General features: G+C 42.2%; 1 protein-coding gene across 1 annotated transcript; it reads left to right on the top strand.

Moving 5' to 3' along the window:
* Positions 1–22,234: 22,234 nt before the first annotated feature.
* Positions 22,235–220,118, top strand: nectin1b (nectin cell adhesion molecule 1b; the record flags this gene model as incomplete). Its single annotated transcript, XM_083886584.1, has 10 exons — positions 22,235–22,367; positions 94,924–95,295; positions 98,694–98,993; positions 100,080–100,197; positions 107,245–107,396; positions 182,535–182,682; positions 184,362–184,428; positions 191,775–191,870; positions 197,557–197,658; positions 219,876–220,118. Exons 1-10 carry the CDS (start codon positions 22,316–22,318, stop codon positions 220,116–220,118), a joined length of 1,650 nt encoding a protein of 549 aa, XP_083742710.1. The 5' UTR covers positions 22,235–22,315.
* Between the last annotated feature and the right edge of the window lie 68,240 nt (positions 220,119–288,358).

Below are 288,358 nucleotides of genomic sequence, written 5' to 3' on the forward strand. Positions count from 1 at the left end.
TTTCCGACAGAAAGAGTCATTTTGTGTGGTGTGCAGCTCCAGAATGGTCCCTGTGATGTGCCCCTGTGTGCCACTGCCCACCCATTTTACTGATAGCCCACTGGTCACTCACTGACTCTCTCATTTTCTCTCTGCAGGCCTTTGAAGCCCGAGACCGAAATTAAAGATTTCCAGATATCATCCTTCCCTTCCGGCACATTGGGTCTTCTCTCTCTCCATCTCTCTCCAGCTCTGCAGAATTTTTTCTCACATGCAATTCATTTCATATTTTATTTATTTATTTATGTCATCCTGATATGTTTAATCTTTTGAGGATTTTTACACCAAATGTGTCCCTTTTCAACGTTTTCATCTATACGGCAGTCAATTTTCCCCTGTTGTGCAGAGTTTTGTGACCGGTAACTACAGATAATGAGCCCACTCAGATGACAGAATAAAACTTATCTCCTGTCTGCAGGGCATTTCCTGAAAGCATAACATCGGAGCTATCGATTGGACGCATATCTAATTGTTAATATCGACGGCGGTGCAGAATTACACGTTGAAATTTGCTGCGACATAAGCACTGGAATTATACTTTCTGGCACGCCCGTCGAAAGCATTCATATTTATGGAGATCAGACGCTTTCTGTCTTACTTGTGAGGGTAAATCTGCAGACAGAGTTTATCTAAATCATCAAATCATGGTCCTTCCCTTAGATTCTACACAGGCTGAAAAAGGTGCAGTGACCTTTTTCCTCCTCTTATTATCTTCTGGTTGTAAAAAAAAATGAGACATAGGACATAGTTTCTGTTTTTGTTTGATGTCATGCAGCTATCGGAGGATGTACACGCTAACAAAATGCTGCACTAAACTGGATATGATGCTAAACGACAAAGCTGAAAACATGAAATAAGGTTAATCTATTCAATTTGATTCAGTTTTTGTTTGTCTTAAAGGCGCCATATGTAAGAATGTGGCCAAAAACGGTTACTACATTCAAATTCAAAATACCGAGGTCTTTTAGGTTTCGTTTCCTGACGTAACTTGCAACCTGAGGTTGCTCGGCAGCTGAGACTCTACTGACTGCAATGATTGGTAGACGGCGGTAGGTGGCGCCACATGGCGCCAAAACATGATTTCAAAACATAAACATGATTTGCAGTCTGCAAAATATACTTTTTTAATGCAAATATTTTGGCTGCACTGTTGTTGTTGGTGAGTTCAGTTTGTTATATGAACATTATTCCTGAGTCTCTGTGACATATTAGGAGGATTTTATGGCCAGTTGCTTTAAGATTTATTACATAATGCACCTTTAACTCCACATTTAAAATGTTTTTTTAAAAAAAATACACAATTCCAAAACACTGTACATAGCAACCAAGAGCTTCGTGAAAAATCCCTTTTAACTCGGAATAAGAAAGAAGGGGAGACGTGTAATTACATAGTATAAAAGATAATACATTTTGTATTTAATGGCACTGGTGAAAAACAGGGAACCATTATATTTCACTGTGTGTTTACAGTAGCAAATGCAATTTAATAAACATCTTTGATCGCTTGTGTGTTTTTTTTCGGGTGGGTAAAAATAACTCGATTGTCATGATCTGCCTCTGTGAGTCTTTGAACTTTTTTTGTTGTTCTGTTTTTTAAACGTCATGGTTTTTGCGGTCCTTTTTTTTGTGTATTTCCATGTATTGTATTGTGTTTCAGATGTTTTGCACTTTGGGGTTGAGTCTTTGGTTTTGCTTCCTCTCTTTTTTTCCACTTTCCCTCCAGAGTGATTACCTCATGCCCTGCCATGATGACTTTCACCTGCATCTCGTTAGTTTCCACCCCCTTGTGTATTTAGTCTCCCTGCTCCCAGTGTTTAGTGCCAGTTCTTTTTTTCTCCATTTTCCTCTTTTTCTTCTTCCCCTTGTGCCCGTCAGTTTTGATTCTTTTGTTTTTACTCATCTGCAGCTCACAATAACGGTTAAAAAAAAAAATCATCCACGCTGTCACGGAGCATCGTTACATCATGAAATGCACGGAAAGACGTGTGACTTTTTTCATTCATAGGACATCGAGTTGCCTTCAGGTGCTGGATTTGGTCTTTTGTTGCTGTGGTTTTACCAAAACTTCCACACTTTCGACATCGGATTTGACAAAGATCGCGCTTCATCGTAAATAAACATACTTTGAATATACATACAATGCCTGAAAACTAAGTTGTTGACTTCTCCAAAACTCTACTTTTGACACGCTGCTCCTGTGTTTGTCGAGCTGCCAGCGTATTTAAATGTTTTCTCGCATCAACGCAAACTCAAGAGTGGCCTTTCGTGTCGCTGCTTCGCGATGACTTTATGCTAATGAGCGGCTGGTAAATAAATCATGAAATATAAATAGAAGTTAATGGGCAACCAACAGTAAAAACCATGTGTCTCTATGTAAACACTTTTAATGATGTATTCCTTTGAAATAAAGAAAATGAAATCGCCGCCACCGCCTGAGGCGATACTCGAAGATACTCTGGACACGATGCAGTCAGCGTTTTCAAAAAACGTCCACGCTTAGTGTTTGTGTATTTACTTATTTGCATTGATTTACATAGTCTCAAGAAAATCCAATTCTTTTTTTCTGATATTGCACATATTTTATTTATCCGTTGTGGATTTATCAACTCGTGTGTGTGTGTGTTGTCGCACATTTGGGATGCAGCGTTCTGGAAACATCGAACTCAAGGAGTTAGGTTCAATATCGCACTGCAGGTAACGCACAATATAATTACGTGCGCACCTAATCGTGTTAACTTAACGCAGAATCCCGAGTGTGAGATAAAACTGATAGAAACATAGCGACCGTGACACCTTCAGGTGTCCTTGTCAAGACTCTGACAGAAGGCTTCCCTTTTATTACATTTTGACTTGCTCGTCTTTATAAAAAATTACTTTTCAACCTTGTCGCGACTCTTTGCAGAGTAGATACGGCGTCTTAAGGTGAGATCTGTGGGTGTTTCCAATTTAAAAGATCATCCGTATTATGCCGTACCTGGAGGCCAAGATAATGGAGTGTCTTTATATCCTACGAGGAGTCCTCCAGGATAGAGGTTGTTTTCCAGGCGTAGTAAATCCTTATTGTGCGGGGAAAACCCGGGAATGAAATAAATTATATTAGGCATTTTTTTTTGTTATCAGACGAGGCAGGCCTGGAACATTTTCTGCAAATTTGTGAAGCGCGTTGTACTAAAAGCCCATGGTTTTGGAAGCCCCGACACACAAAAGCTGGATTCAATTTGTTCTGCCACTCAGCAATCAATTCAGCAAAGTGGATATTCACCAAAAGAAAAAGAAAGAAAAAAAAAGACCATAACAATTGAAAAGCTTTGGGGGATGAAAAGGTGTCATATCGCACCGGGGAGAAATGAATACCCGACCATTAGCAAATGAGGACGGTTTCTATTTACAATGTGAATGAGCAGGGGCTGAAAGCACACGTGGACATCGACAACAGTCGCCTGCATTTTCACAAGCTTTAGAGAGGGGAACGCTTCTGCTAAAGCTGCTCTATTTTTAGCAATGATTAATGAAATACAAGTGGCTTATTGCCATCTAGAAGGTACTGCGATGACAAAAACGAGTGATTCAAGGATGGCTGATAAACGCCCTCGGACTGATAATGTATTTTTTGTGAGTGTGTGTGTGTGTGGGTGTATGATCATGCCTGTACGAGAGCAGACACGTCCGCATTTTAACAACCAGTCAAAGTGGAGACCGACTATCTGAGACTATGGGAGGTTGAAGTGGCTTTGGAAATGAGCCTGCTGATAGATTGTTAAAACCATGTAAGTTAGCGAGCGCTGCCATGCATGTGATCTCTCTCATTAACCGCATAGCAGGGACGTTACCCTGCCGCTGCAGAAGTGCCTCTGTGACGATGATGTACAGTCGCGAGGACAATCTCTGTTTTGTAGGAAATAATATAAAATATATGCTCTTGAATGTATATGTATATGGTCAGGAAATAATCGTGTGAATCCGGGGACTGGAGAGTGGAACAGTTTGGTCCAGTTTCCATCAGAAATATACTCAACAAAAATATAAATGCACCAACTTGGAATGCCGAACAAAACAGACATTTGCTCAGAATCTTGTTGCATTTGTTTATGGAATGATTTGTTTTGCTCAAACCCAGTAGTCCAGTGTCACTTGGCCACTCCTATTGACTACAATCCTCAGATTGAGTGACCAGTGCACAGACACACTCCTTATGGTCTGGTCAATAAAAGGGCACACCAAAATGTGGACTTTTGTCACTTGTCAATATGCCACCGATTAGAGCTTAGATCGGGCCCAAAAAAATCAAGCCCGACCCGACCCGACCCGAGCCCGTGCACATTGTGCCCGAGCCCGACCTGGCCCGACTCATTGACTGTAATTACGAGCCAGAGCCCGATTTAAACCCGAAATTTTTTTAAATACGTGAGCCGTAAATGTCCACGTACGTCCACGTCATCCTCACAGCGGGGATCTTGTTGTACCTGCTGCCAGAGTCTAATTTACAACAATAACAGAGCCGCTGCGATCCGCATATGTTGCTAATAATGATACGCTTCCTGGTTTTTAAATGGGCCCACGGTTGGTGTAGTGGTTAGCACTCTCGCTTTAGAAGGCCCGAGTTCCTGGGTTCAAAACCCCGGTTGGAACAACTTCGAGCCCCAATTGGAATGAGGGCCTTTCTGCAAGGAGTTTGCATGTTCTCCCCGTGTGTACGTGGGTTTTCTCGGGGTTCTCCGGCTTCCTCCCACAGTTCGAAAAAACATGCAATGAATGTATGTATGAATGATAGCGGTGGTCGGAGGTGCCGTTTGGCACACATTGGCAGCCACGCTTCGGTCAGTCTGCTCCAGAGCAGCTGTGGCTACACGTAGCTTACCACCACCAGTGAGAATGTGTTCATTAATAATGGCCAATTTGTAAAGCGCTTAGAGAATCTAGAAAAGCGCTCTAGAAAAAAAACACAAATGCTCGATCAAGGGCCCGAATCGGCCCGGGTCGGGTTCTGGCTCGGGTAGAGAATCTAAACTCTACCACAGATGTCATAAATCATGAGGGAGCACGCCATTGGCGTGCCGAGTGCTTGGGTTGAGCGTTACAGCTGTGGCAACACAACCGAAAGTGCATCATTCCACTGTCAGCCAACCTGTGGACTGTGGTCGCAGAGAGACTGGAACGATAGGGAACCGTGCACATGCCCGCCGGCCACGTGTTACCACCACCCGCTCGGGACCGGTACATGCGGCTCCACTACCTTGGTTGTGATCGGTGATTTCAGCGCAGACAGTCAGGAACCCGCATGCGGGAGGTGAATCTCCGAGCACCCGGACCACAACAGGTGTCTCGACCTCACAGCAGCCCAGCAGAAATTGATCCTAATGATCGCCACTTTATTGCTAAAGTTGTACTCTTATTATTGGATAGTTACTCTAGTTTTGTCACGTTTATATTTTTGTTGAGCGTAGTACCAAAATAACTGGCCCCAAACGTTCAATTTTTGGGTTACCCTTACCTTGAGGTACTAGAGTAACGCTACAGTACGGTAGGGGTGGAGATAGAGCCCTGATTGGGCGAAAGAACTCCCCTCCCCTTTTTTTCTTGATAACCGTTGTGTTGTTTACAGTGTTACGCACTCCACCGACCAAGAAAAAGTACCGTTCTCAGTCGAAACGAAAGCCCTTTACCGTTCTAAACCTTTACCGCAGTGTACCAAACTGAGCCGTATCATGATGGAAACAAGGTTTAACTGAAGTCTGGAGCAAACATTCAATAAAGAAAACAATGAAATGGCTCCGGGTGGAAAACAAAAAAAAATACCCTGCACTTGCTGACATGAAAGGTGGCTTCATTCTACTATATATACAGAAAACTCTACTAATCCCTGGAGGCCAATTACAATGACCTCGCGTACAGATTCATATAAGATCATTTTTTGAGTGTCTGGGAACCTGTGTGGTGTTATATGGACATAAAACACACACGCAAGGCAGAGAGCAGAAACATAATAAATAAATGCTTTTAAAATAAGTTCAAGGATAAAAAAAAAAAACTAGGCGATAAGAACAACAAAAGAGTTCTGATGTTTGCATCATGTCAGTTCTTATGAGTATAGAACTCATTTGTTTATTCACATAACGCTAAAGTTGCATTGAAAGTCATCTTAAAGAGTGTTGGTATTTAACAGGGCATTCAGCGTTAACCTTGGAATAATCGCTCCAGCTTGTTAAAGAGAGTTGGTAATTTGTTCCTGAAACACTCTTTTATCTCATTTGCTGCCTCCTGCACTTGTTACCAACAAATAAAGCTGTCTGCAAACGAAACTGCAAATGAACAGGAAAGCCACAGAACTCCATTACAGTGATGCAGAACCTGCCGTGCGAAACCCGGGTTTCATTTTATCAACTCTGACCTTTAACAAATAATTTGTTCGTTTGCTGGTTAACGCTGGATCGATCAAACAGGACATGTGGAAAGTGGCCGTTGGACGTGGACCATGGATGTATAATATGAACTGGACAGAGCACCGCCCCCTCTGCCTTGAAGACATTTTTTACATGGTGGCCACTGTGGGTACTGCAACAGAAAACCCCATAAAAGCCCAAAAAAGCAATTTTCCCATTGACCGCAATAGTAAAAGAGACGCCTGTAAAAGTGTCCACAGGACACCTCGAGACATGAACACAGGCTTTTATAGATCTTTATATGGTAGTGACACTACTGCTCATGCTCTATGGGCCCCATAACCCGGAAATAAACGCGGAAGTCAAAAAACTTTTTTGGCATATGCGCTGGGTGAGCAGCTTCATAGGAATGAACGGAAGCGAAGGGGCGGTGCTCTATCCAGTTCATATAATACATCCCTGACGTGGACGTGGTTGGCGGCCTGGAGAAGGTGGAGGTGTGCTGGTGATTCATGACTTTCAGGTGAGCTGAGGTTGTCACAGCTGCTGCTTGTTGGTAATTAAATGCAGCAGCAGCAGCAGCAGCAGCCTGGACCTTGCAAGACTAAGGGTGCTTTCACACCACTAGTTCGATTATTTGATCCGCACCAGGCAATACAATTGTTATTATGTAACATATGACTCCAGTGTGGTCCGCTTTCACACCAGCAAACGAACCAAAATTGTCCCGATTGACGTTTCATCAATGTGTTTATATCTTCCGGTAGAAAAGCGCCAATTTTGACTCACTATGGAGCAACACGTTCGCACAATGCTACTTGCTCTGATCTTCGTTTATTACATTCTCTGTATTGGCCATTTTTGGCAAAATATCCAATTTGAGAATGAGTCGCGGCTGCGTCTGGAGAACAATCTGCTGATGCACTGGAGTCGGCGAAGACGTATATCGCGTCATTTCCGGCAGAGGAGACGCGCTGTTTTCATGAATGTGGTCGTGCTAACTATGAGACAAACATTGCTCCAAAGCCCTACAAGGTAGGTTATGTCCATATGGTTGGACCCGAGTTCGCGTTCTCACCAGAGGGACCGCACCAGAGTCTGACATTTGGTGCGGAGTCAAGCGGACCGAGACCACCTCTTTTTGGCGGTCTCGGTCTGCTTGATTTGGTGCGGACCCGAGTGCGACTGATGCTTTCACACCAACGAAAACTAAACGAACTAGAGTTTTTGGTTCGAATGGATCGTTTGGTGCGCACCAACTGCTGTTGGTGTGAAAGCGCCCTGAATGCTGCGCACACAAAATGACGTGGTTATTGTTCAACTGCACAAACCCAAAGGGTTACAATAGCAATACAAAAACTTGAATATAATTATTAAATTTGAGGGAACAAAAATAGTACGTTTGGATTTTTTGTTTAAAACCAGGATCTGTAATTTATTTGGAGACTTTTATACCTTGTCGTTGTTGTTACCTGCACAGACACAAATAAAATGACATTCCCCTGACACTAGCATGAACAATGAACATAAATAACAGGAAAACAAAGAGCGTATATACATACATACAATCAAAGTAGCAGCAAAGAAATACTGAGATGAGCTGCAACAGAGGTATATAAGGGGCGACAAGGGTACTGTAAATAAGAATTGCACGAGTGCAGTGTAAGGTAATACACTATATATATATATTTAGTGTATATAGTGGTGGTTGCTGGACTTTGAAACAGGGGAAGCTTATTTCAGGCCTAGTTATTTATACATACATTCTGATAGAACTAGAACAAGGAAACACGATAATTACGTAAAACTGAAATGCTATAATAGTGCTTTTATTCACAGTGTACATGAACCAATGAAAAGGGTCGATATCACCGAGCGAATAACTGAGGCAGATAAATGCTCCGTCAATCAAAAACTGGTTCCTCCTTCCAGACAGTTCCTCCAATCCATCATCATGCAGAAGCCCAGCGTCCAGGGCCCACCTCTCCATTGACTCCGAGAGAAGCCGAGCTTCCGTGGAAGTGACGTTTTCTGTTTTGCTGGGTTTCAAGTGGTTTTAATTTGAAGGCTGCTACGAAAAAAAATACGTAAGAAGATCCGTCATCCGTGATTCTGTGACACTTTCTTATCACGTTATAACAGACTTTTTAGAATTGAAAAGTCAATACAACACAGTAGCTGTCTTAGAACAATTGGTACCGTGTATATAATAACAATAATAATGCATTATATTTGAATTATTATAATGCTGTCTCACCAGCGTCTTCATAAGATGAATCAGAGACAATGCTCCTCTGAAGTAGAGCCTGAAATATCCAAGTGACTCAGGTAGCAATTGCTGCCAAAATCCATAATTCCACCGTAACAACAGCAACTTCCAGTGTTTAGTGGGTTGAGCTTTTGAAGAGCAGAAAATAAGGAGGTCGGGGGTACAGGACTGCATCGGCTGCAGTTTGTTTTTCCAAATGTGTCCACTATTGCTAGCTTTGCAAGGTTTAAAGAGGAAGCTTTCTGCTCCCTAAAACAAACATGATCAATACTCTGAAGTTTGCCAGAGAGAACCCCCTGACACCCCTGGCATGCACGGGGAAAATGATAATAGACTGATGAATCTAAGGTTGAATTGTTTGGAAGGAACACTGCAGCTGTAAATACAGCTCTGCAACACACGATTCCCAGAGGTGAATTAAGGCGAAGGGAGCATCGTGATTTAGAGCTCTACTGCCGCCGGACAACTCGACATCATCGCAGGAGGAAAGATATAATTTCGACATTTATCCCAATATCTTGTAAGATGTCAGTGTGTCTCTCTCCGCCCCAACTGGAACACAGTAGAGGCTGGGAGATGCACAGTAGAGGCTGGGAGATGCAGCGGGATAATGACCGGGAACATCAAAGTGGATCTACTACAGAATGACTTCAAACGAAAGACAATTCTTAGTGAAAGCCCGGATACCTACGACCCGGCGTCTCTGCTGCGGAACAACCTCCAGAGAGGCGTTCGCACCAGACACGGGAATAAGGGACATGAGAGGAAGACTATTCTAAAGATTCCCCCCAGAACCTTGTGAGGATCTATTCCACAGTGACAGAAAACACTTGTTTGAAGTCAATTCTAAGGTACATATTCAACAAAGAGAGATTGTACGAGATATAGTTCCTGCACAGTTTCTATAGGGACCGATGTTTCACTCAAAAATGACTCAGACTTTAAATAGTTGAAGGTGATGACTGTTCATTTTGTCACAGGCCTTGCTAATTAGCTATTAACATATCGTTAGCCTAATAGCATAATTGCGTAAGTAATCTTTCGGTCATTGTGATATCTGCCTAACTTTACCAATGTGCTTGCTAAAAAAAATTGTTTTTACTTGTTTCCCGAAAACGTTCAAATATCACTTACGATATTGCTTTATTAAAGGTGCCATATTTAAGAATGTGGCCAAAAACGGTTACTACATTCAAATTCAAAATACCGAGGTCTTTTAGGTTTCGTTTTCTGACGTAACTGGCAACCCATGGTTGCTCGGCAGCTGAGACTCTACTGACTGCAATGATTGGTAGACGGCGGTAGGTGGCGCCACATGCCAAAACATGATTTCAAAACATAAACATGATTTGCAGTCTGCAAAATGCTAATATTTTGGCTGTACTGTTGTTGTTGGTGAGTTCAGTTGAACATTATTCCTGAGTCTCTGTGACATATTAGGAGGATTTTATGGCCAGTTGCTTTAGATTTATTACATAATGCACCTTTAATAAAGTCACACATACACATGCCCCAAAACACTACACTACAACTACACCAAATGTGTAATGCATTACCAAAGAAAAAATTGGTAGTATTTATTCTGTACAAATCACAGTAAGTGGTGTTTTGTTTTTAGACAAATTCGCCAACACCGCAAGATTAGCAGAGGAGAAACAAATCCACACGAATGTTTACTTCCTGTTAGCGCTAGAGAACTATTGATTGAGAAGATGACTGCAGCAGCAGAGTTGGACTCTACATATACACTCATTATTTTCAGTTTGTCAGAGACAAGGATACAAAGAACATTATAGTTACGTGTCCTTTCTGTGCTAGTAAGTAAATTAACAAAACATAGCACGGTGCACCGCTATCATTAAGCTAGTGGACAAAAGAAAGCAAAGGATGACAGTGGAGAAAAAACTAAGCAGCAAAAACTAGCTAACTATGCTGCCAATTTCAACAGTGGATTCTCCAGCTAGCAACAACAAGGTAAGCTAGTAATGATAGCCTATCATTGCTTCAACAGGTTAGCGCTACTGGGCTATTGACTATAATATACATAGCCACCGACATAACGTCAATTTGTATCCAGATAAAACATACAAAAAACAATATATAGTACAATATACAATAAACATGAGCTATAACTGCAGCCATTATATTGTATTGTTGTTAGCCTTTAGCCTAGCTCAGTCATTATGCTATAACAAATCACCTCCTACTGGATGTGTAATGAACTGCATTGAATGCAATAAGACACGTGTCAAACTCAAGGTCCGGGGGCCAGATGTGGCATTTTATGTGGTGATTAATTAGTCTTAAAAATCTGTGTTAAAATAGGTCTATGCTGCTTTAAGGCGTGCGTTGACCATAAACTACATTTCCCACAATGCACGGCGATGGTGTTACCCGAAAAGTGACGGCACCGCCACTCGATCTCTGTGTATCAGCGTATATGTATAAAAAGTCATAAATACAGAAAGTTATTCATTTTAATATGTTACGGAGTAGTTACCTTTATTTTACATTATATTTAGTTACATTTATTCTGTATGACAGTTGCATCTGGCCCTTTGAGGGTAACCATTATGCTGATGTGGCCCTCAGTGAAAATGAGTTTGACACCCCTGCAATAAGATCTATTGAGAATTTCCAGTTATTTTGGTGAAAGTTAATTAAAAGTAATGCAAAAGTAGTGCAATGCCTTAATAAATAATGCGTTACGTTTTTGAAGTAACGTGAAGTCGAATTCCAGCAACACAGTAAATATACAGTGTTATGTGATAGTGACAATTGTGTCATTTGTGTAATCGTACTGTTTGTATGTCAACTCTTTGTAGAGCACGGGAGTCTGTCATGGAGAATCGACTTTGAAATCGGACTTTTTGTCGGCAGTCAGCTGCATGAGGAAGTGGAGGTGTGGAGGTAACTCTCGCGCCGCAACTGCTTTCATTAGCAAACTGTCACAGCTGGAGCTGCTTTGTAATCATGCGCTCCCTCGTTCTGCTGTATCATGCTACACCTGGTGAGAGAGACACGTGAGTTTTGAGTTTGAGACAGCGGTGATCAATTTTAGGTTTGTTGTTCATATGTTTGCAGCAATTTATTGTAGTTTATTCAGACACGAGCTGCTGCTTTTGTCTACTACTTTGTGACTGAATTCACGTATAATGACTATGGAACAATATTAACTACTCGGGATGTTGTCGGTCAAATTTGTACCTAAATCAGATTCTGGGCCAAAGATAGGATTAGTAGTTCTGGGAAAATCTAGCAATAGCAAGGTTCCGTATAGCTCAGCTCTCCGAACAGTGGAAGACAACTTTGTTTTGCGATTGCTAGCAGAATGGTTTACAATTTTAAAAAAAACGTGGGAGACCACAGACACAACAAACTTTGTAACCAATTCTCAGTGTTTTAATCCCGAGTAAGCACAGGTTAGACAATCCAGTCGAGAAGCATGGACCACACACCTGGACAATTTAATCTTAACATTCCAAGGGAGGAGATTCCAGGGATTTTGGGAATCTCGCAGAAACACCTGCACGACTTAGCGTGGCTTCAGAACGAACAGACATGGAGTTAGTGTCGGTGTTGTCAGTAAATAGCTGTTGTGTGCTGTTAACCCCTCACAATGGGACGGTATCTATGTTCCCCGGGTCCCATGTTCCCCGGGGTCCTATGTTCCCCGGGTCCTATGTTCCCTGGGTCCTATGTTCCCGGGTCCTATGTTCCCCGGGTCCTATGTTCCCTGGTTTGTATGTGACTGGGGAACATAGGACCCTTTCTCTAAAAAAAGGGTCCTATGTTCCCCGCTGTTCACCCAAAGGGTCCTATGTTCCCTGGGTCCTATGTTCCCCGGGTCCTATGTTCCCCGGGTCCTATGTTCCCTGCTTTGTATGTGACTGGGGAACATAGGACCCATTCTCTAAAAAAGGGTCCTATGTTCCCCGCTGTTCACCCAAAGGGTCCTTTGTTCCCCTTACCCTAACCCTAACCCTAACCCTTACCCTACCCACCCTAAACCTAACCCCAACCCCAACCCCAACCCCAACCCCAACCATACCCTAACCCTTTACCCTGGAGCTCCACACCCAGGCTTCCACAAAGTGGGGAACATAGGACCTTTTTTGGGAAAAACGGGGAACATAGGACACGGGGAACATAGGTACGACCCCCTCACGATACAGTATAATTTGGCCTAAATCTTGACTAAAATCTGTCTTTTTATCCTCTAGTGTGGGGCAGGTTTTAGATAAAAGACACATTACAGACCCCAGAGTTGAATTCATATTTGCATGTCTTGGCTTGGATTCATAGTGGTTGGAATACACAGCGGATGCTAACGATTTAAATTACTAATTGACAATAGCACAGACAACATGGTGTGTTCCACCCCATTTTGTATATGTACAGATATACTATTGTTGCACCAGTGGGGGGTGAAAAAAAGCATTGTTTTCCTTGTGTCAGCTCAGCTGTCTGCCACACTAGCTCTTTATTGCTTTCCTAGCCCATAAGCTAAAGCTAATGCTCGCTCATTCGCGGCAGACAGAGGTCACTTGTATCCGCGCAGTTGTCTGTACGCTGACGTGTTGGGAAGTCACTCCGTTTGGCACATGCACCTAGCTTACTCGTCAACTAGTAGTAGATGTGACTCGAGCTACTTTATTACGGATTGATTTCCTCTTCGCATCACCTAAACGCTCCCAGAAGAAAAGAATTATCCAAAGTCTGTCCAGGACATGCACATATACATTTCCACACATTTGCAGGTGCATCATCATCTTGGGTTATAGCCTTAAACTATAGATGCACATAGCATTTTTGGCTTGACAAAGAAAAATCACCTGGTTTTCTCCCAGTAACAAGGTCTTTTGTTACGATTAGGGGATATTTTTCTTTATCATTACAAAATCTGCTTCTATTGTAATGACAAATGACCTGGTAATATCAAGTTTGTTTTTCCATTAGCAATCGCTTTTACCCTTGGAGCCCTTAGTCTTAAAGGTGCCATATGTAAGAATGTGGCCAAAAACGGTTACTACATTCAAATTTAAAAATACAGAGGTCTTTTTAGGTTTTGTTTTCTGACGTAACTGGCAACCCGTGGTTGCTCGGCAGCTGAGACTCTACTGACTGCAATGATTGGTAGAGGGGCGGTAGGTGGCGCCACATTGCCAAAACATGATTTCAAAACATAAACATGATTTGCAGTCTGCAAAATATTTTTTTAATGCAAATATTTTGTGCTGTACTGTTGTTGTTGGTGAGTTCAGTTTGTTATATGAACATTATTCCTGAGTCTCTGTGACATATTAGGAGGATTTTATGGCCACTTGCTTTAGATTTATTACATAATGCACCTTTAACAAATATCACTGCTGATATTTCCCACTCAAACATCATTCATTTAAATCTAAATTTCATCAAATGACTCTGTTTTTGTCCAAGTCCTAAATACAGGATTACAATTACATCAATAAACATGACTCGTACTGATTAAACTTTGCATGTTTAAGTTGGATTTAACACGAGTGCACAAATGTAATCATTCAGTTATATTCGTTTTCTGTCTCTGGGAACAAAATAGTCCTTTACGCACGAAGAAAGGGTCATTTCATTTTATTACGCAATATTTAAAAGTGTGACAAGGAACAAGGCAGTCGAAGTGATTGCACTGAATATGCAAGCAACATTGAAAAAATAACAATATGTACAGCATAATGTACATTTCAGAAAGATAGACGGCGTAAAGATGTTTCCTTTTTGCACATTATCCGAGTGAAACACAAATGAGCAGAGGTAAAAAATGCATATGTATATATTTAAAATACTTTACTGAAGCACAGTGGGTAAAAAAATCTACTCACATGTTCATATAATAGGGGCCACAGAGGTAGTTTGCCCCAACAATGGGCTACTGAGGGAACACGGCAGTTGAAGGACTTATTTTCTCATTAGTCATTATTCCTTAAACCAGATTTTTTCTTTTCTTCCTACGAGTAATACGAGGACATACTGGGGAGGCAGATTATGTCCCCATTGATCGATCTTTGAAGAAAAAGGATAATATGCTGTGAATAAACACTGCAAATGGTTGATAGCACCCTGATCTGCCTCACACTGTGCAGTGTAGGTGTGTTTGGGGAAAACGGATGGAATATGAATTATGTTTGCTCTCTTGATAAGAGCATTCAAATCTACACATTATCTTTATATCTATGAATTGTGTTTTGCTAGATTATGCAACACACAATGTCACCCGGTCACTTAACCGGGGAAAATGATCCAGGCTCACGAATGCATACCATAAGCCATTAGCAGAATATAATCAGTCAGGTAACACAATGGCTGTCCACTATATCAAGTTAAATGCTCGCTAATTTGTTTAGTTACATGTAATGAATTAAATGGAGAAGGGAAACAGGCAGGATCATGGCAGCCGAGCATGGGCTGTTTTGCTGGTTTCCAGATGTCGTTATCATGGACAGATAATAAAATCTTCTGCTTGTACAATGCAAGCATTCCATATGTCAGAGAGATCGATATTAATATAAATATGACCAGCCCGGTCTGCCAGAAAACAAACAGCCTCGGTGCATTCTGTGCAGAATAAAATGCTTAAATGACATGATAGTAGTATTATAGACACGTTTTTTCTCCACCAATGGTGGTGGTGGTGGTGGTATAAAACATCCAACAAGCATCAGACGACCACAGCTTGAGACCGAGTTCAAAACCATTGGAAGATATCATTATGGTGTTTTTTAATGGTGTAAGATAAACTTTAAAAAAAACCTAACCACATATATAACCAGGAGATAGCGAGATTATGTCATGATTTATATTCTCGCCAAAAAGAAACGATGCATGCACATCTGTCGACATGTAAAAAAAATAATATCTGTGAAGAACAATGTCAACAAACGATCAGATTTAACATTGTAGATCTGCCTTTGTACACAGCGACCGCTGACAACAGTATAGACACAGTTTTTTCCGAGGGAAAACAAACCGCGTTTGGATCAAAAAGATGCATTTGCTCTCCGGGGTGGCGGACTTGGGTCGGCCCCCAGAGCAAATTTCGGGGGGGGGGGGGGGGGGGGAGACCTGGATTCAGCTTCTCTCATCAGCAACCGCTGCCAAAGTTATACCATCATTTTTGTGTGCTCGCAATCGCAAGTTTGTGACAGCTCGCGTCGGGGCTACAGATATGACAGCTATTGTGTTGCATAAATCAGCGTTTGCATCACGGGCCCCGAGATGATGACAGACATTGGGAGTGAAACAGATCAGCGCTCACGCCCCTGTGACACATTTACTGACGTCTGTCACAAGCGATTTATTTATTTCCTGCTTGACTAAAAAAAAATAATAACAGATGAATGGTATCCTTATTAATTTGTGCATTTTAATGCCGCTCCAAAAAAAATAATATCTAATATCTAGGACACTTCTTAAATCTCTACCGCCAGCTCGCGCCTCGCCTGCGAGATCTGGCACAGCTGCAGTTCAAAATGAGTGTATCAGATTTCATCAGCTCGCCTGTAAATCAATCACAAGCTCGGCCGCTCGATGAAAGGGGCACTGGAGTTAACGCACCAAAGGCAAAGGGGGCAAGATCCCAAAGATTTTTGAGCCATTATCAGCCCGCGGGAAAGTTTGGCAGAGCGCGGATGCTTTGTCGTTAGCTTCCCAGACTCTGGCAGGAGAGCGTAGTCATCGCTGACTAATGAACTCTAGCCATTGAAGCATTTTCTATATAACTGCCTTGCATAGGAGCGCATTTAAAGGGGACATATTATGCAAAATCTACTTTTTAATCATTTAAATCCTTATATTTGGGGCCCTATCAGTCGACAAAGTCTGAAAAAAAGATGACTCACTCACTATGTTTTTGTGGTCCTCCTCAGTCTAAGTACAGGAGATAAAACACACAATGTTGACTTCCGCGCTCATTGGGACGTCCCAATGCGCTAAATTCCTGAAATTGTTGTCTCGCGGAGCTCCGCTTTGTCCGTAAAAAAACACAGGAGAGTGCTGGCGATGGAAACGGTATCCGAAAACCGGAAAGTCCACAAAAAAGTTGTATTCGTGGCTCCACAGTGCAGCGCAGAGTTCTACACAAACTTCCAGCCTCAGAGGATTTATCCGTCCAGTGGATACATGTCATATATGACGGCAATGTGCCTTTTCGAGCCTGCAAATGATCACTTTTCCAAATGCTAACTGCTGTTAGCTCCCAGTAGCCTCTGTGGCTGATGTCATTTCCTGTCCCTTAAGTTTTGTTTTACTTTTTCTTTTTAAGGCGGACATTTAAGGTGGACCCAAAGAGATACTACTAAACCGAGCATTCCGAACAGGGCTGTTTTGTTCAGGAGAAATAGGGTATAATATGACCCCTTTAAAATAGATGTCCTGGAATGCCGTTGGTTATAAAATATCCCGTTCCTCTGACGGAAATTTGTCCGACGTTGTATCATATTTAACTCCTCATCTCTAATTTTCTGCTGCTTTTACCGCTGAAGGTTTCATGAAGCCGAGTGTTTTTCTTCCAAATGCAGTCTAAATTTGACACGTTTCATCCACTAAACTGTATATTTTATTCTTAACCTTGCGTTGATACCCATGAATTTCCACTTCACTTCTGCTTGTGTGTGCCTTGTAAGTAAACATCAATACCATTCAGACTTCACAACCATCACCTGGCATCATTCCATCCTAGCTAAAACCATTACTTTGGGACGACAAGCGTGCAGAATTTCCCGTCCAAGCAGCAGCCCTGGTGCTTAGGTCTCCCTGACAGCTTTGCGACAAAACAAAACGTCAGGTCTTGAGTTTATCTATGACGAATGCGCGCTAGCGTTTTCATTCGCATTTAACAGGATTGAGGGTAGTGTTTATTAACCACACTTACAGGGGAAAGTCACATTGCGGTTTCCCATTTTGTGTGATTTATGTCGCAGTGGCCCAAACACTACGCTGACCCTAATAACCAATTGGCCTGACGCTCTCCCTCTCGTGCCAGGTAATTCCTCTTTCTGTTGTTCCCATCATGCAGATAATAATCCTGTGCCGCTGATAGTAAATCACAAATCGCAAAAAAGCTCCAAACATAGACAATATGCTGGCAATATTAAGCATGTAATAATGTTCAAGCCCAGGTCTGCTCTAAGGTAATTATCTGCAGAAGTAGCGTCCACAAGAGGGAACTGTTATCACATTCATCCTCCTCGCCCATTTGTTTACAGGCAGAACTGTCACATGTCTGATCCTGTTAGGTCGCTTTTAGAGAAAAGGATGAGCTCGCTCAGGAGAGGGGAGGACAGAGGGAAAGGGAGGAGGAGGAGGAGGAGGAGGGGGATTAGCAAGTGCACTATTTTACCTCATACGCTACAGCTGGTTTATAAGCCTTCATGCCCATGTGAGGTATACACACATTACAGATGCGGGGCCACGTCTTGCTGCAGTTGTGAGGACATTCGGCGTCAGTTAACCCAAATGTAAAACTAGCGCTAATCCCGCAACCCGACTCTCAGCAAAGATCTAGGACATGAGAATATTTAATGTGTTCATTTTCTCGAGCAAATCTTTGCATGTCGCTCCATCCCTCTTCAGATAAATGTTATCTCGTTTTCAGAACGCGCTCGTCGTGACGACTGTTTTAGCGTTCACTGCACCCCACCCCCTGATTTATTTGTCAGACTTGGTGGTTTTGCATGTGGTCTGGGGTGCTGCAGGGGTCACTGGGATTTCTGGCGGCGGCGGTGGTGGTGCTCGTCTGGAATTAATTGTAATTTTCTCACGTTACCAGTATTTAAACTGTAAAGCTGACGTCAATGATGCGCCGTGCCTGCGGTAAATGTAGCTCCTCTGTTCCAGCGAAGGAGCTGGACCGCAACACATTTTGAAAAGAAACACAATGTTAAATAAGGGTAAAATAATCATGTTTGAGATAAAATAACACAATCAAGCCTACAGAAGCCTGCAAGGAGAAAAAATAATCTAACAACACGTAACAGGAAGTAATGTATATGGAACATCCCGGGAATATGGAAGACACATCCTCGTAAGGTGGTCGTGTATGCGCATTTTTCAATTTGCCAGTATTATTATTTACATCACCGGTGTCAAACTGGTGGCTCGTGGGCCACAGGCGGCCCCCAAAAAGCGATTACATGTGGCCCACGCCCTTGGTACCATGTCATAATGAAAACATACATGGCCCGCTAAAGAACATAGGCAGGATATAATGATAAATATATTTGCCGGCGATATTTTTTCCAACGATAATATAATAACATGTAATTATCACATTAAATATATACATATACAAATATATAAAAAAAGCTTGTTTGGGGTGTCTTTTGCAGTTGTCCACTATTTATTATTCATATTACTTTATTATTTATCATATATATGTATGTGTATGTAAATATATATACATATATGTGTGTCTGTATAATATGTATATATATATATATATATATATATAATATTTGCTATTAGTAGATTTATTTAGCATCATATGCATGTTATTATTGTGAATTATGCGTCGTTCCATTTCAAAACAAGCACTTTTATTTTGAAATTCTGCGGGAACATGACCTCGACAATCTTTACTGATATCATGACACAATTGTGTTATAATTTTAAGCTCATATAATTTTTTTTGCTCCACTTTTTTCCCTCCAAACACAACATTTTTATGAATACAACCAATACGCAATACTTTTGGGGGGAAACAATGAGGTCACAGCCTCGTAACCGTCTCTTTTGCTCTTACTCTTGCATTCGCTGTCGCTATTTTTATCATCGCCATTTTTTTCTCCTCCTGTGTTTGGAGATTATTCGTTTTATGTTACCTCTCGTTTTCTTCCCCTCGGTTCCCCCTGACTTGGTTCATTCTGTCTCTGCAATGTTACTTTTTAACATGATTTATTTTTTATGTGCAGTGGCGTCGTTAGTTTTTTTGTGAGGGTTACCACAAAACTGAACGTCAGACCTTTTTTTCCCACATACTTTCTGGAGCTCAATCAATAAAAAATTATTTGCCAAATTAATTATTTATATACAATCCAATTTATTTTATTACTTTTATTTTATTTACTTATGATAATAATAACATGAAATTAGACCCTACAGTATTTCAGATACAGGCCTCTACCAAACGGTTGAGACGTCTGTTCATAATAAACCTGGTTTGCATAATTCAGAAACTACAACATTCAGAACAAGTCACATTAAGTGTTAGTGAGTTCAGCTTCATGCAATTTTTCAATGACATATAGTGACTTAAAGGGACACTGTGTAGTATTTATGGGTTTATATAACCCAAAATCCACTTTTTTATACATATTATGTGCTCCTGCATTGTCTAGTCGCTGTATAATAGTTTTTGTTTCATTTTCGTATATGTTTCAAAAAGTCATGTAAAATAACATGGTCGCGAGAAGTGTTAGCAGCGAGACGCCATGTTTTTACCGGAGCCTGTATGGACAAACCCGAGAAAACAAAAACAAGCGTCGCTTTACTTGTAGCGGAAGTCCCGCCTCCTCTGACGGAGCAGGAAGTCTGAGGTATAAACAGCGTCTGCTACGGCCGCGGTAGCTCGCTGGCTTCTGACAGCTCTACCGCGGCCACGAAGAGCTGTCCCTCGTCCTCCCCCTCTCGTTGTCTGTTCGCCCTCAGCGGCACCGGACGTATCTTGGCTCTGCAAATGCAAATACGTTCCCTGCTAACCCCGTCTCGAAACGGCTATGTGAAATAACTATCATTACCAGTTATCGCGGTGGCAGTTTGTGTGAACATGCACCTAGCTCGCTATTAGCCATTAGAGCGCTAAAAAAATATATATCAATTAATTTCACTGTCTTACATGTCTTAGACCAGTGCTAATACGATATACAAAAGACACACTTATACATCTGAATAAATACTGACACGGAGAAAGACGTCAGCGACGACATTTGACCGGCTGAGGATACCGTAGTGCTCAGGGAAGGGAGGGGGTGAGCAGAGGAGCAGTTCTTTGTTGTAAATTTCAGCCTCTCCTCCAGATGTCACTATAAACTACTTACTTCACCTTTAAGACGAAAGCCAATCCAAGGGTAAGAACATATACCAGGAAGCAACAACAGCTCTCCCCCCCCCCCACCCCCTCAAAAAGCCCCCCCCCCTAATATTGCTCAGGGCCCTATGAAAGTTAGCGCCAGCCCTGGGATGGTGGATCAAATCTATGACGCCCAATATAAAAAAGTCAATCTATTGAGTTTAATTCTTCCTATCAGGAAAATAAATGTCTCTCAGTGTGGTTTTTCCTCAACATTTAAACACATTTGTTTGGCTTACCACAGTGAAGGCTTAGGTCATGAATCATCGCATCAATGGCGCAAATGTTTCTGTCCTGTTTCTTCATCCCCTAACTCTCTCTCATCGAGTATATTTATGTGTCCTTATGAAACTCCCTCCTCCTCCTCCTCCTCCTCACATGCTCACTCCAAACGTTGGATTTTTTTTAAAGATCCCTGTGTGAGCTGTGGAGAAAGTTTGCGCGCTCCCACCACCTCCACCACTGGCCTGTTACTGTTGCTGTTGCTGTTGCAGCCCACTGTAGTTTCTCCAGGCGAAGCATTTTTTTTTTTTTTTTTCTTTCCCCTTTTTTGTTGCAGGACAATCCAGGCTCCTCCCTTTTGCACAACGTCACCCGATCCCGATCCTCTCCCGAAGCTTTGAGCCACACTCAGCAGCAGCAGCAGAAGCAGCAGCAGCAGCAGCACATTGCGCTGTTTGGCAGATCAGCGGGGCAACGCGGGACAAGCGCGCAACCGTTCTTTTTATTTCACCTCATCCGAAATATAGAGGAACAACAGGGGGAAAAAAAAGAGAGAGGGGGGGTTGTGCGTAAAAGCAAGAAGTCAGTCCTCTGTGTTCGGCTCTGAAGGACAAGAGAAACCGGTGGGGGGGCAAACTTACTGCGGGAACAGTGCCACAGCAGATTATCCGTGAGGTGTTTGTGTCAGTTTTGTGTGGACGAAGGCGACATTTCCCGGGAGGAACTCGGCAAGTCTTGGAAACTTCCACCAGCGCAGCATCGATTAAGGAAGGAAGGAAGGAAGGAAGGAAGGAAGGAAAGGACCCCCTTCAACCCCTTCCACCCGCCCACCGTACCTCTAATCCTACAGAATACTGGGAGAGAGAGAGTTGTGCAGCCGCTGCGGTGCATGGAGCAACAAAGGCTGAATGGTTAAACTCGAAGAGCCGCTTTGAGCTCTCACTTCTCCCCCCAAACGCACCAGCTGTCTCCCCCCGCTTGGAATCGGATCATTTCTGGGACCCAAACAAAACAGCTTCTACTTTACAAAAAAAAAACTCTCCCCGCGCGGACGCGACATTGATGCTTGGGCACCAACCAGCCCTCCCCCCCCCCCCCAGTTTTTTTTTGCAAAAGTCTGCTTCTTCTTCTTCTTCTTCTACTGAGGGAAGTGGACTAGTCGGTGGCCAAAGTGGGATTTGCACAAGTTGCATGCTCGGTCTTTGTCGTCTCGAGTGAGAAACACCACATTTCATCCACTCTCTCAGTGGTGGTGGTAGTGGGGTGGCTTTTAACAAGAGTACGATTCCGGATAGTCGAGGTGCCATGGCGATGTGCGTGGGGATGTGGATACTCCTGTTGGCGCTGCACATCCACGGTAAGTCGCAGGAAAACTCACTAATCCCTCTGATCTGCCTTATTTCTTCATCACCATCATCACCATCACCATCACCACCCTCCTCCTCCTCCTCCTCCACATCCATCTCTTTTCGCGCGCCATTGCGCGTGTGTATTTGTGCAATGGCACGCACTTAACGAGAACGCGTGAATGAAGTGGATCGATGTTGATCGCTTGTGCTTTGCAGCAACATGTGCAAAATGAGAGTTTGGAAGTGTGCAGCCCTCAACCCCCCCCCCCTGCAGAATACTGCGAAAATAATGAACTTACCCGAGCTACAGGCAGATGGCGACATGTGCGAACCCGTGCAGGCCAGGCCAGTCTGTCAGTCAGTCAGTCAGTCAGTGGTCTCCCAAGTTTTCCAATATCTCATTGTAATGGTGGACCCGACTCTCTGTGTAATTACACTTTAACTACACTTTAAGTCAAACCCCATGTTTCTCTGTGTGAATGAGTAACACAGGATGTGATGATGATGATGATGATGATGATGATGATGATTCGTCATCCAAACCAAATTGAAGTAAAATAGTCGTAGAAGAAATCGTCCTTTTTGTGGTTCACGACCATTGTTGTGAGGACATTTTTGACATTGTGGACACATGTTAGAGAGCACCCACAACATCAAATGGCTTGAAAAATGTTTTTTTGGGGGGGGATACAATTAGGTGAAAGAGGCTGATTATCCATTACACATGGCCTTATAGTCAAAACATAACTGTTCTTGCAACTACAGTGTGTGTGTGTGTGTGGATGTGGGGTTAATGGGTGCATTAGTGGCTGATCAACTGAGTGACACATTGGCATTAATCACCTTCACCTTAAAACGTAACATCTAACTGCCAAACAAAGCAATGGCAAATGACCATGTATGTATCAGAGCTGCAACTAACCATTATTTTTTGTAATCGGTTAATCTGTCGATTATTTTCTCGATTAATCGTTCGGTCCATAAAATGCCAGAAAACGTTGATCAGTGTGTTTGTCAAAGGTGGAAACGAGGATGTTCTCGAACGTCTTGTTTTGTCCGCAAACCGAAATGAGTTCAGTTTGAATGATTTCTTTGTTTATGTGGAGCAAAGAAATCAAGAAAATATTCACATTTAAGTCGCTGAAACTGTCAGAATTCTTGTTTTAAGCATGAAAAAAAGCTTCAAACCGATTATCGATTATCAAAATAGTTGGCGATTAATTTACTAATCGATTAATAATCGATTCATCGATTAATCGCTTCAGCTCTAGGATGTATACACGTTGTATTTTTAAAAGGTTTCCCTTGATAGTTTCTGCTTTGTTTACGTCTCATGTCGTTAGATTCCTGTCGCACACGGTGCGTCTCTCGCTAAAGTTGACATTTTTCAGGTTTGGTCAAAAAGAAATATGGCACTGACGCGATGCCCAATGAGCGTTGAGCTTCTCCGTTGACGTCATATACTTGGGTAGGCTCATAACTGAGGAGGAAATGGGACATTTTTGTGCGTGGGCACTCGGGAGCTCTACGACACAAGTTTTCAACCCAGGGAGCCGGATATACAACTTTGCGAGTTTCACCGTTTTGCTGGTCACGAGAAAGTACGGAAAACTCATACAGTGACACGCATTATGTCGGCGTCCATCGCGTCGATAAATGTACAAAACTGCATCTGCCGTGAACGCAGCGGGGGTCTGGCGCCCCTTGTTTGAAGCAACAAATGGGAAAGTGTGGGTCAGGAAAATCGTGGGATCGCGTTTTGAATGTTCTCTTGACCAACTGCGGAATGCGAGCGGTGTAGTAAAGTCGCTCCAGTGACGAGTCTAATAGTGGAATATTTAGTTCCGTTTGGGTTCCGATACGGTTTCTCTCCGCGATGGACGACCACGACTCTGAAGCTCGTCGTGACATCACGTGTTCTGGACCGATTGAATACTTTGATCAAAAGGCCCCCTGTCTGATTTACATTGAGATGATCCCTTTGCTTGTGGAGAAGATCAGGATTAACTGGCTCTCTTGGGGATTTGTGGGGGGGGGGAATCTTTTGAAGCTGTTCATTCAAGGGTGTGGAAAATGTCTCCAAAAAGAAAAAAAAAATAGCTCTTTAAGTGTCCTAGAAATGTCTTATTTCAGCAAAGCAGGAGGTGTTTTTTTTCTTCTTCTTCCAAAGCCTAATTAGACTCCATGCTGTATTTCACTCTTTATTTCAGATTTTATAGATGTGTTTAAAACAGGAAAAGTCTGCATAATTCATTCTCTCAGACTTCTTGGAAACGTTTTATTTCAACAGTTGTTTGGAGCCATTTCTTTTGAAATCCCCCCCCACACAAAAAAAACAACAAGAATTTGATCTTTCACCCTGAGGTTAAAGGGCGTGACCATAAATGCCCACCGTCTTTTATGTTCTAATTGATATACAGCATGTTTCGAGGCTCTGCCCTCATTTACCCCGAGCACAAACAAGTGGGAAACGGCTCTGACAAAATGCGAGTAGCAGCAAAACCGCGTTTCGCAGTTATCCATCAGGGGGGAAAAAACCATTTGCGCCAGTCATAGTAATTACCATTTGCAGCACAACACAAGAGTGCCAAATTCATAAACAGGAAAAAATATTCAGCGCGGCTTGCCAATAGATTATCAAATAAGAGGAACATTGCGAATAATGGATGTGTGAATAATAATAACGGCGACTCTGTTCCCTCACTCTTATATTACACTCTCAGTAGTATTCCAGACTGGTATTTAATTGAGTGTGAATTGAGTTAGCATCCAGGTGGTTGTTTATGGTTTGGCTCCATCCTCAGGCCCTGATTTCGCACAGGCCCCCGTATAGATATCGCTCTCAGTGGTGGGATAAGGAGATTTTCCGGGCTCTAATTCTTCATCTTAGTTGGATTAAGCATTTGGGAAATAAACTACTGAATGGTGGACAAGCATCAACTTTGAAGGTATTATTATTATTCTGGCTCCGGAACGATGTAGCTGTGAATCGCAGGGCTGTGTAATAACTCGGCGCCATGAAAGCTAAAATAATTCTGCTTGAACCCCCCCCCCCCCCCCGTTGTTCAGACTCTCAGGCGAGTTTCTCTTTTAATGCCGCCGTCTCCCTCGCAATATCAAAAAAAACGCCGCCGCATTATTTTGCACATCAACGCCCCCTTTTGTTGTGTTAATATCCTCTCATCGCACGGCATCTCCGGAGAGACGCAACGCTTCCCGTTTCCTTGTTTTTCGATAGGCCGCCGTTATTGTCTAGACTCTCTTGGGTTAATCGCACGACTTATTTACCCGACGTCGAACGCGCAGTCTCCTCCAAGGTTTTCCTTGTGACTCGTGATGACAAACGCACACATGCTGCGCCGCTGCGGCGTGTTGTTATTTGCAAAGAGCGTTGAAAACCGCCTTTGTGCTGGAAATGTCACGTACTTCGTTGCGTTGATTGATTGACTGAACAGTGTGTGTGTGTGTGTGGGGGGGGTCTGAGGACAAATGTGTGCATGTGTATGTTGTGTTGAAATAGATGTTTGATGTTGAGCTAGCTGGAAAGAAAGATGTAATGGGAGGAATACTTCTTCCCATTTGGAACGTCCTAATTAGCATTTTGACTTTGCTCAATTCTGCTTTGTAAACGAGCAAAGTCAAAGACGGGCAATTACACTTTTCTCCAGAAAACTGTAATTGCCCGTCCATGCATTTTGTGTTTCAAGTTGCGATACGGCGAAATGGAGAGCGTCGTCGTGACGGCATTGTTGTTGGGCCATGAAGGTTAGCGTGAATCCCAAATTGCTCTGATCCTCATTCCCTTGGGGATTTCTCCCCTTTGGTTTCCCACTGAGGTGATGGATGGATGAGAGAGAGCTCACAGACCTGGGAGACAAGCTTGAGTGGAACTGACAGGAGATTAAGCTTCACTTTTTTTTTTTTTTTTTTGTTGCCGCAAGAACTAAAAGAGGCACTTGGACACTCAAACTTCATCTCTTTCGGCATTTAGCACATTGTGCCTCTGCTGTCAGGTCTTTAGCAAATCCTCCTCCGAACACTGTGCGAAACGTCTCTGTAAAGCGTCTTTTCTGTAATTGCGGAAAAAGTCAGTTCATCAAACGTCAGGAGAGATTTCTCTTTCAGTGTGGAAATGGTTAAATTAGCTATTAAGAGTTTATTTCTTCTTTATAACGTTGATGGCTATTCAGCCCTGACATTGATATGCGACTTTTGTGATTGGCTCACAAATGGACTGCAACAAGTTTGGGTGTGAACACGACTTCTGGGTGGGCGGAGCTAATGGAAGTACATTAGAAATTTGTTTGGAATCATGAGCGCAACAAGTGTACCAAGTTTGGTTCAAATTGGAACAACTATGTTGTTTACGCAATTTTGACCACTTTATCTAGCGTAAAAATTCCCCAAAACATCCACACGTAAATGACTAGCACGCTCACTAAATTTCGTCCCGATCGGACTACTTTTCAAATCATCAGTCATTTTCTTTTTTTCAAAAATGGCCAACTTCTGGTGGGCGGAGCTAATGGAAGTACATTAGAAATTTGTTTGGAATCATTAGAGCAACAAGTGTACCAAGTTTGGTTCAAATTGGAACAACTATGTGCGACTTAGACACACACAAAAATTGCTTTTTACGCAATTTGGACCACTTTATCTAGCGTAAAAAATTCCCCAAAACATCCTCAAGAAAATGACTTAGCCTAGCGCGCTCACTAAATTTCGTCCCGATCGGACACACACAAAAATTGCTTTTTACGCAATTTGGACCACTTCATCTAGCGTAAAAAATTCCCCAAAACATCCTCAAGAAGATGACTTAGCCTAGCGCGCTCACTAAATTTCGTACCGATCGGACTACTTTTCAAATGTAAAGACGAGTCATTTTCTTTTTTTTCCAAAATGGCCAACTTCTGGTGGGCAGAGCTAATGGAAGTACATTAGAAATTTGTTTGGAATCATTAAAGCAACAAGTGTACCAAGTTTGGTTCAAATTGGAACAACTATGTGCGACTTAGACACACAAAAAAATAACTTTTTACGCAATTTTGACCACTTTATCTAGCGTCAAAAATTCCCAAAAAATTCCTCAAGAAAATTTTTACTTAGCCAAGGACACTCACCACATTCCGTCCCGATCGGACTACTTTTGTCTATTTGTCTTTTGACTATAGTTCCTTCAAATGTAAAGACTAGTCATAGTCATTTAGTTTTTTTCCAAAATGGCCGAATTCTGGGTGGGCGTAGCTAATGGAAGTACATTAGAAATTTGTTCGGAATCATGAGAGCAACAACTGTACCAAGTTTGGTTCAAATTGGAACAACTATGAATAAATGAAAAGCACTTTATCTAGCGTCAAAAATTCCCCAAAAATTCCTCACCAAATCACATTAGTCTACTATTATCTTAATGTCATTTAATTGATTCCTGATCAATGTCTTGATTAATTGATTAGTTGAGTGGTCGGGTTTTTTGTTATCCTAAACCTCATGACATCTGGTTTCCTCCCAAAGTATTTTTTACACTTCACTATCATATTCATATGTGGACTTATTTCTGGACATTGCACTGATTGATCAATACGTCAGTTCTTACTTTCCTAAAAGTGAAATTCTTATTCAGTCAAACTCGTAGATTCGAGCCCCTCGAGAGACACGTACGCAAACACATTGACAACAGATACGTTCACATTAACATAATATGGTCTTTTTTTGCGAATATAAACGACATCTCTTGTGTATTTTCCATCGAGAGCAGCAGAGTTCATAAGATCGCAAGTGATGTAAACAGATCTATGTTGAGCTGCGATAAGAAACCTGAGGTAGGGAAGTTAATATCAGGGTCTGAATGGGGTTGCCTTCCTCCTCCCTGACATACATTTTCAAACCCGGTGGTCCGTGCACACAAGCTGCCATTTGCGAAAAAATAGATGAATAAAACATGATAAGCACTGGGGCTAAATAATGAAAAAGGTTACGACAAAATTGAGTGTTTGAAGAAAGCTCCACAAACTGGTGCTGAAAAATGAATTCCTCTTTCTGTTTTTTGTTTGGAGTGTGCAGAATTTTGGCCCTGATTGGGTCTAAATCGATGACTCACGGTCCCAAAGCGAGGACTTTACAACTTCTCTGCATGTTTCTGATGACGAGGAAACTGTTTGGATCTGAATCCTTTGCAATCTGAACGATGCTATTTCAGGGAAATGATGACGTTCACGAGTCATGTTTGTCCCGGGCACCGGGGGGCCGTCTACGGTTACTAAATATTGTGTTGTCAGAACATGCAGTTCGGTGTTTTGTGATCGGTTGTTAGCGTAGATTGTCTGACAGGTGTCCTGCTCTACTTGCTCTACAGAGCCGAATCAGGGTGGGTAACACGTTTCATCGCGTTCATCGCCCGGCTTATCGCGCCGCAGCTACCGTGTTACGCTTTAAGTCCTTGAAATTCTTCTCGGTTTTCAACTGGAATCACAGAATCAGCAAAGTAGAGGAGAGGGGAAATCAATAAAGGGGATCAAATCTAACCCTGAATGTTTTCTGATTTGGCATTAATCTCTCCCAGTCCTTTCGTTCTGTTTAGCCACTCCTTGTAAAGGGATTAAATGGGTTAAATTCCCGGCTCTGCTCTGCTCTTGAGAATGACAATGGCATTGAGTGACTGACTGTGCTTGTTCCATATTTTCCTTGGCATTTGTCAGACAGCTTTTTCCAAAAAAAAAAAATAATAATAATAATCTGGAGAATTGGCTTAGTATAGTTCCTGAGATGTTGTAAATCTTCCTCTGGAGAAAAAAGTAAATAATCTTAAGACGTTGGGAGGGATTCTGACAGTCTGTGCTATTTATGTGACACCAGGCCACAAGGCTTGCCAAACATTTAGTGTTTAGATTGTGCAGTTTCAAGATGTAATCAGCCATTCCGTTAAAATAAATTTGATTTATTTTAACGCATTAACCTCCATCAGTGTCTTTGTTTTTCCATGCTGCTTGTAGTGCATCATTTATTTATGTTCCCTGTTTCAAGTCATATGGAAATGTCGTTCTTTCACCACTGTGTCTGGGACGTTAAGGCCCCGTCCCAATACCCCCCCCCCCCCACCCTTAATAGTTCCGCTTGGTTTTGAGTGCCCTCAACTGTGAAATTCCCCTCGTTGAGGGAAGTGGTATTGGGACATCGCTACATGCACATTAGCGTAGTGAGCGCAACGAACGTGCTAACCTACGTCACATGTTGACAATTCTACCGAATTGGAGCGTGCTACTATTTTCATTCAGGAAATGTGTGTTCAAGTGAACGCCGGTACACACATCCATAACACTGACGACAAAACTACCCCGATGTAGCAGAGCTGTTTGCCGGGTGTTTCGAGAACATTTTTCCCATCATGCAGCTCTGCATGGCGGGCGTGCTCTCTCGGGTAGCCGCGCGCTAGCTAGTTAGCTAGCTGCTTTCATAAATCGTCACTTATTTTCTGACATTAGTGTTCAAAGCTCAGCGGTCCTTTGGATGTATATCAAAAACAACATATTCCAACACAATTCGACGTTGTAACGTGCTTATTTGCGAAAATATATCACAACGAAAACGTTCCTCGGTAGATGTGGCCGCCATCTTTGTTGAAAATATCAGCCGGCTTGCTGAATTCACAAAGCATCATGGGTAATTCTATCTTCTACTTCTTTTTAAGCCCGCATCAGAGCTCACTACATTTTGAGGGTTGATTATAAGGGAAAAAAAATCACATTTCCCCTTGTTGCACCCTACACGTGAACGCGCAAAATGTAGGGTTAGGGCAAAAAATGTAGGGTTAGGGCAAAAAATGTAGGGTTAGGGCAAAAAATGTAGGGTTAGGGCAAAAAATGTAGGGTTACGGCAAAAAATGTAGGGTTAGGGCAAAAAATGTAGGGTTACGGCAAAAAATTTAGGGTTAGGGCAAAAAATGTAGGGTTAGGGCAAAAAATGTAGGGTTACGGCAAAAAATGTAGGGTTAGGGGAGGTATTGGGACAGGGCCTAAGTCACATGCTGATCTGCTGATTGGAAAACGGGATAATTCCTGATCTTCCCACTGAGGCTTGCATGACTTTAAAGCAAGGCAGATCTGATCAGTATGCTCCCGATGCCCTCGCGCGACTGACCGAACAAGTCAATTTACAACGAGGCAGCTGGACCGATGTGCTTCCATTAAAGGGCAGGGAATTACTAATATCCAGTCAGCGAGCGGGTCGGGGATAAAAAGGAAAATTGATCCTTTAAGGTGGAAATATGGGATAAAGTGTGTTGTAGGGGGTGCAGAACTCTGACCCGATACCAGTGCTGCCAAAACCCATCAGACAGTGTCACCGGGGTCACATCCACACTAATATGGTTGGGTTTTAAACGCATTGCTTTTTTTTGCTGTTTTTTGCACCCGGTGTCCGCACTCAGCCTCTAAAATGGAGACTGGACAACACAGTCGCCTACATTTGATTCCATATTCAGTCGCGTCAACGCAGAAGTAAACATTTTTAATGTCAGTCGGTCCAGGAAGGGACAGATCAGATGCTGTCTTGCACTATTACTGCTCTACGTTACTGCTGCTGGCATTCTGTAGGCAGTTGTTGGAGAGTTGGCTTGTTTACATCAGCATGAAGTCAGTTGTAGTTGCCAGGTTTTTTATTCGTGCTGGTATTACGATTTAATGCTGATATGATGATATCTTGCCCTAAACTTTTTTTTTTGGAAACTATGTTGATGCTTTTGCTTTCACTCTTGCAGTTTATTCTTGACAGGAGCATGGCCTTCAGTGTTCCATCACTATATCAGTTGACACGCACTACCGTTCAAAAGTTTTGGGGTCACGTATACAATTTTTGTTGTGTTTTCCATTAAAATTCACACTTTTATTCATCAAAAGAGTTGCAAAATGAATAGAAAATATCATCATAGTATTCTATAGTATATAGAAATATCAGCACAAGGGTTTTCAAGGGTTTTCTAATCATCCAATAGCCTTCTAACACCATTAGCAAACACAATGTACCATTAGCACATTGGAAATGGGCCTCTATACACCTGTATAGTATGTACATATTCAATTTAAAACCAGACGTTTGCAGCTAGAATAGTCGTAATAAACTGTACACAAATAACACGAACTGGTGTTTTGTGTGGTTTTTCAAAATAGAAACTAGACAAAATTTTTTGGGATGATTTGAATCCCGATTACTATGTGAATCGACCCCCCCCTCCCCACCCCTAATAATAATACTAATAATTAAATCCCACTTACTTACAAATACACTTCAGAGTTTAAAGGCAATAGTTTTTAGTCAACGAGGTCTTCAGATCAGATTATCTGTGACCTCATAGAAGTCAATTTATGAAACACGGAAAGTGTCACTACAACTTCTGACCCAAAATATCAACTTTGTTAAAAAAAAAAAAAAAAAAAAAAAGATTGTAAATTCCATCAGCCCTGCTCACCCGCTGCATTATGCCGTCCACTAATGTTGAAGCTGAAATGGAATAGAAGTTCACATAGAGCTTCTTTTCAATGGAAACATCAAGCGTTTAATAAACGTGAGCTGAGCAGCTGCTTTCAATCTTTCAGTCTGTGAAAATGTTCTGAATCAAAGTCGTATCGAACTGTGACACAAACACCCAGGGTTTCTCTGGGCTCAGAGCTGATCTCCTGCCAGAACTTTACATTTTTCTCTTTTACCGTCGACTCGACACACACACACACACACACACACACACACACCCTCTCTCTCTCTGGCATGTGAGAAGGTGAGAGTCGACTCAGTTAGCGCTCGATACAAAAGGAGGATTGTTTCATGAAATGTTTTTTTTTTTAATGAGTGATGCCGTTCACTCATTTAATATTCCACGCCGATATCTCCCTGGGAGCTGACAGCGCTTCAAAAGCAACAGTGTGGTTGTAAATGGGAGAGGGTGTGTGTGTGTGTGTGTGTGTGTGAGGGGGTGGGCGGCAGTGGGGGGGTTTGGGGCTGCTTAGAAAAACACAAACACAGGTTTATTTATTCTCCCTGACATATAGCTAAGCCCCCAGTGTGCTGCAGCTCGCTGCAAAGCTCCTTAGCGCCCTCACCCAGTGCAGACAGACGAGCACAAATATGAGCGATAACAAGTCAGCGCCTCGGCGTCCGCCACGTTTCTCTTTGCGAGCGTCTGTCATTCCGTTCGGCGTTTTTTTTTTCGTCCCTTTCGCCCGCGATTGACCGTAAAGATAATTGCTCTTTACCCCGAAACCGTTTCACTCGCTCTCGCAAATGAAAACTCCTCTTAATATTTCAGCTATTTCCACTTCTTATCCTCCACCTGCACTGTGGCTGAGTTGACAGTGGGGGTTTTTTCCGCAGTGATCATCATTATTACGGCGAGATTGAGGTCACCCCCACACGAGTGGTAGCGGTGTCTTCTCTTACGTGCACGTGGTATAAAGTGATAGTATGGAATTTTGGACATAAGACCTATTTTCCAACTCAGCCGGTATGATGGAGACGTCTGGAGACATTTTCAAGAAATTTAATTCAGTTCTTCTAGTTGCCGAGTTCGCTGGTGCTATGGCTAGCGCAAGTCCTATGTTCCCCGCTTTGTATGAGACCGGGGAACATAGGACCCTTTCTCTAAAAAAGGGTTCTATGTTCCCCGCTGTTCACCCAAAAGGTCCTGGGGGACATAGGACCCTACCCCTTACCCTAACCCTAACCATTTACCCTGGAGCTCCACACCCAAGCTTCCACAAAGTGGTGAACATAGGACCCTTTTTTTAAAAAAAGGTCCGATGCTCCCGGAATTGTGGAACATAGGACCCGGGGAACATAGGTACGACCCCAATGGTACGAGCTAGCATGGCATTAGAAACACTCATACCGACTCCACAGTTCACTAGAGGCAAATCAATTGTAACGGCAGACTATCGATGTACATATCTGTGTTGATAGAATGTTTGAAATAAAACCAACCTTGCAATTTGAAGGATTTATGTCTCAGCAGCAGCAGCAGCAGCGCGTCATACTTCCTGTTAGGCTATGGCAGCGGCAGACTGATTCCGCCGCTGCTGAGAAAGTAGAATTAATTCATACATCGATAGTCTGCCGTTACAATTGATTTGCGTTGGGTGCACTGTGGAGTCGGTATGAGTGTTTCTAATGCCATGCTAGCAGGTACCATTGACTTGCGCTAGCCATAGCACCAGCGAACTCGGCAACTAGAAGAACTGAATGAAATTTCTTGAAAACGTCTCCATCACACCGGCTGAGTTGGAAAATAGGTCTTATGTCTAAAATTCTGACCTATCCCTTTAACTTTGCCCTTTTTAAAAGATGAAGATGATCACAGCTGTGTTCCGCAGTGTGGCATTGATCCTTCCACTTTGTTAGTACGGTCTATGTATGCCAAAGCAACTAATGTAGTCTGCTATCGATTTCCCCAGTTTAAAGCCTGGCTGAGTTTCAATCCAAAGTTGCATTATATTCAGAAAGCCAGGCGAGCCAAACGGCTTCCTCTTCTCTCTGCACATTAGAGCTGCAACTAACGATTGTTTTCGTAACCGATTAATCCGTCGATTATTTTCTCGATGAATCGATGAATCGTTTGGTCCATAATATGTTAAAGGTCGTAAGAATGTGGCCAAAAACGGTTACTACATTCAAATTCAAAACACCGAGGTCTTTTAGGTTTCGTTTTCTGACATAACTGGCAACCCGTGGTCGCTCGGCAGCTGAGACTCTACTGACTGCAATGAGTGGTAGACAGCGGTAGGTGGCGCCACATGACGCCAAAACATGATTTCAAAACATAAAACATGATTTGCAGTCTGCAAAATATATTTTTTAATGCAAATATTTTGGCTGCACTGTTGTTGTTGGTGAGTTCAGTTTGTTATATGAACATTATTCCTGAGTCTCTGTGACATATTAGGACGATTTTATGGCCAGTTGCTTTAGATTTATTACATAATGCACCTTTAAACCTGGAAATGACGATGTTCTCGAATGTCTTGTTTTTGTCCGCAAACCAAAATGATTCAGTTTTAATGATTTCTTTGTCATGTGGAGCAAAGAAACAAAGAAAACATTTACATTTAAGAAGCTGAAATGATCAGAAATCTTGTTTTAATCATGAAAAAAGCTTCAATTCCCGATTAATCGATTATCAAAACAGTTGACGATTGATTTAGTTATGGATTAATAATCGATTAATAGTTTCAGCTCTACTGCACATCCCCGTTTTTTGTTTTTTTTAAATGTTTTTTTAAGTGGCATTGCAGTGCATGTTATCAGTAGGTTTTGTGTTGAGATGTGTGTGTGTGTGTGTGTGTGTGGGTGGATGAGAGCGTGAGTAATTAAACCACCAGCTCCACCCCAGAGCCAGGAAAGGGGTTCTGTTTATCTCTTCATCTCGAGCTGAAACAGACCTGAGTGTGTTGCAGCACTGCACCTATTTAGATTATTGACATACATGTATGCATAAGTAAAAAAAAAAAAAGCTGTGTACTGTGGCTGTGCTCATGCATTCACCTCTATAAATTCAGTTTATTTGCCAGTGGAATGAAGGGGCGAAATAAAAAAAAAGGGGAGGGGACGTTCATATTTGTGCTCCTCTCGTGCCTGACATTTATTAGTTGCGGTTTAGAAGAACAAGGACAAAAATGACAGACTAATGAAGAGAAGATGTGCACATACATCTTTACAGCACCAGACACTCTTCAGATCTCAGGAGGTTGCACACCGGCGCTGCTGCAGTGCCCTTATAATGCATCCTAGTGTATTCTTTATACATATATAGTGTGAGACATGGCAGCAAATGTGGATGTAAAAGTGCAGGCCTTAAAATTGAAATATTACATCACAGTGGTTTCTTTTTGCCAGAGCCGTTTCTGGCCCCAAAGCCACCAAGGGGGGCCCCAAACTGCAAGTTCAGACTCATATTTTATTATATTTTTTAAGAATTAAAAGTACCTGTCTTTATTTGCATGTATTGGGATGCATTCATTATGCATATATTTGCAAAGCATGCAAGTGTTTGTGGGGTAATCAGAAAAAGTCAGGAATCTCTACCTCAAGTTTGAAAAAATAAATAAATAGGGGCCTCCAAATAGTATCTCGCATAGGGCCCCCCAAACAGCTAGAAACGGCCCTGCTTTTTTGCTCATCTGTGAACATCTGCAGCAATGTATCCGTTAATCATTCGAACACAACTTTACGAATCAATTACAATTATTTGGAACATCAGTTTCATTGTTTACCTAATGAAACACACATTTTTTTTTTCCCTATCCCAGCTTCGTAGATGAGAAAATTCTACGGCCTAAACAACAAAATGATTAATTCATAACTCAATTAAGAGTTTAATCTGTAATGGAGATAATTATTAGTTGCAGCGCGAGTAACGTCAGCATTTCTCTGTGTGTGTGTGTGTGTGTGATTGTTCTCTAACTATCTTCTCCAGATTGTGTTCATTTGCAGCTGTTTTTCATTCGCTCCGTTTTTTTTTTTTTGTTTGGGAGAGGAAACAAAAATGTTTCCTAGCGAAACACGGTCAGACATCGTTACGCATGAGGCAGGATAATCGCGTTTCCAGATAACAGGTTCCTGTAATAGAAGCGCGTGGGAGCTTAAAAAAACGCAGGGGTTTTTAGGTTAAGAAAAGATGGTCATGGCAAACTTAAAGGGTAACGTTGACCTATGATTCAGATAAAAAACAAAAAAAAAACGAAAGCCCCTTTGGTTAAGGTCAAATAAAAGATCCAGGTCATATTTGAACCTGACCTGACTGACTACAAGTCAATGTTGGCATTTGGTCTGGGCAACTTTTTACGATTTCCCTTGGAGGTAATACTTTTTTAAAGTTGTATCGTTGCATTTAGAATGTCTGCTGTACCAACCCCCACCACCTCTCTCCCCTCTACACCTCCTCCTCCTCCTCCTCCTCCTCACTTCTTCCAGCTGAATACATTTCCAAGTGGTTTCCACATGGGAGATTCTACTCTGGCAGCACACATCTTACTTTGGCTACCGGGTCTGCGAGGAGAATTAACCAGTCAGGAATCTGGAGAGGCCTCTGATAGCGGTGAAGGGAACCACGCGGGGGCCCATTTTGCAGTTTCGCAAATTGTCAGTCGAGGCCACGAGAGGTGCCAAATGTCACACCGGGCATTCTGTGTCGAAACAGAAGCTTTCGGAGGGGGGGGGGGGGGTCAAGGGTCCTCCTCTTCCCTTTCTCCCACCCCGTGTGTTGAAAATATGAGCTGGAACATTGACGACGATAAGTTATGCAGATATAAGTGGCCCGCGCAACACCCACTGGCTGACCCGGCACCCACATAGGCTCGCAGTCTCGCAGATGAAGAGTGGGAGTGAAGAGTGCAGCTTCCCTGCTCTTTATTGACGCATCCGAGTTCTTCTCGTTTTCCCACAATATGCTGCGTTTCACGCAGAGCACACGGTTGCATCGTAAATATTTATTTCGAGATGGATGAAGAGACTGTTTGCGATTGTTCCCGAAGCTGCGTCGTGTACCCTCTTTGTCAGCGTTACGGAACTGAAAATAGAAGCAAAAAGAGGAACAAATGTTGGACCGGGGGAAACTTGATATAGAGGCTGTTAAATACTGCAGCAAAAGCCTTAAAATACCTTCCTTCTTATGACCTGCAGACTTATACCCTTCAGGATGCCAAGTTTTTAAATTACTCTGCAGTCTGTACATTTCTGCTGAAAATTGTGAAGGGGGGGAATAGGAGTCTATTTGTTATAGGGGGTAAAAAAAAGGGGGGGAAATGGAAGATTTACATGTCGGCGCTGCAGGGGACTGGAGTCTGTTGAAGGTCATGCTGTTCTTGAATGAGGCTATGTTCCAAGGGTGATTCTAGTTTGCCTTGAAATGGGTGTTATTGGCTCAAGTTCAATGGGGGCTTCTTGTTGAATGAAAAAAAGACTTGTGCAAACAAATGTTTATTCAGTATTTTCCAGCTCGTTAGGTCTTCGATGCCGGTGCGCGTGTGGACACCCCGCCCTCAAAACAAATAAAGCATACACTATATACTAGGGCTGTAATCAACCAAAGAAACTCTTGCTCGACTAAAGCCCTGAAATTTCGACTAAAAAAAAATCGACTAATCGGGAGGCTGGGTCCTTTTGCGCGTGCGGCTATTTTAATTTGAAAAGAGCTGCGCGCAAAAAGCACCTTCAACAGAGAGAGTCTGACGGCTCTGACGGTTATAAAAAAGCGACAACAACCCACTGGGCTGGACTAAACCAAGATAGTGGAAAACAAGGGGTGTGTGAACACATGGGTGCTCTAGTCGACCAGTGGACTTTGACTTTACAGCCCTACTATATACAGTAGAGATTTATTGGAACAAAACGCGTCGTCGCCTGTTGCGTAATTGAAAGAATAGTGCGACACATAAAAGACTAAATTGAATTAAAAGCTCCCATAATGCCATTGCCAACAATGTCATTGTGTGCTGAATTAGTTTAATCAGAGTGGTTCTTAATTTTTAGCGCCGAGAGATTCAGCCGAGGCTCAATCAGATCTTTTATTAACGAGCGAGTCCAAGTCGCGACCAAGTTGGGGAAATAAACTGATCAGTTATTATTGTTGGTGATATTTCGGTTGAGCTGATTGAAAATGATGTGAAGCTTTTTCCGTATTCTGTCTTTTTACGGGGTAATCCCGTAGATTGGGGCGGTCAGCGGGATTATTGCTCATGTATCACTGAGTGGAAGTTTCTCTGACCTCTCACTGTCAGAGATCCTCCTTTATGTTAGAGTGTTATTATTCGCCCACACTTCCTCAGCCTCCCCAACTCCTCTTTTCACTCTCGCGCTGCTGACGCTTTGCGACTTGCATGGGGGGGGGGGGGGGGGGGTTTGTTTTTGACTCGGGGAAGGAGTTCACCGAAGCATGAACGTGCGATTGTGTGTGTGTGTGTGTGTGCGATGCCACAGAGTACCGCAAAGTGCGCATACAACCACGCGCAGGCCTCAGGGAGAGGCAGCTTCACGTTTCCGGGCCTGCCCACCACCCCTCCACCCCTCCACCCCCCCATCATGATGACCCACTTTCTTGTCCCTGCCCATCGCTCCCTCTTTAATTGCCGCACAGCACACACTGAGGCCATCTGCTCGACTGAGGCCTGTCACCATGGAGATGCTGGGAGGCTTTTCGGATTTGCTGTGGACAGACCGACAGGGATATAGAGGTCATGGAATGGGGGGTAGGCCGTCGGATCGTCATGGGACACCACAACTGTATCGCCTGACAGTGTGCAATGCTACACCTATGAGATGCATCTGAAAACAACACATTTCAGAATGTGTGGTGTTCTTTTTTAAAACGGGCCTGGAAGTTTTCTTTGGACTGATCATGATGTTTTTGGTCATTTTGGTTTACTTTCAATTTACAGAAGAGCTAAAGTTAAATTCTAAAATTACAAAATCAAATCCTTCCTAGCCTCATTTTTACAAGATTTTGTATGAAAGGCCAGAGAAACACCTGCATTTAGTGAATGTCTTATTTGCCAGTCAACCGATGGTCAGTACACTCTTAGAAATAAGGGTTCCAAAAGGGTCCTTCTACAAGGGCTGAGGTTCTACCTGGAACCATTTGCTTCTGAAAAACCCTTTTCCGAAGAAAAGGTTTTTCAAGGGTTCTTCCAGTAAGGACCATTTTGATCCAGATAACCCTTTAAAACCCCTTTCCTGAATAAATGGTTTTAAAATAGTTATTGGTGCCTCTATAAAAAGGTTCTACCTGGAGCCAAAAAGGGTTGCAGAAGAACCTTAGATGGTTCTACTTAGCACTTTTATTTCTAAGAGTGTATTAGTAAGTATCGATTAACACCTACGTGTCGTACGGCCAACAAAAGAAGTGCTTGAAAGTTTCTCAAATTTCCAACTGTGGCCAGAAATACACATTGATTTTTCCTGCATGCATACCTTTAGAGCCATTTATCTCTGTAAATGCCTGTGCTGCCTCCCATCACATGTGTATTCCGCGTGCCTCCCTCTGATCATATTGATCCGTGCTGCTTCATCCACATATTTTTTCTGCTCCTGCTTTTGTCCCTTTTTCCACATAGCCGCTCAAAAGGCCTCGCAACGTTGAAACCACGCCTGTCAGCTGCACTCGCATCAAGCCCTGATATTCCACGCCTATTCCACGGTATCATTTGGTCGAATTGCGGAAATGTGGCATTTCATTCCGGGATGATAATGTTTTGCTTAAATGGCTCTGATGGGAGTCTCAGAGTTGACCTCTAGCAGATCCAAAGCGCCCAGCTTTGGTAGTCACTTCATATTTACTCCTCTTTTTAAAGGTCAGTATTAGTAGCTGTCATTTCTGAGGTGCCATTTATAGGTCAATTCCTCATTGGTAATCTGGTGGCGTTTGGATCAAATACATCTACTGTGTTTTCTGTGCCATTGAGGTGTAAACCTGCAAACTCTATGCTGCAAAAAACACCCACTGTCAAATTTAGTGGGAAACCGAAGGACTCGGTTATTGCGATCCCATTCATAATAAACCCTTGCATTTAATAATTGCCGTATTTCTTCTTCACATCGCTTCCTATAAACATCCATGCATCATCTACCGCTTCATCCTCCACCAGAGGGTCGCGGGGGGTGCTGTGCCTATCTCAGCTGACATTGGGCGATAGGCGGGGTACACCCTGGACAGTTCGCCAGTCCATCACAGGGCCACATATAGAGACAAACAACCATTCACTCTCACACCTACGGTCCAATTCACCTAATCCCCATATTGCATGTTTTTGGACTGTGGGAGGAAGCCGAAGAAAACCCGTGCACACACGGGGAGAACATGCAAACTCCTTGCAGAAAGGCCCTTGTTCCTCAGTTGTTCGAAACCCAAACCCAGGAACCCGGGTCTTCTTGCTGCAAAGGCAAGAGTGCAAACCACTTCACCAACCATGGGCCCTTCCTATAAACAATGCAATGATTGGCTTCCTTATCTGTCTCCCGCATACAAAACCTGCCTACCTCTGTGTGTCCTTTCTCTGCACCCACTGACTGGAGTCTCTACTACAAGCTAGAGTTTGTTGCTGCTGAGGCAGAAGACACGAAAGCTTGAAGTTAGAGGAAAAAAATTACAGAGAAAGTGCAGAAAACACAACCTCAAAGTGTTTCAGCCGTGGACCATGAGGCTACATGAGGATTCATCGTTGTTGCTCTTGTAGACTACTATCACTTGGTGTTGAGGTGTAAAGTTGTTCTGTCTGGGCACACGGAACCAAACAGTGACAGCGGGTGTACACACATCCAGAAGTCTTTCTACAGTGTCTCAGTGTCTGAGTTACAGTGCGTTTCCACTAGTTTTCGGGGCCTCCTACATATAGGCTGTCAGGATCGGCGACTGATGCAGTCACTGTCTGCTTAGCTTGTCTCAGACAGCTTATTTTCTCTCCTCCATCACCCACCGGCGGCAGCAACATTGGAGGAGGCTGTAGCGGGGGGATCGGGGGGGTTGGGGCGGTAGCTCTGTCAATTGTCAAACTCCCAACCAAGTGTTTGATCTCGGAGCTGCCACGAATGTACGGTCAGAACTGAAGTTAACAAGACAATGTACCCAGTGCCTGTAATTGGACTGGACCCTTTTACAGCAGTGTGAGATACAGAGAGAGAGAGAGAGAGAGAGAGAGAGAGGAAGAGTTTCTGCCCGGGCCACTCTCCAGTCAAGGTCGTGATGTCGACGAGTACTGGATGTGTTGTATTTGTCGACCGTGCCCCCCCCTTTTCGTCCTATCACAGCTTATCCGGCTGCTGCGGCGTAGAGGTGGGACTAGAGCCGCTGCACTCAGTGGGCAGGGCTCTGAGATTATGTGCTCGGAGAGATTAATCAAAGCATGTAATGTCATGCTATATGAAAGAGGGTAGGTTTCTCTTCTGCCGACACGTATGCATTCCTGTGAATTTCCTCTGAACCTTCCTCTCGCAGTCAAAGGCTGGGCAGCAGCACGAAATTAAAGAGGATTATGCCGTGGTGAAGTGCTGTGGATGGACCTAGTTAGCTGAAGTGTTTTTCAAAGTCCTTATTGTGCCAAAGTCATGATTGCAGATTGAATGGAGGCCACGGCAAAAGAGGGCTCTTAATTACCCTTCCGTAAGTGCACATGCTGACTTGACATTGGTGCCTTTTGATTTCTTTAACAAGGGATGCCTCCTCCCCCCCCCTTCTCGCCTTATTTGAACTGAGCTTTATGACCGCTTTCAGTGCCATCCAACTCTGCAGCCGAGAGAATTTCATCGCTCTTTTTCATGGACAGCAGAGCGAGGAGGAGTCGTTCGCGAGACGACGGGCCGCAATCCACTCAACCACTCCATGGAATATTTATATATTTTACCCGTGCGATGCCATTTTTGGTTTGCAGAAACCCTGGAGAGGGAAATGCATTAAGCCACTCACTGTATTTACACTGTGTTGGATTGATGCTGATGTGCGAGGGCAGGCCAGAGGAATGGAAGATGGGAAATTGATCATTGGGCGAAACGAGCGTCGGGGGAATCTCGACATCCTCAGCTGTTTTTTTTTCACGCTTTGAGCTCTGAGAATCCATCAAGCGGAAACTTGGTGCTATCTGATAATGCAACTGCTCAACACATTTTTTGTTCAGGCATAAACATTTCATTGGACTACTCTATTTGATTGGGCAGTGTCATTTACTCACCCTAAAAGTATGTATATATGCAATAATTGAATCATTTGCAGACTCACAAGTCTCTGTCGGAGTTTATTGGATTGCGTTAGAAACACATTTGCCAAACTATATTTTTATAATAGTATTTCGGCATCGTCAGTCACCACTACACTCTTAGAAATAAGGGTTCCAAAAGGGTTCTTCTACAAGGGCTGAGGTTCTACCTGGAACCATTTGCTTCTGAAAAACCCTTTCCCCGAAAAGAAAGGGTTTTTCAAGGATTCTTGGTAACACTAATGCATTGGTTCTCAAAGTGTGACCCGGGGGCCAATGTCGGCCCGCAGTTACATTTCTGGCGGCCCGCAATGAATTACAGTTGAAAGATTTAATCCAGGAAATACTACGCTTGTTAAATGTTTATTGGACATTACCGGATACAGACCAATAAGTGTATCTGGTCTGCAATCTGGTCACTAAAATTATTACAAATGGGATTTCTTCCTGTTTTTTTTTCCTTTGGCGGCCCTCAGTCCAATGTTGGGTTCCTAAATTGGCCCTCAGGTATCAAAACTTTGAGAACCCCTGCACTAATGGTTCCAGTAAGAACCATTTTTACCCAGAGAACCCTTTAAAACCCCTTTCCTGAATAAAGGGTTTTGAAAGGGTTCTTGGTGGAACCCTCCAAAAGAGCCAAAAAGGGTTTTCCTATGAGGACAAGCCGAAAGAACCTTATATGGTTCTTCTTGGCACTTTTATTTTTTTAAGAGTGTACATGAAAATATAAAATCACAACAATCAAACCAGGACCTGGTTAAGTGCAGCTCTCGGTGTAGATGGTGGCCATAGTAGTATTATTTCTAAGGGGGGGGGAAAACGGTCTGTTTGATAAATGATGGAAAAGTGGTATTATTTTGGCGAATTGGCAGCTTTGCTCTCAAAACTATTTCGTACGATACTGTTACATAGTATGGACCTATTGTGGCGGATTCAGTGTTGGAATGATGCGGGATAAATCCCTGGAGCAAAGGTCTGGTTTATTTAACATTTACACACAGAGTGGCTCTCTCACAGCTAAGAGAGTCTGTATTCTGCAAATACAGTTTGAATAATGGATGATATTCTTTTTTAAAAATTCCCTGTGAGATAAACAAAAGACAAAAAAAAAAAAAAAAATGAAAGGCTTATCTTTTAAACCTTTGAGGTGTGCCTTCCCACACACCTTGAACAGACTTCTCACTCGACATTTTTTTTTTTTGTCTTTTAATCTGAAAGGCCCGCAGAAATAGGTAGTAAGTAGAGAGCAACCATTCAAGGCTGTATTATGTTTTGAATTGAAGGAGTTTTTAGGATGGGTAGCAGGATCTCACAGCGATGAATGAGCTCTTTGTAGTGCATGTGTAGACTCATTTGTTCAGCGCTAGATAGACCGTGCCGATTTTCATGCGGTGGATGTCGTTTAAGTAGAGTTTACGAATAATGGGAGGATTACGGGGGCATTACTGTTTCATGATCACGCTGCTTTATTCGAATCCGCATAATTGTTGATTATTTTTTCAGCCTTTTTTTTAAATGAGCCTAGCTCCCACAGGTTGGTTGTCTGATTTCACCGAGGCTGCGTTCGCCTGTTTCAAATGATGTCGAGTCGTTACTGTAAAACAATTTAGGTCTCAGCTGAGTTCCCTGATTAAAAGAAGGATTAATGAATAATTTGTTTTTACATATTTCCTAATGCAGAATCAACAGGGACAAGTATAACCTGTAGGATCAGAAAGAAATACAGGCAACACTGAAGAAGAGAGGAGACTGAACTGAAATCTACTTATTTTAGGATATTTTCTTTACTGTTTGAAGAATTGTCCTGCTTGTTGTCCAAGCTGTACGTGCTCTCACAATTTAATAATTTAAGAATTGATCATTTGTTTTAAAGAGGACATATGCTACCCCTCCAAGTTAACCTAGTTCCCTGCTCTGGTCAAAATACCATAAGGATGTAGTATTTATTTAGGTCCACCTTAAAAAAAAGTATGAGACAGGAAATGACATCAGCCACAGAGGCTACTGGGCGCTAACAGCAGTTAGCATTTGCAAAAGTGATCATTTGTAGGCTCTAGCAGGCACATTGCCGTCGTATATAACATGTATCCACTGGACAGATAAATCCTCTGAGGCTGGAAGTTTGTGTAGAACTCTGTGCTGCACTGTGGAGCCAAGAATAGAACGTTTCGCGGGCTTCTGGTTTTCCGATAACCTTGCCCTCGCCAGCACTCTCGCGTGTTTTACGCACAATTCCAGGAATTCAGCTTATTGAATTGGGTGCGGAAGTCAACATCGTGTGTTTTGTCTCCTGTACACAAAAACCTTGCGGGTGAGTCATCTTTTTTCACACGTTGCCGACTGATAGGGCCTCCAGGTTTCCAAATATAAGGTTTTAAATGATTAAAAAGTGGATTTTGCATAATATTTCCCCTTAAAATAGGCCTTTAAAAGAACTAGTGTTCTCTCACCAACCCCAACATATTTCCTTTTCATTTTGTGTTTTTCCCCTGTAGAGTGGGGGAAAAAACCTGTTGGCGAAATGAAATTCAAATAGTTAACACCCTGCAAATTAGGTTTTACACAGCATGCCAAGTTTAGTCTCAGCAAACAAACATTTTCATTTGGTTGTTACCAAGTGAATCCTTGCGTGCGTCACACTCCCATCCTCACACCCAGGTCATAAAACCAGGTTCCCTTTTTTTACCAGTCAATTTTAAGGATTAATTAAGTTCAGTTAATCAGTATTCTCGACTGGTTACGTCTGTCAGATTATTCGCCACCGTGACTCGCGCCGTAGATTTACGATTAATATTTATAGGCGACTGTCAGGAAGCTGTCAACCTCCCCGTGAATCCACAATCCTTCAAAACCCACAAGAGCCACTTGATGTGCGATAAATCAAAGGGTGTTCACGGGGGAAAAGCCCACCTAGGTGAATAAAAGGGATCCAATTAGAGATGTGTAACCTTTCTACAGGGAGACTCGTTGCGTGATTTATTAATATAAAGCCGTTTGCGTCTCTCCCGCTTCTGTTATGTGTTTTAAGTAGCGGAGGAAACGTCCGAGTGCAGGCTTTTCCCGCTCGTGCAACAGTCGCACAGTGAGGTACTGTACTATCCAGAGAGTGTGCGCTGCATGTGTGTGGAAGTGTATTTTTAGAAGCGCGTTCACAGCAGCCTGCATTTCGCAACGCGACGTGTCAGGACGGCGTCGCGTTGTGTGGATTCAGTGCAGACGGGGTCCTTCATGTTCATTAGCTCTGCAGAAGGGATGTGTTCGTATGCAGCGCTGGAGGGTGGTGGGGGACGGGGACCGGGGGGTCCGCGGTCACGTGCTGACCTCATCGTGTGCAAGGGTAAGTGCACCGCGCACCATCGCCGTGCAAAGTTATCCGCCGCGTAATGAGAAAGCGACTTATCTCGACACTTAATAGCCAATTGATTGATTTCCCTTGCACGAGTGTCCCGGACGGAAACACTTTTATTTATTTTTTTAACCCAGCGGAAGGTGACAATAATGGGCAACTTTTTTCTGGCGACGGACAATAAGATTTAATATTTTTATCCCACAACTGACACACTTTACACCCTCCCCCATGCCTCTGAGAGAGCCCTGCACTGCACTGCTATGGTGAAAACACTCTGCAATGGAAAAGCCACATTGCTCCTTTCGTAAACGCAGAGGTTAATGCCTTATTTACAAGCCGCTGCTGCCCCCACAGCTGACCTGTTTGGCACAAATGCCTCCCTTGTCTTTATGACACTGTGCAGGCAAAGGTAATCCAAGACAGGCAGATCCATCTTCCGCTATCCTCTTCTCTCAGAGTGCCTGACGGAAGTCCTACATCCACCCCACCCCCCCCCCTTTTTTTTTTCTTGGACCTTCAAAGATTGCAGCTGGCCTGCTTTCTTCACCAGTACATTAACTCCTACAGGCTGTACTGCTTCACTGGAGCAGATGCCTCCAAAGGGGAAAAACAAAGCTGGCGGTGCGGTGGGGGTTAATCACACTCATCTAGAGGTCTGACGCCGGGTTGCCAGGTGTGTCACACTCTAAGAACACTTGGTCCCCTTTTGTTGCTGCTCTTTGACCTCTGCCATTCACACCAAGTGCAGTAAAAACAGGCTCTGCTCCTGGTAGACTCATCTTTCTTCATTCTTTTCCCAGACGGAACAAGGAAAGTGAAAATGGAAAATAATACTACAGTGGTATATCAAATTAAAAGCATTTGTTTTGATACGGATCCACACAGTCAAAGGAGTCGTTTCAGCCTTTCAGCCAATGAAAGGCTGAAATGAAACTTTTTAAAATAAAGAAAAATACTTTGTTTTCACCTTTTGTCAAGCAAATGTATTGTAAGATGCAAAGTGAATCTATGAATATAACAAAAACTGAACTAAAATAAATGATTGGACTTTATAAAATACCTCACATTTGATCAAAACACTTGTTACGTTTACTTTGTGTGAAAGGTTTTGGTTCATTTATGTGTTTATTTCTCTCAAACCTCTGTGACATTATGATTTCATTGAGTAGCAGTCGCTGTCGCACCTACAAAAAGAGTTATTAAAGCGAACCTAGACCGGAAGTTCCAATTCGGGCTTTGTAAACAATTACCTTGTTTACGAAGCCCTGAAGGTTCAAAACAAACGGTTCAGCCACTGCTGAGAACGCTGTGTTTTATTGTAATCACAAGACTCTGTCTTCTGGGTGAGAGAGTTGAGTCTCAAATATCGCGGCTGGGGAACAGCGTCAGAAAAGAGGATTTCTATCGGCTCGTTTACAGCAACTAGGAGGTTTTTGACCATAAAAACAAGTTAATGTATGTAAGTAGACCTCCATAACTCACATATATGTGCAACAGGACCACTCTATGTGAGCTTTAATTAGTCTTCGCTGAACTGTGGCATTCACATTTAATCTCAGGTATGTATGGTATTGCTTGCGACGTACTTAATTTGAATACAGCCACATCTGTACGTTGCTGCGCTGGTGTGGTTTTCTACTCCGACAGAGGAAATAACATAACAACGTCGACATTAGATTGCCGTAAAAACAATCACTTTCTCAAACGAGCTGAAACTAAGACCGTCGTCGAGGTTGTTTCGCAGCGACGGATTTTCCATGCTGGTTTGGCCTCAGCTATTTTCTCATGACTGTTCCGACTAAGCGATGTGTGCGTGTGCGGTGTGAAAAAAATGTCTTCTCCCTCGTTCTTAACGGAGGTCTACGCGAAAACATAGCTGCATTTGCAGATTGCTCATGGCTATGTTTGGAGCTGCTTCTGTGCTGCGAGCAGACTGTGGCTTGATGGTATTTATTCTGTCGGCATGACTCACACATGAAACCTCCTCCCCCTGACTGCTGGAGTTTAATATTCAGCGCCCGGAAATGCATAACGTTAGTGTGAGGCTGGGGGTGGGAGGGTGGGGTGGAGTGTAAGGGTGTAAGGGTGAGCTCAGGGAGTTCTGACAAAGAGATGTGAGTGAACACTTTCACGTCACGACAGCTGGGGCCGCACATGGTTAAAAGTACCTTCTCTCAGTGCATTGTTGCTGCTCATGAGTCAAATAATATGACAAAACTTGTGCTGCTTTTTTTTTGCCATATTTATCCTCTGCAAGTCTGTGGCATCTGCTTCTTTGCCCAGTCCACTTTATTGTTGTTTTTTTTCGACTTTTTCATACTTCACTTTCTGTGCTTTCTGTGGAAGAAGTGTTGAAAATGCATGACCCAGCCTGGTGGCCTGCTGGCTTTTCATTTAATGAATTAATGATTACGAAAAAAATAGGAATGCTCAAGAAAATGCTCATTTGTGCAAAACGTAATTTCACATTTTGCTGTTGTTGCTAGATTCTTTGCTTCCATCTCTGCTGCATCTCGGTCTCCCTGCTTCCTCTGATGGCTCCATCCCATGCACATGACACATCTTCAGAATCATATCTATCAATGGATATGTCAGGGATAGTCACCCCCCCCCCCCTCTGCCTCCCACTGACTGTTGTATAGCATCATCTATCATTCCAGGGCCTTTGTTCAGCATCCTGTCTCATACGTGAACGAGCAGCCAGTGTGACGGTGGCATTCTGTCTGACAGGCCGCCGCCGATGCTAAATGACAGTGACACAAAGAGAGGGCCGAGCCGGGCAGGTCCTGACAGGGCTGTTTTCCATAGAAAAGAGGCTTCACTTGACTTAAAGGCCCAACCCCCCAAAAAAATCAGATTACAGCCCTGCTCTTGACACCTCCCGCGGATGCGGTTATGAGGCTCGCAATTTCCGCTGATAGTGGAACTGGACTGAAATATCAGTACAGGTGTGATTGTTGTAGAGGCTCAGCATTACAAACCTCCCTTGCATTTTGCTTTCTGCAAGCACCATGTTTATTGGTTAACAGTAATGCAAGTATAGAGTATAACAGTATTCGTCTGTTTTTGGCCCGTTGGCACCTTCATCATCAGTGGGCTTGTCTGTAGAGGAATTTCCTGTCATGTGACTTCTGCTCGCCTTGCACAGTTATCCACTTGAGTTGATACCCAGTATGTATGTATGTGGAGTCTTTGAAATGGGATGACTGCTGAGTGATGGTGCTGTGACGCAATCAGCACTTCAGGTAGTGGTGGCCCCTAAATTACAGTTTATTTCTGCACTCGCGGAATGTCCTGTCTTGGACAACTGGTTTAGTTGACTGGAACTAGGTCTGAGCGCTTTTTGATTGGGATTATTTTGACAGGAAATTGCGATATGATTCGCGATATCAGAGGGAAAGGTACTTTTTTACATCTGTGCGATATCTGTGCAGATCTGTGAGATCTGTTCTCTTCAGTCCGTCGAATAAGACGTGCCTAGATCAAGACAATCGTTGATCGAAAATTACACTTTTGACACATTTTGGCTTTAACAATTATTGCAGTAGGCTGTGTTGTTGAACATTTAGATTAATAGTTCATCCCTAAATGGAACTAACCCAGACCAGGGTTAGGGTCAGGTCTTTGAAGGATTGAACTTTGTGTAACCATCTTATCGATCCAGTTTCGATACCAACTTACTTACCTGACGTGTAACACCGACTGTGTGGCCTGCGTTGAATTGTCCTCGAGCTAAAACGTGAGCCATTATCTGTTATTGTAAGTCATACCCAGGATCACTGTATTCGCCTCGAGAGGAAATGATAATATTCATCTCGGTGTTTCAGTTTACCTTGTATCCATTCTCTCGCTACCCCGGAGGAGAAACTCCTGCTCCCAACCCTTTTGTTATAACGCTGAATGCAAAGCGTGTCCCCGTCTGCAGTCGTATCTGTTGCCGGGGCGATATGGATACGCAGACTTTTTGCCATTTGCAAAGTTGCCTTTCTTGCTTAGGTGTGTCGGAGTTGGTTTTGGATTTACATGAGCTGTGTTTGTGCAGTGGCTGCATCGGCTGAGTGGACGTAATCTCACAGGATTAGTAACTTGTATCGAGTATCGCCGTCTCCTATAATGCCACCCCCCCCCACCCCCCATGTTCTGTAGTACATACATCCCCCCCATCGCTAAATTTGCTGTCACAATGTCTCACAAATATGTGTCCAGCACCAGAAAGAGAATAATTGTATTAATGGTCTCGTTTCAAAGGATTTTTCTACGCAACTTTGATGTGTAGTCAGCCTCATTGTGTGGGATCCATTAGCGCGAAGAAAGGCTTGCCTCATTTTTGCTTTTAGTGAGATAAATGAAATGTACACGTAGGGTATTTATAGAGCTGCGGTCCGTGAAGATGTGCTGCTTCTTTGAACCCAACAGAGATCGGAACACGGATACATTCAAAGAGCACCTTTGTGCGTTACCTGCAGTCAACTTGTCGATACATGTGATAACAGACTCGTTATTGTTACTCATGTTTGTGACTCTGTCACGTCACTGTTAGTCAGCAGGAAGCGAACAACTTCCCATATTTGCAGACCTGTCAACAAGTTGAAAGAACAAAGCAAGTCCTTTTCTCAAAGTTCAAATCCAAGGGAATGAAAAAGTAGTTTATAAAAACTAAATGTTAATATTTGACAAATAAGTTTAAGGTTTTGAACACTATCCATTCTTAGGTAGCAGCTCTCTACACTCTTAGAAATAAAAGTGTTAAATAGAACCATATAAGGATCTTCTGCTTGTCTTCATAGGAGAACCCTTATGGCTCCAGGTAGAACCTGAACCTTTTTTGGAGGGTTCCACCAAGAACCCTTTTAAAACCATTTATTCAGGAAAGGGGTTTTAAAGGGTTCTCTGGATCAAATGGTTCTTACTGAAACCATTAGTGTTACCAAGAACCCTTGAAAAACCCTTTCTTCAGGAAAATGGTTCCAGGTAGAACCTTAGCCCTTGCAGAAGGAACCCTTTTGGAACCCTAAGAATGTACATAATGTTACATTCTTTTCATAATAGTCTCTAAAATACTCCATCATTTTATCTGATGAGGTATTTGAGAAATAATTATAAGAAGGTCTTCACCACTATCCTCTCTACACAGGGTTAGATGTTTTTTCCCTACAATAGTCTCTTTTTATAGGGCTTTTGTGGCACGACCCACACCCTTTCCCCCCACCACATCTCAAGAGTTTTTTTTTGCTTAATCCTGTTAGAAGACAAACAAATGGTACCAAAAACAATATCAACAATTATGCAGGCTTGGTGGAGGTACACAATCAGATTTGGCTTTCAAATCAAAAAATGTTCTAAGCTCGTGTTTATATCAAGGCTTCTGAAAATTACCCCCGCATCGCTCACTCCTCGTACAGTAATTGGAGTAATAAACTTCAAATCCTACCACGTACAGTAAATGCACAACCACATTTGAGGTTTTTCATTCCTTTTAAAGGTTTTTTTTTTTTTCCATTTTGGTTTATGTATTGAGTATTGTATAGTAAAGTGTGGTGCATGTAATGAGCCCTGACTATCTCATGTAAAGGACTATATTCTGAATCTATGTCACTTTAAATTCACCCAGTGTAAGAAACTGACACACGATACAGCTGTAATAATATAACTGGTTAAAAGATGGAGCTGCGGTGATCGTGTCATCCTTGAACCGATTGTTTTGACTGAGTCCAGATAGAAGGACATCTTATCCACTTCTGAACGAGTCGACCTATGTCATACTCATTTTTTTGAATCGGTGCAGTATCGCACAACCTAATCCTTTGTTTCTGTCCATTCCTGTTTAAGGGCAGCCATTCAAACATCACTTCTGGGTATGACACAGCTACATTTCTGTTAGAGAGGGTGCTTCACGCAAAGATAAAGATTTTGTGTGCAGCCAAGCGAATCACTATCTCGGGGTAACAAAAAAAAAAAAAAAGACTCTATATCTCCAAAAAGGTGCATGAATAGCAAGTGATGGTTTTAGCTTTTAGTGGCCTAAATGGCTGACATTTTGCTCCAGCATTAGCCATTTCCTGTGTAGTGAACTGTGGAGATAATCTACACGAGAGACGGGAGCTTCAGGTTCCTGCTATAATGTGAATCTTGCCGTTGATAAAAAGCCTTGTCATATCTTCTCTGCATAGCTGAGGCTGACTCATCAAAAGAGCACTCATGTTTCTCCTTGGGGTTTGACGTTAACAGTTTTTGTACGTCTGGCCTTGTGGTCTTTTTATTTATAGAAATAACCCTAAGGAGACTTTGTCGTCCAGCGTTTTGGTTCGCATTACCCAATTCTTTAACGGTAACAGCATCCCCTCTCTCTGCTCCTTTCCATTCTTTGCTGCAGAGCTGAAATTCCACCCTGCCTTCCCCGAGAGCCCCGACTGCTGGGATCATTTTTTACCATATCACCCATCACACACTTAAGCCCAATTTATACTCCTGCGTAAAGTGCTCTGCGTAACCAACGCAGAGCCCTCTGCGTCGTCTCCGACTGCCCAAAATATAATATAAGTGTCCGTCACTCCGTAAGGGACAATGGAGACGGCAAGAGCTGCGATTGGTCCTCAGGACAGGCCGAGAGAAGCTGCTCTGCGCCGGCTAACAGTGCGCACCGAGCGTCCACAGAGGGGGAGCTGATCACCGCCGACAACGTCGCTGCCAAACTATAAATATGTCATATCTTAACACACACAGCACATGTTTAGACTCTAAATTGTTTATTTCTCGCCTCAGATTAACTTAAAACTGTGTTCCGTGACACAGAAAAGTGAAAAAAACGGCAACTGTCTTTCTCTCTCGGATGCCGTTGCTCACTGTAGCCAAAAGCACAACAACCTTGCGTAGCGACCCCTGCTGATTGGGGCGGGAAATTGCAGTGAGTATCCGTCACCACGACGCAGAAGTATGAAGGCTCTAGTGGTCTCCGTGGTTACACAGTCGGATAAGTATAACGGGGCCTTTAGTCATTTCCTTAGAGGAAGCACTAAGCAAGCAGTACATTTTCTTTCATGAACTGAACTCTTGGCGATTAAGTCAACAAAAAAAAACTTTATTTTGTTTCACGGACTGAGAGTTTTGTAAATTCCTGTCATAATGTTGGAATCGGCGACAGGTGAGAGGCGACGCCGGGAAGAAAAGAAAAAAAACGACCTGCCGAATGCAAGCTGTTTCGTGTGACAGCTTCATCTGTGAAAGCATATTCTCCGAGGGCTCAAAGCCTGCCCAGAGATCACCGAGACCGTTTAAGATTACACGTCTGCTGGCAGGGAGCAGCAGGTAGGTGAAAATAATTGGCTTCGTCACCAGCCACCTACCCACCTCCCCCCACGCCCCTTGTTCTCCTGGTGGTGACGACGACAAACAAAGTGACACGCCGGGGGTAAGAGGAGCCCAACCTTCCCAACAACTACCTTGAGCTGCTCGTCTAATCCGCGCCGATGCCGTTTCCCAGCTCCTGTGGCGCATAATCAAGAGTTAGAACCCTCGCGTCCCCCTCGCTGATTGGGTGTAAAAGAGGTTGCAGACCTAGTTTCATGCAATTAGTGGAGGAATGCCAGACGCTAATGGAACACAGAAGTTGTTGGCAAAGCATTATGATGAGATTGTTGGGTCCATGGGAAGTGAAAAAACAAAAACAAAAAAAAAAGCGAGGACATTTGCCCAGAGGAAGCGTAGTACTGTACAATATATGAAACAATAAAACAGGAATGGACGTGGGGGAAATTATCTGCACACAGCATGCTTTTGGGTCCGGGGTTTATTAAGGAGGGGCATTCTGGGAAAGTGAGGCTGCTCAGTGTAACATGATAAATATAATTGAAGTAATGCAGATGGTCTGGAGCGGGGGTGGAGTGGGGTGGGGTGGTGGGGGTAGCGCTCTTCAGGGGAAACAATAGTGAATGGGTATTTCTGTAGTAATTAAGCTCTAATTCGTGTTGACGGTGTTGATACTTCCAGGAGACGCTCGGCCAAATCTGATTGGTGACGAGGGGGGGAAGGGGAGGAGACCTTTTTGTGTTGACACAAAGCAGCTTTGAAAACAACGCAATCACAAAGAACACAGCATCGGATCTTGGGAATTTACTACGAACGCTTTAAATATTGCATTTTTAATGCTTGCTATAGGCCGTATGGTTGCGTGTTGTGCTTAAGGCTTTTTTTTTAGGAAGTCTTAACAAGACCTGGCAGATTTCAGGGTGGTGGTAAATTAGTGCCGAAATACTCACATGCAAGTAATTTGGCTTGTTTGTGTAGTTTAGCATTAACAAGGCACCCTGGTGTGTCTGTTAGGGAACTGTTTTGTTGTTTGTTCGGTTGCGTTTGGTGGACAGAAACAAGGACTTGCACTTTTGAGGACTTTAATTATTGATAATCTGAGTATTACAATTGCTCGTCGTATTAGAAAATGTATTCAGCCCAAAATCCAATATGTTAAATTTACATATTTATTCAAATCTGAGATTCGAGATTCAAAAAAAAATGCTGAGTCGTTCTGCTAATATTCTAACCGTTGGTTTACAAAAAAGTAGTGAGTGAGTCTATATTTGACGTAATATGCTACCATATGCTTTCTAGTGTTTTATTTATGTAAGTCCGAGTCATGTTTTGAGCAGGTGTTGCAGAAATAAGGATGTACCAGGGGACGGAAATGGAACATTGCAAGTTCAGCTGGAATGGGATGGGGATGGGCGGGGGGGGGGGGGGGGGGGGTTTGAGGAATACACCTCGGCTGCAGCTCGGTGGCATCCCGGTTAGCGAACCAATTAGTCGACAAAAAAACTCCACAGAGCACATAAAAGCAGCGGAGATGAATTTTGGAGAGTTTTTTCCCTGTTGTTGTAGCAGATGCTCGACGCGAGAAGAGAATGTAATGTCACCACCTCTGAGTGAATTTACAGCTGTAAGGGAGATCTTTCTCCAGCTGTCTCTCCCCTCCGTTTTTATACCCTTTGTTCGCCCCTTCCCCCTCCCCCCGTAAGAATGCCGCGCTGCCAAAGTGTCACTGGGGGGGGGGGGTTTAAATAAATAATCACAATATGCACTTATCAGGTGACAGCGCTGCATTCTCCTCCACACTCTCCCTCCCTGGAAGTTCAGGTTTGAGCTCTGACAGGCAGGACAAGTCCGTGCCTGTACCTGCACAACGCCAAACCAACTGTCTCTTAGCCACTGTTGAAACTATTACTCATAACACCGGAGGGGGGGGGGGGGCTCAAAGCCAGTTAATAGGGCTGTTGTTTAGCCCTGTTGCCATGTGAATATTCCGCTCGTGAATCACTCTTGATATACCTGTACGGCGAGCGCTCTGATCTTGACGTCGGTTTGCTTGTCGACCGCGAGGGGTATCGAGGGAAGCGGCGACCAAACGAAGCCGTCTCCTCGCGGACGTCCCCCCCCCAAGAAAAACACAAAGCCATTTCACTGCGTTCGTGACACAGAGAGAGAGAGAGTAAATATTTTATGGCCTTGTGCATAAGTGAGGGGGAAATGTGACGTGCACCGTGTACACTCTTAGAAATAAGGGTTCCAAAAGTGTTCTTGTACAAGGGGCTGAGGGTCTACCTGGAACCATTTGCTTCTGAAAAACCCTTTCTTCGGGAAACACTTTGGTAACACCAATGGTTCCAGTAAGAACCGTTTTGACACAGAGAACCCTTTACAACCCCTTTCCAGAATAAAGGATTTTAAAAGGGTTCTTGGTAACACTAAAGGCCACATTATACTTCTCCGACTGCGTATGCGTTATCCGTCTGCGTCACCACGGAGACGCCTCGAGCATTTATACTTCTGCGTCGTGGTGACGGACACTCGCTGCAATTTCCCGCCCGATCAGTAGGGGTCGCTGCGCAAGGTTGTTGTGCTTCTGGCTACAGTGAGCAATGGCGTCCGAGAAAGAAAGAGAGAGAAAGACTGTTGTTGTTGAAAAAGTGGCCGTTTCTCACTTTTCTGTGTCACGGAACGCAGTTTTAAGATAATTTGAGGCGAGAAATTGGCCATTTAGGGTCTAAACATGTGCTGTGTGTGTTAAGATATGACGTATTTATAGTTCGGCAGCGGCGTTATCGGCGGGGATCAGCTCCGCCTCTGTCAGGACGCCCGGAGCGCACTGAGAGCCGGCACAGAGCAGCTTAGCTCAGCCTGTCCTGAGGACCAATCGCAGCTCTTGCCGTCTCCGTAGTCCCTTGACGGAGTGACGGACAAATAAAAAATATTTCGTGCAGACGGAGACTACGCAGAGGCTCTTCGACAGTCTCTGCGTCGACGCAGAGTCTCTACGTAGCCTACGCAGAGCACTTTACGCAGAAGTATAAATTGGGCTTAAGGGTTACAGGTGGAAAAAGGCTTCACCCATGAGGACAACCCGAAGAACCTTATATGGTTCTACTTAGCACTTTTATTTCTAAGAGTGTATTTGAGAGTGTGTGGCGAGTGGAACCCGTTGTAATCATATTTGATACCCATGGTATAAGTCTTGGTGCAGGGTATTGGACGCATTCCTACCAAAGAAGAAGAAGAAGAAGAAGAACAGGTTTGATTCTGATTCTGAGAAGGACAATAGTCGAGCCTTCTTTGCCTTGACAAACTTGATGTTCCACCTCAGCGTCCGCGCTATCTCCCTCGCCGGAAAAAGGCGTCCTTGCACTCACGGGGTTTGCGTCAGGGGGGACGGTACCTCCTCCTCACCTCCTCCGCCATACTCTCATCTTTCGGATCCGTAGTGGCTTTCGTTTCCTTCGCGACTACTTCTTCCGTTTTGTGTCGAAAAAATGGGTCCACTCGCCAAGCAGAAAAAAAAAAAAAAAACACATTTTCTGTATACCAGAGCCTTGAGGAAGGAAACAGCACTGTAGACACGAGCAGAAAGAAGGTGGTACTGGGATGAACGTAATGATCCGGGGTTATGTGATCTTATGCTGACACTGTGTGTGTGCGAAGACAGAAGAGTCGGAATATATGCTTCAAAGTCCCTGTAAAGTGATATAAAATATCTCTTCGTCACCTCACAGGAAGATGTGTTAGTGACCTGAGTGCTTTTCATTCTACTCTACACATATATAACGTGTGAAGACAACAAATGCTGAATGAGCTTTTGCCAGCGTTTGGCCACAGCAAACGATGACCTGACTCGATGGGAGAATGAAACCTGTGTTGTGTTTCTGTGTAACATCTGTGTTTGCTCAGAGTCCAGGTTACTGGGCTGTAGCAGGTAGAACACAAACAAAGCTCACCCTTTTTTTTTTTTTTTTTTTTTTCTTTGTCTCTGGTTGATTTGAATATCTGCTTCCACCTGGTGTTAACCAGGAAGTGATGGGATGAGATGCACTCACTGAGTGAGTTTGTTCCAACACAAAACAAATTCTGTGTATTATTAACATTATTGTTATAATATCCTTTGAAGATGCTAATGTATTGCACTGGGTGCTGCCTTCAGTGTTGTTGACATTTGTGTTGTACTGGTTTAGGCACAGTTTTAAAATTGATGAAAAGTTGATTTAGCTGTGAAAAACCCAAGCGGCAGTATACAGTAATTTGCCTGATTGCGATCATTGCGTGTTCTAATTTGTTTACTGAAAACACCCAACTGTCAGCTGATTACATGGCGAAGATAGACGCATGTGAATGAATGAAAGTGTAATGAAGACAGTGCTCCTTTTTGAACTCAACATTTAGTTTAATGCGATTGGAATAAACGAGGACAAAGCAGAAGGGGGAAGGTGCCTCCCCCCCCCCCCCCCCCCCCCCACTGAAAAAGGCGTCTTCCCCCCCCTCGAGACACAGTGTCCTTGGCACAGATGTTGGTTGGTATCGCGCGTGCGGTTCTCGGAGCCTTTCAGATGCACTTCTCCTCACCGGTAATAGCAAGAGAAGGGCACCGAGTGGCTGTCGAGCCTTGAAACTTGTTTGCACAAAAGCAGCGAATGAGGCCCCGTTTGGCCGGCGGTGGGCGGCAGGCGCTCGTGGGGTTTCCAAGCGTCTCATATTGGCCATGTCGTGGTTAGTGAAATGTGTAGAAATTACATGTCGCTCTGGCCAGAGAGTAAGTTGCGGCAGTGGCGGCCACACCCCGGGCTCGCCCACATGTCTGCTCCCAAAAAAAAAAAACGGCAGCGTGGTGACATCAGCTGTGGGACCAAGCTGCTAAACCGGTCCGTGGATGAGGAACTGTTAATCTAGAGGAGCCGTTAAAAGTCAGCCCCAGGTGGTTTGGACTGGTGCCTCTACGTTTGCTAAAGATGTGAGTGTTTACACTCTGATATTGTGTTTGGATTATGTGGAAGTGTGTTCGGTGTGTGTACTCTGAAGGCCCTGTAAAAGCTTTACATTAGTAAGGTTGAGTTTGCTCACGTGAGCCCCCGCCGTTGTTAAACAGTGTGGTGTAGTCGGCAAGAACGCGCTTTTAATGGCTACTGCACACTACATGTCATCAAGATAACGCCGGGTTGAATAATGCAAGAGAAACAAACCAATAATGATGATGAGTGTGTATTACTGAAACGTTAAGGGAGTTTTTTTAGGAGGCTTCACCCTGGAAGTGAAAACACTGAAAAAGACAGTTACTTTAGAACCTTACCTTGAGGAGAAAATCACCCACTTTCAAACACAATTGTCCCAGTTTTGTCCCAGAAGCAGACGTCTAGACAGATCTTGACCTGCCAATCATCAGAGTGTGTGTGTGTATATATCAATGTGGATTTCTAGGTTTGCTCTGACGGCCATTTGCATCAACAGGTATAAGAAGGAGGTCAAATTAGGGCTGAGTAAAATAGACTTAGGCCCCTGTGCCAATACCTCCCCTAACCCTAAATATTTGCCCTAACCCTAAATTGTGCGTGGTCTCGTGTACGGGGGGGGGGGGGGAGCCGGTTGACTTTTTTCAACAAAGATGACGGCCACATCTGCAGAATTCTGTTGTATTATACTGTATTTTTGCAAATAAGCACGATACACTGTCGAAATGTGTTGGAATATGTTGGTTTGCTATACATCCAAAGGCCCGTTGAGCTTTGAACACTAATTTTATGAAAGCAGCTAGCTAACTAGCTTGCTAACGGCTATTTACAGAGTGCTTCGAGAGAGCATTCCAAACCAATTGTACATTTTAAGGGGGAGAAATGGGACAGGGCCAAAGACATTAAGGTAGCGCTCGGCTAGCCAGCTAACGGCTATTAGCCGAGCGCTTCGAGAGAGTATGCCCGTGGTGTAGCTCTAAATGACTTGCAAACTCTCTCGAAGCGCTCGGCAAAGAGCCGTTAGCTAGCTAGCTAGCTCTGCTACATCTCCATTTTTTCCTCAGTGAAAATAGCAGCACGCTCCACCGGTAGAATTGTCAACATGTGACATAGGTTAGCACGTTCGTTACGTTCACTACGCTAATGTGTATATCGTGGTTTCCCAATTCCCTCAACGAGGGGAATTCACGGTTGAGGGCATTCCAAACCAAGTGTACATTTTAAGGGGGAGAAATGGGACGGGGCCACAGACATTAAGGTAGCGCTCAGCTAGCCAGCTAACGGCTATTAGCCGAGCGCTTCGAGAGAGTATGCCCGTGGTGTAGCTCTAAATGACTGGCAAACTCTCTCGAAGCGCTCGGCAAATAGCCGCTAGCTAGCTAGATAGCTCTGCTACATCTACATTTTTCCTGAGTGAAAATAGTAGCACGCTCCACCAGTAGAATTGCCAACATGTGACGTAGGTTAGCACGTTCGTTACGTTCACTACGCTAATGTGTATATCGTGGTTTCCCAATTCCCTCAACGAGGGGAATTCACGGTTGAGGGCATTCCAAACCAAGTGTACATTTTAAGGGGGAGAAATGGGACGGGGCCACAGACATTAAGGTAGCGCTCGGCTAGCCAGCTAACGGCTATTAGCCGAGCGCTTCGAGAGAGTATGCCCGTGGTGTAGCTCTAAATGACTGGCAAACTCTCTCGAAGCGCTCGGCAAATAGCCGCTAGCTAGCTAGATAGCTCTGCTACATCTACATTTTTCCTGAGTGAAAATAGTAGCACGCTCCACCAGTAGAATTGCCAACATGTGACGTAGGTTAGCACGTTCGTTCGTTCACTACGCTAATGTGTATATCGTGGTTTCCCTATTCCCTCAACGAGGGGAATTCACAGTTGAGGGCATTCCAAACCAAGTGTACATTTTAAGGGGGAGGAATGGGACGGGGCCAAAGACATTAAGGTAGCGCTCGGCTAGCCAGCTATTGGCTATTAGCCGAGCGCTTCGAGAGAGTATGCCTGTAGTGTGGCTCTAAATGACTGGCAAAACTCTCTCGAAGCGCTCGGCAAATAGCCGCTAGCTAGCGAGCTAGCTCTGCTACATCTACATTTTTCCTGAGTGAAAATAGTAGCACGCTCCACCAGTAGAATTGCCAACATGTGACGTAGGTTAGCACGTTCGTTACGTTCACTACGCTAATGTGTATATCGTGGTTTCCCAATTCCCTCAACGAGGGGAATTCACGGTTGAGGGCATTCCAAACCAAGTGTACATTTTAAGGGGGAGAAATGGGACGGGGCCAAAGACATTAAGGTAGAATTGTGTGTGTTTTGTATTGCGTAAACATTTCTATTCATTTGATGAACTCTTAATTTATTGCCTTTTTGAAGAAGACTGCGCCGCAATTATGGTCATCAAATTATTCCCCTGACCCCCGGGAGTAAATGATTGGTGTTGTTCACACTGTGTTCCACCGCATGTGTGATTCCTCCCAGCTCACGGGGGCTGCGTCGATGCCAGACTGACTGCTGTGAACAACATGTGTTAATATGGGGAGCAAGAGGATCAGGGGATGAAAAGCTGCATTTTTAATAGAGCTGTTGAAGTAGAGCCAAAGGCAGCATGGACAATGTGGCAAGAGAACACAATGAGTGTCCTTCAGCTTTGAAATGGTCTGTGAGGACTTTTTTTTTTTATTTTTATAACACCTCACATGGCCCGACATTTATACATTTTAGGGAAAATCCACTGCCGTGTTTTTTTTTTTTTTTTTTAAATATCGCTTTCACACCTTCCCGTTAACTGCGAGAGCTCGGTCTGTACAGGTGTTCGAAAAATGAAACTCTCGCACAGATGTGACACTTCCACCTTTTTTAAGTTTCGTGCTTAATGGCGATTTCACCGCCGGAGCCGCGTTGGGCTTTTTGAAAGGCAGGATTGCTTTTGCGACACCATTACCTTGCCATTCTGAAATATTGCAATTTCACACCAGAGACCATGAAACAGCCTTATCACACCAACCAGCCCCATATCTCTCTCTCTCTCTCTGCTGCTGCTTTTAGGCTCGCACAGCGCTCACCTATCTCATTCATACTTTGAGCTTTTTTACCTTTCAGAATTTGCTTTTGATGCAAATATTCGCTGTGAGTTCTATCCTCTAAGGCCTCAAAGGAAATAAGGAATAAAAACAAAGAAGTGGACCTGCTGCTTGTTGAGAAGCTTGTTCGCACCATCTTTTATTGGACATAAGTATGAGGAAGCCGTGCAGCCGACAATCTATTAAAACGGTTTGCATGTGCAGTCATGTGGGCTTGGTTTACTTTTTTCTTCTTTTTTTTTCACGCACAGTCATTGCAGAGCACTATTTCTGCTTTTACGGCACATCTGGTAGCCGCATCTGTGAAGCGCGACATGAAGGCCGGGAAACCAGGTGCGCCGCTGAACACGGACCAAGCATTACAGAGATTATCACAGTCCTCGCAACTTGGGGCGTTTATCACTGATGACGACGCAGAAGAACACATGTTTTTTGGCAAATGTCTTCTCTTTTCAACACATGTATCGACTCAGACTTATGTTTCTTTGTAAGACTCACCCTAGAACAATATCCACCCTGGGATGTCGTATCATTCCCCCGCAAAAAAACATCTGCAAGTCTAAATAAGAGCCGTCGCAAAGCGGCTGTCAGCGGAATTCGACTCCGAAAGACGGACTTTGCCCTACTTCCACGTGATCTCCGTGGTATGCTGCAGTAATCTCACCTTGTAGGTTGTAATATTCCAATGTACTGCGGAATGTTTTTCCATGACATACTGTCGGGCCAGCACGTGAAAACCGACCTCAGTTATCATTCCGTGTCTGAAAGTGAACAAATAGTTGTTGTTTTTGCAGTGTTTTTTAAGAGAGTTTTTCTCATCCCTCAAACAGGCCCCACCTGGCTTATTTATTTATTTTTTTTGTCTTTTCGCAGACCACATGTGCATGACTTTGAACGCATCTCTGTTTACCATCAACAAAACCCTCCGCTCTGACATGTTCCCGTTTACGTTTGAGCATTTTCACAACAAGTCTCTCTGTGTCTCGGCGTGTTGACGTCAACACAACGTCACAAACACAAAACGGCAACGATGACAGGAAAGTTAACAAACTATAGCACGCGTTATTAATTTTCCCTTTCTTATTAATTGTTAGTTCTGTATGTCCTGTATGTATGGCAGGAGAGAGTGACAGTGAACCAGTAGTTATACCTTGAAACTGAGGATGCTAAATGGATGCTTTAATTTGATTATCGACTCAATGATTTACTTACTAAAGGGCCCATCAGACTTAAAGATGGGGTTCTTCTGCAAATAATAATTTTTTTTACGTGAAACTTTTGTTGAAGCTCACATAGAGTGGTCCTGTTGCACATATATGTGAGTTATGGAGGTCTACTTACATACATTAACTTGTTTTTATGGTCAAAATCCTCCTAGTTGCTGTAAACGAGCCGATAGAAATCCTCTTTTCTGACGCTGTTTCCCAGCCGCGATATTTCAGACTCAACTCTCTCACACAGAAGTCAGAGTCTTGTGATTGGCCAGTACCCGGAAGTGACATAATCAGCACACCCGCTCTCAGAAGTGCAGCTCCCCCCTCTGGAATGGTGGATGCACTGCTACTCCTTATCAAAACATTGTTTTAACAGTGTTTAAAAATAGCTTTGTCACGACGCAGTCCCTTTTATGACTTTGACCCAGAGTCAGAAGACACTGAAACACTTCCACAACGGACGTTATTCTTCTTCTGTGGTTCAATGTACGCAACCGGATGTGCCCGGACAAGTGCCCGGAGCAGGACGATCTGCTGTTCCGGAGAACCGGTGTTTACGTAACCGGACCAGGTATTTTTCAGAGATCTCACTGAGCCCAAGATTACAATAAAACACAGCGTTCTCAGCAGTGGCTGAACTGTTTGTTTAGAACCTTCAGGGCTTCTTAAACAAGTTAATGATGCAGATACATACTAAAAAAACGGCGTTTATTTGAACTTCCGGTCTAGGTCTGCTTTAAGTGACTAAAATCATTGTTTTTTGCCTGTTACAGCCAAGTTTTCACCTTTAGCTCTTATGCTTTACTGCACCTCGCTGCATCTCAGCACAGGTATGTTTCTATTACTTGTATGCAAACCCACATAAAATAGATCCCCTTTAATATATATACACAGGGGTGTATGCAGTGCAGGGTATAATTTGAAAATACAAATTAATCCATGATAATTATAACTTAAATGCATATTTTGCTCGACGGCCCTTCACTGTAAGGTAATTAGCTTAATTTAATCATTCAGCTGTGTTCTCCTCACGGTCTATAAATAAGCCACGTGTTTTTTTTTTTTTATTCCGCTGTTCCTCAAGGATATTTTCTGCTGCTTTGGTCCCATAATTCAGTTCTAAGCTGTGCACTGATGCTCGTATGAAAATTTGATGCACGACATGCTCGGTTCTCCCCCATCGATGTGCAGGGGGCAAAACAAGCCTCTCCTTCCCCCCCCTCACCGTTCCTATTTGATCTGGCAACACAGCTGCTTCTGCTCTCTCTCACTCGTATACTTCCGCCTCCTGGTTCTTCCCTGTTTTTCTTTTCTATTTTAGTCCCTTATTTTTTTTTTTTTTTTCAAATGTGCAAAAAAGGAAAAAACAGAAAGTGAAACCAGGCTCACGTGTGCCTCCGTATCACCGCTGTGGAGCTTCCAGAATCTTAAAAAAAAAAGGGAGCCAATGAAAAGTGTGTCTCCTCTTCATGAAAAATTCACCCCTGTATGACCTGTTAGGTTGTCAGGAATCCTAAAATCCTAGAAGCATTGAAAGATTTTTCTTTTTGGTGCTTGGACAAAAAAAAAACAAAAAAAACTGCAGCAGTGTCATACTCTTAGTTTTCTGCCTTTTTCACTTTGTTTGACACATTTTTCTTCTGCCGCAATAATTGATTTCAAGGAAAAGTGTCCTCAAAATGCAGGGAAATAATATATATGCATCTTTAAAGGGGACCTAGAGCAGAAGTTCCAATTAATGCAGTGTTTTTTAGTGTGTATCTGCGTCATTACCTTGTTTAAGAAGCCCTGAAGGTTCTAAACAAACAGTTCAGCCACTGCTGAGAACGCTGTGTTTTATTGTAATCTCGGGCTCAGCGAGATCTCTGAAAAAAAACCCGGTCCGGTTACGTAAACAGCGGTTCTCCTGAACAGCAGATCGTCCTGCTCTGGGCACTAGTCCGGGCACTAGTCCGGGCACATCTGGTTGCGTACATTGAACCGCAGAGGAAGAATAACGTCCCTTAGTGCATCCAACGTTCCAGAGGGGGGAGCTGCACTTCTGAGAGCAGGTGTGCTGAATATGTCACTTCCGGGTACTGGCCAATCACAAGACAGTTGGGAAGGCTCTACGCTGGCTGGCCAATCACAACACACTCTGTCTTCTGGGGGTGAGATTTATGTCTGAAATATCGCGACTGGGAAACAGCGTCAGAAAAGACAGATTTCTATCGGCTCGTTTACAGCAACTAGGAGGTTTTTGACCATAAAAACGAGTTAATGTATATAAGTAGACTTCCACAACTAACATATTTGTGCAACAGGACCACTCTATGTGAGCTTTAATTATTTCAAACACACCACGTTTCCCCCCTAGTGCGGCGCTTGAAATGACTCCATAATAGCTCCCAACGACAACTATTCTTCACGCTGCACACTTATGCCAAACACGTAATTCCTTCAACGGGGAACTTTATTGTTTACAGTGTGGGGGCGTCGCACGCGCTGCGCGACGCAGCGTCTCGCTAAACGCGTAAAAAAAATGAGACGCCGGAAAAATACGGAACGGTGCCTCGTAAGACGAGCCTCTGAGGAATAAAAGTGCACGTCGGGTGTCTTTTCCTGCGTCTCATCCGGGCGGCATTTGCCTGTTTTTTTTTTGTGCCTGTCCTCGTCTTTCATGCAAAAACCTCCCACGCTGTTTTTTTTTTATCATCCGCGCGTCGTAGAACAGAAGTGCCGCAACTGTTGGATGTGACAGTGTTTGAGCGCGCGAATGGAAATTAGCTCAAAGATCTTCTCTCCAGTCAGTCACTGGGATGAAAACAGGATTTTCCACTGTTGGAGGTGTATTTTTTTTCCCCTCCACCACCACCACCACCACCACCACCAGTGGCTCCTCTGAGAATCTGCTGCATGTGTGTGAACCATACAAAGCAGGCGTATAGTCAGTGTAAACATGTCCAAGCTCAATCTCAGGGTTGTCACCTCGGCAAGGTCAGTCAAGAACGAGCAAAGGATACACACACACACACACACACACACACAAACAGCGAGAGGTAATGCTGGACTGTTTTTTTTTTTATGCCTCCACGATGATATATTCCCATCCATCCCCTCCGAATCTTGTGAGAACGATGTCTCAAAAAAAAAAAAAGCACCTTCAGGGAATTCTTTCAAATTTGGCCCAAGCATTCACACTTGGACAGATTTGATTTTTGTGGTCAGAGTCAAGGTCACCGTGACCTCAGAAAAAACACATTTCTCACTCTGTGGATGTGATGCGTCAGGAGCACCTCCAGGGAATTTGGCACCCAGAAACATTTTGGTGGTTGAAGGTCTGAGGTCACATTGAGAGAGAGAGAGAGAGAGAGAGAGAGAGAGAGAGAGAGAGAGAGAGACGGTATGCTATTATATGAACCTGATATATTATAAACACCAGGCTTTTTCGCTAGGATTCTTTTTACAGGGTGTTCAAAAAAAAACTTCATTCGTCACACGTCATTTTTTGTAAACACGGAAAGTTTCAAGCCCGCCTGCGCTTTATTCCCACCGAAAAAAGGTCACGGGGGCGCCAGATATTTGCCCAATAGTGGAAAATTGACCAGTGTAATGCGAGATGTTAGCTAAGCGCGATTACGCGAGAATCGACCAAAACGACTGCTCGGAAGACTTGAATCGGCAAATTTTGATCACATTGAGCGAAGTTACCCGGGGAAAACGGGGAGGAAAAAATAGGACTTTTAGATCTTTAGGTCGTCCTGCCTAAAAGTAAGACGTCTAATTTCTTATTATTTTCAATAATGTTCAGTTTTAGCTAGCAGGCGCCCTGTTAGCTAAAAGCCTCATAAACACCCATCGTAGATTACGTTTTATTAGCATTAGCATTTTCTTAATAAGTCAGATATTCCCCCAATAACAGTACATCTCAGTTTTAGCTAGCAGACACCGTGCTAGGTAAGTAACCCGGGAAAAAAGGGGAGGAAAAAATAGGGTGTCTTTAGGGCTTCCTGTCTAACAGTAGGGTGTCTAATTTATTATTATTTTCAGTACAGTTCAGTTTTAGCTAGCGGACACCCTACTAGCTAAAAGCTTCATAAACACCCATCGGAGATTGTGTTAAATATGCCACATACGTTCGATTGTACTCCAGAATGACCTGATAAAATTAGCATTTTCTTAATAAGTCAGATATTTCCCCATATCTTGAATCTGGGAATTTTGATCACATTGAGCGAAGTTACCGGGGGAAACGGGAGGAAAAAATAGGGTGTCTTTAGGGTGTCCTGCTGTAGGGCGTCTAATTTTCCCAGGACACCTGGATGCCCTGTAGCTAAAAGCCTCATAAACACCCATTGGAGAACCATTGTGTTACACATGCCACATGTACTCGATTGTACTCCAGGATGACCTGATAAAAATGAGCATTTTCTTAAGATCGCCTGAGGAAAATCATTACAGACTTGGCACAAAGGTTCACTTTCAGACCCATCGATTAACTGTTCATATTTAAGGTGGCCAAAGGTCAAGGTCAAGGTCAGAGTGAACCTTAACAATGTGGTTTTAGCCTCTTGATGATTAAATTTGTGCCAAGTAGATAAATGTGTCGACGAAAAACTGCTTTTGTCAGTGCAGGCAACAGCAGGCTGGTATTTCTAGTCCATCCATGCGCTCACCACGTAACAACATGTTGACAAACGAGACAAAATGGAATTTAAATGCGTCTTCACTGTCGTTTCTATTCGTTAGCGGCTCAAAGTTTAGAAAACGGGCCGTTTCAGGTCAATTAATTCTACCCACGGCAGAGTCTTCTTATCCTTGTCTATGTGGAATGGAATGCTAAAATGAAAACGTGTTTGCTCTACACAAGCACTAAGAGCATGTCTGTTATTTCGAACGCTCTCTATCCTTGAAAAGGTCGCGCCGATGTGGTGTTTGCGTTGCGCGGTGGCATGGTCGAGGACACGTCTGCCGGATTCTCAAAGAAAACCATGAATTCTTCCGAAAAGAAGAAGAGAATCCCGATCAGTTGTCAGTTCAGGCGTATTCGCTCACTCATTTTTTTGCAAAAAACTGCAAGTCACAGCTTCCACATTTCACTTCACATTTTAAAGTCACAGTGTTTTTCCGTGGCGGTCTGGGTCTGCGATTGGCTTGTCACGCCAACGCTACAACACATGCAAAGCTGCATGGAAAAGTGTGACATTTTTTTTAAATTTGAAATGAAACGTTCTCCATCTGCAACCCTTAGCTTAGCTGCTGACACACACACACATGCACACACAGGACATTTTCATTTCTAAATGCTTGTGCGTCTCCTGCTGCTGTTGGTGGTGAATAACCCTTAAACTCCCGCTCTGATTTTCACGGCGAACGCTTCTTCGCAACAATTGGATTTTTAAAGCTTTCGCTAAATGACGGATCACTGTAGCCGCACGATAGCGATGAAGGTAAAAAAAAACGTGATGGTGTCGCTCAAGTGGAAAGGAGGCATCATTTCGGTAAGCTGGCTTGAAAAATCAGTTGCACCGCAATCTGTCACGAGTTAGTCGACGGTAGCTGGGCGTAAGCTTCCGTGAGCGACGCGGTGGCAGAAAGTAAACACCTCACTATGATAAGTTGGGAAAATGTTTTTTTTTTTTTTACTCGATAGATAAAGTTCATTTTCTCCTTCAGGGCTGTAAAAAAAACAACAATTTTCGTTATTGATTGGGGGGGCGGTTAAATAGTTGGGGTCTGGTTAAGAAAATGGTGGGAAATGTCGACCGCTGTTTTCTAAAGTCAAAATAACAACACCCGCACTCCGCAAACCAAAGGCAGTCGGTTCACTGTCACAGTTTGTCAAAGAAGCCAGGAAATCAGACAAAAACACTCACACACAAGTAGTTTCATGATTCGTTTAGTGGTTAATTAATAATCAATTATCTGATCTTTTGTCATAATCTTAGAGCTTCAGAAGTCTCTACCATGTACTATGTTTTTTTTAATTATGCATTATTCAGACACTTAACTCTTATCCAATCCAATCCAATTATACGATGGCTAATCAAACTTTTAATATTCTGAGAACCAATGGTTTAAACCAATTTCAAGACGAGGCGCCATCAAAGTGTGGCCCGTGGGCCAATGGCGGCCCGCAGAAACACTTCTGACGGCCCAATGAATTACAGTTGATAGTTTTAATCCAGGAGCTACTAAGCTTGTTAAATGTTTATTGGACATTACTGGATACAGACCAATAAGTGCAAACAAAAATACTGGGTATTTACCTGGTTTCTATATGGTGAATGTTAGTGTATTATTGGGTTATAAGCTGGTAATAAGCAGGTAGTTAGTAAATATAACAGAAATGTGTTACTTGGTATTAACCTGTAATTACAAGGTAAGAAAAATGGCCAAAATACTGGGTAATTACCCAGTAAATTATAAAGCGTTATTATATTAATGCTTAAATAAGATTATATTAACACTTATATTACTTAACGCTAAACTGTAGAACTTTTCCTTTGGCGGCCCTCAGTCCAATGTTGGGTTCCTAAATTGGCCCTCAGGTATCAAAAACCTTGAGAACCCCTGGTTTAAACCAACAAACAAAGTGCAGAAAGTGGACTTGCAATCCCCCCCCCCAGACAGCCACACACGCTGAGTCCGCTAATTCGGCGCTGAGCTAACATACACACAAACAAACTTTGACACTTGTTGGGTGGTTGGTGCAGTGTTTGGTGACGGGATCACGGTAACTCCCGGGGATGAAGTACTAAGACATGGAAATGATTATAGAGTGAAATTGTAGGTAAGAGCATAATTGCTTGGTTTGGCAATCCCCCCCCACCCCCCCCCCCCCCCCCCCGTCTGCGTGGTTTTGACAGTATTTTAACAACCTGCTGTCACAGGGAAATTTGTGAGCTTCAAGCCTGTTGTAATCACTCTGGATCAACTGGAATCGTACGCTAAAATTGGAATGCGTTAATCCGATGTGTTTTCACTCTCACGGGTACGCAAATACATTGTTGTTAGATCACAGCGAGGGAGATTTAGACATCGTCTTTAGTCTTTAAACCTGGTTTTTCAATGAGATATAAGTGACTTAAAGTGTGGTCGAACCAAATGGTTGAGTAGTACCTTAAAGGGTTAACGTGTTTTTCAGCTTTTTTTTAAAAATGTGAATATTTTCTGGTTGCTTTACCCACGTGTAACAAAGAAATCATTCAGACTCTATCAATTTTGGTTTGTGGACAAAACGTGGACATTTTTTTGGGTTCCCAAGTTTGAGAAACACCCCGATCGACATTCTTTGACATTTTACGGACCGAACGATTACTCGAATTAATCCAGAAAAAGAATCCACAGATTAAGTGTCTGTGGTTGGATAAAAAATAATCATCAGTTGCGGGGGCCCCCGGTTCTTTTGCGTAAACGAGCACACGGAGATGTTGGCGGCGTCTCCCCGCTTATGGGATGTTGTCGGGCTCGCTGCGCAAAATTGTACAATGGCTGAATCGCTGATTGCTTTCGTAGCCGCTCCAGTGCAACCGCAGCAGGCGAAGCATTTATGGTGCTGTTAGGATTTTCTATTTCTGCAAAACGCCGAGGAGATCTTGAAGTACAGTGACATGGGGGTTTGCTGCATGAGAAAACAGTCCTGACAGCACACTGAGCCCTTTGTATCATGTCTCAGTTGTGTGTGTGTGTCTGTGGGGGGGGGTGAAAATCACTAAACCAACACTGTAAAGCTCAATGGATCACAAATAGTAGTTATGGGGTTAAAGAGAAAATGTTCTATAGTCGGCAAACTTTATTTAGATGAACTTGTGAAGCGAGTTCGCCTGGATTTTCAATGTTTCACTTGTCTTGGATCAGGGGGGGAGTGACTCTTCCTGAAGTTGCGCAAGGTACGTCGTGTCTGGGCAGGCCCCCGCGACGTTGTGTATGCAACCTTGTTGTTGTTGTCGTTGTTGTTGTTGTTGTATTGAAACATAAGCAGCCTGTTCTGTACGACCCCCTCAACTCTTACGGCGTGACGGCGGCGATCCCTCAGGTGTGCGCCGGAGCGGGACGCAGCTGCAGCTTGCAGCCCCGAGCCAGCTGATATCAAGGTTGAGAGCCATCAGCAAAAGGTTCAACAACTGACATCCCGAGAAAGAAAGAAAGAAAGAAAGAAAGAAGGGAACAAAAAAAAAAAGCAGCACAGACAACCCCTTGGAGTTGTGTGTCTCGCTACGGTTCATCGGCCAAGCAAAGTCAAAGCTGGCTAAGGTGTGGGAAAAGAAGAAAAAAAAGGTGGGGGGGGGGAGAGAGCGTCACCTCAGCCTGTCCGGGCTTGATCGCTCCGTGCAGGAGTGGCAGGGCATGAACAAAGCCTTGCAGCCTCCTGCAAACAAAGAGCTGCTCCTCACACACCTAATCAGGCAAGGAGTAGACCTGACACAGACCTGGGCTGCTCCACGACTCCACGCCCCCCCCGCCCGCAGCTCGCAAACTGTCGATGAAGATCGCCGTGCACAAATATCACGCTCGATACGGCCCCCGCCGCTTCTGCCACGCGGAAAAAAAAAAAAAAGGAGGCAGGCATGGCCTTGTCACGTGGCGTTCTCCCTAACTAGGTCACAACAAGTTTCGTTTTAGCGCAGTCGAGCGAGAGCCGTTCATTTCGAGAAAAAAAAAAAAAAAGGCCATATAAATATTTCACTGGATTTGTCCTCTCTTCCCATAACAGCAAGATCCCACCCAAATAAAGGAGGTGGGGGGGGGGGGGTGAAGTAAATTACATTTAAAAACTATAACACATTGTCGAATGTGATAATTGCTCAATAACTAACTGTCGGTGGAATAGGAACACAATGCGCCCGCTAATTGCTGCACGCCACTGGAGTTCCCACAGGAAACTAATGTGTTTGATCATTGCTGGGATAGAAAAGAAAAAAAAAAACGCATGCATTTAAATGCATTTTTGCTATTAATGGTAGTTTAATAGTTCATTCATTTGGAACAACGCGCAGGCGGAAAAATAAGACGCTTGCCGCGGCTACCGTGAGGTCATGATTCATAGATGGAGTTGTTCGGGCGGGGGGGGGGGGGGGGTGGGGTGGGGACAAACAGCTTGACATCATTTCAATTAATTAAAGGTGCCATATGTAAGAATGTGGCCAAAAACGGTTACTGCATTCAAATTCAAAATAGCTTTTAGGTTTCGTTTTCTGACACAACTGGCAACCCGTGGTTGCTCGGCAGCTGAGACTCTACTGACTGCAGTGATTGGTAGACGGGCGGTAGGTGGCGCCACATGACGCCAAAACACGATTTCGAAACATAAACATGATTTGCAGTCTGCAAAATATTTTTGTTTAATGCAAATATTTTTGTCTGTACTGTTGTTGTTGGTGAGTTCAGTTTGTTATATGAACATTATTCCTGAGTCTCTGTGAGTGTGATATTAGGAGGATTTTGTGGACAATTGCTTTAGATTTATTACATAATGCACCTTTAAGTAAGAGAACATTTCATTTGACTGACATTTACATTTATTATACATTGTTACAAAGAGGGGGGGGGGCGATGTCGCGGCACGTGAGCACGAAGCTGCAGCCGAGCAGGAGCAGATAAAAGCCACTTTAAGAGTCCAATCTCGGGGGCAGAAATCCTTGAGCCCACCACAGGCCGCCGCCATCACAGTGATCTATTACCGGACAAGACTGTAGCTGCTGGTGTTTGTCCATGTGTGTTGTGTGTGTGTGTGTGTGAGAGTGTTTTGATGGTAAACTGTGGTTCTAGAGACGGCACGCTGAAGCAGGGAACCACCACTGAGGGCGTTTTTTTTCTCCAATCCGTTCGGTAGGTGTTTATACGTCTGTCGGTCTGTGGGCGGAATTTTGCGACCACAACTGTGCGACATACGTACAGTCAGTCGCACACGTGTGTGACAGTGTGTATGGAGTCTTTGGGGCCAATTCCAATTCCTATCTTAACCCTCAAGCTCAACCCTTAATCTTAACTGGCCCTCAAAACCAAGTGTTGAGGGTTATTTTGTCTCTCAGAAATGGGACACCCCTTAAATGCAGATACGTCTTCAGACTGCGGGGGGCAGAATAACGCGAAAGCTGCATCCAGTCTGTCAACTCCAAAGAAGAAGAAGAAGAAGAACACATTTACGTCGCGATTATTTATTTATAATTTTATTTTTATTTCAAGATGATACTCATACAAATACCACAACCACGGACATATTCAGCTGACAGTTACCACACACCACGGCTTATTGAAAAGTAAACCATAGCAAACAATCGCTTGTCCGCACCGGCCGGCTATTGACAAAAGATCGTAAAATAAAAACATACATTTTACGCAACAATGACGTCAGTAATCCATAATATGGGCCTAAACTAAGATAATACAATGGTTTTCATAATTTTTATATCTCTATTAACAAAGAAAATACTTAATTTGTATCGCACTCGCTTCGCTGCTTTCAACGCCATCTTTCTTATGTGAAAACACGCAATGCATTCTGGGTAGCCCTTGCTCACAAGGGTGGTCCCGGAAAATCTCAATATTGAGGGCGATACAGCCCTTAAACTTGCCCCTCAACTTAATTTTTCTGAGAATCGGGACAGCACTTGGACTAGAGGGAGCGCACATTTTTGAGATTGAGGGTTAAGATTGAGGGTTAAAGGGATACTTCACCGATTTGAATGTGGCTTTGTATTGCTAGAATAGCAGTAGTATTTTTTAGAAAATGTGCTTCCCTCCCTCAGTTTTTCACTGAGTTGTAAAAAATCTGTTTTCCATTTTCAATATTTGCCCTACTGTGATGCAAAACGCGTCATCTGACTCACAGAAGGGGGAAAAATGGATAAGGGAAAACTGAGGGAGGGAAGCACATTTTCTAAAAAATACTACTGATGTTCTAGCAATACAAAGCCACATTCAAATCGGTGAAGTATCCCTTTAAGATTGAGGGTTAAGCAAGGAATTGGAATTCACCCTTAACGTGACATTTGAGTGCTGTAAAATAGCTACCGCGTCGTAACCGGGGCTCGATCAATCGACTCTTCATGGAACGATTAACTTTACTGTTTTCATCGTTTATGTCCAAAATAAACGCGTCATTTTGCCAACTTCGGCGTCTTAAATGTGACTTTGTGTCCTTGTTTCTTCGCTCGACCACGACTGTAAACTGAAGCTGAATCATTTTCTGACATTTTACCTGAACCGAGCGACGGATCGATCGCTCGAGAAAGTAATCAACGGATGAAATCGATGGAGAAAATAATTGTTAGTCGCGGGTCCCTAATTGTCGACAAAGAGAACTGCAGGACCTTTTTCGGGGGTTGTGGTGGTGATACGGAATTGAATGAATGAATGAATGAATGATGTGAGCAAAGGGAGCGATCAATCCGTCTTTGTAGCCGTTGTCGTGCGCGCGCGTCGCTGACGCGTAAGGTGCTCGTCTCGTCCGATTTAAAATGATTAATGCGATTATTTGTGTTGCTTTTCTTTTTCAACCCCAAACATATCCATCACTCTGGGATTAATACCAGCTGTAATTACCGTGGCCTGATATGCATGAGAGATTAACACACAACACAACACACACACACCGTAATTATAAATAACTTTTAAACAAGATCCAAGCCAGGATTATGCCCATGAGGAATACGCCTGTCACAGCTCACCGCCCTTTATTTTACTCTGGCCTGCATTAACCCATATGCCTAGTTTTATTCTGGTTACCATTCACAATGTGTGTATATGTGTGTGTGTGTGTGGTCACAAGAGTGTGAGTTTTTATAGCCCTTTTTCTTTTGGGTCACTTTTGGAGACACTGGCGCTCAGCTCATTTCTGCAGCAACTTATTGGACCAGCTTTGCCCGAGTGAGTGTGGGAGTGTGCGAGGGTTGCACAAAAGGGTTGCAATCTTTGAAGGCCACAGAGAAGATGAGACATTTTCACACAGGCGACTGTAATTTCTAGGCACCAGATTATGTGCACAGTAATCTGGGTGGCAGTTACTGTAAGTGTTGGCTGGATCTCTATGAAGATGACCAGTCTACAGTGTGTGTGTGTGTGTGTGTGTGTGAACCCTTAACGAACTGCTTTTGTTTTTGGAGTCAATTATTAACTGACAGCTAACGGTTAAGATAAGACATAATACTCCATAGTGTAATGTACCACATGCGGTCACCTTGTGCACACACACACACTCGGTGCTTTTTTACGACCCTGTCAAAACTGTGTAAACTTCCTCCTTTATTTGTGCCACACGTTACGCAAAAAGCAAATAATAATAGATCATAAATAGACGTAAATGTATTGTTTCTCCTGACAAGAGATACGACTGTCGAAACTAGTGCCAAATATTGATGTTTACAATAGAGAAATACAGTCGAAACATTATTTACGTCCTGATATGTGGGACTCTGGAGGTCCTACCAGTCGCCAAAGATGACTCAGTCATGTTTTTGTGGTCCTCCTCAGTCTAAATACAGGAGATAAAAACACACAATGTTGACTTCCGCGCTCATTGGGACGTCACAATGTGCAAAAAATCCTGGAATTGTTGTCTCGCAGAGCTCCACTTTGTCCGTAAAAAACATGCGAGAGTGTGGTGGCGAGGGCAACGGTATCCGAAAACCAGAAGTCCGAAAGCGAAAAGTTTGTATTCTTGGCTCCACAGTGCAGCACAGAGTTCTACACAAACTTCCAGCCTCAGAGGATTTATCTGTCCAGTGGATACATGTTATATATGACGGCAATGTGGCTGCTAGAGCCTACAAATGATCACTTTTCCAAATGCTAACTGCTGTTAGCTCCCAGTAGCCTCTGTGGCTGATGTCATTTCCTGTCCCTTAAGTTTAGTTTTACTTTCTTTTAAGGTGGACCTAAAGAGATACTACTAAACACATTATTTACCTGCCGGTTTGACTCACCGGCCACACCGGAGGATATTGGCCACACAGAATTGGCGATTGCGTCTTTAGGGAATCTATGCTATCATAGCCTTTTTTAAGAATGAGAAACAAAAAGATTGGATAAGGGGAAGGTTTCTATTTCCATGGGGATGGTGAGAAAATGACAGGACAGTGGTTGAAAAACTGTAACCCCTGCAAAGTATTGTATCGCCAGTTATCTCCACCGCCAATTTTATTTATTTCCCAATGCAGCACTCCCCCCCCCCCCCCCCCTGTTCCTCTGACCCTGCACCAATGCAAACATGGGCCAGAGGTGCGACCCCCGTGACCCCGCCGGCCACTTTCACCTCTTCCTTCTGCGAACCCACTTTCACGCCTGTCTGAAAACTTTACTGTGGAAGTGTGAACCCGCTCCGTCGCCCCCTCACTGTTGTGCTGCGTCTTCATTAAACATCTAAATGGGGAAACGCGGAAGTGCTAAATCGCTCGTGTGGACTCAAAAATGTTGTCCTAATGTATAACGGTTACTCGGTGTTAAACGTGTCATTAATGAGTTCACTGGTGCAAAACGGCACATTATTTTTTGGGTTAGTCTATAAGCCAGAAATGAGCGTTTGAGCTCGCCATTGTTTGTTTGACAAGGTCTTAAGTCGTCCTTTCTTGTCCGTTTAGTCTACTTCTTCATTTTCTCACGGAAAACAAAGAAAAGAACTGATTACAGACGGCGTTAATGTGATAAAAAAAAAAAATCTACACAGTGCACCTCTGTGCTCAGCCATTGAATCATATCGAGAAAGACCAGCTAGGTGAGTGTGTGGAGGAGGGGTTCAAGGAACCTGAGAAAATGGAAGTACACTGGAGATGAAAGGAATGATGAGTGCTGTGTGGGATACAGTTTGAGATATCTTCTTTTTTTTTTTTTTTCGGTGAAAGTCACCCATTCCTTGAAGTCTTATCCTGCAGCTAAAGCCGACGGTATTAGGATCCAATTGATAGATAATTGTGTGATAGAATGTCAGAAGAAGAACATTTTTTCTGTATACAGGGGGAGGGGGGGGCATCTACAGACATATAGGTATCTTAATTCGCCATCATCCAAACTCGGGCTGCAGTGAATTGAAATGTCCATTTTTTTGGATTATGACTCCGGAGAGCTGCAGACGTAGCTGTTGCAGAAATTTTTGCGAGAGAGAGTGAGAGAGAAAACACGTGGCTGAGATTTTCACAAAATCTGCAATTTGTGTAACTTGTGTGGAAAAGGCTTCGAGTGAACTTCAAACATCTCTTTAATGATCTGAAATCCTTTGGCAGATCTTCAGTAGGCAGCCGTTGCAGCGAGTGATTCTACCAGGATGATCATGATGAAATTAGGTTTGAATATGGAAATATCACAGCGTGGTGTACTTGTTGCTCTACATTTTTTTTTTAAATTCCCTTCAAAAAGGCTAGTTTGCTCCATTATTGAGAACTGATTCCGTTTTTAAAGATCCCATATTATGCAAAATCAACTTTTTAATCATTTTAATCCTTATATTTGGGACTCGAGAGGCCCTACCAGTCGCCAAAGATGACTCATGTCATGTTTTTGTGGTCCGTCTCAGTCTAAGTACGATGTTCGATGTTGACTTCCGCACTCATTAGGACGCCACAATGCGTACAGTTTGTGGAATTGTTGTCTCGCGGAGCTCCGCTTTGTCCGTAAAACACACGTGAGTGCAGGCGAGGGCAACGGTATGCAACAGTAAAACCGGAAAGTCCGCAAAGTCCGCAAAAAATGTCTATTCTTGGCTCCACGGTGCAGCACAGAGTGCTACACAAACTTCCATCCTCAGAGGATTAATCTGTCCAGTGGACACGTTATATATCACGGCAATTTTCCAAATGCTAACTGCTGTTAGCTCCCAGTAGCCTCTGTGGCTGATTTCCTGTCCCTTAAGTTCCGTTTTATTTTATTTTTTTTAAGGTGGACCTAAAGAGATACTACTCAACCGAGCGTTCTGAACAGGGCTGTTTTGTTCAGGGTGATTGAACTGCTGTGGTGCTTCATCCTTAAGGTATTTTGACCAAAGCCATGTCACAGACATGTTCACTAGGACACCAGGGAACTAGGTTAACGTGGAGGAAATAGGGTATAATATGGGCTCTTTAAATAAAGTGAGCTAAAAGAAAAAGCAGGCGGAAGTTAAAATCAGAAAGAGGAAGAGGCAAGGTAAGAGGTTGTTTTGCAAGCCAAAGCAGCACTGTCAAAAAGAAAGCGAGTCCGTGTTTGCTCTTAATGGAGCCATTGATCCCCCATGTCAATGGAGGACACACCCAGCAGGGGACTGACTCACAGCGAGGAGACAGGTGTTCGCTCGATATCTGTCCCACTTCTCTGACCTTAAAGCTTTTAATCAGCTCTGCCAGGGAGCTTGTCAATCCTGTCAAACAGCGAGCGGCCCGCGTTAAAGACACAGTACGGGAGGGCAGCAGTGAGGGTAAGAGCTCCAAATAATGCTCCGAGGTAAAAAAAAACAAAAAAAAAACACTGCATGAGGCCGGCGCGGCAGCGTTTCCGTCATGCTTTTCTCCCGGTGGACAGATCCCGCGTGTCTTGAGCCAGCGCCTGCATTATTATTAACCCTGTCAGCAAAGGTTATTAATGTCCAAGTGTTAGGTGTGCCACATCAGGGATTCTCAGGGATTTTTTCGTCTCGCAGCGACAAAAAAGCATTCCCTTCTGACGGCAGCAGAATCTCTGACATCACGCGGAGACGGCTCCTGCAGTACGCGCCTCCATTAGCCGGCCTCCTGAGGGACTTGACGGGCGACGTGGCCTTGTTGAGTCGATGAATCTCTGTTTCCTTTTCTGTTCAGTGTATGAAAGCAAGATTTGGCAGAAGAAGAAGTTCTTCTTTTTTTTTTACCTCTCTTTGTTCGTCAGAGCCTTGTCGAGTCGGAACCCCGTTTCACTCGTCTACTCGAATGAATGATTGAATGATGTGAGCAAAGGGAGCGATCAATCCGTCTTTGTGGCCGTTGTCGTGTGCGTGAAACACGTTTAAACACGGAGGGTCATTTCGGTGCTAGTTTGATTCCGTTTAATACGGGGGTTCTCAGAGTTTTGATACCCGAGGGCCAATTTAGGAACCCAACATTGGAGTGAGGGCCGCCAAAGGAAAAAAAACGAAAAAAAACCCAGAAAGAAATCCCATTTGTAATCATTTTAAAGACCAGATTGCAGTTCTACAGTTTAGCGTTAAGTAATATAAGCGTTAATATAATAAAGCTTTATAATTTACTGGGTAATTACCCAGTATTTTGGCCATTGTTCTTACCTTCTAATTAGAGCTGCAACTAACGATTATTTTCTCGATTAATCACTGAATAGTTTGGTTCAGAAAATGTTAAAAAAACGTTGATCAGTGTTTGTCAAAACCTGGAAATGATGATGTTCTCGAAAGCCTTGTTTTGTTTACAAACCAAAATGATTCAGTTTTAATGATTTCTTTGTTATGTGGAGCAAAGAAACCAAGAAAATGTTCACATTTAAGAAGCTAAAACGATCAGAAATCTTGTTTTAATAATGAAAAAAACTACAAACCGATTATCGATTATCAAAATAGTTGTCGATTAATTTAGTAATCGATTAATAATCGATTCATCGTTTCAGCTCTACTTCTAATTACCAAGTAACACATTTCTGTTACCATTTATTTACTGGGTAAATAGCTAGTAATTGGGGGCTGTAGCTACCTGCTTATAACTAGCTTATAACCCAATAATACACTAAAATTCACCATATAGAAACCAGGTAAATACCCAGTATTTTTGTTTACACTTATTGGTCTGTATCCAGTAATGTCCAATAAACATTTAACAAGCTTAGTAGCTCCTGGATTAAAACTATCAACTGTAATTCATTGTGGGGCCGCCAGAAATATTTCCGCGGGCCGCCATTGGCCCCCGAGCCGCACTTTGAGAACCAATGGTTTTATAGCACGAGCTGTCAGCCGAGCAGTCACAGTTACAATTTGGCCTCACTGAAAATTGCATCAAACTGCCGGATAATCTTCAGTCTCTGGCAGCTCTCGTCGCTATTGTTCATTTTTCTATCTGGGACGCTACTTGAAGTTGCAGCGTTAGGGAGGCAGTGTTTGCTGTAGAGAGAAATGGAAGTTGGAGGTTGTTTCAAGGGTCTCTCTCCTTCTCTGTGTCCCGAGCACCTCCCACCAGATCACCACGGATAGACAGGATGTGCTTTAGATGTGACAGATGACACAAGAGGCAATCTCTGAAATGACCCATATGTTGTATTACAGTTATTGTCCGACTCTGTTCTGTCCTTTCTTTATTCCTTTCAATATTAGCGCTCGCTCTTTTCTGAACTTCTCTGTGACTGGTCAGAGTCTCACGTCATGGAAACAGAGGCTTTTTGGACATTTTAAAGGTCACATAGAGTGGTCCTGTTGCACATATATGTTAGTTATGGAGGTCTACTTACATATATTAACTTGTTTTTATGGTCAAAAACCTCCTAGTTGCTGTAAACGAGACGATAGAAATCTGTCTTTTTTGAAGCATTTGTCACCCGCGAGATTTCAGACATAAATCTCGCCCGAGAAGACAGAGTGTCTTGTGATTGGCCAGTATCCGGAAGTGACATATTCAGCACACCCGCTCTCAGAAGCGCAGCTCCCCCCTCTGGAACGGTGGATGCACTGCTACTCATTATCAAAACATTGTTTTAAGAGGTGTTTAAAAATAGTTTCGTCACGACTCCCCGCCGCAGTCCCTTTGACGACCTTTGACCCAGAGTCAGAAGACACTGTCGCTCGTGAAACACCTCCACAACGGACGTTATTCTTCTTCTGCGGTTCAATGTACGCAGAAGGACTAGTGCCCGGAGCAGGACGATCTGCTGTTCCGGAGAACCGGTGTTTACGTAACCGGAACGGGATTTTTCAGAGATCTCGCTGAGCCCGAGATTACAATAAAACACAGCGTTCTCAGCAGTGGCTGAACTGTTTGTTTCCAAACTTCAGGGCTTCGTAAACAAGATAATGACGCAGATACACACTAAAAAAAAACAGCGTTAATAGGAACTTCCGGTCTATGTGACCTTTAAAGTCTGAGAATTACCCTTTTCTGATATGGACTAAGCGATTGCTGTTTTATTCAGCACTGCAGACGTGGAGAATCCCCCACTCCACCTTTATTCAGAAGCAGCAGCTCCTGAGTTCATTTCCTGACTTGTTTTTTTTTTTTTTTTTTAATGCCCCAAGCCCACAGCCCACCCACTGAGGACTTTTCAGATGAAACCGAGAACTCCAAGAGACTCGTTTTGTGATGTTTTTTTCGAATTCCCGTGATTGATTCACTTCTCCCGCTCTTCCTATGGTCACAGTCACATGTGTAGGAGTCTGCGCTGTTTTTTTTCTTACCATGCACACCCTAAAGAAAGCACTAAATATTTTTATTTTTTTCTCTTTCTGAGTCCCGGGGTCTCTGTGTCAATACACACTGTTAGACATCTAACGACCAGTCGAGATCGGCGTAACCCATACCACCCGACTCGGCTTTCAGACTCGGCTCCTTTCCCCCCTTTTCTGTGGCTTTGCGGTTCCTTACTTATGTCTCCATGCCAGCTGCTTTTCTCTTGAAAGACAAGCGTGAACCGTGCAGAGAGAGAGAAGCGCTGTTATTTCATGTTCTTTTAAAGCATTCTATCGATTGACGGTATGTGCGAAGAGTATATAGATATGAGAGAAATAGCTGTTTCCGGAAAATGGCTTCCCCCCCCCTTGATATTATGAAGTAGCTCAGCTCACAGGTAAATTATACATAAGTCATTGAAGAGAAGTAGCTCTTGTGTCAGATATTTCACCGTATACCTAAACGGTACAGAATGGGAGCTTACTGAACTACGAGAGCTGCATATATGATGCAGCGCTGAGCCCGGTGGGAAAATACAATACTCCCGACACACAGCTGGAAAGCACATGCAGCAGAATATGAAGCACGGCCCTGAGATGTGGTGAGCATTCCGACGGTTATATGTATGTGGAACATGGAGCCTCGCTTTCGCCTTGGAAAGATAGGGCTGTGGGTCGTGGTTTAGGAAATAGTTGAGCCCTGGTCTCGGAGTTCTGCCGAGAACCGCTGGATTTTCGTCGAGGGGTTTATGATCAAAACACACATGAAAAAAAAAGGGGGAGGGGGGGGGGGTTTGGCAAAGGCCAGACTCCCAACATTTATGCTGAAATGCTCGCGTGTAGCCAGCTCTCCCACACAATCAGCATCAATCCCATATTTTTTTTTCGTTTACGCTTCACATTCGACGGCGATGCTTAGGATTCCAAAAAAAACGGATTTAGAGCCTGAAACCAGCGTGCGGCAAAATGCCCGCGATGCAAGGAATGCCTATTAATGTACATGCGTTGCTAATACGAAAGGTTATTTGAATAACATGATAAGATAACATGCTCTGGGATAAAGTGTAGCATAGCTAACGTTATCAGATTAAGCAGCTGCGCACGTCGCGCGCATCGCGCACATCCTGCGGTGAAAACAGGATGCTAATCCATGCCTAAATGATGTGACTGCAGGGCAAAAAAAAAAAAGAAATAATCATATTTATTTGTAGTTAATGCCTTGTGCGTGTGTTTATTGCAGTGTTCGGTCAATGCTACCGGTTTTTATTGCTTTTAGATTGCAGCGTGGCGATTAAGCGAAGATCTCCCCTATTGCGACAATAGCATTTTGAGCAAACACTGCGTTTTTTTTGTCCAAGTCCCATGACGACCGTGAGTCAGACACATACTAAGTGTGCTTGTTAATTGATAGCAGACTGGGGCTTCAGCCCACTGCCCACTCCAGCTGGAGTGCGAATTCCCTCTCCTGTATGTTAATGGATCTGCTGTATAAATGGCCCGAGCCAGAAATGTGGGAGGGAAAAAAAAAAAAAACACTGTGCGAGCTGTGTGCACATTGCCCCTGCTGTCCTGTGTATGCCCCAGTCACAATTAGAGATGCACTTTGATGACAGCCGATGCCTCTATTTTCTTTTTTTTTTTTATACACATCTTTAAAAATGCATGACGCGCTCAGCGTCGAGTCCTTTCAAGAGGTCTACGGAGACCGCTGCAATGAGGCGGACTGGAAATGGAAGTATCGGGGAAAAGAAATCCACAAGTGACTGTAATCAAATATTGATTGTTTTACGCTCTTTTCTGGGCGTATTAAGCCACTGGTCATGCAACGGTGATCCTTACTGGACCAATTCCAACCCTCCGCCCCCCCCCCCCCCCCCCGAAGACTATCACCCAGCAGCATCAGCTGGGGAAAAAAAAAAAAAACAAGCAGAGAGGAAAAACAGCAGGAAAAAACAATAAAGGTCAAGACAGGTCAAGGCAGCAAAAAATAATATTGTTTGTTCTCACTGAGTATTTCTAAAGGTTACCTGACTTGGAGTGTATGGATTTACACCCACTTGATGTTTTGCGCTCTCTCAGGACGCCGTCCTCACGTGCAGCCAATGATCGATCGTCCGAGCAATTTTTGAACTCTAAATGTGTTATTATAATAATAATAATAATCCATCCATTATCTACCGCTTCATCCTCCACCAGAGGGTCACGGGGCCTATCTCAGCAGACATTGGGCGATAGGCGGGGTACACCCTGGACAGTTCAACCAGTCCATCGCAGGGCCACATATAGAGACAAACAACCATTCACTCACACTCTCACACCTACGGTCAATTCAGAGTGATCAATTCACCTAATCCCCATATCGCATGTTTTTTGGACTGTGGGAGGAAGCCGGAGAACCCGGAGAAAACCCACACACACACACGGGGAGAGCATGCAAACTCCTTTGCAGAAAGGCCCTTGTTCGAAGTTGTTCCAAACGAGGCTCGAACCCAGGAACCCGGGTCTTCTTGCTGCAAAGGCAAGAGTGCTAAGCACTACACCAACCGTGGGCCCTATAATAATAATAATAATAATGTCCAGCTGTCAAGTGCTTGGCATAACCATGTGGACGTCTTATCTTTACTCGCGGACAATAGAGCAGATGGTGTGAGGGAAGGTTTTTGCCGCGTACGCTTGTCAGAGGCCAAACTCTTTCTCGGGATTTTCTGACGCGACTGTACGCATGTCGTGTTGTGTGTCGTCACCCCGACCTACATGTCCTACTCCAAAGTCCTTTCTTATAGATGAGGGGTGTCAAAAGAGAGGATTTAAGGCCATTTGTATTCATAATGTCAGTGCTTGGTAGTGTTGTGGGCTACACTGGGTTATCATGTCGAACTATTTACTAAAGCTGGGCACAAGTGGAAAAAATTGGTGTTGCCCAATTTTACCCACAATTCACAGTTGGGCCGATTCCACATTAGTCAGCACTAGTTGGGGTCAGTCGGCAAGGCGAGTTGGCATAGAAATCAGGGGTGTCAAACTCATTTTCACTGAGGGCCACATCAGCATAATGGTTACCCTCAAAGGGCCAGATGTAACTGTCATACAGAATAAATGTAACCAAATATAATGTAAAATAAAGGTAACTACTCCGTAACATGTTGCTGAGGTACATGAGGTATATGTTTCGCGGGGGTTTGTTTGTTTGTTTGTTTCTCTGTCTTATAGCAACATAACTCACGGAGTCACGGACGGATTTGGACACATTTTTCAGGAAATGTCCGCAAAAGGACCAGGAACAAGTGAATACATTTTGGGCGTGATCCGTAGATGCTACCACTATTTTTAGCGCTATTATGTAGGCACTGAGCTGCCTTAGCAGAGGTCTGTGCTCTCAGAGTGCTTTTCTAGTTCAATATAGAGCTGAAACTGAATCAATCGTCAACTATTTTGATAATCGATTAATCGCTTTCAAGCTTTTTCTGAAGATTTCTGGTTGTTTTAGCTTCTTAAATGTGAATGTTTTCTTCGTTTCTTTGCTCCACATAACAAAGAAATCATTAAAACTGAATAATTTTGGTTTGTGGACAATTGGAGAGCCTCACTATTTCCAGGTTTGACGAACACTTTGTTATGTGGAGCAAATAATCCAGAAAATATTCACATTTAAGAAGCTAAAACAATCAGAAATCTTGTTTCAATCATGAAAAAAGCTTCAAACCGATGAATCGATTGTCAAAATAGTTGATGATTAAGTTAGTGATCGATTAATAATAAGGTAATGGAGTAATTTGTGGTTCAGCTCTACAGTCAGTATCAACCTGATCTGAATCAAAAGTCAAATGTCAGTGTTTGTATATAATATATATAACTATAACCAGATCTCTTGGCAGTGGCAAATAACAAAAATGGGACTTTTACAGGAAGTAAAAGAATGTTGTAAAAAGGGACTGCAGAGATCTGAAGCTGTTCCATCGCAAAACAAAAGGTTATTCAGTGTAAAATTACTGTAAGTGTGTTTGGTTTGACTTATTATGTGAATTATTGTAAGAAGCATACAAACACTTATCTTTATATCTCTAAAAATACCAGTTTGAACTGTCTTTGATGATATCTAATTCTAAGAATTTCACCTCTTTGACCTCTGCTGCAAACCCAAAAAGCCATGACGAGACGCCTGCTCCCGGCAGACGACGTTTTTTTTGAGATATTGTGCTGTTATGTCGACTGTGTCAAACTGAAAAAAAACAAAAAAAAAACGTGGACATAGCCTGTGTGTCACCCCGTGCTAATGCAGAGATTTTCACGGTAGGTGTGTGGCCCCGCAGCGTCGACTCTAGCTCCGCTTTAATATCCTGAGTGCTGTAATCTGCTCACCACCGTCGTCGTCTGACCTGCTACGTGTCACTCTCACTGCTTACCTCCTCAAAATCCCCTACATCACATTGATGGATGTACTCCTGCAGTCCTATACCTGCGGCGCTTGCCTTAAAGGAGACGTTACGCAACTTTTTTCAACAATTTTAATACTTATATTTGTGACTCTCGTGGCACTATGAGTAGGCAAAGTGTGAAAAAAGACGAATAAAAGTCGTTTTTTGGTAGGTGTGTGTATAAGTAGGCAGGCTACCGGTATCTTCATGTCCCTTTAAGACACTCGGATGTGTACAGTATGTGTAGTCACGTGACGCACATATATATATGTGTCACTGTGCACATGCTAATATCAGGCAAATGGTCAATTATGCAAATTAGGCAATTACATAATTTAGCAACGTCGAACTTATCGTTCATTTATCGTTATCGAGGTGAGTTGCTCAATATGTCGTGATATGGATTTGAGGCCATATCGCACAGCCCTAGTTGTCTGCGCAGTGCAGCACAGAGTTCTACACACAAACTTCCAGCCTCAGAGGATTTACATTTTATATACGACGGCGACGTGAAAATGATGGCTTTTCCAAATGCTAACGGCCATTAGCCTCAGTGACGCTGACGTAGTTTCCTGTGTCTCATTTGCATTTAAAGGGACAGGCGCTCAAAAGCGAGCGTTGTGAACGGGCCTGTTTTGGCAGAGTGATTTTGACCAAAGCATGTCACAGACGCTAGGGAACTAGGTTAGCTTGGAGAAATAGGGCATACTATGTCTATTTTAAGGTCACAACACAAAACACACGCCTTGAGTTCCAACTTTTTTATTTATTGATCAACCCCTTTCCTATTGTCTGGAAGCCCAGGGAAACTTTTGCATTATTAAAAAAAAAAAAAAAAAAAGAACAACAACCAGCAGACACGACCATGTGCACTGAGCTCATTCTGAGGATGAGATGTGTTGTTGTCTTAATTGTCTGGACTGTGAAAGCGCTCATACCTAGCTTCAGATCTGTCTGATTGAGTGTATTATTATATTTATTACCTCTTTATTATTGCCGTCACGCCGCAGCTCCTTTTTTTTTTTTTTTTTTCCCATTTGAGTCGCCCCCACACACAGATACCTGGATCTGCTCCCTGTTTGTTTGCCACAGTTTCAGTCAAACAAGCTGCAGCTGCAGCTGCGATACGGGCAGTCGTTGGTGTGCTGCTGGGCAGACGGCGGCAACCTCCGTCGCCACCCCCCCACCACCTCCCCACCCCTCCTCCTCCTCCTCCACTTGTACCTGGCCTCTTGTTTACCGACAGTTGCTCTCTATGTGGTATCAGTGGATGATGTCATGATGGCCAGCATGGTTCAGGCAACGTCACCGCTTGTTTATTTTGCGTCGTAGCACCGAAACCGTGGTGGCCTTGTTTAGTTAAACTGCAGGGGGGGGATGAGGGAGGGAGGAGGGTCAGAGCTCTTCAGTACTGTGTTTACACTACTCTCTCTCTCTCTCTCACTCTGTCTGTATTTGCCTCTCACTCTGTGGAACAGACTGTATTTTTGGCCCAGTTTCATTTATCATGGTCATGGTCAAAGACTAACTAAAAATCCCGGATTACGTCGAGAAAATATTTTTTCTATCACGGTGGAATAATACAAAGCAGTAATGACAGGAACGCTACACTGCATATTAAACTCTGAGGACAGTAAAAATGCAGGAAATGAAACAAAACAAAAGACATTCAGTGTTTTCCAGTGTTTTCATTCAAGGATGAATCATTATCCTGCTGAACTGAGATGAGATGCTCACTTGCAGGCAAACCGATGAATCCCCATGACATTTGAAATGCCTTAAAGCTGCTCATGGGGTGTGTGTGTGTCTGTGTGTGTGTGAGAGAGAGAGTTTGGGCTCACGTTGCCTCAGAAACGTCATGGATGCGGAGCCCTACATTAGGTGAGAATCTGCCGCATACGCTCGACTGGACGCCGTTATGCGCTGCCGACCCCGAAAGTTGTAATTTTTTTCGATCCCCCTGTAGAAAACACGCACATCGCAGCGTGTCGAGGCGCTCGAGTCATTACGCGTCTCTGTCTTCTGTCTCGCTCTCTCGCCTCAAACGAACAACCGTTGGGAATATTTCAGGCGAAATGCACAACGCCTTCTTTTTTTGTGGAGCAACTCTCGATTGTGAAGTTCTATCCGTCGATGTCCGTTTTCTACCGCTTTATCCACCATGTGATCCAGATGGATCCTGGAATTTAAATACTTTTTACTCTGTTTTTTTTTTTTGTAATTGTGTATTTTATGTTCTGGGTAACATCTACTGCACGTCTGTCCGTCCAGGGAGTGAATCCCTCACCTGTGCTACTCCCTACACTCTTAGAAATAAGGGTTCCAAAAGGGTCCTTCTACATGGGCTGATGTTCTACCTGGAACCATTTGCTTCTGAAAACCCTTTTTGAAAGAAAGGGTTTTGAAGGGTTTTTGGTAATGCTAATGGTTCCAGTAGAACCCTTTAAAACCCATTTCCTGAATAAAGGGTTTTAAAAGGGTTCTTGGTGGAACCCTCCAAAAGGGTTCCAGACGGATCCTTTAATAAAAAAGGTTCTACCTGGAGCCAAAAAGGGTTTTCCTATGAGGACAAGCCGAAGAACCTTATATGGTTCGACTTAGCACTTTTATTTCTAAGAGTGGAAGGTTTCTACCTCTAACCCTAACCCTGGTCGAGGGTCTAAGGACAGAGGATGTTCCCAACCCTGTGAAAGCCCCGTGAGACAAACTGTAGGGTCTTGGGGGGGGGGTTTTGTGCCTGAGGTGAGGTTCTACCTGGAACCATTTGCTTCTGAAAACCCCTTTCCTGAAGAAAGGGTTTTCAAGGGTTTTTGGTAATGCTAATGGTTCCAGTAAGAACCATTTTGATCCAGAGAACCCTTTAAAACCCATTTCCTGAATAAAGGGTTTTAAAAGGGTTCTTGGTGGAACCCTCCAAAAGGGTTCCAGATGGATCCTTTATAAAAAAAAAAAGGTTCTACCTGGAGCCAAAAAGGGTTCTCCTATGAGGACAAGCCGAAATAACCTTATATGGTTCGACTCAGCACTTTTATTTCTAAGAGTGGAAGGTTTCTACCTCTAACCCTAACCCTGGTCGAGGGTCTAAGGACAGAGGATGTTCCCAACCCTGTGAAAGCCCCGTGAGACAAACTGTAGGGTCTTGGGGGGGGTTTTTGTGCCAATCTCAGCTGACATAAGGGGGCGATAGGAGGGGATACACGCTAACAACCTACGGTCAATTCAGCAGATTGTGAAGTTGCCTAAAAATAATAATATTCCCGACAATCCTTAACATTTACAGTGCAGCAGATGTTGCATTGTCCTCAATGAACGAGCGCGTTTCAAACGTTCAACCCCGATAGTAAAGAAAAAGGGCTCGGCCAACCATCTGCTCCAGTGGGGTTTTCGCCAGCCCCTTTTGCAGTTCAATGTTTGCATGGGGAGCCTGTGCACTGGTGACTGTTTACCCAGGAGACTCGAGCTCCATCAAACAGTGTAGATTAGAGCAAATTCCCCCTCGCCCACCTTTTAAAGGCAGAATGGCCACAGTCAACCATTAGCTGCATTAAATGTAGTATATAGATACTCCTGCTAAATAAAGTGCCCTATCCGGATGTGTTAAAGCCTCCACGCAACGACGAAATAGCTCCCCGTGTGTTTTTGCACCCGTGATTTATTTTGTCCGGCATTTGAAAAGCACTTTATGTCTCTGCTGCGTAACGTATTGTCAGCAAAACACGCCACTGCTTCAGCTCTAAAAAAAAAAGAAGTTGCTGAAAAACCAATAAAAAAAATGTGCCACCAGGAGAATAAACAATTAACTAATGGGTGGTGTTTTAATGTGTGTGTGTGTGTGTGTGTGTGAGCAAGAGAGAGAGTGTAAGACGATTTCAACCCCCCCCCCCAACCCCAAAACACACCATGTGTGGTCATGAATAAGAAAAACTGAGAGGCCTGTGCCATTGCCGTGGGAACCGGGACTACATTAAACAGTCATTATCCCGAATGGTTCGAGCCAGCAGCATCCCACTTAAGTAACAATCGAGTTTTCATATCAAGCACGAGGAGATGATGTGCCTTAATAAGATTAGCTCAAAGGTAGCGTTTCTCATGGAGTTATGTGCAGAAAAAACAGTTGATTCGCAAATATATGACGGGCCAGAGTAGTTAAAAGGTCAATATTGGTATAGATATTGGTAATAACTGCGGTAAATGGTACCACTCTTAGAAATAAGGGTTCCAAAAGGGTCCTTCTACAAGGGCTGAGGTTCTACCTGGAACCATTTGCTTCTGAGAAACCCTTTCCTGAAGAAAGGGGTTTTTCAAGGGTTCTTGGTAACACCAATGGTTCCAGTAAGAACCATTTTGACCCAGAGAACCCTTTAAAACCCCTTTCCTGAATAAAGGGTTTTAAAAGGGTACTTGGTGGAACACTCCAAAAGGGTTCCGGGTGGAACCTTAATAAAAAGGTTCTACCTGGGGTTCTCCTATGAGGACAAGCCGAAGAATTATGTATTTAACCCTTTAACACCGACCGTATCGCAGACGACGCTTTTGCGGGTTACAGCATTTTGCGTTACTGTACTTGCTGTAATTCCAACAGTTTCTGAAAGCTGAGAAGTTGCACGTCAAAGTCAACGCGTGGTTATTACGGTAATCTCACTCGCACTGTTGCAGGAAGGCGGCGAATGGGCATCTTTGACACAAAGAGTTGGAAAAACGGCCTGTACATTACGGTTTCCATGTTTTTTGGCCATTTCAAATTCCAAATTTAACACGCAAAATCTGGTGTTCATGTACATGTACAATGTTTTTTCACCATTTTAAATTGTTAATACACCATTTTAACATGGCAGTAAACTAGAAAAAATTGGCAAAAAAACATTTTCTGAACCTTTTATGGTTAAAGGTGCATTATGTAATAAATCTAAGGCAACTGGCCATAAAATATGTCACAGAGACTCAGGAATAATGTTCATATAACAAACTGAACTCACCAACAACAACAGTGCAGCCAAAATATTTGCATAAAAAAAAAATATTTTGCAGACTGCAAATCATGTTTATGTTTTGAAATCATGTTTTTTTGCATGTGGCGCCACCTACCGCCGCCTACCACTCATTGCAGTCAGTAGAGTCTCAGCTGCCGAGCAACCATGGGTTGCCAGTTACGTCAAAACATGAAACCTAAACCTTGAATTTGAATGCAGTAACCATTTTGGCCACATTCTTACATATGGCATCTTTAAAATGAGCAAAAATATATAAATAAATGACACAAGGACATTTAGAGGCTTAGGTGTTAAAGGGTTAAACGTCATCTGCAGATACTACTTACATATAATATCTCATGATATACGTGTCAATGTTTAATTGTTATTAAAGAAAAATACATCAATAGATCAATATTGTACACTGTATTTTGCCTAAATTGAATGTTATAATTGGACAGATTCAACACTTGGGTCTGTAATGACAATGCATTGCTCATTTTCTTGTGTTTTGAAGTCGTCGTCAGTGATGCTGAGCTGTCAAATCGCCTCTGACCGCGTGCCAAGCCGACCCCGGCGCCGCGTTAAAAAAAAGAGGACATTAACAAGTGCCTCTTCTGAAATATGCATTCGGTCCCCGTTAAATCTGTGCCTCCCCTCGCTATGCTATGCGGCCGCGACGTGAATGTGAATTACGCTGAACTTTGTTTGACTCGGCCACAAATGGATATTTCTTGGACGAGCGTGGCCAGAGTGAGGGTGAACGAGCCAATAATTGTCTCCTGAAATATGGTTGGGCGTTGGCCAGTTTCTCCGATTTGCCGTTACATATCCATTACGAGATGAGATGCCAAATAGCAGTTGTTTTATGGAAAAGAAGCTTGAGGAAACGGTGCCTTGGTTTTCAATTTGGGGGTTTTATGGCTGTGTGTTTTTTTTTCTGTTATCTGTAAAAGCAAGGTCTGGTTTAACATTATACAAAATCATATCTTGTTGTGAATTTTGTATCGAAACCATAATAGGATTTTTTTAGTTGTAAAATGAATCCAGTTTTTTGTTTTCCCACCAGGGTAATAAACCTCCGATTGACTGAAGCACATTTATTTCCGCTCGTATATTTAGAACTGGACCGCCCTGCAGTTTCTGATATTGTCCCCCGCGCGACAGGAGGAGCTATTGGACTGAAGTCCTGTTATTTGGTGCAGTGTGTGCACAGCCGTATGTAAACACACACAAAAAGTGGATGCTTTTCCCGTGTGCCACCTGACAGGCCCCCGATCTTATTACGGTCCTGTAAACATTTCAGGTGGCCAGGCCTTGGGAGTCGCTCGCTATCAGCGCACGGCCAGACGCTGCAGCAGCTGTTATAATGGTGGCCCCCCTGACGTCCTCCTCCTCCTCTTCCATCCAAATCACTTCACCTGGACTGAATCGAACCACTTTTTCTTTATATTCTGCCAGCTTGGGTTTACTTTCTTGCAGTGTCTAGCCTCAGGTGTATTATGGGATGAACGCCGACCCCCCCCCCCCCCCTCAGTCACTCTCTTGTCAGCGCGAGAACAAAGGCAGCAGCGGTTTCGAGCTACGACACACACAAATAAAAACCTGCGCCTAACGCTCCCGCCTTTCTTTCCGTCTCACTACTTCTGCATCTTTGCCTTTTTTTTTTTTTTGTTCCTCCACCTCTGAGTCTCTCTGTCACTGGATCCCACCACCCACTATAATATAATGGCCCCCCCTTTCCATGTTTGCGGGCTCAGATTCTTCTCTAACTTTGCTGCGCCGCGGTTTAGCCCCCCGTAATTAAAGCTTAAAGGACTCCACCACCAGTCCTTGAATGAAAGGGGGGGTCCCCCCGTGGGTGCCCCTGGTCCTTCACACAGAGGAGCTCTGCAGTTGCATAATTAGGCCTTATATTCCTCTGGTTTTCCATTTGCACTATAGCTGCTGTTTTAGTTTGTTTGGTTTAGTCCGAGTGGGGGAGCATCAGATTTAAAGGAGGACGGGGGGGGGAGTAGGGGGAAGGAAGAAGGGGGCTGCTGCAGCTTTGCCTGAAGCCAATCCCTGCCACTATTGTTTTAGCACTCAAGTGGGTGAAGTCTATCCAGGTACATATTTATGAGTTTTCCTCCTACACACACACACACACACACACACTCCCCCACTTCGCTCCGACATAAGATTAAACTTTAACTAGTGTTGTCACACAGTAAATTGTCTTTGCTATTTCAAAAAAAAAAAAAAATTCGTACTATAGCTGCCACAACTGGTAATCTGAAGCGTGATAAAAATGGGGTACAGCGTTGCCCCCCCGAGGTGCGCGAGGACACAGGTGTTCCTCAGGGGCGCGCATGAGAAGGTTGCCAGTCGTCCCTGTCAAACCGTATTAGCGAATCAATCCGTCATCTTTTTTTTTTGTCCGATCCTACAAGTTTAAATCTCGGCAGTGAAGGTCTTTGCCGATGCGCTCCGTATCTGGAAAAGGTTGTCACGTTGTTTTTTTTTGTTTTTATCTCAAATATATAATTTGATGTTTGGCGGCAAAAGGTTGCGCTTGAGCGAATATAGTATATCGGCGGATAGAAACCACATATCTCTTGTAATGCGCCGCCGCTCCTGCGACGTATGTATACGCTTTTCAACCCGAGAGCCCCCGCTGTGAGGGATGGAAACGGCACGCGTTTGTTCATCTTAATGGTCCTGCGGCTGTAATCTCCAACAACTATTTCCTCCCTTCATGCATGTGTTGTGTCCCCGGTGTCCTTCGGGGGCCGACTATCTCCACTTTTTTTTAAAGGGAAGATTTTTCATAACAGGAGGCTGCTGCTGCTGCTGCTGCTGCTGCTTTAGATGGCGCAGACATAACTCCTTACCTTCCGTCCTCTCTGCTTCACATTCCTGAAGATGGACCGCGGCAGATATTGTATTCAGTGGGTGTCGACATAAATGGATCTCTCTCATGTGTTCTTACACAATTTTAAAGCCCCCTGTAGAAATTTTCATCTCCGAATGCAGGGATTTATTCATCACCGCGATGCAGTCAGACTGCGTTAAAGAGCTTCTCGGCGTGCGGCGAATGCGTGCGGGGGCCCACGTCTCCGCTTGGGGGCCGGGGCATATTTTTCCTCCTCTGTTTATGACTTGATTTACTGGTGGCTTTTTTTGCGAGTCCACCGTGATTAACGGAAGAAGTCAGTCTCTCTTCCTGCCCACGGCTGCGGCTGCGTGTAAATACAAGTGCAGCAAGGGGTGGGGGGGGTCGACCGGGCCAGGAAATGCTTCATCACTGGGGGCCTCCTCACCTGGAAAGTAACATAAATCAGAGCGTGCGATAACAAAGACGTGTCAAAGACGACAGGATGCTTAGGCCCCGCAGATGTTCAGTGGCACATCTGCTCAGACTGAGGTCGTCTCAGAAACCCCCGGGGTCAAGCGTTGTTCTCGCAGACGTGTCGTAGCTAATTATAGAGCTTGTTATAGAGATTGTTTTAGTGAAATTCTGGGCTGATACCAATGTTAATGTTTGCAATAACGATACGACATCAGTGTCTGAATCAGATAAATCACGCATTTCGAATCTGTTACTCATCCCTCCGCCAGTCGTTCATTGATTTCCCTAATTGCTGATAAGTTGTTGTCAGTTCATCATCCAGCCGATCCTTTCAGTTCCAGATGAAAAGCGAGGCCGTCCGTCATGAGTATCTAATTAAACGATGTAAACTGCTAATCTGCGGGCCATAAAATACATCAAGTAAAGATGCTGCGGTGTGGGAGACGGAGAGGGAGTTTACACTGGGTCACCGTGAGCATGACAGTCCAAATCAGAGGCGAGTTAACAGGAAGTTTAGGGCCAATTCCAATTCCTATCTTAACCCTCAATCTAAACCCTAAAGCTCAACCCTTAATCTTAACTGGCCCTCAAAACCAAGTGTTGAGGGTTATTTTGTCACTTAGAAATGGGACACGTCCTTTAATGCAGATACGTCTTCAGACTGCGGGGGGCAGCATAACGTGAAAGCTGTGTCCAGTCTGTCAACTCCAAAAAAGAAGAAGAAGAAGAAGAACACATTTACGTCACGATTATTCATTACGATCCGTTTGTAAGTCAAGTTATTAGGTTGCCAGTTAGTTATAAGATGATACTCCAAGATACTCGCTTGTCTGCACCGGCCAGTTATTGACAAAAGATCGTGAAATAATAAGAAATGTTACGCAACAATGACGTCAGTAATCAGTAAAATGGGCCTAAACTAAGATAATACAATGGTTTTCATCATTTTTATATCTCTATTAACAAAGAAAATATTTAATGCGTAGGGTACTCGTTTTTTGCTGCTTTCGGCGCCATCTTTGTCGTGTCAAAACACGCAATGCATTCTGGGTAGCCCTTGCTCCCAAGGGTGGTCTCGGAAAATCTCAATTTTGAGGGCGATACAGACCTTAAACTCGCCCCTCAACTTAATTTTTCAGAGAATCGGGGACAGCGCTTGCACTATATCACTGTATAGTGACCTCCTGATTCACCTGTAAGGGTGAATTCTAATTCCTTGCTTAACCCTCAATCTCAAAAATGTGCGCTCCGCACATTTTTGAGATTGAGGGTTAAGCAAGGAATTAGAATTCACCCTTACAGTGATAATTGACTCTTTTGCTACTTAAGTCCTTACTGACTTCGATAGCTAAGAGAGGGGCATAATTGCCAAGGGTTTTTATATATATATATATGGTTAATGTGTGTGTTCTTATTGTTTCATGTGCTTGACACGGGAGCTCCAGGCAGCCGTTGAGGTATTTGAGAGAGACGAAAAAGTAATTAAAATCACAATGGCCTCGCTGGTGCGCTGCCGGGTAGGAGGCGGAGGAGGAGGAGAACGCGGCAGACGACGATGACTTGGCTCCAGCTCGCTGCCCTCGCGCTCGTTCATTAGTGATGCATCGGTTCCCCGCTCGGGTCCCTCCCATCTCGTCAGAAACAGGCACCCTCGGTGACAAAGACAGGGTTGTATAGATGTGCCCGTTATGTTAATAACAACTCCCAACTGCCGCGCGCGTAGCGGTGTTCCGCGCTGATGTATAGGGAGCAGGCGGCGCGTCTGCGGCGTAAGGCGAAGTCTGTGGCCAAAATCTTGCGAATTGACTTTCAGTGCATGCACTTGCTATTGAATGGAGTGCTTTGCTTGGGCCTTGGACACCTGTTAATCGTAATTAAATGTTTTCTCTCCCTCTGTGTTGTTGACTCTAGATGGCGACGGGCAAATGGTACAGATGGACCCCAGTAAGTCTGGATTCGTGGGCTCACAAGTGGAACTGCGCTGCATCTTCATCAACAGCAACCCGCCGGTCAAGATCTCCCAGGTCACCTGGCAGAAGTTCCTCAACGGCACCAAGCAAAACGTGGCCATAGCCAACCCGGTGCTCGGCGTGTCCGTCCTGCCGCCCTTCAAGGAGCGCGTCAGCTTCAAGCAGGCCGCGGTGGGCCACCGCAATCCCCAACTGGAGGACACCACCATCGTGTTCTCCAGCCTGCAGCTGTCCGACGAAGCGGCCTACATCTGCGAGTACACCACGTTCCCGGCAGGCAACAGAGAGAACATGGTCAACCTCACTGTATTTGGTAAGTAGTGACAAAAATGTGGTATTTTGAAAGGGCAACGACTACCACGATCTTGTGTTTTAGCAACCCCAAGGACCCACTGTACAGCTCTAAATGATAGCAGTTAGATCATAGTTCTTTTTTAAGGTTCATTTTCTTTGCCTCTGATTTATGTCCATCAAGGCATTATTCAAACCCTTTGAATTTAAGAGTTTCGTAACCTCTTTTCAGGCCAAACTGACATTCCCCCCCCCTTTAGTGAGGAAGTTATCGTCTTTAAAAGTCACACCAAGGTTGTCAGCAACTTTTATTTGACATTTATGCTCAGGAAATACTGTTTCGCCTATGCAAAGTCACATTTCCATGGGCTATAAAAGCCTGAATGGCCTGTTTTCTTTTGCGACCCTGCATTATCCAACGGCGTTTTCCTCAGTCCACTCAGGACAAAGGAAAAACTCCAAAACCTCCAATTCATCCAAAGAATTCCAAACCACTAAAACTGCGGTTGCATGTTGTTTTCTTACTGGACAGAGGTGAGATGAAATTGGATGACTGTGTGAGAAAAAAAAGTGTATCTTACATTAAGGTTCCACAGTGTGAAGATCTAAAGACCATATGCTTTGGTCAATCATTTATTCCTGACAGGTTGAGTCCCTGCATGTTGTTGAACAAAGATGGATTGCACGGATCAGATTGCGTAAAAAAAGTTACTGCGCGGACGAAGCTTGTTTAACGTTGAGCCAAGAAAACACGAAGATTATATCAAGCTCGACATCTTTAAATCGAGTTACCACGAGGTCTTGATGATGAGGATTCACTGTGATGAAAAACATATCACCCAAATCTGTCCGCGTTTCCTAAGCCCTCGGTGAAAAGTTTCTCACGTACAGTGGAAACTTCTGTGACGTTTGCACGTTTGCACTTGAGTCAACAAGGCTCTCCTTCCGTACTTAGGAATGAAATGGAAATCATTTTTTGACTGATTCCTAATGTGTCATTTAACCCTTTCTCAGGGTCTCTGCAGGTTTCAACAAGTCAAATTTAAGACTTTTCAAATCCATACTGGTAAAAAAGTACAAAAGACAAATTTTGGACAACATAGTATAGTATAGTATGACGTTTATGTCAAATTTTCGAACAAAACTTTTTTTTCCCAAAAATTGTCAAATGTTGGCCAACATAGTATAGTATGACATTTTTGTAAAATTTTGACCAAAAAGTTTTTTTCAAAAAAATTGTCAAATTTTGGACGACATAGGTTTTTGTAAAATTTTGGATCAAAAAGTAATTATTATTATTATTTTATTTTATTTTAATTGTCAAATATTGGACGACATCGTATAGTCTGACATTTCTGTCAAATTTTGGACCAAAAAAAGATTTTTTCAAAAATAATGTCAAATTTTGGACCACATACTATAGTATGACGTTTTTGTCAAATCATGGACAACACAGTATAGTCTGACGTCTGAAGTTTTCAAAAATAGAAACATTTCAAAGCAAGACTGAAGTTTATGCATGTTTTTAAAAAAAAAGTAAAGTAGATTTTTAAGACCTTTCACAATTTTATTTAAGACCTTTTATGAGATTTTAGGAGAATTAAAGACATTTTAAGGCCTGAAATTCAAATGATTGGATTTAAGACTTTTTAAGACCCCGCGGAAACCCTGCTTTCTGTGGTTAACCCTGTGTGGGGGTCAGGCGGGCGGGCGGGGGGGTTAACCACAGAAAGCACTCAATAAAAATGGCAGGTGAGACAGAAATCAATGAGGCCACTTCAGCTTGTGTGTAATTTGGCTTGAAATGCAGACGCCGTTTGACTCGGGAAGAGGTAGATTTGAAAAAGGTTGTTTGCTGACTTTGATTAGAGATCTAATTAACACACAACAAGTGTTGCCTTGTTTCTATAACATCCCAAGTAAAATAAAGACACTTGGCTTGAGTAGCCCTCGTTGCCAGAGCCTTCTCGTCAGCTCCTTTTGTGTCACTGAGCCTCTCAGGACTTTTTTACCCTTCTGCAGCCCCCCCCCCCCCCAAGAACCTGCGTGCAGATAACCAACTGGCAGCGTTCAAAGAGGCCACTTCATCACCTATTTCTTTCACTTGTGCATTTGCCTTAATCCTGCCTTTTGATGTACTAAGATTAGATCCTTAATTGGGCAACTCTCAGAGGATTCAAATTGGATGACTCTTGCTTTTTGGTAGATAAGCAGCTTCTATGTCTGTGAGAGCTTTGACAACTGCTTTGGCTTTGAGGCAGGAAGGAAGTCAACTTTGTCATGTTTGAGAAACAGCGCTGTTTTCACGTCGGCCTTTTAGCTGAAGTTACCTCAATCTGTAGCTTTAAATTCTGAAGCTGTCTATATATCTACCAAATTAAGACATTAAAGCGGACCTAGACCGGAAGTTCCAATTAACGCTGTTTTTTTAGTGTGTATCTGCGTCATAACCTTGTTTAAGAAGCCGTGAAGGTTCAAAACAAACAGTTCAGCCACTGCTGAGAACGCTGTGTTTTATTGTAATCTCGGGCTCAGCGAGATCTCTGAAAAAACCCGGTCCGGTTACGTAAACACCGGTTCTCCGGAACAGCAGATCGTCCTGCTCCGGGCACTAGTCCGGGCACATCCGGTTGTGTACATTGAACCGCAGAAGAAGAATAACGTCGGTTGTGGAGCTGTTTCACGAGCGACAGTGTCTTCTGACTCTGGGTCAAAGGTCGCCAAAGGGACTGAGGCGGGGAGTCGTGACGAAGCTATTTTTAAACACTGTTAAAACAATGTTTTGATAATGAGTAGCAGTGCATCCACCGTTCCAGAGGGGGGAGCTGCGCTTCTGAGAGCAGGTGTGCTGAATATGTCACTTCCGGGTTGAGAGATTTGAATCTCAAGTCTCGCGGCTGTGAAACACCGTCAGAAAAGAGGATTTCTATCGGCTCGTTTACAGCTACTACAAGGTTTTTGACCATAAAAACAAGTTCATATATGTAAATAGACCTCCATAACTAACATATATGTGCAACAGGACCACTCTATGTGAGCTTTAAACATTGTTAAAACAATGTTTTGATAATGAGTAGCAGTGCATCCTCCGTTCCAGAGGGGGGAGCTGCGCTTCTGAGAGCGGGTGTGCTGAATATGTCACTTCCGGGTACTGGCCAATCACAAGGCAGTTGGGAAGCAGGGGTGAGAGTTGAGTCTGAAATATCGGGGCTGGTAAACAGTGTCAGAAAAGAGGATTTCTATCGGCTCGTTTACAGCAACTAGGAGGTTTTTGACCATAAAAACAAGTTAATGTATGTAAGTAGACCTCCATAACTAACATATATGTGCAACAGGACCACTCTATGTGAGCTTTTAAAGAGAGGCTGAAACTGAAAAGAATGGGCTTCATTACATTTCATTAACGCGATTTCTCTACAGCTCGTCCTACGACACGTATGAGCTTGACAACGCCCACCATCGTGGCCAGGGGTCCGAAACGCAAGATGACCGTCGCCACCTGCGAGTCGGCCAACGGCAAACCCCCGAGCGTGATCAAGTGGGAAACCAGGCTGAAGGGCGAGGCCACTTTCCAGGAGGTCCGCAACCAGAACGGGACGGTGACGGTGAAGAGCAACTACGTGGTGATACCGAGCCGCGAGACCCACAAGCAGAAGCTCACGTGCATCGTGACGTACCGAACCGAGCGGATCACGGACAGCGTGGTGCTCAACGTCCAGTGTAAGAGTTTGCTCTCCTGTAAAGTGTCATTGTCGTGTTGTTGAGTCAACAAACATCCCCCGTAAGCATGTTTTAATCTTGATTTGTGACTCCACACCAAACACCCGTGTTTACAGTAAACCGGATCCTCTTCCAAACACACCTCAGAGTGAAGAGTCACTTACACAAATAAGCCTTACTTTTTTTTTAATTTTTTTTTTTTTATATACATGAATATTTGTTATGGACACAAGTCGATATCAAAGAATCGAAATGTAGAGAAACCGAGAACTGACACATTTCTTCACGTTAAACAAAAAAAAGGGTTGATGAAACATGACATTTTAACATTTCATAACGTTTCATCATATATACACTACAATGAAAATACCTACCCAAATTGATGCAGGAAGGCCATTTTCTTGGTTTGATCCATTTAATCCATTAAGGTAAACCCAGCTAATGTTTTTTTCTGTCATTTAGTGTATTATGGTGTTTATTGTCCGATTTATAATCATATGTCCAATAGTGTGCATAGCTGCTTAGTAAAATAGCCTATAGGAGTGCCATCTTATTTTGTGCCATTTATGAACTGCCCAAAGATTATAGGCAAACTTGTTCCCCAAGGCCGGAAACAGTGTCTTAGAAATAAGGGTTCCAAAAGGGTCCTTCTACAAGGGCTGAGGTTCTACCTGGAACCATTTGCTTCTGAAAAACCTTTTCCCTGAAGAAAGGGCTTTGATCCAGAGAACCCTTTAAAACCCCTTTCCTGAATAAAGGCTTTCAAAAGGGTTCTTGGTGGAACCCTCCAAAATTGTTCCAGATGGAACCTTCATAAAAAGGTTCTACCTGGAGCCAAAAAGAGATCTCCTATGAGGACAAGCCGAAGAACATTATATGGTTATACTTAGCATTTATACAAGTTACATAAGTCTGATTCGATATGATTTACATGGTCGTGAATGGTTATTATGGAACTGCTGATCAACAACACTAAAAAAAACATATAAAATATGTTGCCCTACCCCGGCATTAACTGGAATTATTTGTTAGTTTTAAAGAATTTCTGTCATGTAACTGACATCCTTGAGTTTTCTTTTTTTTCAGATGAACCCGATGTGAAGATCGAGGGCTTTGATGGAAACTGGTACCTGAACCGTCAGAACGTTCAGCTGACCTGCAGGGCTGACGCCAACCCCCCTGTCACCGTCTACCAGTGGAAACTGTAAGTGTGAACTGAAAACCTTTTTCCCTGAAGCTGACAGACATCGTGGCAAAATGTGCTATTTCTAACTTCTAAAAAGACCTAGGAACGCCGTGGCCCTAATGGGAGACATTTCTTTTGTAATATTGTTTTTTTTTTTTAAGGCATACCTATAAAACAAAGTCATCTACAAAGATAAAAAAAAAAAAAGAAAAACACTAACTTCCTCTTCATCCTCTCCAGAAATGTGTCTCAGTTTATTTGTATTGTTTACACGTGATGGAGATAAGACCCAAGGAACCTGAGGCAGAGCACAATGGGCCCATTACGACATGCAGCACACACCCGTATCTGCTTGATGGTCACTGATACTGGGAAATGAACGCAAACACAACCCAGTTTGCTTTGCTTGGGGGAGGGGGGGGGGGGTTTCCTTTGAAGTCAGGACCAGCATACAGATATAGGGGTAAAGCCCAATTTATACTCCTGCGTAAAGTGCTCTGCGTAGGTTACGCAGAGTCCTCTGCGTCGACGCAGAGCCTGTTGTAGAGCCTCTGCGACGAAATATTTGTGAAATATAAGTGTCTGTCACTCCGTCAAGGGACAACAGAGACGGCAAGAGCTGCGATTGGTCTTCAGGACAGGCCGAGCTAACGCTGCTCTGTGCCGGCTCACAGTGGGCACCGAGCGTCCACAGAGGGCGGAGCTGATCACCGCCAACAACGTCGCTGCCAAACTATAAATAAAGTCATATCTTAACACACAAACCCCATGTTTAGACTCTAAATGGCCAATTTCTCGCCTCAAATTATCTTAAAACTGCGTTCCGTGACACAGAAAAGTGAGAAACGGCCACTGTTTCAACAACAGTCTTTCTCTCTCGGGACGCCATTGCTCACTGTAGCCAGAAGCACAACAACCTTGCGCAGCGACCCCTACTGATCAGGCGGGAAATTGCAGTGCCGTATCCGTCACCACGACGCAGAAGTATGAAGGCTCGAGTGGTCTCCGTGGTTACGCAGTCGGATAACGCATTACGCAGTCGGAAAAGTATAATGTGGCCTTAATAAAACCGTCGTTGCTGGTGCTGTTGTGTTCTCCGGGGGGTTTAGGAGGCAGCGGCTCACACAGAGCAGCAGACGGGTCGGAGCTGAAGCTGAAGCAGGAGCTATGGATTAGGCTGGCATACCGCAGGCCTCTGACATCAGTGTTTTTTTTTTTTTTGCTCTCGGAGATCATCGCTGCAAATGCACAAGCCAGAACAGATACCGACACGTTTCGCGGCGGCCTAATAACCTCGGGGGTCGATCATATGGAAATAATGCCAGATTAAATTCTATGCATATGACATGGAGGACCACAGCTGGATTGGTTTCCACTGATCAAACCTTTTTTTTACTTAATTTGGATGAAAAAATGTGAAGCTCTTTGAATATAAAGCATATTTTCTAAGCATGGGACTTTGAAGTTGCTGAAATTAGGAGATAAGTGCAGCAATTTGTTCTGTAATTGCTCAGTGAAGGTTGATTTGTGAATGGTGTTGAGCGGATGTGGATTAATAGACCATTGTTCGCTTGTTGTGTCTTCTTGACGGTTCACGGTTACACTTTAATAACAGTTTCCCTTCTGTGTCGTGCATAGTCGACGGTAGATTCCGGAGCCAAAACAGTGCTAAACACACAACAGCCAGACGACAAAGACGAGATATAGAGAAGATTTGGCCCCGTTTGTTTGTTTGGTATCACTTGCAGAGGAAGAGATGGTGGGGGGGGGGGGGGGGTGCAGAGAAGGAGGGGGTAAGAGGAGGAGGAGGAGGAGGAGGAGGGTGATGAGATGTGATCTGAAAAGACGAGGGCACTGTGCTGACAGATAGGAGGGGACGGCCATCGCTGTACCAAAAATGAGATGCCAAATCCGCGATGAAGGTTCCCCCCCCCCCCCCCCCCCAGGGCTCCTCTGCAGAGGTCAGCGCAGGACTGTGACAGAACAATCCGGAACAGGCTGGCAAGGGTTGCGTCACACACACACACACACACACACACACACACACACACACACACACACACACGCACACACACACACACATTGCACTGAACCACACAGACACACACACTTGTTTAAAGAGCCACCAAATCCACCGTCATTGACACAAATCCTCTTATTATTCCCAGAGATAAGGAATTGTGTGTATTTTTTTTTTTTTAATTGTTGATAAGTTTGCGGATCATGTGTCGCCGGAAGCTAAAATTGTACGAGAGGAAGACGAACACTCGTGAAGACGGTTCACGATCGGTTATTTCATTTGATTGTTCACACTTTATCCATAATTAAAGGTGCCATATGTAAGAATGTGGCCAAAAACGGTTACTACATTCAAATTCAAAATACAGAGGTCTTTTAAGGGTTTAGTTTTCTGACGTAACTGGCAACCCGTGGTTGCTCGGCAGCTGAGACTCTACTGACTGCAATGATTGGTAGACGGCGGTAGGTGGCGCCACATGCCAAAACATGATTTGCAGTCTGCAAAATATTTTTTTTTTAATGCAAATATTTTGTCTGTACTGTTGTTGTTGGTGAGTTCAGTTTGTTATATGAACATTATTCCTGAGTCTCTGTGACATATTAGGAGGATTTTATGGCCAGTTGCTTTAGATTTATTGCATAATGCACCTTTAATAACCAATTGCTGTTTATAAGTGGCAAAAAGAAGTATTTTGTTGTTTCTTAGAACACATTGGTTTTCAAAGCAATGTGAGAAGTTATCACAAATAACAACTAAGACTGTATATGTATGTATATGTGTCTATATCTATACACATCAGCAGCAGTATTGTTATTCTGGCTGTTTACTGAATAATTACCTCAACCTCTGCTTTAATTAGATTACTTGTTTATTGTGTGATAATGCACTTCTATAAATCATATTTATTAAACTCCAGCAAAGAGAGAACTTCCTCAGTTATCATTAGCTGTGGATGAAATGCACTTAAATGAAATGTCCGTCTGGGCCTCGGTGCCCCGTTCATGTCCAGATCATCACCAAAGAGGCGATGATTCTTTTTTAAATCCTTGTCACGTGTTTTTTTACGAATCCTAAGTATCACACGTTGTGTTAATAAATTGTAATTATTGAATGAATTACACAACGAAGCACATAGCTTTTTTTTTTGTTTTCTGCTCATACAAATGAGCCCAAAAACGTGTACACGCTGTACAAACCCATCACATTAACCTCATTCGGGTGCAAATGGGTCACTGACACACTGTGCTTTGCTTGGAATATGAATATTTAATTGTTCACAAACACATTTTCTTTTAATCTTGTGTGCACAAATGAACTGGAATTATTTCCCGTTTCCAGTCAAATTCAATTGCATCGACAGCTGCCGTGTTTGTGCTCTTCCGTCACACTTTGCGCTAGAGTAATTAATGCAAAATGTGCAGGTATTACACGCACTCACTGTGCTCACTTGCATTATTATTTAGTTGTCGGAGGGTTTGGTAGAATCCCCATTGTTTCACTCTGGCTCCAGGTCGTGCCTTGTTGTGAATATTAATTGACCATGTGATTTTTTTTTAGCGGCAGCACTGAACTGAATACATATTGGCTATACTAAGAGAATAAAATCCAGTGTTAAACATTCAACAAAACAAATGTTTAATTAAAGACACAGTCCTCCTATTTATTTATGTATTCATTATATTCAAGTTTATACAATTAGCTCGGATTGTTTGTTATTGTCTTGTTGTTTTAGACCTGAACTTGAACGTAACGGTACAGTTTCACATATTGGCCTTTGTTATGCATTTATACTGTACATTCAAAGCCTTTTCCACATAATCTAGATGGTGTTGTCGATGTATTGATTCTGCGTCGCCCCCACATCTGTACACGCACGGATACCGGCTCGTCATCAGAGAATCTGCATCACTTCTGGAGCTGTTTGTTGGCCCTTCGTTTTGCTCTCCCCGAGGCTCATCGCTCACACACACACAAGCAAACATACATCAAGCGTCGCACACCTTAGATGTCTCATACAGATGCAGACATCTCAGGATGCCTCCCCCGAGTCTGTGGTAAATCACCCTTTTGGTCGTCTTTCATTCCTGTAGCAAATCAATTGGACTTTGCAGAATCTGGCATTTCAGAGACGCTCCGAAGGCAACTGGTTATCGAGTCGTGACATGACTGCGTCTTGTTTTTGAACTAAAATACTCTTGACTTTTTTGTTCATAACAGATCTGTTAAGAGATAACCCGTCACACTAACACAGTGAGTGTTATTTCAAGCACGTTTGGTGAGGCCAAAGTGTTTCGTTTGTGGCCGTTGTTAGTGTAACGCCTAAATATATTCCCCTCACGCATCAGTAGATGTCAATGTGCCGAGCAGATAAAGAGCAAAACCCAGATGTTTATTAGCAGGATTACAAAGAAACATATACTTTGTGAAGGGAGATTGAGAAAAGCTTAAATTTCAGAGCCACGTCGCCCCAAATATGGCTGTTTTATGCTCAATAAACAAGGATAAACAAGGAAGTGATATTCTCCCCATCCCTGGTATTTGTATTGGACAGCTTGTTGCCACAGCTTTAACCCCCGCCCCCCCACCACCCTCTACGGATCAGGCCCAAAATATAATCACGTGTTCCTGGTCCCATTGCGGAAATGTCCTGAAAACTTCACCCCAACAGACAGACAGACTCCGGCGAAAACATATACCTTCTTAGCAGAGGTCAACTAGAAAATCCCTCGGAGCGCACAGACCTCCGCCAAGGCAGCTCAGTGCCTACAAAATACACCCTGCTGGCGCGCCAGAGTGTTGTAACCAGTGATAACGTCATGGTCAGACAGCGAGTGTTGTAACCAGTGATACGTTTATGGTCAGACAGCGAGTGTTGTAACCAGTGATACCTTTATGGTCAAACACGAGTGTCGTAACCAGTGATACCGTTATGGTCAGACAGCGAGTGTTGTAACCAGTGATACCTTTATGGTCAAACACGAGTGTCGTAACCAGTGATACCGTTATGGTCAGACAGCGAGTGTTGTAACCAGTGATACCTTTATGGTCAAACACGAGTGTCGTAACCAGTGATACCGTTATGGTCAGACAGCGAGTGTTGTAACCAGTGATACCGTTATGGTCACACAGCGAGTGTTGTAACCAGTGATACCGCTATGGTCAGACAGCGAGTGTTGTAACCAGTGATACCGTCATGGTCAGAGGGCGAGTGTTGTAACCAGTGATACCGTCATGGTCAGACAGCGAGTGTTGTAACCAGTGATACCTTTATGGTCAGACAGAGAGTGTTGTAACCAGTGATACCGTTATGGTCAGACAGCGAGTGTCGTAACCAGTGATACCTTTATGGTCAGACAGCGAGTGTCGTAACCAGTGATACCGTTATGGTCAGACAGCGAATGTTGTAACCAGTGATACCGTTATGGTCAGACGGCGAGTGTTGTAACCAGTGATACCATCATGGTCAGACAGCGAGTGTCGTAACCAGTGATACCTTTATGGTCAGACAGCGAGTGTTGTAACCAGTGATACCATTATGGTCAGACGGTGAGTGTTGTAACCAGTGATACCGTCATGGTCAGACGGGGATTGCTGTAACCAGTGATACCGTTATGGTCAGACAGCGAGTGTCGTAATCAGTGATACCTTTATGGTCAGACAGCGAGTGTTGTAACCAGTGATACCGTCATGGTCAGACAGTGAGTGTTGTAACCAGTGATACCATTATGGTCAGACAGCGAGTGTCGTAACCAGTGATAGCATCTACGGATCACTCCCAAAATGTAATCACGTGTTCCTGGTCCCATTGCGGGACATTTCCTGAAAATGTCATCCAAATCCGTCTGTGACTTTTCGAGTTATGTTGCCAACTAACAGACAGAAAAAAAAAACTCAGGCGAAAACATAACCTCCTTGTCGGAGGCAATAAATGACATCGGCCATGATAGACGCTGCTCTCGTACCTTCTCAAAGCCAGGGATTGCAATTGTTGGTTGTTATGACGATTGTGCCAGAACCAAGCATCGTGGCCCAACCATCATCAGTAGTTTGTGTGGTCTTGTAAGTCTTGGTTGACTTTAAAAGGGACTGTCAGTTTTGGTCTCCTTAAACTACCAGAATGGCTCAGTGGAGTGCAGACGTCCACCAAAGCCTGTCGCCAACACTTAGCAGCTCTCCGCCATCAGACCGGAGGACCATTCAATTTTATCACTGTCATGTTTGCAGCTCTGCTTAAGCTGGATCCATTCAGAGCGGCTGATGGAGCTTGTCGAGGGGAAGGCAACAGGACAGGAAGTGGCTAATTGCCACGAAATTTAATACCTTTTTTTTTTTCCAGCCTCGGGCTCCATAAAAGGGGGGCGGTCTCGGTAATAAGAATGGAGGTTTTTGTTCTCCAGGAGCTGTGACCTCAAAGTGTACTGACCTGATCAAAGGACACGAGCAGGTTTGAGCGCGGCAGTGACGGTGAACCATGAAGACAAACACCTCGGGCAGGAGTAACAGGCTCCCAGCTTCTCATTGTCGGCCGCGGCATTTGATAGATTCTGCATTCGCCCGCTTGATCAGCTGCCTCTGCTGACAGCCCCCGTGAGTTTTGAGCTCAGCCATGTGAGGCGTGCTGCAGTTGAGGAGCTAGAGCTTCATTGCACACAACCCCCCCCCCCCGCCGCCCCCGAGCACTGACTGTTTCTGTTTTCCATATGCCAAAAAAAAGAAACCATGTGTCCTCAGGCATCAGGTATTTCTTACCTGTTTGGACCTGCTGGGATTCCCTGTCCTCATAATTTTGTTTGGACTTGATGGATGATGGCTGAAATACAGCGCTTGTCAAATATCCCTGGTATTTATCTCACCTCAACATGCACATCCAGGTTTGTTTGGCACTGGAGACTTGTGTTTTTTTTTGTTTTTTTTCATGTGCTTTGAATTGCCTTGCTGCTTCTGGGAGAGTGATATATTATTTTTTTTTCTCTCACTGTGGTTAACGCGTAATCCTGCCCTTATGGTGTCTGTATTATTGCATCTGTCGTCTCTCTCTCTCTCAGCTTGAACGGATCCCTGCCCACGAACGTGGAGATCAAGAACAACACGCTGTTCTTCAAGGGGCCGGTGACCTACGACCTCGCCGGCACGTACGTCTGCGACGCCACCAATGGAATCGGGACTCGTACTGGCATCGTGGATCTCAACATCACAGGTAGGTTCATTTACGCCGGGTTTTTAAGCCTTTCTTTTCCGCTTGGAGCCCACTCTGTCATACCTTGTACGTGCCTGCTGCAGAGCTGCCACTGTGCCATTTCTATGTCTTCTATATTTGCTATGACAATGGCCTGTGTACTCGACTAAACTGTCAAGACTGAAGGGTATGAAGCTGTGATGTGCACTGCACTGCAAACACGTCATCATCGAAGCCTTCTTTTTTTTTTTAAATAATGGATTCATTTGTACAAAAAGTGGCTCACACGTGCTGTGTGCGGCTGCTGTGAAATCATAAACACGGTTGTCAAAAGGAAGTTGTTTGCACATGTGCGGCTCATACATCTGGCATCTGGCATGGCTTGGCATCAATACAGTACACCCCGCACACAAGACATTTCATTTAGCCGACAATCATTTACATGGGGCATGGACAGTCGCAGGTCAGCGGTGTTTTTCCTGACGTCGGTTGACACCCTGACCTGTCCGAGCGGCTCCCCCTGCTGGGCAACTGCGGCTTTGTGCATGAGAGCCTCCACACAGCATCTCCTTCTTCTTCCCCCCGCGTGGGAGTGACATAAAGCACGTCTGTTATTAGCAACTAAGGCTAACATCGAAGGAAAATGGCCGTTTGAGGTGCGAGGGTACTGCATTGATCGCAGTTTGCTTTGCATTGTGCTCGTCTCCAACAACAGTCTCTGCGCCTCGCCGGCAGAACTCGCTTCGTTCGTTCTTTTTGTCTCCTCGTCTTTCTCAGCTTTCTGTCTTCTGGGGGAAAAAAAAACACTGAACAAAACTGCCTCAGTTCCCCCTTCCTTATGCATAATGGTTGGTTCCTGTGAGTTCATATCCATAGGGGATAATGTATATCAGATCTGTTGTTCATTCTACTAGTGTGGGGATCTTTTATTAGTACCAGCTGTGTGTGTGTGGTACTGGGATACTGTCACAGTTTTGGTCTGGTCACACTGGAAAGACTCCCCCTTTTTTTTTTCCTCATGCGGCTTGGTTTCTGGGAAGGGTGGGGTGGAGGTCGTGGTGGGGGCTGTTCTAACTTGCATTATTGCTTTGCATGTTGACTCATGTTGTGTCTCTGGGAAACTCAATGCCTGCTGCGAAGTGAACAGCTGTCTCGTACAGTATCATTGCATCTCTCTCTGTTTTCCTTTTCTTTCTTTCTTTCTTTCTTTCTTTCTTTCTGTTTCCTCTCTTTCATACGCTCATTATTGTTATGGGTAAATCCAGGGCAAAGCAGCTGTGGTTGGAGGATGTGATGTCATTGATTACCTCATGAGAAGTTGCCCCTACCGTGCTGGAGTTGTGATAATGGACATCCTTAAAAGAGTGCACGAACAGTAGTTATACAAAGTGGAAAGTGAGGAAGTAGCACACTGTCGGGAAATCGCTCCTGCACCAGCTTCTGTTGAGTAATTGTGTTCCAGAGAGATTGTTCTGTTTGGCATTATAAATACTACATCCCTTTTGAAAAGACACAACAAAGGCACTAAAGTCATTTGCTTCTTCTGCTTTTTCATTGATTGCTCGAATTGACAAACCACATTGCTCGTGTCCCGGTTGTCTCACTGTTTATTCTCATCATTTGTCCATATAATTTTTATTGAGTGAGCGAGACAAACAATGTGTGGGTGCATAATTTGAGTGCATTCATTTCCAATTTGTCTCCAGATGGAATTTAAACTTTTTTCTTATCATTTATTACAACGTTCACCAGAAATACAATGACTGATATTGATGCTCTGGACAGTTAGACAGCAGTATAGTTATTACTTACCATCACACTAAATGTAACGTGTGTAGTTATTGTACTGAATTTATGAATTTGTGTATTTGTGTTATTATTTCCTATTCCTATTAACTATGCTTAAAACCTGACCTACAGAGTGCAAACATCTTCAATTATTGTAAAAAAAAAATAAAAAAAATAATAATGTTTATCTAATATAGACACCTTAATGGATAGTTGCCAAATAATGAATTTAAAAAATAAATATTAGGAATGTATATATATTGTTATAAACATTTGGTTGCGCCACCTGACATTTTTTTTGTCGTGAAGTTAAAAATACTGTTAAAAAAAGTAGTTAAAACCGTTAGAATAGTTATTCAATATATGAGACATGTTCAAGCACATCGTTCTGGACTCAAAAATATGCAATATATCTATATTGAAAATAGCTTTATTTGTCATTGACCCATATATATATATATATATATATATATATATATATATATATATATATATATATATATATATCATTTTGAATTTTTTTTTTACAAAGGGACAGCTTAACTGTAACTTGGCCTATACTCCTGGTATACCGTCACACATGTGCTGCATATCTTAAATATTGAAATATCACTTCGTCTGCTTTTATCTTCTCTTGAACTAAGCTGGCTGCATGATGACAGTAAGTGTTGTTCAATATCGTAAGATGGCAAAAGGCCCAGCTCTACAGTCCCATACTAGCTTTAATAGCATGTTGCCAGTTCCCATAGTAACAAGTGTGACACGTGAAAAGGAGGTGAGCGAGTCCGCCCCTCCTAAAGCACCGTTCACAGCCTCTGCTCTAACACGGCGCCCTGTCAAATTGCAGCAGCTATAGTTCCCTGTCAGACATTAGCACGGCTTGGTTCTTTTTCCTATGCAAAGCACAGCATCCCCGGACGAAAAAAAAAAAAAGCGCCAGAGCTTGTCGTGCTCTTTCGTCTCACGGAGGTGTAACATGGATATGTTACAGCGGGATCATACACTGCGCTTTGCTGATGCTGTGAAACGCTAGCCCGCTCCTGTCTTCATGTGCGACTTGTCAGCATTATCTCTCGCACTACCTCGTGGCATAATGATATTTGTGTTAGGAGAATCTTGAATCCGTTAAAGACAGAGCTCGCAGTGTTTGTGATGACAGTGGCGGAAGTGACATTTCCTGCTCGTCCTTTTGAAGCATTGTGTGGCAGCGCTGACACTGGCTGTGCATAATGACCTGGGCTTGGGAGGTAAAGAAGTGCGCTGATGCTTCATTAACTTCAAAGTGCGTCTTTGTGCCTCACCGACAGTCTCAGACCAGGCCCCGGCTGAGCTGTGGCAGGTGAGAGAGCCCCGCTGCTGGCTCCTGTTCAAGGCTGCAGCATTCGGCCACCGTTATCCCAGCCAAGTGTTGTCTGCGGAAAAGCAAAGTGACCACACTGATAACTGCAGTATATATTTGTTCAGCTACTCTTTCCTTGCAAAAGTGCACATTTTAATGGTCGGGGAGATTTCTGTGGTGGTCTAGAGTCGATAACGCAAGTTGCGTCTGTGTGTCCGTCTGTGACAGGCATATCTCGCTGACCGTTAGTCAGATCGCCCTAAGACTTTGGATATGGGTTCAGCATGGCCCGATGGTGTGCATCCTTGATTTTCACATTTTTTGGAGGAATTTTAATTTTCGCCGATTTATCACGCTGCACCAGGCAGGCAGCGGCTCATCATCAGCAGCTGTGCTGTCTGGAGGCTGTCCTCATGGTGGGTGAGACCTTTTCACACGGTTCACCGCAGAACATGGCGTTATACTGAATCGACGAAGTCGGTGTCTATTCACCAATACGCTAGCACTTTGCGGCCAACGTTGCAAACCTGTTTCCAAAGGTAAGCTAACGAGGCTACGATTAGCATTAGCGTAGGGCTACCATAATACAAACACTGTGCAACCTCATTAGGCACAACGCAAATGTTTTCATTTTCGATTAGCATTAGCGTAGCTCGCTGTTGTGACTGAGGTTGCACAGTGTGTGTATTATTTTAGCCTTTACGTTCTTTATCGCGCATTACAAAAACGGAAAAATCTTCTTCAGCTCCCACTATAGTAATATATACTTCCTCCTGCACTGCACCAGTTGCAATGATAAAATCTCAACTGGGATCGGCTCAAGAGTGAATAAATGAATTCATTCCTATGATGTGGCAGACGCACTTTTTTTGTTTTTCTTTTCGAGTTGATTTTTAAAAAACTGTCACAGCTGCCAGAGAGACATCCTTTTCTTCCTGGAGGGAAGATTAAATGTCTACAAGAACATTGTTTATGTCACAGAAAACGCCGTTTTCCCCCCACAGTGAGAAATGGCACTAATGGAGCGCCAAAAGTAAGACACAGCTTAATCGTGCTCTTTAGTTTTTCTGTGGATGGATTTGAAGGAGCCGCGTAGCTGTCACCTCTGCAGATCGCAGGGGCTGCGCGGCACCTTGTTTCAATTAGACGGGGCATAATGTTTACTGTGGAGACGGTAAGCCGCATGAGCTAAGATGGCTGTCTCCAAGGCCGCGTGTTCGGCACATATGGTGTCACTTGTCGCTATCTAATGAACCGCCCTCCTGCTTTAATCAATCCTTGCGCTCAGAAAAAGAAGGTGGAAAGGTAGGGAAGATGGAGGCGAGGTGAGGGAGACAATCCATAACAGGAGAGATGAGCTTCTGAGGCAAGAGTGTGTTATAAGGCTACGCAGACCATTAAAGCCCTATATAGATTAAAATTGGACTTGGCTGCATGCGATAGACCTCTTCCCCCGAAAATACCTCTCACATTCAAATTCAGTTCAGAACTCTCTCCCGAGGCAAAGTTGACAAGTTGTCAGATCTGATTAATCAGCTAATTACAAACGACCATCAGAGGCCGTATTAAAAAATAGAGACAATTAAAAAAAAAGCCTCAAATTTATAATCGCGTGAGTCGTTTTTTTTTGGAAGGATGGACGGATTCCAATCAAACGGCAACTCCTGTGAAATGCTGCGGCCGAGGAAGCCACAGGAAGACAACTGAATGGTGTGGTTAAACTCAAAGACCCTCCCCATCTTATGAGAGGAATCTAGTCTCTCATCAAGATAATCAGCTCTAACAACATCACATTTGTTTTTTTTCTTTTTTTGTGCTTGGGAACAAATTAATGTCGCCATTTTAAATTTCTTCCCAGCACATAATGGGACGTGATGGAACAGCCATTTTGTCGGGGATGGCCCTTACAATTATATCATTATCACCCCCGGAGAAAGAAGATTTGTGGTTTAATACTTGGCAGTGTGTGACATGGGGAAAAAAAGTCCCTTTAGTGAAGCAGTGTATTCGCTGCAGAAATAATTTGTTTACTTGCTAGGGATAATCTATTTAACGTGATTAGATTCTTTTTAACCTTGACTCTCCCACACACACAAAGCAGCACTAATCTTTGCGAGGTGACGGCCAGACCTCGGAGTCAAAGACAGAGCAGTGCGTAAATTCCTGTCATATTCGCCGGATCGGATAGAATATGTTAAATATCGGATGAGCTCGCCGAGGTCAAGCGCCATGTGAACCCTTTCCGCATTTTAGCCCGGAAGCACCAACTTTCATGCTCCTTTGTCAGCGCGGTTGGGCGCCGCCGACCCGCTTTTCGGAGAGCAAGAGGTTGCCATTCAAGCTTTGCTACAGGGGCTTTCACCACGCCAGGTTAAACCGGATGTGAGCGAGAGCGTTCTCTGCAATTTAGCACCAAAGCTCGAGGAAGACGGATACTTTCGGTAAGCTCGGGGGCAGCCATTGCCCCGGCATCCGTTTCACGCTCGCCCGAACGAGCGATAGTTCCCCTCCCTCTGTGAGAAAAGGTGAAGGGAAAGGAATCTTAGCCGCATAGTGAAAATGAGATGAATATAACATATATACGCTCCAATGGAGATGAATAAATATAATGTAATAACAGTATCCACGTGAGTGATGGAGAGGCCTCAGTGGGTTTGACATTTGGAGTTTAGTGGAAGTGCTGCACGGACTTTGTCACTGTTTGTTGAGCAATCTTAATTCCATTGGCTCCATTTACCAACGGAAGCAAACGGAGCCATTGCCGAGGACATTAGCTTACATCCACGCACTTATTCCAAAACGCTTGGCCTTCGCTGCCAACCTGGTGCCAAGCGTCGAGTCGTTGGCAGCGGCAGAGAGAGAGAGAGAGAGCCGTCTCAGCATAAATTTAAATTACTGCGAGAGAGGAGATGTTGCTCTGAGCTGACATTAGATGTTATCGTTCTCATGAAACTTATTACAGCTAGAACTGGAACGCATAACCCACCTTTCGCCATTGTCGGACTATGGCATCGATTTTCACAAAGCTACGTTAAGACATTTAGCAGACGGCTATCCTTTATTAGACAGGCATCTGCCTCGTTAGGCTGTATTGTACAAGATTTTTTTTCTCTGCAGCACTTGGTGATTGGTATCCACGGAGCCCCCGAAGTGACATGAGAAAAAAAAAAAGACGTTTTTTTTTTTTTTTAATCTCGAGTTTCAAAGTCAAGATCTCGAGTTTCCCCCAAAAAATATAAAAAAAAAATTTTTTTTTTTCAAAAGAATTTGGAAACTTGAGAAAAATTTCGACAAAAATATATTTTTTCGGAAACTCGAGATCTCGACTTTGAAACTCGAGATTTACATTTTTTCGGGGGATTTCCTATTGTCTTTTATCAATAAAATAAAAACCCTTACATTAATGATTCCTTTTCTTGAGCAAATTCAGCCGTACCGTGAAATATTAAAAAACTGCTTGTAGCGAGGTAGCATCTAACGTAGCATTATTCATGACAGAGGTTTCCCATGCAAGGCCACTGTGTGAATCCGGGAAGAGGACACACACTCTTAAATAAAACAAGAATTGCACTCGTATATTACGGAGACGTACAAAAGCAGAGGCGCTCTGCTCCGTGCAGCGGGGGGTTTTGTCTCTTTTCTTTTCACTGACAGAGACGAGAGACATTACAATGTCAGCGTTGCAAAGGCTCCCCCCTCAGCGATGTGAAATTTGTTTGTCTTTGCCTGTCATGTGCGGAGTCGGTCTCAATCTGCGATGCACTGTCGCCGCCTCACATCCTGGCTATCTGCATTATTCATAGACGCAAAGGAAAGGCCACACATGTACGTTGCGCACGTCTACCGTATATCACTAACATCCTCACTCCAAAACAGACACACGCTGTCAGGAGCACACCTCGGAGTCGCGGGTCTCGCGAGGTTGTGTCGCTCTCGAGCCTGCAAACGACAAACCCAGGAAGACTCGGCGGTGCAGACCGACACAGTGAGAGTTTCCAAAAAGGGGGACGAGGAGAGGCTGCCTGCTCCTCAGATGCTGCCAAGATCACACCTCATTATCCAAATGAGACATTAGCATGAGCCGCTCCTTCGCTCGCTCGCTGTAGGCCGCTCCGTAAAGCCTCTGCAGTGTTGTCAAAGCACTGAGGACAGGGGGGGGGGGGGAGGAGGAAGACATTTTAGCTGCAGTTAGTTGTTTTTTTTAATATATTAGGAGAAAAAAAAAAAGATAGCCTGGCTGGAGGAGTGAAATGGAAATGTCACGGGGGGGGGGGAAGCAAAGCAGCTGAGATTGTAGTGATTTATCTTAACATTTGGTTTCTGCACGGCTTGCTGTTTCTGCTCTCCGGAGAGGGATGGAGCTGGGGGATCGGCCGATTGACGCCCACCCCCCCCCGCCCTTCGGCCCGTTTCGGCTCCTCCGTCATCCTTCTCTTGCTCGTCGTCCACCCCCCGTGTGTGGTTGTTGGTTCTGTCACGTCCTCCCTGAGAGACTGATGAAGTAGGTCAGATGTTGTCCCATGGTCTGACCACTGGCTCCAGAGCTGCTGCCGCTGCTGCTGTGGTGATTCACTCATTACACACTCGGCTTCAAAAAAAACACAGAGGAGAAGCCGCGGGTAGGATATGTTAAACAAACACCGCGCTGACCTTTTCGTTAACGCATACTAACATGCAGATTTGCGTGCCGCGCATCTATTGACTCCAATAACTCTGCCTTTACGGCGCTTCCTCTTCGCAGCACGGCCACGTGCAGGCCAGCAGGGAAACGCGGAGAGATGCATTCATAACGACGGCTTCTTATGAACAAACATGATTCGGGAAAAAAAAGAGCATTTCTATTTGACGGCCGCGTAAATATTCATTGCTCATTAAAGGTGCATTAAGGAAGCTTATTACAACCTTTCATGGCACAAAATGACCGTATTATATCTGCAGGGGTGCTAAATGAGTTTTCTGCCGTACTTTCCATCACAATATTTATGTGGGATTGTTAGTCTTAGTCACGCCTCACGTTGATGTAACTATACGTTTATTTCCAGCATAAACAAGTGTATATATATACATATACATATATATATATTTAATCTACAGACAGTTGAGCATTGTGGTATTCTTGGTCACTACACTCTTAGAAATAAAAGTGCTAAGTAGAATCATATAAGGTTCTTTGGCTTGTCCTCATAGGACCCTTTATTCAGGAAAAGGGTTTTAAAGGGTTCTCTGGATCAAAATGGTTGCATTAGTGTTACCAAGAACCCTTGAAAAACCATTTCTTCAGGACGTTTTTTTTAGGAGCAAATGGTTCCAGGTAGAACCTCAGAAGTAGAAGAACCCTTTTGGAACCCTTATTTCTAAGAGTGTAGTAGAGGCCAACAGGGAAAACTAAGGCTGGCTGTACACGGCAACCCTCAATCAATCAATCAATCGATCAATCTTTATTTGTATAGCCCACAGTTTACAAAACATAGTTTGTCTCACGGGACTTCACAGGGTTGGTAACATCCTCTGTCCTTAGACCTTCGACCAGGGTAAGGAAAAACTACCAGGGAAAAAAAACCCTTGTAACAGGGAAAAGGGTAGAAACCTTAGGGAGAACCACAGGTGAGGGATCCACTCCCTGGACGGACGTGCAGTAGATGTTACCCAAAACATACAATACATACATAATGACACCCTCCCGGGTGAAACCGACAAATTTTTTTATCAGATGTGCCTTTCGTTTAGAGGGCGGCTGCGTTTTTGGGGGCTTAAAAACGCCAAAAAATGAACCCACCCTCCAGAGTGGGAATCTTAAAAACGCTCCGCCGTCGCGTTCCCGTCTAAAGCGTTGAAAACGCAAAAGTGTGCTCTGAGCTGCTCACGCTGGCTATCCTCACGTACGCGTTGACATCAGATCCGTGTGCAGTACGGCCAAACAACAACAAACATGTCGGATTATCATCCATCAGTCGGACATTTAAGTTGCCTTATTAGCTGCTCTGATACATATCCAGGAGTCATTTCAGCAATAGCGCCGAGTTAATGTTTTGGTTTTTCGACTGTGGGCTACTCAGCGCTACTAGAGAGAAGTAGAAGGAAGTTTCTACGCAGTGCCACCTAGCCACCTGGCATGCGCACTGCATCAAATTTCACACACTTTTGCGTCACCGTGTGCATGCAAATTTCCACCCAAAGACGCGAAATAAAAAGTGGGAACGCAACGACCACTTTTGCCGTTCGTGTTCGGACCGTTGTCGTGTAAAGCCAGCCTAAACAAAACTAAATTCAATATTGAAACATCACTTCTGCTGTTAAGTGTTCTCTGGTTTCTCTGACGAGTCGCTGCATGTCGACAGCACAACACGTTATTTGTGTTTTGACGCTGGTCTTCTACAGTTTTATCTCCTTCCTCACATCTGCTTTTCTGTTGCCGTTTTTATGGGAATTTGAACTCGCTAAATTGCTAAAGGTGACTAAAGGTCTTAATGCGCGCGAGTGGCACTTACCTGCATACGGGGGGGAAACGCCGGCCTCTGTGACCTTATCGGGAGTAACGGGAAATTAAATGGACCGATGAAGATATTATAAAGTAGTGCCGTGCCTCAGTGTTGACTCCTCGGGCTTGTCAGTGATGAGCTTTTATTCGTGGCAGCGGCAGTGTATTTCTATGACCTCACGACCGCTGACAGATTCAGACAGGAGAGTAATAAGGATTGTTAGAAAAAACAACAAAGAAAATGCCTATTTTTCCCCCGATCGTCCCGATCCGCACTCCCTCATTACGCCGGCGCTTTGTGTGCTGTTGTCATTCCTCAAACCTCTCAAAAGTCTCCACTCGTCAACTTCTTAGAGTGGCCCCCTCTGTTTTTCTTTTCATCTTCTGTTGTCGTGCATCTTGTACCTCATTTGGTCACATTACACAAAAAACGCCACGCCCTGGACCCGCTCTTTGAAATCCTCTCTTTATTTTCCCAGCCTCTGTCATAACACCTTGTTCGAAGTGATTGCGCTAAGGCTCAGGAATGAGACTCCCTGTTTATTGTCGTATGTGTTCAGACATGACCGGAGCACGCCCAGGAACACACCTGCATAACCGAGTTGTGAAACAGTTTCTTCCTCGGTACTGCGAGTTACTCCCTGTGTTATAGCGTCCTCCAAAATACAATCTAATGCGATACACGATGATGTCATTTTACGTCAGGGGATGCCATTTGTATTAGCAAAAATCACGGTATTTTGAGCATTGGGATTGGATGGTTTACCACCTCTAAACAATTTAATGACACAATCTTATTCCCTTCATAAGTTGATCAAGAGTTATTTAGCCTTACTTCCTGGTTCCTCTTTAGTGTCCACTACTGTTCCCTGGCAGCTTGACTCTACTATAAATCACCGTATAGGGAATTCCTTTGCAATGACAGCCTTTAGATAACATCTTAACACCACCAAAATCCCCAGATCATCATATCTACTACACGCTTAAATCAAAAGGTGCACAACTCTGATACGTGGGAGACAATTGATAGACAATCCCAATCTCCAGATTATTGGGTGTCAGTAAAGCACCCAATAGCTGAAAATAAGAGTCTCGACACAATACAAATGCACTGGGTACACTTTGAGAAATAAGGGTTCCAAAAGGGTCCTTTTACAAGGGCTGAGGTTCTACCTTGAACCATTTGCTTCTGAAAAAACCTTTCCCGAAGAAAGGGTTTTTCAAGGGATCTTGGTAACACTAATGGTTCCAGTAAAAACCATTTTGATCCAGAGAACCCTGTAAAACCTTCCCCCCTTCCCTGAATAAAGGGTTCTTGGTGAAACCTTTATAAAAAGGTTCTAACTGGAGCCAAAAAAGGGTTCTCCTATGAGGACAAGCCGAAGAACCTTATATGGTTCTACTAAGCACTTTTATTTTCTAAGTGTAGAAAGGGTTTTTCAAGGGATCTTTGTAACACTAATGGTTCCAGTAAAAACCATTTTGATCCAGAGAACCCTTTAAAACCCCTTTCCTGTATAAAGGGTTCTTGGTGAAACCTTTATAAAAAGGTTCTAACTGGAGCAAAAAAAAGTGTTCTCCTATGAGGACAAGCCGAAGAACCTTATATGGTTCTACTTAGCACTTTTATTTCTAAGAGTGTAGAAAGGGTTTTTCAAGGGATCTTGGTAACACTAATGGTTCCAGTAAAAACCATTTTGATCCAGAGAACCCTTTAAAACCCCCTTCCTGAATAAAGTGTTCTTGGTGAAACCTTTATAAAAAGGTTCTAACTGGAGCAAAAAAAAGTGTTCTCCTATGAGGACAAGCCGAAGAACCTTATATGGTTCTACTTAGCACTTTTATTTCTAAGAGTGTAGTGTGTGATGCTTTAGGGAGAAATCTTGATCAACTTATGAAGGGAATAAGATTGTGTCACTGAATCGTTCAGAGGTGGTAAATCATCCAATCCCAATGCTCAAAATACCGTGATTTTTGCTAATACGAATGGCTTCCTCGAGGCGCTTCAGTGACGGCCGTATATCACCTGCATAAGTCTTTCACGCAGTCACAGTCTTTCACGGCGCACCGGGAACGCCTATTAATCTCGATAGATCGATTTTAGCTATTGCGTCTCAAGGTCACACCACTTTATACGCATTTCCAGGGGTGGCGTTTAATAGACAACTGCCTGTTGAACAGTGTCGGGACTGTTGTCATGCCGCTTTTAGATCTTTTTTAATCAGTCTATTGGCAGGTGTCCCTGGTTGCAGCGGTGCGCAGGCGAAATGCCTCCTCCCTCTGCCGTGCGCGCTCTAACAGGCACATGTAGCTCTTGTTAAAGGTGGCAAACTGTCATGATGGATGTGGGATGTTATTATGAAACTTATACGCATACATCTTCAGTGAAAGGTTGTGGGAAATTTCACACGTTTCGTTATTAGCATTTCTGTAACGTGAATGTCAATTTCACATCCTCCCGTTCCCCTGAGTGTATGTTTGAAAAGAAAAGCACCACACTAGAGTTTTCTTTGAGAGCATTTTCAGGTTTTGTTATCATCGTGTGCACAAGGCCATTTGCTAAATGGGAGGTGGTGTTGTGTTGTGATGTGACCTCGAGGAAGGAATAAGTGCACAAGGGAAAAAAATGTGCGGCAAACAGTTGCTGCAGAATAAAAAGCAGCGTGTTCCTCCACTGCACATCACATGATAAGCCTTCCTGGCGGTTCATCCTTTTCTTTGCTTTTAATGAATCCCAATTGAACACGTAAGCCATACGAGCACTTTGACACTTCCATTTTCACCTGAAGTAAAATATCTCATCTCAGAACCCAACTTTTTTGTTTTCTCAGTGTCATCTCTCAGAGATTCTTCCTCCGTGTGGATGTTTTGACCAAAAAAGTGTGTTTATGACTGCTTTTAAGGGCCCAATAACATATTTTTAAATCATTAGCGCTGGCACTCACGCTCTCCCAATATAGGTGTCAAGAGGTGATGTCACTTGATCCTCTATAGAAAAAGAGAGGGCTTTTTGAAGCCTCCATGCGACCTCTTTTACTACCTCTGTTTTGTGGGTTTAAAGGTATACGGCCCTCGCCTCTAAGTGGTAATATTGAATCTGTGAGACCTCGGAATGCATGCCATGAATCTTCATCATTAAGGCTGAGTAAAGAGACTGATGGGAGCGTATACGGCGCGTCGCAGAGGAAGACGGCGAAGGGTAGAGGAGCGGATTATAGGGGAGTGCTTTCCCTTTTCTCTCCCGTCATTAAATCCTTTGGATTTTCACCCCTCTTCGGACGAGGTGGGGAGGATGTGTTTTTTTTCCGAGCAGGGGTGACCTAGCTCTGCTCTCTCATTCATGTGTGTAATGAAGGCCCTGTGTCTGAATAATCCCATTAGGTGGTCAGATTAAAACCTGAGCTGATATTTGAGACTGTGTCTGACACCGCCTTAGAAATTGGAGAGCTTTTTGCTGCTCGGCTCCTACGAGAAAGGGCACGAGAGGCAGAGCGACTGCATTCGGGGAGGTTCATCCTTTGGACTGACTGAGTGCCATCGTAATTAACGCCGAGGGTTAAGCTTCAGCAGCAGCAGCTTTACTGCACCCAGTACCCAATGCATTTGTAATATGGCGAGACTCTCATTTTCAGCTTTTGGGTTCCCAATCTGGAGATTGGGATCGTCTACCAATTGTCTCCCACGTATCAGAGTTTTTGCACCTTTTGATGAGTAGATGATGATGATCTGGAGGTTTTGGTGGTTTTAAGATGTTATCTAAAAGGCTGTCATGGCAAAGGAATTCCCTATACGGTGATTTATAGTAGAGTCAAGCTGCCAGGGAACAGTAGTGCACACTAAAGAGGAACCAGGAAGTAAGGCTAAATAATACAGTAGCCCAAAAGCATCACACACTACACTGTTAGAAATAAAAGTGCTAAGTAGAACCATATAAGGTTCTTCGGCTTGTCATCATAGGAGAACCCTTTTTGGCTCCAGTTAGAACCTTTTTTATAAAGGTTTCACCAAGAACCCTTTATTCAGGAAAGGGGTTTTAAAGGGTTCTCTGGATCAAAATGGTTTTTACTGGAACCATTAGTGTTACCAAGAACCCTTGAAAAACCCTTTCTTTGGGAAAGGTTTTTTCAGAAGCAAATGGTTCCAGGTAGAACCTCAGCCCTTGTAGAAGAACCCTTTTGGAACCCTTATTTCTAAAAGTGTACCCAATGCATTTTATTGTGGCAAAACTCTTATTTTCAGCTTTTCGGTGCTTTACTGACACCCAATAATCTGGAGATTGGGATTGTCTTTTAATTGTCTCCTGCGTATCAACGTTTTGCACCTTTGGATTTAAGCAATGAGTAGATAATGATGATCTGGGGATTTTGGTGGTTTTAAGATGTTATCTAAAAGGCTGTCATTGCAAAGGAATTCCCTATATGGTGATTTATAGTAGAGTCAAGCTGCAGGGAACAGTAGTGCACACTAAGTGGAAACAGGAAGTAAGGCTTTATATAATACAGTAGCCCAAAAGCATCACAGACTACATGTTTAGTCACCAGAGCAGTTGGCAGTTGTTAATGGCTGAACCGGTCTGGATAGAGGGCGATGTTACTTGCGGTTTCCTGCAGTGGTTTCAGTTACTTTTTCTTGAGAAGTCACGTGATTAAATCTGTGTTTAGGTGATCGTGAGGCGCGATAATGCGCTGTTATAAATCAGTAGTATCAGTAGCGGTAAACATTGTCTTGTGTCTTGTCGGACTTGTCTGGCCTTGTTTACGTTCTCCACGTACGAGACACGGTCTCTGCTTTTGCCCCGAAGGCCGAAGCTTGTGTCTTTTCTTTTCTAACTTTGTTCTCGTTCTGCTCCTCCGCCACTTTACTCGCTCTACTTTTGCTTCACCCTCATCTAACCGTTGAGGATTCAGCGTTTGCCACTCTGTGGTTAAATGCGCCTCTGCTCTGCAGGTTTAGACAAACACTTCGTGTTTGCGCACCCCCGAGGCTTTGATCGCATTTCAGATCGAAATTTATTTTTTTGTCTCTTTGCTCAAAAGGGGGCTTTTGCGCCCCTTGTTTGTTTTTTCTTTGTGAAGCGAAAGTGTTTGTGCAAGGTACATGGGTTTCCGTTGCTTTATTACCATATACAACAGTGGTTTTTTTGGCTTTAGTCTGAGCGTTTGAGTGGCTTTTTGTGTGCTGCCTAAAATGGTGGAATGTGAAGCGACGGTTCCATTTTGCTCCAGCTATGATGGCAGCTGTGATTTCATGACATTTTTTTTGTCGTTGCAAGGCAAAATCTCTTTTTTTCGTTGTTTGTTTGTAGATACGGCATTAGTCGCTGTCACTCTGTTCCAGATTAGAGCACGTCTTTGCCTCTCCGTGCAAAATACAGTATAATATGTATATTATTTGTTTGCTTGTCTGGTCAACGTGAGGCTCCTCAACTCAGGCAGCCGAGCGGTTCTTTTTTTTTCGACGCATCCATGTGTGCATGTTTTATGCTTGGCTTCTGATAATCGTCTCTGGCAGTGCTTTCTCCGTTTCCATTACCGTGACACAGATGATGAAGTTGTTTTTTCATGCCACGCTGCCTTTATGTGTCTTTATGGACTATGTGATTGAATGTGTTGACTTAAACTTGTTGTGAGACCTATAATGTATTCACTTAAAAAAAGGTTAAGAATGACTTCTTCCACAGTTTGTTTCACTTTCTTGCCAAACAGAGAAGAAATGGTGGTTAACGCATGCTGACAACACTTGCTCTCTTTATTCATTTTATTCTTTTTAATGGTTTTTTTTTCTTTTTTACTTTCATTCTTTCCATTTTCTGAAACTGCATGTGACTGTTAATGACTTAGCTTTGCCATACCGTCGCTGAAGGCTTCTTTGGGGTTTCCGGGGGTCCTTCCTTTTATCCCTTTACTTTCCGTCCTTGTCTCCCTTACTTCATCTTTCCTAAAAAAAAAAAATCTGCACCTGCACAAATGCACCTCCTCCCTTCAGAGCACTGACACACTCCCTTCCATCTGTCTTTTCCTACCCAGAATTCCCTATCAACCCGACAAATGGGGGCCAAGAGATCACGCAGGAGCACAATGCAGGTGCCGCCATCGGGGGAGCTGTGGGGGGAGTGGCCCTGTTGGGCTTGGCGGCCATACTGCTCTTCGTGTTCCTGCGCCGCCGCCAGCGCACCTTCAAGGGCGACTACAGCACCAAGAAGCACGTGTTCGGGAACGGGTACAGCAAGGCCGGCGGCCTGCCCGCCCATCCCCCGATCCCCAAGAACCTGCAGTACCCGGACGATTCGGACGACGAGAAGAAGCCCGCCCAGATCGGCGGCACCGGAGGGTTCGAGGCGAGCGAGCGCGACTTCGAGGCCGAGGCCGAGGACCTGAAGAGGCCCTATTTCACCGTGGACGAAGGGGAGAGCCGAGACTACGACGAGCGGACTCTGGCCTTCCAGTACGATCCCGAAACTGAGCTAGCCGACGATATGATCTCTCAAACCGATGGCTCTGTTATTTCTAAGAAAGAGTGGTATGTGTAGTGGCATGCAACAACCAAACCAAACAACCCCCCGTTGTCCCCCCCCCCCCAACTGCATTCCACTGCACACCTTCACCTTCCTCACTACCCAACCCTCCCATCCATCAAACTGCACCTGTCACAGACCTGTTCCCTCCTCCCATCCCCCCCCCCCCCCCCCCCCCACACATGAGACCCCATCCAAACTTATCTTAACTAGTAAATCAAGCGTCTAAATAGCAACATCAGCTTCTCAGCACGACAGGATTGGTGTCATTCCCATCAGGTAAACGGGCAAAAATAAAAAAACTAAGGTATGTAAACCGACTTGTTGTCACTGACCCTTGAGGCCGGCGAGGTCATTGGTTGATTAATACTGGTGTATTATTATTTTTTTGTGCATTTTCTTTCTCGTCATAGATGTATTAAATGTATAAAATGAGACTGCAGGTTAAGGTTTTGGTGAGCACATATGTGAAAGTCCTACACTGGATGTAAGATTGGATTGTTTTTTTTTTCTTCTTTTGTTCGTTTTTCTACCATTGTCATTTTTTATGTGTTTTTGTATATTTTTTTAAGTGAGCGGAGAATTGAGAGTTAAATATCTGACATAACTTTAGGTGGACGTTTTTAAGTGTTTGTAATTCTGTGGTCAAATGAATAGAAAGAGAAACAAAAAAAAAAAAACAACAAAAATGCAACACCGGTATCATTTCTCATGTTTCTCACTGGGGGTTTTTGTGTCCACGGAAATCTGTCACTTTTGTATATTTACAGCATGAGAAACAGAAACATGTTATTCCTGTTTTCCAAAGACATGTTTAGTATTTCATGACCCTCTTGTGTTTAGATTATGCTCGATTTTGTTTCTTCTTTACCGAGAGGGGAGTCGGTCTGCTGAGCCGTAACGACGACGCAGTAACGGATAAATACGGAGAGTTTTCACTTTTTTTTTTTTTTTTTGTGGATCCTGTCAAAATAAGTGCCAACAACAGTGAGTCAGATTAGCAAGAGGGAAAGACAGGCTGCAGTACAAATGCAGTAGCATTCTGCGTTTTTGTGGCATATCGCAGAATGTTTACTACTCGCAGCAGTAGTATACTACTGCAGCAAATAGTATACTTCTCGCAGCAGTAGTGTACTACTCGCAGCAGTAGTATATACATCCCACTTTTTTCTAGTAGCTGCAGTAGTATACTTACTCGCTAAAGTAGCAAACTACTAGCTGCAGTAGTATATACGTCCTGCTTTTTCTGAAATATCATAAAAAGGCAGAATGTATACTACTCGGGGTTGTAGTTTACAACTTGCTGCAGTAGTATACTTACTCGCTACAGTAGTATACTACTGTAGCGGTAGTATACTACTACTACTAATACTAGCTGCAGTAGTATACTACTTGCTACAGTACTTGCTACAGTAGTATACTACTTTTCTGCAGTCGTATACTGCTTGCTGCAGTGGTGTACTACTTCCTGCAGTAGTATATGCGTCCCGTTTTTTCTGACATATCACAAAAAGGCAGAATGTTTACTACTCGCTGCAGTATTATACTACGTTCTGCAGTCGTATACTGCTCGATGAAGTAGTATACTACTCGCTGCAGGAGTATACTACTTTCTGCAGTAGTCTACTACTCGCTGCAGTAATATACTACTCGCTACAGTACTTGCTACAGTAGTATACTACTGCAGCAAAAAGGCAGAATGTTTACTACTCGCTGCAGTAGTATACTATGTTCTGCAGTCGTATACTACTCGCTGCAGTAGTATACTACTTTCTGCAGTCATATACTGCTCGCTGCAGTAATATACTGCTCGCTGCAGTAATATACTACTCGCTGCAGTAGTATATACGTCCTGGTTTTTGTAATAAGTCACAATCACATCCCAAGGTTTACTAAGTCCCACAGTGAAACCCTCATTAATGCTCTGAAATGTCATTGTTGTCACTTGACTTGAACAGGTTGACCTGTGTACACAAACTCGAACATCTTACCACTAAAATGGAATTTGTTTTTCTGTATGTGTGGGTGTTTATGTGCAAGTGTGTGTGTGTGCGCTGTGTGCTGAGTTGTCATAATTATGTTTTGTTCTAACCCTGTTTTTAATCAAGTGGGCGTCAGAGAAAGTCGTCTGGGGAATTTCCCTTAATCATGACTTTGTCTGGACGTATAAATTGTGTGACTCTGTGCTGAAGCGTTGGCTTAAGCCTTCCCCCGCAGTCACAACACAACACAACACAACAACAGCGACATTTTCTACGAGGAGTCGTCCGCGGAGACACGCAAAGGACACGGACAATGTCAACTCATGCTTTTCTTCTTCTTCTTCTTCTTCTTCTTTTACGTCGACAGATATTTTAACATTTGAAGGGAATTCAAAAACGTGATGGTGACCCCCGCTGGAGTATATAACGAGTCACCTGCTGCTTTCATGATGTTTTTCAATGCGTTGCCTTTTTTTTTTTATTTTGTAAAGCAAATGTGGGGGATTTTAAAGGAATGATTGGTTGTCCCAACCTCAAGATTGGCATCTGAATAGTGATACAGTGATGCCCCTATAGGTATCTATAGATGCAGATTTTTTTTCAAGTGCCAGTGGATGATTTGTGTCACTCCATAACACAACCACACACAAATAGAGCGAATACGGGGATAAAACAGACGCAAAAAGGAGCGACTCCATCGATATAAACAGCGTATCTGACTCACTCTGAACAATATAAATACTGTATTAAGCCTTATTTTATGCATGTTTCTTTTGTGTGGGAGTGGAAGTGTGTGTGTCACTTTTTTTTTGTTGTTGTTGTATCGATTCCAATGTGTTTGTTCTCATTTGCAGCTCGAAAGGCAGCACTTTGCCAGTGTTGTTAGTATTCACAGAGGTACAAAAAGTACAACCCTGCCGCGCCGCGCCACGCCACGCGCGTGCAGCGTCTCAGTCTGCTGCCAGCTGGGGGCGATGTGAATGTTTTTACAGTCCATGCTCGTCTCCTGTACGTTTTTCAGATAAGCATGTTATTATGAGCCTAAAACTATAACTGCATTTTCACCGCAAAGTGGGGAGGAAAAAAAAATTCGCATAAAATTCAGCGTCTATTTTTTTTGGGTTCAGTTCCGTTTCCATTTCTACCGATTTATTTCATTTTTTTTTTTTTTTTTTTTCCGGGTCAATAAAATGAGTCACCGCAGCGAGGGAGAGCGATACGTGAGTTTTTGCCACGGGAAGCTTCAGAGGAAGTGGGTGGAAACTAATCGACAGTAGCAGGGGGGTTTCTACTTTCAAATCACTATTTTATAGCCTGTAGTTTACTAATCACCTGCAGATTGACTGTTTTGCTGTGGTAGAGCTCCGATTCCATTTGGTTTTGCGTCACAACAGAGCAGAGTAACAGAATTAGCCTATAAAATATCTTTTTTTTTTTTTTTTTTTTTTTGCATTCAGTGCCTATTAAAACTAAATAGATATGAGGATGTTTGTTGCAGCTGCTTTCTTTAGCATATTCACGCCCCCAGAATTAATCGATTGAATAATAGTGAAATATGACATGGACTGCAATTGTCGTTGAATCAAATTAAGGATGTACTGTATTATATTTTTTTTGTGAGTGCAGTAAATTTATGCTAATGTAGTGGGCTCCAGCTCCGTGATCCAAACAACAATGATGCAGCGATCCCCTGATCCTCAAATCAGCTGATTATGCTGCATTCGTTACATTGAAGTTAAATGACGGCTAAACAGCACTTCTTTGTCCTAAAGGGCCCTAAAGAGACTCTCGCAGCTTAGTCACACAATGACGACGATGATGATGATGATGATGACATTTTTAAGCACAACAATCAAAACAAATCCAGTGGGGGGGGGGAAATGATGTAACTTTACTTGTCAAATTAAAATAACACACACACACGCGTAAGAACGACTTAATGCCCATTTTTAAAGCACAAGCTTAAGGTTTCGTTCGACTTAAACTCCCCCCCCCCCCCCCCCCACATCCATTATATATCAAACCACTGCCGCACTTGCTCGGTCGGACATGTTGGACAGAGAAAAAAAAGCTTTCAGATCTGATTATAAACATTGTGTATACCAGTAGATGTAAAACATTGGCTTCATGTTGTCGGGGTGTTATGAATATCTATTTTGTAATACTGACTGTAACGTCATTCCATTCTAATCTACTTTTTTGTATTCAGTATGTTCGACATTCCGCTGTAAATACTGTACATACGGTCAAAATAGTCGGGATTTATTTAGGGGAGCGGGGGCGATTGTGTAGGGACCCTGGTTGTGTAAAAAAAAAAACACATTTTGACTGCGAACGTGGCGACACAACGGTGGATAGACAGAGTCGATGACATTGCGTAGCTTATTTCCAAAGTCCCACACCTAAAAAATGCTCCTCCAGTACGTTTTTAATATGCCACTAGTGGCTTCGCTGTCATATAAAACGGGGATGACGCATACAGTTTTGTCGATATAATGTTATTGAGAGAAGAATTAAAAGAGAGAAACTGTCTGTATGCAGCCATGTGAATGTATATTTCTGAGGGTGTTACAAATATGAAAACAACACAAAAAAAAAAATCTTGTTCAATTGTGATGACCCAGTGAAGTAACTTGTATTTGTTTTAAGCATTAAAATGAGTTCAATAGTCAGTGATTGGGTAACGACATCTTTATTATCGTACGTTTTTAGCCCTGCAGCACAATTTTCTGATGATGTATCCCTGTCGCCGATGCTTAGTCGGATCTCAAGGTTTTTTTTTTCAAATAAACAACTTTAAAAGGTGCATTATGTCATAAATAATAATAAATAACAACTGGCCATAAAATCCTCCTAATATGTCACAGAGACTCAGGAATAATGTTAATATAACAAACTGAACTCACCAACAACAACAGTACAGACAAAATATTTGCATTAAAAAAAAATATTTTGCAGACTGCAAATCATGTTTATGTTTTGAAATCATGTTTTGGCATGTGGCGCCACCTACCGGCGTCTACCAATCATTGCAGTCAGTAGAGTCTCAGCTGCCGAGCAACCACGGGTTGCCAGTTACGCCAGAAAAACGAAAACCTAAAAGACCTCGGTATTTTGAATTTGAATGTAGTAACTGTTTTTGGCCACATTCTTACATATGGCACCTTTAAACAAAGCTCATCCTTGTGAGGACATTTCAGTCAGGAAGGACTGTGTGATTGTGTCTTCAGAAAAATCTTTGGCACACGATCTCACCCACCACCACCACCACCCCCGCTGGTGATGATGGTGGTTGATGATTGGCTGAGGCTGATGAAGGATGAAGAATGATGGATCTGCTGAGGCTGAGAACACTGGGGCGGTGATGGGGAGGAGGAGGAGGAAGAGGAGGAGGAGGAGGAGGAGGAGGGCACGCATCGCAGCAGCATGAATGAACTTATGCAGGAGCAAAACAACATACAGTCGTGTGCAGAAATCTGAAGCCACCATTAGATTTGATGTTTTATACAACGACAAAGACAATAGAGGATCATTATTTCTATTTCACTTTTTTGGAACACATCCAGAAAACATGTATTCGTTCTTTGTTGTTTAAAGAAAAAAAATCCTCAACAGGTGTCAATTATTTAGCGTGATCTAACAATAACACAGCTCTACTCTACTAGTGTGGTCCAAAATATCTCAACTCATGGTTGCTTTGGTTCTTACTAGTGGTACTAGCAGACAATTTGGCCCTTACTAGTAGTACTAGTAAGGTGTTTTTGGCCCTTACTAGTAGCACTAGTAAGGGTCCAAATGTTCACTAGTATTACTAGTAGACATTTTGAGCCTCACTAGTAGTACTAGTAAGGTCAAAAACATCTTACTAGTACTACTAGTGGACATTTTAGCTCTTGCTAGTACTACTAGTGGACATGTCGGCTCTTGCTAGTACTACTAGTGGACATTTTGGCTCTTGATAGTACTACTAGTGGACATTTTGGCTCTTGCTAGTACTACTAGTGGACATGTCGGCTCTTGCTAGTACTACTAGTGGACATTTTGGCTCTTGCTAGTACTACTAGTGGACATTTTGGCTCTTGATAGTACTACTAGTGGACATTTTGGCTCTTGCTAGTACTAGTAGTGGACATTTTAGCTTTTGCTAGTAATAGTAGTGAGGTCAAAAATGCCTTACTAGTGCTATTAATCGGCATTTTGGCGCTACTACACTATTTGAAATAAACTACCAGGACGCACTAGTATAATGACTGTGTCTTACTAGTAATGCTTTTTTCACTACTAGTGCTACTTTTGGCCTACTAGTGCGCAATCAAACCTTACTAGTAAACTACTGTGCTGTACTAGTAACACTACTAGCCTCAAAGCGCAACACAAACTGAGCCAATGTTACCTTTTCATTGCTGTGCAGACTTAAAACAGGCCTCAGCACATGTCTAACATGTCTTATCGTAGAAATAACTGGCTGAACTCAGCAGTGAAAAACATTTAATATGCATAAATCACAAATTGACATGTCGTTTGCTATAATAATACTTGCACCACGTGTCTGATCGTGGGTTATCTTGCAATTCCGGAATGCGGAATACTGTAGATCAAGCATCATGCGTGCAGCACACAAGAAAAGTCTCTGATGGCATTACAGTATCACAGCGTCAGAATTCTTCCTCCTCCTGCTTTGAGAGCAGAAACGCTGGGGCAGATGTTAATATTGAGCTCAGCGCCTAATGAAGCCACGGCGTTATGATAAAAGAGGCGCAGTGTTGATTCAGACAGATCTGTCTCAGACTCAAGTGCAGACATCTGCACCGTGCACATTAAGAACGGCCCAGAGTTTGCAGCTGTTGCCATCCATTTGCTAAAAGAGCCCTCTGTAGCCCAAGGGGCTTTGATAGCACATAGGCTTTTAACATGCATGGCCGTCTAGTTTTTCTTCTCTCTCTCCTCCTCAGAGCCCCCTGCGAGTGGAATTCTTCGACATTTTCCTCCATCAAAGTCCTCTCATGATGAAATATGTCTGGATTTCGAGTTTTTTTTTTAAAAAGTGCTCCATCCTAGAGGGGCCATCATTTCAAAAGGCGGGTTTTTGTTTAACCGCGTCACGGCGCGTTGCGGCGTCCCTCCATTCAACACGGGCAGAAAATCAGCAAATCCATATCCACATCGAGTTTGAACAAAGATAATCTACCTGCCACCTGCTGTGATTTTATGTCGTTCTTTACGCTTATTATGATTTTCATATTATACAAGTCCCAAGACCCACGGTGGGTGTAGTGCTAACCACTACCGTGGGTTGCAGCAAGAAGACCCGGGTTCCTGGGTTCGAGCCCCGTTTGGAACAACTTCGGAACAGGGGCCTTTCTGCAAAGGAGTTTGCATGTTCTCCCCGTGTGTACGTGGGTTTGCTCCGGGTTCTCCGGCTTCCTCCCACAGTCCAAAAACATGCGATATGGGGATTAGGTGAATTGGTCACTCTAAAATTGACCGTAGGTGTGAGAGTGTGAGAGAATGGTTGTTTGTCTCTATATGTGGCCCTGCGATGGACTGGCCAACTGTCCAGGGTGTACCCTGCCTATCGCCCAATGTCTGCTGAGATAGGCACAGCACCCCCCCCGCGACCCTCTGGTGGAGGATAAAGCGGTAGATGATGGATGGATGGATGGACAAGATCCCAAGAATGTAAAAACATCCTTTTGAAATTACGCACGTCCCAGTGCGTCAGTCGAGCCCCCGTAGGTTCATTCGAATTTTTTTGTCCTTTCTCGTAAATCACGATATTGCTCCACTTTGAGTTTGTTTTAGGGGATCTGGCAGATTTAATTGGCCACAATTGATCACTAAACTAAGGATTAGACTTTTAGATTTTAAGCTTGCGGCGGAAGAAACTTCCCCCCCCCCCCCCCCGCTGATAATTGGTGCGCTGTCGATAAAGCACGATTGGGGAAAAACGTGTCACGAGTCATCAAACTGCAGCGATTAAACGACTAATAATGAACATGCACTGGAAATTCATTGTGCTGGATTATACGGAGGGAGCTTTAATCATTGATCAGGCGAGTTTACGGCCACCAGGTCAAGGTATAGTGACATTAAAAGACAGAGAAAACGATCTAATGTCGTCTGATGATTGGTGTCTTAAATATCTATACCCCAGTGCACGTTGCAGTACCAGTGTTCTCTCATTAAATATTGTTATTATCAAACGCCACAGCCTGCAAAAGGATGTCATGCTGTGTGCTCGCCATGCTTTGTTCTTTATACTAAGCATAGAAATACTCTTGTTTTTTCTTTTCAGTTTTTCAGTCACGCGGAGAGTCCATCATAAAAATGTCCCATAATAAAAACCTGCTACCGTGAAGTAAGAGCTTAATAGCACTGATTATCACTGTACATTCCACCAAGTTAATGTTTTCCGAGAAGAGAGGATACATTTAATGAACTCAGGTTAATCAGCCACAGCTGCAGAGAGCTGCTGCTATGTGCATAATCTCCATTTAAAGTTGGATTAGTTTTTAGTTCATTTTTTACTAAGGCTCGATTGTATTTTTCTGTTTCTTTAGATAGAACAGATTTTTCTGAGTTTTCTCTGCAGTCATTTTGTCTGTGCATGTCTTCGAAATTGATGAAAAGCGGTTTAAACGTGGGACACAAGGACGAAATTACAACAAAGGTGGACAGTGTTTAGAGACCTTGTACGTTCATAAGAAAATCAACAACTTTCATGTCTTTCTCCACCGTCGCAGTGTTCTTTATAACAGGATTATTGTACTGTATTATTTCTCAATCGCTTTATTGGAACACATCCAGAACATAATGTATAGGGCTTTTAAAACAACAACATTTTCCAACCAAAGTATTTAGGCACTGTCCCAATACCTCCCATAACCCTACATTTTTGCCCTAACCCTAAATTTTTGCGCATTCACGTATAAGGGGTGGAGCAAGGGGAAATGCGATTTTTCCCTTATAATCAACCCTTAAGATGTAGTGAGCAAGAGAATTCCGCGAGCCGGCTGATATTATTCAACCAAGATGGCGGCCACGTCTGCCGGGGAACATTTTCGCTGTAATTTATTTTTCGTTAATAAGCATGGACTATGTTGGTTTGATATACATCCGAAGGACCGTTGAGCTTTGAACACTAATTAGAAAATAACTGACGATTTATGAAAGCAGCTAGCTAACTAGCTAGCTGGCGCCTATTTTCCGAGTGCTTCGAGAGAGTATGCGAGTAGAGCTACATGACGGGCATACTCTCTCGAAAGCAATCGGAAAATGTAGAGCGACATGACGGGCAAGCGCTCTCAAAGCACTCGGCAAGTAGCCGCTAGCTTGCTCTGCTACATCTGGGTAGTTTTGTCGGTGTTTTGGATGTGTGCGCCGGCGTACCACTTGAACACTAATACCCTGGACTTGTCAGATTTCAATCACATTCGTGATATAGCGTTTACGAGGACGGAAACAAACACCGCTAACGCAACAGTCAACAACTCAACAGCTGGATCCACTGGCGTTATTTTCCTGAATGAAAATAGTAGTGCGCTCCACCGGTAGAATTGTCAACATGTGACGTAGGTTAGCACGTTCGTTACGTTCACTAAGCTAATTTGCATGTAGTGATGTCCCAATACCACTTCCTTCAACGAGGGGAATTTTTTACGGTTGAGGGCACTAAAAACCAAGGGGAAATTTTAAGGCGGACCTACCTCTGTGTGACCTACCTTTGTGTGACCTACCTTTGCACTTGACCCAAGTGAATGACCCTGGCTCTCTTAAACCTGGTGTGGAATCTCAATTAGTGTCATTGGTGAAATCTGTGTGTTATTGTCATTTCATGACGAAAAAATACTGTGGAAAAAACAACAACAACAACAACAACAGGACCTGCTTGATGCATTGTATACACATGTTGTAATATACAGTCATTCCAATACAGATGCCACTGCCTACAGAAGCTGAGTGACCTTTGCATAGTACTATATTTCAGTTATAAGATTTTTTTTTTTCTTCCTGTCTGGTGAGAATCTATTACTAATTATGACTAATGATCTACTGTATGATGTGGATGGACATAATGGAAACAGGCAATCAGAAATAAGTCATTTCTGCATTCACAGTATAGCTGTAGGGCATAAATGTATGGTATTATAATAGCATGGAGGGTTAACATACAGTATTGTAGTGTGAATTGCTCTGCTTTACTACCTGCTGCTTATTTTATTCCCCCCATAAAATGTGAAGGATTATATGTAATTTAAAAGTAATATTGTAGCTATATTAAGCTAAAAAAGGTAAATTAACTATTTCAAATGAAACAAATTAATTTTCATTATTAAAATAGTGACAGAATCATGATGACCAGGAAACAGGTCACTTACTCTAACTGCTCAAAGATGTCGTTGGATTATTTTTGCATTCCCCCCGTTTTTTCCACCATTTTTCTTCTTCTTCTTCTCCTCTCAGGCACAAAATGGCACGATTGAAGATGACAGGTCTTACTCGCCTTACGAGCCATCCAAAAAAACCCAAGGCAAAACCAAAGCAATGAAATGAAATAAGGAAAAAAAGGCGCGTTCACATTTCAGACTGATCTCATGCTGTTTTTTTTCCATCCCCACGAAAACCACTCGGAGCAAAAACGAGGAGCTTGTTTTGCTCTGAGTTTTACACTGAAAACTCAGCCCTTGAGGAAAAAAAAAGGTTGTTTTTTAAATTTAAAATATGCTTGCATTGTGTTTCACATTAAAAAAAAAAACCCCACTGTTACCTCACGCGAACCCGATGTCCTCGCTAACCCCCGCTGCTGGTTTATTGTGGCCATGCCATACTGTACGTGTGAAGTACTAAAGTGATGCTTCATGGCACCACCTCGCTCCGGTCTTGTCATCTGACAGTAAAGTGTGTCCACGGGAGCTTGATTCATGTGGAAGCTCCTGCTGTCCAAGCTCGCTGTGTCTGAACCGATCGACTCAAGCACATCGTCATCCTCACCCTTCCTCCCTCCCCCCGAAAACAACAAACTGCTGAAGGGAACAAAACCTAGACTGACTCCTAACATCGTACACAGTTGCAGCAAAACCAGCGATATGTTGTTATTGTGTTAATATAAAAAAACTAAAAATAAAATACAAGGAATTCTACATTTTGTATGAAATTATATATATATATATTAAAAAAAAAAACATATTTTTCTGTTTTTTTTAATTGCAATTTTCAAGCGCCACAAGACCTGGGTTCACTGTAAAAAAAAGAAAAAGTTGAGAAAACTCCAAATTTCAAGGCAACTTACTGCAATCAATTTTTGAGTTTACAGCCCAACAAAAAAGTTCCATCAACTAATGTTATTTTGTTAGACAAGTTAGAATTGTGCCAACTCAAAATTCTGTTTGGCTCACTAATCTTGTTCAGATCATTAAAAAAAATATATATATATATACAAATTTGAATTTTGAGTTGGCAGAACTCTAACTTAAACTTAAAATCAGAACTCTAACAAAATAATATTAGTTGATGAAACTTTTAACAAAAAAACTCAAGATCTTTTGTTGGGCTGTAAAGTCAAAAATTGATTGCAGTAAGCTGCAACTTTTTGAGTTTTCATTTTCTCCCCCTTGCGTCCGTGGGTTTTCTCCAGGTTCTCCGGTTCCCTCCCACAGTCCAAAAACATACAGATTTAGGGAATTGGACACTATAAATCAGGGGTCTCAAACAAACTTGCGGCCAGGGGGCCAAATGCTGCCCACGAGTTGATGTCCTGCGGCCCTACACTTATTTTAAATGATTAATTTCAACATTTAATTATATATAAACCTGTCTAATGTTTTAATTGCAATTGTCTAGATATGTATTTTGATTTATTGTTTTAATTATTTCTTTCTGTTTTTGTTATTTGCAGATTCATTTTTCATCAATGTTTGGGGGTTCTTTTTGTCTTGAACTATATATCAAAACAAACACTTTTACTGGTGTGCGACGTCAGCCTAAATATCCTAACATCCTAAATAATTGCAACGTCATGATGGATTATCAAGATATAATTTCATTTCTAATCACTAAACCGTTATTTTTTACCCAAACTGTTGGACTTTTTTCACTTGACCTGGCCCCTCCTGACCAGACTAGAAGCTCACTGGCCCCCAGGTCAGGTTTTGAGCTTGAGGCCACTGCTCTAAATGGACCGTAGGTACACTCTTAGAAATAAGAGTTCCAAAAAGGTTCTTCTACAAGGGCTGAGGTTCTACCTGGAGCCTTGCTTCTGAAAAAATGAATGAAATGATACCCATGATGCTTTGCGAATTCAGCGAGCCGGCTGATTTTTTTCAACCAACATGGCGGCCACGTTTGCCGAGGAACATTTTTTCGTTGTGATATATTTTCGCAAATAAGCACGTTACAATGTCAAATTTTGTTGGAATATGTTGGTTTGATATACATCCAAAAGTCTGTTGAGCTTTGAACACTAATCAGAAAATAACTAACGATTTATGAAAGCAGCTAGCTAACTAGCTAGCTAGCGCCTATTTTCACGGCAAATAGCCACTAGCTTGCTCTGATACATCTGGGTAGTTTTGTCAGTGTTTTGGTTGAGGTTGAGGGCACTTACGGTTGAAAAACCCTTTCTTCAGGAAAGGGTTTTTCAAGGGTTCTTGGTAACACGAATGGTTCCAGTAAGAACCATTTTGATACAGGGAACCCTTTAAAACCCCTTTCCTGACTAAAGGGTTTTAAAAGGGTTCCTGGTGGAACCCTCCAAAAGGGTTAGGGTTAGGGTTAGAACCTTTATAAAACGGTTCTACCTTGAGCCAAAAAGGGTTCTCCTAGGACAAGCTGAAGAACCTTATATGGTTCTATTTAGCACATTTATCTCTAAGAGTGTAGAGCGTGGACCGTTGTTTGTGTCTATGTGGCCCTGTGATGGACTGACACTCTGTCACCAAGCAGTAGAAGATTAATGAGGTTGCAGTTTTCAAAACAAGCAAACACAAGAAAAGCACTCGGAGAGCGCAGACCTCCGCCAAGGCAGCTCAGCCCCCCACGGATCACGGCCAAAATTTAATCACTTGTTCCTGGTCCCATTGCGGACATTTCCTGAAAATTTCGTCCAAATCTCTCGGTAGCATTTCAAGTTATGTTGCTAACTAACAGACAAACAAACTCCTTGGCGGAATTAAAAAATACTACCATAACATTATATCCATGACCAACATATATTATGTATGATTCGAACCTCTTTAGGTTTCATAGAATAAAGGCAACGGTAAAAGAGCAGATGCTCATTTCTTTGACATTCTTTCCACACAAAAGAGCGAAAAAGAAAATCAGTCAAAAGGCAGCGATGTAAACCTGACAAGGCTCCATTGATCGTCTTCAAACTAACTGCAGATTGTTTATGGAAAAGTAAAAAAAAAAAAACTCAAAGTCTTTTTTTTTCTCCTCTCTCTCTCAGAACGAGCTTTTACGTGACTCACACTGACGCTGTGTTATTTAAACCGCTCTCGTTCTCTCGAGGACTTTCTCAGCTTTCCATTGTGTCACAATCAAACAGTTGAAGTAGGGACACGGTTTTTCAACGTGTTATCCATTGTGTGCCGAACATTTTCCTGGTCAATGATTTCTCTCTTTCTCTTTTTTTTTCCTTTCCCTTTTTCGTTTCTGTACATAATATAACTTGATTGACTGGACACGCAGTCGGCCACACACACACACACACACACACACCACTGGCAGACATCGGGCCCGGTGCACTTTCTATTTCTATTTCCCAGAGAATGTGAAATTCGAATAAATTGGCAATTATTTGGATTAACCCAGGATCAATCTGCTGAAATTAATATCGCCTATTATTTTGTAAATTAGTCGGCTCGTAAACAAACGACGCACATTCCATGAATAAATTGGTTGGCGTCTTGAGGGAAACGCCGGACAGCAGCAGCAGCAGCTACTATTGCAGGCACAAACAACCACACACACACACACACAGAGAGAGACACCGATTCCACTCCTTTTCAGAGCCAGTCATGGTTTGAGCTGCTCTGCTATCCAGCTGCGCATTAGCGTTCTCCAATTAAACTCAGCCTTTCCAGAGCAGAACGAAAGGCCTAAAACCCTCTGGTGAGAAAAGTGCTGACAACCCCTCGCCTCCAAAGTCCTGTTGGGAATATTCTGTCCCTGTGACCATTTACTTTGTGTGTGTGTGTGTGTGTGTGTGTGTCCACTGTACGTACCCTTCATCCCTTTGTTTCTGTTCCTGTGTGACCTCGCAGGCACACACACAGTTGCAGTTCTTCACGTGCGTGACTGCACACTTTTGATTTCGGTGCGAGGGAGTGTTTGGTATTCACCGTGGATGATACTTTGTACTGCTGAAGGCAAAAAAAAAAAAAAAAATAAATAAATAAGTTGCAGTCATCAGCTTGTTGACATTTTCTTTGATGAAGTGCATTTTTTTTTTTTTGCCGTGGCCTGGAAATTAAAAAAAAAAATCTGAATTTGAATATTAATTTTTCTGGAGGAGCTCAGGGACGATGAAGATGATTGTGACGGACGCTCTCGCTGAAATCCGTAATTACGCGGAAACTGGGAGTGGCTGCGGGGGAACACAAAGACAAAGAGTTTGAAGGACGCCGGAATTTTATTATTCATTTTGTGAGACGCAGATGGGCTCTGAGTTCTGACCACAGAGCATTCCACCGGTATAGATAAAGGACTTGTGAGAAGACATAATAACAATCAACTACTATACTACTACTGCTACTATCTACTGTAAATATTGAATATATTTTTGGGTTATATTTTGACTTCAGTTTAAGTAGAAGGAGAATAGTGCAGCCGTTGTTGTGTGACATCAGACGACTGCTTCTACATGACGGCGAAGGATTGAATAGTTCATCGATCTAATATCAAAATGACACAATAAGCAAATGGCAAAGGCTGCAGTTTCATGTATGCTGTGACTATGACATACAAAGTATGTTGTATTTTCAATATGTGGCAGAAAAATCTAGTATTTTTTTTTCCAATTGTTTACAATGTTTTATGAACGTATTTTCGTCGTGAAGAAGCTATTTTTAAACACTGTTAAAACAATGGTTTGATAATGAGTAGCAGTGCATCCACCGTTCCAGAGGGGGGAGCTGCGCTTCTGAGAGCGGGCGTGCCGAATATGTCACTTCCGGGTACTGGCCAATCACAACACACTCTGTCTTCTGGGTGTGAGAGTTGAGTCTCAAATCTTGCGGCTGGGAAACACCGTCAGAAAAAGACAGATCTCTATCCGCTCGTTTACAGCAACTAGGAGGTTTTTTTTTTTTTTTTTTACCATAAAAACAAGTTCATGTATGTAAGTAGACCTCCATAACTAACATATATGTGCAACAGGACCACTCTATGTGAGCTTAAACAAGGTAAGGACGCAGATACACACTAAAAAAAACAGCGTTAATTGGAACATCCCGGTCTAGGTCCGCTTTAAAATTCAGCTCCACGTAGGAGCAAACTCACTGTGTTCACTTATGCGGTTTAGTTTCTTGGTAAAACACGTTTAAATTTGCATGAAAGCATTGCATTTGTGTTGATTTGAAGTCCACAGTAATAAAGAGGTGATGACAAAGACACATAAACGCTCTTCATCGACAAAGAGAGTGCACTCTTTTTGTCATTTGTCATAATGTGATCGAAAACAATGGGAACTGGAATTACAGTCGCTCTCTCCGTACATTTTGGTAACGACACGGTCTGTATCTATGGAGACGAACGTCCTCAGGCGAGCCCCGCGCGGTCGTCCTCGTGCGTCCGCCGCTCCGTCTCGGAGAGGAAAATGCAGTGCAGGGGGGTGAGTCAACTCTCACTCGGCATCAAAATGTCACGTGAAATTAAATTTCCCCGGACTCCAGACATGAAGCTTGACATGAAAATGAACCCTCACCTGTATTATAAAATCTACTTAGCTCACTGACTGTAGAGGCGGAAGTGAGGATCTTTTGTTTGTCCACATTCAGAATGAATCAACAACCCAGTTTCCATGAGTTCCAGTGTCTGACAAATGGGATAAATTAAGAATCCAGTGTCACCCGCTCCCCCCCCCACACCCCCCTATTGACTCTCACAGCTTTATCAGTGTACATTAGTGTCATTGCCAGTCTGCATTTAGACTAACCGCGCCGGAGGAGGCAGAGCCATCAGAACACACAGGCATGTCTGTCGTCATGCTCGGCCAAATGACCCTTTGTCACAAACGATTGCCGTCAGCCGAGCCGCCGCGTCGAGGCAGCGCCAGTGAAACTCGACGGCAAATTCACACGATAACGAGCGTTTTGTGAATTTAAAGATTTAGATTCCGTTTTTTTCCCATATTGCTAAAATTCAAGGGGACAATTTATGACACTCACGGATGGTCCTTTTCTTTCTGTTATTTTCTCCTAATCTCTTGAGCCTGAGGAAATAAAGGCCGTTAACTTCTAAATCCATTTTGTGAGCGTTATTTGTTTCTCAGCAGAAATCAGAACAGGCCAAATAATTGAACAAATACAATTGGATTTAATGGAGGAAAAATAAATTACACTGGCTACAGCATGTAAACTAATGACAGAGACACATAAGCAAAGATGTGTCCCGTTCTTTCTCATAATGTTTGGCATTCTTGTGATATTATAATCCACCACATTGTGAGAAGTCCACATACTTACCCATTGCTGGTGCTTAAAGGGTACATATTATACCTTATTTCTCCACGTTAACCTAGTTCCCTGGCGTCCTAATGAACATGTCTGTGACATGTGTTTGGTCAAAATACCATAAGGAACACTCTGTTTAGTAGTATATCTTTAGGTCCACCTTAAAAGTCCACCTTAAAAAAAGTGTAAAACGATACTTAAAGGTGCATTATGTAATAAATCTAAAGCAACTGGTCATAAAATCCTCCTAATATGTCACAGAGACTCAGGAATAATGTTCATATAACAAACTGAACTCACCAACAACAACAGTACAGACAAAATATTTGCGTTAAAAAAAACATTTTGCAGACTGCAAATCATGTTTATGTTTTGAAATCCTGTTTCGGCATGTGGCGCCACCTACCGCCGTCTACCAATCATTGCAGTCAGTAGAGTCTCAGCTGCCGAGCAACCACGGGTTGCCAGTTATGCCAGAAAACGAAACCTTAAAGACCTCGGTATTTTGAATTTGAATGTAGTAACCGTTTTTGGCCACATTCTTACATATGGCACCTTTATGGGACAGGAAATGACATCAGCCACAGAGGCTACTCGGAGCTAACAGCAGTTAGCGTTTGGAAAGGTGATCATTTGCTAGCTCTAGCAGGCGCATTGCCGTCATATATAACATGCATCCACTGGACAGATAAATCCTCTGAGGCTGGAAGTTTGTGTAGAACTCTGTGCTGCACTGTGGAGCCAAGAACAGAACGTTTCGCAGACTTTGCAGGAATTAGTTTTTTTGGGGTTTTCGGATACCGTTGCCCTCGCCTGCACTCTCGCGTGTTTTACGGACAAAGCGGAGCTCCGCGAGACAGCAATTCCAGGAATTTAGCGCATTGTGACGAAGCAATGAGTGCGGAAGTCAACATGGCGTGTTTTATCTCCCGTACTTAGACTGAGGAGGACAACAAAAACATGAATGAGTCATCTTCTTTCACACTTTGCCGACTGATAGGACCTCCAGAGTCCCAAATATGAGGATTTAAATGATTCAAAAGTTGACTTTGCATAATATGTCCCCTCTTAAAAAAAAAAGGTCAGAGTCACCTCTTGCCAATGTTTCTCACTCCAGGCTAAAATAATAGTTAAAAAAATGTAGTGTGCCAATTAAAATTTGAATGTGATTACTTAAAAAAAAATAAAAAACCTGTAGTTTTTTTTTTCTTTTGCCATGTAGGAAATGAGATAGGCAGACAGAGATGTGAAGGCAGAGGAGAAAATGAAGCAGTGATTATTACACCAGGAGGGACACACACACACACACACACACACACACACACACACACACACACACACACACACAGGTAGCTGTTGCGAGGGCTGACTTAACCACTCAATTATCTTCGGGCACAGAGGTCATCAGAGAATATTTAATTGAGTCCAAAGTTTCATATCTTACAGCGATTCATGTGTCATTGAATCTGTCACCGCTGACTTGTGAGGCTGTGACCCTCCCAAAAGTCACACGGGTCTCTCGACGCTAAGAATTACTGCAAACAAACGTAAATATCCTAATTAACGCCAGACACAAACGCAGAGCCAGCCATTGATCGGTGCAATTTGCAACTCCATCTTTCAAAAGCTGAGGCATGCAAATAACAAAAAAAAAAAAAAAAAATGCAAACAAACCAACTGATCCTCAACAAACACAGCCAGTTGGGACTCATTTCCCCCGAAGTCTCGTGGCTGGCTGGTCGCCATGACAAGTCGCAAGCAATTAGTTGCCTCGGGAGAATTGGCTTTCTCCAGCAGCAGGCGTTTCAATACACAGACCTGAGGTCAGTCACCGAGCGGCAATCAGCAGAACCGATATTGCTTTGTTGTGCAAAAGTGTCGGTGGTATTTAAATCTCCATGTGAGGGGAAAAAAAAGGGCCCTTGGCCTTCGTTGATTTCAGATGTTGGAATTGTAGGCAGATTGAAAGTGGAATTTTCTTGCAAAATCGTCTGAAAATGAAATGATTCATCTTTTTTTTATTCTTATGTCTCAATAGCAAGGCGTCTTATGGCAGAGAAGTTTGCTGTGAATTTTGCCCTGATGCACTCTGACAGTGGGAGGGATTTTGGGGTAAACTTATATATATAAAAAAAATATCTTTAACTGACTTCGAATTTTCTATAATAATAGTCGGCATCGCCCTGAACAAGGATCAACTGAAAATATTTGCAAACCTCTTAAGGAATAATTTTAATACATTTCTGAAATTGAGGAAATTATCCATTTGCCCTGATGCACTTTGACAGTGAGAGGGATTTTGAGGTGACTTTATATATATAAAAAAATCTTCAAATGACTTGAAATTTTCTATAATAATAGTCGGCATCACCCTGAACAAGTATGCGGTGAAAATATTTGCAAACCTGTAAAAGGAATAATTTCAATATATTTCTGAAATTGAGGAAATTATCCATTTGCCCTGATGCACTTTGACAGTGGGAAGGATTTTGGGGTAACTTTATATATATATAAAATATCTTTAATTGACTTGAAATTGTCTATAATAATAGTCAGCATCGCCCTGAACAAGGATCCAGTGAAAGTATTTGCAAACCTGTTAAGGCATAATTTTAATCCATTTTTGAAATTATGTTAATTATCAATTTGCCCTGATGCACTTTGACAGTCAGGTGACTTTATTAAAAAAAAAAAGTATGACAAAGAGCCATTGAAAATATTTGCACTGAAAATATTTAGTCACTGAAAAAATGGCAGAAAGTGGAGAAGTGAATTTCCAGTGGCACTATAGACAATTTTTTTGGAGGCAGAGCTTTGTCAAGATGATTGATGGGTGAGGTTTGTGTATTATGCTATTGCTATTTTTCCATACTTACAGATCCTAACTTTGAGTTGACACCCGAAAAACTTAGGTGTTAAGGATTAATGCTGGCCCAAGGCAGGGTCATGGATAGTGTTGTGTTCATGTGCATTAAAAAAGTGAAACTTTATATAGTTTTTACAGTCCAAAAAGACAAAACTACTGCTATGTTTTCTACATACCATCAGTTTTGTTGAGAGAAAACAGGTCACGGTCAACAAGTGTCTTTTTCCCCTTGACGTTGGGCACCGTGCCCTCAGTGCACAATGAACTCTCTGTAGCCTCAGCACTTTCTACATTATCTAGCGATTTGGTCGGTGTATAGTGTTTCCACCGCGGTGATGGAACACATATTCTGTGGGAACGTTGGCTGTACACGTGGGCAAGAAATGCTAATGACCAACAGCGTCGCCTGCTGCCGTGTCGCCCAGATTTCACAATATGTCAGGAAGGTTTTGTAACTTGTAACCCGGTTTACTTTAAAGCTCACATAGAGTGGTCCTGTTGCACATATATGTTAGTTATGGAGGTCTACTTACATACATTAACTTGTTTTTATGGTCAAAAACCTCCTAGTTGCTGTAAACGAGCCGATAGAAATCTCTCTTTTCTGACGGTGTTCGTCAGCCGCGATGTTTCTGAGTGAACTCTGACCCCCAGAAGACAGAGTCTTGTGATTGGTCAATACTTTTCAGCACACCCGCTCTCAGAAGCGCAGCTCCCCCCTCTGGAGCGGTGGATGCACTGCTACTCATTATCGAAACATTGTTTTAACAGTGTTTAAAAATAGCTTCTTCACGACTCCCCGCCGCAGTCCCTTTTACGACTTTGACCCAGAGTCAGAAGACACTGTCGCTCGTGAAAGACCTTCACAACGGACGTTATTCTTCTTCTGCGGTTCAATGTACGCAACCAGATGTGCCCGGACTAGTGCCCGGAGTAGGACGATCTGCTGTTCAGGAGAACTGGTGCTTACGTAACTATTACGGGATTTTCAGCGATCTCGCTGAGCCCCGAGATTACAATAAAACACAGCGTTCTCAACAATGGCTGAACTGTTTGTTTCGAAACTTCAGGGCTTCATAAACAAGGTAATGACGCAGATACACACCAAAAAAACAGCGTTAATAGGAACTTCCGGTCGAGTTTGCTTTAAGAAAACATGAATAACTACCGGGGCGCAGAAAGCCATTAAGTAAATGTATGTTTATGTGCAATGAAATACAGTATAAAAGATGTTTCCTTTAAGCTTTGAATTGCTGAACAATGTGTTAGCATAATTTAATGCCCACCATGTTCTGATGACATATTTATGTCATCTTTGTCATCTCGTTGTCGTTCTGAGACGTTGGGGGCGAGCCACGCGCTTCAGAGGCATTTTTTCTGACTTCTTCACAAGTCGTTCTTGATCTTTATTTATGACTTGGTCTGTGCATATTGCGGTGTTTGTTTTCCATTAAGCACCTTTTTGGGCACTCACGTCATCAAATTCCATTTATTACCATAGCACTCTGCCGTGACACGAACACTTTCAGACAATCAGGATGTTTAGGGCCAGCGTTTGACTTGTGAGTCTGAATGGGTTTATTCCCCCCCCCCCCCCCCATTTTCATTATTTACATCTTCTGACATCACGACGTAGATAATGCCAGGCAGCTTGTGTAATTGCAGCATAGTGCGTATAAAAACATCTCGGTAGACTAATGTTTGGAGGGTTTTTATGCTTTCGCTTGGACATACATCTCGCGGCTCTGACAGGTAACTCTCAAAGAAAAAAAGAGAAGAAAATGACTCTGTGTTTGCAGGTACGGGCAAGGACTTCCTGCCATGAAGCACCTTGTCAAAGGGGAACATGGTTCTTTGATGCTGATGGATGGAACGGGTGGAAGAGGTTTTTTCCTTTTACCAGTGAATAGCATTGTGCAGTAAAAAAAAAAAAAAAACCTTCCTGTTTAAAGAGAAGGTATTCAGCAAGTGCATGCCTGGCTGAGTGCTTCGTGAGTAACCTGAAATAATGTGGCGCTACTCGTAAGAAAACAACGCTCTCCTTTGAACCCCCCGCCCAAATCTCACATTCAGGGTTGGGGATCCAGTTGGTTTTTGCTACGGCCGACTGTGTCGGATGCATTTGCTTTGTTTTTGAAGATAACAACGCGGACTGCAGACAGGAATACACTCGTCTCGCATCCTCCGTATGTGTGGTGGAGTATTTGTGGCCTTCAGATGTAGCGTAGAGCTGCGTGCCATCTCTTCCCATTTCACTGTAAGTAATAGTTGAAGGATGTTTTGCTCGTGAGTGGCTCTGGGGCACTAAACTGCAGCACAAATTGTGTTACGGCACAACAAAAAAAAACCTCCAACAAAACACATCTATTAGCTGACTGTGGTGTGTATGAAAAAGAAAAAATACTTCAGATTTCCTTGATTTTTTTTTTTTTTTTTTAATGAAATAATTCTATGAATGACCAGTGCTTCCATCCTCTGTTGTCAACACCTTGAACATAATATTTTATGTTTTATAAGAGACTGAGTGCTATTACAGATAATGGATGGTGAGCTGCTGCTGAGTGAAAATGCACTCTTTTTTTTGGATTAAAGAAGAAGAAGAAGAAAAATACCTCACACAACCTTTAACATCTTTTTGGGAAAACTAAATTAAAGTAGTAGTTTGACAGTTTGAGAACTATGCTGATTTGCTTTTTCATTGAGCGCGTGCAGTGAATATGGAATAATAATAATGTAAGTCCAGCCACGAACTGAAACATCTATTAAATTGGTGCAAACGCTATTATTTTAATATTTCAAGATGTTTAGCAATCATTGAAAAAAAAAAGAATTATTCCTCCAGTTGCTCAATCTACCAACTGTGTTGATGGTTTGAAATTCAAATGGCATATACTGTAGAAGATGAATAGAAAAAAAGACGACTGGATTACAACTAAACGCAGCCGAGTTCAATAAACTTTACTTGCACCCGTAGGCAACAAACACTCAGTCAACAGCAAATCAGTTGTACAGGCTGTTCTCAAACACTGTTACATAAAAACAATACCTTCTACTGTAGCCGTGGTGTAGTAGTTTCATTTATTGTTATTAAATTATGTTCTCAGCAATTGGAAGTGATGTTATGTCCCAGTGCAAGTGGAACAGTCCACTTTTAAGCGTTGGTTAAATTGCTAAGTGCTCTATTGGGGACCGTATCTATGTTCCCCGGGTCCTATGTTAGGGGTTGGGTTAGGGTTAGGGTGACCGGGGAACATAGGACCCTTTCTTAGAAAAAGGGTCCTATGTTCCCCGCTGTTGGCGGTCGTGAACAAACCGGTAAACTCCCTCTCTCACTCTCTCTCTATAACGCTTACCCTAACCCTAACCCTTACCCTAACCCTACCCTACCCTACCCTTCCCATACCCTACCCTACCCTACCCTGCCCTACCCTACCCTACCCTTACCCTAACCCTAACCCTTTACCCTGGAGCTCCACACGCAGGCTTCCACAAAGTGGGGAACATAGGACCTTTTTTGGGAAAAACGGGGAACATAGGACCCCGGGGAACATAGGTAAGACCCCCTCTATTGTCACGTTTTGTAGCGCAAACATAATCAGTATTGTTTTTTTTAGAAGAACAACAATCCTGTTGTCTTACAATGAAAGTGCTTTTTATTGTGTTGTCTGTGAGTGTACTTTAAAAAAAAATGGCCATCACAATAGATTTTGAAGGGCTGGAAATCTCACCCTGACATCCCTTGTCTTCAAACGTCATGTCAGCTGATTGACAAAGATCATACCTGTCCTTTTACCTGAGTGTGTTGTTACTTGACAAGCTTTTAGCCCATTCAAAGGTCAACAATTCAACCAATTATCCTCACTGTAGAGCGTCTCCATCCATTATCTATACTCCTTATCTTCTGAAGGTCTTGGGGCAAACTGGAGCCGATCTCCGGCGAGTGATTTGACGGGTGTAAAACCCCGGACAGGTCACTCAAGTCTGCCGCAGGGGTAAATGTACAGAGACAGAATAACCATTGACAAGTCTTCAACTCAATTGATCCCAGTCGGCATGTCTTCGGACTGTGGGAGGTTCGAAACGTATGTGGAGAAAACCCACGCAAGACGACCCTTCTGTACTGAAGCTGGATTCAAACCATGAACCTTGGGGGTCCTAAGGGTTACACGATGGTGTGTTCAACCAGGGCCTTTCTGTGTGGAGAATGCATGTTTTAAATTGGGGGAAATTTGATAATTTTAATCGACTGTGAGAGGGAAAGGTTGTTCATCCCTATATGTTGGCCCTGCGAGGGACTGGCCAACTATCCAAGGTGTACCCTGCCTTTATCGACTGGGATTGGCTCCAGGCCTCCAGAGGAGACCCGTGATTTATTATTTTAGAAACTAGTGTGATATACCCTTCAATGTGATTGTTTCTTGAACAATATCTCTTGCATTTAGAGCTGGTTGAGTCACGATTCAATGGGATCTTTCACCCGTGTCTTTAAATTAACCCATGAGTCGCGAGTCACTAGCATCATTAACCCGGATCAGTTGAGTCATGCTACAATTTCATTTAAACAGCGCCACACACACACACATCTTGCAACATTAGCTACCAGTCCTAGCCATCTTAGCTGCCAAAAGTTGTATAACTTACAATTTCGAAGGCAACCACAACTCCACAAGTCCGAAAAAGGAACTTCCTGCAGAGCCGGAAAGAAAGAGTCAGTCGAGTCGCGTGAATCAGCCGGCTACGTTGTCATGAGTAGATCTGTTTCCTAGCAGACGAGAGTAAGTAGGCTTTTTCTCCAGTTTGAACAGCAAATCCACAACAAAAGCCTTACTTTCAATTCTGAAATAGCATGGTTTAAGGTTATTTTATAGGCCTAGGTTTGGTGTATAGAATGTAGCATATCAAAATTACGTCGGTCGAGTTGTTAAATAGCCTAATAATAATCATAATAATACTAGGCTAATAATAATAATATGCTCGAATAATAATAATAGCCTAATCATTTATTTACTGTGGGCAGTTCTCTGTTCCTGTTTCTATGTCTACATTGAAACCCTATACATTGTTTATGCTAAGTTAATGCAATAAATAAAATAGGACTGAGTGTTCTTGGCGAGTTAGCAATACTGACTCAAGTGACTCGAATAACCCGGATCAGTTGAGTGAGTGACTCAGAATAACCCGAATCCTTAAAAAGAATCGAGTTTGCCAGACCTACTTGCATTTTCCTCTCCGAACAACTTCAAAGTCGGCACTGCGCCGAGTTTGAAGACCTGTCAAATAATCTGTCGGACAGTAATGCAGACCGATGTCGATAACATCAGTCCTATTCCTTTCCCTGACGTGTAGTACATGTTTTTGGCAACGCCAAGCAGCATATGTTTTAACACAACAATTGAATAGAATCAATGACATAAGGAAAGATCATTCACACATGATTTCAGTCAAACTTTCTTTCAGATCTGCAAGAGGCTGTGGTGTCTAAACGACATCATTCATTCCTGTGATTCAATGAATTGTTCTGCACAAAAGTTTATAGAAAAAGGTAATTTCAGTAATTTCATAAAATGGCAAAGAGGTATGAAAACATTCACGCACGGTAATATGAGTCTACATTAACGGTAAAGAAATGGGAAAGACTTTTTAGGGACAATGTTGACACAGTGTCTTGAAACTGCATATAATATACCTGTGAAATGCATAAACCATGATAGCTACAGCATCACAGATTCAATATTATTCCAGCAAGGTGCCTTTGTTGACCAGAAAAGAGAATAATCCATCATCCCAGAGAGAAATCACGTTGGATGACAGGTACCACATCAGATGTCTCTGTGTTTCCATGTATTTTGGTTGTACATACTTTGTTGTTAACATCTCGTTTTTAATAACCAGACATGATCTCGTTCAGCTTTGGCGCAAAACTTCAACAACACAATTTTGATAAATGATGTATGGTGTGTGTGTGTGTGTGGTGCACGTGTTTGGGTACGATCAAGATTCCGTAGCCTCTTGAGAACTTTCACACGGTCTCTCTCCGTAGTATTCGGAAAGCGGAAAAATGACAGAATAATGTCAGCGACGCTGCACGTCAGCTCATTCTGAGGAAAGGCATGTGTGCGTTGTGCTGCATAAAGTAATCAGAATATGGATTGTACCTTACATGCAATTGTATTTTAAGTGGGACAGATGATAATACACATATACACTACCATTCAAAAGTGTGGGGTCACCTGCTTTCCATTAAGTCACACTTTTATTCATCAAAAGAGTCTCAAAATGAATAGAAAATATCGTCAAGACATTGACAAGATTAAAAATAACAATTTTTATTCAAAATAATAATTTTGCCCTTTCGTCAAAGAACGACCACATCTGTTTTCAGCTGTGCTAACATCATTGCACAAGGGTTTTCAAGGGTTTTCTAATCACCCAATAGCCTTCTAAAGCGATTAGCAAACACAATGTACCATTAGAACACTGGAAATGGGCCTCTATACAGTATGGAGTGTATTTCTGATTCATTTAAAGGTGAAGTAAGTAGTTTATAGTGACATCTAGAGGAGAGGCTGAAATTTACAACAACGAGCTGCTCCTCTGCTCACCCCCTCCCTTCCCTGAGCGCTACGGTATCCTCAGCCGTCGTCTTTGTCCGTGGTGCGGGGCGTACGGTCAGGTACTGGTGTTTCTTTATCCGCTGTGAAATATGTGGTGGTCCTCCATTCTAAATGAGTAAAAAAAAAAATCCGCTCTCAGCCTCGTCTCGGCACTCGATTTGTTCTCTCGGGTTTGTCCTTACAGGCTCCGGTAGAAACATGGCACCTCGCTGCTATCAGCGGCAATGCAACCGCGGCCCGCGACCATGTCGTTTTACGTGACTTTTCGAAACACTTTACGAAAATGAAACAAAAACTATTATACAGCGACTAGACAATGCAGGAGCACATAATATGTATAAAAAAAGTGGATTTTGGGGTCATACAAACCCATAAATACTACGCAGTGTCCCTTTAATGTTATAGTGCTATGCCTTCAAAACTCAGGACATTTCTAAGTGAGCCCAAACTTTTGAACGGTAGTGTATATGTGTATATTCTGCATAAGTTGGCTGCTGGTGGCAAAAAACACGACAACCCTTAACGTCGTTGAGTGAAATGAAATGACTGAAATGAAATGAATGAACATGTTCAAATGCCAAACCTGCAAACAAATACTTTTGTGGTACTGTATTTCGATGGCAGAATTTGGTTTTGTTGTCGTGTGTATGATCTGTAACCGCGCTTTTGTTTGACGACGGCTCGGGGAAACGGTTTTGAGCAACGTCTTTGTAGATTAGCGTTTTTTTTGGGGGGGGGGGGGGCCTCATAATTAAGTGCCTGTTAATTCATCGGATTATATATTTCGTTCTGTGCGGCCGCGCCATTGTACACGTTGTAGCCCTCGTCTCCCGTCATCTATTTTCAGCCCGAAATGAATCAGCTTCTCCACTTTTTTTCTTCTTCATTCCATTTTGACAGTCGACAAAACTCATCGGCTCTGAGGGAATTGAAGTGGAGGGTCTTGTTTTGTTCTGGCAGTTCTTTCAGGAATGGCCATCAATCAGGTGATCTATTGTGTTCAAGAGGGACCTTTCTCTATTGAATTCATGACTCGCCGCGAAAAAAAAGCAGATGCTACAAAGGTATTGAAAGTTTGCAGGGTACATTATAATCTGACATGAAAGAGCTGCAGTGAAAAGACCACGGGGTTTGTGCTTCCTAATGATTTCACCAGTTTATATGTCAAGATGAGGTAACACACACCCCCTCACACACACACACCCCGTTGGAAGGTGTCTGGGCTTTGTCAGAATTTATATTACGGTGATATTCTCCTATCATTATTCTCCATTTCTCATGTTCTGGGCACAAAACAAGCAGCTCAGACTCAGATTTTTTTCGTTTGTATTTTCCAGCGAACGAAAATTAAAGCCAAGACTGCAATTAAGCACAACGTTAAACAAAAAAATCTAAAACTGAATGTTTCATGATTGGCTTAAAGGTCACATAGAGTGGTCCTGTTGCACATATATGTTAGTTATGGAGGTCTACTTACATACATTAACTTGTTTTTATGGTCAAAAAACCTCCTAGTTGCTGTAAACGAGTCGATAGAAATCCTCTTTTCTGACGCTGTTCCCCAGCCGCGATATTTCAGACTCAACTCTCACACCCAGAAGACAGAGTCTTGTGATTGGGCCAGTACCCGGAAGTGACATATTCAGCACGCCCGCTCTCAGAAGCACAGCTCCCCCCTCTGGAACGGTGGATGCACTGCTACTCATTATCAAAACATTGTTTTAACAGTGTTTAAAAATAGCTTCGTCACGACTCCCCGCCGCAGTCCCTTTGATGACCTTTGACCCGGAGTCAGAAGACACTGTCGCTCGTGAAACACCTCCACAACGGACGTTATTCTTCTTCTGCGGTTCAATGTACGCAACCGGATGTGCCCGGACTAGTGCCCGGAGCAGGACGATCTGCTGTTCCGGAGAACCGATGTTTGCGTAACCGGACCGGGTTTTTTCAGAGATCTCGCTGAGGCCCGAGATTACAATAAAACACAGCGTTCTCAGCGGTGGCTGAACTGTTTGTTTAGAACCTTCAGGGCTTCTTAAACAAGGTAATGACGCAGATACACACTAAAAAAAAACAGCGTTAATTGGAACTTCCGGTCTAGGTCCGCTTTAAAACAGTAGGACAGTGGGCTGATTGACTGTAGCTGTTCAATCAGCCTGACATTGACCACTTTCTTTCCCGTGCAGCATTCACTGCTTAAGTGACATGAACTTGAATAAAGACATTAAAAAAAAAGAAGGAAAGAAGACAGAATTTGTCCAGTTTGCGCTGATTAATGAGAGTGGCTCTGGCAAGCAAATGCCGACACGTTTAGTTTCTGGAGGACAGAATAACTGGTGGTGGAGTGGGTTGGAGAGTCTAAATCTGCTGGCACTGTCAGTCAATGCCTGTGTTCCTTCCTCGCGTTGGCGCTGCCCAGACCAAGGATAAACAAAGTGTAGGCTCCGTTTTAGAGATGCCAGAGATGGAGGAAAACCAGAAAAAACAAAACAAGGATCTGGTTGAAATTTTTGAAATTCTGACACCGTGCATCAATTCTGCGGTCGAGAAACGCTGGGAAACAAAGCGTGTTTTTGTTTCGAGGTGAAGAAAAAAAGACGATAACTGATCCCCCCGAAACCGGCTCTCTGATGTCAAAATTTGTTTCTCGTAATTCGAATAGTATTTGTTTCTGGACCCCAAAGAGCAACAGAGCTTATTCAGACGGCAGCATTGTTTATCATTAAACGTTTAAATGCCAAGTGTTACTCAATAAAATGGGAACATGATGGACGGCTGTCTTCTTATCCCAACAGTCTGCTCCTGCAAATGTATATTCAGTTTTCAGATTAGATAATGTACTATTTAATATTATTAACAACATGTTTTAGCGTCATACAGCCCTCGGGACGTCAATGACAAACATTCCATAGTTACCATTTTCCACAAAAAGCTTTTATTACTTTCTCAAATAAAGTTACTGATTATTTGTTTTATATTCTTTTTTTTCCCCTCTCTCTCTCTCTCTCTCTCTGACCTACAACCGTGCACATATTTGACAACGCTCCCCATAAATATCCATGCAACACATGTGATATATACTCTTTATTATAGCTATAATAAAAACGTTATAGTAAAAAAAGATATAATGGACAGAGCTGCAGGACTGGTACACACACACAAAAAAAACTGTGTGCTCTATAAAAGTGAAGGGGAAAAAACACTACATTAAATCAACGACATAAAGGGAGATAAGGTATATGATTTCATATAGTGCATAGTTTAAATGAGTGTTCTGCATTGACTTAACTTTCCATAACCAATTAGGTATTGTACAGTTTTAGATATCATAAATTATATTGAATTTGGATCAGAATAATGCACAATAACTAAGGCCAATTCCAATTCCTATCTTAACCCTCAATCTTAACCCTCAAGCTCAACCCTTAATCTTAACTGGGCCTCAAAACCAAGTGTTGAGGGTTATTTTGTCACTTAGAAATGGGACACCCCTTAAATGCAGATACGTCTTCAGACTGTAGGGGGCAGAATAACACGAACGCTGCGTCCAGTCTGTCAACTCCAAAAAAGAAGAAGAAGAAGAACACATTTAGGTCACGACTATTTATTACGATACGTTTGTCAGTCAAGTTATTAGGTTGTCAGTTAGTTATAAGATGATACTCATACAAATACCACAACCACGGACATATTCAGCTGACAGTTACCACACACCACGGCTTATGTTAACCATAGCAAACGATCACTTGTCCGCACCGGCCGGCTATTGACAAAAGATAGTAAAATAAAAATAAATGTTACGCAACAATGACGTAAGTAATCCGTAAAATGGGCCTAAACTAAGATAATACACTGGTTTTCGTAATGTTTATATCTCTATTAACAAAGAAAATACGTACTCGTTTCGCTGCTTTCGACGCCATCTTTGTTACGAGAAAAAACGCAATGCATTCTGGGTAGCCCTTGCTCCCAAGGGTGGTCTCGTAAAATCTCAATATTGAGGGCGATACAGCCCTTAAACTTTCCCCATCAACTTAATTTTTCTGAGAATCGGGACAGCACTTGCACTAGAGGGAGCGCACATTTTTGAGATTGAGGGTTAAGATTGAGAGTTAAGCAAGGAATTGGAATTCACCCTCACGGTGCCTAACAATTACGCACAGCTAAGACTGACTCTGACACTTCATTGTGGCTTTCCGTTATCTCCAAGTTAAAAAGAATTACAGAGCGACCGTTCTTGTACGATCTCTGGAACATTCCCTCCCCCTCCTGCCGGCGTGGACCACTGTGGCTCCCTCTCTCCCTCTGTGTCGGTTGCCGAGGTCTCTTGTGGAACAGTTGTGTCAGATGCGCGGGTGCAGGAGTGGGTAACGACGACATGCTTACTGCAGATGTCTCTAATGAGTCATGACAGGGAAAAACATCGGAACCCAGTCACGGTTATTCATTTTACTGGACGAAGCCTGATTTAAATATAGCCGTACTCAAGATGACAAGAGTTAACTGAGATTCTGCATGTTTTTGGATATTTAACAGTGACATTAATACTCGATTAATACCGTAAGCCTTAATTACCCGCAGAAGCGGTCCCAGGCGTATGGAAATGAAGGACATTATTGTAATGATGTGACTCTCCTTTGATTCTAGACCCTCAAATACAAACCAAGGAACCCATATCTGGTGCACTTGAAATACTGCTTTGACGGACAATATAATTTGGAACGGTTTCGTCCCATGGTGTGAGCTCTATCTGCTCCAATCATTGAATGCACAGGATATACGTTGGGACGACCGGGAGGTTAAGTCACGTATAGACAGATCTGATAAGGGTGTGTTGATCCTGCGTCTGGGTGGTCCAAACTCTCCGGAGCCTCCTCTGCAGGAAAGTAGCATTGTCCTGTCAATGGATGGTTGTTTCTTCAACTTCTTACTGGGGTCTGAGCAACATATTATGGATGACTTTTTGCCTTTGTGAACATGAATTAATAATAATAACTGCAATCAGTGAGAATCCATAACTTTTATTCACTGTTAATGCTATGGGCCTTTTTGAGACATTGATATTCCTGATAAACCTGCTATATTTATACAGCCAGCAGTAATTGTATGAGTCAGTGGTCCCCGTTTACTCATTAACTTTGTCTGGCCATTAATTGGCGCCGCACAGGTGGTGGACTGGAGAAAAAAAAAAAAAAAAGCCTTTCAGCGGCAGCCGAAAGTTAAGTTCGGTCCAGTTGAATGAACATTTTAAAAATAACATAAAACCTGATAATGAATGACCTTAAAGCGGACCTAGACCGGAAGTTCCGATTAACGCTGTTTTTTTAGTGTGTATCTGCGTCATTACCTTGTTTAAGAAGCCCTGAAGGTTCTAAACAAACAGTTCAGCCACTGCTTAGAACGCTGTGTTTTATTGTAATCTCGGGCTCAGCGAGATCTCTGAAAAAACCCTGGTCCGGTTACGTAAACACTGGTTCTCGGGAACAGCAGATCGTCCTGCTCCGGGCACTAGTCCGGGGCACATTCGGTTGCGTACATTGAACCGCAAAAGAAGAAGAATAACGTCCGTTGTGGAGGTGTTTCACGAGCGTCAGTGTCTTCTGACTCCGGGTCAAAGTCATAAAAGGGACTGCGGCGGGGAGTCGTGAAGAAGCTATTTTTAAACACTGTTAAAACAATGTTTTGGCACCAATGTCAATGTCTTCCGGGTACTGGCCAATCACAAGACAGTTGGGAAGCCGGGGTGAGAGTTGAGTCTGAAATATCACGGCTGGGCAACAGCGTCAGAAAAGAGGATCTCTATCGGCTCGTTTACAGCAACTAGGAGGTTTTTGACCATAAAAACAAGTTAATGTATGTAAGTAGACCTCCATAACTAACGTATATGTGCAACAGGACCACTCTACGTGAGCTTTAAATGTGCTAAAACACTCCGTAGAGTTGAATATATAACCTGAATATATATATAAACACTGGTTAATGTCGTAATTTTATGGTGAAAATTGTTCTGATTGCATGTGTGTGGCCTAAAGTTGAACATGACTGGATTGTCCAACGTGCTACAGGCTTATTTTCCCACATGCGTGGATATAGAAGGTTAAGACCCGCGGATTAATTTCAGCTAACAAGTGTTTAAGATACTGAAACACAAACTCAAGTAACCAGACCACTGATTTTCTACTCTGTATTTGAATAGGATTTTTATTATTTCTTATTGCACCATTGGGATGTAAATTGAGGAATCCTATAACTATGTAAATGTTCTAAAAGAAATGCGGTTTTTCGGCATCGCTGCGTGACTGACAGGGGGTTTCTGCCAATCAGTCGGATGTTTGCTTTTCTAACCTCCACTTAGGCTTTGTCTTTTTTTAAACAAATGTGGATTTTCCACTGCCAAGATGTCCGTGAGGGGCGGGCGGGGGGGGGGACTGAACTCCACAACATTTCTTCAATCACTCTCCGACTGATATGCTTAAGTCAAATAAAAGCAGAAGGACTGGTCACCATCAATGCCCTCGCTCTTTGAGTTCAGAGCAAGATTAAGGGAAAGGTTTTCTCCTTTTTGAGACTCGAGAGATAAAGAGTTCGCCACTCCCGGTGCCCTCGGGGAGACTCTGGAGAAATGATGAGGTTCATGTGCCACTCAATTATCTGTTCCCCTTGAAGCATTCTCTTCTGACAACGCAATTATACAGGATGGATGTGAATGAGAAGTTTGGGGATCGTGATGCGAAGCTCGCCACTAGAGGGGCCTTAAAATTTGGTCAGCTTTAATAGATCACACATGTCCTGGCACGGTTTGCCAGTTTTTTTTTTTTATTCAGTAGACTCCAGTCATACTCTTTATGGGGGAAGAAAATTAGAGAAAATTGAAGAGAGACAGCATGCAAAAAGAATGATGCCTCCTCTCCCCCCCCCCCCATCTGTTCAGTTAATTTGCCATTAAAAGTGCATTTCAAAACTCGACTTGTTTTTTCTGCTCTACGCCGGTGCCACTGACCGACAAAGTAAACAACTCTTTTTTTTTTGGTCCGCGTCCAAAGACAAGTTGGTGTTTGGTCGGAACGATGGTCGATGGCGTTCGTTATGACCGAGCTCCCGTGTCTTTATGGAGAGGTTTAACTGTACGTTTGCCTGCCTCGCCAGATCAGGTTTCCACTGTTTCCCCCCCCCCCCCCCCCCTTGCTGAATCTCCCTCAGGCCCAGCTGCCTGGCAAAGCGTTTCGTGATTAAATGTGAGACACGAGCCGTCCTGCCAAGAGAAAGCTGGAGGAGGGGCTGCTGGCTTATAGGACGACCACAGTTTGGAATTTCTTAGCTGTTTGTCATACACAGAGAAAACTGAAAGCAGATGTGGGAGAGAAGGGGAGGGGGGGGGGACGAAAGAGAGAGAGGCAATCATCAAAGAGAGGAGGTCTCTTAGGCAATAGATACTGTAGGGATAAATCTAAAGCAATATTTATACAGCAGTATATGCTGTACACAGGACAGCCAGCCAAGTGAGGCTTTAATTACACTACAATTTCTCACAAGACACAAGCGTTCTAATTGGCTGTGTTTAAACCACAGTATCGGCAGTGCTGAAAAACCACCGTTTCTTTCTGGCTAGCGTAATAAGTTACATTACGGCTCCACTTAATATTATAATTATATGGAGGTCGAGGAGGAAACGGTATTCTGCATGTTGGCAATGAATTAAGTGAGTGAGGTGAAAAACGAAAAAAACGCCTGAACTGACGGACCTTAAAATTAAATTTTAAAGCATTGCGGCATCGGCTACAGGACACGACATTAGCCTCGCGTTACTAGGTATTTCTATTTTGCCCTTTTTTTTTTTTTATTCCCTTAATTTAGTTTTTCAGAAACGAAAAAAAAAAAAAAAAAGCATGAATAAACCATTTTAGTCACTCACCAGACAGCAGAGTACGTGATGATGAAAAGTCAGATTATTTAGTGGTTTATTAGTGAAAAGATCATCTCTAAAGTCAAGAGATGTGGTTTTTATTCAAAATGGTGCCAACCAAAACATAGAGGACGTACGGGTGCGATTATTGACTATAAACAGCTTATTTCTACACCCACGAGCAGACAAGAAAAGGGGCCGTTGACTTTCCTATGGGATGTGAAAGTATAACATCTAAGCATGTATAATGGTACGGTCTGGCGTCTTTGCCAGCCGATTAAAGTCCATTCTCCTGCTGCTTTTCTCAAGCTGTGTGAACCTATATTAGTTTTTCGAGGTGTGTGGTTCTCTACGACATCATTAATTTCGGGGGGGGGGGAGGGGAGTAACAGCAGCTAAATTACCTGCAGGAGGCTGAAGGTGGAGCTGTGGGTCATTAAACAAAATCAGTCTCACCTGGTCGAACTGGCACAACACTATTTATGTCAGGCACTCCGTTTTAGCTTCCGCGTCGACAAGCAACGCACCGCAATCGTGACGTTTGACTGTATGTTTATGCTCTTTTAACACCTTTAAAAAAAAAAAAAAAAAAAAAATCTTTGAGGCAGCTGTCGGAAAAACAAATGTGCAGCACGGAAAAGAAAATGTGAGAAAGTGTGTGTGAATATGCACAGACGGCCTTTTATAGGGATGATCTAAGTAGTTAAAGCGGACCTAGAGTGGTCCTGTTGCACATATATGTTAGTTATGGAGGTCTATTTACATACATTAACTTGTTTTTATGGTCAAAAACCTCCTAGTTGCTGTAAACGAGCCGATAGAAATGCTCTTTTCTGACGCTGTTCCTGAGTCACGATATCTGCACATCCGCTCTCAGAAGCGCAGCTCCCCCCTCTGGAACGGTGGATGCACTGCTCCTCATTATCAAAACATTGTTTTAAAGGTGCAATGTGTAGTATTTATGGGTTTATATGACCCAAAATCCACTTTTTTATACATATTATGTGCTCCTGCATTGTCTAGTCGCTGTATAATAGTTTTTGTTTCATTTTCGTAGTGTTTCAAAAAGTCATGTAAAATATCATGGTCGCGGGCCGCGGTTGCATAGCCACTGTTAGCAGTGAGACGCCATGTTTCTACCGGAGCCTGTAAGGACAAACGCGAGAGAACAAAACAAGCGTCTCTTTACTTGTAGCGGAAGTCCCGCCTCCTCTCTCTCCGCTTCGTCTGCTACGGCCGCGGTAGCTCCGCCCTCTCCCTCGCCTCACGAACCTCATCTGCTGACACGGAGGAAGACGACGAGGACGACATTTGACCAGCTGCGGATACCGTAGCGCTCGGGGAAGGGAGGGGGTGAGCAGAGCAGCAGGTCTTTGTTGTAAATTTCAGCCTCTCCTCTAGATGGCACTATAAACTACTTATTTCCCCTTTAACAGTGTTTAAAAATAGCTTCTTCATGACTCCCCGCCGCAGTCCCTTTTATGGCTTTGACCCAGAGTCAGAAGACACTGTCGCTCGTGAAACACCTCCACAACGGACGTTATTCTTCTTCTGCGGTTCAATGTACGCAACCGGATGTGCCCAGACTAGTGACCAGACTAGTGCCCGGAGCAGGACGATCTGCTGCTCCTGAAAACCGCTATTTACGTAACCGGACCCGTTTTTTTCAGAGATCTCGCTGAGCCCGAGATTACAATAAAAACAAAGCGTTCTCAGCAGTGGCTGAACTGTTTGTTTTGAACCATCAGGGCTTCTTAAACAAGGTAATGACGCAGATACACACTAGAAAAAAAAAAATACAGTGCTGCAAAAACCCTTGCATGTAAGTTGTAGTCATTTCCGGGGGGGGGGGGGGGGGGTTGTTTAATTTGCTCCAATAAACAGACCGGTGCTCTGAGTTCAACCTTGGCTGAATAATCATGAAGCGAGCGCAGGTCAGTCGAGCTGATACAGCGCATTTGAGTGTCAAAGGAATTTTGACAGGTGAAATGATAATTTTCAAATTAAAGCCTTCGAGATGATGAGATACCGGCGCACACGGCGCTTCTCTGGAGGAAAAAAATAAATAAATAAAACAGATAAAGACCACCCAACCGTTATCATATGAAATACAATGGCGTGTTCCATAGGGATCACAGGTAATAAATTACAAAGCGGAGTGGTAGAGAGAGTTTAAGTGCGGGGAGGGGGAGGAGATGTGTGTCCATAAATCACATCACTGTCATCCCACACCTGACATGACAACTGAAATCCGCAATCCATTTCCCACATTCTGTATTTCTGCAGGAAAAAAAAAAAAATCCGACCTTTTGCGCGAGTCGGCACCTGACGTGATCTATGTGAAATGTGAAATGATATTTATATTCTGTGACTCGCTCTCGGTCGTACGTCTGTTTGAAGTGGGCATGCTGAGATCATCGCAGCGCGCATGGCTGTGCCTCTGGAAAACAGCGTGTCCTGGGTCTTTTAAAGAGCGTCTTGTAGAACACTTAAAAAAGGGGAACGCTGTTAAAGCTCTGGCTACCGGACACGCGCGCGCGTGAGTCAGCGCCACGTCATTCGTCTCACAGATGAGCGAGAGACGAGTTCGCCAAAGATCAAAAAAAAGAAAAAATACTGCCAAAAAAGAAAGGCACCTACATTTTTGTGCCTTTGTGGAACATGTTTTGTTATTTATGGAAATGTGCTCCCTAATTCAATTTAAACTGCTAACTAAGTAGCTCGGGGGACCGAGTGCGTGAATCAATATCAAATCCAGCAATGACGTCAAATAGAAAATCATCCAAAAAAAAAAAAAAATGCTTTTGTCAACACAAAGTATTGCTCTTAAAAACGTAATAGTTTCGGTCATCATTACATTCACAGCCTGTTGATGACCAGGACTTTCCAGTGGGCTCAGTCATGCCAAGTTACCCCAAGACAGGCCAGGCTAAGTCCAAACTAAATCATTGGACCAGGCCCCCCCCCCCCCCCCAGCTGAATCTAAACCAACTGAAGTCAGATGAGATGAACACAGAGTTGGAATCTGTGAAAACCGGCCATGAACAGCCTCTACCTGCGGGACTTCAGGGTCATTGGGCAGGATTCAACTCGCCTGGTCTGACTGCCTGCTGCTCTGTTTAATGTCAAACAACCCCTGTTGTTTTCTCTCTCTCTCTCTCTCTCTCTCTCTCTCTCTCTCTCTCTCTCTCTCTCTCTCTCTCTCTCTCTCTCTCTCTCTCGGCTTCTGCTGTTTGTTTGGTTTGCATTTCGGTCTCTTCCGTGAACCGCAAATACATTCAATTATCACTTTTTTTTCTTTTTGAATTTCCTCTCTTTATTCTCAGTGTAATGTTTATCAGAGTGAAAATAGATGCATGGTGTTTCATAACCACAAGCAACAAGCTTCGGGGTTAAAGCTCATTCTGTGCTCTTACTGTTCTCAGAGGTTCAATCAACACAAATCTGCCGCTGTTTTAATCTGCATGCAATGTTTGAGTCCGTTAATATGTAAAAGGCACGAGTAATAATATCCAAGTTCAATAAAGGATAAAGTTCTGGAGATACAGTAGATATCTGTCATGGCAATTTGATGTTTGCCATGATTGTTTGGTGCACTTTCTTAAAAAAAAGAAATATCGGTAACAGGGAGAACAACATTGTCCAAAGAGCTCGGGCCGTGTAGCATTTGAGCAAATCGCGTAAAACATTGTTCGATTGGCAATGCCTGTATTGGTATATCTATCAGGGTCTCTGCAGGTTTCAACAAGTCACATTTAAAGTGATAGTTCGGAATTTTGGACATAAGACCTATTTTCCAACTCAGCCGGTGTGATGGAGACGTCTGGAGACATTTTCAAGAAATTTCATTCAGTTCTTCTAGTTGCCGAGTTCGCTGGTGCTATGGCTAGCGCAAGTCAATGGTACGAGCTAGCATGGTATTAGAAACACTCATACCGACTCCACAGTGCACCTGAGGCAAATCAATTGTAACGGCAGACTATCGATGTACATATCTGTGTTGATAGAATGTTTGAAATAAAACCAACCTTGCAATTTGAAGGATTTATCTCAGCAGTCTCAGCAGCAGCAGCAGCGCGTCATACTTCCTGTTAGCCTATGGCAGCGGCGGACTGATTCCGCTGCCGGAAGTATAGTGCTGAGAAAGTAGTCCCTCAAAAATTCATGCGATGCGACGTTAGTTTTGTTTCAAATATTATTCTATCAACACAGATATGTACATCGATAGTCTGCCGTTACAATTGCCATGCTAACTTGTGTCATTGACTTGCGCTAGCCATAGCATCAGCAAACTCAAAGTCAACTTGAAGAACTGAATGAAATTTCTTGAAAACGTCTCCAGACGTCTCCATCACACCGGCTGAGTTGGAAAATAGGTCTTATGTTCAAAATTCCGAACTATCTCTTTAAGACTTTTTAAGACCATAATGAATACAATTTAAGACCAATTTCAAAACCATACTGGCAAAAAAAAGTACAAAAGACATGAAGGAAAATTGGAGTCATAAATTGTTCGGCTTAGCTGTGTGCTTTCATTAAGTTTTCTCCGCTGCTATGCTAATGCTAAGCTGTAACACAACGCATCGCGCGCACAGCACGCTAGCTAGTGGTGCTCGATAAATTCTCACCGGGCAGCACAGGTGACCTACTTTAGTTCCGTGTTGTAGTTGTGTTATCGCAATCCCAAAAATAGAAACATTTCAACGCGAGACTAAAGTTTATGAATGCAAAGTAACGTTAATAGATTTTTAAGACTTTTCAAAATTGTATTTAAGAACTTTTAGGAGATTTTAGGAGAATTTAAGACATTTTAAGGCCTTAAATTCAAATGATTGGAGTCAAGACTTTTTCAGACCCCGCGGATACCCTGATCTATTGACATGTTTTGGTTGGCTAATGCTTGCTAAACGTTGCACATTTCTCAACTTCTGCTGCACGCCTACAGGTGCAAAGTGTGAAAAAAAAGGTTGATTTTAATGTGCTAGCTGGCTCCATTCAAAGTGAATGTAAAAGCATTTCAGTTGACGCCTCCACTGTGTACGTGTGAATCCACTCCTGCTTTTTTTTTAACGGTGACAAGAGTTATTGACCGGTGGATCCTCGAACCTCTCGAATACGCCGCATAAATCTCACATTCAGGTCCAAAAATGATTTGTAGACCTGCTTTTGTTTACATATCACGCTAAACGTTAAACAACTGCAGGTGTGAATTTACGCTTTGAGGAGGTTTCATGTTGCTCTTTTTTGGAAATAAACGTTTAAAAGCTGCCTCATAGCCCTAACTCGATAAAGGTTGTTGAAACCTTTGTCGTACTGTACATAAAGCTTCTTTGAGATTTGGTTTTCATTATTCATCAGTTTTCCAGAACATTATCACATTTCAGAGCAAGTACACGACGAGAGAGAGGAATTTATCGTCTCGACTCAAAATGTCTGGATGTAGTTCAGATTGCAAATGCAGCAGAGTTTTTGACCTGTAGTGTGGACTTGTTGACAGGACACAGCGGAAACAAGACTAAAAAAAAGAGAGATGATTTTTTAGAGAGCGAGAAAGAGAGTGAGAGCCAGCGGTGATGTCTGATTTAGGGTGTTTGATCCAGATCCTGCTGTGGCCTTATCATTGTAGCTGTGGAGAGCCACTGCTGCCGAGTTGTTTTATAGCGAAGAGAGAAGATGGCTGTGCTCGGCCTTCTCTTTCAGAGCTAATTCAATTGAAGAATAAATGAGTTCTGCTGGTAATTTGGAGATAACCTGTGCAGTGACCAAGCTTAAAAAGAAGATAAGGAACAACACGGGAATGGAGACAAGAAAACGAGACAATTTTTCACCCTGCCTTTGCTAAATTAAACTTTTCCCAATTCCCCTGCAACTTTAATTAAAACACACACTTGCATGCACACAGGTTCACACACACACACACTGCTGCACATCCAGCGGATAATCCAGGAGGAGCAATCAAGTTGTTTGAAAGAGATCAGTAGACAGTGAGCAAAGAATCTAACTGGAACTGGAGGCTGCAGCTTCACTGTCTGTCCCTCAGTTGTTAAGATTAATCAGTGAGGTACACTCTAAAAGTCAATGGTCCTTTGAGTCGTAAAACACGGAGGTGGAGTGGGGATTTTGAAAGAGTCACTTAACCCAAAGCACAAGCAAAAGCAGGTTTCCTCCCTCAGTCCCTTCTGGTAGCTTTACAAGCTTTGTTGTATTTTTTTGAAGCTCCTATTGGATGACAACTTTCAACAGGTTTTTTTTTTTTTTTTGCCACAAGAAATAATATTAAAAGAGAAATAAATGAAAGCGCTGTGATGCTATTTTGCTTCCCTCCTTGGCTTTCAGCAGAATGGAGTGCGGTTGAGGGATTGTTCAGACTTAACACAGAGTGAATTACATTGACAGTGCAATACTTACGAATGGAAAACAGCAGGGGGGGTGGGGTGGGGTTGTGAACAGAAATTGAAACAAACTTAACGAAACGACCCTTAAAGGGGACATAAATATGCAAAATCAACTTTTGTATCATTTAAATCCTTCGTCGCTCATTGCTACGTCACAATGCGCTACATTCCTGGAATTGTTGTCTCGCGGAGCGACGCTTTGTCCGTAAAACAAGTGAGCGCGCTGGCGAGGGCGACGGTATCCAAAAAAAACGGAATTCCGCTAAACATTCTATTCTTGGCTCCACAGTGCAGCACAGAGTTCTACACAAACTTCCAGCCTCAGAGGATTTATCTGTCCAGTGGATACATGTTAAATATGACGGCTATGTGCCTGCTAGAGCCTGCAAATGATCACTTTTCCAAATGCTAACTGCTAACAGTAGCCTCTGTGGCTGATGTCATTTCCTGTCCCTTAAGTTTCGTTTTACTTTTTTTTAAGGTGGACCTAAAGAGATACTACTAAACAGAGCGTTCTAAACAGGGCTGTTTTGGCAGGGTGATTGAACTGCTGTGGTCGCTTCATCCTTAAGGTATTTTGGTATTTATGTTCATTAGGACACCAGGGAACTAGGTTAAATTGGAGAAAATAGGGTATAATATGTCCCCTTTCATGTGAAATGGAAATGTTCATGTGAAATGGAAAAGTACATTGGCTTAAGACAAACAACTCCTATTGGTTGGTCTGGGATTTACACAGCTTCCTCACAAAGTCCCAAAACATGTAGATTGGGATGAGATTCGTTGGAATACACTACACTGAAGGTTGGCCCTGCAATAGGCTAGTGACCTGACCGGGATGAAGCCCAACTCTGACTGGGACTGGCTCCAGTTCCCCCACCAAGTCCCTCAAAGCATGGACGGATGCTTTTAACCCAATGCTACATTTGAACGTCAACATTGATACCGTGCATGGTACAATGGCCAAAGACGCACAATTTCTATTGGTTAGTCTGGGATTTACACAGCTTCCTCACAAAGTCCATAAACATGTAGATTGGGATGCGATTCATTGGAATACACTACACTGAAGGTTGGCCCTGTGATAGGGTAGTGACCTGACCGGGATGAAGCCCAACTCTGACTGGGACTGACTCCAGTTCCCCCACCAAGTCCCTGGACAGATGATTTTAACCCAATGCTACATTTGAGCGCAAACCTGTTGTCAGTACCACATGCTTACACAGGATATAATTTAACGCAACAGTGGCCACTAGAGCCATGACTCACATTTCACCTTTGTTAGACTCTATGTAAGAGCCAACCAATGTCATTTTAATGAGCATTTGTCAGTTTCTGTTCCCAGGTCAATACGACATTCGATCCTCTGAAAAACCTGCTGAAAAGTTAATAATGGGAGACGTTGCAATAAGAAATGGGGGAAAGCAGCATTCCTCCACATGAAACAAAACTATTTATAGAGCTATTACTTTCCCCCAAAAACAAATTTGAAACTTCAACTTCACTAAACCAAATATTCATGCGGACTGAATAGATGGTCTGTGCATCTGGTTTTTGCCCACTGGGCTCCTCGCTTCCAATCCTCCTTGAAATTACACTGTTGCAGCTCCAGTGAAACAGAACAAAGAAACATTTGGGTTGTAAATGGCGCTACAAACCTCCACATGGTAGCACTTTGTGGATGGGACCATTTAGCGACTTGTCTCCAACTGCAGTTCCCTTGATTCGTCGTGCGATTACCAGGCGAAAAAAGGACCACTTTGCACTCTGCGTTTATCATCGCAGCCCCTCGCAGTGCAGCGTGATGGATGGGGCGGGCAACACTGTGATCTGTAATTAATGCAGTGTCGACGCATAAAAAAGTTGTGAAACGCGTACGTTAGACACAAAGCAGGAGACTTTCAGGCTGCGTCAGGCTTTCAGTTCTGCCAGTTTGTCTTCAGTCTTAAAGGGATAGTTCGGAATTTTGGACATAAGACCTATTTTCCAACTCAGCCGGTGTGATGGAGACGTCTGGAGACGTTTTCAAGAAATTTCATTCAGTTCTTCTAGTTCCCGAGTTCGCTGGTGCTATGGCTAGCGCAAGTGGGGACCGTATCTATGTTCCCCGGGTCCTGTGTTCCCTGGGTCCTATGTTCCTCGCTTTGTGTGTGACCGGGGAACATAGGACCCTTTCTCTAACCCTAACCGTAACCCTACCCTTTTCCAAAAAAAGGGTCCCATGTTCCCCTGTCACATACAAAGTGGGGAATATAGGACCTTTTTTGGGAAAACAGGGAACATAGGACCCGGGGAACATAGGTACGACCCCGCGCAAGTGAACGGTACAGGTTAGCATGGCATTAGAAACACTCATAACGACTCCACAGTGCACCCGAGGCAAATCAATTGTAACGGCAGACTATTGATGTACATATCTGTGTTGATAGAATGACTTTTGAAACAAAACTAACCTCGCATCGCATGAATTTTTGAGGGACTACTTTCTCAGTGGAATCAGTCCGCCGCTGCCGGAAGTATGACGCGCTGCTGCTGCTGAGACATAAATCCTTCAAATTGCAAGGTTTGTTTTATTTCAAACATTCTATCAACACAGATATGTACATCGATAGTCTGCCGTTACAATTGGTTTGCCTCGGGTGCACTGTGGAGTCGGTATGAGTGTTTCTAATGCCATGCTAGCAGGTACCATTTACTTGCGCTAGCCATAGCACCAGCGAACTCTGCAACTGGAAGAACTGAATGAAATTTCTTGAAAACGTCTCCAGACGTCTCCATCACACTGGCTGAGTTGGAAAATAGGTCTTATGTCCAAAAATCCGAACTATCACTTTAAAGGGGTTTCAGTGCATTTTTTTCCCCCAAAGTGAAATGAAGCATTGTTTTAATTTGTCATATTGACAACAAGTAAAGGCCACAGGGATCTATAACCTGGACTATCACAGCACATACAGCATCATATAGACTTTATATTTTAACTCTACAAGGGCCCGGGGAGATGACTATGACACGCAGAATCATCACACATTGGAATCATCCCTCAGTCTTGATGAATTGTGTCTCTGTCAAGGTAGGGGTTAAGGTTACATGTGTTTTCTTTGGATTCTGGGGGGAAACTTTGCAGAATAATAACGCGTGTTTGTACTGGGTCAGATTTTTCTATTGCCACAACTGAGTCGTTTCCAAAAGTAACAAACTGAGCTCCCTTTTTTCTTCCCCCAACCAAAAAAAAAGAGACAAATGTGTAAATGTTTAAACCTGGTGTCCTGTACAGTGGTGGAGATTATTATGATTATTATTTTTTTTTTTTTAAATGTGGTGTGCAAACATGTTTGTGCATATTTTTTAGAAGGAAACGGCATTCTCAAATAAATCCATCTTGCAACCAAGATGAAGCAAATGCTGCATTTTTCTTTCTTTTTTTCCAAGACTGAATTGGTTTTTTGTTTCCAAAGACTTGCACAACTTTAATTTCTTTGGAGGGCCTTTTGTTTTTCTCCTTCGTCGCCTGCTCCCCCCAAGGCCCCCGCCCCCCCCCCCTCCCACCAGATTTCCCCACCGCGGATAATTTTCATTGACCACGGCAGAGCCTTGAGATTCCCTGGCAGTGTTTAGCAGCAGTGGCAGTATAAGTAGCTTCAGCAGCTCGATGAAATTTCCTTTGAAACTCTGGTGTCTGTCTAAGCAGTGTGTGCTCGGAGAGAAGAGCTGCAGCGGGAGGGGGGGGGGGGGGGGGGGGAGGTATGCGTGCAGAATCTCAATGGTCACCGTTGTTATACATGGTCCATCTGAGTTAAGGCTGCTTCTGTCTGTCAGGGCAGAGGACATACCTTCCTTCTTTTAACTTTGAAAACCCTTAGTCCTGACATCAGAGAGCGGTGGTCAGGTGCCCACTGCCCTTAATAAATTAGGCTGTCAGTGGCAACACATGCATGCAGACATCACACGAAAATACTCTACAAGCTTCTGTCTTTGAGAGTTCCGTAAAGACAATGAAACGAATTAGCACATTTAAAAGGGACCGTATCTATGTTCCCCGGGTCCTATGTTCCCCGCTTTGTATGTGACATAGGACCCTTTCTCTAAAAAAGGGTCCTATGTTCCCCGCTGTTCACCCAAAGGGTCCTATGTTCCCCACTGTTCACCCAAAGGGTCCTATGCTCCCCGCTTTGTATGAGACCGGGGAACATAGGACCCTTTCTCTAAAAAAGGGTCCTATGTTCCCCGCTGTTCACCCAAAGGGTCCTATGCTCCCCGCTTTGTATGAGACCGGGGAACATAGGACCCTTTCTCTAAAAAAGGGTTCTATGTTCCCCGCTGTTCACCCAAAGGGTCCTATGTTCCCCGCTTTGTATGAGACCGGGGAACATAGGACCCTTTCTCTAAAAAATGGTTCTATGTTCCCAGCTGTTCACCCAAAGGGTCCTATGTTCCCCGCCTTGTATGAGACCGGGGAACATAGGACCCTTTTTTTAAAAAAGGGTTCTATGTTCTCCGCTGTTCACCCAAAGGGTCCTATGTTCCCCGCTTTGTATGTGACCGGGAAACATAGTACCCTTTCTCTAAAAAAGGGTCCTATGTTCCCCGCTGTTCACCCAAAGGGTCCTATGTTCCCCGCTTTGTATGAGACCGGGAAACATAGGACCCTTTCTCTAAAAAAGGGTCCTATGTTCCCCGCTGTTCACCCAAAAGGACCCGGGGAACATAGGACGCTTCCCCCTTACCCTAACCCTAACCCTACCCCACCGTAACCCTAACCCTAATCCTTTACCCTGGAGCTCCACACCCAGGCTTCCACAAAGCGGGGAACCCCGATTGGGGAACATAGGACCCGGGAAACATAGGTTCGACCCCCATTTAAAATAGTTCTCCTCATTGTCTCCTCAAGAGCCATGAAATTGCAGTTTGCGGTGACTGTTTTTTAACAGCCGTGTCTGTTTTGGGTGCAGGCATTCTAACATGTCAGACATGTTTATGTTCTCATATCGGAGCACGTGATTCCCGGCTCCATGGGTGGATTTTAACTTTTTTGGGGCAATAACACACTGGCGGCGGTGTAAATGTCTTTTTCTCTGCAGTGGTGGAGGTGGAGATCGGTGGGATGCCGGCGAAATCCCCTGCGTGGATTTTTAAAGGGTTTATTTCCACTCGGGAAATTCCGTACGCACCCATACTGTGTTTGTCCTGTTCAGCTTCCTCCTCTGCGAGAGCAAGGGATGCGGGATGAAAACATCTCATCCGTCCATTGATTGCTTCCCCCCCCCCCTTTTCCATTGTGTTTGCACCGAGGTGTTTGCCTGGAAATCTCACGCAGAGAAACCGCAGACTTTATAGCGACCTGGTTTTCCATAAACCACAATGAACTGCACGTTAGTGCCAGTCTGTGGAATCTGCATTTCATTTAAGCAGCAAAGGAGGCTGTGCACACTCGACGTGCAGCGTTTGACAGAACGGCCCCGCGTCGCGATTGTTTTCCCACATGTTCCGTCCATCATGTGCACGTAGGATAAAGGTTTTTACGCCTCAGTTTTCTTTTGAGAAGCGGCTGAGGTTTTACTGATGGATATGCAGCATGTGAACATGCGAGCAGAAAAAAACAGGGAACTCCACACGTGATGTCATCCATCAACCGTTATTCCGACTCGGCAACAGTGGAAACATGTGGATCGTGGATCGTCGTTGGCAGTGCGCAGATGTCGTGTTATTCATCACTCATTCGACAAGTCCTTAGATAATTAATTCATTCTTAGTTTTGGGAACACAACACAACTCTGACAGCATGGTTTACATCAGCGTTGTCGAGTTTCTATCTTGTACAAACACGCATCTGTTAGGTGATTACGAAGGATTTTTAATCCGATTGCTTATTGCGAAATTAACAGATTTATTGTCTCGCTGAGGCACATTAAGTCATCTCCCAACGCGGGGAGACTTGGAAAATAATTGATGTGATGATTCTCATTATCTAACCCACTATAATACGCACACAGTGACGCACAAACGCTTACATTTGAATCCAAAGTAGATTCCATTGCACTACTGTCACTTTCACACTATTTATATTGTACACGTTGTACATACTGTATACTCTTTCAACTGTATTATAGTCCTTGTTATAGCCTATAAATATCCACAACAATAGTATTTTTTTCTTTTATTTGAATACACCACCCTATACATATTGTAACATATGGTATTGGATGATTTTTGGAACCAGAGGGTCAAAGTGGTTCATTTCTTGCCTCCTCCCTGGGAGTGTGTGTGAATGGGTGTGATGTGTAAAAAAAAAATGGATGAAAAACCAATCTATTATTGCCAATAATGAAGAAAAAGCTCAATATATATATATATGTACACATAATCGCCATGCCATGTAGCAGTAAAACCATTAATCACTATTCAAATGTACCAGTTTGCTGAAAAGAGGAGTGAACCCTGTGCATCTTTCTGTTTCCTTTCTGTTCTCTCTGCATTCTCAAAGACTTCCCACACAGCTTCTAAATCCGCGCCGATAATAAGCCTCTCAACGCTCAAACGACAATGTAAAAGTCTAAGTATATAAATGGGTCGAAGTGAGGCTTCCACCAGCAACGTCTCCATTAATTTGTTAGATCACACTCGGCGCATGAATCATGTCGGAGAACACGGTATATGCTGCTTTTCATTTCTTTCGCTGCCTCCGCAGCCTTCGTGACATGATGTGTTTGTTCTATTTTTGGTTCCTTAAATTGGAGAGGAGAAATCCATTAAGCTTAATGCATTCGCTCATTATAAAGACATACTTCTTTTTTTTTTTTACTTCCAGACTAAAGTAAGTGTTAGAAGACAGGTCTTACCATGTTGGAGTACCTGTTGTTTACTTGCGTCTTCTGCTCTAATCCGGGGCCAGGACTGCCGAGATGGTTATCACTATGATGGTCATCTCTTGAGTGTGTTGTTGTTGTTGTTGTTTTTTTCCTCCTCCAAAGTACTTAGTCTGTTTTGGGTTATTTTCTTGGATTAGTCAATCCAGGATTTAGAAGTTGATATCATTTTTTGACGTCTGAGGCATATCCAGCATTGTAGTAGTAGTAAAGAAATCATGTCCAAACAGGGAAAGACCTGGTTCTCTACCTAAACCTTTTCGGCCTTTTCATTTGCCGCCTCCCAGACTCTTGAATAAGCTCCCCCATGAGATTTGTTATCACTGACCTGGGCCTTTTTAAATCCAAACTTACTTAAAACATGTTTATTCAGAATGTCCTTTTAATACCCAGTAGTTTGTATTCTTTTAATTCTTTGAGTTCACTTTTTATTCATTTAATTGGTATTGTCATGCATTGATATATTTTGTACTGTCCGTTTTTAATGCTGTGTGTCTGTCAGGCTTTTATTTTGTAAAGCACTTACTGGTCACCTGTGGGATGTTGTACAGGGCTATAGAAATAAAGAACATTACATGATACTGTATTTAACCCATGCAGAACCAGAAAAGACACTGGACACCGACCTATACAGGAGATAAACCTGATCTCAAGGTGTCAAAAACAAACTTTATCTTACCTGGTGTGTAGCTCTGAAACCTATAAACTGTTCCTCCAAGAGTTTGTCAAATACACCCATGTTGTTGTACCACACTGGCTGATTAATACAGTTGCATGACTATCTGAATACACTTATGATTATGATTGTATTTAGCAATCATATTTACCTTGGTTCAGAACAGTCTGACATGATAAGGGTTGTGTCTTCTAAGGTCCACTCAGCTATGAGACATAATGTTAAACAGACCCAGAACCTTGACTAATATAGGACAAGGCCCAATCTGGACCTGACTGACAAATCCTGACGGGGTCCAGGGTCGGGTCTCTGGTCCTACAACTCCTGAAGATGTCCACTGCAGATTGAACAGTTAAAGGGATACTTCACCGATTTGAATGTGGCTTTGTATTGCTAGAATAGCAGTAGTATTTTTTAGAAAATGTGCTTCCCTCCCTCAGTTTTTCCCTGACTTCTAAAAAAATCTGTTTTCCCTTATCCAAATGTGCCCTACTGTGAGTCAAATTACGTGTTTTGCATCACAGTAGGGAACATTTTGAAAATGGAAAACTGAGGGAGGTAAGCACATTTTCTAAAAAATACTACTGCTATTCTAGCAATACAAAGCCACATTCAAATCGGTGAAGTATCCCTTTAAGAAAATGAGTCTTACATGCAGCCATGTAAGCCATAATTCCTTTTTTACCTCACACATACACAATTTTACCTCTCACATACACAATTTTACCTCTCACATACACAAAACACACTGCTCACAAAATAGTGAATGGGAGAGGCAAAATTGTGTACGTGAGAGGTAAAATTGTGTATGTGTGGGGTAAATAAGGAATTATGGATTGTGAGAGGCAATCTCACATTCACTATTTTTGGCTCTCACATACACAATTTTACCTCTCACATTCACTATTTTTGGCTCTTACATACACAATATTACCTTACACATTCACAAGTTTACCTCTCACATTCACTATTTTTGGCTCTTACATACAAAATGTTTCCTCTTACATACACAATTTTACCTTACACATTCACAATTTTACCTCTCACATATACAATTTTACCTCTCACATTCACTATTTTTGGCTCTTACATACACAATTTCACTCTTACATACACAATTTTACCTTACACATTCACAATTTTACCTCTCACATACACAAAACACACCGCTCACAAAATAGTGAATGGGAGAGGCAAAATTGTGTATGTAAGAGGCAAAATTGTGTATGTGTGAGGTAAATAAGGAATTATGGCCTGCACATGGGAGGGTTTATTGAACCTAAAATACCAAACATAAGGTAAATAAACCCTGAGAACTGAGCTATGACGGGAGTTCAGAATTCTAGAGTTCACTGAGGTAAACTGGAGCGTATTGTGTGATTTTGCTTGTGCCTCATCAATCACGTCAACATTTAGGCGATTTCTAATTAAGATTTGGACAACGAATCGGAGCAATGCACTCGATGACTTTGTGTGTCTTTGAAAATGACAATTACCCTGTCAACAGTTCATTTGACAGTGCTCTAAAGACAATCAGCGTAATGCGTACCATTCAAACATAATTTCTGTTGTTTCTGAGTTTCAGATTTATCACTTTACATCCATAAACACATTGTATATGTCCCTTTTTATTTAGAGATTTATTTTTTTGGGATAGGATTGGGGTTATTATCCTAAGAGGCAATTACATTCCCACAGAAACTAACTCAAAAATAGTAAATCTTCAACCTAAGAAAGCTGATACTGTTCTGGAGGACCTTATTTACTGTAGGTTTTTTTTTTACAGACATGTGGTCGATTGGTGTTGACAAGAAAAATTCATTGGATAAAACCAAAAAAAAAATAATTAAACATAAGCACAGATATATCCTCAGTGAAAGAGGGAGAACTACACAAATGAAAATGTCAGGCAGGGAATTGGCACTCATGCAGCAAATGAATCCTGAAGAGAATTTATAATCCTGCCTTGGAATCTTGAGTGCTGCCAGTGTACATAAAGTAATCAATGGTAATTTTCTTGTGAGAATGCAAACAATCTATTATCCAATACCACAGTGGGTAACTGAACGTTTGGGTGTGTACAGTGTTTGCAGGGACATTGCTTAGCAGCTGAGGCAGGAAGATGAAGATGGCCGGGAATGGGATTTTCAGACTTACTGGGCCTAGTGTTGATAAATTGAAAAACCTGCTCTTGAACATATCCAGAGTGACTGGCTCTGTTACACCGTCAGCTTTTAACCAGGCAGAGAAAATTACAGCTGTGACCTCATGGCGCCTTGGCAGAGGGAGAGACAAGCAATTCTGCTTACACGGTGAAGAAGGTGGGAGACGAAGGGGAAGACGAGATGGAGACGAGGCTACAGATCTGTGTACGCGGAAAAACGCTGCGGCTCCTCCGATTCAGAGGAGGCAATAAATTAACATTCAACACATCGAAGGGTTTGGAGGGGGCTTGGCGTGATGACAGATGAGTGGTGATTGCATGCACAAAGAAAACTGCAACAGAGTTTGTGTACACTTTACCTGCAAAAAAGCAGAAGAAACGGTAGACAATCCACTGCATGTACAGTGCTGATATATCCCATGTATAATGTTTTTTTTTGTAATTAATGTGTCAGCATGAACGAGCTAATGGGCAGAATGGAAAGTTTGTAGCTTTTAAAACAAGCTATTACGTCTTGACAGCAGCTACCAGCTTCCTGAAGTTAATAAATGAGCGCAATCCACTTCCCGGAGCGATGTTGCGGTTTATTCCCCCATTAGGAGGCAGTGGTCCACCCATTCCAATCATTCTTTAATTAGAACCGTTGTTGTGTAGGCTGTCACAGGAGGTAATACCTCGTGACAGCGTCGGCATCAGCTTGGCAGCCTGCAATCTCATATTCAATGACAGGTGCTTTGGTGCTCGCGTGTCGTCACGTCAGCTACCCCAGCAGACTCAGCGGTGCACCAGACGCCTCCTGCTGATGCGTACGTGGTCACAGCGAGAGCTGCAGCTCTCCGTGTCAACATCAGTTGTCTGCTTGAGCATGGCAGGAAAAAAAACAACTAATATGATGAAAGAAAATTTTAAAAAATCTATGTTTATCGTTGTTGGTCTGTGGGCTCAGATGTTTGTTGTGTGGTTCCCAGCAGGTCCAGGACGGTTAGATTCATAATCGGCTCGGTTTCATCTTAATAAACACATCCCATGTGTTAACAATTTTGTGTGTTTAATGAAGTGCTGCTCTCTCTCTCTCTCTCTCTCTCTGTGGAGTGACGTAAAACCAGCAATCACACAATCCTTCTGGCATCTCCACTTTGACACATCGGGTCTGAGAGGTAGTGGAGAAACGGACCGTAAATGTGAATCTGGGTGAAATAGTAGGCAGGGCGTCCCTGGAGGCTAAACTGCAGCAGGATGACATTGGGAGCCTGAGCTCCCAGAGGAGACACAGCTCTGGACTGAAAACATTGAACTTTAACAAGATTACCAACACCAGTAGGGGTGAGAGACGGTACAGCATGTGCCGCCTAGAGTTGGCAGCTTGAAATATACGGATTTATGAACTCCATTAAATTACATTTCTTTCTCTTTATTGGAGCCTACAGCGTTCACCCGATGTGGAAAAAGGGGGGGGAGGGGGTATAAAAATCCTCTTCCAGATAAATTAGTAACAGCCCGGGCATTCACTTCCACATAATGTAGCTGTATAAGTCATAAATAGAGAGATAAAGGGAAGCAGACACCTTGACTGCTTCACAGTGCTGGTCCACTGGCAACTTGTGCAAACGGAGGTGGAAAAACCACCAGCCACTGCGGTATTGGAACAGGTGGCCGTCTCAGACATGGCACCGGTGGTGTAGAGCTGGCGTCGGTTCGTCGCCAGACTCTCAATCTGTCCACTTGAAAACTCACCAGTATTGCTGGAGAGCACTGTGGCCCCTGTGGAGGAGATAGCAATTACAATTTCTGATGGGGGAGAGGAAGAGAGCCAGGAGCTGCATCCACTCTTGGAATACAATCAGGCTTATGACTGGACCGTTATTTTAATATAAAGCACCACTATACAAATATCACCTCAACATCACTGCCTTATAGTCTCTATAAACTACACTCCTGGTGTCTTTTTTGTCACAACGCCACGGGGCAACTGTACATTTAAAGACATCATTAGGCGGCGAATTGCCTTCCTTAGTCTGCCAGTATTTGATGAACCATGCCAGGCCTCAGCAGGTACAGTACATGGCAGTGATCCCCTGCAAACAAGAAGAAAAAAAAGAAAAGAAGGGGAAAATAAAGCCTGTTTCCATTTAAATCCTGCATTGCTGCACTCTGTGACAGATTGGATTCGGAGTGGGTAAAGTCTGCCTCCAGCTGGAGATAGCTCAGCCTTTGGCCTCTCACCTGAACTCCTCCTGTTCTGGTATGTGTGACTAACATCTTCTATCGTAGACTGGTAACCTTAGAGCACCACATGTTTTTTTTGCCTATTGAGCTCAGCTGACACTTTTTTTTCCACGTTTTTTGGATATGCTGAATCACGGGCCACGCAGCTCACATCGGTCAAAGGGGGGGAACTCGGCTTAAGTTAGCCGGTCTCTTTTGCGCCATTAACACTGCAGATTTCCAGATCTCTGGAACCCCTGAGAAACAAATAAGGAATAATCACTTTCAGATTCTCTGTGAACCCCCCCCCCCCCCCCCCCTGCATCCAATGAGATCCCTACCTGAGTGCACGTCTGGGGCCAATTCCAATTCCTATCTTAACCCTCAAGCTCAACCCTTAACCTTAACTAACCCTCAAAACCAAGTGTTGAGGGTTATTCTGTCACTTAGAAATGGGACACCCCTTAAATGCAGATACGTCTTCAGACTGTCGGGGGCAGAATAACGCGAACGCTGCGTCCAGTCTGTCAACTCCAAAGAAGAAGAAGAACACATTTATGTCAGGATTATTTATTACGATCCGTTTGTCAGTCAAGTTATTAGGTTGTCAGTTAGTTATAAGATGATACTCATACAAATACCACAACCACGGACATATTCAGCTGACAGTTACCACACACCACGGCTTATTGAAAAGTAAACCATAGCAAACGATCGCTTGTCCGCACCGGCCCGGCTATTGACAAAAGATCGTAAAATAAAAATAAATGTTACGCAACAATGACGTAAATAATCCATAATATGGGCCAAAACTAAGATAAAACAATGGTTTTCATCATTTTTATATCTCTATTAACAAAGAAAATGCTTAATTTGTATCGCACTCGCTTCGCCGCTTTCGACGCCATCTTTCTTATGTGAAAACACGCAATGCATTCTGGGTAGCCCTTGCTCCCAAGGGTGGTCTTGGAAAATCTCAATATTGAGGAGCGATACAGCCCTGAAACTTGGCCCTCAACTTAATTTTTCTGAGAATCGGGACAGCACTTGCACTAGCGGGAGCGCGCCTTTTTGAGATTGAGGGTTAAGCAAGGAATTGGAATTCACCCCTGATCTCTGCATCAAACAAAGCAACCTGCCAGCTAGAAGTTGCCAACACGGCGCCATCTTGATAGATTGTCAGGGAGATTCTCCGCGGGCTTCTGCTTCTGCTGACGTAAAAAAAAGCAATGCCACAAAGCCGATCAAAGCCGAGGCGGCGCCTGCGTGCAGACCTGTGACTGTACTTTGTGTGTGGATGTACTGTGAAGTGGAGGAAAAACAACAAACAATCGCTCATATATTCGGGTGTAGTTCAGCGAACGCGGAGGGGAGTGTTTGTGTGTTCGGGATGAAGGTTGCGTGGCCACCTCAGACGGACAGAGCCGGAGCTGCAAACAGCCAAGGTCACAAGTCTGTCAGCTCAAATGTGTCACAGATGTGGACTGACAGCACACAGAGCCAGTGCATGGAGGGGTGCTTTGCGCTTATTGAAAATCAATAGCAATCTTTCGGCGGCAGCTACAAGACATATTTGAACAGCAGCCTTTGCTCAGTAGAGCTGGGTCACATTCTCATGCAGGTTTACTTCTAGTGGAAAATCAAAGGAGGTCAAACGGTTAATGGATTTTATACTCCACATGTATTCTTTAGGGTGTGTGTCTGTCTAGATTTTGGGTGACACCTTAATGGGAAGGAGGTCATGTTTTGCTTTCATTGTTGAAGTTTAGTGTAATTAAAATGATGTTCACTCAGTAAGGTGCATAAGAAAATGGTAATCATTTGCTTGCTAATTCACTTTTTTCTCTCCCAATGCTTCTCCTGACTATTAGTTGAATTTAAAACAGGGTGATCTATCATAAAAGTTGTGTTTTAATGTATTAAGCGCTGTAATGTAATGTGTATTAAATTCGGAGGCCGATTTTCCCCCTCTCTGCGAACAGCACAGTGTTGGTTCTGGCACCGATGTTGACTGTTAAAGCAGCGGCGACAGCAAACCACTGCGTACAGCGATTCAGCGCCTGTGATTATTGCTGTTGGCAATCCACTGTTTACTCTACAACAAGGACAAAGCCCTCCTTATGTAGTACTGCCTATTGTGTTCAGTGTTGGGGGGGGTGGGGGTTTCCAAAAGATTACTTTCATAGGACAAAGTCATGGGCCTCAGTCTCTGCTCAAGACTGGAGCATTTATTAAAGCGGCTCGAGGCAACGCACTGTTTGGCATTATTGAGTAATCATTTCATAACCTTTTGGCTTTTGCTTAAATCAAGTGAGAGAGAACTCGACTTCTGCAACTCCCGTAACTCCATGATGAGACTTTAATCAATCACAGAAAGGTTTAGAGAGAGGGACAGAGAAGAGAGTGTGTCCCATTGGTGAAAGGTCACTAACAAAAAAAAAAAATCAATACTGTAAAATCAACCTACAGAAATCAAAAACAGGAAATATTTGATCATTTTCAAGTTTTTATACGTTGGAACAGTCAAAGGCCACGGCTATCGGTTTGTGTTGCCTTGTTTTTCAGCTATTAGCTATACTCTTTCTTTAAGAAAATGGCCCTAAATCACATAATTACCATATTAAATATGCCTCAGCTAAACGCTACAGGACTCTTCAGCACACCAGACAGCCATGTAAATTTTCACAATAAAAGCCTTTGTCTACAAAAAACAAACAGTTCAACGACTTACTCGGATACAGCGATCGAAACTGTGGCTGGGAACTGATTTTCTGTTTTGCTGTGAACTGCGTGAGGCTTTCCAGTAAAAAACCAGTTGAGAGCTCTAAGCTCAAAATGAGCAGTTGTGGGAGACTCGTCCCAGTCACTGTATCTGCCAAGATTTCCAGGTATCATTGGCTTTTGCAGTTGCACCGCTATGTTTCAACATTCCCAAACAATTCATTTCCCTTTTGAACACACATTCCCTGTAGTAATTGAGCCATTTAGGCCCCGAGCTAAGTAAGTACAGTACAGTTGAAGCTGCTTGGCGTCCGTACAGAGAGTTTCGTGCTTTTGTGATATAAGTGGTCCCAGCTCAGCATTATGGCGCGCAGCGTGTGTGTAACGACGCACGCTGACTAATCATTTTGTTTAACTGTCCGCAACGTTTCGAGCACCGCTATTCACACGTGTGGCTGTTAATGTTTTGCAGTAAAAGTGATTTCACCATAAACGGCACAAGGGTGATTGGGATTCTATAATGTAAAACTCATTTCATAAAAAGATCTCCAGATACTGATAATTCTGCCGTGTAATGGCAAATTCAATTTCTCGGTCTCGGCGCTACAACTGCCCATCGCCCTATACCTGCCCGACACAGAATACCAGGTCCTTTTGTGTATTTTGTATTGTATATTGTGCAATTAGGATGTCTAGGCTGAACTTGCACCTTCCTACAACATCCCCAGGGAGTCGGCTCCCCAATACCTACAGTAAAAACACTGCCTAGAAAGGTAGACTCTTTGTCTATTGGAGGAATGTGAAAGGGGAGTTGCTCAGGTATAAATGTGGAGAGCCCACTATGCTCTGGGTCTTTCTTCCTTGCAACGAAAATAAAAAAAACTTGTCGGCCGGCAGAAGTTCTCTATTTCATTCTTTACCAGCAGCAGAGAATTTCCACAACAATCGTCACAAGAATCCGAAAAAGCACTCAGACGTGTGTGTCAGATGGCTCCCCCCCAACCTTTATGTGTTCGTAGGTGACAGGCTAAAATCCTGTGTGCTGAGTGCCTTGGACTCCGCAACAGGGAAATTGCATTCTCGTGCAGTCCGCTGTGTGTTACGGCGTTACCCAACGCACACACTGTTGTGTCTCGCATTTGCATTGTGGGGCCATGAAATTCAGCCCACTGGCTAGCACTGTGTGGTGCGATTGGACACCACACGAGTGTTCTGTAGCTTATCTGCGAAACCACACTTGCACGATCACGTTCACGGCCAATCTTCAAAGCAACTCTGATTTATTGAAATGCATCACATCAAGAAAGACATGCAAAGTGGGGGAACAAGAAAACCTATTTGCCCGTCGTTTGGGTGTGCAGATTTTTGACATAACTTTTAAGCACCAGGAGAAAGGAAGATTACAGTAGCATAACGACTAGCGTTAGCGTGACACAACCCTCTGATGGACATGATATGTAATCACTGGCTTTCAGGCGGCAAGCGTTCGGGAACAAGGTGGGCCAACACACATGCTATTGTGTTGGGCCGTATGTGAAGTAGTCCCTCTGTGTCCGTGTCATTATGGGCAGTGAATCAAGCAAGCGGCCCCGGCGCTGTTGAGAAGAGCCCCCTTGGGAGCGAGGCCTTGTTCTGTCACTACTGAGGGGGGGACAGCCAGATAATAATGGAGACATCATGAGGGCAGGAGATAGCCTTTCCCTTTTCAAAAGTGGAAGATGGTGAGAATTTGCCATGGCCCATCACAACAGGGCTCACATCCATTGATTGGTCCCTTGCCTGTCTCGAGGAGGACAGCTTTCAAAGAAAGACAGATGCAAGTGCTTTTAACCCTCAACAGCAACTAATGGTATCTACGTTATGCGTCTGAAAGTATCTGCCATCAGTCGGGGGAACACAAAGAAATTAGGTTCTCAAGGGACCTTCAGTGATTTAGCCCTATATCTACCTCACAGCAGATTTTGATTTAATACAGCAGGGGATTTCCTCTGAAGGGCCAGTTGAATTGTTTCAATTTCCTTTGTAGTCTGTCTTAAATTATTGAACACAGATATCACACAGAAACGGCTTGTTGTGTTGTATTTGTGCGTGTTGTTTCATCTCAGGCCAGATATCAATAATACACTCTGTGATCTGTTTTTTGACAAAGATGACGCTCACTTCTCCTTCACAAGTTCTCCTCCTCCTGAATGATCCTTGTATCCTTAAAAGCAAATTGCGCTTGCGACTTTCTTTTCAGCAACATGTCACCATGACAGTACATAATGGCCTTTTTCATCAACGCTACTGCCTCCCTGAAGGTTGTTGAGGCGGTTTCAATTGCAGGTTCGGGGATGGGGGTGGGGGAAGCTTGTGACTCTGGGCACAAGTCAGGGGATTTCAGGTTTCAGGACCCTTTTCCCTATTATTTCAACCAAGAAACGATCATCTGTTAATGTTGAAACATCAAAACCATCACCATCACGCTCGTCAGCCATGATGCATAAGGCAGCTAAGAAGAAGCCCCCTCAAAACTTGTTAGTTGACCTTTTTGCATTTATGAATTGACTCACCCGCCAGCTGCATGTGGCCAAGAGGCCGGATGTTCCCTTCACCTGTGATACTAAATTATTCATTGTTGATGGTGAGGTGTAAAGTCATAAATCCAGATTGGTTATATTATACAAACAGTCCAGTTTCTTGTGTCTGGAGCTCGAACAACGGCTCCATTTATATTTCAGTATATCTACACAAACTACTGTATTTCTGAGACACTTGGTCTGAACCTGGGTATCACTCAAGTTCAACGTTTCAACATGGGGGATAGTCCAATGTGCGACATGTGTTTTGAATGACTACATTTCAACTTTACTGATGCCAGCAGAGCGCAAAGCACACGCCTGCTACACTAGAAGATGGGGTTCAAATAGAGTGTTTGTCTGTATTGAATTTAAGAAACACATGTCGAAAGCCACAAAAGCACTTTTATTGATGTTGGGGGGAAGAACTTTGTTATGATAATATTAGTGGAAAATTCTGTTGGGTTATGTCTTCAGATATTCAAAACCACGGTTCCAACATGGCACCTGTTCCTAAACGATCCGGATGTACCTGATCTAAACGCCATTGTCGGTACCTGGCATGTTTCCATGTGTGATGCTCCAAAATCATTGATATTCTTTTCCTATTGCAGTTCGGGTACTGTTTATAATATATGGTGAATTAGCACAGGTAATGCGACGAATCCAAATGTTTTGCAGCCCAAGTCATCAGGCATTCAGATCAGTTTTAATCATTACTTGTAAACATTGGGTTTGCAGATATGCAGTGCAGGTTTTAAAAGGAGTAAAACCTGCATGTTGATGCATTTAAAATGAATAACCTTGATAAAAAAAAATGTTCTTTTCCTTTGGGAGCCGACACCTTATTTCCCTCTATAATGTTGGACATATATATATTTTTGCATTTGTTACCCCCACGCTGGCACGGAGTTTAAACATAATGGCCTCTGTCATGCTTTTTGAGAGTGCACTTGGGTTCGTTGTCAAATCCGAGCCAATTTAGGCGTCTTTTGAACAGATGATGGAGCACACATTAGAAATGCAGCAGCAGCTGCTGAGTGACCACAACAGTGTGGTATTCATGCGGTGCCAAAGCAGAAAGGACAATGGTCTCATCCTGAAATATATGTCTGGAAATAATGTTTTATGACAGAAAGCCTCAAGGATGGCAAACGCTGTGTCAAAATTTCCCCCTTTTTTTTTTAACAAAAGATCGTTTTTCCTTTTCTGGACGCTCTGTTGCTTTAATTTAGAAATATTTTTAGCCACATGGTTGAGCATGCCCAGAATCCTCGGTGATGCATTGCTTGCATTGTCCATGGAGGGTGTCATTGAGTTGTGAACTTGCTTTGTCTTTCTTTGGAGTTCAACCCAGCAGCATCGATATCTCTATGAGCACCTATATCCTGACAGTGTTGTGTGTGTCCTCTCATCTGCAGAGAAGCCGATGGCTCAGGGTCCCCCAGGTGGCGTTATAGGGATCCTTGGAGGTGTCGTCGCCATCGGGCTCATCATCGGAGTGGCCGTTACCGTCTTCATGGTCCATCGGCGGCAGCAGAAGACCCGCACCGAGACAGATAATGACCTGTGAGTATACCGCGCCTCTGCCGGACAGCATTGCAGCGAAGCTGGACAGGTGGTAAGATTAACCGTGAACTCTTGTCAAGCCATGGGGGAGGGGGGGGGGGACATTTTGGAAAGGACAAAGCACATTTTAAGGGAGTGTGGGTGGATTGATGATGTGGTGAGAGACAGGAGAAACCACTGCAAAAGTGTTCTGTACCTTCTTGAGAGCCAACGATCTTCTTTCACTTTATGAGCAAGAATGTAATAATTGTGCCGAAAAACTTAAAAACACAGAGCGAGCATAATCTTTGTGGCAAATGGAATCATGTATTATCATTAAAGCTGCAACTATTAAGAGGTTACTTCGTTATAATGAGAGTTGCGGCGAGCCCATTTCCCATTAAAACACTAAACGCTAAAATTCTAATCAGGACTGATTGCGAGACCATGTGCCTGCAGTCTGTTCCTGGGAAACGCTCCCCCACTGGTGGGTTATTACAATATCGCCAGGAAGTTGAGGAGATTTTTCCTGGAGATTGTTGAGTTTGCAGCAGGGTCCAAATGTCTTCAAATTGATCTTTTGAAACTATTTGTGGGAATCATGCTGATCAACCTTTATTGGAAACAGAAGAACTAGCGAAACTAGAAAACTTGACGATTCTGGGGTTTGGAAACGACGACAAATCCGAGGCAATAAATCACAATTATGAATATTGATTGTCCTATAGGAAATCATCACTGCTCTGTAATGAAGAAGCAATAATATACATGTTGTTCTTTTTTTTTTTAAACTGATAATAAAGAAAGAAATAAGAAAATAAGACCCACTCTTTGGCCAACCTTCTTTTCAGTATGCAAACCAGGGGCCATGACACCTTTGAACATTACCAGCTGTTGCCTGCACACACACTGGGAGAAACAGAAGTAGCAGAGGATGGAGCTGAGAGAACAACAAGCCAGAGAGCTGTGAAAATCAAAAAAAAAATATATATATATATATATATAAACGAAGGTGATATAAATCTCTTGGCACCTGTTTTGGAAGAACAGTAAAAAATCGTCTTTCAGCAGAGAAAGAAACAAGCAGTCAAGTTGAATCTCATGAATTGTCTTTGTCTGAAACACCTGGCCATGGGCAGGTCGTTCAATAGTTGCCAGGGTTTCTATTATGCTCCTGGGTATTTACTTGCATATACACCAAGCAAACAGAGACCCATGGGAATGATGCTCCTGTGTGTGTGCAGGGGTTGGATTTCATCCACCCTGGGAATCTTACCAGAACAGACTGGAGTGTAGGGGTCTGGCCGAGGGGTGCACACGAGCCTCTGACATGATGAGATTATAATGCGTAATTTCAGCAGGTTGCCCCCTCCAGAATTGTGTAATTGATTTGATATTCAAAGCAGCGGTGCAAACATCAAGCCAGGTATTCTGGCCAAAGTGACCGACCGTGCTGCACATCCCTGCACTCTGTCATGGCGGCAGGTTCCGACGTTAAGCCCTCAAACCGCACCGCCGATGCCGCTGCCGCCGCCTCTCAGGAATGCTTTTCAAGACAAATGAAGCACAAAGACTCTTAGCTCTTCCTTTGCTTTCTGTCTCTTTCTCCCTCCCTGCTAATCTATCTTTTTCTCTCTCACTCTGATGCCAAAGTAACTGCTCTCTGTCTCCCACTCCCCCCCCCCCCCTCTCTCTCTCAGCATTGCTGTTGCTGCTGTTGCTGATAGTTGTGTGACACAGGCTCCAGAGAAGCCAGAGTCCCCCACAAGGAAAGTAGAGGCACCCGACCCCAGTCTATCCCCCGCCGAACCCTGCCCTCCTGGATCCTCTGTCCTGTTGCCTGCATGTAACGGTGGCCTGCAAGTGACATACTTGAGCACGCCGCTGTGAGCGAACGTTGACCCCCGAAATCATAATTTCCTTACTTGATGCATGTAGAACATCAAATCTGAGGAAAATCCATCTTTTCTTTCACATCATATACTACAAAGTGATCGTTTGAAGAAAAATTCGACATATTTGTGTCACAATATCATTCGCAAAAAAAAACGTAATCAAGTTCAACCAGAAACAGCTTGATTAAACCATTGGTTCTCAAAGTGCGGGCCGCCATTAGTTTTAATCCAGGAGCTACTAAGCTTGTTAAATGTTTATTGGACATTACTGGATACAGACCAATAAGTGTAAACAAAAATACTGGGTATTTACCTGGTGTCTATATGGTGAATTTTAGTGTATTATTGGGTTATAAGCTGGTAATAAGCAGGTAGCTACATCCCCCAATTACTAGCTATTTACCCAGTAAATATATGGTAACAGAAATGTGTTACTTGGTATTAACCTGTAATTAGAAGGTAAGAACAATGGCCAAAAAACTGGGTAATTACCCAGTAAATTATAAAGCGTTATTATATTACATTATATTAATGCTTATATTACTTAACACTAAACTGTAGAACTGCAATCTGGTCATTAAAATTATTACAAATGGGATTTCTTTCTGTTTTTTGTTTTCCTTTGGCGGCCCTCAGTCCAATGTTGGGTTCCTAAATTGGCCCTCAGGTATCACAACTTTGAGAACCCCTGGATTAAACTATGGATGCAAATTGAACCGAATGAAAACAGCGCCAAGATAAATCCAAGTTAATTAAACGTCTAAAGATAAAATATCTCCAGCTCCACTTTGAGTTTTTCTTAGATTTTGAGCGAGGTTGGAATGAACTGGACACATACTGTGTATTACTTTGTTAATCGGCGACAGGTCCATAACGCTTGGTTTATTCTTCCTACAGCAATCGCATGAGCTGGACATCAGTGATAGCGTCTTTATATTTAGAAGAGGCCACATTGCCGAACCTCTGTCCTCTGCCTCCCGCTCTTTCCCCCTGCTTTTGTTTGCACGGCTGTCGTCAAAGATGCATGATAAGAGTCATAGTTGTTGTTGTTGTCGGTGTTTTTGTTTAGTCCTCGGCATGGAATGCTTAAATGTAGTGACGTTGTCTCGGAGCTAAAAAACTGACTGAGATTAATATTTGTTGTCGTCCGTGTCTTACGAGGAAAGTGTCAACTTAATATTATTTTTTTTTTTTTTTTTTGAAATGTGGATTTATATAAATGCAGACCAGTTTGAACGTGAATGTGTCATGAAATCCATAGTATTCTGTGAATGTCTGTTGCTGTGAGTGAAGGGGAAGCGTTGAGCCAGACTGTTTAATTCTGCATGTTGATGAGCTGTTAATGGAGCCTGGGCATTTGATAACATGCCTGACTGCTCCGCCAGTCGCGCCTCTGTTTGCCCCTAACAAAGCAGCACATGATGTGACTCAAAATTGGCCAATCCTCAATACACCGCCGGTCCTTTTTTTTCGAGGGGCCCCGCACTGGCGCAATATGGTCAACTGATTATCAAAATGGATGGGCGACGTCAAACGGCGCGATGTTTTTCAGGATAACGTGTGCATCGCTGTCTGACGTACGACCTCCAAAAATGTCAACAAAAAAAAAGCACTGCCAATAGTGACGCCCCCCCCCCCCCCCCCCCCCCCCCCCCCCCCCCCCCCCCCCCCGGGCAAAATGAATGAAGCCAAAGTGCAGCTGGTGCTGACACAGATGCAGATATTAGCTGGTGTAAATCGCTCTCATGCCAACTTCCTGTCCAAAAGAATCTGGTGCACGATGCAAAATGAGATGACGTTGATATCACTGATAACAAGAAAAATATATTTTCTTTTCTTAGATACGGGTAGCCTTGAATTGTTGCTTTTTTTGATTTGGAGGGCGTTGAAAAAAATGGGGTCGACAGATGGCAGAAGGAGAACACTGACTGAACTGATTTTTTGTCTGCACTTTGATTTATAAATGAGGTCACTCTCAGGCGTTTTATCATTGCTTTGTGGGGACCTTTAAAAAAAAATGTAATAAATGGTTTAATTCATTGTTGGATTCCCCTCTAGCTCTAAGCTGTAACCAAAGTAGGCTCATCCTTCTCGTCTCGTCTGGATCGTTCACGGACTGTGTCACTGTACTGGGTGTGAATGTGAATCAACCGCTATTGTTGTTTATGAGTAAAAACGTGGTGCTTAGTTTCCTCCTGTACACAATGTTACACGTGCAGTGCAACTGTCTATATAACAATCGGCTGTTTTTTTCCATGTCCATTTGAATAGCGGTGTATGTTATGTCACTGCCTGGGGTGTGTTGGAAACTGGCTGTGTGTATAAATGTAAAGTTTTGTTTTTAAAAATGAACAAAACCTCCCTCCCCCCCCCCCCCCAAGCACAGAAATAGTTTTTTCATAAACGTGTACAAGAACAAAAACAGAAGTCCTTTTGGTTTCTTGATTATTTTGTTAGTTTTCTCTCATACGGAGCCCCCGAAGTGACATGAGAGAAAAACAATTAAAAAAAATGAAATCTTGAGTTTCAAAGTCGAGATCTCGAATTTCCCCTCAAAAAAACTGAAAAAAAAAAAACTGTTTTTTTTTTGTTTTTTTTGGAAAGTCGAAGTCGAGAAAAAAATAGGAAAAAAAATAAATATTTTCATAATTTTTTGCAAACTCGAGATTTCAAATCTTTTTTTTTTTTTCTCATGTCACACCGGGGCCCCGTACTCTCAAGAAAAAGAAAGAAAATACAGCTCTGCAAAGCAAAATGTTGACCGGCCGTTTGAAAAGCAAGACAAAGCATGAAAGTAATTGCCTCCTTAACATCAAATCACATTTGTCCAATCTGGCAATTAAAAGTATCATTAGCATTTAAATGACCAGATAAGATGCCGATCGACAGAAATCAATGCGAGTGCTGAAAAGGATCAGCTGAAACACCTCCAGCATTGTGTCCCATAAGCTGGCCTGTGTGGTCATAATAAAGCAGAGCTCTGTAATCCAAAAAGTTTCTGGGGATATGTGACAGTTCACTTGAACAGGAAGTGTTCGTTCTCACACTGAGGGTCAGTTTCAGCTTTGATAATCTGCAGCACAAATGGAGAGGTCACTTTTTTTTTTTTATGTGTGTGTGTGTGTGAGCGCATTGTAAAAGTCATTTTTTTCTTTCCTGGTTAAAATCTTCCGTCGCAGATTACTCCTCTCAGTTTACGGATTAGTTATGTTTTCTCCTCGCTATCCCTTCCGAGATCTCTCCTTAAGCCGCCCTGATCCTTTTGTAGCCAGCAGAGCGAGAGAATTGCGAGGTCTTCAAGGTGGATGTCTGATGAGGAAAACAGTGGCAAACTTGAACGTAGCTTACGCTTCCCTTTTGCCCGGGCGCTTCCTGCTCCCCCACAGGCTCGCGAGGTGCTTGTCGGCTTTCATTAGCGTCTGTCTCTCGAGTAAAGCCGACGCCCACACGCTGCCTGCATCGCATTGGTGGCCGATACGATTACGACACGTGCCCGCATCTGACGAATGATAATACCTAGCAGTAACTTTTAACCGCAAAGTGTTAGCGTTAGTGAGGTGGAAGGAGGGAAAATGATGCACAATTCTAGACGCGGATATAATGTGCTGCGTGTTTTTTTTTTTTTTACTCACCATATGGCACACGTAGTGACACATCACAGCGGCAGAAAACAACCTTAATAAATATTAAATAAAATTCCGAGCTCGGGCTGAGCATATGGTTGCGCTGGAGAGGAGGCAGAACATGTTGACATAAAAAAAGGGGATGTTGCAGTCGTAAAAATAGACGTCTGCTCTCGTAGCACAGTTTGAAAGACGACGCTCGGCACAAATGATGATTTGATTTTGTGTAATAAGCATGGGCTCACGTGCTCACATCAATTTTAGTTTTTATTTTGGTACATGCTAATTCATTTTTAAAGATGAAGCAAATTAGGGTTCTTACTTTAACTTAGATAATGATTGTATATCTTTGGCAGAGGGCATTTTTCACCACACTGCAGCTTCAACTAATATATATATATATATGATTTTTTCACTGTATTTAGGTTTGGATTCAGTCATTCTCATCAATGTAATTGTTTACTATAGGTCTAATATTCAGATAATGCCACTGACACACTGTCACACCCTGTTCCCCTTCAAAGTCTGTTTAATCTTCTCTCTCGGGGTCACTAGCGTATTCATGTCACTGTGTTACCGTGTGTTACCTCGCTTACGCCATAGCTGTGCTATATTTGCAGAAGTATTGAACGCGATCTTAACGGACGCCATAGATTTTTGCCGGGCACCGGGTTCTCTTGCAGCTGCTATCGGGTTTGCCCGGTATTGCCCAATATGTCGGGCTGCTAAGAGAACGGTCGGTTATTATTACTTCTCATTTTTTCCAATAAAAGCAGATAAGGCGGCATAAGGGCGCATTGGATAGGAATGCAGTTTTTGAATCTAATTTGGTCAGAGAATAATCAACAAGATATACTGTCTGTATAGAAAAATTAACCCACATTTAATATGAGAAGGTGACTTCAGCACTGGACAGCGACACAGCACAGCAGTGTTAAAGTACAAAAGCAGCATTGCGTAAAGTAGTGAATTTGCAATTTTACAACATATGAATAAGTGTGACTTTATTGCACATCATTCATCAATGTACACGATATTTATCACCTATATTCCAGACTTGCGGATGCATAGTACAGTGCGTTGAGTGAGCACACAGTATGCTTGTGTACTCTGCAAACACTAAGGCTATTTTTGCTCCCGACTATACTGTGTCAGCCAGCAGCGACAGTCTTGTACACTCTTGGTCTCCCGAGGGGCCAGCTTTTGTGGCGTAACGTGATTAAAAATGCGGCCGATTTCAACAAACAAAACTTAGCAGCGTACATGACAAAGGAGAAAGTGGAGTCAGATTCGATAAAACCCACTCTGCATAATGTAGAACCCGCTGCTCACGACTCACATGAACACTTTTCCTTCAGAATCTAAATCCAAATGTATGCATTATACAGAAACATGGTATAATTCCATCCTTCTAGAATAAATGGATCCCAATATGATCATGTGCAGGCTTCACTTGTCTCAAAAGTGTTGTAAAACATCAAATGATGCACCACTTTTCTTTCTTTCTTTTTTAAAAAAAAAATGACAATGTTCAGGGTTGTTCATTAACGTTCTCTTCCTGCAAGCTAATGGAAAGTGATGATTGGACGGCCTCGGTGTACGCTCAGGCCCAGACAGAGGATGAAAAAATTACCTTTTTGCCTCATTTACATGTCATGAAAAGCAAATTCAAGATTCCACCTGTATCAAAAATCCAGTCGGCGATGAGTGATGATTACAATTCTTTATAATGAGCCTGTAACGCTGTACCTGCACGAGCCACGTTTCGCAGGAGCCGCAATTGTCTGTCTCTGAGAGAGAGAGAGAGAAAAAAATTGGATGCTTCTCGCTGTGAAATAGAAGAGGGTTGTTGTGAGATGAGGGAGTGTGCTGCTGCACGTCATCCCTCTCTCTCTCTCTCTCTCTCTCTCTCTCTCTCTGTGTGTGTGTGTGTTTGCTGTGCCTCTGCGCCGCTGCAGGCTGAACAGGGTGCCACGCGAATCTGGCAGTGGCACGGCATCCCTGTCTGGAGACAAGGTGATACGAACTGGAAATAATGAGCGTGAAAGAAAGAGTTAAGAGGTGCACTCATGCACGGATTTTCTGCACATTAAAAACGCCGACTTGGCCTCGCGGAGAAAGGTCATGTTATTCAATAAGGAGGCGAAATGGGAGGCGGGAGGAGCCCCCCCGGAGATAATGCGGTGTAGGTACACAGCTCAGTGTCTGTGATCCACTTCATTATCTTAGCTCACTCATTATATCGTCGCCGCAATGTGGCAGATGACATCTGACTATCAGCGTGTTTGAGGGATGGGAGTTTGCTTTGTAGCGATTTCACACACACACACACACACACACACCCTTTCTTGTCTGGAATTATTATCGTCATCCGCTTCAAATACTCTCAACATCAAGCTCACAATTACTGCTGTCTTTGCCTCTCACAAACGAATCCTCCTCTTTCATCACACCAGTTACTGAGTGGCCTTTGTTGCCGTGAAAATGCCGTTACTGCCAGAGGTGGAAAGTAAAAAAAAATACTTTTACTCAAGTTACTGTGTTGAATACTTTTTTTTGTGTGTGTATTTTGTATTTTTTAAGTACAATTTAAAATCAGGAGTTTGTATTTTACTTGAGTACATATTGACTCAAGTGCTGCACTTAGTTACTTTATAAATCCTATCCGTTACTGAGTGAATGATGATGCACGTGAACATAGAGGGCTTGGCCAAAAGTGACATCATATCCTGTGTCACGTCGGGTGTGAGCTCCAAAATAGTTTTGGATTTCTGACCCCTTGTCATATCTCTACTACCCTCACACCCCACGCAAAGTAACTAAGTAACTTCTACTTAAAGTACATTTCAAATGAACTATGTATTACTTCTACTTGAGTAATATTTCATCAAAGTATTGGAACTTTTACTTGAGTACAATATTTTACTACTTTTTCCACCTCTGGTTACTGCTGGGCGGAAGGTAAATAGCAGGTTGCTCTTCCTTTAATGGTGGCACTCAGACAAGCACAGGTGTTCAGGTGTTGGTGGTTTTTTATCATTCCCCAGGTGTGTCAGCAGATAGGCAGGGTGAGTGCACTTGGGATTAGGGGGGTGGGGGGAGGGGGGGTTCGTACCAGGGATTCGGGGGCAAAAGTGGAGAGAGGAAACTGCCAGCTGAGCTCTGAGTCACGGCTCAGGACGACATGTCAGACAAACAGTCACTGCACAGTGGGGACGGTGTTTGTCCACGTGGCACCTCTGGATGAGGCTCCATCCACCCTGGAGGACTTGACTCACACATGCCCTTCTCCCTGCCCTCCATATTCCCCCCCCCCACCATCCCCATCCCCTCACCTCAGTGTCCAATTACAGCCCACTCTCATTAGCACAGTGTCTCTCCAGCGAGAGCCTTTGAAAAGGGCAGGGGGGAATGGCTGCCGCCGCAACAAAGCCTCCAACCTGAGATCTATCAAAATCCGAGGAAAGAGTGGGGGAAAAAAAAAGGCAAGTGCAGGCAGGACTTCTCATTATAGAGTGCCTTAGAAGGTGAGGGACGTAAAGGATGACGATCTCTCACCGTGCTGAGTGTCATGTTATCTTTTCACTCTCCTAACAGGACAGACCTCCCGCCCGCCCACAAACCTGCCCCTCCTCCGCCCAAAAAGAAGAACAGCGACATGAAGGGGCACTTGACATCCGATGACATCCAGGTAAGATTCACCCTTTCGATCTTCTCTCATCCTTTCTGGCTCATGTATCAGACACAAACCCTGAGGTTTCTGCTGTCAGTAAAACACAACAAAAGTGACCAATTGTATCTTCATATATATAATTAAAGGTCACATAGAGTGGTCCTGTTGCACATATATGTCAGTTATGGAGGTCTACTTACATACATTAACTTGTTTTTATGGTCAAAAACCTCCTAGTTGCTGTAAACGAGCCGATAGAAATCTGTCTTTTCTGACGCTGTTCCTGAGCCGCGATATTTCAGACATAAATCTCACCCCCAGAAGACAGAGTGTGTTGTGATTGGCCAGTACCCCGGAAGTGACATATTCAGCACACCCGCTCTCAGAAGCGCAGCTCCCCCCCCCCCCCCCCCTCTGGAACGGTGGATGCACTGCTACTCATTATCAAAACATTGTTTTAACAATGTTTAAAAATAGCTTCTTCACGACTCCCCGCCGTCAGAAGACACTGTCGCTCGTGAAACACCTCCACAACGGACGTGATTCTTCTTCTGCGGTTCAATGTACGCAACCGGATGTGCCCGGACTAGTGCCCAGACTAGTGCCCGGAGCAGGACTGCTGTTCCGGAGAACTGGTGTTTACGTAACCGGACCGGGTTTTTTCAGAGATCTCGTTGAGCCCGAAATTACAATAAAACACAGCGTTCTCAGCAGTGGCTGAACTGTTTGTTTAGAACCTTCAGGGCTTCTTAAACAAGGTAATGACGCAGATACACACTAAAAAACAGCGTTAATTGGAACTTCCGGTCAAGGTCTGCTTTAAGAGAAACAGTTGCCACAAGGACAGAGAAGTTGATAGTAGAACTTTTAAAGAAATAATTAACCGACAATCAACACGGGTCTTGGATGTATGAAAAAACTTACTGCTAACGCTTTTAAGAGGAGGAAAATTATGTTTTTTTTACATGCAAATATGACTTGATGCAGAACTGAAAAAGTTGCACATCAAAACCACCGTGTGGTTATTACGGTAATTTCGCCCGCGATGTTGCAGGAAGCTAGCGAAGTAGCATCTTCACCAGAGAGGAGAGAGTTGGACAAATGCCTTTACATTGAGACAGAAACTCAAACAAATGTATACTTTAAATGTATTTTTCTTTTATTATCAGGTATTTTAGTCATTGTAAAATTGTAAAATAACTGCCAGATATTAGTTAGTTAGATGAGTTACTCTGGAAAAAGTAAGTGTTTTGTTTAATCCCGTGATGTGATTTTCATAACTTGAATAATGAGCAGCTTTGTTATTAATCAGTGACAAACTGAAATGTCAACAACAACGAGTGGATTAGTGAGGGAGAATTATGCGTCGGCAGCCGTGCGTTCTCGGATCACTGATCTGGGCTAAACTGGGCTAAAATGGCGCCACTGTGGTGCATGCGTGTTTGATCTGTGGCACACGCTCAGTTTTAGTAGGAACGCTGATATCTTTAGAACCGCTGCATGCATTTGAAAAGTCATTTTTTTAAAGAAAAACAAGAAAAGGGGGCTTTTAGTTCCACTTCCCTTTTCTTTCAACTAGACACACTTCTGCCTGTCAATCATCTTGATGAGCAGTGTCTCGAAATGACACGGAGATGATCAGCATCTGTTGAGCTACCGGGGCAACTCACAATAAAACAGTTTCATTTTGTATTTGCGATATAACTGCTGCAGGTTTAGCTTTGGTAAACTTTCTTATTATTCCCTCTTGATTTTTTTTTTCTGTTTTGAAGACTAACAAAACACCAACTCGCCCAATTATACTATTTCATAGTTTTGAAGAGGGTGTAAGAAATTATCTTCACAAAACTAAATAAAAACAACAACAACAACAGCATATTTAAATATACAAGCAAAAGATCTGAAACAATGGCTGCTTTTAAAAGCTATTATTTCCAATTTGTGCCTGAAACCATTTTTATGTTCACGTTTTTTATGTCCGTTTTAACAATTTCGGCTCTGTGTTCGTGGTCGAGTTAGCTTAGCAATCGAAAAGTTATCCAAACACTCAAAGCCACATTAAGAAAAGAAAAAAAAGATATATAACAATGTATTTTAAGGCTGGATAGTTCGAATCGCAGTCTGGTCAGAACTCTGGACATGCTCCTACAGAGTCATTCCAAGCCTGTCTGCTTAATTGCAAGGCAGGATTTATGTATGTGGTTTATATCTCGTTCTTTTTCTTCTTCTTCTTCTTCTTCTTTGTCCCTGAAGCTCTTCACCAGTTAGCATTTGAAAATGTAGCGTTCCAGTTTATTGGTTGGGAATGCTGCCTTTGAGCCAGTTTCAACAATTCATACATCAAAAATGTTTGGCTCGTTCAACACGATCTCACAACTTTTTGACATATTTAACTTCTTTCCCCGCAATTTTTTTCCCCACAGGGGATTCATTAATAGAGCGACTAATGAGAGCACTCATCATTTTCTGGGGACATACACATGTCCTAGCTGTACTTGTAAGTTAGGCCCACTTTACATTACGCTTTTCGCGACAGCGGGACTGACGACAGCGGCGACACCCAGCGTAAAGAGAATTCCCGTTGTCGTAGTACCACTGTCTTCAAATTTTCTTCCGACAACTCAGCGGGAGTCCCCAACTTCAAAGTGCGCATAAAGAGAACGCGTCGGGCTCGCGACAGCGGGAGGTCAGGGTTTATGCGATTAGCATATAGCGCACGCTAATTAGCAAATACCGCGGAAAATGGCGGGGCGGTGAAGGATGGCGCTGGACACTGTACGTGGAGCACTTCCGAAACCAGGTGCCGGATCGGTATCTGGCCGGAGATCCAGAAGAAGCTGGAGTCATCCAGGAACAAGATGGTCTACGTAAAAAAATGCGGAAAAACAGCGGATGCGGGAGGCCGGCTACGATCGTACAGTCGAGCAAGTAAAGAGGAAAGTTGTAAGTAGGGTGTGCTGCCAGATTTTCGGGCGGTGTGTCTAAAGATGTAAAAAAAGCGTAATGTAAAGTGGGCCTTAGTAACACATTGTATTAATACAGAACCTGCTAACACAAACCACATGTAGTAGCTAATTGACTCACAGTTTCCTGTGAACATACAGGAGCTAGCTTTCCCAGCTTACTAGCTAGCTAGCTTTGATGTTGTGCTTTAGACTTTCTAGCTAGTAAGCTGGCTAGCTTACTAGCCATCTTACTGCTAGCCAGCTTACTACTAGTAAGGTCACTAAAGCCAGTAACTGGGCTTTAAAAAAAGAAGCCAGAGAGGCATACATCACTGAAGCAAAGACAATAGCCGGTATTTTTAGCGACTTACATTCACGGAGTCACAGACAATTGGCAGCAAAATGAAGCCACATTTCCAAGTTCTGCTTCAAACAATAACTTCTGGTGTTTAGGATTTTGGAGCTTTGATGAAAAGGAGATGTTTGGATTCCACACTTACAGAAACCTAACTTTATTGTCAGCAGGCCTCTGCCCATCTTTGAATTTTTCATCGGACTTTATGAGCCCTACAGTGGGGAAATGTATGAAAATGAAAGTTTTAACTTAAATAAGGAAACAGTTCACAAAAATAACAATTTCGAATTTATGAAAAAAAGATAGACTCAATATTATTTTTTGCTTTCTCATAATGTGGTTATTGGTCTGGCTCTGCTCTGACCACATTTGAAAATAAAATACGGACGCCAAGGAAAAGTTTGAATTAAGGCGCAGAGACAGACACAGACAGGTAATGGGAAACGCAGTATTTTCCATTATTGCACCGGGAGCCCTGAAAATAAAACTGGATACTGTTTGCCTTATTTTAGAAATGCTGGGTGATTTCACTGGCCTGTAGAGACTGGCAGCAACCCCGGCGTTATCACTGCCCAGTGCACAAAGCGAAACTGGCAACGTTAGCCCAAGTAGAAACATCTGCGCTCGCTACATCACAAGCAATCAGTGTATGTTGTGGTGAGATGGTCTCCGAGAGCCAAACGGACGACATCCATCCAGGAGGCTGATGTCTTTATGTTTCCGAAACAAACGTTTCCTCCAGCTAATTACATATGAAGTCTGGTGCTCAGCTCGCCATTCAACCACTCAGCCATTCACTTCTTTGCCTTTTGATGTAATGTGAATGGAAAAGCTCACGCACACTGACCGCACTCAACACCTTTTCTCTTTCTGTCTTTCATTCGGCTGACTTTTGATCAGTCAATTAATTTTAAAGGTGCACTATGTAATACATCTAAAGCAACTGGCCATAATCCTAATTCTCCTAATATGTCACAGAGACTCAGGAATAATGTTCATATAACAAACTGAACTCACCAACAACAACAGTACAGACAAAATATTTGCATTAAAAAAAAAATATTTTGCAGACTGCAAATCATGTTTTATGTTTTGAAATCATGTTTTGGCGTCATGTGGCGCCACCTACCGCCGTCTACCCTTCATTGCAGTCAGTAGAGTCTCCGCTGCCGAGCAACCACGGGTTGCCAGTTACATCAGAAAACAAAACATTCTCACATATGGCACCTTTAATGTAATAATGCACACAAAAATAGGTTTAAAAAAATCTGATAATATCCAGTATTATTACATATTGTCATTTTTAATGAGACTATGGAAATCACATTTAAAGATAATGGCTTCTATAGAATAAATCCTTTATTAAAAATAAATAATAATAAAATACACACGACGCAATAATGAAGCTGTAATACATGGATTTTTGGACACTGACCCTTTGACTGTTGTAACGTTCAACAAGGTTTTTTCTAATTTGCGCCAATAAAAGAGAAACATTAACAGATTAAACGCTCAGTTCAACATCCTCGGTCTCAAAATGCCCGAGATATTTAATGAGAACGCAGAAGCACATTTGTGTGCTGTGAATTTCTCCATTCAAAGGTGTCTTTGCTCGGGGATAATTTTTTCGTTTTCGAGTATCTCAGTTCACTGACATCAAACCGTTAAATGGGTCTGCGTAGAACGAACATCACAGTGGGAGTTTTACATCCAGACGAGCGAGTTTCTGAGGCTGCGAAAGTGTTTGTTTTCTCAAGGATTCCAAACAAAGACGAGAAACTAACTTGTTTATGCAGGATGAATATCATAAAGAGGTTCTTCAATGAGCTTCATCTGCAATGTTAACCCGTCCTTGGCTCTAATTAATCTCTATCTGTTCTGACATCACGTGTGTCACGCTCAAATTTCGGCTATATCTCTTTCAGCTTTAGTTTGCACTGCTGCTCCGCTATTTCAGAAGTTTACATCATCATTGTAGCCTTTGTTTGACATGGATGCAATTAATTAGACTAAATCGTCTTTGATACACACGGAATAGAGGGGATGAGGTTCAGACTGCTGTCTGTCAGGTTTCAAATCTCATTTGTGAGCGAATGGTATTAAAAAAAAACAAAAAAACACCCTGCTCATAATGCTCTGCAGCTTAAAAACTTAAATTAAATGATGTATGATTGTGAAATGTCTTCTTTTTGTGGCAGCATCTCCACATTAATCTCAAATCTCAGTCATACGGTCATAACAACCACCAAGATTTAGGTGATTTTTCAACACATAGCAGAGGAACAATGGCGTCTGCATTGGCAAATGTCATCTTAGAACAGTCAACAAGGTGAGAAGGGCCATTTTTTGTGATTCATTCGAACGATTTCATGGTCGGGTTGCTTGTGTTTGTGTTTCCTTGTAGGTGGTTCATCTTGACAAAGATGAGGAAATGCAGAAGCTTCCTCTTCAGCCTCCCTATTACGACATGGCGCCCTCTGAGTCGACACCCTTTACTGATAAGCAGGTGAGTAGTGATGTGCCGTGTGCCGGGTTTTTTAAAGGAGCCCCTCTTTGACAGGGTTCACCCACAGCTGCTGCTGCCTTTCACCGTGTGAAGTAATTGCCGGTGAAAGGGATCTGACCTCGATCTGCCATGCAGTATGCTCTGGGCCTTTTGAGAATTTAGGCTTCCCTACGACGAACGTGACTGAGGATCTTTGACTTCAGCTTTGCTTTGCCTGTTGTTGAAAGTGGACGCGGGAGGTGTGCGCGACGAGCTGTGCAACGGTCAGTCCACTCCTCAGCTTCTTATCTCATCCTTTACATCAGAGCCACTCAGCTTCTACCAAAGCACTGAGTTGACCAAAGACCTTCTCTCTGTGGACTATACTGGCGCTTTTCCACTACACATCCCCGCCTAGCCTCGGCATGGCACGGCTCAACTCTGCACGGTTTGATATAGTAACTAGTGACAAACTAGTGACTAGTGACTTGTAAAGCAGTTGTTTTTGGTGTTCTGAATCATTAGACTCAATTAATTCATGGATTAATCGGGGGCGACGGTAGCTCAGTGGTACACTCTTAGAAATAAAAGTGCTAAGTAGAACCATATAAGTTTCTTCGGTTTGTCCTCACAGGAGAACCTTTTTTGGAACCCTCAAGCCCAATTTATACTCCTGCGTAAAGTGCTCTGCGTAGGCTACGCAGAGTCCTCTGCGTCGACGCAGAACCTGTTGTAGAGTCTCCGCGTCGTCTCCGGATGCACGGAATATTTTTTTAAGTGTCCGTCACTCCGTCAAGGGACAACGGAGACGGCAAGAGCTGCGATTGGTCCTAAAAGTGCTAAGTAGAACCATATAAGGTTCTTCGGTTTGTCCTCACAGGAGAACCTTTTTTGGAACCCTTAGTGTTACCAAGAACCATTTAAAAAAAAACACCTTAATACAGTAGCCCAAAAGCATCACACACTACACTCTTAGAAATAAAAATGCTAAGTAGAACCATATAAGGTTCTTCGGCTTGACCTCATAGGAGAACCCTTTTTTGCTCCAGTTAGAACCTTTTTATAAAGGTTCCACCAAGAACCCTTTTTAAACCCTTTATTCAGGAAAGGGGTTTTAAAGGATTCTCTGGATCAAAACGGTTCTTACCGGAAACATTAGTGTTACCAAGAACGCTTGAAAACCCTTTCTTCGGGAAATGGTTTTTCAGAAATGGCTCCAGGTAGAACCTCAGCCCTTGTAGAAGAACAACTTTTGGAACCCTAAGAGTGTAGAGTGAGTCGTCTTTCAACTGGAAGGTTGTTTTTGACTTTGATTTCTGGCTCGGCTAGTTTACATGCTAATGTGTCCTTGGGCAAGACACCCTACGTTGTTCCTGGCGCTATATGAATACAGATCGTTAACTGTTAAAAAATATTGTTGGGTTTGACTCTCTGACCAATCAGTGGCCACGTATGGTATGGGCTCAGTTCGCTTGAATAAAACAAGGTACCAGGTACTATCCGTTAATAGCAATAACGAAGAAAACCATGCAGAATCTCGCCGAGTTGTGCTGGAACTGTGTAGCGGAAAAAAGCCATATGAAGATCTGACCCGACACCCACCGTCTACTCCCCACCCCGATGCCACCATAATAACTTGTGTCTTTTCATAGTGTATGTGCCGACAAATTACACTGTGATGCTTTTCAGCTCATCGTTACCCCCCGAGAATTAACTGTTGACTGTGAAGTGTTTGCCTTGTTATCAGCTGCGTCTGCTAACTGCGCTGAGCCTCCCTCAGTGGCAGATGCTCGAGTGTGTTGGAAGCATTGCTTGCTTTGGCTGGAGTCTCGGCTTTGAGCATAACAAAATAAAATAAAAAATAAAGAAAATCTTTATGTATTATTGTTGCTATACCTGCTAATGAAGCTGAGAAGTGGTGTGCCAATAATAGCATAGTAAATGAGAAAGTGTTTTTTTTTCTTCAATTAGATCAATACCTCAGCATGATTTCAGTTGTTGAAAGCAAAACAATGACAACAATACACAGAAAACCTGTCACTAAATTATAATAAGGTAGCACATGGTGTAAAGACTGAATGTGCCCCCCCACCTACCCCTCCCTCCCAGTCAGCCACACCAGCAGGGTGCAGCACTGTCTCATTTTAAAAGCTAGTACCACCAGCAGGGATTGCATTGTCAAGAATAAACACATTAACATCAACTGCACGTCTGTCCGTCCAGGGAGTGGATCCCTCACCTATGGTTCTCCCTAAGGTTTCTACCCTTTTTCCCTGTTACAAGGGTTTTTTTCCCTGGTAGTTTTTCCTTACCCTGGTCGAAGGTCTAAGGCAGGGGTTCTCAAAGCGCGCTAATTTAGGAACCCAACATTGGACTGAGGGCCGCCAAAGGAAAACAACAGAAAGAAATCCCATTTTTTATAAATTTTAATGACCAGATTGCAGTTCTACAGTTTAGTGTTAAGTAATATAAGCGTTAATATAATGTAATTTAAGGATTAATATAATAACGCTTTATAATTTACTGGGTAATTACCCAGTATTTTGGCCATTGTTCTTACCTTCTAATTACAGGTTAATACCAAGTAACACATTAATATATGTACTGGGTAATAGCTAGTAATTGGGGGCTGTAGCTACCTGCTTATTACCAGCTTATAACCCAATAATACACTAAAATTCACCAGAAACCAGGTAAATACCCAGTATTTTTGTTTACACTTATTGGTCTGTATCCAGTAATGTCCAATAAACATTTAACAAGCTTATTAGCTCCTGGATTAAAACTATCAACTGTAATTCATCGCGGGGCCGCCAGAAATGTTTTTGCGGGCCGCCATTGGCCCGCGGGCCGCACTTTGAGAACCAATGGTCTAAGTTGTCGAGTTGTGGTACATTGCGAGACAGACAGAGGCTGAGCTATAGGAGGCCGGGGAATTGAGAAGCAAAGAAGCACACGCTGTATCGATGGTTTCTCGTCTTTCCATCGGGCTTCATGAAAATACATGCGACTGCTTTGAATTGATCAAACTCAAGTGAGTGAACCAACCAACCAACCAACCAGTGTTGCTAATGCAAATCACTACCACTTTAAGCCGCGTTGACATTAATAGTCAGGTTTTCTTTTTGGTACTTTTCCCTGCACTGATTTAATGTTTACTGCCCCCTGCTGTTGTCATACTCATGCTCATGAATGTGCAATCAATACACACAACTCATATTGCAGACACACACACACACTCTTCTCTTAATGAACTTGCCGGGATATCTCAATTGCTATCGCTCTCTTCCCCTCCCTCGACAAATTGATTTTGATTTTCCGTGTGGTTCCTCAACGATATTAAACTGTCATCCTCGATTCTATGCTTAAAGGAAACGGATGTTTAATTTTAATAATCCCTCGGACACTGAGGGTAGATTTTCCCGCAGATTTATTCCTTATCGCCCACGAACGTCCGCCTCGAACTGAAGTTTTAGGGCCGCTCTTAAGATGAACGGGCTAACGGCGAGGTTTTCAAAACACTATTTTGTCTGCGGCGCGCATTGACTGCTGAGCATCAAGTGTTACTAATGACGATTCTCTAGGGGCAAAACACTATCTGCCAATTTTGAATGCGACGTGACTGTAATTTTCCTCCTGATTGCACCCTGGTCATGACAAATATCCCAGATATTTAAATATCCAGCGAGAGGCGGAGGAGAGAGACGTGCGATGGCAGCGGAGAGAGAGATTGCACAGTGGATTTTAAATTATTAATGTGAAATTCTGTGGGAGCTTCAATCATTTCTGTGTAATCCTCTCTCGGATGGAAATAAGGTACGTTGATGCAGTTTGCGGACAACAGGTATCGAGCCGATCGATGTGATTCCTCCACCGCCCACCCCACCCGCCCCGTTTAACACGCGCCCCTAAGATGATTTATGTATAACCGCGGCTTAGCCTAACAGCTATGCTTTGCATTAATGCCATCGTAACTCGCTCTTTTACTCCACTGATTTTATCAAGCACAGCGCCGAGCGCCGTTTGATCCAGTCGCCGACTCCCTCGCTCTTATAACATTAGCGCCGGGAATGAAAAGAAATGCCTGTTTTTATTTCGATTCCTGCAATTTTCTCTGTAAAAATACAAACATCAGTGCAGAGTGGTTTGCCTTTTTTTTTTTTTTTTTTTCCTGTTACCGTCTGTACTCAAACAGCCACTTTGTTTGTTTTTTTTTGCTTTTCATCAAATGGCCTTTTTTTTTGTTCCCCCTCGTCATCTTCAATGTCCATCTGTGGCTGAAGCAAAGTGACAGAATAAACACAGTTCTGCCCTTTCGTTAAAAAACGTGATAGCTACCACCTCCGAGGGCAAAGGGAATCGTCACGTTGTGTTACCTCTTCTCTCTCTGTATGTATTTAAACACATTAAAACATGTGCATGTTTGGTCCAAACACAAATAGTGAAAAAAAGTGTCAGTGTTTTCCAAAAAACCTCAAAATAACAACGTCGTCAAATGTCTCGTTTTGTCCACAAACCAAAAGATATTCAGTTTCACTGTCCGAGACGAGCAAACCAACCGCAGGATATTTTCATTTGCAGGAGCCATGCAGTGCACATAATACAATTACCACCCTTAAAGTGCTATGGTGTTATTTCCTTCCCATTTTTGACATATTATGTGGACACAGGTTTACCATAATCCAAGCTTTATGGCTCCGTTGCTTCCTTTAGTCACCGTGATTGTTTGGTAGTTCACATCCAATTTCCATGCCCATCAACTGTGAGCTTTGCATAATTTATGAGGAACAAACACGAGAAGAAGGAGAATCATTAAAACAACAACAGCGACATCCTTTTGTTGTTCTTGAGGTCACTCGAAAACCAACGGATTAAATGTCATTGTGTGCATGTTAACTAAGAGCTTTATTTACTTTTTTTGTAAATTGTTTTGCCAGGTATGATTTTCCTGCAAATCTGACTTGTTTGTTTGTTTGTTCCACGCTTCAACATTTTTCTTTGCCTTGCTCTTGCCTTGCAAGATGTCTCCCCGACCGTGACCAGATGTCCCACTCGTCGCCGCTTTCTACCTTTCCCTTTTTCTTTGTCACGCATATATTTAATTTTTTTTGTTGTTGGGCTGCCTCACTCTTCACACACACCTCTCGCCCCTTCTCTTGTCTCCAGAACTCTGGCCACAAGGACTGTGATGTCCAGTATGCGGAGCTGGATACCGCGGCTTTGGCCTCCGCTCCCGGCCCACGATGCACTGCTCACACTGGCCCTGGGGACCTTGTCGAGTATGCAACCATCCAGCCTAGCTCACACTAGCGCATGCCATTATACGCCTTTTCCCCCCTCAAACTTTGGCCTGAAGGTACACGGACTGATGCACTCCTTCCCTTCATTTATCCCCCCTTTTTTTCCCCCAGCATACACTGACCCCTCTTTACCACATGGTCTTTCCCTGTCTACCTTCCTCTTTAGTCTTGGCGGTCTGTTGATTTCCCTCCTGCTGCGCCGCACAAACTTTGAGGTGGATGTATTTTCAGGCTATTACCTCGACAACAGTGTAGTACAGACAGTTTCTTGCCCTTTATTGCGTGGGATCTTGGGATTGGCATTAGTGCTCTGTTATTTTCAGAAAGCCTTGATGCAAAATATGACTCAAACAATAAAATTTTAATGTTTTTTCTCATCACGTAGACATAGCATGTGTGAATCCTGCTCCGAGAGCAATCTATAACGTCTCCCTTATCGTTTAAAGCGGAACTAGACCGGAAGTTCCAATTAACGCTGTTTTTTAGTGTGTATCTGCGTCATTACCTTGTTTAAGAAGCCCTGAAGGTTCTTAACAAACAGTTCAGCCACTGCTGACAACGCTGTGTTTTATTGTAATCTCGGGCTCAGCGAGATCTCTGAAAATGCGGTTATAGTTACGTAAACAGCAGTTCTCCGGAACAGCCGATCGTCCTGCTCCGGGCACTAGTCTGGGCACATCCGGTTGCGTAGACATTGAACCGCAGAAGAAGAATAACGCCCGTTGTGGAGGTGTTTCACGAGCGACAGTGTCTTCTAACTCTGGGTCTGACTCCGGGTCAAAGTCAAAAAAAGGGACTGCGGCGGGGAGTCGTGAAGAAGCTATTTTTAAACACTGTTGACACAATGTTTTGATAATGAGGAGCAGTGCATCCACCGTTCCAGAGGGGGGCGCTGCGCTTCTGAGAACGGATGTGCTGGATAGTACTGGCCAATCACAAGACTCTGTCTTCTGGGGGTGAAAGTTCACTCTGAAATCTCGCAGCAGAAAAACACCGTCAGAAAAGAGGATTTCTATCGGCTCGTTTACAGCAACTAGGAGGTTTTTGACCATAAAAACAAGTTAATATATGTAAGTAGACCTCCATAACTAACATATATGTGCAACAGGACCACTCTATGTCACCTTTAAAACAATGTTTTGATAATGAGCAGCAGTGCATCCACCGTACCAGAAGGGGGAGCTGCGCTTCTGAGAGCAGGTGTGCCGAATGTCACTTCCGGGTACTGGCCAATCACAACACAGTCTGTCTTCTCAGGGGAGATTTATGTCTGAAATAGCGCGGCTGACAAGTGCTTCACAAAGGACAGATTTCTATCGGCTCATTTCCAGCAACTAGGAGGTTTTTGACCATTAAAACAAGTTAATGTATGTAAATAATAGACCTCCATAACTCACATATATGTGCAACAGGACCACTCTATGTGAGCTTTAACATACTCCATTAATGTGTTCTCAGTGAAGTGGTGAATCCTTACACATGTATTTTGAACACAACTGTGTTGCCTTAACAACAAACACAGAAGTCTAGCAAATAATATATCAAATATTCCGTCTTTTGTCTGATGAAAAGCATAGAAAATGTGTTTCTCAAGTGATTATGACACCCTTGACAACCCTGATTGGTAGCTGGGATAAAAACACGCTCGACAAGACGGAGCGCTGATATTTCATTTTAACTTCACAGGAGAGAGCCGTGAAAACAACAAAAAAAAAACTGAAAATCCTTCCATTACACACAAATACGCAGGCCCTTCAACAATCGAAATATTCATTATTCACGTACGGCAAAGTGGGAAATCAGGGCCACGAATCTCCATGTCGCTAGACTGCTTCGATTGCTTCCTATGACAGATTCCCTAAGGGAAGCTATTCTCCAGGCGATTCACAAGGTTTTCTCCCCTGGGCGATTGCTGAGAGACGACGGGCGCGCGGCACAAACGTGCACTACGTTACTGAAATAGTCCAACAGCAGCCATCCTCTTTTCATTTAAAGACAATTTCATCTGAGGGCGAATAAATGCAGCTGTCAACCGCGTTATGGTGCATAAAGCCGGGAATTAAATCTGCCGTATGAGCTGTTTGCATTTTAATCGTATATATTTAGTTATTTATTTATTTGTCAAACGTGTGGGTGTAGAGAGAGCAGCTTTGACTTACGGTACAAGTGGAGCACCGGCGGTCTACCTCTTTGTCACTTTGACTGCAGTTTTACTTCGGTGAGTCACACCTGTAAATAGATTTAATCCCATATTCCCAGGTCAAAACCCCACGTCTCAACAGGATGCTAAATGACGCCAAAACCATAGAAGTGACAGTGATCTACAGGGTGCAAACCTATTTTTTTTTTTTTTTTTTAGTATTTACATCATGACTTCACCCAAATCTGAAAAAAAAAAAAAAATATTCTCTGAAATCTCAGGAAAATAAAGTCAATATATGAGGCTGAAACCTGGATTCTCTTGACCTGCCACCAGGGGGCAATCCCACTGGTTTAAATACAAGTCAATCTACTCTAATCAGTTCACTAGACATCCATTTTGTGATATTTATGATCCCATTCAGAGTCAAATAATTGCTTTTATTGAATTGTTAGTACGTGGCCGAATGATTGGCACCTGCTCGCATATTCTTCTCAAATTACAGAAATCAAGGCCTTAAAGATCTAAAGCTGAGAGCGCACTGCAGACTCCATTCCGTTCTTTTCATTCTCCGACTCTCGCTGGCTTGTCCTCCATCTTCCTCGTTGTTTTTTTTTTTTTTTGTTGGCCTGAGGTTTAAGTGGGTGGAGCTTTTCTTTTCGAAGCCGCCACTTAAAACATGCTGTGGCCGGTTTGTCACTTTTGAAGGTGGTGTCGAAACACCGCGCGTGTAAACCGAGGCCTTTTAATTTTAAGGCTACAAATGCCAAGCATTTATGCAAACTCATGGAAATTGACTTTTTCTTAAAATGAAATAAACCTTGGACCTTGAACCCACCATGTGCTGACAAATAGATAGAATAGGGAATAAAATTATATTGTATTATCACAACATTTAGACACAATACAAGAAAATATCTTAGAATATTGCCTGGAAAGTCATACACACTATTTAAGAAACAACCATTTAAATAAAGTGCTGCAAGGTTTTATAACTGTAATAAAGAGAAAGAGAATATATGTTATTGTAATGTAGCAGCATGTCCAGGGGGTTTGACTGAACATAGCTTGCATATAGGCTGTAATTAAATTCTATAATGTATGTTATCAGACAAATATATTAAAAGATCAGAAACATTAGAGTCATATGGAGTCGCATACTGTAGGTGTATAATCTCACCAGCATCAGAAGAATATGTTTAACAGCTGAATAGGATTGAGATGCTTCTCTGGTCTGCTGCCTCCTGTGACTCAGGCCAAAGGAAATTAGCAGGTTTTTTAATAATATTCTTGCATAAAGCTATGTGCACACAGTCGGTATTAACATCCCAAACTTATCTTTGATATTAAATCTTTGGCAGCTGCACGTGGGAGGGAGCTCATCAAAGTCCTCCACAAAGAGCCACAGTAAAAAAAAAAAAAAAAAACATAATTTGTTCAGACTTTAGACTTTAATCATCTGAATTATCTTGTTTTTTTGTGGGGTTTTTTCTTACCGAAACAATGGTAAAAAAAACCCGAACATTATCTTTAGTGGAGTCGTACATAATGGTGAGGAGCCTCGTTTGAAGATGACGTTTTTAGGACGACAGGTAAAACTGATGTATGCGTCTATTGCGGCGGCTAAATGTTGAAAAAGCAAATATAATGATGTTTTAAAACAAGTTTTGATAGAGTGCAAATGTGGATCTACATTTACTCGAATTTATTGTATGATTTAAATAGTGCAATTTTGGAAATTTAGATGCTCTTAAAGGGGTCATACTATGCAAAATCAACTTTTTAATCCTTGAAATCCTTATATTTGGGACTCTGGAGGTCATATGAGTCGGCAAAGTGTGAAAAAAGAGGACTCAGTCGTGTTTTTGTGGTCCTCCTCAGTCTATGTACGGGAGATAAAACGCACGATGTTGACTTCCGCACTCATTGCTACGTCGCAATGCGCTAAATTCCTGGAATTGTCGTCTCGCGGAGCTCCGCTTTGTCCGTAAAAAACGCGCGAGGGTTCTGACGAGGGCAATAGTATCCAAAAACCAGAAGTCCGCAAAGTCCGCGAAAAGTTCTATTCTTGGCTCCACAGTGCAGCACAGAGTTCTACACAAACTTCCAGCCTCAGAGGATTTATCTGTTCACTGGATACAATGTGCCTGCTAGAGCCTGCAAATGATCACTTTTTCAAATGCTAACTGCTGTTAGCTCCCAGTAGCCTCTGTGGCTGATGTCATTTCCTGTCCATAAATATGGTTTTACTTTTTTTTTAAGGTGGACCTAAAGAGATACTACTAAACCGAGCGTTCTGAACAGGGCTGTTTTGGAAGGCAGGGTATCCGCGGGGTCTTAAAAAGTCTTAAAAGTCTTCAATCCAATAATTTGAATTTAAGGCCTTAAATACAATTTTGAAAGGTCTTAAAAATCTATCAACGTTACCTTTATTTAAAACATGCTTAAACTTCAGTCTCGCGTTGAAATGTTTACTATTTTTGAGATTGCGATAACACAACTACAACGCGGAACTAAAGTAGGCCAGAATTTATCGAGCACCACTAGCTAGTGTGCTGTGCGCGCGCCGCGGTGTGTTACAGCTTAGCATAGCAGCAGAGAAAACTTAATGAAAGCCTACAGCTGAGCCGAATTTCAACGATTTGTGGCTCCAGTTTTCCTTGATGTCTTTTTTGCAAGTACGGATTTGAAATGGGTCTTGAATTTTATTCATTATGGCCTTAAAAAAGTCTTTAAAAGTCTTACATTTGACTTGTTGACACCTGCAGAGACCCTGGGCAGGGTGATTGAACTGCTGTGGTGCGTCATCCTTAAAGTATTTTGAACAAAGCATGTCACGGGCATGTTCATTAGGACACCAGGGAACTCGGTTAACTTGGAGAAAATAGGGTATAATAAAAAAAGGCCCCCCTTAACCACCAAAAGACACAGTTCTGAGAAAGAACAGGATATTGATCGCATTCAGTCAGCAGCTCTGCAGACGACGCTCGTACTGTCACAATTTCAACATGAAAGTCCTCGCGGGGGAGTGTCTGTTTCGACATTTCTTTGTTCGTTGTAAGGCGTCGAGCCTCGTCTTGACTGGCTCCTGTCACAGGGTTACAAAGTTTAATAAGCTCTTTTGTTTACTGAGCCAAAGAACAAAAAACCACGAGGTCACACCCAGAGTCACAGAATATCCTCACTTTATCCTCTGAGGAAGAATAAAGCCTTTTCTCCAGTTCACCTCTGGTCAGGGACTTAATCAGTGAAATAAATCAGCCGGCGTTAATCACATCGTGATTGCATGTTTTTCCCAGCATCCATTTGGTGTTGGCAGTTGAGTTATTATACTATATCAGATACCAAAAAGTTACCGGGGACACGATTTTCTGAGGTTATCTTCCCCCCAATGCACTGTTACTTATAATGACTTCGAGGTGCGCCAGATTTCATTTAGATCAACCCTCAGTTTTAAATGTATGCATTTAAGATAAACTGTACAATGGGAAATGTGACCTGCCACAAAAAAGCAATGGATTATTACATTTATTTAACACCTTTTTTCTGTCATTTTAGCGGCTGAGTACAAACGCTACAGGTGGAATTATTGATAATGTGCATGTGCTGTGTTTGAAGAGATGTGGAAGCTGAATCGACTGTACATATATACGGAAGTGGACTTTGTCGACTGCACGCTGTTGTCTAAGCTACTGTCAGTGATGTTGTCGTTGGGTTAACTCACCGTCTTCTGCTGCCTCTCATTGTCATGAGGAGATATTGCAGTATATGTGCAGAATTTGTAGAAAAGGGAGGATATTTCCTAGTTTGCCAAATCACGTTTGAGCAGACTTGCCCACAATAAATCTTAATCAGCTATTAGCTTTTTTTTTCTTTTTTTTCTTAAATTAGCCAAAGGCTCAGTAGCATGTGAATTCAGTTGCAAATGCTGTTTCTCAGCTGCTAGTGTGTGAGTAAGAGTGAAGGTTATTTTTGGTTCAAATCATGCCTCAGTAGAAAGAAGCACCTGTTGAAATGTTGAATTCTGGCTCCTGATTGGACGAGGTGTTCTCGGACGTTCTTAAGGTTTCAAACACTCTATGTCGCTATTGTGATGTAGAGCTATTGGACACATTGTGACTTATGTATTTTACTAAGATCAGCTTCAAAATCCTCAATCATTCATTCTCACTTTTCTTTCATTTCCTGGATAGAATAGAATATAATAGAATAGAATAGTAAAAAAGCTTTTTGACAAATGTTTTTTTTTTTTATCTTTCAGAATAAAGTTGTAATATTATTAATATTATGGAGTCATAATTATTATTAAAGCAAAATCTCAGACGAGAAAAAAAAGACTTTATTCTGGTAAAAATTCTGACTATTCTTGAATTATAACTTTTTTTTAATATTGTGACTTAATTGTCATGAAATGACATCTTAATTCTTGTAATATTATGACTTTAGTCTTGTAATATGACAACTATATATGACTATTTATTCAGTATATATATAAATAGTGACCTTTTCCTCGTATTATAATGAGTTTTTTTAATTTTACGACTTTGTTCTCAAAGATACATATTTATTTTCCCTCTTCAGTTTGGCCATAATACGCCGTCGTAGAATAGAATAGAATATAAAGTTTTGTTTGTTTATTGCATAGAGACACATTTATTAAGATTTCGGTCTTGTTTTATATTCATTGAAAGTCCATTTTCCGTCCATGCCTGAAGGAGCATAAATGTGTACATGCGAGAGGGGGAAGCTAGATCGATTTGCATAAACTTGCACTCTGAAAGTAAATGTGACTGTGGGGATATTAAGTGAATGAAAAATAAGTTTGTATCACAACAAAATTATGCCATGATTGAAAAAATTCAAGTGTACGGTTCGAAATCGAAAATCGTTTTGATACGTTCTCTGCCTTAGATGCAAGACTTTGGCCAACGCAGGTCAATGAGTCCTTTGACTTATCTACTAAATGTTGGCGTGAGATAAAAAAAATATATTTCAACAAGCAGTGGAGATTGACGCAGTTGTGCCGAATAACAGCTTCTAAGAATATCGTGCAACACAAAACTAACAAACACGGCCGCGCGGCTGCAATAAAAACCTCCTCAAAGAGGAAAAAATTGCAAATAATGGCTGTTACATCTTCGCTAAATGGGCCCCACATTATGTTGCGTGAAGTACACGTAATAAAGACAAGATGAGCGGCAGTGATAAATGGAAAGTGAATTATGATCATTATTTGGAAGTTGTACGGGGAAACTCTTCCCATATGACATTGAAAAGAGGCTCAGACAGTTTGAGTTCATGATAACATCCCATAAAGACAAAGTTGGAATCTAGCCGCAGATGTTGCCGTCCTCTCCGCGTCAGCAGATGTTACATCTGTTTCTCTCGAGTGTTAAACAACAGCGAGGGGAAGCAAGAAAAAAAAAAAAAGAGAAAAAGTGAGAACCGCGGAGTTAACAGTCGATGTTTTTAATCAACTTCTGTTTCCTCTTTCACACTCGCTTGTCGTGTAGCGCCGATGTCGCACGAGGAGGTTAGATTAATTAAACACGTTTGTCTCTCCATGTTTACGTCGTGATACACATTTTGCGAAAAAAAGGTTCACGTTTGTTCTCGACTTCTTCACCACAGTCAGCCGGGATTGGCTCCGGTAACTCCAGTGATCCCAGAGCCGCTGAATTAATAGCTGTTTCTGTTCCTATTTCGTGACGATTCCTCTTTTTCCATTTATTGCCTTCTTTGCTTTAAATTTCCTCTCCTGCCGACAGTATATCTTCAGATGGGCTATTATCTGGTAGACTATTGTACGAGTCCTTGGCGAACTGCCCAGAGTTTGATGCTGAGGCTTTTTTTTTAAAGGACATAATAAGTTTGACCTCAGCATGGACTATTACGCTTTGAGGTGAAAATATACTACACTCATAAAAATGTATTACCAAATAAAAGTTATAGGTCAAACCTGAGCAATTTTTTTTAAAATAAAAAACGAAAGAATACAAACAGTTATTTCCAGAAATTTCACATATTTTTATTTTATTTTACACCATAGTTAGTGTGTGCTGTGCCAATCTCAGCTGTAATAGGGAGATAGGCAGGGTCACACCCTGGACAGTCAAGAGACAAAGGGCCAATTCCAATTCCTATCTTAACCCTCAAGCTCAACCCTTAATCTTAACCGGCCCTCAAAACCAAGTGTTGAGGGTTATTTTTTCACTTAGAAATGGGACACCCCTTAAATGCAGATACGTCTTCAGACTGTAGGGGGCAGAATAACGCGAAAGCTGCGTCCAGTCTGTCAACTCCAAAATAGAAGAAGAAGAAGAACACATTTACATCATTTGAATAACCTATCAGTAAGTTATAAGATGATACTCATACAAATACCACACACCACGGCTTATTTAAAAGTAAACGATAGCTAACGATCGCTTGTCCGCACCGGCCGGCTATTGACAAAAGATCGTAAAATAAAAAAATAAATGTTACGCAACAATGACGTCAGTAATCCATAATATGGGCCTAAACTAAGATAATACAATGGTTTTTTATAGTTGTTATATCTTTATTAACAAAGAAAATACTTACGTTTTGCTGCTTTCTGCACCATCATTGTTCTGTCAAAACACGCAATGCATTCTGGGTAGCCCTTGCTCCCAAGGGTGGTCTCGGAAAAAATCTCAATATTGAGGGCGAAACAGCCCTTAGCAAGGAATTGGAATTCACCCAAAAAACCATTCATTCACACTCTTATGGTAACTTTAGAGCGTCCAATTTACCTGATCCACATATCGCATGTTTTTGGACGGTGGGAGGAAGTCGGAGAACCCGGAGAAAACCCACTCACACACAGGGAGAACATGCACACTCCATGCAGAAAGGCCCTTGTGGACCTGGATGGTGATATTTCAAATTAAGAAAAGCCAACACTGAAGCTAAAAACACAGAATTGTAGAAAAAAAACAAAAAACTAATTGGCATGCTGCTCTCATGTAAGTGTGCCACTGTAGGTGTCGGCGTAGCAGATATTTTGCTCATTTTGCGTTTTTAAAATAATAATAATAATAAAAAATAAAAAAAGGTGAGATTCTTTGTGGCTCACTGAAACTCAGCGTTTCCTGAAAATGTGTCTCTGGCAAAAAAAAAAAAAAAAGAAAGTATGTTTCTGTTTCTGATTCAACATTCTTAACATTCTGTCGCGGTTCACTGAAAACAATTCAATGTCCCAAAAATGTCACCAAATCTTGAAAAGACAGATTGAGACTGATTTGAGTTGAGATACAGGACCGTGCACTTAGCATTAAAACAAAGATTACATTGTAGTTGGACTGTCAGCATCTTCACTAGCTCTCACTGTTCTGTTACATTACTGGATTCGAGTCTCTTTTAAATACACATTGTTTGATGCTTATAATTCAAAATGGGGGGTGGCTTGCAGCTGTTTTTTAACCTAGACCGGAAGTTCGAATTAATGTTGTTTTTTAGGGTGTATCTGCGTCATTACCTTGTTTGAGAGGCCCTGAAGGTTCAAAACAAACAGTTCAGCCACTGCTGAGAACGCTGTGTTTTATTGTAATCTCGGGTTCAGCGAGATCTCTGAAAAAACCCTGGTCCGGTTACGTAAACACCGGTTCTCCAGAACAGCAGATCGTCCTGCTCCGGGCACTAGTCCGGGCACATCCGGTTGCGTACATTGAACCGCAGAAGAAGAAGAATAACGTCCGTTGTGAAGCTATTTTTAAACACCGTTAAAACAATGTTTTGATAATGAGTAGCAGTGCATCTACCGTTCCAGAGGGGGGCGCTGCGCTTCTGAGAGCGGGTGTGCTGAATATGTCACTTCTGTGTACTGGCCAATCACAAGACAGTTGGTAAGCCGGGGTGAGAGTTGAGTCTGAAATATCGCGGCTGGGCAACAGCGTCAGAAAAGACAGATTTCTATCGGCTTGTTTACAGCAACTAGGAGGTTTTTGAGCATAAAAACAAGTTAATGTATGTAAGTAGACCTCCATAACTAACATATATGTGCAACAGGACCACTCTATGTGAGCTTTAATATATACTGTATATAGCTACAACATTTTGGTGATTATGTGTGGTCAGTCTAATTAAAATAGAGATAAGAAGAACTAGAATGGGATATTATTTGTGCATAAAGCATAATTAGTAAAAGATATTTGTTTTAATTTGCGGGGATATTATCTGAGATCTACTAATGCTCCACATTATTTCCAATCAGTGTCATTAAGGCTACAGACAAAATGACTATTACTCAAGACATAGTGGAGCCTGATACTGTCTCCGGGGTTATGTAAAAACCTAAGTTGTCCATTTTTATGCTCCATTTTCTCAAAAATACATACATGATTCCATTTGCTTCTGACCTGCATTTTTACTTTGCTTTATTCCCCCATGTTTTTCCCCATATTTACATTTTTGTTTAACAAATATTTGAACTTGTAAGCGGATTGAAGTCAGCTTGTGGTTTTGAACACATTCCAGATCTGGGATCATCGTTTTCCTAGATATAGAGATGGTGGAGGAGTATTCGTAAGTCCCATTCATCTATTGTTTCATTCATTCATTCATTCATTTGTTTGTTTTACATGTTGCATGCTGTTCATTGTTGTCCTTTTATATAAGCCTTCAATGATCCGTCTCCATTATCATTCGCACTCTTCTGGGGGAAAGGGCAATTTTAGATTTGACAGGATAGGACTTTGATTGAACTTAAATTGTCTCCATAATGATTTCCTCAACTTTGCATCCAAGTAAGAATAAATCCATATTTCCCTCACTCAAAGCAGCCCAGTCAATGACTTGCAAAGGCCAGATTTTTTTCCCACGTAAAAGCTAAAAATAAAATCAATTTAAACCTTAGGGCACTATAATCATAGTGGCACTGATTGACATCACTGGCCTTTTACCGCTGCAGTGTTAATGTTGTCAGCGTCCTGTGTTGTGCGGCACATGCTTTTGATTTAAATCCTCCGCTGTCAGAAAAGAAGCACTCTCAAATTTAATGGCAAAATAAAATGTTCATGTTCCAAACTTGAATTTCCACTCACCCCCCCCAAAAAAACTCTTCTGCATAATGAAACGAAGGCTGAATATTCATTAATTAAAATCACTTAATCCACAAGAGAGTTAGGATTGAGTCATCTGTCAGAGTGTGTGTGTGTGTGTGGCGTGCACCAGGAGACGTGTGAGTTCCACATTAAAAGTGTCGCAGTGATGTTGTACTTCTCTTGTACACAGACTGTGTTGGCTGTAACTCAGAACCACAATGAGAGGCAGAATCCTAATAAACCAACAATCAGAGGTGACGTAAGATGCACACAGCAGAATTGTGGCTGCAGTTGTTGGCACGTGGCACGGATCTGGTAACACATTGTATGTGAGAGGTAAAATTGTGTATGTGCAAAGTAAAAGAGTGTATGTGAGAGGTAAAATTGTGTATGTGAGAGGTACAATTGCGTATTTGAGAGGTAAAATTGTGTATGTGAGAGCCAAAAAGAGTGAATGTGAGAGGCAAAATTGTGTACATGAGAGGTAAAATTGTGAATGTGAGATAAAATTGTGTACATGAGAGGTACAATTGTGTCTGTGAGAGGTAAATCGTGTATGTGAGAGGTAAAAATTTGTACATGAGAGGCAAAATTGTGTATGTGAGAGGCAAAATTGTGTCTGTCAGAGGCAAAATTGTGTCTGTGAGAGGTAAAATTGTGTCTGTGAGGTAAAAATTGTGTATGTGAGAGGTAAAATTTTGTATGTGAGAGGTTAAATTGTGTCTATGAGAGGTAAAAGTTTGTCTGTGAGAGGCAAAATTGTGTCTGTGAGAGGTAAAATTGTGTATATGAGAGGCAAAAATTGTGTCTGCGAGGGGTAAAATTGTGTATGTGAGAGGTAAAATTGTGTATGTGAGAGGTAAAATTGTGTATGTGAGAGCCAAAAATAGTGAATGTGAGAGGCAAATTTGTGTACATGAGAGTTAAAATTTTATATATGAGAGGTAAAACTGTGTATGTGAGAGGCAGAATTGTGTACATGAGAGGTAAATGTGCAATTGAGAGGTAAAATTGTGTACATGAGAGGTAAATGTGCAATTGAGAGGTAAAATTGTGTACATGAGAGGTAAATGTGCAATTGAGAGGTAAAATTGTGAATGTGAGAGGTAAATTGTGTTTGTGTGAGGTAAACAAAGAATTACGGCCTACACGACCCCCCATATTGCGCACCCATGGTAAATTGCAGTACACAACTCCTTATATGGACATCCTGTGTGTGTGTGTGTTTTTGTTTTCTTATGTGTTGTTGAATCAAAGTCATGATTCATTTTCATCACATTTCTAGTCGTTAGATTGTGCAGAAGTCAGAAAATAGACATGTTTTTCCTTTTCTTTTCGTTCATAAAAAACGAGCCAGGTGAGCTTTTTGAGTTCTTTTTGCTCACGTGTGTTTACAAAAATCATACAGTGAAAGATCGTCAGATTGCCTATAGGTTGTGCTGAAAAAAAGAATATAAGACACTCAAAAGCAGCCAAATTGCTTCGTGTTCTAAGGGTGGAATTCAAGTTTCTTTTGTGCTTTTGTGCTTTTGAGCACTAAATTGATACTAACTGTTGACGATGTGATCATTGAATGGGTGCATCACTTTATGAAAGGCTGTTCGGGGGTTTGGAAAGCCTGTCCAAAAGAAAGGGGGTGGTCGAACACAGAGACGGCCATTTACTATATCAGCCAGGGTGTCAAATGAGTAAATAGCACTGAGTTGCGTTGTGAGACTTGCAATAATAGCGGAAAGACAAATACGCAGCCAACACAAACGGCATAAAGCACATGAAGAAAAACGTCACCATCAATATGCGCCGCACACACACTTCACACAGTCAAAACACAGAAGGTTTGATTTTTAATCAGTGCAGCGGAATCCAATTGACAGATGTGTGCGAGGCGGGGGCAGAGTTTCCCAAAGTCACTGTGCCGAGCCGCCGCTGAAATATTTTGGCACAAGATTGAACGTGAGATTTACGGTGGTGTAAAGCAGATCTAAATCCAGACTCAGGGAGTGAGTGTGATTCATGATAAACCCTCAAACATAAACATTAAACATTAAATCCAACACAACACACACACACACACACACACACACACACACACACACACACACACACACACACACACACACACACACACACACACACACACACACACAGCCATGTGGCTCTCAGAATTGTGTCTCCACTGTTAACTCCTGCTGGCTGACATCACCACCATCTGTAGTTACACCTTTCTCAATCATAAAAAAATCGGGGCCCTCATTGTAAAATCATAATGGCCGGTTAAGCACATATGGCACGTTTAAGTGCCACATCTGGTATTGTAATGAATGGCCTCCTCCTTTCACTTCCCTTTAACTGTAGAGAAAAACAGAATAATACACATTCCACATTTATGATGAACGGGAGTGCGCGAATACAGATATGGAAGGAGCAGACTCAAAAGTGGAAGTGTTAAACAGAACATAAACAGAAATGAGTTAATCTAAACCTTTTGGCATTTCGGTTTAGCTCGGTGTAAAGGAGCATGCGCTCGGATATAAATCAAGACTGACCGTGTGAAATGTCGTGTACGATGACTGCGCACTAAAACCCCACAGTTAACCTTTATGTGGTTTGTTTTCTTTTTAACCAGAGGCATTTCAAGAGACTTTAGGACAAAGGGGAACCTGTGTGGGACAAAACATGAAAAAAAAAAGGAAGTTATCCACTTTACTCCTGGAGAAATGACTATGGGTGAAACTTCCAGAGCAGAAGCAGAAACAGTGAATGAGCATTCTACAGTTTGATAATTGTCTTAATGTTGAAACTAAAACCCAGACTTTTTGGTGGTGTGAGACACTAAAGGCTCTCACTTATGGTTCTTTTGGCACGGTTATTTTGCTTATCCATTAACCCTTTAAAGGTACGCACCAACAAAAAAGCAAAGGAAAACATTTTTATTTGCATTTTTTTATTATTTAATTTCTTATATACTTATATATACTTACAATAACAATAAGGACAATCAATATTTTTATTGATTTTTTTTTCAATTAGACCCTACAATATTTCAGATACAGGCCTCTACCAAACGGTTGAGACGTCTGTTCATAATAAACCTGGTTTGCATCATTCATAAAGTACAACATTCAGAACAAGTCACATTAATTTATTGTCAGTGAATTCAGCTTGATGTATTTTTCAATGAGATATAGTGACTTAGAGTGTGGTCGACCAAATGGTTGAGTAGTACCTTAAAGGGATATCAACGATAGTACCTGGTACTTTTTTTTAGTAACTGCTCAGGCGAGGTTCCGAGCGAACTGGGTTGATAATATGCATGACGTCATCAGACTGCCGTCCACTGATTGGTCAGAGTGTTGTCACAGGAAGAGGCAAGAGTCAAACTCTAGATCATTTAAAAAAAAGACTTAAAGGCGCCATATGTAAGAATGTGGCCAAAAAACGGTTACTACGCTCAAATTCAAAATACTTTTAGGTCTTTTAGGTTTCGTTTTTTCGCTGCCTTTGTAGCTCAGACGTAACTGGCAACCCACCCGTGGTTGCTCAGCAGCTGAGACTCTACTGACTGCAATGATTGGTAGACGGCGGTAAAATTGTGTATGTGAGAGGCAAATTGTGTACGTGAGAGGTAAAATTGTGTCTGTGAGAGTTAAAATTGTGTATGTGAGCCAAAAATACGGAATGTGAGAGGCAAAATTGTGTACATGAGAGGTAAAATTGTGTATGTGAGAGGTAAAACTGTGTATGTAAGAGGTAAAAGTGTGTATATGAGAGGTAAAATTGTTTATGTGAGAGGCAAAATTGTGTCTGTGAGAGGCAAAATTGTGTCTGTGAGAGGTAAAATTGTGTCTGTGAGAGGCAAAATTGTGTCTGTGAGAGGTAAAATTGTGTAAGTGAGAGGTAAAATGTTGTATGTGAGAGGTAAAATTGTGTATGAGAGCAAAAAATATGGAATGTGAGAGGCAAAATTGTGTATGTGAGAGGCAAAATTGTGTCTGTGAGAGGTAAAATTGCGTCTGTGGGAGGTAAACTTGTCAGAGTGTTGTCACAGGAAGAGACACGAGCAAGAATCAAACTGTTGATCATTTAAAAGAAGACTTAAAGGCGCCATATGTAAGAATGTGGCCAAAAACGGCTACTACACTCAAATTCAAAATACTTTTAGGTCTTTTAGGTTTCGTTTTTTCGGCCACCTTTGTAGCTCAGACGTAACTGGCAACCCATCCGTGGTTGCTCAGCAGTTGAGACTCTACTGACGGCAATGATTAGTAGATGGCGGTAGGTGGCGGCACATGCCAAAACATGATTTGCAGTCCACAAATGCGAGTATTTTGTGCTGTACTGTTGTTGTTGGTGAGTTCAGTTTATTATATGAATATTATTCCTGAGTCTCTGTGACATATTAGGAGGATTTTATGGCCAGTTGATTCAGATTTATTACATAATGGACCTTTAACAATCCTGAAAATCTCCAACATTTATAAAAGGAAATGTATTTAGCGACAGTGCAGTGACTGTGTCAGACTGAGTCTGAAACTCTAACTGATCTTATTGTCTCACTGTCCCACTCACACTCTTCACTGTCTTTAATGATATAGTTAATTTAATTCTTTACATGTTTTATTGTTTGGGAATTACAGAGAATGTGATAATTATACACAGTAAAACTCAGTCTACTCCACTTGTGTCTTGTCCTGATCAGAACGTGTTAATTTGATTTGAAACACTGCAATATTTACTGTGTCGAAGAAGGCAGTTTTAAGTTGTAACAGGTGATGTTCCCATGTGTTAAATTTTACAGTTTCATGGTTATTATGATTTCTATCTCATAATTTCTACTTTTTAGAGCATAATTATGAGATAGTTTCTCATAATTTCGACTTTCTATCTCATAATTTCAACTTTTTATCTCATAATTATGATTTTTTTACCTCATCATTTCGACGTTTTCTCTCATAATAATGAGATAGTTTCTCTTAATTTTGAGTTTTTATCTCATAATTTTTACTTTTTATATCAAAATTTTGACTTTCTATCATAATTGTGACTTTCCCATCTCACAAATTGGACTTTTAATCTCATAATTAGGGCTTTTTATCTCATAAGTTGGACTTTTCTATCTTATAATTTCAACTTTTTGTCATAATTTTGACTTTCCTATCTCTAATTTTGTCTTTTTATCTCATAATTATGCCTTTTTATCTCATAATTTCGACTATTTATTTCATAATTTCGATTTTTATCTCACAATTTCAACTTTTTATCTCATAATTTTGACTTTTTATCTCATAATTATGACTATCTCGTTATTTTGACCTTATCTGATCACTTTTTACTTATTATATCATAATTTTGACTTTCCTATGTCATTATTTCGATAATTATGGCTTAAATCCCAAAATTACGACTTAAAATCTCAAAATGACGACTTTATTTCTCATAATTATGAAACCCAACCACATATCAACAGCTTGTGCTGCTCTATATTTACATCGTCATGTTGTAACCCTTCTATTCTGACACCCACACATTTTCCCAGAATCTTTGAACATGTGGTTAAAATCCAGGCTTTATTGAAATGGAAACCTAGCTACAGTCAACTGGAATGCCCCTGTTTTTTTGTTTTTTTTTAAATATAAATTCATGCACTTCAGTAAAGTCTGAGACACACTTGACGACCTCGTGACCTCGCAGCAGTATTGTCTCCTGTCTCCTTCTCTTGTCGTCTCCTTGCAGGACTCTGGGAGGCGTCCAGAAGAGTTGCTGAACCCTGTCGAGTATGCCAACTACGAGCGCGTCTGCAACGTGGAGCGCCTCCCCGACTCCAAGCCCGCCAACACCTACCCTCCCGTCACTTTCCTGCCTCAGAACCCCTACACTCAGCAGCCGTCCAACGAGCCCGCGTACTCCAACGCGAGCTACGCAGCAGCCCCCGGCCCTCGAGCTCCGCCCGTGTTCCCCAAGGAGCAGTCGGTGTGATGCGGCCGCTTAACTCTCAGCTCCACGAGAGGCAGAAATGCTTCGGGGGGGAAAAAACAAAAGCTCCGCTCTGATGGACGTGCATCCATCCCCCTCCGCCGTGCTTCTGTGTAATCTATAAGCTTAAAACACACGTGGACTTCCTCATTGTTAGTGTCTATAACTCGTGCACTGTTTTCTCCACCGATGTTAGCGTAGCCACAACTTTACCCTTTATAACTCACCTGTACTTACTCACCCTGTGTGTTTTCTCTGTACAGAGTTTGCCGTTGTATCACTGAAGATGTCATTTTCCTACTTTTTGCAGCACTTCCAACAGTGGTAGTGACCTTTTATAGTGATGTTTTTGTCGTTTTTTTTTTTTCATGCTTGCTTCATTGAAAGTCATAGACGATGCTGTTTGTGTAATCTAGTGGATAAATAATAGTAATATATATATGTGTATATATACATATATGAACACTGATTTGTGAAGCTAATTATCAACCTACGACGATGTGGACGACCCCTTTATTGACAGTTAATGGCAGGGTTGTTATGTGAGGATGTGTGAATTCAACTGAATCCTTTGTCACATCCCATAATAGCGTTGCTGTTGAGTTGACTGGGTATTTCGATGACGATGGGAAACGAATGTTATCGAGAGAAAGAAAAAAACCCCAAGGGCTTGAAATTTAGCGGTATCACATTTCTTCTCTTTAATGAAGTATTGTCCATTCATCCTATTATGTATTATTACTATTATCATTATTACTAATAATAGTATTATTATTATTATTATCTACCGGCAATTGCCAAAGACCTATAGTTTGATTTTTTGTCCATTTTGTTTCATGCCAGTATCCTGGTTTAATGTGAACTAAACAAAGTGGATTGGCAACGTGCTTCACTTCCTCAGTTTACATTATCACTTGCCATATGCTGTGTTCTTCATATCTGTGTGTGTGTGTGTGTGCGAAGACGCGATTTCCACATGGTGGAGTTTTGGGATTCAATGTTCCTTTGTGGTTCTTAAACAGCCGACAGATGTTGTTTCTGCAGGTGCAAAAAGGTGAAGACAATCACAAACACGCGAGGTCGTCCTGGAAAGAAAACAGATTCAAATCTTAAACGATAACACAAATCTAAAGGGAGGGATCTTTTCAAGGACGGCCCCACGTGTGCGACAAAAACTGTATAGTTGTATTTGTGTGTGTTAATTTGTCGTGATGTAACCTCAAAACACTGGATATAAAACACTTACTACTGTTTTTTTTTTTTTAGACAATGCTTTCTTATGTATGGAGCCCCTGAAGTGACCTGAGAAAAATTACGAATACATTTTTTTTTTTTTTGAATTTTCCCAAAAAAATATGAATTTTTTTTTTTTTTTTTTAATTGACTTAATTTTCTGAAAACTCAAGATTTTTTTTTTTTTTTTTGGAAACTCTCAACTTTGAAACTCGAGATTTCAATTATTATTATTATTTGTTTTTTCTCATGTCACTTCGGGGGCTCCATACTTATGCAATTGAATTGTGGCTGTTAATTCTAGACCATAATATAAGCTAATGTGCTGATGAGCCAATTTACATTACAGCACACCACCTGCCACACACACACACACACACGCCCCTGCTGGACATTGCTAATTTTACGTCAAAAGCATATAAGAATATTTTTCTGCCATATTAGGTGTGTGTTTGGAGGAATAAATAAATATATAGAGACATGGAAACTGTTTGTGTTTGTGCTCAATGTGAAGAAAAAAAATGCATAGAACTTGAACCTTGAGGTGTTGAAGGTCATTTTAATGCGTATACTTTTAATGATGGTGGTTAAACTCCTGTGCTCACCTTTGTTTGTCTGGTAACGGCTCGATGTGTGTGTGTGTGTGTGTGTGTGTGTGCTGTGGTTTAGTTTAAGCAGTGCTGTCTGAAGGTGTTTGATATTATTGGTTAACCTACACTGAAACACTACTCTGTCTTTTTGTGACACATCTACTATTCATGAGATCCTTCCTATTGTCGTTGTTATTATTAGAGTTTGCTTAACATGGGATTAACGTGTGTTTTTCATGCACATTATTGTCCTAAAGAAAACTGCCATGTTTGTTTTCACCATTGACCTTGTTGTTGTTTGGAGTTTTGTAAGATTATTAGCATGTAGTTTATCCTTTGAAAGACATAAACATGTATTGTCCATTTGTGGAAGGACAATACCTGAATAAATATTAGGGTAATGAGTTTTTTTTTTTTTTTTAGTTATGTTTTATTTGATGTATATATTAACATTGTACCTGATGTGTGACAAAAAACAAGTTCTGCAGTTTAACATTAAACTTCACAAACCTATGTGTAACTTGCTGTCAATGTGTTTTCACTATATTGTAATGTTTTAACCTCCAGGAAGTCACATATCCATTGTAGACAAAGTCAAACATACATATGCAATATTTGGGGAAGTATGGGGAAAAAACTATGAGCCAAATCAATTATAACTTTTTAAACCATTCTTATTGTAGATAGAGGACTTCTGCAAACGACTCACATGCATCGTAAACGATATACTGCATATACCGTAAACACTACATTAGCTATAGTCACATAATATATTGCAAAATAATGCATCATGCACAAGTGCTAGCGTAATAAACTGGGTAACGTTAGCACTTGTTTGGACTCCGTCCACTTAATGGATTTATATACACTCTCCTTTAGTCTCCGTCCACTCCTCAGGGAACCGAATTGCTCTTTAGCTGCCGGCTAATATATTTACTTGTACACTTATAGCAACCGTCACTACTTTGGCAAAAATGAATCATGTAGCTACAGACAAGTTTAGCTCTGATGTAATCCATATGTTATATAGGAATATATATATATATATGTATAGTGATCAATCAAAAAGCATAATTCCCTGAACTCATTTGTCTTTTTGCCAATAAAAACTGGAGAACACCACAGGAGAGGAGACACAACTGTTCACTTTATTTGAAAATCAGTCATTCCACCTAAAGGGATTTCGGTGCGGCTATAGTCCGAAGAGCAGGGCCAACAAACAGAAGGTCAGGGTCACGTTATAGCGTTAACCTTCGGTAATGAAATTCAAGACGAGGAAAAAAATACCCCCGAAAAAAAAACCCTAACCCATATTAACCACTTTAGATCAAATGTCCCTCTGTAGCCTTGGAAATTAGATTAATTTCCATTACATAGTTGTTTGATTTGTAATAAAACGCTTGATGTAAAAAAGGAAGACGCCACAAATGCAACCATGGTTACAACACTTTAAAGCAATTATGAATTATGAAACCTTGGAAGAAAACACTGTCTCCTTAGCAATGGAAGCTGGATGATTTTGATGATATAATGGTGCATTCACAACAATAAATATGCCCCCTCCCTTCTTTTCCAGAAGAGAGCAGGTGAATATTCATGGGTGTATTTGTGTCACTCGGGCAAAATGCGATAATGAGAAAATGTGTTGCGTCACCACAACATCGTCTAAAAAAACACGAGGACATAGTCGAGGAGACGAACACATCGGGAAAAAACGTAAACGAAACGAAGGGATTATTAACAACAGGAAGAAAACACGAGACTCTGAACGGACATGACAGCCAAAGGAGATACAGATGCCAGACTTTGTAGCCGACAGCGAGCCCGAGGAACAAAGCTGGAGACAAAGTCCGACCTGAATTTCAAAGACTTAATGCCTTGATTTTCTTCCACACACGTGAAAGGAAATCTTTTCTAAACAACCCATGAATTCAAAGCAGTGCTACAAATGTTAATAATCTGGTCCCTGCAGCAATGTTCTTTGACATTTTGCTGTAATGTTGAAAGCAGATTCTCTGGCTCTCTGGACATCAACGCGTTAAACCACTGAACGCAATTTTTATTCAGTTTCAGCTCCGAATCGAACATCACCTCAAGGCACTTTTTGCAGCACAAGGTCAAATATTCTGGATGCAGTTTGTGGCTCAATGATTGTGAGCGTATGAATAATACAACATAACTACCTTCATATATTACAATTATTACCGGAAAAAATCTCATGCATTTTGTCGTCTCTACTCTGCAATTGTTGCTCCCTTCATCTCCAGCAGACATCTACAGCTTGTATGAATGTTTCTAACTTCTTCTGTGTTTGCAGTCCTGAATTTCATGTGCATCTGTCCATCTTAAGTTAGGGCCAATACCAATTCCTATCTTAACCCTCAAGCTCAACCCTTAATCTTAACTGGCCCTCAAAACCAAGTGTTGAGGGTTATTTTGTCACTTAGAAATGGGACACCCCTTAAATTTCGCAGATACGTCTTCAGACTGTAGGGGGCAGAATAACGCGAAAGCTGCGTCCAGTCTGTCAACTCCAAAAAAGAAGAAGAAGAAGAAGAACACATTTACGTCAGGATTATTTATTACGATCCGTTTGTCAGTCAAGTTATTAGTTTGTCAGTTAGTTATAAGATGATACTCATACAAATACCACAACCACGGACATATTTAGTCCGCACCGGCCGGCTATTGACAAAAGATCGTAAAAAAATTAAAATAAATGTTACGCAACAATGACGTCAGTAATCCATAATATGGGCCTAAACTAAGATAATACAATGGTTTTCATCATTTTTATATCTCTATTAACAAAGAAAACACTTCATTTGTATCGCACTCGCTTCGCTGCTTTCGACGCCATCTTTCTTATGTGAAAACACGCAATGCATTCTGGGTAGCCCTTGCTCCCAAGGGTGGTCTCGGAAAATCTCAATATTGAGGGCGATACAGTCCTTAAACTCGCCCCTCAACTTAATTTTTCTGAGAATCGGGGACAGCACTTGCACTAGAGGGAGCGCGCATTTTTGAGATTGAGGGTTCAGCAAGGAATTGGAATTCACACTTAGACTTCCGTAAACCTGTGATATTTCCTGATATTTATTATTTGTTGCCTAGTTGCGGCAAATTCCCATCCTTTCAGCTCCAGAGTGAGGTAAAGAATAAAGACAGGAAAGGAGAAAAAGGACAGTGTTGATGAATGCAGTGATATAAATGCATGCAGCCAAGGCTTATAGCATATTGAACCAGGGCTCACATAAAGCAGGCCTAACCCTGCGTTTGTATACACATAACAAAGTGTTAACCCTAAATGTACAGAAACTCTCTGCCACATGAACCCAAACTGGTGCCTGGTTCCAAGGTTTTGCCTTCGAGAACAACACATGGAGCTTGATTTCTTCTTTTTTTGGGCCTTTTTTGCCTTTAATGATAGTGTAGTGGAGAGAGACAGGAAACAGGAGGTAGAGAGACGGGGAATGACACACAGGAAAGACCGCCTGGTGCTGGATTCGAACCAGGGTCGCCTACAGCGAGGACTACAGCCTCAGCACATGGGGAAGGTGCTCTACCAACTGAGCCAATGCGGCCCCCGGAGCTCGATTTCTAGACATTCATGAACCGGTATGAGGTTCATACATAGCGAGGTATTTAGAGAAACGAATATTATGTGTACTTAACATTGTATTCAAAAAAGTTGTAATTTGATCAAGCTGCATGAATAAGCGCCGACAAACCTATGGGCGGCAGTGTCGGGATCTAAGGATTAAGCCATGCAAGCCAATCAGAATCCTCAGAATCAACCACAACGTTTCTCCCAACATATAACCGGCGTTTTCAGAAATCTAAACAGAATTTGGTTACTTTTTAGAAATAATCTTTTTCTGCGATAAAAACCGCCTATAAATATATGTGTTTTCCCTTCGCGTAAACAGGGCCTGAATGTCATCATGCTCCGCCTTCGTCTCCTCCTTTCTCTCGTCTCTGCATGCAATCAGTTCACCTGCGGCGGAAGCACACCTGCACCCAATCCAGTCATCAAGCACCTCTACTTATTTCCTGGTTCTCCAGTCACTCGTTCGCCAGGTTGTCGCAGACCTCTGTGTGGTAACTGTCACGGCTCTCTTGAAGAAAGTGGTCTACTCTAGTGTTCGGTTATTTGTTTGAACTTCTTCCTGCCTTCCGTCTTCACCTGCCTGCTCTTAGGTCTTAAGTCGGCGGAGAGCCTGTCGCAGAGCCTCTGCGTCGTCTCCGACTGCACAAAATATTTTTTAAGTGTCCGTCACTCCGTCAAGGGACAACGGAGACGGCAAGAGCTGCGATTGGTCCTCAGGATAGGCCGAGCTAAGCTGCTCTGTGCCGGCTCACAGTGCGCACCGAGTGTCCACAGACGCGGAGCTGATCACTGCCGACAACATCGCTGCCAAACTATAAATACGTCACATCTGAATACACGGCCACTGTTTCAACAACAACAGTCTTTCTCTCTCTTTCTCTCTCGGACATCATTGCTCACTGTAGCCAGAAGCACAACAACCTTGCGCAGCGACCCCCTACTGATCGGGCGGGAAATTGCAGCTCGTATCCGTCACCACAACGCTGAAGTATGAAGGCTCGAGGTGCCTCCGTGGTGACGCAGCCGGATAACGCATTACGCAGTCGGAGAAGTATAATGTGGCCTTTAGAGTTTGCATGTTCTCCATGTGCATTTGGGTTTTCTCTGTGAACTCCAGTCCAGAAACATACAAAGGTCGATTGGACAACTGCTGTAAGATGAAGAATTACGAGTTCCCCTCTGGAGTAGAGAAGCTAATATGGGAGCCATACATGCATCATCTCCATTTTTAGATTTTGAATTTTGAATCAAACAATATTATAGGGATATTAAAGAACTAGCTACAGACGTTCATTGTGTTGCTATAATTACAGGAAATAGCTTTCAGCGTCCTTTTTGAGATGTTCCTTCTTATAATAATAATATTACACAGATGGAAAACGGTTGTCCCAGACACTATAACCAAAAACTGCCAGCTCGAGTGTGTGTGCGTGGGGGTTCTTCTTGGCTTCGAGCAAAACAGCAAAAAATCTCATTTAGCGCAGTACAGTAAAAAGTTGTGAGGCAGTTTTTTACCCGCAGCAAATTCATTCTCCAGAGAGTCGGGAGGACAAGTGAGACGACAGAAGCACTAAAGTATCAGAGCTGAACGCTGCATCCATCTGTGACTATGTTGTGATTCAACTCTGTAATTGGTGAGAAAATATGAATATGCATGATTAATTATTTTTAATAATTAATTAAGTTATTGATTTTCTTAAAACCATTATGTTGTGGTTCAACACTGTATAGGTACCTGTCGCACATATATGTTAGTTATGGAGGTCTACTTACAAACATTAAGTTGTTTTTATGGTCAAAAACCTCCTAGTTGCTGTAGAACGAGCCGATCGAAATCCTCTTTTCTGACGCTGTTCCCCAGCCGCGATATTTCAGACTCAACTCTCACCCCGGCTTCCCAACTGTCTTGTGATTGGTCAGTTCCCCGGAAGTGACATATTCAGCACACCCCGCTCTCAGAAGCGCAGCTCCCCCCTCTGGAACGGTGGATGCACTGCTCCTCATTATCAAAACATTGTTTTAACAGTGGTTAAAAAATAGCTTCTTCACGACTCCCCGCCGCAGTCCCTTTTATGACTGACCCGGAGTCAGAAGACACTGTCGCTCGTGAAACACCTCCACAACGGACGTTATTCTTCTTCTGCGGTTCAATGTACGCAACCGGATGTGCCCGGAATAGTGCCCGGAGCAGGACGATCTGCTGTTCAGGAAAACTGCTGTTTACGTAACTATAACGGGATCTGTTTGTTTCGTAACTTCAGGGCTTCATAAACAAGATAATGACACAGATACACACTGAAAAACAGCGCTTATTGGAACTTCCGGTCTCGTTCCGCTTTACATGTGATGATTGGTGTTAAGTGGTGTTTCATTCTTTGTTTGTGAGTGTTACATATAGAACCATCACCGTCATCACCAGAACTAATCATCACATCTAAACTGTGTTAGATTCTACTTTTTCTTTCTTTCCCTGACAGTGACAGCGAGACGCACAGTGAAGGCGGAACATGAACACACTTTGTCAGAGCTCAAATTTGTCACCATTTAAAAAAAAGACCATGTCACACAATAGGGACAGAGTCTTTGAGACCAGGGTGTGCTGACGTTAAAAATGGAACAAAGTATCAGCGGCACTCTGTCTGGAATATGACTGCTTCATCAGAGTCAATGTGTCATATGGGTTTTCTATCTGACACATGTGGTGGTCAAAAACACAGCAGTCAATGGAAAACAACAAACAAAATACTGGAAAAAAGGGCCTGAAATCTGCTTTCTTTCCCACCAAATGAACATTTTCAGCAGATTTTCATCAACCACTTTGTAAACACATTTTAACAAGTGGTAGACAATTATGTTTGAATCACCATGCACTTTTGTCTATAAATCCATAAAAAAATCTGTACATTTTTGTCAATAAAAATACAAATAAACAACTAGAAAAGCACTCGGAGAGCGCAGACCTCCACCATAACCTGCTTAGTGCCTCCAAAATACACCCTGCCAAACTATGAGTTCTGATGAAAAAGGAAATTTTTACTCTACAGTATATTGTAAGTATATCGGTGGGCGTTGCTGTGTGGGCAGAAAGATGAGCAGAAGCTCGCCGAGCTTCATATATGTGACAAAAAGGACTTGTTTCATTATCATTACCAAGAGGACAAGTTAACCTGAGTGCTTCCTCCTGAGAGATGCATCGCTTGAGAACTCATCCATAAAAGCCCACTTAATTGAATTGGGTGAAGTCTCCTGGAACAAAATCCTCTGCGTCGCTGTTATGTAACATGTTGCTCGGCTCCTCTTACACTCATCTTTGATTTGCTCTGTCTTTCTGAAATCTTTGTAAGCGACATCGGTAAAACACACGATCTTCGTTTTTTTCGTTGATGGATTAGCTGATGTGTGTTATACAGTGACGTTGATCATGCTTCAGCCCATTCATACGCTCGTGGCACGGTCATCGTGAGCAACTTAGGGTTAAGTAGATAAAGGCTTATGTAACCCCCTGGAATATGACTGCTTCATCAGAGTCAATGTGTCATAGGCACGTGTGGTGGTCAAAAACACCAGCAGTCAACGGGAAACAACAAACAAATACTCTCAGGATGTTTAATTTGAACAAGGGGCAAAAAATACTGGAAAAAAGGGGCCTGAAATCTGCTTTCTTTCCCACCAAATTAACATTTCCAGCAGATTTAAACACATCTTAACCAGAAATAGACAATGTTTGAATCACCATGCACTTTTGCCTATAAATCCATTAAAAATCTGTACATTTTTGTCAATAAAAATGCAAATAAACAAACTAGAAAAGCACTCGGAGAGCGCAGACCTCTACCATACCTGCATTTTTTTTTTTCATCATTTTTTCAGTCGAGATCTGAAAATCGAGCTCTGAAGATCGAGCTTTCAATTTTTTTTTTCATTTTTTTTTTTCATGTCACTTCGGGGTATGATGCTGATTTTTGAGAAGAAAATCGTTTTATTGAACTTTCAATTTTCCAGACAAATTATGTTTGTCCACTTGCACGTGTCCCTAGGGAGGTCCTCAGTCCACAAGTAGCATACAGGCTTAGGTAACTAACTGGAACTTTACACATCAAAGACAGATATGGATAAGAGATGGAGAACACACATAGAGAAAATTGGAGAAGCCATGTGGTTGACAAGTAAATTGGTTAAATGACACACTCCTGTCTTTCTATCATAACAATACATGTCATATTTTTCCCCAGACAACAAATGTTAAAAACTACTGAGAGTTGTTGAAGCGGAATTCATGGCAATGTTGCTGATCTGGATGACATTATATTGTACAGATGTGTCAAAAGAAGTGGTTCTTCTGAGTATATTAGACAATTGTGATTATATTTCAAGCTACTTAAAAAAGCGCACTGGGTAATGTATTATAGTCATAGGAGTATGAGTATCGTAAATCGCAAAGAGATAGTACTGCATAGTATTTATGGGTTTATATGACACAAAATCCAAAATTATTTGCTCTTGCGTTGTCTAGTGGCTGTATAATAGTTTTTGTTTCATTTTCGTATATGTTTCAAAAAGTCACGTAAAATAACATGGTCGCGGGCCGCTGTTGCGTTGCCACTGTTAGCAGCGTGACGCCGTGTTTCTACGGGAGCCTGTAAGGACAAACCCGAGAGAACAAATCAAGCGTCGCTTTACTTGTAGCGGAAGTCCCGCCTCCACTGACGGAGCAGATACGATATACAAAAGACTACACTTGAACATACTAGACATACTAGAACCTCATCTGCTGACACGGAGAAAGACGGCTGAGGATACCGTATCGCTCAGGGAAGGGAGGGGGTGAGCAGAGGAGCAGTTTGTTGTTGTAAATTTCAGCCTCTCCTCTAGATGGCACTATAAACTACTTACTTCACATTTAAAGCACTGTGCACAAGACACTCTTTTCGCGTGGTGTTCCATGTCTGGTGGAATGACCGAGCGCCATCAGAACAGATCGTCTCCCTGTTTATTTTCAAGAAGCCCTTGAAGACCCAGCTCTTCCAAGACTATCTTCTGTCCCAGCTCTTTTCCTTACCCCTGATATAACTAAACATGACTCAGAATGTGCCTTCTAATGTCACAGATTCAGCTGGATATCCAGTGCGTTTTGTCCTCCTTTTCCCCAAGCAGAGGCAAAACTACAACAGAGGTCTTAAACGAAAGTTCACATCTTCACAAGTCCACCCTTTCAGGAGTTCCAACTTTGTACTCTTCACACCAAAAGATGTCCCCTCAAGTGACATCAAGTGAGTTCGCGGTTCTCCCACGGGAGCCACAGAACGCTGCACACACTTCTTTTTTTGTGTGTGTTGGCGCTTGTTAAGACCTTTATATAGACATCGATGTGCAAAAGTGGAAAAAGTTCATTTTGGAAATGAAAAAGGTCGGATACGGGATGCAAACCGTGTATGCCATTGTAAAATATGCCCCCCAAAAATGCATACAGTGCACATGGATCAAAAGTTTAGTAGTTTCAGTTAGTGAGTTTTTCTGGGAAACCGAAAACAGTTTCGACTGATTTTGAGGAGTAATTTAAGAGCCAAAAACGACTGTAACATCTCAACATATTGTGGAGTAAAGCACGCTGTTAAACCAAAAAACACAACACCTGACCGTGCCGTTTTGATAACACTGTTGCAGCTGATAAATTGATGCATTAAAATAGACTAAAATCATTAACTTAGTTCAGACAGCACAGGCATTTCTGCACAGTGTTGTATGAACATGATCACAAACTGTCCCCTTGAATATCAGTGTGGAGATTGTAGTAATGGGAAAAGCTCTGTGATACCGATACATAAGTGCCACAATGAGACGAGATACAGTCTTGAAAAGCCCCCCCTTGTATTTTGATATTGAACAAGTTCTTGCTATTTCGTTAAAGAAAATAAATAAGATAATAACAATAAGCTCCCTGGTCGCCAGGCAACAGGTAAAGCAAAGCTCAGGCATACGGGCGGGTACAGGTTGCCTGTCGTCAGAGAATCATGAGCACACATGGACACAATACAGAGTCTGTATGTATTGTGTGTCGCACTAATCATGGGCAGGAGATGCACGAAAATATATTTCTCAAAGAATATTATACAGTTATTAACATGAAATATCAACCTCTGCTATCTTCTGTCTTCTAAAAATGTCCTCTGCAATTATGGTCTTTTTTAAAGTTTATTAAAGTAAAACAAAAACATAGACAAATGTGGTTGTTTACCACTTCATATACATTTCAGTTCACTTCTGAACTCTTCTGTATACATGGTATATACATGACAGACAAAAAAAAACAAAAACGTAATGTCTAAGTAAAATTGATTGAATTTATATTTATATTATATTGCGTATTTTAACTTGTCAGTCGAAACTACACATGAAACTGTGAAGAAATGTAAATGTGTGTTGAATTTACTGCAGATGTATAAAATGCTTCATAAATGAAAGATACATTCGTGGTTTTTGGACGAAATTGTGATTGGGCGTCCTCTGCGCTAAAGCCGTTGATCTCACATCATCAACTGATGACGTCTGTATATTTACTTATATATATATACTGTAAATGAATGATGATAAAGTGATTTCTCTATTTGTTTCTGTGTTGCAAATAAGCATCAGATGTGACAAGTGTTTAGAAGATGCACAGATAATCTCACCTCATTACATTCTCCAATGAGATGTAACTTCCATTGAACAGTTGACCTTTCAGACAAGCATAATACTATACACACATACTCTCTCAGTGTATGTGTGTGTGTGCAGCTGTGATGTTCATTTCTTCTCATCAGCCCTGTGCTGTATTTTTAAGACGGTGTTAAGCTTATTGGGGATGCACAGACGATGGGCTGTTTGTTCACTTTGGGCCACAACAGCAGCTTTACTCCTCCTGCTATGCATCATATCCAGTTTATTTTTTCCTTTTTTTGCTTATCAGACATTGTTGAGAGCGAAAGAAAGAGAGCGAGAGAGAGCAGGTTTGTTATAGCTATATGGAGTTTGGGCTGCAGTTTAGTGATACTGTGACACAAATGACTAAAATATTCACAAGTGGTGCCCTTCGCTGGCAGGTTCATCTGAAATGGCAGGCTGAACAATAACAAGAAGATAACATTTTCTGGGGCCTGAAGCGTTGATTATAAATGAAAACAGACTCTATAGACTATACTGGAAAAATAGTTTTTTTGTTGCTATGCTAAGCTAGGATAACTGGCTCTTGATTGGAGCAGCCAATCTTCTCTTAATCCCAGACACACCTGAGACCAGAACTCTAGATGCCTTTGAGCAACATAACTAAAGAAGTAAAAAAAAAATCTGTTTCATTTTATTGATATAGCACCAAAATCATAACATACATTATCAAAGACACTTTTAAAATATTACAGAGAAAGGGAGAAACCCATCAATTCACACAAGGCATCAGTGGAGAGAGAAATAAACAACAACTCCCTTTTAAGAGGAAGAAATCTCTACCGGAACAAGACTCAAAAAATGTGCAGCCACGCATCTGCCTAGTCAGGTTGGGGTGAAAGGGTAACATGGAGGATAATAGATGTCGAGGAGAGAAAGGGAATGATGGAGGCGACATAGAGACAGAAGCAGCACCTCACTGTCAAAGTGCATCAGGGAAAATTGATCATTTCCTGAATTTCCAAAAATTTTCAAAAATGCAAATATTTTCAATGGATCCTTGTTTAGGCCAATGCCGACTATTATGATGGTAAATTTCAAGCTATTCCGAGATACTTTTTTTTTTTTAGACTCAAGTCAGCTCACTGTCAAAGTGCTTCAGGGCAAATGGATCATTTCCTGAATTTCAAAAATTCATTACAATTATTCCTTAAGAGCTTTGCAAATATTCCCGACAGATCCTTGTTCAGGGCGATGCCGACTATTATGATGGTAAATTTCAAATCATTCTGAGATACTTTTTTTTTTTTTTTTGAAGAAAGTCATCTCACTGTCAAAGTGCTTCAGGGCAAATGGATCATTTCCTGAATTTCAAAAAATTATTCCTTAAGAGGTTTGCAAATATTTTCAACGGATCCTTGTTCAGGGTGATGTCGACTATTATGATGGAAAATTTCAAGTCATTCCAAGATACTTTTTGTTTTAGACTTAAGTCAGTTCACTGTCAAAGTGCATCAGGGCGAATAGATAATTTCCTGAATTTCAAAAAACCATTAAAATTATTCCTTAAGAGGTTTGCAAATATTTTCAACGGATCCTTGTTCAGGGCGATGCCGACTATTATGATGGTATATTTCAAGTCATTCTGAGATACTTATTTCAATTTATAACATCCTTATAATTGTTAGTTCCAGGTCTTATTCAATACCGCATGGTATACATTTTGTAACTCACGGTTCTTTTTAGAATTGATAAAACAGCGAATATCTCCCAGTTGTTTCAGGTGTATGTGGATGTGCAGTCAGTACCTTACCCATTTAATTGAAAAAGAAAAATATGGTGACTTCTGGTTCCAAACCCCCCCCCCCCCCCCCCACAAAAAAAAACCAAAACAAGATGGCGTCGGACGAAACCATAACAAGGGTCTTTGAAACAACAGCCCACAAACCAACGGGAGCCTGATGGGAGACATCACAGTCTGTTGCGACTTGGCCTGAGGGGGGAAGCACATATGCAGAGCACTTAAATATCCATTGAGGGCTCAACAAGAAATAGAAATAACACAAGGATCACATTTTTTTTTCTTCTTTTCTGCCTCTTGCAATAAAGTACAATGAGAAACACAGCGCTTAAAAGATCTTGTGCGCGTTTCCGCTTCGCAGCCACAGACAGACAAGTGATGGATCTGATTACATTCTCCATCACTGACAATTACCAGTTGCTTAAAGATAATCACATCACGCTGTCAGTCCTTTTCATTTCACCGCGTTCTAAATTGAACGTGCAGAGCATATGTCACACAATGTCATCCGTCTGAATAGCAAAGCTTTGTTGAACAAAGTGGATGACGTGTGGAGTTTTGCATTTATTTAAAATAGGACTCGTAAAAAAAAAAAAAAAACTGTGCCACGTGTGATTTTTGTCTCTCTGGTTTTGTGTGAAAGTTTGACATCAGATTTTGATTTTAATAGCAGTGCGGATTAATATAGTATCATAGAGGTGAGTTAATGTCTCGTTGCTAATTGGCTGACACAAAGCATTAACATGATACATCTTAATATGGATGTATAAGGATTATGCAGTTCCTTTATGCTTCATTTAACCTGTGTCAGTTGATTTTTTTCTTTTAACATAATATGCATGAATGTAAAAAATTACTTTGATTTGGGGATTTATGTGTAGAATGGAACCCATTTTACAATTATATCAGTATCTTTTGAGTAAGGAATATTTTATACCATATATCATTTATACCATTGTAATACCATTTTATCGTAAATAATAGATATATATTTTATTGTCATTGCAAATTTGAGGTAGAAACCTATGGAGCCCCCGAAGTGACATGAGAAAAAAAAATGACAAAAAAATAAATTTGAAATCTCGAGTTTCAAAGTCGAGATCTTGAGTTTCCCAAAAAAATATGAAAAAAAATAAAAATTGAAAAAAAAGTTTTCATATTTTTTCATAATTTATTCAGCTTTGAAACTCAGAAAAATTAAATTTAAATCTTGAATTTCAAAGTCGAGATCTTGAGTTTCCAAAAAATTATGATTTTTTTTTTCAATTTCTTTTTGATGGAAACTCGAGATCTCGACTTTGAAACTCGAAATCTCGAGTTTCCAAAAAATTATGAGAAAAAAAAATCAATATATATATATATTTTTTTCATATTTTTTTGGAAACTCGAGATTTTTTTTTTTTTTTTTCGTTATTTTTTTTTTTTTTTACTCGTCACTTCGGGGCCTCTGTAGTAACCCTAATTAAATAAGATCAAAACTGTTTAAAAACCAACCAATAGATCTTTTTAAAGATCCTTTTTATTGTCATTATAATAGTGTAAAATGTGGACGTGTTCTCTCTCTCTGTGTGCAGTAATAATCATAAACAGACATAACAGATTTAATCAGACATGAACAGTTATACAATTAAGACACATTAGATTGCGACAATTATAGCACAGGTAATGAAGCGCTGGAAACGTCAAATCATATCTTACCTCTTGTGACTGATGTCCAGTTTTTTTCTTCATCTACTTTTATATGTATTGTTTTTCCATTTAAATGTAAAATCCAGATAAGTGAATAAATTATGTTTTTGTTCTTCATGACGGATAATTAGCTAATTGTATTCCACTCAGTGTTCACTTTCTTGTGTTTTTATCTCATAAAGCTGGCATTCTCAAGATTGTCTGTCGAGGTCACTGCCACGGAGACATGGCGGCGGGCGGCAGTGACACGCCGATAAGTTTACGACCACGCTGGGTCATCGCTGGGTTTTTTCTGTGACGGGCTGGGAGGGAGTGATGGCGGAACAGAAAAGCCGGAGAATCTAATTTACACGAGATCAGAAGCATGAAAGAGCACTTCTGCGGAGAGATGATAAGCCTTCAAGGCCACTGCCAGAGCCCCAGGACAGCGGTCTGATCTCAGCCATGTGGACACTTCCTCTGACCACCTGTGTCCATCACTGTTCAAGAGACAAACCCCTGTGGGGGGGGGGGGGAGGCTTTAACGGGGAATGCCAGAGCAGCTGATAAATGGACGGCAACAGTGAGGAAGCTGATAAAAAAAAAACACACACAGTTTGAGATAAGAGAGGTTTGAGAAGTGTGTCATCCTGGAGAAGTGTGTCATCCTGGAGAAGGTAATTTTCATACAATACACTTCAAACTGTCGAAGCCGCAGGTCGAACAACAAACAAGCGTGGTTTTTATTCATGATCAACCTTGTGACGCAGTAACATTTTTTGTTGAGCGGGTTAACTTCTTCACATCCTTAACTCGCTTCTGATGTCTGAGATATCTAAGCTAATTCACCTCTTTTAAAAGAACATTTTATTGCAAGTGTCACAGCTTAAAGGGACACTGTGTAGTATTTATGGGTTTATATGACCCAAAATCCACTTTTGTTTACATATTATGTGCTCCTGCATTGTCTAGTCGCTGTATATTATATTCATTGTTTCATTTTCGTAGGGTTTCAAAAAGTCATGTAAAATAACATGGTCGCGGGCCGCTGCTGCATTGCCACGACGCCGTATTTCTACGGGAGCCTGTAAGGACAAACGCGAGGGAACAAATCAAGCGTCGCTTTACTTGTAGCAGGAAGTCCCGCCTCCACTCTCTCCTCTTCGTCTGCTACGGCCCGTGGTAGCTCCGCCCTCTCCCTCGCCTCACGAAACCTCATCTGCTGACACGGAGAAAGACGACGAGGACGACATTTGACCGGCTGAGGATACCGTAGCGCTCAGGGAAGGGAGGGGGTGAGCAGAGGAGCAGTACTTTGTTGTAAATTTAAAGATGAGGAGATAAAACATGCGATGTTGACTCATTGGGACGTCACAATGCGCTAAATTCCTGTCAAGTACGCGAAAAGTTCTATTCTTGGCTCCGCAGTGCAGCACAGAGTTCTACACAATCTTCCAGCCTCAGAGGATTTATTATCTGTCCAGTTGATACATGTTATATATAACGCCAATGTGCCTGCTAGAGCCTGCAAATGATCACTTTGCCAAATGCTAACTGCTGTTACCTCCCTGTAGCCTCTGTGGCTGATGTCATTTCCTGTCCTTTTTTAAGGTGGACCTAAAGAGATGCTACTAAACAGAGCGTTCTGAACAGGGCTGTTTTGTTCAGGGTGATTGAACTGCTGTGGTGCTTCATCCCTACGGTATTTTGACCAAAGCATGTCACAGACATGTTCATTAGGACACCAGGGAACTAGGTTAACTTGGAGAAATAGGGTATAATATGGCCCCTTTAATGTGATTTCAAACATGGGTGGTGCTCCTTATTATCATCCTGGATTTTGCTGCTGTTTTTGGCATCGTATTATAAACAGTATTATTATGTGAGCGGGTTTTTAAAGCAAATATTTTCCATGCACATTACTGTGTGAGTGAGTGAGTGGCAGGCTTTCAGGTACCCGTACACAATGTGACAGCATCTACAGCTCGGCAGCACAATTTAGGAAACACATGACAAATAGTAATAGTATTCAAATTAGATTTTTTATTCCAGTCTGACCATTGTGCGACCGCACCGACTGCTGTGCAGTGTCCTGCAAAGTGAAAGTGTGAGAAAAAAGAGCTTTCTTAAAACATTAAAATAAATCTGCCTCCTTCACTTTGTCACTTATCCCCCCCCCCCCCCACACACACACACACCTACTTCAGTTCTCTGAAGTCCAATCTCCAGTGCACCTTGCGTAAACTCTGCAGGAGCACCGGAAAACTTCCGTCAAAGTTAAATTCTGATGGCTGCATTTCAAGGTGGAGTTAAACAACAACAAAAAAAGCAACATGCAAGTGTGCAAACATACGAAAAAAGTGTCTCCTCACTTAAAAAGTGAAATATTTCTTCTATTTTGCATTCACACAATAACAATGCATCATGTAGTCATTCACCTTGACCTTAAATTTCCTTTTATGGAACTTATAGGTAGGGTTGGAGATCCTGGAAATACAGAAGAGCCAGGGTTTGATTGATGCATCATAATCCAATTCATTCATGTGGACGGTTCATTATGATTGGAAGGTGTTTTTACAGGTATGTCCGCTCCACAGCTGTTTTTGTATTATTATTTATGTGACAATGCATTAATTAATTGGTTACAATTGTGGTTGTGAAGAGGATAAACCATTTGTCAAGTTTCTGAGACCTATCTCTTATCAACACAATCAATTATTTCCTTTAAAACCTGTTGTAATGTGATCTGATACCTGTATTCTGCCCCCTAGTGGATTATCTCTCCACTGCAGGCATTTTTTATTTTTTTTGGCCTTTTCAAAATGGCTACTGTCATTAAATCATCCACACACTTTTGGCGGGAAAGTCATTGGTAATTTTAAAGAAGTTACGGAAAGAATAAAATTTATAATGTTACTCCTTTTTCAAATAAAAATATTTAGATGTTCAAACAATGCATAATCACATCAACAAATATTCATTATATGGCAGTGAAATTGTTAAAAATGTACTTTAATTTACATCCTGCCTTCAACAATACCATCACACACTATTTTGATGATATAATTAAAATAATGTTTGACAGGAATGCCATTTTACATTTATTTAAAATGGTATTTTCACAATAACAATTCCTCTGAAATCATAATCGCAACACTGTATTGACCAATTTTTGTTGTGTATTGTTAGATGTCAAAAAGATTAGAAAAAGAGAGAAAAGGGAAGTAGAAGAGGAAAAACAGCCTCAGGTGTTGAAAATGTAATATATATATATATTAATTTAAATATATATTAAAAAAAAAAAAAATTATATCATAACAAAATTATATATATATTTTATTTTTATTTTGTTATAATGTTTAATAAACATCTCTGTTCCAAAAATTTTGTATTTTCTATTGTTGTTTTTTTCATGTGTCAGACTTTACAGGGTTAAGCAATACAGTAAAAAAAATGCTCCAGAAACTACCACCCTACCTTAAAACCACTCATAAATATAAAAACTATGCTTTCTTTATCACACTTCACATGACCTGCCTGTAAAGCTGCAAAATCTAAGAGTGTATGTTATTCCATTCTGAGGGCTACAATCACAGCAACACTTGATTTCACATCACTTATCTAAGACCCAGTGAAAATGTGAACATAAAAGAGAGAATCTGGTTCATTATGATGAATCAAAGCACTATTATCCAACGTCAGATAATTACCATTACCAAAAACCCGTCGCACTACAATTCTTTTTTTTTTTTACAGCTTATTTAGTTGTGTGTAATAGCACTTAATTAAATTTAATGGGCATCTGACTTTAAATTGTTTTTTATTTTATTCGGCTGTTTGGCTCGAAAATGTGCCTTATTAACAATTTCATGCGCGAGTTGAGGACAAAGCAGGCGCAGGAGCTGTTTCAGCACCACAGGTTAATACAACTTGTGTGACTGCGAGGTTGACTCGAGATGAATTCAGTCGCGGGGACGATAAAGACCGATCTCACAGTGGCTTTCATCAAGGTGCCCTTAAGCAAAACACCGGTCTCCAAGTTGCACAAACATAGCTCAGCACGAGATGAACAGTGAGGTAAAAAAAAATAAAAAATAAAAAATAAAAAAGGGAGGGAGGGAGGGGTGGAAAACTGGCAGTGCTGAAACATGGAAAATGTTGGTGGCACCGAGATTTAACCCATTCTTTTGAAACTTTCTCAGTAAAATCAATTTTTTTTATTATTGTGTGTGCGTGTGTTTTTTCAGAAGTAACCATGCTTGAAAGAGCAGCCTGCTTGACAGCTTGTCCTCTGCATGTCCACCTTGCCTGTACTAGCTGTCAATCACACCACACGGTGTCCACATCCCCAACACCTACTTCAACATCCATTTTGGCTCCAAACGGGACCAAATTGACCATGACGACGTTACGCCTGTATTGAAGAAGAAGTGACACTTTAAACTCAGACCATAAACTCATCACAAATGAAGACGTGTCAAACACTTTCCGACATCCAGTTATTATACTTTCCCTCCAAAAAAATATTATACCCTATTTCTCTAGTTCATCTAATCTAGTTAATCTAGTTCAATGGTGTCCTAATGAACATGTCTGTGACATGCTTTGGTCAAAATACCTTAAGGATGAAGCAGCACAGCAGTTCAATCACCCTGAACAAAACAGTCCTGTTCAGAACGCTCAGTTTAGTAGTATCTCTTTAGGTCCACCTTAAAAAAAAGTAAGGCAAAACTCAAGGGACAGGAAATGACATCAGCCACAGAGGCTACTGGGAGCTAACAGCATTTAGCATTTGGAAAAGTGATTATTTGTAGGCTCTAGCAGGCACATTGCCGTCATATATAACATGTATCCACTGGACAGATAAATCCTCTGAGGCTGGAAGTTTGTGTAGCACTCTGTGCTGCACTGTGGAGCCAAGAATAGAACTTTTCGCGGACTTTGCAGACTACCGGATTTCGGATACGATTGACCTCGCCGGCACTCTCGCTTGTTTTACGGACAAAGCGCGGAAGTCAACATTGCGTGTTTTATCTCCTGTACTTAGACTGAGGAGGACCACAAAAACATGAGTGGGTCATCTTTTTTCACAATTTGCCTACTCATAGGGCCTCCAGAGTCCGAAATATAAGTATTAAAATGTTCATTTTGCATGATATGTCTTGTTGTTCATGTTGACATCAACAAAACTCACCATGACCAGAGTGAAACGGTACTAAAATTATGTTCTTCTTTGAAAATGGCTTCATATGCTCAGATAAACATTCCCGTAGTGAAGTAATAAGACTCACTTCAACAGTACTGCTGCATACGCCGGTAAAAAAGGTTGTGGTCGAACTGATGGAGCAGGGTGGGGGGAAGCCGAGGTGGTTAGAGGATGAGCCGGGGGTCGCAGAGAGGTGGCGACCTTGGCCGGCAGCTGGTCACTCTGTGGCTTCTCTGTGCGACAAGCTCGGGTCAAGTGAAGGAAGGTCGTGTGAACGCATCGACGGAGTCGACTGTGGGCTGTTTTAATCTGATCGATAAACAATGTCCTCTGATCTCAGGGAGAAGCAGCGCAGCGTAATGCTTACACAACAGGGAGGGAGGGAGGGAGGGAGGGAGGGAGAAGCCCTGTGATGGAATCATCTTCACCTTCATCGTCAAAGTTCCTCTACTTTGACCAAACTTTACCAGATATCATCCAAACAGTTTTGTGTCCATGTCGTTATACCAAGGTTACATTTACATCCGGCTGTAATTACCTTATTCTTTCCCATTCATGTAACAAATTATTTTTGTTCAATTTCAGGGTTGTGTGGACACGTAAATCATCACCAGTTCAGGTTTTTGAATCATATTTGTGTCACTGTCAAAATTGTTGATATATATCCAACGCAATGAGAATTCTCATATCAGAATCCACGAGGCTGTTTTCCAATACACGCACCTTTCTCGTTGACCTGCACTGGCAGAGCGACTAAGCCAATTCCAACTCTCATCTTAACCCTCAAGCTCAACGCTTAATCTTAACTGGCCCTCAAAACCAAGTGTTGAGGGTTATTTTGTCACTTAGAAATGGGACACCCCTTAAATGCAGATACGTCTTCAGACTGTAGGGGGCAGAATAACGCGAAAGCTGCGTCCAGTCTGTCAACTCCAAAAAAGAAGAAGAAGAAGAACACATTTACGTCAGGATTATTTATGATATATACATTTACAATAGCAAACGATCGCTTGTCAGCACTGGCCGACTATTGACAAAAGATCGTAAAATAAATGTTACGCAACAATGACGTCAGTAATCCATAAAATGGGCCTAAACTAAGATAATACGATGGTTTTCATAATTTTTTATATCTCTATTAACAAAAAAAATACTTCATTTGTAGCGTACTCGTTTCGCTGCTTTTAGCGCCATCTTTGTTATGTCAAAACACGCAATGCATTCTGGGTATAGCCCTTGCTCCCAAGGGTGGTATCAGAAAATCTCAATATTGAGGGCGATACAGCCCTTAAACTTGCCCCTCAACTTAATTTTTCTGAGAATCGGGACAGCACTTGCACTAGAGGGAGCACGCATTTTTGAGATTGAGGGTTAAGCAAGGAATTGGAATTCACCCAAATTCTGTCATCTAAAGCCCAAATATCACCCACAACATTGTGATATCTTCCACTCCTGACCTACAGTATCTCCAGCTTCAATAACAACATTAGCGCTGTGCACATGAGTAGCATATTGAACAATACACTATGGTTATGTCTACCTCTGTCTCTTGGGTTTGTAATTGTGTTATTAAACGGAAACTCAGAGGGGACAAAACATCTTTTTATGTATGTTTTTTTATTGTTTATTTCTTATTGTTTTCATACTTTTCACAGTCTTTTATGGTTTTATTGTATATGGTGTTGTTTCTTTTTAGGCCTATTAGGTCTTGTTTTTCTAGATCGTATTTGTTTTATTCATCTCCGATGCACGGCACTGGCGGTTCAGCTCTTGCTGTCGTAAATGAAGTTGGATTGGATCGGATGCGTTTTTTGTCGTTTCGGAGGACAATGAAAGTCAGATGCCAGCTGTTACTCGTGAAGTTATGAATGTGCAAAAAACGGTTACTGCTTTCAAATACCGCTCGGCAGCTGAGACTCTACTGACTGCAATGATTGGTAGACGGCAGTAGGTGGCGCCACATGACGCCAAAACATGATTTCAAAACATAGACACGATTCGCAGTCTGTGACACATTAGGAGGATTTTACGGCCAGTTGCTTTAGATTTATTACATAATGCACCTTTAAAAATACACAATTCTAAATTAAAATGGATAAGAAAGAATGCAAAGTGTATTATGTATGTAGATCATATATGTAAAACTTAAATTAGAAAAATCTTTAGGGAAAAAAAACATGCTTTCCAATTACACTGTTACATGTTTCGAGTGTTAATTCTTGAGTGTTAATCAGGGGGGTCTAACCCCACCAGACCCCCCTGTATTTTGCATAGTGGATCCAACTTAAATTAGAATGGAATCATATTTTTTTGGGCTGATCACTTGTTGGGGAGCACCATGGTGATCAGCTCATGTCTCTCACCTGGTGTTCCCCAGCCCCTCCTTCTTCTCACCTGCAGCTCATCTACTCATTTGTTCCTCAGTCTATATATTGGTCCACATTCGACATGCTGCGAGCTCCACACACACAGAGTTCTGCTCAGTTTGCTTCTTCTGACCTTTTTTTTTGGGGCCTGTTTTTGGTTTCTTTTCCCCATGTTGGAATTCATTCTGATGTTTGAACTCTAAATCTCTCTCGCTAAAGAAAGTCAACGTTCTTTGAACTGAATCCTGTCGGCTTGTGTTTTGGGTTATTTTCTGTCATCCAGAATGAAACAGGGCCACTATCACCATTATCTTTGTATGCTTATCATTTTGAAGGCATACCAACCCAGTCAACAGGATTGGGACTCCACCGTTACACTTATTTGCATGTCTGCAGATGTGCATGTCAACATGATAGGCACATTTTTGGGGGGTTTTTGAACTGGATAATAATAAATCCTGGTCATAAATGTGGCTAGGTTTAAAGGGATACTTCACCGATTTGAATGTGGCTTTGTATTGCTAGAATAGCAATGGTATTTTTTTTAGAAAATGTGCTTCCCTCCCTCAGTTTTTCCCTGACTTGTAAAAAAGTCGGTTTTCCTTTATCCAAATGTGCCCTACTGTGAGTCAAATGACGCGTTTTGCATCACAGTAGGGCAAATTTTGAAAATAGAAAAAAAAATTTTTTACAACTCAGTGAAAAACTGAGGGAGGGAAGCACATTTTCGAAAAAATACTACTGCTATTCTAGCAATACAAAGCCAAATTCAAATCGGTGAAGTATCCCTTTATGTTTTCGCACAGCTCACCTGGCATGTCCAGAACGTCCTCATAACACTGCTGCTCTGCATGCAAAAGTGTTGGGGATGTCTCACCTTAACACACCACCAACCCACTCCTCTCGGTGAGAACGTTCTGTGAAAGTGATATGACAATTTATTTGCCACAATGTAACCTGCAAACACTGTTGTATGAAAATATATGCGGGTAAAAAAACAGGCTGGGCTTATACGGCTAAATGCAGACATGCACTTCCATCGAGGCCCAACAATCTTAACACCTAAAATCGTGTATCCGCCTCCTCTCTGGAATTCAAAATGTAATGTTTCTTCACAAAAATGCTGTGAAAAGTTAACCTTTATTTTGTATTCCTGCAAGCAGACAGTGTAAATATTACATTACTTCCTTCAGAGATGTAGAAACGAGGGAAAAAAGGAGTGGGAAGGGGGGTTGGTGCATTAAAAATAGAAGCTCCCCACAGTTGGATTAAGCACATTGCTTGCATCACACGTCTCGTGTAGATAACTCGGTGTGAGCTAATCACACTCTTCTACGTGACAATATTTTATCGATACGACATAAGGCGCTGGATGATGTCAGTGGCAGCTGGTGTTCCGTGAAAGCTGCAGCTGTTAACGGGGACTGTCGGGGAAATTTGATTGACTTTTTTTTTTTTTTGTTAATCCAACAAAGAAACTGTGCAGCAGACAACAACAATCAGTGTGTTTTTTTGTAAACATGAATTCCTCAGAGGGAATCCGTAGCCGCGCGTTGGCACGTCGAGCACAAATGTGTCACCTCGTTTTCTTTCAATATTTATTATTCTATTACCAACACAACGGAAAAATGACTGTGCCGTGCAAAATTATAATTCTTGGTGCATGCGACGCTATAAATCCATCTTTTTTTTATTCACTTGTGTCGAGCGACACGCACACGCGTACTCTTTCAACACTTTATTAGAAGCAGCTGCCTATTTGTGGAAATATCCAAATAATTTGCATGGCAGCAGTGCAATGCACGGAATAATACAGTACAGAGTAGGAGCTTCAGACTGCAGAGAAAGAGTGTGATCTCAGGGAGTATTTATCAAACTGTGCATCTCCTCGAGATAAGATTCTCTGTCAGATGTTGTCACACCTTGTGGTATTAGCCCTTTAGCCGAGTCAAGTTACCTGAATCCTAACCAATGTTTCTCATCTGCTCTCATCTGATAAGCTATATGCAAGTAGTTGAAGTACGTTTTTGTGTGACCCCCCCCCCCCCTTTCTTGCTTTGTTATTTACACCAAACCAAGAATTCAAAGATGAGCGACAAAGTGCCTTGACAACTCGCAGCATTCGCACCCTCGCACCATATACGCTGTGATGAGTAAACTAAGCCAGGTTGTCAGCTTTGTAAATCAATAAACCTAATTTACTGCTGGATTGTTGTTGTTTTTTATCCTACTTCTTGACATCCAATAAATGAAGTTGTCAGAAAAAATAAAATAAAATGAAAAGCCTGTTTTGTAGCTCTCAGTATGCCTGTCACTAAAGGCCACGTTATACTTCTACAACTGCGTAATGCGTTATCCAACTGCGTAACCACCACGGAAACCCCTCGAGCCCGTCGTGGTGCCGGATACGCACTGCAATTTCCCTCCCGATCAGTAGGGGTCGCTACGCAAGGTTGTTGTGCTTCTGGCTACAGTGAGCAATGGCGTCCGAGAGAGAAAGACTGTTGTTGTTGCAGCTGAATAACATTGAAACACAGATGCTTTTGATACAAAAATGGTAGACGTGAAAGACTGAGGACACGTGTCCATAGGTGGTATGTGCGTCCACTAAATGTACCGAGACTGATGGCAGGCCAATTTAACAGTCTTTTTGGACCGATGAGGGACATGGACGGAGAAACCCACTTCAGGTACTTCCGAATGTTGGCCTGGCAAATTGGATGACCTTCTACGCCGTGTGCTACCTCATATTAATCATCAGGGCACCCATCGCATGCCCGTTGATGCTGCCCAGAGACTGGCTGAGGACCAATCGCAGCCCTTCCCGTTGTCCCTTGGCGGAGTGACGGACACTTAAAAAGACTCTATGTAACTGACGTAGAGCACTTTACGCAGAATCGTAAATTGGGCTTAATAGTGTGGAACGGTTCGGTATGGTATGTTCTTCATTGCGTTTCCAGTAGCAATAGTACCAAAATAATTGGCATTAACTTCTCCATATTTTCGGTACCCTTTCCTTAAGGTACAAGAGTAATGATATGGTACGGCATGGGTGGAGCTAGGATCATGACAGGAGCTAGCATCACTCCCTTGCGAGTGGATTATGGACGTCCTTTGTTGTTGTTTGTCTGTTGTGTCGTGTTCAATGTAGTTGTTCGTTGTCGGCACACTGGTACAAAGTCACGCTTTACGTACCCCCCTCCTACCAAGTATCGTTCTGAGTCCAACACAAGCCTCATCGAGGGCTTTACACCTCCAAACCGTACCGTACTGTATCAAACCCAACTGTGCCATGATGGAAACGGGGCTTAACTGACCCGCTTGCACCTTGCAGGTATACGTTGCTAAAGCAGAGACAATAGCCAGAAGTTAGTTGTTGATGCTTGACTTCTTTGTATGGATGGATTCTGCGTGTCCCTTGTTGTTGTTGTCTGTTCAGTTGCGTTCAATGTAGTTGTTCGTTGTTGGCACAACTGGCACAACGTCAATCGCGCTACCTATCTCGATAACATGGTAAATTATGGTATTGTTCTCAGTCAAACACAAGCCAGATCGAGGGTTTTACACTTCGAAATTTAACCGCACTGTAGGCGACCCAACTGTACCATGATGGAAACGGGGCTTAACCAACCCGCTTGCTAAAGCAGAGAAGTTAGCACACAATTCAAAGAAAATGGCAGCGACAGATTAGCCAAAATTCAGGAGTTCCATTACAGATACAACGTGATGGGGGAGGGGGGTGTGTGTGTATTGCTTTGGCATTCTGTTAAAAGAAAATGTAGCCTGCTTTCACTTAGCTTTTCCTGATTTATGGAGCCTACCTTTAAACCCGCGCACTCTCTCTTGTCAGGTCAATTAGACCTTGTTTAACCCTTGAACCTGTCAAACTGTGGCTTTTAATACACATTACCTTGTGTTAGCCGGCCTCTCTTGCTTTGTAGAAAAAAAAGAAAAGATGATGTATTAAATTATGCTTGTGACTTCTGAACTCACTGTGTCAACCTGTGTGTTCTGCCATATCATTTAATTTAGACTAAAATCGGCTTTGTGCCTGTGAAATCCAATTCTGTGACGACTGTGAGGGAAAAATATTCTGATTGTATTGATTTTGACGTTCTATATTTCATTGTTCATAACAAGTATGATTTTTGTAAATGCTCTTCCCTTTGCTGATTGGACACAACGATTTTATTTTTTTTATTTTTTGAGGCCAGGGGGGGGAGACAGTGTCAGAGGCAGAAGTCAGGAATAATGAGGACGGTACCGGCTCAGGAGGTGAACTAAGTGACATTAGTTAATGTCAGTGTTACAGCTTGGAGGATGGAAAAGTATGAAGAGAGAAATGCAAAAAAAAAATAAATAAGAAAAATAGGCAAAATAATTTTCTAACCAAAAAATAGGAGAATTTCTGCTCATGCTTCAATCACATAATCATTTAAATGGAAGATGTGTCCATTAATTAACACTTCATCTGGTTCTATTTAATCACCTAATCGGTATCGGTGTATTAGCTGCCACTCACACAACCTGTGTGTCAATATTGCTGCTTGAAATGTATGACCTACCTCTTTGTTCCTGCTTGTCCATCACTCTGAAGTGAGCTGTCATCTGAACATAAGTTCGGAATGGGACCAGCGCTGAGGATAATTGGCTCAATTTATTAACTCAATTAATCTGGTTCTTGATTAATTAACTTTCAAAAAGGCTGGTGACGAGCGGTCCACCTTGAAGTCCCTCCCTCCTAAGCCCAATTATCTGTCAAATGACTAATTATATGATCTCAATGCAGATTTCGTGAGTTGAAAAAAATGGGTGAGAAGAGGAAAACTGTTTGTTTGTTTTACCCGTTTGTCACAAAAACTTGTTAAAACTTGGTGCTGTATATAATGCAGTGTTCCTCACACTTTATATTCAGAGATGGACCTCTTGAAATAATGTGAAACTATCGCGAAAATCAGTTCACACTGTTAATTGTGACAAGAGCAAATCTGTGCATAACCTAAACCTTCATTTCCTACCAACACCTGTGTTTTTAAATAGATACAGTACACAAGACGTTTCCATGAGATAATACTGTAGGTTTGATGAATAAAACGATACTTTATATGTAAAAGGATGGATAAAATTCAGCAAATTTCCTCTGTGACCCACTCTCTAGGTCCGGGCCCAATCTCTGTGAACGACTTGGACAACAATCGATAACATTTGGACCAGAATAGTCATGAACCCTGTACCGAGTATTCCCAAACCTGCTTCGAAGGAGGAAGTATTGCCACATTAAGTGTGCCTTTCAACCCGTATCGCTCCCACTCATTTCACCCCAGAGCCATTTGACCTATCAACAGTTGTCCATTGGGTTGGAAAGTCTGCATTTTTCTTTCTACTCTTTCTCTCTCACACACACACACACAGACAGATCGACCTCATCGTGTCAAGCATCGGAGGCACATGTTAATGCCAGACATAATCGATGGAAATATTACTTAAAATGGTAACACACCGCTGAATTAATTTATGTTAACTAGTTAACGTTAACTAGGGTCACTTTTTCTTTTTAATGTCCTTTTGACCCATACTCTGGTTGTTGTTGTTGTTGTTGTTATTGTACTTCGTTGTTAGCTGTATGCACTTTCAAGGTGAAGTCAAGTAAATCTCGTTGTACAACTTGTATAATGACAATAAAGGCATTCTATTCTATTCTATTCTATTGAATTAATTTAGTTAGAACTCAAGGTAGGAACTCTCATTAGAACTTATTCCATTTGAGTGAAACCTCTTTGTCAAGTCCAGAAAGTCCAGGATGAGAGGCCATTTGTGGTTTTTGATGAGGTCTGTTTTTGTACCGTAATCAAAGTGGGGTGGAAAAAAAAAAGTATGGCAAATGACTGTGGTAATTTGAATAATGCAGGACTGAAGCGGTGAAATGTGCCCGCAGCAGCTCTCTGACCTCTGACAACGTGTCACTTTTATCCACCCCTGCTGTTTGAGCCCTCTAAAGGAATTTATCCATATATTATATCAGTGTACCCGTGAAGCAGACGGCACAGTATATATGTGATAGTGCATGTGGTGTATTTTTTTTCTCTTCTGTACCATCAGTGTGCCTGTGACCGAATATTTCCCAATCGGTAGCTCGGAATTGCTGAAAGGCAGGATTGCTTTAAAAAAAAATGTTGATTTTTGAATCTCACTGCCACAGGGTTCTTCTAATAACTCCTCTAATACAAGAAAAAGATAAAGAAATGATGGCACGTCGACCGACTTGAGTTAAGGCCCCTTCCCAAGGTGAACACAGTGAAAACATATTTACAGGTGGAACACATAGTCAAAAATAGATATTTTCATATACAAGAAAGTAAATAACAGTATTCCCAGTAACTCTTGACGTGAGCAACAAACCAAAATCCACAGCTGAGCTTTCAAATGCAGGTGTTATCTTCTCCATGAAGCTGCCAGCTGATCTTTTTACACCTCTTTCCCCCGACCATTAGGCCAAAATGGTCTTCGGTTTTTAGGGTTGCCAGGTTCGAGGCTCGGATGACTGTCCTTGGACTACTGACTGTGCTAGGAAGCACGGGCATCTCAACCGTCAGAATAATCGGAATAACGCTTGTGTACACTAAGTGAGCTCAATACAAGATGTTAAAACAAGATGTTTGTTTGTTAAGGCCACTTATGTATGATGAGGGGCCAGGTTAAAAGAGGGGACCCTGCTATACTGAACCATCAGGGTCCTGCAGTATCCTACTTCACCATCGGTTGGCGATACAAGCAGGGAATTGGAGGCATTCCTACAACTCGCTCAGACACATTTGTTTCGAGCGGCTCACAGCTGTAACGCCTGTCGGACAGGGGGATTCGGATGGGTGTCAGCCGGTTTTTAGGGTTGCCAGGTTTGAGGCTCGGATGACTGTCCTTGGACTACTGACTGTGCTAGGAAGCACGGGCATCTCAACCGACAGAGTAATCGGAATAACGCTTGTGTACACTAAGTGAGCTCAATACAAGATGTTAAAACAAGATGTTTGTTTGTTAAGGCCACTTATGTATGATGAGGGTGCCAGGTTGAAAGAGGGGACCCTGCTATACTTGCCCGTCAGGGTCCTGCAGTATCCTACTTCACCATCGGTTAGCGGTACAAGCAGGGAATTGGAGGCATTCCTACCAAAGAAGAAGAGAACGATGCTACAGCTCGCTCAGACACATCCGTTTCGAGTGGCTCACAGCTGTAACGCCTGTCGGGCAGGCGGACTCGGATGGCTGTCAGCCGGTTTTTAGGGTTGCCAGGTCGAGGCTCGGATGACTGTCCTTGGACTACTGACTGTGCTAGGAAGCACGGGCATCTCAACCGTCAGACTAATCGGAATAACGCTTGTGTACACTAAGTGAGCTCAATACAAGATGTCAAAACAAGATGTTTGTTTGTTAAGGCCACTTATGTATGATGAGGGTGCCAGGTTGAAAGAGGGGACCCTGCTATACTTGCCCGTCAGGGTCCTGCAGTATCCTACTTCACCATCGGTTGGCGGTACAAGCAGGGAATTGGAGGCATTCCTACCAAAGAAGAAGAGAACGATGCTACAGCTCGCTCAGACACATCTGTTACGAGCGGCTCACAGCTTTCGGGGGGTGTCAGCCGGTTTTTAGGGTTGCCAGGTCGAGGCTCGGATGACTGTCCTTGGACTACTGACTGTGCTAGGAAACACGGGCATCTCAAACGTCAGAATAATCGGAATAACGCTTGTGTACACTAAGTGAGCTCAATACAAGATGTCAAAACAAGATGTTTGTTTGTTAAGGCCACTTATGTATGATGAGGGTGCCAGGTTGAAAGAGGGGACCCTGCTATACTTGCCCGTCAGGGTCCTGCAGTATCCTACTTCACCATCGGGTGGCGATACAAGCAGGGAATAGGAGACATTCCTACCAAAGCAGAAGAGAACGATGCTACAGCTCCCTCAGACACATCTGTTACGAGCGGCTCACAGCTTTCGGGGGGTGTCAGCCGGTTTTTAAGGGTTGCCAGGTCGAGGCTCGGATGACTGTCCTTGGACTACTGACTGTGCTAGGAAGCACGGGCATCTCAAACGTCAGAATAATCGGAATAACGCTTGTGTACACTAAGTGAGCTCAATACAACGTTAACAAGGCTAAAGAGTTTATGCTCAGCCAAGAGTGTTAATGAGAGGACAACAGGCCTGGCATGGAGATCGGCAGAGATGGGTCTTAAGTACTTGGCAATCACTGAGTCAGCGTTATTGATCGACTTCTCTATAGCAAACACTGCAGTGCGATAGTTATTCGTGTGCATCAGTATAAATATCACATAATAAACTTGTAATGTGACTTTTTTAAGTCCTAAGGTGGTGTCCAGAGATTCTACAGAAAGTCAGTGTGACACAAAATCACCATAATAAATGTGTTTTTTTTAAAAGCCATGTTCCAAAAGCTGGACACACAATAGCTCATTTTGGCACAGCAGTCTGTGGACATATCAGTTTTGTCAACCGGATAAGTGTGGTCTAGAGAGAGAGTTCTGTATTCTCCCTCCTTAATCTCTTTTTTTTCCCCCATGGTATCAATGTTTTTTGACAAAGCATTTCATCTTTTCCATCCTTACAGAAGATAGCCCACCACAATGTCTTTTTCACAATAATATGCTTGTCAAGTGTACCTTTTCTCTGTTTCCCCGCCTATCACTTTTTCATTCTCCCCCCCCCACACACACACAATGTTCAGTGTGTGCAAACAGCACAGCAGTGCAAACGGATTCTCAGTGCTCCCGGTTAACATACTTTATTAGAGACTCAGTTTTTTGTGTGTGTGTGTCTGGCTTTATTTAACAGGCGAGAAAAGCCTTTGGGACAATTCTTCTGACATTTAAAGAATGCCAGCCCTGGTAAAGGAGCCTGATGTTTATGTGAAACCGCAGAGAGAAGGAGCCAAAAAAAATGGGTTTGGGAAAGTCGACAGATTACTCTGTGTGTTAATGCTGCTTTAGGGCCTAAGGAGACAGGAGGCAGACAGACCCAAGAAGAACACAGCTGGAGTAAAGGAGTAGGGGGTAAAGCAGAGAGGGGGGGGTTGGTACTGCAAGGTAAAGCAGTGCCGGTGGTGAGGGGGGTGAGGGTGTGTGGGGGTGGGGTGGCGGGAGCTGTAACTTCCCTCCTGTTCATGACAGCACTAGTCATTCATACACAGCTCCCTTCTGCTTTTCTTGTTCCCTCTCAGTATGCTTCCCCCTCTTTCCACAAATGCGGTACATTAAACATGAACGTATACAAAATGGATAACAAAGGAAGAAAAAAAAAAAAAGGGATTCATGCCATTATGCATCATACTGCACGCACTACACGTGTGAATTTGATGATAGGACTGCGTTTTTATGGGGGCACATTTGATTCAACAATCCATGCAACATAAATTGTTGTCTCTCTGAAATTAAACCAGGGCAAATTAAAACAAAAATGAAGAGGTTCCATATTAAATCCAAATAATTTGTATTTTTTTTGTAAAATTGGTACGGAGCCCCTGAAGTGACATGATAGAAAAAAAAATACGAAAAAAATGTTATATTTAGATGTCAACTTTGAAACTCGAGATAAAACTTTTTTTTTTTTTCATCATTTTTTTTTTTTTTCTCATGTGACTTCCGGGGCTCCGTAAATTGGCCTTTGGCAAACGATAGCTGTTATTCTATGTGATCAAAGGATAAACTGTACCCTGGAAAAGAACAGCTTTCGTCATCATATCCGGGCACGAACCAGGGGGGTAAAAGGGACCTTTTTTGCTTAATTTGACCATGAAAAAAGACCAAAGAAAGTCCTGTAACTAAGTGCTTTTAGACACTTTTCCCAGAATAACTTCCAATATCTGGCATTAATCTCGCAATTAACTGCATTCTAAAATACTCTTTTAATAATTTAAAAGGAAGAAAAACTAAAAAGGGTTACTTAGGAAAAAACACTGCAGTTGTAAATGAACACCCGATACTGCATGTTCAATTTTAAACTGGAACAGTATAAAACATATTTGTCTCTGAAAGAGAAAAGTGCAACTGAAATGACCGTAATAACCAGGTGTTGGCTTTGGCGTGCTCGGTGTTAAAGGGTAAAAAAAAAAAAAAAGTAAAAAATGTCTACTGTGGGGGAGTTAAAAGAGAAAACTTTGAAGCCTTTAAGCTTCATTTTACATTTTGCCCACACCTGATACACGACCACCAAGGGCAGCACAAAATGCAGTGCACCTTTTGCAGATTAATTATTTAATTTAATTAAATTCAATTAAATTCAATTAAAAGTCTGCTCAGATTGCCAGAGCATGTACTGCATTGCTCATTTGCTAATTTTGCTAATGTCCTTGAGACTTTTGACTGCTGTTGCTACTCATTTATCTTAGAGCAGACCAATCATTAAAGGGATAGTTGGGAATTTTGGACATAAGACCTTTTTTCCAACTCGGCCGGTGTGATGGAGACGTCTGGAGACGTTTTCAAGAAATTTCATTCAGTTCTTCTAGTTGCCGAGTTCGCTGATGCTATGGCTAGCGCAAGTCAATGATACATGTTAGCATGGCATTAGAAACACTCATACCGACTCCACAGTGCACCCGAGGCAAATCGATTGTAACGGCAGACTATCGATGTACATATCTGTGTTGATAGAATGTTTGAAATAAAACCAACCTTGCAATTTGAAGGATTTATGTCTCAGCAGCAGCAGCAGCAGCGCGTCATACTTCCGGCAGCGGCGGACTGATTCCGCTGCCGGAAGTATAGTGCTGAGAAAGTAGTCCCTGAAAAATCCATGCGATGCGATGTTAGTTTTGTTTCAAATATCATTCTATCAACACAGATATGTACATCGATAGTCTGCCGTTACAATCGATTTGCCTCGGGTGCACTGTGGAGTCGGTATGAGTGTTTTTAATGCCATGCTAACATGTATCATTGTTGTGCTAGCCATAGCATCAGCGAACTCGGCAACTAGAAGAACTGAATGAAACTTCTTGAAAACGTCTCCAGACGTCTCCATCACACCGGCTGAGTTGGAAAATAGGTGTTATGTTCTAAAATTCCGAACTATCCCTTTAAGCACGTTTTTAGAAGGTTTAGGTTTTCTTGAAGATTGTGTTGCACTTGCAAGATCTGTGCTTCTGTCGTCAACAATGTGTTGTTTGTGCCTAAAATACTGCAAGTTCATATTAGTACAAGAGCCGTGCGCTTGATGCTCATCCGCCCTTGTTGCCAACCTGCTTGTTTGCATTATAAATAACCTGCTTGTCGTAGCTAAGCTTGTCCCTTTTTCTGCTGATGGTGTTTGTGTAGTTGTGCTTTGTGTGTGTGTGTGTGTGTGTGTGTGTGTGTGGGCATGGATTGCAGGGCTGAGCAATAATTCCTGACCAATAATTGTGGCGATAAAAGACAAGTTAAACTACTATATATTGAGATAATGTTGCTGCATTGCACAAACACACTTTGAGGTATGACACACACACACACACACACACACACACACACACACACACGCGCGCAACACGGTGAAAAGTTCTTTCCTACGATTTGTGAATTGTTCTCTGTTTAATGAGTGTTTGTTGTTTTCTTGAGAAGTTTAAATGGTTTCTTCCACTTAGTAGCAAAAATACATATATTTTAATAAGAGCGTTGTTTTTTGGTTGTTTTTTTTTTTTTCGACAAAAGCAAGTTTTATATACCTCGCTAACCACTTTCGGCGAGTATGTCCTGCCTTCCTCAGAACTGTCACCTGATGTCAGTGCCTTATCAGCTTGAGGTGTGATCTTCCTGTCAGATTTTGTCTAAAAAAACAAACCAAAAAAGTTCAATCAGTAGACATAATGAGCTTTAACAACATAATACTGACAGTGGTGTGGTAGTATGCATGGTCATGCTCATGTATGAACCATTGTCCATTGTGTCATGGTCATATTGACATGCTAAATTTCAGATTCACATAAATGCAGTATATATACTGTATGTGTGAGAGAAAATTATAATCTTAAGCCGACTTTAAAGGGGACATATTATGCAAAATCAACATTTTTAACGAATTAAATCCTTATATTTGGGACTCAGCCGGCAAAGTGTGAAAAAATATGACTCGGTCAGGTTTTTGTGGTCCTGCTCAGTCTAAGTACAGGAGATAAAACACGCGATGTTGACTTCCGCACTCACTGGAACGTCACAATGCGCTAAATTCCTGGAATTGTTGTCTCGCGGAGCTCCGCTTTGTCCGTAAAACACGCGAGAGTGCTGGCGAGGGCAACGGTATCTGAAAACTGGAAGTCTGCGAAGGCCGTGAAAAGTTCTATTCTTGGCTCCACAGTGCAGCACAGAGTTCTACACAAACTTCCAGCCTCAGAGGATTTATCCGTCCAGTGGATACATGTTATATATGTCGGCAATAATGTGCCTGCTGGAGCCTGCAAATGATCACTTTTCCAAATGCTAACTGCTGTTAGCTCCCAGTAGCCTCTGTGGCTGATGTCATTTCCTGTCCCTTAAGTTTTGTTTTACTTTTTTTTAAGGTGGACCTAAAGAGATACTACTAAACCGAGCGTGATGGTATTTTGACCAAAGCATGTCACAGACATGTTCATTAGGACACCAGGGAACTCGGTTAACTTGGACAAATAGGGTTTAATATGTCCCCTTTAAGTTTAATTACTCACACATTCGTATAACCAGAACTGGTGTTCAATATTAACATGCATAACTTAGGACACAAACTAGGCAACTGGACTGGATACACTATCTCAATCTTACTAACTATACTGTATCTATGAGGCTGGTCATCTCACCTGAAATCTCCGTAACAAATATGTCCTCTATGTGCAGTATGTAAATTGTCTGACTCATAAATGGATGTTATATGACTTAGTAAAAAATACCGGCTACATTATGCCACACATATATACTCAAACACACAACTCTGCTTGGCTCTTACACGCAGAAACAGAAAAGTGAAAGTCCTAAAAGGATCATTCATAGGCGTTATATTATTATACATCACCACTGGGGGGAATGATTGACAGCAGCTCTCGCTCTGACACAGAGGTCAGCGCGCACTAAATGGTCCACTGCCCTTCTTGATGAGCATAAAGATCCGTAGCTAATTTTCCAAAGAGCGAATTTCAAATGAATTGCACATTCGCTCAGACTAAAAAAAGAAATCCCATCTTCCCGTCTCCAGCATGCACACACACACACACACACACACACACACATTCTTGTACTTGCTGCATACTGAGGACCAGCATTTCCACTTTATAAATCAACACAATTACAAATATCTACTTCATGAATGACATTAATAAAGAATTACTGGTTGCAGTACCATAAAATGTCTGCAGGTGGAGCCCCAGAGCAAAAAGGGCTGGAAAACTTTTTTGATTTTTTTGATTTTCGGTCCAAAATTTGACGAAAACGTCATACTATACTATGTCGTCCAAAAGTTGAAAAAAAAATTTGGTGCAAAATTTGACAAAAATAAATTTGACCCAAAATTTTGGGTCCAAAATTTGACAAAAATGTCATACTATACTGTCGTCTAAATTTTTTTTTTTTTTTTTTTTACAAATTGAGTATATAGCATGTTATAGCAACCTAAGGAAGTGATTTCAATGAAAACAAAGTGAGGACCGGCCAAAAATGTCCTCACTCCATAAAAATGTCCTCACTTTTTTGGTTAAAAACCCTCACTGGTCCTCGGTATGCCGCAAGTACAAGAACACACACACACACGTGTCATTTGTACAATGTGTTTTTGCTTTCATCACATTTCTGGAACCTGAGAAATGTATTTATTTACTCAGTATTATTGCACTCAGCAGGATTTGAACTACAATCCTCATTTCCGTGGGCGTATGTTTTTTTTTTTACATAAACAAATATTATTTTTAACATTTGAAGAAATATTATCGGCAAACTTCTCAAATAACTTTTTGATTCCTTTCAAAAGTCACAGTGCAACTGGTGTCGTAGGTAAATCGGGGGTTCTCCTGCCTTATTTAGACGCAACTTTGAAAGCATCAAATGGGTTGTTGCAGTGAAATGAGTCGAAATTATTCTTTCAATGTCCCAGCCCACTGTGGGTTTTTCTGCAGAATAGTCTGTTATATTTTAGCAATGGGGGGCACAGACAGATCCAGAATAAATATTTTACACCTATAAATAATTCTACTTGTTTCGCGTGCCTGTGAGGAGCTGGAGCTATACCTGCTTTGCAAGCTCTGCAGGCTCGTGGTGTCACATAATCTTGAATAATATGTGCAACACCTCATACTGCATCTCCAGTTTAGAGTGCAAAGTCAAAAACAAGAAAACAGACAGTTTATTCTGCCGAGAAACAATGGAGTATATATTACCCCGAGAGCAGCCTCTGTTTACTCTGCTTCACTTTCCATAATGTGCCCATTATAGCAGTTCATCATCGCGAATGAGAACTGAAACCTGAAGGAAGTCGCGTCCGTAATGGTGTATAAAAAGTGAGAGTTTTTTTTTGTGCTGTTCTTGAATTAATAAGGTACAGTCGTAAATGACCTTTTGAGGAGTGCAGCAAACGAAGCTTTTTCTTCTTCTGTTCAGCACTGAGGTGTTATTTTTTCTTCTCTCTTGCGAGTTTTTGATGTGGGCGATTGTTTGCGGTGTGCCTCAGGGATCCGCTTTGGTCACACTTTCCCCTCTGTAGTAGATAAGGCCAACGAGGCAGGACCATAATTCACGTATATTGTGTTAAACAGGGTGCGTTCCAATTAGTGTTTCTTACCTGGAGCTAGAACAAGAGCGAACATGCTAATGTATTGTTCCCAGAAGTAAAATTGCAGCGTTTTATTGCATAAAGCAACGTTGATATAATACAATGTTTACTCCAATCCAATCCAACTTTATTTATAAAGCACTTTAAACAGCTGAAACAAAGTGCTGTACATCAGAGATAAAACATACGACCTAATAGACCAAAGAACAAACAATGAAACATACAATAAAACTATAAAATACGGTAGAAAATAATTTTTTTCCGAAGTTTAAATGGGTTTATCCAGTTATTGCGGTGGCCCTGAGGTGAAAAACACAAACGCAAATAAAAAACACAAACACAAATCAAAAAACACAAAAACATTAACTCACAGCGCAAACACAAAAGCAGAAAACACAAAAACATTAACTCACAACGCAAACACAAAAGCAGAAAACACGAAAACATTAACTCACAATGCAAACACAAAAGCAGAAAACACGAAAACATTAACTCACAACGCAAACACAATAGCAGAAAACACGAAAACATTAACTCACAACGCAAACACAATAGCAGAAAACACAAAAACATTAACTCACAACGCAAACACAAAAGCAGAAAACACGAAAACATTAACTCACAACGCAAACACAAAAGCAAAAAACATGAAAACATTAACTCACAACGCAAACAAAAGCAGAAAACACGAAAACATTAACTCACAACGCAAACACAATAGCAGAAAACACGAAAACATTACCTAACAACGCAAACACAAAAGCAGAAAAAACGAAAACATTAACTCACAACGCAAACACAAAAGTAGAAAACACAACGGAAATGCATGTCAAAACTGAAACGCAAGTGTCATCGCTCATTGTGTTTTCTGATTTTGTGTTTGCGTTGTGAGTTAATGTTTTCGTGTTTTCTGCTTTTGTGTTGTGTGATTTGTGTAATAATGTCACATAACAATACAAAAACACCAATGGCAACATAATAAGTATAAACAAAAACAATCATTTCCATAAACTAACAAAAATGACAACACATCGGATGACAAGGGTGAAAAATAACACTGACAATGATCTTGAGCATAACAACAATATATAAAAAAACAGCTGCAATAGCAGGAAAATGATGTGTATTAATAGGTAACTGCATCCCTGACTAATCAGTGAAATTATATTTTCATCAGCTCCATGTTTCCTTTTAATTATCATGATTAGATGAGGAGATCGTAATCTAGATTAAGCGAGAAACTGATGGTGGATAATCTGGCAACACATTTAACTGCACAAATATCCGCACGGTCTTTTATTCTATCGAATCACAGATCTAAAAACGGGTACACTGTGCTATACCTAAGTGTATTAAAACACAGGACACACTTCACTTGTTCTCCAGTTTATCTTGAGAACAAAAAAGTGGTGTTTTCTTTCAGAAAAAAAAGCTATTTTATGAACAGGATTTCATTTCATTGTTAATGATACAACATCCGTGTGCGTGCCGAGCCTTGTAAAGTTGTATAATTCACTTTTCTCGCCCGGGAACAAAAATCACTCCTGCCCCATTGTGTTTTGTTGTGTGCGGAGTAAGACGCTGCTATTGTACACATCAGAGAAATGTCAGCGGCACAAACACGCTGCCGTCGTCGATGTTCTGTTCTCTGAGATGTGTCACTGGATAAAACAGTGTAGGCTCCCTGTTTTTTTGTTTTTTTGCTTTTCAATATAATAGATTTTTTATATATATATATATATATATACAGGGCATCTTAAAGGATGAAAGTGAATACTAATTTGCAACCTGTAATTGACACAAACAACCATTCGCTCACACTCTCACACCTACTGTCAATTTAGAGTGACCAATTTACCTAATCCCTATAGCCGGAGAACCCAGAGAAAACCCACGCACACACGGGGAGAACATGCAAACTCCTTGCAGAAAAGGCCCTTGTTCCAAGCGGAGCTCAAAGTTGTGGAAATTCTCTGCTGCTATAGTAAAGAATGAAATAGAGACTTCTGCCGGCCGACAAGGTTTTATTTTCTTTGCAAAGAAAAGGTCAATCTGCACACGAGTGATCCTAGTTGGGGAAAGACCCAGAGCATAGTGAGTTCGAAACATTTATACCTGAGCAACTCATGTTTCGCATCCTCCAATAGACAAAGGAGTCTGCCTTTCCAGGCCGTTTTCTCCTGGTATTCTGTGTTACGAAAAGGGTGATGGGCAGCTGTAGCTCTGAGACAAAGACGAGAGCACGAAACCACTTCACCAACGGTGGGCCCGACATCAAACTGTCAAGCGCTGTAATTTTGACCTTTCATATTTTTTTACCCCACGCTAATTGAAGTTCAGAAAGGAGCTTGCCTCTCGGTAAATAACAGCAGGGTCATGAGAAAACACGGAATGACATGTCCGCGAAGGATCCTCCAAGAATAACCCATTGTCCCCATTGTCTCCCTAATTACAACGTCTGCGCTACAACTTTCTGAGCTCAACATGTATATTTAACTTGGCCAGTGTCTTCATTACAACAGGCGGGGAAACGCTGTGCTGAAATAGACATACGGACAGTAAATACCCCCTGTCATCTCTCATGAAACCGTCCAATACAATGGGTGGTCTGGCATAATAGTGCTATTATTTTAATGTGACTGTATGGGCTGCTACACGAGTATATGTTGGTTAATGTGAACAGTAAAGTTGGGCAAATTAGCTGTACAAAGGCAAGGCTGTAATATTTATAAAGCACATTGGGTGAATGGAGGTTGATTAAATGGTCTGTAGTCATTAAAAAAAAAAAAAAGTTAAAAAAAACAACAATTAAAGACTTCAAAGTACAAAAAAATAGTAGAAAAGTGATGAAATGATTCAAATTAAACACACATCATGTGTCATTATTATCATTGCTGAGGTAATTATATATCATACAAATATATCATTATATATGAGATATGTGTGTGCTTCTGAATTAATAGCGGGTACAAACTGTATGTATATCACTTCTTTACCCAGATTAATTATAGTGTTCAGTGTTGTCACAGCATATTAAGTTGTTTAATTGAGAAAACTCAGCTTCACAACCTTCTACTCCATTTAATTATTCATCTGTGTTACAAGATATATATAATACGTCTCTTACCGACTGACAAACACCCGCAGAACATAAAAGCAGCTCATATCAGTGGGAAAACAGTCAAAAACAGTTACCTACGGGGGAAAGATGTATGAAAATGTTCACACAGTCGTTCTTCAAGCCGCGGTTCTTTATGCGGTGTCGTTCCGCAGTTGCGTTGACAGCTGAGGGTTACAAAGGACTGCGTAAGCTCTGACGAGCATTGCAGGAAACGAGCAGAGGAACCTGGTGAGGAAATTAAAAATTAAGCGGCCTCCTATATATATATGCGCTGTGCCAAAAAATCTGAAACCATTGATATTCACGGTGATTATATTTGTGGCTAAATCAGGCGGAAAAACGTGGATGATGTTAAACCATGTCTCAGAGGCACCGTTTGACTGTTCTGATAGAATATGTTGGGAGCTGTCCATGGTGCTGATCTCATCCGCCAGCCTCCCTGGCATCACTGCACTTATTTTTTTTTTTTTTTAAGAAAGCATGTTCATTAAATGTCATGATCCATCCATTTTATAGCAGCGAAAAGTGAAAGACAAGGCAGTGGGGGGTGGGGTGTGTGGGGGGGGGGTGGTCGTGGTGATGGATGATGTTTGGCTTGGAGACGGTGGCACTGCAGGAGCTGGAGGTGGCAAGAGCTGAAGATGCTGAGATATAGCTCACGTCGAACGGACACAGTCTGGTCATGTGGAGGAGAGGGAAACTGATTATATTGGACAGAGCATGTGTTGAAGATTGAGCTGCCCGGGCCACAGGAAACGAGGAAAGACCACAGAGAAGGTTTCGTGGAAGCTGTGAAGGAGGACATGAGGGATTGACATTAGTTTATTGACAAATAAGTCTGCAAATCAATTTCCTTTTTTTAAAAAGCCAAACATTCCGCAATTCATTCCACTTATATCTTAAATCTGGAGATTGGAGGCTATACAACTGTGAGTCTTTGGCTCTACAACAACAATAATAGTAATCATAATCATGCTCATAATATTTACATGCACAAATAACGTTTAAAATAATCACTCTCAAGTGGCTTCTCATCATCACACAAGTATCATATGATAATAATTAATTTCTAGCTACTGCACAGGCCCAAAGGTTTGAAAACCCATCGTAAAAATACATCTGAAACACAAAATTCACCACCCTCTACAAACCTGACTCTAAGTGGAATAAGTCTAATTCCTCACAGTGGAAGTTAAAATCACAAAATCCATGAACAGTAATGTCTCATAGACATGTTTCCATGTTATTGAATTATTTTTTTTAAACAACATAGCATAACATATTATGCCAAAAATAAAAAATAAATATCAAGCCCTCAGGCAGATCATGAATATTTTTTTTGTACTGTGACCCGAAATGTTTGACTTTGCAGAGGAAGTATTTAACACTGTCACACGCAGTTATCTTTACGAGACATCAGAGGTGAGCGTGATGCATCGCATCACCCACACACTGAAAATACTTTAAGTTTTGAAACATGAAACACCTCGAGTGTCTGACTCGAAGCTATTAGCTTTTCTCGGGCCCGAAGTTGAAATATTATCACATGCGGCGTTATACGACTCTTCTGCTGAAAATGTAAAAAGACCAGCTGCTGTACTGCACTGATACCGCATGTAAATGTCAATGCCTCACTCAATTATCACACCTAATAATAACAATTATAAACGTGAGCCACCAATTCCACATTATACCGAGGGCTGATCTGTGTTTATATTCCGTTAAACCACTGAATGGAGGAAAGAAGACTGGCTGAGCTGTGTCTAATTAAAACGTATTAAAAGTTCAATAGAGATAAGGCACATTATGACAAAACATTTTTCTACTCTCTAAAACCGCACCTAACTTAATTTTGCAATAAATTCCTCACAAATGATATTTCTTCACCCTGTTTTATTTGGAATTGAATAAAGAAGGAGTTTACAACATATTTGGTCATTGGGTTGTTTAAGTCTTTAATACCTAAGCCTTAAAATGCATGTCTGGACTTTTTTGCTTATTTTAACCAGACAATATTAATGTGTATTATTTATACAGCTGTTTTTGTAGAAGGTGACACAAACAAATCTAACACTGCAAAAAAAATATATATGTTATTATTATTATTACCAAATTCTCCTTGAAATGTATTTTTTTAGTTTTTTTAATAAAAAACAACTTTAAAATTTAAAACATATTATCAATATTTGATATGTATATTTCAGGCTGAAGTATATTTAAAAGAATGACTCAATTCAAGTGGAAAAAATAAATAATATACATTATTTTTACAGCATTACAGAGAAGGTGACATTTTTTGCCACAAGGAGCAAATTAGTAAGTTTTTTTTAAAAGGAACTCTTTAGGGTTAAATAGCTGGATCAATCGATAATCGGTGAATAATGTCATAACATGACTTCGACTATAGACATTTTAACTGACTCCCGCTGCCTCGTTTTATGACTGAATGTTGTGAAAGTGATATTTCAATATTTTATTATTGGATTATACCTAACAGAAATCGATGAGATATTTTTTCCCGGTAAATATGGAATAAAACGTTTGATTTAAAAGGTCTTACCTGTTTTTTGGGGGGGTTTTTTTGCAATGTAATCCTACAATCTACAGTCTCATCTTAATTCTCATCATTCATCTTTCCACCGACTCTGTTGATTCCTCGGTAAAGATCACTACGACTCCGTGTGACAGTTCTTTGTCGTTTCGTTTTTTCGTTTTGTGTTTCGTTTCGAGTGAATATTGCAGCTGTTGATGACCGTGGCTTTACTGTTACTTTGCTGCTTCCTGCTTGGCTGAATAGCTGTGATTAGTGGACTCATTATATTGTCACGCTCTGATGCACTTTTACTCTACATCTGCTCACGCAAACCCCCACGCAAACACGTTTCTGACAGACGACAGACACACACAGCTCCACAGTCCTAACTTAAAAAAAGTGGGGAGATCACAATTAAAACATTTCTGAATTCCAATCACGGGTGCATAATTCATCCAAACGATGAGAAAATTAGCAAACTGGAGGCCGCATGTGCTGTTAGTTTGTGAAACACTGACAGTGATAAGGTCTGCACGCTTATTTTGGATCATTCGCTGTCTCTTTAAAACTCCCGCAGCAGCAGCAGCAGCAGCACATCCGTATCCACTCATTCTCTCCTTGTATCTGGGGCTGCAGTGAGAATCTTCCCCTCAAATCCAATTTCTGGGCACTAATCTGCATATTCTTTTTTTTATTGTTATTATTCTGCATCCCTCTCTCACTAAATACATGACACAATTCACAATATGGAAATAGTTCAGGCGGAGGGCACAGCTGCAAATATTTAACCTTGCTTCCGGGTCCAATTGTTCAGCGTTGAGTTTTTATTAGATGTATTTGTAAAGGGAGACGAGTGTTGAATACATGTGATCGGTGCCTACTGTTGCATGCTTTAATAAGCCCGGCATCACATTTCGCCTACGAGCGAAGAAAACATAAACATGAATCACGCATTTCATCGTCGGCTTTAATAATAAAACAGCAGCATATACGTCGCTTATACTTTTAAAATGATAATAATACGTCTTCGAAAGAAACCTTCCGCAAGGTCGCATTCACATTCACACGAGCGCAGCATGACCACAGAAATCCAGGACTAATATTTATCAATTAAATTCGAAAAGGGGCTCGGCAAGCTGAATGGGCCGAGTCTCCACGGCGCCGCACACAGCGCCACGATAACATATGCACAGCGAGAGAAATCCAATTGTTGAGAATCATGTCAGCTGAGCTGGGGGGGGGGGGGCGCCGCAGCTTTTGCTCATGATTTATTACCGAAGCGCTGCCACATTTGCCAATAGGAAAACACTTTCAGCCGAGTCATGAGGATATACAGAGATGGATGGCAGTGAGAATTGAATAATATTTCTCCTGCGCGTATACGTCACATTCTCCACAGCCTTCCCCCTGGAAGACAAAAGTAGTTAGATTTGATTGAGTCTGAAAGTGTGTGTGTGTGTGTGTGTGTGTAGGTATGTGATTTAATACCTTAGCACAATAAAATGAAAGGAATCCACGCGAAGTTTCATCTCCATTATCGATATTATCATGAAATTGTCGGCATTTGATGTGAATTGAAAGGTGACATGTTATGCAAAATCGACTTTTTAATCATTTAAATCCTCATATTTTGGACTCTGGAGGTCCTATCAGTCGGCAACGTGTGAAAAAAGATGACTCACTCATGACATGTTTTTGTGGTCCTCCTCAGTTTAAGTGAGGGGTTCTCAAAGTGCGGCACCCGGGCCAATGGCGGCCCGCAGAAACATTTCTGGCGGCCCGCAATGAATCACAGTTGATAGTTTTAATCCAGGAGCTACTAAGCTTGTTAAATGTTTATTGTTTTTTTCCCTGTGGCGGCCCTCAGTCCAATGTTGGGTTCCTTAATTGGCCGTCAGGTACCAAAACTTTGAGAACCCCTGGTCTAAGTACAGGAGATGTTGACTTACGCACTGACTGCTACGTCACCATGCGCTAAATTCCTGGAATTGTTGTCCCGCGGAGTAGGCGAGGGCAATAGTATCCAAAAAACAGAAGTCTGCTAAAAGTTCTATTCTTGGCGCCACAGTGCAGCACAGAGTTCTACACAAACTTCCAGCCTCAGAGGATTTATCTGTCCAGTGGATACATGTTATATATGACGGCAATGTGCCTGCTAGCGCCTGCAAATGATCACTTTTCCAAATGCTAACTGCTGTTAGCTCCCAGTAGCCTCTGTGACTGATGTCATTTCCTGTCCCTTTAGTTTCGTTTTTACTTTTTTTTAAGGTGGACCTAAAGAGATACTACTAAATAGGGCTGTTTTGTTCAGGGTGATTGAACTGCTGTGGTGCTTCATCCTTATGGTATTTTGACCAACGCATGTCACAGACATGTTCATTAGAACAACCGGGAGCTAGGTTCACTTGGAGAAATAGGCTATAATATGACAACCCTCAGGTGGTGAATAATGGATGGATGTTTTCAATGGAAAAAAATAAAAATAAAGTGATAATTAATTAACTAATCAAATTCAAAAAACGTAGTCTGTTTTTCAGCAGCTTTGAGTCTGGCTCTCGAAACTCTAATTGGAACCCTGTGTTTGTCCTACTATGTCGTGTCGAAACACACCTGCTGTGAAATATGTCCTTGCCACGGTTTATTCAAGGCATGCTTCAGCATTACTTGCGCGCGTTATGTGAGTAAACTCACATGACAGCTCCCTGATGTACGAGACCGACGTTTCAATCCAAAGTGTGTTTGGAATCACAGTTATTTCGCTCAGTATATTTTCCTATCATCCCACACCTCTATACCTTCTAGAGCTGTAAGAGTAGCCTCGCACTGTGGTCAACGGGAACTAAAGTGACACCTCTGATGTTATCCTGGAAGGAAACGCAGCCTCTTGTGTTGTCCAAAGTCGTCGTTGTTGTTGTATCGCCAACTCACAAGTCTGCTTGTTGCTTCTGTTCTATAGGCTCCGCATCATCCATTCCCCTTGTGTCGCTGTGTGTGAGACTGCAAGTGACGGTGGGCTTGTTTGTCGACTTTTGTGCAGTATCTTTTCCTCACTGCGCAGATAACAAAGTTGCAACCTGTCACAATTAATCTCGACACAAGGTTATAAACAAGTGTCAACAGTTGTTGATGCTTCTCTACGATCTTGGAAATGCTGATGATCACGGCTGTAGGCGTGCATAAAGCATGATGTTTGTTTTTGAAATATTATTCCCAGTGCTGTAATGGCTCTTAAATACACCACCGTTCAAAAGTTTGGGGTCACTTAGAAATGTCCTTATTTTTTAAATAAAATCACTTTTTTTTTTTTTCAATGAATATAACTTTAAAGCTCACATAGAGTGGTCCTGTTGCACATATATGTGAGTTATGGAGGTCTACTTACATACATTAACTCGTTTTTATGGTCAAAAACCTCCTAGTTGCTGTAAATGAGCCGATAGAAATCCTCTTTTCTGACGGTGTCTTGTGATTGGCCAGTACCCAGAAGTGACATATTCAGCACACCCGCTCTCAGAAGCGCAGCTCCCCCCTCTGGAACGGTGGATGCACTGCTACTCATTATCAAAACATTGTTTTAACAACGTTTAAAAATAGCTTCTTCACGACTCTCCGCCGCAGTCCCTTTTATGACTTTGACCCAGAGACAGAAGACACTGTCGCTCGTGAAACACCTCCACAACGGACGTTATTCTTTTTTCTGCGGTTCAATGTACGCAACCGGATGTACCCGGACTAGTGCCCGGAGCAGGACGATCTGCTGTTCAGGAGAACCGGTGTTTACGTAACCGGACCGGGTGTTTTCAGAGATCTCGCTGAGCCCGAGATTACAATAAAACACAGCGTTCTCAGCAGTGGCTGAACTGTTTGTTTTGAACCTTCAGGGCTTCATAAACAAGGTAATGACGCAGATACACACTAAAAAAACAGTGTCAATTTGAACATCTGGTCTAGGTCCGCTTTAAATGAATCAGAAATACACTCTATACATTGTTAATGTGGTAAATGACTATTCTAGCTGCAAACATCTGGTTTTTAATAGAATATGTACATAAGTGTATAGAGGCCAATTTCCAGTGTTCTAATGGTACATTGTGTTTGCTAATGGCGTTAGAAGGCTATTGGACCATTAGAAAACCCTTGAAAACCCATTGTGCAATGATGTTAGCTGAAAACAGTTTTGCTGGTTTTTTGACGAAAAGAGCAAAATTATTATTCTGAATAAAAATCTTTATTTCTAATCTTGTCAATGTCTTGACTATATTTTCTATATTTATTGTTTTTTCACACTTTTATTCATCAAAAGAGTTTGACTTTTAATGGAAAACACAACAAATATGGTATAGCTGACCCCAAAGTTATGAACGGTAATGTATGGTAAACGCACAACTCGCACAACGTTCTGAGTTTGCCAGAACAATACACCTGTCAGTGGTCGATGTGTTGCTAAGTTACTAAATTCCCCATATAGATTGTTTTAGCTTACTTTGAACGTGCCTGCTAACTTTCCATCACACATGAAGGCGGCCCTCCTATGGAAATGTGACATTTGCTTTGTTTCCTGCCATCTAATGAGCCAGTTAACATTCCCTTGTTCACCATAATTGACTCTTACACTAAACGGTTGGAGGCGCAGGACTCCAAATAATTACTCTTTTTATGAGCCAATGTCTAATGAATTTAAGTGGCATATTTACCAGACAGCTGACTGGGGTTGAAAGTTATGGAAGAGAAAGACGACGGCTTTTAAGAGACACATAGGTTGCAGGGTATAAAACGTGGGCTTTTGATATTATGAAGGCGGTGAATGCTGTTAAGAGTTCACTGAGGCTGTAAAATAATCATTCATCCATTGTCCTCAGTTTAACCCATGGAGGGGAAAAAAAATGTATGCCATTTCAACATGTCTTTGTAAAGCTCATGCTGCTTCATCTTCATCTTCTACTGCTTTACCCTCCACATGAGAAAGGTGGGGTTCACCCTGGACAGGTCGACCAGTACATCACAGAACCACGCATAGAGACAAACAACCATCCACTCTCATTTAGTTCAGAGTGTCCAATTTGCCGGATCCCCCAAATCTGCATGTTTTTGGACCGTGTGGCCCTTACTGCGCAGCTAAACAGACTAAATGCTGTCAAAATCGGTGGAGTTTTGGTGATATAAGGATATTGAAACAGGGATTGCACTAAAAACTCAGTCAGTGAAGATAAGCGTTTGGAAATATTGACTCCAAACATGACTGAGATGACTGTTGTTCCTCTCACATGCAGGATCTGACCCCCTTTCCTAATGTGTGCTGAACAAAGTTTGGTCCCGGGAAGAAGGTGAAGTTTTGAAAAGAGAGCTGAAAGTGAGTGTTTGACCGGCTGAGGATACCGTATCGCTCAGGCAAGGGAGGGGGTGAGCAGAGAAGCAGTTCGTTGTTGTAAATTTCTCCTCTAGATGTCACTATAAACTACTTACTTCCACAAATTTTGTGTGGAAATGGCTAGAAAATCGTGAAAGCAATGGAGAGCAGATTCGGCGATCGGTGCCAACCAGGGCGGAAAAACAATATTTTTTTCAGTGTCTGAAATCGTTTCCTCCCACTGACTCCACTGACCCGATGTCAACACACGATGCTGATTTCTCACACAGAGGCTGCAAGGCTGGTCAGTTTGATAGCACTGCTAACGTTAGCATTAGCAGCTGACGATACGAAGTTGTGACGTTACCCGTTGTGATATTCAAAGTGCAGTTCAAAGCAACTGTGTGTGCTTGCGACGATATTACTCACACTATGCGACTTTACCTTAACATCGCCCGCGGGGGTGTGCATAGGATTTATTATTCGAGGATGCTCATTGTTTTTCACAACCAGAGAGGTTGTGAGGATTCAGATTTTGTCAATTTCCACATAAGCCTGGTCAAGGTTAAACATTTAAAAACGAATATTTGACCAAACAGGATGTCAAGGGTTTTCCATACATGTATTAAACAGGCGTATAACAGCAGCATATTAAACAATTAGGGGGGTGGGGGGGGGGAGAATGAAAAAGTGGCCCTCTGGTTTGAAATATGGCGTCAACTGCAGCCATTATTCACCAGCACAAACCCAGAGGGTGAAGAAAAGAAAAAAAAAACTAGAATGGAGAATATGGATTGTTTTCCACAGAGGATTTTTATCAAATCATTTATCACTGAGAGAAAATAGATTTCACACGCTGAATACTTTCATGTCCATTCACAGTGATAACAATAATTTATAATTATACTCAGCAGAGAGAGGCTGTAACGGAACATTTGCCGTGCGTCGACTTGCTGCTAATTACTGGCTCGATTCAATTAGTCCTCTTGTATTATTCACTTGGAAATGAGACTGTATATCCGCGTGTTCATCTGTGTCTCACACTGTATCATACGATCATCGTCGAGTATCAAGAAGTTAAGCTGCCTCTTCTTCTCTTAGGGTCCATTTACAGCTTCAGCTCTAGCGGTGATTCCCTGAATTAAATAGGCTACCTCCGTGGTGATTCATTCTTATCCTTCTAACCGGCCTCGGGCTAGGAAGACGAGACAGGCCCAGATGAGAGGCACAGTGTTGCAGGTGCAGCTTGGTTGTGAGGTTAGTAACAACAAAGCCAAAGCATGAGCAGAATCAAATACATTATTTACTGTCATTATATACTGTTTATAACATAATGTCATTCATCTTGACCGTGGAATAAAGAAGTCAAGCTCCACTTAAGCTAAGAACCAACTTGTCATAATGAAGTCAAATATGCTACTAATGTGAAGTGACAATAGTGAAATAACACTTTTAAATTGATCCCTTATGAGCACTGTTTCACTCCGTCCACACTTAAAATGACCCTCTATCTATCTATCTATCTATCTATCTATCTATCTATCTATCTATCTATCTATCTATCTATCTATCTATCTATCTATCTATCTTATAGTATCTAGCTAACTAAAGAGCTAGCTAGATCTATCTATCGATCTATCGATCTATCGATCTATCTATCTATCTATCTATCTATCTATCTATCTATCTATCTATCTATCTATCTATCTATCTATCTATCTATCTATCTATCTGAAAGCAGCTAGCTAACTACAGAGCTAGCTAGATCTATCTATCTTATAGCATCTAGCTAACCACAGAGCTAGCTAGATATAGTATATATCTATCTATATTATAGTATCCAGCTAACTACAGAGCTATCTATCTATTTATCTTATAGTATCTAGCTAACTACAGAGCTAGCTAGATCTATCTATCTATCTATCTATCTATCTATCTATCTATCTATCTATCTATCTATCTATCTATCTATCTATCTATCTATCTATCTATCTATCTGAAAGCAGCTAGCTAACTACAAAGCTAGCTAGATATAGTATCTTTCTATATATATTTCTATCTATCTTATAGTATCTTGCTAACTACAGAGCTAGCTAGATCTATCTATGTTATAGCATCAAGCTAACTACAGAGCTAGCTAGATATAGTATCTATCTATCTATATTATAGTATCTAGCTAACTACAGAGCTATCTATCTGTCTATTTATCTTATAGTATCTAGCTAACTACAGAGCTAGCTAGATCTATCTATCTATCTATCTATCTATCTATCTATCTATCTATCTATCTATCTATCTATCTATCTATCTATCTATCTATCTATCTATCTATCTATCTAAAGAGGAATCAGTCCACGATCACTGTTGCCTCTTCAAGTTATGAATTGTTTTAACTCGATAGCTTCCATTCTATACATCAAGCCTAACAAGATATCGATAAAGTTATGTAGTTGTTGGTAGATGGTTCTCCCAAGTTTCAGTCAACGTGGAAAATGTCCATGTATCTGTCAAATTGTTATGATAATTGTGATGAAAGTAGCCTCATATATTACTACATAGCTGTAAGTAGCAGCGGTGGCTAATACAAACTGATAACTGAAAAAAGACTGTGTTGTATCTCTGCGGCTATTTAAAAAAAGATTGTTTTCTTTGTTTTTTGTTTTTTTTGATGTGGTCATAAAGTGACAGTTCAACAGTGATGAATGAAGGGAATAAACACATTATATTAAAGAGAAATGTATTTGCATTATTTCAAGTCATCAATACTGGAATGGTTGACTCTAATCACAATATATGCACCGTCTCCCTGAACTTGTCTCTTAATTTAAATCCCAATTACTTATGTTTTTTTTGTTGTTGTTTTTTTTAATCTATCTTCAACTTAGAAAAAGTTTTAAAGGCAACTTGAAAACTGCTCGCTTTGATGTGTGTGTCTATAAGCTTTAAAGTAAAACATGTACAATTCCCTTAAGTAGATGTAATTAAAACATCACTTGAGTAGAATCTGCTTACTTCTCCCGCCACTGGCCAGCCCACACAGGTGAAGCACAGACATCAAAACAGGACCAATGAATTTCACAGATATCCGGGGCAGGTTCATCTGAGGACGGCCCTGCACAACTTGGCTTTGCTGAGGAGGTGAAATTTTTTTTGATGAGCTCCTTTTTTTAAGCATATCAAAGCATCTTATAAAGGCTTAGCAGAATGTCAAACACCAAGGTGCTGCATATTCCTAGCCTTCGAACAGCTCGACGGAGACGGAAAGTAGATAGCAAGATTATGATCTGTCCTGAGGTCTTTGCATACCCGGTGCCTCCCACGTCAGTCCGTCACCGGGACAATTTTTTTTTCCCCCGTTGAATGATAGCGTTACCGCTTGAAGGAGTTCACATTTGCGAAGTTTCTGAAAAGCACTGACCTTAGATCCAATAACAACACCGAGTGGTGTCTGAATAATGCAGTATTTGCTCATTAGCGCACTCGGTGGCGGTGGAGGAGATGCTGTTCTCTCTGCTGCAAGTAAAGAGAGGGAGTTCATGATGTCTTGTTTCTGGGTGCCCTTTAATACCGGTGCCCTGAAAGTGATGGACTAATATGATAAGGAGACTGAAACCATGCTAGCAACTGTGTGTGTGTGTGTGTCTGTGTGTGTGTGTGTGTGTGCTTCTATACTCGGAAAATTTAACAAGTTAAATATTGTGCTGACTCTTCACTTACGCACTAACGGAAGTCCTGAGGGTCGTCATTAACCAAAGAATTGGATCGTACTATACTTTATGTGGTGGTCTAATAAAAAAAACTGCCCATATTTTAACAGGATGAGATTACATACACAGTCAATTCAGACCAAAAATATTTCAATTATACTATTTTATTCAATAATTCATCCTTAGGAGAATGTGTAACTGTGAACTGTGTGTTGTAATCTCGGTTTAGTGTCAAACTCAAGGCTCGGGGGCCCAGATGTGGCCCGCCACGTCATTTTTATGTGGCCCGCGAGTGATCAATTGGTCTTAAAATAGGTCCATGCTGCTTTAAGGCCAAACTACATTTCCCACAATGCATGGCGATTGCGTTACCCGCAAAGTGACGGCACCGCCACTAGATCGCAGTGTATCATGGTGTATGCATCATGCGACGAGTGGAATTGAATAAGTAATACATACAAAAAGTTATTTAGCAATAAGTTACCTTAATTTTACATTATATTTGGTTACATTTATTCTGTATGACAGTTACATCTTGGCCCTTTGAGGGTAACCATGATGCTGATATGGCTAGGTCATCGTCATCGTCAGTAGTCCAGTTGCCGACAGCTAACTACCGAAAACAAAATGTGTAACTTGCATTTCGTGGCAATCCAGCCCGTAATGTTGAGACATTAAAATCCAACCACAAGCATGAACTCTGTGGTTGTGCTACAGAAAAAAAAAAAAAAAAAAAAAAAGTCAGGGCTTCGCATTATAACTCCGCCAGGAGCTATGAATATCTTTACAAAATTTCACGGCCATCATAACTGCAAAAAACATTTCCGAGCCAACGTGGATCGACAAAACGCGACAATTTCCCATCCGTGTCTGAGTCTTACTCTGAGAAAAATCGGAAATAACGTCTCAGCACACTGATAATACCGCATTCTCAGGGTTGTCTGTATCAGCTTTAAAAAGATATTAACCTCGCTGATAAACGCTTGCACACACACACACATACACACAAAGGTCGCCCGGATGCAAAGCCATGTGTTGACAAAAAGGCAGCAAGGTGAGCAGTTAGTTTTCATGTTAAAGCTTACACTGTAAATAGTGTAGGTATCTGCTCGCTGCAAAATCATGAGCTCCATATGCCCTTAATGCTAATGTTTTACAAGAGTCTTATCGGTCATGGTGGGAAAACGCAAAGGCTTGGGCAGCACTTGAGGCAGAAGCTGTGTGTGTGTGTGTGTGTGTGTGTGTGTGTGTGTGTGTGAGGTCGTGTGAAGGGCTGGATGTGTAAAAATGCCCATGGGCAGGAGGATTTTTGCCAGAGAGAGGCAGACTGCTCCACAGTGAGAGTTTTAAGCAGAAAGGTCAAGGCCTTGCGAAATAATCACCGACTCATTGCTATTTATCAACAACTACACCAATCCCCCCCCCCCCTCCCATCCACACACACACACACACACACACACATTTTATTATGCCCATTTTTCTGCTGCGGAGTCCGTAATAACCTCGATAGCCGCTGCTGGGACGTAGACTGATAGCAAAAGTTGAAAATCTGGTGTTGGCATTTAGTGGTGGAAGGCAAACTAAACTGTCAGTGGTGGACAGGCGCCTCTTCGCTCACCTCATTACACGGAGGACCTTTTTTTCCGGGGGGGGGGCCTTCGTGTCAGCATTGACCTCACACTGATCCAATTTGACCCCTATCCCACTCAAGGTGGTCTCCGGTGTCACCGCCAGTCAAGTGGAGGTCAATGAGTCCCACCTTTTAATAGTCATCGGTTCAACCCATCTCCAAGGAAGCATGAGTAATCCCCCCCCCCCCCCATCATTCATCTCGCAGACGGCCCATAAAACTGCCCAGGGATCCAAAATGGGCTTATTTTGCGACCATAAGTACTTCATAGCAATAACTATTGACATACATCTTCTTCTTTACCCCCCCAACAATCGTTCCATTTATTTCAAGGACAGGCGTGAGAATGATATATTTAGTGGTACATCTAATAGCTTTTGATAATATCCATTTATAAGATGTCAGAATATATGGTGCAAAAAAAAAAAAGCTGTTCATTCGTCTTTGTCGGCAAATGGAGAAATGTTCTTGGCAGACAAACACAAATCACAGAAGATATTCATTTATAATAGTAAAAAAAACAAAAAACTTTCAATTTGACACACACTCAGAAGACTCTGTTTAGTATCTCTTTAGGTCCACCTTAAAGGTCCACCTTAAAAAAAATTCAAACGAAACTTAAGATACAGGAAATGACATCAGCCACAGAGGCTACTGGAAGCTAACAGCAGTTAGCATTTGAAAAAGTGACCATTTGCAGGCTCGAGGAGGCACATTGCCGTCATATATAACACGAATCCACTGGACAGATAAATCCTCTGAGGCTGGAAGTTTGTGTAGAACTCTGTGCTGCACCGCGGAGCCAAGAATAGAACTTTTCGCGGACTTCCGGTTTTTCGGATACCGTCGCCCTCGCCTGCACTCTCGCGTGTCTTACGGAGAAAGCGGAGCTCCGCGATTGCGACAACAATTCCAGGAATTTAGCGCGTTGTGACGTCCCAATGAGCGCGGAATCGTGTGTTTCGGTCGTCTTTGTTCACACTTTGCCAAGTGCCAATGTTTCCAATATAAATTGTAGACTAAAATCAGCATAAATATATGGAGTATATGTGAGTGAGCATTAATGTGGAACCTCTGGCATACAAAGGGGTTACCATTTATCTAACAATCCTCAAACTCCTTGGAAGTCTCAAAATGTAAAAACACCATATTTAAAATCTGAAGACAAAAAAAAACAAACATCAAAAATCATCATCAGTAAAAAAAAAAAAGAGAATTCCCAGAGGCATAAACAGAAGTAATCTTTGTGATTAATGGATTAAACTGCTCTTTGAAGTGCAGGCCTTTGATTGCCTCCTGAATCTGACGATTATATAAAAGAGAATGTATTTGAACCAATGTGCAAACCTGTGCTTCACTGCTCCAGGACCAAGGGCTTTCCAATGAAAGGTGTGAATTCTGTCTTTGCAGCCATTTAAAAATACTTCGCCGGGGCTTGATGAATAATCAAGGAGAGCAGCAGTGATTTCTTTTTTCCCTCTCTGTGAGCCATGGCACGAATTTAGCACTCAACATTAAGCTATATACTGTTTGTATAATCAAGGACACGCGAGCGGTTGATGGTGTCGGTGGGCTCCGGCATCATTTGCTGCTTCATTTAACTTCCTCCGTCTCAGTGCTCTTGTCTCCTCCACTCTCTGAAAAGAAACCCTAAACTTAGATATGTGTAACTTCTCCATGTGGTGCACACCGGGGTCGACTTCTGTGTCATAGTTACCCCGTGCACACTTCTAAGGATGTTCTAAGGATGAATGGCTCCATTTCAGACATTTATGGAGTGTAGGGCACTGCGTGTAGGCTGCTTCTTCACAGATGAGTGTGGATAGCTTGACGGAACATTGGTTCAGACACGTGAGCTAATTTAAATGTGGTAAAATAAGGCTCCCTAAAATAGAGTGAGGGCTGCTGCGGGCTGGGATTTTGGAGACTTTTTTGGACTGTCAGTTTGAATCGTTAATTCCCTTCAGATTACAAAGTGTCGCCAAGTGCAATTCCAGTATCATTGCAAGTGTCAAGGTTTTTTTTTTTGTCTATAGCAGGTATTTATGACCCTCAATGTTTTCACAAACATTTATGGATTCATGGGGAAGCCGGTTTGGCGAGTTTCACCCCGGACAGAGACATCTCGCCATCACACGGAGTCAATAATCGAGAGACAACCGCTGACACCCAAACTAGCCAATTAACCTAACCTCGATCTGCATGTCTTTGAAGTGAGGAAGGAAGCAGGGAAATGTGCTCAGGGGGAAAACTGCGCACACACGGGAGAATATGCAAATACCCCCCACAAAAAAACCCCCAAAAAAACTAAACTTCAGACTCAAATTCACTCAGTAGCCCAACAGCACGGTTACTCGAGCACAACTAGCGTGAGACAAGGTGTGGTCAGGTGATTTGTTACTTGACTGTGACTTTGTCTGTGACTTTCACCGGACAAAATAACAAACAAAAAAAAAAATATATATATATATATATATACCTATCCCCAGACAAAAACAAAACTCCTATGCATAATGCAGAATGCCATGCGAGTGCAAAAATAAATAGAACGACAATGCGACGTCACGTAAACGTGCACAAACTATTAATGATAAACAGGGATGAGAACAACAACGAGAACGCGCAGGACACGCAACTCGTCACATCCTGACAATGACTGTGAGAAATTTCACGTGGTTCTGTTCACGTTAAAGCTGTCAAAACGTGGACTTTTAAAAGTAGTTTTCCGGCCGTTTTAACGCCAATTTTGGTTGGGCGCTGAGGCCACGGTTTTTGACGTATGGAATATCCTTTGGTAACTTTTAATAATGAACGTGTCTAGAACATATGGACCGAGTTTGAAGCGGCTAGCTCAAACGGGCTAGGACGAGTTCGTTCAAATGCGTAGGCTAGCCATTTTTGTTTTTTTCCAAAATGGCCGACTTCTGGGTGGGCGGAGCTAATCGAAGTGCAATTTGTTTGGTATCTTGAGAGCAACAAGTGTACCAAGTTTGGTTAAAATCCGAAACAACTATGTGTGATTTAGACGAAAAAAAAAAAAAAAAAATATATAGCATTTAACGGAATTTCGGCCACTTTCTCTTGTGCCAAAAATTCCCCAAAAATTCTTTAAGAAACTTAAGTATGATATAAATTTTCACCAACCTGACCTCCATGCCAAATTTCAAGAGTTTTTATGCACGTTAACCCCGTCGAAATTGAGCGCAATGTCGCATAAAAATAATAATTTCAACAGATTCCTCGCACATTCGTGCCCTGGCTCTAATTAGTTATATAACCAAATATATATATGTATGCTAATATTGTGTCGGTGTGTACAAGGTGACAAGAAAAACAGTAGTGAGCACTTTGAACCCAGAAACAATACTGCATAAATCTGCTGGAGTCTTGAGTGGGATAGTCTGGTTTGAAGTCAAAAGCACTGTAACGGCACTAGTGTGTGTGTTTTTTTGTGAGGCATTTACAAAAACAATGCAAGCATCTACAGTATGTCTCGGTGCTCCATAGGAGGGAGATGTTTTGTAGGTGCCGATTTGTCATTTGTAGCAATCCCAACAGTTACCTTGCTGTACATTATTAGCACTATATGTACAGTAGTTCCTGTCCTTCCTTCTCGACCCAATCCCAACAAACAAACGCTGCTGTACCGAGAGTGTGTGGCGCTTAATCACCACTGTGTAAAAAAAAGCTGTATGCTATTTATTTATATTTAAAATGTATGCACTACTGCTTTGAGGTCTTATTATCAGGATCGTGATTATGTGCTCACACAGGTGGCGACACAACACACACACTTACTAATTGGCAAATCCAGCACCGGTACAAACACACCTAGTTTCAACATGCAAGAAAACAGCTCTCCCTTCTTTTTTTGGTTAGTGTTTAATTAGATCACAGCATGTAATAAGCACATCATTGGGTGTTCAATCACCCTGAACAAAACAGCCCTGTTCAGAACGCTCTGTTTAGTAGTATCTCTTTGGGTCCACCTTAAAAAAAAGTCAAAAACAAAACTTAAGGGACAGGAAATGACATCAGCCACAGAGGCTACTGGGAGCTAACAGCAGTTAGCATTTGGAAAAGTGATCATTTGTGAAGGCTCTAGCGTGCACATTGCCGTCATATATAACATGTATCGACTGGACAGATACATCCTCTGAGGGTGGAAGTTTGTGTAGAACTCTGTGCTGCACTGTGGAGCCAAGAATAGAACTTTTCGCGGACTTCCGTTTTTTTCCGATACTGTTGCCCTCGCCAACTCTTGTGTGTTTTACGGACAATGCCGACAACAATTCCAGGAATTTTGCGCATTGTGACGTCCCAATGAGCGCGGAAGTCAACATCGTGTGTTCAGTAATCTTTTTTTCACACTTTGCCGACTGATAGGGCCTCCAGAGTCCCAAATAGTCCCCTTTAAAATGTAGACTTTATAGTTCACCAAGCTATATTGGCTTTCATGTGGACTAAAGTAAAGAGCACATTTTCTCGTCAAATTCAAATGACAGTGGTGCTTAAAGGAACGCTGCAGTAGTTCACCATGTATCGCATCAAAACAACACATCAATACTGTTATCATTGCATATTATTTGGTGCACAAAAAGCATTTTGATAAGTAATAAGTCAGACGAGGCCTGCGGCGGATTAATCAATATGTTTGTTTGCCTTTTGGTCCTCGATTCCTCTTTATTATCCCGTCTGCAGTTAGAGCAGCAGCTTCTCTCGACGTGCTTCTAACACTAAAAGCAAATTTTTTGGTGTCTTTTACAATGAGGTCACAGATGTTTTTTTTCAAGAAGCAGCCGAGGGAACTCCTGAGAGTATAGTTTTATGTCAAGTAATGTTTTATAATTACAGCACTGTGTGGTCTTTGTGGTGTTTTGTAATGCGCCGAGGCTCCCAAACAACACAGAACCGTTGAAGTGCATAAAAGTGTCACGTTAAATATAGAGGAAGTTGTTCTCTGTGCAGAACAGTTGTATTTTTTGATGCATCACACAGAAGTGTTATAACTTAGTTACGGTATATACTCTTCAGAATCTTCAGAATCACCCTCATTTGACTCATATCTTTTCATTTGTAACAGTACGTTGTCGAACCAGTTTCTGGTTAAAAATAAACACAAATATTTGCATCTTCTAATCAGAAAAAAACATTTCTTGGCGGGTTTTGAGACACATTTTTAACCTGAGAATATTTGTAGCTTGTGTCTTGTTTATTATGGTACAATCTGCACAAACTATATGACATGCTCATTTCTGCATAAAAACTTTTTGACGCATGAGAAAGTGGCCAAATTTGCGTTAAATGCAAAATTGTGTTCATTATTAAGCAATCTTGGTACACTTGTTTGTTGGTCTCATGATTCCATACACATTTCTTATGTACTTCCATTAGCTCCACTCACCCATAAGTCGGCCATTTTGGAAAACCAAAAATGCCTAGTCTACGCATTCGAACAAACTTGTTCTAGCACGTTTGAACTAGCCCCGTCAAACTCAGTCCATATGTGAATGTAACCATCTTGAGCATTCATTAAAGCTCACATAGAGTGGTCCTGTTGCACATATATGTTAGTTATGGAGGTCTACTTACATACATTAACTTGTTTTTATGGTCAAAAAACCTCCTAGTTGCTGTAAACGATCCGATAGAAATCTGTCTTTTCTGACGCTGTTGCCTAGCCGCGATATTTCAGACTCAACACTCACACCCAGAAGACAGAGTGTGTTGTGACTGGCCAGTACCCGGAAGTGACATATTCAGCACACCCGCTCTCAGAAGCGCAGCTCCCCCCTCTGGAACGGTGGATGCACTGCTACTCATTATCAAAACATTGTTTTAACAGTGTTTAAAAATAGCTTCTTCACGACTCCCCGCCGCAGTCCCTTTTATGACTTTGACCCGGAGTCAGAAGACACTGTCGCTCGTGAAACACCTCCACAACGGACGTTATTCTTCTTCTGCGGTTCAATGTACGCAACCGGATGTGCCCGGACTAGTGCCCGGAGCAGGACGATCTGCTGTTCCGGGGAACCGGTGTTTACGTAACCGGACTAGGTTTTTTCAGAGATCTCGCTGAGCCCGAGATTACAATAAAACACAGCGTTCTCAGCAGTGGCTGAACTGTTTGTTTAGAACCTTCAGGGCTTCTTAAACAAGGTAATGACGCAGATACACACTAAAAAACAGCGTTAATTGCAACTTCCGGTCTAGGTCCGCTATAATAATAACATCAATGTTAACTCCTTCACGTCGCCCATGTGTTGATATAAATCCAGATAAACATTAATTTTATATCTAGGTTCATGAGGGGAATAAACAACAGAAAGAACCTGTTTTTCTTCTGGTTTTTTTTCCGCCCCGTCCGGTTAGTGTTGGAAAAGAATCTATCAAACACTTTTCATTCCACTGTGAGCACTTTAATATCTGAGCGAACAGACAATCAACTCTCTTCGCCCCGGCTCCAAATCTGTTTGAAGTGTTCAGAGAGTGAAATTTTGTTTTGGCACTACAACAGATCCATACTGTATGATTTTCTTCAATCACTGAACAGCACATAGTTCACCCCTGGTGGGTATATACGCACAGAGCCTTCAGCTCCTGCTTCAAGCCAAGTGTATCTGCTCCCTGTGCTGATTTTCCTCCCTCATTCAACTGCTCCCACCAGAGTCTGCTGTTCACTGCTGATGTCTCCCATTACCGAGCATACGGCCTTGACTTTCTCTCATAGTTTCCCCCGCCGACGACACGTATTTGTCCCTCATCTTTCTTCACGCAGGGGTTGTTCGGTCAAACCTAATTGGACAGTAAAACCCATTCCATTCGAAAGTGAGGGTAAAGATTAGGGGGAAATTCCATTAGCATATGTTTAGGGGTGACTGCGTTTCAGTCCTGTTTGAACTTCAAATGTCATCTCACTACAAATTACACTCCAAATTGCAATTTACCTCAGTTAATTACCTTAATTAATATTCAATGGAACACCAACGAGACTTCTAGTTGATTTGTTCCAGTTTTAATTTAACATACCACGCCTCATAATCTGGCCATATACGATATGCATCTCCTTCACATTAAGTTAACTTTGAGGCTTAAGGGCCAATTCCAATTCCTATCTTAACCCTCAAGCTCAACCCTTAATCTTAACCGGCCCTCAAAACCAAGTGTTGAGGGTTATTTTGTCACTTAGAAATGGGACACCCCCTTAAATGCAGATACGTCTTCAGACTGTAGGGGGCAGAATAACGCGAAAGCTGCGTCCAGTCTGTCAACTCCAAAAAAGAAGAAGAAGAAGAAGAAGAAGAACACATTTACGTCAGGATTATTTATTACGATCCGTTTGTCAGTCAAGTTATTAGGTTGTCAGTTAGTTATAAGATGATACTCATACAAATATTCAGCTGACAGTTACCACACACCACGGCTTATTGAACAGTAAACCATAGCAAACGATCGCTTGTCCGCACCGGCCGGCTATTGACAAAAGATCGTAAAATAAAAATAAATGTTACGCAACAATGACGTCAGTAATCCATAATATGGGCCTAAACTAAGATAATACAATGGTTTTCATCATTTTTATATCTCTATTAACAAAGAAAATACTTAATTTGTAGCGTGCTCGTTTCGCTGCTTTCGGCGCCATCTTTGTTATGTGAAAACACGCAATGCATTCTGGGTACCCCCTGCTCCCAAGGGTGGTCTCGGAAAATCTCAATATTGAGGGCGATACAGCCCTTAAACTTGCCCCTCAACTTAATTTTCCTGAGAATGGGGAGAGCGCATTTTTGAGATTGAGGGTTGGAATTCACCCTAAATTATGCTTCAACAAAATCGGGCCATTTGGTGACAGGGAGTAATAAAACAAAGAAAATCAGAAGATCGAAGAATAGACACGAGGAAGCTAAGCTATTATGATGATATTCAAACTAAATGCATTTGCATTGCAATACAATTCCACTTCAAATATTGCAGAGCCTCCCCAGACTCGAGGCTGTAGTGGGTTGCCAGGCGACAAAACTGGGAAGACAGACTGGGAACAACATTATACATGTTAGATATCCAACAGCAACATGTACGAATGAGAGCGAGAGAGAGACCTTTCCTGAGGCTCAACCAGTTAGCTAATTAGCCACATCTGCTGTCGTCAAATTTCTCTCCAACGCGGAGCCTCATTTTTTTCCTTCTCCTCATCTGGCAGCAAAGCATTTACACCTACAAAACAGATCAAGTCTCTGAGCTGTCGCTTCACAGATATTTAAATTTGGCTTCTGCATTAAAGCTGCCTCGTGTCGCGACGGGTGTTAATACGAAATCAACCGTGAATCTGAGAGTAATATTCGGGGGTTTGTAGAGTTTGCCAGGAATTTGAAAGAGATGATGCTGACAAATCAAAGTGAAAACAAAATTTAAAAAAAAATGCAGGGAGCAACATATCGTAGTGGCACCTGCAAAACACAGGTTGTTCTCGCAGGAGATAATCTGCAGTCGGTTGAAAGCTCAGGCACTTCCAGAACACGAGTTCAAACAGGAAGAACTTCAGCGCCAACGCTCCTGCAGTTAAACCAGTGACCTTTCACGGTATTTCTTCGACCTGCTTAAGATCCACACATGTTATTTTGAAGCAGACCTAGACCGGAAGTTCCAATTAACGCTGTTTTATAGTGTGTATCTGCGTCATTACCTTGTTTACGAAGCCCTGAAGGTTCTAAACAAACAGTTCAGCCACTGCTGAGAACGCTGTGTTTTATTGTAATCTCGGGCTCAGCGAGATCTCTGAAAAAAATCCGGTTACGTAAACACCGGTTCTCCTGAACAGCAGATCGTCCTGCTCCGGGCACTAGTCGGGGCACATCCGGTTGCGTACATTGAACCGCAGAAGAAGAATAACGTCCATTGTGGAGGTGTTTCACGAGCGATAGTGTCTTTTAAACACTGTTAAAACAATGTTTTGATAATGAGTAGCAGTGCATCCACCGTTCCAGAGGGGGGAGCTGCGCTTCTGAGAGCGGGTGTGCTGAATAGTATTGGCCAATCACAAGACTCTGTCTTCTGGGTGTGAGAGTTGAGTCTGAAATATCGCGGCTCAGGAACAGCGTCGGAAAAGAGGATTTCTATCGGCTCGTTTACAGCAACTAGGAGGTTTTCGACCATAAAAACAAGTTAATGTATGTAAGTAGACCTCCATAACTAACATATATGTGCAACAGGACCACTCGAGGTCCGCTTTAAGTTCCGCACATGTTATTTTAAACAACAAAATCATATTAGATTGACACAATTCACTCCAGTTGGTGGTTAGCACTATTCATCACACTTTTTGGTGCCAGGACTGCTTCAAACATTGCTTTATCAATGTCTCTAATGTGTCCAAATAAATCCCAACCTGCAGAATGAGGGTGCATTTGAATGAAAACAACACATCATGTCTTTTAGACATCATTTGGAAGCACAGTTTTACACACGTTTGCCTATGTAATGCTCATTTATGTAATATTAAGCTGAACTGGATGTTTTTTCTACAACCACTGTACTTGTAGACTAAGAAAAGGCTCTGATTATAAGAACTGCAACAGCAAAGGCATCTGAAGTCAAGCACTGATTAGGTTTCAAGCTGCACGAAGTTACAGAGTGATCTCAGACAATACATGAACAAAAGTCCAGCTGAAATAATGTTACGGGAGGGTCTTCTATTTTTTTGTGTTGAACAGAATGTTTCTATGTCATACTTTCAGAGTTTTCCTTTGAAACTTGATCAAAACGTTGGTATTCCAAAAAAAAAAAAAAAATCTAAAATCTTTTGACTCCGACATGATGTCCCATCGCCTGCCTAACTTAACAACCCAACACCAGACACATGAAGTATTCATCTTCCCACAGAGTAATTGGGAATCTTACGAGTTACCAGTTGAAAACTGAGAGCTATTTCAGCACCACGGACAGATCCCCAGAGCGGCAGCACTTTCTACACTTGACTGTCGACGTGGAACCTCAAAGTCTGGAACATCTTATAACCTACTTTATGAATGCAGCCAAACATCAAACAACACTCATGAGGCCACACAACAGACAATAATTTGACACAAAAAAATGTTTTAGAAAGTGAAACATGTCTCTTCGAACCTCATTTACTGGCCTTTGTTTTTTTTTTCCTGTAACCCTTTACTGGGCACTATATTTGAGAACGTCTCTCTAATTGTCAATTATTGCAATGAATGCCCTATAAAGGGTTCAATGGTTATTTTAACTCTCACCTCACTATCAATGACGTAAGCATTGTTTGTGTTTGAAAGTTAGACTAATGATAAGGACTCATTTGTGTTAAGATCTGAGTTTTCTTGTGTGTTATGTTGAATAAACAATATTATGTGCCAAATATTTTCTGGTGGCTCAAAGAGGGTTTATTTGTACGGAGCCCCCGAAGTGACATGAGAAAATTAACGAATAAATAATAAATAAATAAATAAAAATGACGAAAAAATGTTTTTATTGAAATCTCGAGATTCAAAGTCGAGATCTCGACTTTCCAAAAAAATAAAAAAATTCGGGAAAAAAAATATATATGTATATATATATATTTATTTATTTTCATAAAAAGAGTTTCCAACATCTTTTTCAAAAAAAAAAAAAAAATCATATTTTTTTGGAATCTCGAGATTTCATTTTTTATTTTTTTTTTATTTGTCTTTTTTCTCTCATGTCACTTCGGGGGCTCCGTATATTTGCCCATCATTATGCCACACAAAAAAATGAAATAGTAAAAAGCCTTTGGTAAAAGCCTAAAAAAAAAAAATCTAAAAATCTAGCCTGGAAACAAATATCGGTGATCCACTTACAGTGGGGTTTTTTTTCTGTTTGTTTACTCTGTTCACCAAGGGTTCACTTAGAAAACCAAAGCAAAAGTTTCAATATTCTCTTATGCTGCACATTAAACCATTTCACAGTAATGTGTCTCGACAGGCTTTGTGGGGAATCAATAACACAGCGTTACATCACACTGATTCTTTTTTAAAGAAAGTTATACAAATGATGTTGTTGTCGTTGTTGTTTTTATGACCTATTTCTGTTTATTTGTTATGTTTTTTAAGACTTTGCAATACACATGTATTTAAAAAACGTTGGACTAATATACTTTAGTGTTACAAACTGACAGCTTGTGTATTTCCTTGCCTGTAAAGCACTATGAATTGCCTTTTGTAAGAATGGCCCTATACAAATAAACATGCCTTGCCTTTAGTGTGAACGTTGGATTGTTTTCTTTTTATGCAGGAGAACAACATGAAAACCCCTTTGAGCCTTTTAAACACTAATGGCCTGATTTACTAAGATTCCAAATAGAGAGTAGACCAGGTTAGAGCTGGACCGGTTAAGGTAAAGCGGGGTTCCTCCAGTCTTAACCCTTACCAGTACAAACAGCATTTCTCATCTGGATATCTATATTTAACGCATTAAAGCAAGAACGCTAAATGGGTTGCGAGTGCTATTTTACCCGTCTGAGGGACGCACTCCTCGTTGCGCCCTGTTAGTAGATCAGCGTCAGCGGAAATTTGCGCGTGCAATCCAGTTTGCGCATGTTTTTGCGCGTGCAAAGCTTTAGTAAATCAGGCCCTATCATCAAGCTTTATCCTAAGAAGTCATTGAGAACGACTGATCACATTTGTACTCTTCAAACATTCAATTTGACAGTTTTTTCCCCCTCAAAGTCTAACGCTGAGTTGGGGTGAATTCCAATTCCTTGCTTAACCCTCAATCTCAAAAATGCGCGCTCCCTCTAGTGCAAGTGCTGTCCCGATTCTCAGAAAAATTAAGTTGAGGGGCGAGTTTAAGGGCTGTATCGCCCTCAATATTGAGATTTTCCGAGACTACCGTTGGGAGCAAGGTCTACCCAGAATGCATTGCGTGTTTTCACATCACAAAGATGGCGCCGAAAGCAGCAAAAACGAGTACGCTACAAATGAAGTATTTTCTTTGTTAATAGAGATAAAAAAATGATGAAAACCATTGTATTATCTTAGTTTAGGCCCATATTATGGATAACTGACGTCATTGTTGCGTAACATTTATTTTTATTTTACGATCTTTTGTCAATAGTCGGCCGGTGCGGACAAGCGATCGTTTGCTATGGTTTACTTTTCAATAAGCCGTGGTGTGTGGTAACTGTCAGCTGAATATGTCCGTGGTTGTGGTATTTGTATGAGTATCATCTTATAACTAACTGACAACCTAATAACTTGACTGACAAACGGATCGTAATAAATAATCCTGACGAAAAAATTGTTCTTCTTCCTCTTTTTTGTTGTTGACAGACTGGACGCAGCTTTTCGCGTTATTCTGCCCCCTACAGTGTGAAGACGTACCTGCATTTAAGGGGTGTCCCATTTCTAAGTGACAAAATAACCCTCAACACTTGGTTTTGAGGGTTAAGATTGAGGATTAAGATAGGAATTGGAATTGGGCCTTGATGTCCTGCACTGGGCGAAGGCTGGGAGACTCCTCTATGTCCAACTTGATATGAACAAGTAACAAATGTGATTAGAAATGTGACCATGGAATCTCGACGCTCCTGGTAAGTAGACAGTGGAAATATGAGGAGGACATGCTCAGGCAGGCAGGACGGAATTGAATCCAGTCTCTGTGAATGCCTCCCTTGCAATTTCTGTGTGGACCCTTTTTTTTTATTCTCCCTCCCGTTCGCCTTCGATTTATGTCATTGCTGCATTTTCCAAACCCCGCAAACTACAAGCACACAAATTAATTTATATTAATTGTATTTATTGTGTTGTGCGTTCGCCGCGCCGCCTTCGAATCAAGGTCTTTCGCTCCTGGCCACATTCGGAATACAAATGAGAGTCAGCGCCAGTCCAGATTATTTTTGATCAATGCCAAAGTGCTACTTTGTTGCTCACTTTCATTTGCTGTTGTTTGAATTCAATTTCGGCCCGAGCTCTTTGTTAATCAAAGAGAGACACACACAAGACGAGTGTGTCAGCTTGAAGGTTAGTTCTCACTTGATTGGTTCATGGATTTGTTTTAAGATAAAAAAAAAAAATTGCACCACAGCCGGAGGCAAATGACTGTCAGTGAATAATAGCGTTATTTGCGACATCGTTTTCTTCTTTGTAGTAATATAAGAAAAGTTGGATATACGCTCACTGGGGCATCTAATATAACACTGGATGTGATCGTCTGCATCATGGTGTTTGCAGATGGTTCTCTACATTACCTTGGTTGTATCGTGTGGTTATTTACTGTATATTCTTGTTGTTGTTTTTTTCTGTCATCTTGAACACGTCTGGACAATCTGCTCTGACCTCTGGCATCGAGAAATCATTTTTGCCCTTGTCACTTAGAAATGTCCTTATTTTTGAAGGAAAAGCACTTTTTTTTCAATGAATACAACATTTAATTAATCCCAAATACACTCATATACATTATTAATGTGGTAAACGACTATTCTAGCTGCAAACGTCTGGTTTTTAATGGAATATGTACATAGGTGTATAGAGGCCCAATGTCAATGACTTGACTATAATTTTCAATTCATTTTGCAACTCTTTTGATGAATAAAAGTGTGACTTTTAATGGAAAACACAAACAAATTGTGTAGGTGAACCCAAACTTTTGAACGGTAGTGAATCAGTAACCGCCTTGTGGGCTTTTCTTTAGAGTTTCCATGTTTTCCACAACTTAAAGGGACACTGTGTAGTATTTATGGGTTTATATGACCCAAAATCCACTTTTGTATACATATTATGTGCTCCTGCATTGTCTAGTCGCTGTATAATAGTTTTTGTTTCATTTTCGTAGTGTTTCAAAAAGTCATGTAAAATAACATGTTCGCGGGCCGCGGTTGCATTGCCACTGTTAGCAGCGAGACGCCATGTTTCTACGGGAGCCTGTAAGGACAAACGTGAGAGAACAAATCCAGCGTCGCTTTACTTGTAGCGGAAGTCCCGCCTCCTCTCTCTCCGCTTCGTCTGCTACGGCCGCGGTAGCTCCGCCCTCTCCCTCGCCTC

The sequence above is a fragment of the Microchirus variegatus genome, assembly GCF_963457635.1.
Source record: "Microchirus variegatus genome assembly, chromosome: 3".
In the NCBI taxonomy this organism is placed as follows: domain Eukaryota; kingdom Metazoa; phylum Chordata; class Actinopteri; order Pleuronectiformes; family Soleidae; genus Microchirus; species Microchirus variegatus.